Source organism: Strix aluco, chromosome 5, assembly GCF_031877795.1.
Source record: "Strix aluco isolate bStrAlu1 chromosome 5, bStrAlu1.hap1, whole genome shotgun sequence".
Classification (NCBI taxonomy): Eukaryota; Metazoa; Chordata; class Aves; order Strigiformes; family Strigidae; genus Strix; species Strix aluco.
The window spans coordinates 49,056,733-49,345,090 of NC_133935.1; the positions used below are offsets into that span (position 1 = coordinate 49,056,733).

Genomic DNA, 288,358 nt, shown 5'->3' on the forward strand with positions numbered 1-288,358 from the left:
TACCCTTTCCTGGCCACTGCCTAGTCAGCATCCAGCACATACATGAAATGGTCTCAAGTTCCCAGGTGCTGATCAGAGGCATAGGTGGCCAGGGTTTGTCAGGTCTCATCTCCAACCCATTTGCTGCTTCTCGGCTACCAGATGGGTTAACCTCACGTGCTGTCTATCAACTGCTCCCAGACCAAAAAAAAAAACCAAAACACAACCTCTAGGGCCTTACATTGTGCTGATGTATCCTTCCCAAAGCCTTAGACTGCATCTCTATTAGTATGACACAAAGCTGCGATCAGCCATGTGCTGGAGATTGTCAGGCACCGTAAGATAAAAGGACAGGGGAAAAAGGATGCTGAAATGCAGCTGGGGCATGTGCAGCTTACCAGGGCTTTCTGGCAGGCCTGTCTGCTGCAGCCATGACCCCACATACCAGACAGTGGGTCAGTACACTTCTGTACAAATACAAGAGAAAGAATTTTGTTGTTTCCTTGACATTCCTGTTTTGTTGTGTAAGAAAAAGCACACTGATAAGAAAGCCTCATGCCAGGAACAGCATATTCAGTTCAGAGACCTTCAGAAGTGAAGACCTATCCCAATGGAGAGGTCTGTCAGTACCACCACTGGAAACTTCTTACTGTAAATGACACCCAAATTCTACCAAATGAAAAGGGGACGCAACCTTCCTGGGGGCAGCTTTGAACAGACAGTAATGACAAACAGGAATGAAGAGCAAGGCTCATATCAGCAGTGGGAACCCAAAGACCACACGCGATGCTATTGCAGCTATTTAGCAGGGAACACAGAGCTGTACTTTGCTGTTAAACTTGTGTTTTTCTGGTGCACGGGAGCTGTGTCTTTGAGCTGCCCAGGGCTGTGCTGCCCTTCCCAACAACCCCAGCTGCTCTGCGGACTGGGTGGCACGGCAACGTTCTGCAGCTTCACCTGTGTGTGCACCTAGGCTCAGCTACCTGCAGTATTTTATGGGTGCTTTGGATATGAGATGGGCAAGTTCCTAAATTTCCGTACCTCCAGATTTAAACTTGCTTATGTTGGAAAATGTGAAATTACTTCGGGTGGACTGGCAAAGATGGTCTCAAACAAAATGTTCTTCTAGCAGCTGTTCATGAGCTCTTACCTTCCTCCCACAGACATTCAGTTCAGGTGCACCCTGCTCTTGCAAGCTGCTTCAAAACCACCTGGAGCTGGAACAATCCCACATCAGAAGACAGAAGTTACTCTGCTTTTGTTTAGTTGGCATACACATTCCTTCATGCATCTGGGAGACACTGGTAGTCTCTCTGCCCAAATCTGATTTCTATTTGGTAGCAGCTCAGTCAGCCACAAGCAAAATTAAACAAAACAATAGTGTATGCCTTCTGAAGGGAGGCCAACTGGCAAAAATATAAACCAATTATCTTGAACTTCTGCTTAGAATTGCTCAATATCTATCAGGGGATGAAAAGTTTGGGTGGTTTTTTTTCCCCTCTCTAGTTTCTGCTTAGTCTTTGTAGTTCTAAAGAACCAAGAGGGAAAAATCTCAGGAAAAGGCTCTTCTTACTCTCAGTAGTTTTATATTAGGAGCATCACTGAGTGAAGAAACATGCTTTTCTCCTCTTGTTAAGCAGGGTGAAGTATGTGGCTAGATTGTGACCATTTCCTGCTTTACTGGTTTGTAACTGTGAAAATTAAATAATCCAGTGATCTCTCCTTCTGTAGGAGTACTTGATTGCATGTAATTAGATCAGAGAAGGCCTCAGTTTAACAATGGTCATCTGCCTTGTTTAAGCAAACTAGGATGACCCCAGTTCAGTTTAGAACTGTTCTTTTAATTCAGTGTTCACTGTCTGTCATTCAGATGTACTATTCAGTCTAGCACAAAACACATTTCTGTTCAAGGGAGTGGCCCAGAAGGGGGTGTGGGGTGTGCACAGGCTAATAAGACTCACATGTAAGTCTGAGATGTCTTTCAGAAGCTCTTGAGGTAACACTGAAATGTATTTAGGGACAGCCTAGATCTAGGAGAGGCTAAAAGCAAATGTAGCATGTCATCCAAATCCAGTCTGTTTGGGATGCCATGTATGGACAGAACTACAGCTTATGATGAGGTCAGGCCTGAAGTACTATTCAAGTCAGGCTGCAGTTTGGGGTAGAGGAAAACAAAAAAATTATTTAAACTGTCAGTCTATTATTTGAACTGTTTGTTACTAACAACAAAACCCGGCAGGGTGTTTTATTACACAAGCAGCTTCTTAACTCAGACCCATTCTATGGAGCTGATCATGTATCTCCTACAATTGTGTCAGCCTTGCTAACCCATTTGTCCACATCTCCCCCGCGTGCTTCCATGCTTGCTTTCTAGCTGCCTGTTATTCAAGGCATATATCCTTTCTTTTGGACCACAAAGTCTCTATAACATCCTCCCTTGCAGACCTTCTTGTGGTTGCTCCACAATTTAACGTTTGGTTGATGCAGCCTTACTGACTGCGGTATGATTTTACTTGACGCAGAATGAGCTATCCATTCCTGAGAAAAGCCTCAGCACTCTCCTTTTGCTAATACAATTGATTTTGCTGATGAATTACAAAATCATCTTTCTGCTGGTATCAAATGGTGCTCTACTTTCGAGAGCATAGCTTTGTCAGTACAGCTTTTAACATACAGCACGTGCAGTTAAGCAACAGTGCTAGTAGCTAGACAAGTAGTTTGGAGCATTTACTAGAGGCATTACTGGTGGGTAGCCTCAACTTGCAGCCTTGAAGGTTGAGTAGTTCCTTGCCATCCTTCAAGAGTTCCTTGCCATCACAAACAGGGCTATGTTATCAATCTTGGATGCATATTCCAAAGCTCACTTTGGAATTGGACTTGCTGAGGAGGGGAGTTTCCTTGAGATTAAATCTCCCCCAAATCAGGCATGGATCCATATACCTCCTGAAAAAGACTGATGTACTTGCCCTTTCCAGTTCAAAATGGTGGCTGTATTTGGTCTGACTGAAAGACTCTCTTATGGGAAAGAAACGGAAGAAAAAGGCAGGTTTTCTAGATCAAGAGCCAGTGCATATATGTACAAGAATGACAAGCTGGCAGAATAGAAAATAAATTCACCAATTAATTCCAGACAGCTACAGACTTGTACCAAGTTTCCTTTTTACCTTAGCTGGCAAAGCAGTCTCTGAGACAGTGCTTTACATCTCAAGCATATTGAGCTTTACACAGAAAACAGGCTATACTGGAGGGGCAGTCATCCTGAAGCACGTGGTCTTGTGATCTTCTAAGTTTGCATAGCATAACAAATATGCAGTAAAGTTGTTTTTTAAAATTTTTTTATTGTGTTTCCAGTAGTATATTAGTGTTCTGATTTTAAAAGAGATGTGAAGGGAAGAGATGTACACATGACATATATGGAGGTTCATCTTTACCTGCCCTAATGTCCAGAAGGCCTAGTTATGATACAGTTGTAGTGGGCCACACATTATACTTTCATCTTGAGTGATCTCTTCCCAGATTTCTTTTTCTAGCAGTACTTGGAATTGGCGGGTTTAGATTTCTGAAATATCTCAGAAGTTGCATCCTTCATTTTTATTTATGGCTGATTGTGTGATTTATTTCTTCCAGTCCACAAGTATAGCTCTCCTCTACTTGCATCTCCACAGACAACATAATTAGACAACTTGCTCTCTACTGGCAATAACCTGACAGAATTGTCAAAGTACCTTATCAGTATGACATAATCATACTAATGAATGTTAAGGATGTGATAAAAGCTGTTTATTCACCAATGTTCTTAATGGTCCTGTTTGACTGGTTCCTTACATTGATCCTCAAGGTTTGTCCCTTGCTCTCAGGGAGGCTACTTAAAACATGGAAAGCAGCTATTAGCCTCAGCATTTAGGCTCCATCTGTGCATCAGTTTTATCAATTCCGTGCAGCTACTCACAGTTCATCTTAGAGGTCTTTTTTCATATTCAAATGTCTAGTAAGAAAGGGCTGAGAAAATAGGGACTAAACTTCATCTCCCAGAATTAATGGATTACTACTGTTAAGGGAGACCAAAGCAGAAAATATTTCTGTGCTGTAACAGAACAGGCAAATGTCTCTAAAGATCTTGGAGATCTAAAGATCTCTGCAAAAATTATTTGTCCTTCAATGGCCATCTACCATAGATAAAGTCCTTCTGCGGAAGATCTGTAAGACCAGGTGCAAGGGGTTAGCATAGGTGCCTAGGCCCTTCCAAAGGCCTGGACAGCTTTAGGGAACTGAGCTGGTTAAGAAGACAGCTGGGTGTTCCTGGGAGGAGTTCTGTGACCCACAGAGATGCAGCGGCAGTTCTGCTGCAACAGCCTTGATGATTAATCTGCTTGTGCCAAGCTGGGTGCCAAGGCCCTGGAACATGACAGTCAAGAGGAAAGCTCTCATACATGTTTTCCCCCTGAATCAAGGGAAAAGCTCTCATACTTGTTTTCTACTCTCAGAGCTGCAGTGCAAAATACTAAGAAAGTGGGATTTTGACATTCTGGAGGTCAGGTGCCTGACAGTGGTTGGGATGACCAGCACTGTCTTGAGCTTCTTTTCTACACTGACCTCTGAATTTCTCCACTTTGCCCCCTACAGTGTTTTTCTCCTAGTACTTGCATATTCTGTCTCCTTCTCCCCTCCATGTTATTGCTGCTTTTCAGATTTTGTTAATATTTCCGCAGTACGTTTAACATATATACTCTCTAGACATAAAAAATAGTTTCATACAAAGAGCTTGCAAACTATTCTGCAAATACTCTTACATGTGTTAATTTTTGGTAATTACATGTGAAAATGTTTGTAGAATTGGATCAGTAAAAAAGCATATAGCAAGAGGGTTTACTCCTTTTTTAATGTGTTTTAATACCCATATATTTAACACTCTGCCTTTCTTCTTTTTTTGTAGAGTTTTAGTTCTTCATTGCTTCTACCTGAAAGACACCTGGTACTGGTTTCCAGTACGTGGCATGTCTTAGCTTGAGGTCCTTCTAGTGGGACCTAAGACCTCCTGAGGTCTTAGCCTTAGCCTGAGGACCCTCTAGTGGGTCCAGCTGCACTAGAGAATCTTGAACAAGACAGGTAGTTCTTGTCTGTGATATGATTTTGTTACCAGAATATTCTTTTTTTCTTTTACTAAATATGAAACAGGAAGAGCAAGGGAAATCCCCCACCCCAGCTGCCCTACTAATTGAAACCTCTTTCTAAGTGCCGGTGGGCGATGCAGATCAGGATAACATCCACAGTCTTTATCAGGAAGGCAAGCTTTGGAGAGACAGAAGTATTAATCCAAACGGTATATGAATTTTTGAAGGCCGTGTGTGCCATTAAGCTTGTTTTTCTGCCACCTCCCCTGGCTCCATTAGCTGGTCTGGCAGACATTACCTCCCTTTACAAGCCTTCAGCCTTAGACCACGCTGGCTTTGTAAGGTTTGTCTGTGAAAGTTTGTTGGTCATTGTGCCATCTGGTGGAGAAAAGGTTTTTTCCATTTAAGGCACGCAAAGAAAGGCTCTTAGAAATACATGGAGAAAACTTGCACAAACCCATTGATGCCGCTGGAAAAGCAGGATGCAGGCTAAACTCTGACTGCAGATGAAGGAGCCATGCAAAATACTGTTCTATGCTTTGTTTGGTTTCACTGACGTATTAATAACTCAGTTATCTCTTGCCTCTAGAGAAAGCGAGTGCATGGACTTTTTGGCATTCCTTCATTCAGCTGGTTTCACGGGGTCCATCTTAGCATCTTAGTTTAGATCACCCTCATTGTTTTAAAAAAATCTTTTTAGCTGTGGTAGCTTTGAGTCTGTGCATTTTTCTTAGCAGTTTCTTCTGATGTTGTTTGTGTACCTGGAGAGAGATGTAAGCACTGGACTTTGACTTCTGACCCACCTTACTTATCTTAACACCATGTTGTTCAGATATGAGCCAAGGCCAGAGGAGACACAGCATGGTAGAACACCTTGAGAGAAATACACCATGGTAGTGTTACTCACAAGGGGAAAATCCCAAATCCACCATTGTGGGTCTGTAAGTTACTGCTGCATCATGACTTGGCTGTCAGGAGACAGGCTGCAGTTTCTTCACATAAGCAGAACAAGCCTCACACAAACATATCCAGACATGCACTGCAGTGAGCTGTTTGAGAGCACAGGTCTTATAACTTTCCGTGCCAAAATACCGAGTTTCAAGAAGATTCATAAGAACACTTGTTTTCCCCAATATCTACTGAAGAAGGTCTGGTAGAATACAGACCATCCCTTTTGGCATATAATTGCTTATCCTGATCTTTAACTCATTCATTGCAGGAGATGCCACAATATCTAATTTCCTCATTCTTAACTGGATGGCATGTAGGTAAAGCTGTAGAGAATCAATGACTTGGGCCTGTCTTACCCTCTTCCTGATCCCTAATCAGCCACATTATCTACTATACCTGCTCTACTCAAAGAAACCTGTCAGTTGTGGGCTTACGCACACTAAAAGGGTTGTGCTTAATGGTGAGTTAGTGAAGATTCATCACCCATTTCTTTGGTCGGCATGCTACTTCACAGAGTTCCCATCTACCTCTTCCATTCTCTTGCTGCCCCTTCTGTTATACTGGCACAGATATTTGTGCATCTACGGCATAAAGTGGATAAAGTGATCTGGCACACCTGAGCAATAATGCATTTTTTTCTGCAGGTCAGTTCCCTGAGGTGGTCCTGAGTAGTTAGCTACACAGCGGCTGGGCCAGGACATCACTGGAGTGGTAGCAGACAGGTAGGCAGGGGAAAAGCTGGGATCTGCTTTAGCTAGCTTAGGCAGCAGCACTGCTGAAGGTGAAGCTTACAGAAGGCTGAGCTGATTTCAGAGCACACCACTGCAAAGAGGTGTCCCGCTCGCCTTGTCTCCTCACTGCTGGCTGCAAGCTCTGATGGTGAGACCTTTTTTGGAAGCAGTGTGGTGTTGGATTGACTCAGCCACCTTGCACAGCTCCTTAAATATCTCACTGAAAGAATGTCCTGAGCCCATCTAATGCCCTGTTGAAACAATGGCCTTGCCAGGAGGTGTGCATTCTCAGCCAAGTATTTCTTTGACCTGGCTGTGTCTCATTTGACCACAAATTTAGCTGATTCAACAGCAGGATATTTACTTTTATTTGCTGCTAGTATGTCAGCTTGCTTTGTCATGCAGTCACATGAGCACAAGACATCACAAGGAAAGCAGCAGGAACACACAGTTGGAAGCAGAGAACCGGAGATGGAAATGGGGAAATAACCTCTTCTGAAGGCAGGGAGCTATTCAGCAGTCTTTCCCTTATCATTTAACCACACCTTGAATGTCCTGCGGTATCGGTCACCTGGGTTGATAAGCCCCTGCAGTGTCTCCTGTGAGAGAACTGTGTCCAAATTCCCAGAAGTTTCCCTCAGGTGTTACTTAGGGAGAAGTAACGAGTACATGTTACTACTGATAATTACTTTAGCTAGCCCTATCCAGCTTTTCCTGTGTGGCAAAGAAGCTGAACTCTCTCTTTGCAAGATGACTTGGGTTGATTGTGCTGATGAAGACACTCCTGAGAGTAGTTCGCAGGCCGTTCTGTTTTATAGCTCATTTGCTCTGAGTTCAAGCTGAACCTGTTCTCTTCCCTGATTGGAAATTTACATCGTGACATCTGGAGAGAGCATGTCTCAGCTGTATATTTTGCATTCCACTTGTGCAGATATTAAAGGAATTTCCTTTGTGATAGCAAATACACACATTTTACTGTGGCAACTTTTTCTTTTTGATAAAAGACTGAGAAGTGAGACCCTCTTATCATCTTGTGGCTAATCATTCCATGAGTTTCAAAGCTTCTTCCCCACACAGTTCTAAAATGATGATCTTCACATTTCTTTGTCTACTAGCAGGCACGATTCGCTGTTATTACAGCTTAGATGAAGCAGCTCTTGCAAATAAAGCCACTCCAGCTCAAGATATCACTTCCCTCTGCTGTTGGTGGTACTTTCTTAGCAAAAGCTACTGCCCTTGCAACACAGTAAGTCAGAGGGATCACTCCCCACATCTCAGTGGGGTCAGTTCACAGTCTGGCATGTTAAACTGTTACTTAAATGATTGCATCCAAGGGCGACCATGGCATGGGCACACATTCCTCTTTGCTGACAAAGATGGGAAAGGACAATCATCTCTGGAAGAGGGGAAGCTGCCAAGTAGCTGAGGAGCAGTACTATCTCACATCACTGTCAGTGTGTGCAGACAGCGTAAGTAGTCCTTTTGGTCCATGCAGCCATACAATTATTTTATGCAAGACCAAAAAGATGACTGCAGTAAAACAAAGGAAATTTTATGGTTTTATCTGTGCTTTATATATGCATATCAGCTCTTCATTTTTACTAGGTTTTGGTTACAGTTTTCAATGCAATGTATCTTTAGAGCCCAGTGTCTCTGGCTGCTTCTTCTGCTATAACCCAATCCTGTCAAGCCACTTTTGCAGAAAAATCTTTGCAGAAGTTTGTTTCATTTCAGTTATTCCTAGCCCCAAAATGTTAAATCCTGTTAGTCAGTAAGGATGTCACATCCTAAAATAATTTCTTTAGGTATCTTTGTATGCATTGATTTACATCCATTTTTTAAAGGAAACTCCAAAGTTCAGGGGACTGCTTATCTTATTTTTACACTCAATGAAAACACTGAGAATACTTCACTACAAGATATTTAAATCCTGGCTTGCTTAGGGACAAATAACCAATTAGAAAATTAACCAGCCTTTAAAAATAATATCTCAATGGTTTCTGATTTGTGCGACAGCCTGTGAATTAATGTAGGCTCTCAAATGAGTACAGCCGTCTTCATGGAAGCAGAAACAGATGATGCAGCACAGACTGGTTCAGCTAAATAGAGCAACCTGAAAAATAGGACCAACATACAAACCTTCCAAAGATCTTCCCGTTATACAGGGAAGGGACAATGAGAATAGAGAGTTGCCAGCCTGTAGGAGGCTGCGGAGGCACTGAGGCTCAGAGCCAGCCAGTCTCCCAAAGACTTCAAGACCACTTATATGCACAAAAATATGTTGTGGAGTGTTTGAAAAACTCTTTGAGGACTTCTGGCTGAGAAGTTGTTAGCTGTACAGGAAAAGAGGGCTTTCTTCAAAACTTGCCTTCTGAGGTTGGGCCTGTGGGCATTGCATCTGGACTACTGAAAGAGGCCTCCCAGCCCACCCTGCTTCCCTCAGTCCTGTTTCTAGCCGTGTGGTGTCACTCTTCTCCCTTGTCCCAGCACTGAAACGTGCCTGCCTGCACAGTAAGGCACCCACTTGCTGTCTGAACCAGTCATGGCTATTCTGTCTAGCAGAGGGGCAGATGAATCTCCCAGTTCAGACAGATCAAGGCAGAAGCAAGCGCCCAGGCTGTGGGGAGGAGCAGGGCATGTGCCTTTAAGCAGTAACATGCCGTTCCACTGACTGTCATCTCATATAATGCATGCTAAGAGCATGTCTTTCACTAAATCTTCTAGTAACCCAAAGTTTCTGATTCTCAAACTACTGGTAATTTAATTTCTTTCTTTGGCATCCAAGATGAGGTTTGAATGACACCCAAGTACAGCTGGTTCTGTAATCTTGCATCTAGTTCTATAAAAACAACTTACTCTGGGTGCTGAGCAGCCTCAGCTCAGTGCCAATCTCCCATGTCCATCCACTCTGCTGTCGGCTGGACCTCATTGAGATTGCAGGTTTAGGGTTATAGAATTAAAGTTTACATGTCCACCCCTCATAAAGGCAAAGCTATCCATGAATCAAAATAGCCTGTATGGGAAAGTTGTGCTTGGGCTTTGTTTGGGAGACAAATCTACTACCTCTCTCTCCCTCTTTTTTTCTACCCATAGTCCAAAGTCTGATACAAACTGTACCTGAAGAAAAGTTGGAAAAGTGGGTCTCTGGGGAATGATACTAGCTAAAAACCATTGGTACATTTTTAATCCCGATCAGAACAATCATTTTACCACTCAGAAAAGTGAGATCTTGTATTTTCAGGTATGTATCATAATTGCCTGAAGGACACATGACCACCACTGTTGGTTTCTCCTCTCAACTGGATTAACAACTAGGAAACCTGTTTTTGACTAACTACCACAAGAAACACATTTAATGAGTAAACCACTTTGGATCCCAGAAGACCTTAACATTGCCTTTCCACTCCTTGGAGAGAAGCACTTTATTTCACAACAGTTGATGCGTGTGTAACAAAAGCAGCCTTCTCCATCCAGCTCAGAGACAGAAACCTGAGTGGAATCAACATGTACACATGTAGGTAAATTACAAGATCTTAATCAAAGTTTTTAATATGCAACTCTAGTGTACTGTAAAACAAAACCTATTTAGACACTCTAGTTAGTTACACAACAGAAAATAAACGCGTGCAAACGTTTTCTTTTTCCCCAAAGAGTAAGGAGGATTAAAAACATTACAGGCAGAGTAAAGAGGCAGAACAAGGACTCGGTTTCTTTGTTAAACAGCATATCTAATTTAGCTGGAGACCAAAAAAATGTCAAACTTGTCAACTATGCAGCTTCATTTCTAGAAATGTTGAGCACATACCATTCTCCATTAAGTACAATTGAAAGGGAAGAAGTTCACACTGACAAATCTGGCCCTGCTATTTAGATGCCTAATCGTGGAGTTAAGCATCTAAACTTAGGCCTTATATTTAAAAACCTGCCTAGATGTATATGTGCTGTATACTCTTCTCAGTTGTCTCTTCATCCACTGTCTCACTTTTTATTTTAATCACAGCCACCTCTGTTCTGTGGTCCCAGTAGCCATGATTACTCCATGTGCTTCACCCGGTTAGAACACAGCTCCTTTAAACAAGTTTGCTTCTCAGCCTCTGCTTTGTAAGAAAGTAAAAAATATAACTGTTTTCTGTGCCAAGGTCATTAAAAATTACATTCTTATGCTGTGCGTCAACCAGAGATCTCCTCCCTGCACTTCCTGGATGCGACACAGCCATCTACGGTTCTAAAAATAATCCTGCTGTTTTCTGACACGCTGCTAGCCTGCATGTGCATCCTGCATGTGCTAGTTATCCACGCAGCCCTGCTGGACTTCTTGGAGCTCCTTAAATATAACCATGTGCCTCTGAATGAAAGGCTTGTATTCATATTCCAGTGAAGCCAGTAACAAATCATAATGTATCTTTGCAATACTAATCCTCAAGCAACCTTTGGATGATCCCCACTACTTGTTCCTAAATACGTAATTTACTTTCACTACATTATGTTTAATCTGTCCATGTCTGTTCCTGCCTTTCCATTATAAAGGCAGCATATTGTGCCTATCAGTTACTGAGCCATTACAGCTGGCAAGGCCCAGGCAACTCCTGAGCTGGCAAGTTACCTCTTAATTCAGGTTAACCTGACTTCTCCTGTATTTTAAGCAATTTTTTTTTTTTTTTTTTTTTTGAATTAGAAGGCAGTCAAGGGTCCTGAGGTAAAAAAAAAAGCAGCACTGAGTGAGAGGTCAATGTTTATGTGAGCAGTGAATACAATTTCCGTCTCAATTCCAGAATTCCCTAAAAAATGGCATAATTATACTTTATACAGAAAGGGCAGACTGAAACAGGAAAGGGAGCTTTCTTATGCGCATACTAAAGGGAAATGACAATGACTAAAATTTGAAAGGATTAGTAACTGCCTTGCAACTAAAACAATGAAAAGTGATAACATTTCCCCTTTCTTTTAGTTCTTCTTGTACTGCAGATTGTAACTATGACCCTTTGGGCTGGGTTGGATCCCCTGCAGTAGGGCTGACTGGACACTGCAGTTACACGAGGCGATGGAGTATGTTCTACTCCCCAGGGTCCATTAGACCTTTCAGCTACTGGCGGAAGGCAGGAGCACGATCCGCGTCAGATGAAAGCAGAAACAGTAAGTTCAGCGAGACAAGCTCTGTAGAGAGAGGTGATATGTTTTCATTGGACCAACTGATACAGCTGAAAAAAAGCAGACCAGCTTTCAGGAACACAAACCCTCCTTCACTAAGCCCAGCATCACTGGGCAAAGGGGAGGCAGAACAATAGCTCCCTTCTCTCGGGAAGGTTAACCATCGCTGTGGGACCAGTCTGGCAAAGATTTTATACTGTCTGAATCCAGCTATTTATTTTTGCATGGCATTTATATTTTCAAATTTTATATTATTAAAAGCTAGTTTAAACTCCATTTGTCAACTACTGCAGCATAGCAAGAACTCATACAATTCAGCTCTTGCATTCTTTGCAACACCTGCCTGGAGATAAACCCACACCACTCCCCGCTGCTGAGCACAGGTCTTTTTGGTAGGATGTCTCTGTGTCTTAGAGTAGGATTTCTGATTACCCAAGATTATTATCAGCTCCTGCTGATAGTTTTTCACTTCATGTTCTTAATCTTCTGCGGCTGACATCCCAGTCATCTTTGCCGCAACTGAGCTGTCAAATGGAAGGCTGAGAAAGCCATCAGAGAGAAAGCACCAGCAGGAAGAGAGTGAATTTGTACGGAGCAGAAAGCTGGTACTTTTGTGCACCTATCTGATTATAACAGCAGCGAAACAAACAGAAAGAGCTGTATCTTTACAGTTAGAAGAGTCAAATTCTTGTGCAAAACAAAACATATCTTCACTATATAGCCAGTCTACCTTTCATTTATTCCTTTTTTGTTTTCTCATTAAACAGGGAAGTTGGGTTGTGAATGGCTAACACAAAATTCTAAGAGGAAAAAGCCCGTAACACAAGCAAACACCTGCACGTCTGCAATCCAAACTCTGCTTCTTTTAAAATCCAGGTAAGACACCAGCTATGTAACTGGGAGCAAAACTGACATCTTGAGAGAAAAAATCTTATTATGAAAGGTGATTTGAGGGACACTAAGGCCTGCTCTCTGCATCCCCTTGAACTGCCTCATGTTTGTTGCTAAAAGCAAGAAGATAAAAAGCTCACTTACCAGAGTGAGCCTTTTTCCTTTCCTAATCACACTGGTGCATTTCAGGCTAGATGTTTCTAAACCACTGCTAAATACATTAACAGTATGCCAGTGTTTAGCAGCACAGTACTGCTCAAGAACAAGCCCCTTCTCAGCAGCCCAACTGTATAAATATATACAGCCAGTTATGAAATCTATCATTACATTTTGATAGATTGTCCAGGTGTGACAAACTAGAGAGGCGTCACACATTAGCTGTACTCCAAAATGTTATAAAAAACTCTTCTTAAGTTCCTATTATATAAGACATTATAAAAATGAGGTTTTTACCTTAATACTTAACCTGCATTGTCTACCACTGATATTTTTAAAAAAGTTTAATAAAAACTATGGGTAGCCCAAACAAGGCTTTAATATTGCTTTAGCCCCAGGCCATCACTGGGCATCCATTTCACAAAATGAGACAGAGAGAGGACACATTCCTGCTGAATTGCAGCTCTGTCTTGAAGGTAAGCTTCCTGCGAGACAAACCTCCTTTTCATACATGTAACAGCAGCAAACCACTCTCCTTCAACCTCAAGCCTGAGAGTAGCTGTTCACCCCTCAACAGGAAAACTACTCTGGCACAGTGCCCCCAGAGCCTGCAAGAACTTAGCAAGTTGTACAAAACCAGATGCAAAAATCTGTCAAACAAGTGCCAAGTTACCAAAGCTAAAGGTAACACAAAACTTTGAACTGACTGAAGGCATACTTCCTGTTCCTGTGGGGAAAACGAGAAAACCTCACGTATGTTGTTCTAAAGTGTTTCCAGGGACAAGGCTAGCAAAGCTAACTTACCACCAGTCACTCATATTTTATTCAGAATCATCTGGATCTGCTCCCATTTTTAAATGCCACCCTGGTATCTACGCTAGCTTTTCCACTGGGACTGCATCAACAGTAGCTTTTTAAAGTAAAGAATGCTAATATCAGCAGCAAAGCACTTAACAGCAGAAAAGGACCAAGGTCCATCTTGTTACCACAGTTTAGTTATATGTAGAATATGAAGTAAAATGAAAAGCAGAAAGTAAACACCAGGGTTTGTACAGTACAGCTCCAATTGCAACAGCACATACAGGGTGATGACTACATATTGTTAAAGATGCCAAGTCCCTGATTCCTCTTTCAGGAAAGCCAAAAACTAAATGAAATAAACATAATTAGCAGGAAAACAGATTAAAGCAATGTAGTAAAAACTAGAATAAGCAAGTTTCCCACCAGGTAACTATCGGTAATTTTTATAAGACTCCAATTTTACCTCAGTATTTAAAAGTTCCGAGTTCAGCCACAAAACGTGCAAACTCCTTGAAATATTTATATAGACAGAAATCCAAGTGACACCATTTTGCCTTATGCACACCTAGATCCCAAAGTGTATGCAATTCAAGCAAAAGATGGAGAAAGACAAGAACTGTTCTCCCTTTCAATAAGCAGACATCAGTCAAGTGATTAAAAATTTATTCCCACCCTACACATGGTATCCAAAGAAACAATACATACAGAGATCTATTTATCCCACAATTACACAAGCCTGCTGGATTTAATATTTTGAATCATATGACAAAGTTCAAGATACTTTATTTGTTAGATACAACAGGTAAATCTCAAAGGAGAGTTCTTGAACGTATGAAAAAAATCACGTCACTTAAGTGACCTCCACGACTTACACATTCCAGCAACAGACTGTATTTATAATGTATTGTTTTAATGATACTGTGAACCTTCTTTTGCAGATCTGCGCCTCTCCTTTAGGAGTCTATTTTCAGACATGGTTGTTTTGTTCATTCTACCACTTACATATATTTACATTAGTCTCATCCCAGATATGGTTGTCATACAGGCTTCCAATTCAGTTGTTGTCTTCTAACTGTAAGTCTTTGCGCTCTATCTACATTTAGAAGAACTTGTGCACAGCACAAATTAACGCAAATGGCTTTCTCAGTGTATGTACTGAAGGATATGCATCCACAGATTGACTGTCTGAACACATCTTCCAGCAGTCCAGGCTGTATTTTTAAACTAATTATATAGATTTATAAAAATGTATACAAAAAATTATCCTTGGACCAGTACAATGTCTAAGACACAGTTGGTAAAGGTGGAAAATTATTCAGGTATTTCTAACTCTGAAATGATAGAGAGTATTACAGTGTAAACTTAGGTCACACAGAGAAATAACTTTTTCTTAAATCAAGAACTCTGTAACAGAATAAATAAATTACAAGTTTGAGAAGATCTACATTGTTTCCTACACAAAGATTTGTTACCTATATTGTAAAAAGCTTAGAGGAATGAAGCATCATTTCTGTCGGTGGTTGTAAAACTTAAATACCTGCTTTTGTTCACGTAATTCCCCTCTTTAAATCTACTAGAGGTAGATGAAGATAAAACGAACCCCAAAATGTAAGGACTAAGATACTGCAAATAAATTCTAGATTTGCAGGGTTAGTGAACATATGTTCTCACCAGATTTACTGAAAGCAGTTATTTTTTCTTTCTTTTTTTAAATAGAACAGCACTGAACTTCTTCCTTCCCCGTTGTCAAAATCAGTGCTTGATACTGTCATGAAATAATTTTCAAAGCTTTCCTGAATTAGAGCAGAAGCAGGTCCCACCTCGCACCCTTCAGTCACTCCGATACATTTCCAGGGACTGCCTGTTGAGGAAACACTGCCCACCCTGCACTGCCCAGACCACCCCTGGGCCTCCCCCGACTCCATGACAGCAGCCAAACCTGCAGATCCCACTAGAGGTGACTCTTGGGGAAAGGTGCGGGAGCGAGGCAGGTGGGGCTGAAGGCAGGAGAGAGAACCGGGCGACCTTCACGTCCGTTACAGATGGTGAGCTTTCCCAAGATTTCTCAAAAAATATTTTTAGCATGGGTGTCTGTGTGTGAGGGCCGCAAAATATTTGGTTATTACCACAAAATCAGAGATTTTATTAGGCCCACGAGTATTTACAAGATCTCATGTAAAGCCTTGGTTTTGGCATAGAGAAAATTATAAAGCAGTAACAGAATTTTCTGAAACACAAATGACTTCATTAATGTCCTGATGGACCAAAAGAAAAATTTGAGGTGAGCTGTTTAGATCCGATTTCCTACTTTCCTATAGCTTGGCCTGTTGCTTCAAGTTTTCCAGTGTTCCCTCTAGTCTCTCTCCACCTGTAATTTTATCTACTTTCTTCAGCCAAAAACAATCAATGTGTTGAAGTCAAACATACGTAAGAAAGCATCCAAGAAATAGGAATTAGCTTGGCGGCCCTTTTTAATACTGAACAAAAAAGTATGTTTCCTCTTCACTGTTCACCAGACAAAAAGGAGGAAGCATCACCACATACCAGAACATCTGCATAAAAGTGCCTCCAAGTTTCTTCACAACAGCAATACTGGCATGATCACAAGGACAGGATTCCTTTTCTTTCTCTGTATTATAACAGTAACCATCACGATCTCATTTGGTATGCAAAAAATGATAATTACTTCAGTACAATTTCCACAGCAATTTGAAGTGTGCCTTTTTCTCTTTTAAGTTACCATTTAAATTTAATGAAAACGATAGGATGGACTGCGATGCAAAACCCCAGCATTTCACATAATTCAGTTCGTTTGGTTTAGTTACAGAATAACGATCCTGGAGGTTAAACTGAAACCATAGATCTAAATGAATGAGGCAATTTTGTGCATTCTAGAACCAATGCATATTTAAATACTTGTTTTCCTTCACAATATTATTAGTCACATCTCCCGAACCCCTTGTTTTACGGACGCTGAACCAATTTACTCTTACTGTTTTCCTGCTCACTAAGCTTGAAGTGGGTGTAAGCTAAAATGCCTAACAATGTGCACAGAATCCCAAGGCCTTGATTAACAGACAGTGGATCCTTAAATAAGAGGCACCCTCCCAGGAGGGTGATGCAGAACTTGAAATGTCCAAACATGTTATACCTAGAAGTCTGTTAAGGATAATAACAAATGTCAGTATTATTTTTTGTAACTTCATTAATTACATCCAAAGCATGAAATGGTATGACACGTTGACTTCAACTCACACAACTTTCCCACATCTCCGCGGCTATGAGAACTAGCCTCCACCTAAAGCCTTTCACCCATCACACACTACAAACTGACATGCCAACACTCCCCAAAGGTAGCCAAAGCGTGGGTAAATATTCTTTGTAGGTATGAAGGTCACATCAGTAAGTTAACCGCCATTATCTATACAAACACCAAAGAAATTGAAGACACTAAAATATGAACGTGCTTTTCCAGCTTCAACCCTTAAGATAAAGCAGGCAGGTTACCAAACAATTTTCCCACAGTAAATCAGCTCAAATGAATGCTAACATAATTCGTATGGAAACAGGAGAAACAACTAATGTTACAAAGGATACGTGACAGGTGACGTATTTCCAATGATCCAGTAAATGGACAAGTTTACCATAAAGGCAATTATTCCAGACAGCAGTACCATTATCTGTGGATTAACAGACACAGTCAGTAATCTGACACCCTTTGGCCATTTTTAGATACATTCCAGGTTATTTATTTCATTTCCTTTACTTTTAAACGTGAAGTATCAGGCAAGAAAAACATATGGAGAACAAAAATAGAAACAGCATCAAATCAGTGCAGACGCTGGTGATACGTATAAGTAGCTCAGGGTATGATGTCTGTAAATATATACTGATATAACCACAAGCCTTTTCTCCTTTACTCTCAGTGAACATTGAAGAGCTATTTGGAAAATGTGGCTACTCATACACATAGAGGTTGTATTCTCTATCTCTGAGACAAAGTCTTATTGATGGTCACAATAAAAACTATTTTGGAAAACTGTCAGTTTTATTATTGTGAGTAGTTGCCATCCCATTCATAAACTGCAGCGCTACAAGAAATGACCCATCACTGAGCAGCACCATCAGCAGCGGTAAGAATATGCCACTGGCTCTTTTTTGGACAGAAGGATAAAGAGGGAAATTATAGCCCACTTGGTGAAAATAAACTAGCATTCTAGAGAACAGCCAACATTGGCATCCTTCCACAGAAGAGCAGTTGGAAGGTGCAGAAGTGAGCATGCTTATCTCTCTTCTGAGTGGACAGTAAGAGCTAGATCTAGGGCACTTGCGTATTTTTAATTTAATACGCTAGGGGAAGCTTCTGGATTTTGTCAAGATCTTCCTGTTGTTCAGACACCCTCTCAACAGAAACAAGAATAAAGAGGTAAATCAACAGAGTCTCTCCTCTGGGAGGAAGTGGGACAGACACAATAAGTGCTTTTTTTCTCTTGCACACGCTCCTCTCATCTCATCAATAGTCAATGACTGTACAAAAAACTGTCTCACAAAGAAACAGATCTTACTATCAAATTTAACTACATCAATGATGATTATTTATTTAAATAAAGTCAACAAAAGCCTTACCACAGCAGAAAGCGTCCAGGGCCCAAATATTCCCCCTTCTCCAAAGACTGGCTCAAAGAAGGGTATGATGAACAGCAACATAGCTGAGGACATTGGTGCCTGATAGTACAGCAACTGCATAGAGTTTACCTGCAACTCATGCTGCTTAGCTCCCACCCACTAAAACAAAGAGAGAAAGCCGTTAAGCATCAGGAATAAAAAACATAAATTGAAAACTTGAGCAAAAGCAAACTGGCTACTAACACAGAGGGAGTCTCATGTGAACAATACTAGATAAACAGATTGCTGAGCATCACCTTCTACCTTTGCCTTACTGGAGGCCCACGTGTTTGTCTCTTACAAGCACACAAGCCACATGAGGAGAAAATCATATGCAGGGGCAGTGAAAAACCCCTGAAAACCCCCCCCCTAAACCTTCCTTTTCCCATAGCCTGTGGGTAAAGTATTATACTTGAGGAAGAACAAAAAAGTAGCAGAGCTGGGAAGAAAATGCCAGCTCCCTTTTATTCTCAAGACAAATTCCAGATCCAGTCTATGATGGAGCTGAGCACCTTTGCCTAAGAAGAGATCTGCTTTTGCTCCTTTCTTCTCGTTTTCCTCAACACACAAGCTAACAAAACCAGTAAACCTTTGGCTTTCTTTTACCAGTTTATTCCAAATTTACTGGATTTCATTTCAATACTGACTATAATTGAGTATAACTTGGATTTTCAATGTAGCATGCTTTAAGAGACAGCATTAGTTATCTATGGTTATGAAGACAGATGTTACAGCCAAAAAGATGCATCTTTATATCGTACTGAAGAATGACATTTACTTTAATACTTCATAAATCACATTAATTGGTAACATGGATTCCAGCATATAAACTTGCTAAGCTTTTTTAAAAATTACAGAATAATTTCACTTAGGTACTGTCATTTCTCCAGTACACACACTACCACTTAAAAGTTACTGTGCAGCAATCTCTCCTCCTCCTCCTGCCCCAAAACAGGACAAGAGACCAGTATTTATCATCTTGCACACTATGGGTCAAAGAGCCTCACTTCTTTTGGAGGCACAGTACACCTGTAACAAAGAAGTTCACATTTAAATTGATGATGACTGTCACATCAACATGACAGGGGACTCTAATTTGGGAGGCTTTTACAGTCATGGCTGATAATGAACTGGTTGTGAGCTGTTAGGACAATGTTACAGCTGAAAGGGCTAAGGCAGTCCTTGGATGTATCTATTTTTTCAACCCTAATCAGTCAGAAAGGTTATATTGTGCATATATATTAATGCACTCTCTATCTGAGACTGTATATAGACGAAATTGAAGAAGAATGCTGATAAAATGTAAATAGCTCAAGGATAAACCATGGGATTAACTGAAGGACTGGAAGATGTCCTTTCTAGGGAAAGGCTCAAATGCCAGGCACTTGTATCAACAAGGAGAAAATCTGTGCTCTCCCGATCTTCACCCCTTGAAAATATGCTCATGACCACGTTAAAGATGACACCTGAACTTTCAGCAGCAAGGATGATCAACCCCTCAAAACAATTTACCAGGGGTTGTGGTGAATTACCACAATTTGGTGATTGTTTGGTTTGGGTTTTTTTTAAATAAATAACGGAGTAGGGAGGGTTTCCTGGAAGGTAGGGTGCTGTTTAAAGGTGATCTACCCAAGGGACAGCAGCTTGAAGACTCAACAACCACCACAACATTCCCTGCCAACGCCACCCGCCCCCGCCCCCCCCCCCCAGCCATTACCCACCACTTGGTAGAGGGAGGTCACCAGGACGCCCAAGGTGGCAAACGCCATCCCCAGGACGCTAAACTTCACGTCGTAGTAGGAGTTGAGGAAGACGCCCAGCGTGATGGGGACCTGTGGAGGAAGATAGAAGCGGTTTAGGCCGGGCCGCTGCCCTCGGCGTCGCCTCAGGCCGGGCGGGAGGAGGGAGGCGGGGGGCGCGGTGGCCCGCGCCCCCCGCCTCCCTCCTCCCGCCCGGCCTGAGGCGACGCCCGAGGGCCGCCCCCCCCCCCCCCCCGCTCCCCTCAGCCCCGCCGCCTCCTCACCAGGGTAAGCTTGATACGGAGAGGAAAGGTCTTTCCGTAAGCCAGGCTCTGGATGACCACGATGACCGGCGTGGTCATGGCCTTAGCCAGCTGGTAGGTACCGATGGTGTTGCTCTGCAGGGAGAGGTTGGTGAAGACGACGAAGCCGCAGAAGCTGAGGGCTAACGGCAGCACCTGAGCGGGCTGGAGGCTTTTGGGGGAGAAGGCGCCGAGCGCCTGGCACAGGTAAAGGCCGAGCCAGGTGATGGCGAAGTGCACCAGGGTGAGGCTGAGGTTGGGGAAGCCCAACCGCACGTACAGCCACTTGTTCAGGAAGACGATGCAGATGGAGGCGGCCAGGTTCACCAACAGCCCCGCCGCCAGACGACCCTGGGCCGGCATCCAGCCCATGGCGTCCCGCGGGGCCGGGTCGGCGCTGGGGGGGGGGGAAGCACCGGCCGAGGCAGCCCGCCGGCCCCCAGCACACCGGCCGGGCCGCCGCCGCCTGCCCCCGCCCCCGCCGGGACACGTGGGCTCGCGCCTTCCGGTGGCCCCGCCCCGCCCCGGCGGGCGGAGCTGCGGCGCCGATGCGCGGGAACCCGCCCTGGAGCGGGACACCCCCCCGCCCGGCCACCGAGCGGCAGCAAACGCGCCCTGCCCCTAAGGACACCCACGCTACGGTGCGGGACCTCGCCCCGCCCCCCCCCCCACCTCGGGGATACCCCCAGCTCCTCTCAGCAACGGGACTGGGTATTTCTGTAAACACACACATAAAAATATATGTCCCTATAGGTGTAACACAAATTACGTTGTCAGGTGTCAGAAGGCAGCACCGGGGTGAAGGAGCTGAAGCCCCAGCCCCGCTGCATTACAGCTCCATCCTCCACACTCTCGTTAAGGGACAAGCAGCTGAATGTCTGTTTACAGTGTAAACAGGGCCAGAACAAGGTTTCCAAATAAATTAGAAAATCTCAAACTTGGGAGTTTCCATATACAACCACCCTTCCTCCAGTTCGGGATTACACCAGCATTTTAGCAACTACACAAGGTAGGTGAGAACAGTACAACCCCTGAAGCAAGCCCTTCTCTCTTCCGGAGGGCTGGCACTGGCCCTTCGACTTTTGCTTGTGACGTTCCTCTCCTCCAGGCCCCTGCACCTGCTTCCTTCTCCCCTGCTTTCCACACCCTCCTCCTGCAGTCTCGCTCTCCTCTCCACTGTACCCTTGCACATACTTCTCCCACCAAGTAATGTTTCCAGTCGAGGGGCAGCTCTTTGGTGTGTAGCAAAGAGATTAAGGAGGTTCATACAATCACCATATTCATATAATGACATTTTAGAGTAGAAGGAACAAACGTTTCCTGTTTGTGAAGCATTTTTATTAGAAAAAAAAATTATGAAAAAGGCTGTATAACAAATATCAGCTCTGAAGTTGGTCGGAATTTTTCAAGTTGAAACTGATGTCTGAGGGTTGCATTTTTCCCAAGACCAGAACAGTTTGTCCAAGTCATGGTTTTGCTTTTTTATAACCAGAATGTCCATGTTCAGAAGTTTTTGCAAGTATCTACATGAAATCCTATGACTGAATTTCATATCCCAAAGGATCAAGATCCTGGTCCAGAAGCATCAGAGAAGATTCCCTCAGCTTCTGTAGAAGCTTTCGGAGTTCTTCTTTTGAAAATACCTAAGAATAAAAAAAACCAACCACATAATGAAGTTGTATTTTTTGCAATGAATAGCACTGATATCAAAGTAAATGGTGGTTAAGTTACTAATTTTTCTTCTTTCTCTTTCAGACTGTGAACATCAGATGTTTCAGAATGGCATTTAGTAAAGGACTGGAAGCTAGTAGCAGTATCCGAAGGCAGTATCTGAAGGTAATCTCAAGATAGCTCTGTCTCATAACTGCTACAGAGATTATTGGTAAACAGCCAAGTTTAATTTTCCTGTTATTGCTGGCAGAGATTTTAAGCCAATCCAGGCGAATGCATCACACTATTTTTCTTAGCCTTGATGTTTCTTTTCAGATTTCCAATCCTTGTTTGTTTTTTTGTGTTTTTTGGGGTTTTTGTTTGGGTTTTTTTGTGCAGAGGGGGGGAAGTGTTGTGGTTTAGTGGTGTTTTGTTTTTTTTTTTTGCTTGAGTTTGGGTTTTTTTAAGTGATAAAGTTTTTTGGGGTTGTTTTTCAGGCTTTTGGAAGGAAAGAAGGTTAGGGGTAAACCAAGTGCTCCAAACCAAAACTTGCTTATACAGTGTTCTGAAATGTAATGGAAATTTTAAAAATTGAATTACAATTCTACAGTTCAACTTAGAATCACAGAATTGTTTAGGCAGGAAAAGACCTTTAAGATCATTGAGTCCAACTGTTAAGCTTATTTCAATTCAGTAGCCCCCATCCAAAAATTAGTAACTGCACTACTCTGAAGAACTGCTTGTCAAAACACCGGCATCATCCTTGGTGTTTCAAAGTTAACTCTTTGATTCCTTAAGTCAGCATACAAGGAAACTACTACTGCAGTGAATGGGAAGAGATAAAGAAACTTATGATGTTAAGGAACATATGGCGTCTTCCTCTCTATATAGAAGCTTTTTCCACAGTCAACCCACAGAGCTTTTAAATGGAAGCTAAGCTGCTGCAGCTCTCACCAACTCACCGTATAAAGCTTGTGTCTCTCAGAAGCAACCATGTCAGCCAGTCGCAGGCACTCCTGATACTGTCCGGTACTATGTAACACCGTATGCAGTAAAAAGCACATCATTGGCAGACACAGCTTTCGCAGCAAAATCATCTGGTGTGTTCGTTCCGGGTCATCCTCAGCATCCTTACCATAGCAAAATAACATATTAGTATTATGAACATCTACCTTTAAAAGGCATCTCAGCATAGCCACATAATTAGTAGCGTCAGAGGCAAAAAACTGGACTAACCAGCCTAGACTGGACTGTCAAATCTGATTTATATGGTAACTGAAGGGGAATCAATCTGTAACAGGTCATAGCAAGGCCAGAGTCAACTAAACAGAAGTACATCAAACTAAGGATGACAAAGGTACAACTGGCTATAATCTGTGCTTTGTGGTCTGCACCATGATATAAAAATTAATTTTACCTCTCTAACGTCAACCATCCATCCTCCATCAACAAACAGCAATACATTGTACATTTTCTCTTTCACATCAGCTGTAAGAGCATCCAGGAGGCCTTTCCAAATACCATAATCCATCTGGCAAAGAAACAAAAAATAAACTACCGCAGAACAAGATCATTTCCAAGGCTATTTTAACACAGACTCTTCATGTAGCTTGCAACAGCCGGCACAGCTCCCATTAAAATTAGAATCTTCAGCTAATGACTGAAACTTAAGAGGCTGCTGCTAACAGCTATTTCCATCCTTGCTTAATTCCCTGTCCAGAGAGTCAGACAGGTTGCTCAGAAGCAAAGCCACTAGAGAAAGATAATTTTAAACTTATTCTGCCATAAAACAAATACTTGTATTAACTGAATACAGTATATTCACACAGGCCAGACACGTAAAAATAACTTTTGGCAAAACAAAACAGCAGCATCTTTTAGAAAAGAAAATATGACAAACACAAGAATAAAGAAGAGTTGATAGCAAAATCAAATACTCAGATTTATTAATAACACAATCAACATGTTAGAATGAATATTTACTATTATATTACAATATTATATGTAAAGCTGAGTAGCATAAAAAAAGCCATGAGAATTTACTGTGTTGTGGGATTACTATTCTACTGTCTCAACTCTCTCAACATAAAAGTAGAATAATTTATAATAGAGTTCTTAAGCAATATGAATTAGCAGTCTTCTACTCTGTTTCATTAAACTAAAACTTGAACTTTTACCTACCTCATACTTCTTTTCTTTATGTTCATGGGCCACTTTTTCAGTGAAACTTGCTTGTGATAACAAAGAAGGCTTCTGTGGAGCTGAGTTCATGTGTTTAAACCATTCATTAAAGGTTTCGTGGGCTTCCTGGATTGCAATGGAAACGGTGTTTGGACATTTTAAACTCATATAATTATAAGAATGTCATTAAATGCACAGCTACAGTGCATCCAGGAATCAGAAGTTAAATCAAATGGACAAAGCTTCAAGTTTCACCCCCAAGGCAAAGCCACCATTATATCTAAGTAATAACTTGGAATAGAGCATATTTGAAACTCACCAAATATGCCCGAATACATAAATGTTCCCGTATAGCATTGTCATCTTCAGCTGGAAGTGGAGTATCCATTCCTTGTTCTTCCCATTGGTTATATATTTCTGCTATAGAGTCTTGGGGAATCTTCACAAACACGTCTTTTGCAGCTTCATGTTTCTTGGATGCTATGAGAATGTGAACTGAGTATCAACAGCTTTGCAATTTCCATACTTTGTTTTTATAAATTGACAAACCCATGCTTTTTAACAGACCAGATTCAAAGTTATATCAAATGTAGTGCCAAGAGCCAATGAGAACAAAAAACAACATTTAAAACATCTACAGTATTTGCAAAGTTTAGTACCCAAGAACTTCCTCATGATTGCATTGCTTTGCTTAAGTGCTTCCGCCCTCTGTGCAGGATCAAATACGAGCCAGTCAATCACATCTATTTTCAGCTGATCCGCCTGTAAAAAACAACATATAGATTCATTAACATTTCAAGCATACAGCTGATGTTAGACACATTAAATCCGGTCAGTGAAATACACAAGTTTCTAGAGATCTTTGGATAGCATTATGACATACAAATTAGGATTGCTTTATTCACAACTTCAGTATCAAAAGCTTAGAAAACAATCTCTGCAATCTAGAATAATTCAAAAATCCATTTCTAAGTATTCCCAAGATTGTCAGACCAATGAGTGAGCATCAGCATTCAAAAATTTTTATGGACTATCTCACGTCTTCCTCGAACTTTAATATGAATATGCTGTACAAACATGGTTCATGGAGCCCTTGCTATAATCTTCAGGGGTGTCATCAGCCTGCAACCACAGTTTTCCAACTCTTGCATTAGATAAACTATCTATTTGGCTTAGAGAGTTTAAACTTTGTACTGAACAGCAAAAAAATTGCCACAAGTTTGCAAACTATCAGTTGCTTTCTAAACAGTACTTTGAATGCAAGCTGTTAACAGTACCTCACTGTCACTGAAGTACTGAGTTGGACCCAACTGACACTCAATAGCGACGACAAGGAAACCGCCAGCAAAGGCAACGACTGTCGTAGCTAGACTACGTCACTTGAGCACTTTATAAGGTACATCTGAGAGCCAAAGTATTAATCCTCATAACTCTTAGAAGCTACAATATCATCCTACTCTCAGCTACATCATACTTTGTTATAGTCATTTCATGGGCTTTATCTGCACTTATTGTTTGCATACAGACATGCTGCTCAGCAACATACACCACAGCCCAGAAGATCAAGGACACGTAGAAACAGGAGTTACCAATTCATGCAATTCAACTCTTCACTTGTTCACATGGAAAGCCCATTTCCCTCACAGGCTTCTTCAAGGCAATTTCCACCATTGTTGGAAGAGAAGTATGGATTATCTACAGTAAAACACTCTGCAGTTGATTGCAAACTGAAACATCTGCCCTATACAGTACACTCACCTCTGTTGTGCCCGTATCTAGCATATGGTCATGGTGACTGAATTCACCAGCATCCTTCTTGCGGATGTTTTCAACAACAGTTTTTGTTATGGTTGCAACATCCAGACCTGGGTTAAGAGACAACTACGTAAGAGCAATCATGAATTCAAACTCTCCACAAAGTGAATTTCAGACTCTGGTTGTTGATCTTACTCCTTACCACTAGTAATTCTCCTCAGCCTATTCACACTCACATTGTCAGACTAAATTATAAGCATTTGAGATATGTAATTTATTGCAGGTATTTTATAAGAATGATATTTGAGATAACAGAGAACATCAAATATGGGAAAAATGGTAAGACAACGAACAAGTTTTTCAGTCTGTGCTGGGGACCAGCATAGAGATATATTTGCTAAGACTGCTGATTCCTACAGTTCTGATGGCAAGACTGTGATTTGACAGCAATGTACCAGGAAAAGCTCAGAATAGTTCTTTTGCAGATGCTTAAGCAGGATGTTTTATTTTTGAAACCTTAGCCAAGTTTTTAAAAGAAAATTACTAAAAAATGTTTGAAGAAAAGTTAGACGCTGAAGTCTGCAGTAAATCTATTTCTTCATGAATTGAGTGGCACAGAGGCATTGTCAAACTGGACAGTGTGCTGCTTCACTGTAGTCCCTTTTAGTTTGATGTATAGGTCTGGAAGGAAGCTTACAATTAATGCAAGCAACCCACCACAGCTAAGAACGAACACTATAAATAGGACAAAAAAAAAATACTCATAACCTTCCTAAATCCACAAACAGGTACATATTTTTATAATTAGTTTTCTGAAACAACATGATCATGTCAAGCTTCAGAGCATATATTTGAGACAGGCAGCTGGCATTTACCTCCTGCTGTGTTTGGACATAATCCAGAAACAAAAGGGATATTTAGCTTAATTCAGAAAAAGAACTGCAATTCCAGGTTAGTTAAAAACCGCAGTATACCTACTCGAAGAAGTGATCAGCAAATTAATTTTAATTGAAAAATGAAGAGAGACAGGGAGGAAACAATATCATCTCTGTAGCTAGATCTTGCATTAAAAAATAATGAAAGACAAAATAACCCAGGATATAAAATGATAATTGGAATATCAGCATCTCACCTGCATCTTTTGCTAATTCAAGGCAGTGGTGGCGTTGATCACTTTCAGTAACATCTTCAAGAAATAAAGCATACTGAGCAACAGCTAGCTCTGGGGGCAAGTGGCTAACATAAAATGCTATTAAATCCGTGTGCTTCTCGGACATCATCCGCTGTAGAACAAGAAGCAAATATTTAGAAAAACATACTATATTACTCTGTAAAAATACGTTTAATGTAAAAACATAAATGTGTAACAAATTTCTGATTATTTTGTTCTGATATAGGAAGATTCTGCTTCTCAGCTTCTAAACAGGAATCAATAAAACCGTCTCTTCTTTAAGCACTGCTGACAGAAACTTGCACATTAGGCAAGCTTCCATGTATCTCTTGAGAAGAGAGTGTTAACTGCGTCATAGATCTTTCCATCCTGTAACCTTAAGTCTCCTTTTTTTCCTCCTTTACGTCTAAATTACATTAGAGAAAGCAAACTATATTTTCGAAAGCTTACCTGAATGTAGGTCTTTAGGACTTCAACAGAAACTTCCTCCTTATTGCAAACAAATATAAATTCAATTTAAAATCAGATAATGTGGCCAAAAAAAAAAAAACTTTACAGGTTACCACTATTACACAGACACAAGGTTATTTGCTTATCCCTGCTTCAGTAATTACACATTCAAACAGGCTCAGCTGGAAGAATGTTTCTCTTTGAGAGTGATTAAAAAAATATATGTCTTCTGATACAAAGATTTAGTGTTCCAAGGATTTTCTTTTTCAGCAACTGGATATTATAGTTTTTGGTCTACATGGAAAGCTACTTCTAAAATTGTTTTTAAAATCTTTCCGTTTTACCGTATTTTTTTAATTATTAAGTAAAATGTCGGGCAAACAGATAACTATTGCAGTGTGCTACGTGCACCGCTGTATTATAGAAAATTCTAATGTTCCTCTGTCAAGGTATACATATCATCTGTAATAGCCTATACTAAACAACCAAAGTCTAGTCTGAGCATCTGAGACTGCTTTAGCTAAGACTCAAGTGGATGTTACTGTGAAGAACTACCATTTTAGTTCTGTACGTGTAAATGAAATTAGAAATCTTCACTGAAATGTATACCTATATGAATTGTACTCAAACATCAAATAAGGAACATTATGAAAGCTTGCAGAACTGCCTCTTCCCTCAGAGGTCTACCAAGTGTTGATCAAATAATCTTCCAGTAAATTCACCTACTCCAAAATTCCAAAGGCAGTAATCAACAGTTACTCACAATCCCACAATGGAATTTTTGTAAGAAATTGTACCTTTTTTGTCCCCTCTGTTACACATATGCTAATGACTAGTTCTACCATACCTTAGTTTAAAGACCGACTCTATCAAATTTTGAGTCTGGTAAAAAAATGTGTATGTATATATACACGCACACACAAGTTCCTCTTAATGAACTAAATGTTAACTGACTTCAAAACAAATTTCAACGAGGGAATAAAGTAATGTTTAGAGGCATGAAAAAACATAGTAACTCAGAGCTGCATTTAAATCATCTAAGGAAAACACACATTTGTCTTCTGCCAAAATAGGTTACATTCAGAAACTTATTTGATACATAAGCACTTCTAGATTTTTAAATGGTATAAAAGGAAAGCCTCTAATTACTTGTGATTGCCTTAGAAAAGAGTAATTACAACTATGTGACCCATCTGCATATTTAGCATAAATAGGCTAGGTAGCCAGTAGGCTATACTTAGTATATATTTTGGGAAAAATCTATGAAAGTTTCAGCTAGTACCAATTACCTCAAGCAAAAACATCTATGAACTTACAGCAACAGGTACAATTCCAAGGACTGTGTACAATATCAGTTATGTTCAAAGCATCTCGGCTGCTACGAATAAGCCTAACATTGAAGTTTGAATTGGGTCCTTCTCAATAACAGGATTATGAGTAGAATCCATCATCCTCAAAAAATAATTTTCAAGCTGAACTGGAGGGGAAGAGGATGCTCTTTTCTAATTTTCTAATGATTGTTGTATTTAGGCTCCAAGATCATCGAATACACTATTTAAGCATACAGCTCCTCATCAGCCTGGTAGTAATTTACCGTCATTGTATGTAGTTTATGTATTTACACACAAGCATTTCTACTTCAAAGACTAGCTATTGCTATGACAACAAATCAAATACAGGTTTTGTATAACTTACCTTAGTCTGCAGACCCAAAGTGCGGAAAAACAGAATAAGATGCGTCATGAAACGAAGGAGGTGTCCTGGGAGAACGCTTCTGTCTTTGGAAAGCCATCTGCTAAATTCTTCCATTAAACCTATAGCCACCAAGGAAATGTCAATATTAGCCCTATCGTGGGGAAAACACACCTACAAAATATTTCAAAATTATGCATTTATTCAACAAATATAATTTAGCCTCAAAAACTCAACAAAACAGAACAGCAACAGTTTTGGAAAGGTTTAGCTCTTTGGCTTAAGCATCTGCTGTGTGTATTCTGTACTTTCTCAGGAAAAGTTATAGCAATAGTCTCATATATATTCTGATGCATTTACATGATTTCATGAGTGCTTTGAAAATGATCTTGTATGTCAAACTGCAGAAAGTCCTTACAGTTCTTGATTAAAGAAGCAGCTCAGCTTTTAGGTGGAGTTTGCCTACTGTGTGCTTCTAAAATCCATTCACATGTAAGTTTCTGGAAAGGTCACTAGAAATAATGTAGTCAGTTGACATTTAGAAATCACTTAGAGAAAAGCTCACCATCCACATCTCCCAGTATAATGAATTTCTGAATCACATGATAGTGTTCTTGGTTCTCCTCTATAACCCTCTGGGAAGAGAAAAAGAAAGTTCAAACTTTGAATAAAATCTTATAGCATAATGTATAAAAAGCGCAAACATAAATAAATTAAGCAAAGGTTCCTTAGGGAAAAAAGCTATCCTATTTCAAAGGGCATAAAGAACAGGAGAAAAAGCACTTGCTATCTCAATGTCAAATTACAAGAATATTGACAAACCGGAAGAACGAACCAGAATATAGATCTGTGGAGTTAATACTTTCATGGAAGAGATCCAAGACTAAGGGGAGAATAAATAACAATGTTACAGAGAATACATTCTACAAAGTCACAGAAGCAGCAACAATGTGTATAAATCCTTGAAGAAAAGGCCTGCAAAATTTACTTGAGGAGGAAGAGATTTTTTTTTCCGGTAGAGGAATTAATGCATGAAGTACAATTCAAATGCACCTGTAAAGTTGCTATATGGTGAGGACTGCACTGGAACGGCAAAGGGCACTGGGTGTATCTGTGGCTGACTGCATCAATCCGTAATCACAGAATCATTCAGGTTGGAAAAGATGCCTGGGATCGAGTCCAACCATCAGCCCTACTCTACAAAGTTCTCCCCTACACCATATCCCCCAGCATCTCATCTACACGACCCTTAAATACATCCAGGGATGGTGACTCCACCACCTCCCTGGGCAGCCTATTCCACTGTCTGACCACTCTTTCTGTGAAAAATTTTTTCCTAATGTCCAGTCTAAACCTCCCCTGTTGCAGTTTAAAGCCGTTCCCCCTTGTTCTGTCACTAATTACGTGTGAGAAGAGACCAGCACCAACCTCTCTACAATGTCCTTTCAGGTAGGTGTAGAGAGTGATGAGGTCTCCCCTCAGCCTTCTCTTCCTCAAACTGAGCAGTCCCAGCTCCTTCAATTGCTCATTATAGGATTTGTTCCCCAGGCCCTTCACCGGCTTCATTGCCCTCCTCTGCACTCACTCCAGCACCTTGATATCCCTCTCGTATTGAGGTGCCCAAAACTGGGCACAATACTCCAGGTGTGTAATCTTTCAGCATGTCTTTCTTTGTCTTAGCAAGATGATAAATGCTCTATGTCTATTCCATCAAATAAAAGCAAGCATAGTTTCAATTTAATCTTTACAAAATTAACATATAAGTTATATATTCCATCTTAAATAAAGTAAGTATCCTGGGTGTTAAAAGTAACAAAGAAACACAGTCTGTTTAAGCAAATATGCTTTTAAATTTTGAAAGGCCTGTTTTAAAATATGCACACAAGCCTCCTATAAAGAAAACAGCATGTAAGCAATCTTTGCACATTTTATCAAAGTGTTAAATAGTTGATTTACTCTGTCTGCTTTGTGTGTGTGTGACAACACTTGACAGTCAGCTGTTTCTTTAGTACACCCAGCTAGTTTGGCAGATATGGGACAAGACAAAACCTGAATCTTTTTCATCATTAAAGGTGGCAGCATACAGAAAAATCTATTTGAATTGAGAAATTACACATTACAGAGGTAGAAAACCTAAAATAAATCACTGTGCATGCTTGAGCATTTCGTTAATACTGTAGTAAAAGTAGAACCTAGCGAATAGTTCAAAATGGTAAACAGTGAAGAGAAACACTGTCATTAAAATGTACCTTTTTGTCTGTTGCCTGAAGTTCTTCAAAAACTTTTTCTGAGGTCCAGCTTCGAAGTAGGAGAGAAAAGGCAAAAAACCATTACCCTGAATATTCCAAACAGATCAGACAGGATCCTTTGTTCAGTGTAGGAGCACAATTTTACTTAAAACTTACTTTGTTTCTAAATAATCTCTAGGGAGCTCTTCCATCTCCTCTGCAATTATTACTGAAGTTCGTATTTCCTGTTCAACAAGAGTGTCCACCATGACCCTGAAATATGCCCAAACTGTATCTTCCCAGGTATCGCAGACTGGAAGAAGCTACATATCAAAAAAACAGAGCAAAAAGTATAAAGGGATGGAGAACTATCAGAATATGAACATCAACTGTAATTTAGGATCAGATTTTCGGGCACTAAAGCAGACTAATAACCACCTTGAACAGCAGCTTTTCCTTCATCAAAACAGGATACAAGATATCCTTTAACTGAATAATGCTCTTGTTGTTTGATTATTTAATATCAAAGGTAGTCAATAGAAATCATCCTATCCCCCTTCCAGAGGCAGCACCACTCTGACACCATTCCCCCTCTTGTGTACCACCTCAGAAAGCCAATCCAGATGAAGACTATCCACTCTTCTGTCCAATCATTATTCAGCAGGATCACTTTGCCTTACTGATTTATGTCATGGTTGCACAAGTCTCAGTGCAGTAGTGAGTGGTGAAGGCTAGGAGGAAGGGAGCACCACTGCTGTGGTAATATAAAGAATTTTATATCCAGTTCTTCTTTGAATCTTGCTAGACTCTTTCAGCAGTGAAACCCTGGGACAAGTTCCAGAGAAAACACTGCATTTCATGAAACACTCCTTACGGTAATTTCCAAATTACTGAAATTCAATGTCATTAAATGTCTCTGGTCTGTCACAAGAAGGTAAGTATCTTCTGTTCTGTAAGTCTGTAAAATTTTACAATGCCTTTTTTCCTGTAAAAGAGCTAATTTTAAATTTCAGTAAATAAAACCTGAAAACATTCCCTATTCCCCCTCTTTATATTTTCTGAATTATTTTGATTTCTTCTGCATCGTATCAAGATGGGGGGGCAAGAAATCAAGCTCCTCAAGTAGTAGCTTACCACTGATTACTGTAACAGCAAGGAAACTTTTATGATAGTCTGCAGTGTTCCTCATTGTTCTTAAAAAATTTAAAAATCACTAGTTAGAAGTGGGAGAGCACAAAAGCATCTGGAGGATTAAAACTAATAAAAAGAGAAAACTACTTAAAGATAAAAGCACCGTACAGAGTATAAAACCTACTGATAATGAAATTTGGGTAAAGAAGAATCTTTGGATATACCAAGTCATCTATAAGAATACTGTGCATGAGCAGGAAAGTGACTATATAAGCTCTTAAATAATACTAAACTAGAAAAGAACTAAAATAACAACATTAAAACTGTTTGTACTGAAAGTCATCAGAAATAACACTAAGAAAAGTCTATTGTATATTTAATTAAGGCGCGTCAATCCTACAGAGAACGTCTACTGAAGCAGCAATGTTTGCTATTGTCCTGATTACTAGATCTTTAAAAATACAATAACCAGTAATTGCAGTATTTCTGATGATATCACTGTCACATGAGAAAGAAAATGCACAACTACCAAACACCACTTACAAGGAGGTTTGACATACCTGTTTGAGGTTTCCACTCAGTGCTGCATAGATTGCTCTCTCATATCTATTGAACTGCTCCTAAAATAAACAGTAAAAAAATGTAACTTTTAATTACAAAGCATATAAATTTTATAGTCAATTTACATTTTATTGCAGATTAATCCATTACAAAATGTTCCATCTAACAGTTTCCAAGAAAAGCTGGAAAATCACAGGACACACCGGGAGCCAAAATAAGAATGGCAAGTGACTTCCCCTTCACTGGCATCCCCTTGTAACCTATCTGAAAAATTTATATTGACCTGGAAAGAAAGCAACATTTTTTCTTTCCCATTCAATTAAGGCAAGATGAAAGTCAAAGTCAGTATCAGCAGTTTCACTTTCAATCAAATAGAAAAGTCAAGACATTTCCTAAGCCTGAAAAATTGGTGCTGATTATGTAGATTTCTCAGTACAAGAGAAGTGAAATACATGCTACTTCAAAGTCGTCTTAGAAACATTAATTGCAAATCCTATAAGCAGCAAACACAGAGGGGGTAGGTTTATTTAAAATAATTTTACAGAATTCAGAAAAGTTCAAATTTATATATTAATACCAAGCAAATCAACATTATCTTACCTCTTCAGCCATACGCCAACAACTTATTTTCCAAATGCATCTGTATGGATTACCTTGAACAGGCTCCAGCTCTTTTCCTACATGCAAAGAATAATAAAAAAAAAAGAAAAAAAAAAAAGAAAAAGGTGCTATTAAAAAAAAGAGAAATCAGTAACAAGGTAAAGCCTATTTTCTGTTACTAACCCAATTTCAATCCCTTTGCAACTCTTCCCAAAGCATTTTGATGCTTTTGACTGGACTGTAAGGTGGCTTTTCTGGGAAGTTTGGTAAATGCACATCTTAAAGTTACAGTATTTTGAAAGCTTAGCTGCTGTCTAGCTTTGAAGAAAATAATGTTTTTGACCATAACATATGTTTACATTTTGAAAACACAAAGTTAAGAAGAAAAGGAACTTTTGTATCTTAAGGAATAAAAACTTCTAAAAAATGTCACTGCTTCAGCCCTTCTATTCTGCATTCATCTGCATGAGGGCATGCATTGTGGAATTAAACCCCACATAACAGCAGGCTAGGTAGGTACACTCAAAGCAAGGCTAGGACACTGGTGAAGCATGCAGATCAAAGTAACAGGCTATCAGGATTTTAAAAGTAGAAAAGCATTATGCCTTCCAGACCTGGCTATGTACAACACTTAGACACGTTCTTAAATTCTTTGTGAAATCCTGCAATGTCCTGAGCATAAAGAGAAGGCACTGTTATAAGTAGGACTGTGTCAAGGAACCCCAGAAACAAGGAAAAAGGTAATTTAACAATTTTCAAATATTTTAAAAGCATCTCTTTTTCCTGCATTTACATTTGTTGAACTCTGGTCCTACTATACCTTTCTGAAGCTGGATATAGAGTCCAACTTTGAGTCTGTAAGCAACAAAGTGTTTGCTAGGTGGCACAAGTCAGATGTTGAGAAAATACAGACTGAGATATAATATGGAGGTGTAGAAGACCTGTCCGGAACTCTGAGACATCTATTTCCTAGTGATTACGCTTGATTTTCAAAAAGAAGGTGACTTTAGCACGTTAAGTGGATTCAGTGAACTCATACCTTCAACTAAAATATTTTCATATTAGTGTTTACACGTTCAACAGACATGGTAAAATATTTTAGATACATAAAAGGCTCTTAAGGTGAAAAGAAAGAGCTATTTCTCTTTGCTACAGACTGATATTAAGAGAAAGCCCTCTGCCCTATTTTTACATCTGTCTCAAATGCACTTTGAAGCCGGTACCTCCATTTATGTTAGGATCATGATACAATTTCCATCCTTCCAAAGTTGCAGCTCTCCAGGCCTGACCACACCGTTTGCATAAACGCTGTGCCTGAAAAATAACGGATTTTCTCAGCAACAGACTTCAAGGTAGGAAAACCACCAGCTTCTCCTTTAAAAATTTGAACATTAAAATAATGAATTTGTGGGGAGATTCTACTAGGCAAAAAATAAACACAAAGAATCTTAAACTCAAAACAACTGAAAGATCTCGAAGTAAATAAAACGTCATCAATTTTTTTTTTCACTGAACACTTTAGTTTTTCAGCCAGTATTTATAGCAATGCGAGAAGTATTTTACAGTCTCATCTCTGCTAGCTTAAACAGCTGTTATGCATCCTTCTGGTAAGTTTAGTTTAAGGTGGTGTCTTGTTGCTTAGATGTATAATCCATTTCTTCACACAGTTGATGTGGCCTTCCAAACCCCCCATGCACTTCCAAAAACAGCAACCCCACCTTTCCCATAATGATATTCAATAATCTATCCACTAGCACACAGAGGTTTAATTCAAAGTTATTTTGAACAGCATGGAAAGTAGAATAGAAACTGTACAAAAAAAGCTTGCCTACAATTCTTCCAATCCTACACCCCTGAAAGAAAAAAAAAAAGTCAGCTGAAGATTATCTAATTAGTCTGACTGGTACTGTTCCAGGACTCACAGTATGAACAGTGAGAGAAATTGCAATATGCAGTCTTAGTTTGTTTAGCCAAATTGTGTTCTTTTCACACTGGAAGGCTTGCAGACATTCACCCATTTTGGGAATAGTGACTAACAGTAAATTTAAAGAATAGACAAGCAAGTTGTTCTAGCTTATCTGCTGTGTATTACCTATTGTACAGCAAATGAACAGAGGTTCATTCTTAGTTTAGAGTAAACTCAAAAGTACTTTGACTTACTCTGTCGGTAGTGAATAATCCAATTTATGCTTATCAGTAGGAATATGATAGCAGTGACTGCAGAACAACTGATGCTGCAAATTTATACTCATATTTACACCTGCCCTGCAGCAATATGCTCATGTGACCATACTATCAGAAAATTAATAGATGTCCATCATATTAGAACAGAATACTAGCAAGGAATCATAGTCCTAAGTCTAAGGTCTTGGGCACAAGAATCTCAAGTCCCTTTTATTCCCCTCATTATTCAAATGTCATTATATATACATAGAGCCTGGTATCAGTTTCCAACTGAGGCCTTTAGACAACACCACAACACAAGTATTTACATGATTAAGTCATGAAAGCCACTTCACAACTGCAAATCATTATTCAGAACAGCTCTAGGACTGAAACTGCCTGGATGTTACTCAGCTGAGGATTAACGCAAAGTATACACATCACATATTCTCTATGGTGGGGGAACAAGCAGACTTATGTGAGAGCATTAATGGAGAATAAAAATGTGCTTTCTAGAATACTCAGTTAAAGTCTATCAGAGTTTTCACTGCTGAAGACCCTGCCAAACAATAAAGGTAAGAAAACAAAAGGCAGAAAGAAAGAAAGAAAGAAAGAAAAGTTGTTTTAACTACTAGGAGTAACCACTGTAAATAACTACATTTCTTCTGATGGCACTATTAGCCTACAGAGCTTGTACAGTGGTCCCCAGTCCTGGGGCACATCTCTAAATGTACCATTGCAACTGTTTGTACAACAACATGATAAAAACAGGCCCGGCTCTCTCCCTCAACTCCACTCAGATCATATACCCAAGGGAACGTTACAGGAACAGAGCAAGTAAAGTTTGCTTAATTTGATTCCTAAAAAAAGCATACATCAAACCTGTCTAGTTAAAATTGCAAGCGTATTCTACTCTAATATATCTAGAAGGAAGCCTGTTTAATCCCCTGATTATTAGAGCTGCAGTTAGGAAGTTCTTTGTAACATTCTGTATGTTTGTGTGGCAGTATTTAGTATCAAGCAACTACAGTAAAAAAATATTGTCAAACAAACAAAAAACCCAAAGATACATTTTTTCCATAACATCTATTCTACATCCAAAATTACTTAACTAAATGCAAGATGCTATTAAAATACTAATTTAGCAGTTCATCACTGTCAGTATTGATAATAAATTGAAAATTAAATCACTATAAACCAAATTTAAACAGACATTTTAGTACACAGCTTTTCATTAGCTTTAATAGTAAGATTTAAAACAAGTTACACTAGTTAACCAAGAAGATACTATAACTATCTGCAGCTTACCTCATCTGTCATTCCTGCTCTGATGAGAGTGAAGAGATACTTCAATAACCTTGCATCATCTTCTCGGTCCAAATCATCAAGTGGCAGTTTCTGTCTTATAGGAGCATCTGGATCCTGCAAGGAAAAGTCACTATCTATCCACACAACGCCTACATGCCTCTCCTGATGATTTCCTGCCCTGTTTTACGATTTGGAGTCACTTTTTCACGTTGGAACAATCTGTACAACCCATATAATATCTAGCATGATACTTCCCCATCTTTCCTCTCTCATTTCCTTTATTCCTCTTCTGTCACTGTTCCTATCAGAAGGAGCCATTGCAATTTCTTTATTTACTCCACCACCTTGTTTTTTGTCCCAAACTTTTCACCTTCCAGCTCTTCTCACCTTCAAACAGCCTCTCCCCTTCTGCCTCTTTACCTATCAGACTGTGTCTCCTCCTCCACCTTGTAACTGAGAAGGCTTTTCACAACAGCTGTACTTCCTTCTATTTAATCCAAACAGATTTTCTCAAGCCAATCAATACCTCAGATCACTCTTGAGCTGAATTAATCTTCTATGACTGCTTTGCTGTCACTGAGACAGTTCATTACCTCCTTCTACTGGAGAGTCCTTTCTTTCCTTGACTTCCCTCCTATTAGCTTTTCCTATAGTAGCTCTCAAGGAATCCCATCAGGACTTGGTTTCATTGTACCAGTTACTGTATAAAGATAGCATGCCCTTATCTGCAACGGCTTCCAAACAGTTTTATAAGCTTTTCTGGTTAGGAACATGAGTTTGTTTCAGGCATTGAAAGTACTAATAAAACCATTTACTTCACCAAATAGACCACAGGTACTTGTCATGAGGGGTGGGGTGGGTGTATGAAAGTGAATGCTGGAAGAAAACAGAAGTCCACATATCCCAGAAGGAACTCCGGAGGTGCCCTGCCTCACAATATCTGTTTTAGATAGTACAACTACTTTTGGATAGCACATCTATCTAAAAATTGGTGGAAGGCTGTGAAAATAGCATATATGGTCTAATCCATTTTGAAACCAAACCTTATTTTTAAATAATACTTACCAACTCTGTTACCAGAGCTCGAGAACTTCCAATGTATGTATTCAACTGTCGCTGCTTCAGGGTATGTAGTGTGTTCTCCCTGAAAACAGTGAAATGTTTTTCAGGAAAATGTTTTTTAGCAAGCAACTTTTAATAAGACACAAATATTGAAAAACAGTTTTTGTTATATGGATTATGGTTACAGAAGAGACACACCTGGTTTGGTTGGTTTATCAATGAACTATATTACTGTTGTGAAAATGCAACATTTCACAAGGAGTACAATATCAGAATCAATTCACATGTCTTTGATTTATTTCAAAAGCATCCATCATTTCAATCATTGATGTATTCAACTATGTATTGATTTCTGCATGATGAAAATTTCCCATTACCATTCACTATAAAGTCAGTCGAGGACAGGAATTCAACTTAGGATGAACACATAAGTCCAAAAGCCTGTATTCACTGGCCATTAAAAGCAGGTTTATTCTAGGCATCTAGCATGAAAGGCAGTCTTTGGGCTTTTCTGCTGTAAAACTCATCATTGATAATAAAGATGACACTAACAGCTTCTGGTGAAGGGTCAATGACACAAAGTGACAACAAGAACTTAAACAGGCAAAAATTAAAGCCAGACAAAGAAGTGACCACCTGAGAAACACAGAATAAAAATGGTTTTATCCAGTGTAAATAACAGGCTGAGCAGCAGGTGACAATCTCTTATTGTGCCTTACTATGAAAAATCAAATCTGTATTCAGGTTAAGATTAATTTAAGTCACTTAGATGGTCTTCCTTCCACCCTTGCCTCCCAAAAGCAGTAACTGACTTTTGAGAAGATATACTTCAGCAGATGGGTAGGAAATCTCAATTCTTACATCTAAGAATTTAAAGAAAAGTGAATGAACTGAACAACTTTTAAAAATCTACTTTTTTTAAAGAGTGATTCTGTGTCTGTGCCTGTGAATCCTACACTTGATGGGAGCATGTATACAGTCAAAGAAAGTCTGAACTCACCAATATACAGATTTTGCATAAAACTCAATATTATCGGAGAAGTCCCCAATATCATCCTTGGCAATGCTCTCTAGCCAATCTACCACCAGCTGGAATAAAATTAAATTGCATTTTTAAAGCAAACGTGTTACAGTATGTTAACTGTCTTCCTCTCATCTCTGCATCTACTCGTTATCTACATGGTAACCAAAGGCGTACGCATCCTGAAGGCTATTCCACTTTCATTTGAAGCATCCAATATGAAGGTTGTTTAGGCACTTGATCTCTATTTCACACTATATGCTGCAGTTACCACAGTGCTACTTAATAGTTCATTAATCACCATCAACAGTAACAGATGCTCCAAATGGGAATAGCTCTCAGCCTTCCATCCTCTCCAAGCTAGCCTGAAAAACATTTCTGATCTTTAGAAATTAAAAGCATTATTTTTATGCGTACAAAGAATAAAACACTTCAGTGAATATAAAAGAATATTAGAAACACCTTAAAAAAGTGCATAGAGCATTAGTGTTATAAACATTTCAGTGTCTACTGATCTATTTCCATTCTCATCTTAAAAACTTTCCATCATACCTGGCTTTGTCGAACAAGTGAATCTTTCTGAAACAAGTTGTCTACATTCGTTTTTTCACTAGCAGTTAAAACCTATTTAAGAAAAAGCTGATTATTATTTCATGGAAAAGAAAACTTGCCACAAAACCACAAATACCAAACTGGACACACACTAACTCATAAACTTTCTACAAGTTCAGTATGCTACCTCTCCCCTACCCCTTTTTTAAACATAGATGACAGTATACATTTGTTTTATTTGGATGGTTTTTCACATCCAGTTACAGTAGAAATCATGAAAATGAGATTCAGAATATAATTCACAAATGTATGGTCACAGAAAGATTCTACATAGAAGATCCACTGATTTCACTGACCGGACTCATATTATCCTAAATCCCATTTATTACTGTATACATAAAAAAAGACATTTTCCAAGACCATATGCACATTTAACATGAACAAGTGAAAAACAAAAACCAAAAAACCCAGCCCCAGAATCCTGATCCTTCTATCTGCTCTCCTGCATTAATTTAGCTTTCATTAGACTTGCAACAAAAAGAGAACAGAAGATGCATTTTCCTAAAAAAGATAGGAGGAGACTGTTTTTTGGCACAACGGTGTTTAATTTAATAGTGACAACTTAGCAGTGGGAATCCTAGAAGAAGCTATTTTATGACTGAGAAAAAAGCAACTGCGATCATAAATTTTATAAAGGCAGAGTCACTTTACTTATTGTTTTGTCTTCCTAAGCATATTCTGGCAGCAAAGGCTGGAAGCACTACATTGACATAGACAAGAAGACTGCAGCTGAAACAAGAATGCTAAAAAATTTGGATTTCTCTTGAGATAAATTGGAATCAGGATTGCAAAGGCTAGACAACTTGAGACCACATGTTGTTCTTTTAGGCAAAGCAAAGTTATCTCTGACCTACGAGAACATTACAGCTACTGATGCAACTTTTAAAAAGGAATAGTTAATTCCTAGTGGATTTTCCAAGTGTATGTGGAATACTTAAGGAATTAACATAAGAGTATAGTTGATAATATTTTTTACCCTAGTATTTTCTCTTTAGAACTGAATTTTTAAATTCAGTTTTCACTATATATGAAATAATTCAATATTTGTCTTGATAAAAATCAAATCAGTCTCATGTTTTGTTCACATTCTTTCACCTTTGAATTTTGAGTGGCTGCAATATTGAGATTGTAAAAATAAAATACAAACATTTAGCTTGTATTTAGCTTATTTAGCTTACATCACTTAAAAGAAGCCCCCAAAAGTTCAAGCTTACCGTGATATCAAATGTAGTTTCATCTTCCAGTGCAGACTGTATTCTGTCTCTAGAAATAAAAGGGCAAAATGTTAATGATTAAAATAAAGCTGAGAAAATTCAGCAGAATACGTAACAAGTGAAAGTGCTTAAAAATACCTTTACAAAAATGTTCTGTTAAAAAAATACTAGAAGTTGCAAAGGTAATAATAATAGACCCATTTAAAACTTTCATTTCTGTAAACCGATAATAAATAGACATACATATCAGCACCTAGTTCCATAAGCAGATTATTAACAGGTACTTAATTACTTCACTCCGTATTTCTAAACTCATAAAAAATATATATCCAAGAAAGTCAGCTCAGTGCAAAAACATAATGTGCTTTTCAAAGGAATTACCTATAAAGCGAGGACAACAGTCTCCAAGTTACCATCTCCTGCTTGAGAAGCCACAAGACACTGGCAGTTTTTGAAAACTTTTGCTGTCCAGGAGTTGCCCGATAAACTATTTTCCCTAGTATATTCACCTGAGGTAAATAAATTTATACAGTTAATATTACCCATCATTCCATTTTTTTCCTAAGCCATTACAGCAATCTTCTCATCATCCTGAATGCTTTCAGACAACCAAGTCTGATTACCATCTCTTCAAAATAGGTAGATGATACTCTACACCATTAATTCTCTTAATTACTAATAAAAGTAATATTAACACAGCCTAGAGGCCATAAACCAAGAGAGTAGCTTTGTTTTCCAACACACTGTACAAACTCAGGATAAAAACAGTTTATGCTGATCAATGTAAAAGCACCAACAGACTGGGAGAGAAGGCAACAACTGAAACCAAAACAAAAACCAAACCACCAAAATCCCCAACTTTGATATTGATGTATCTGGAAAAAAGTCAGCCCTAGTGGTATTTGTGACAGCATTTATGCATTTATCACTGCCTGAATGGTACCCTTCCCTTTCTAGCTCTGATAAATGAGGAAACCGAAATGGTTACTGCATAATTTACAGTATCACCAAAAAGAAATTCTGTTATCTTTTCCTTTATTTATTATGACAAAAACTTAATACAATAAAGTCTTCTCCATCAGTAGCTAAGTCCAGAGCTCCTACTACTACTGAGATTGCCCCAAACTCTTACATTTTAGGAGTACCCAATTTGTCAGGCATCAATATATTCATCCGTTCTCAAGTGCAAGGTGAACAACAGATTTGGAGAAAAGAATGAGGTGTACCATCACGATGCAAGAGAGGAGCATGATCTTCTGTTCCTTTCTATTACCTCCCAGAAAACATGAAGAGTTCATGGCTGCTAGGAGCCATTGAGCTGCTCTCAGAGTACAGCTGTGAGGCAGCATGAGAGCTTGGGGCTGTTGCTCCACTCTCACCCCAAGCCCCATCAGCAACATCCAAGCCAATCCTTGGAGCAGCATCCTTCACTCTACTTTTGTAGGTTCTTGGCAACATACAGTCAACTCCACTCAGTTCCACAGGGCTTAAAACAATCACTCTATATTCCATGATCTTGTAGATGGTATCCATATTGTCAAACAGGAGGAATGGAAGAGACTTTATTTTCCATTTCAGCTTGGAAGTTCCACCATCTCCCAAAACAATCAAATTCACACTTATTTTCCTTCTCTTGTCTGCTTCCCACATGCCTTATTAAACATCTCAGCATTCTCCAACTGAGCCCCAACAACAAATTTGCACAAAACAGGGCTAGCAAGGTTTTACCAGGAATGCATTTTCTTAACACAGACACATATGAAGTCTCTTAAAAAAATTATCTGTCCACCTCTCTCTTTTGTGATCAACACTTATTGATAGAAGCATCATAATTTCTTCCTTTCAAACTGTCAATCCCAGCTAATCCTGAACTGTCAGTCAACAGATAATCATATAAAAAACTGTGTCTAAAAGCAGACACCTTAAAGCTAACGTTGAGCCCTCTACTGCCAGCTTGTTAGTAACGTAGCAGAAAACTCTTAAAGCATCATAATACGATTATTTATTTATACCTGAGAGAAATAAGTATACTTCAATCCAGTTTATTACCACTAACAAAAAAAAATCTATACATCTGCTCATGTTTATTGTCACTTAATGCTTGTAGTAATGGCAGCCAGATGACATTTTCAGTATTCAGCAAGCTACACAATGGGTATTCCTCCGCCAGAGTAGTGCATGAAGAAAGAGAGATGCTATTCAATGCTAGTGTTCAGTGACTCATAAGACTGTAACCAGCTGGAAGATTTAAAGTATCTATGTTAAACACTGTGACTTCTCAGCTTAAAGAAAAAAAGCAATGCTCCTTTGGGAAGGGACTGTAAAATAAATAAAAAAACCAAGCAAACTACTTGCCTGACTGCTACAAATACTTTCATACTCATCCACAAGATCGAAAATGGTAGTTGATGTATGCTTCAGGAAGGAATGTAGAAAATCTGAGTACATGCTCATAGTAGCTAGAACAGATTTAAAAAGAAACAGCCACATTAATCAGACACAACTTGGTAAAAAACAACCCGACAGAGTGAATAAATGATAAATAAATCATTCTGATGACAAGGCATCTCATCTTTCATAACTAAACGAGGATAATGATGGTATGAACTACTGATATCCCATGAAGTCAGAAGAATTTATCAGCTAAGACAGTAAGATACACAGAAGCTGTAAGTGAAATAATTCTAAAACTTTTGCTGTAAATCTGTCATCTGTGAAAGTTTTAACAACAAACTCGTTTGCATATCTTCACAAAACTAATCCACCTTGTGTCTTACATCACCAGAGCATCTCATTTGTGCCATCAGCTCCCACAGAAAACGCAAACTTTCAAAACCCCAGTAACTGGAAGAAATTAACTTTCTGAACTTTTTTAATGAGACTTTTAATGACAAAAAAAATCAGCAGAGTAATACAGAAAAAACCCTGTATATATTTACATCTCACAAATAAAACGTGTGGTCAACTATTATGAAAACTTCAGATTGTCTCACCAGCTTCCCCAGGATCATCCTCACGCAACAGTACAGCGCTCACAGTGACATCTTCTGTGATGTTGGACATGTCCAGATTTACAAACATTCCTGTCTGCTGAGGCGAGAGTGCCATTGTCCAGCTACTGTCATCCAACTAGAAGCATAACAAGAACATAAGGAAAATGAATAGCAATCTCAGACTATTACAAGCCTAGCTCCGAGTTTTTTTCTTCTATATGAATGGTATAAACAAATCAATCCTAAAAAACTAATAGTGAAATAAATGCCTTTAGATTAGGTGCAACTATGCTTTTAGCAAACAGCTCTGAAAAGATAAATTTTAATCTGGAAAAAGGAAATTCTCAATTTTTTTTTTTTTCATGAAATAACTAAAGTAGAAACTAATCTAGTAAAACTGTCTACTTTAAAACACCGTGTATTACTTTTCACCTTAAAACAAATAAGTCACTCTAAACTTTCATATTCTATTATGCTAAATGTTTGTCATTCAAAGTAAAGAGAGACAGACTAACACTGACTAGGTTGTAAAGCAGCTGTGAAAAGTTAAGCAAAATAGTTAAAATTTTAATCAGAACCATTTCAACCTTCTTGGTGAATTGCTTAAAACCATTTGATCAAATGAAGCAATATATGTTTAAAATAGCAAGTATCAGAATATTAAAGGGACAAATAAAGACATACCTATACTTTGTGGGGGGTATTTCAGGGGGAGATATCTGATAACATATCAGACATCAGAGCAACAAAATGGCCAAAACAGAAGATAGACTGTACATATACTGCACTGACAAGACAGCTTCCTATAGCTGTTTCCATGACAGCAATTGCTTTCTCAGCAATAATTAATGCTATACAAAGACCCAGAGGTGTGTCACTAGTCAATTCTTTTTCTTGAGTCTTAAAATGGTCCCACTCAAACAAGTACAAACAGGGAACCAGATGACATTGCTGTAGTAGTCTCTTAAGCATATCCAAAAACTGTGGACATATACCTGTTATTCTTCCTTTTATGTTCCAGTTTCTACCCACAGTATTCCTCTTGCCTGACCTCTCTCTGCCATTATGCCCTCTAGCCAACCAGAACAGAATGCTACAGCACTCTGACCGCAAAGTGAAAATAACAAGAAACTCAGTTCCAGTAAAATCATATCAGGTCTCTGTGGGAAATATGAAAAGGGCTGATGAGTGTTCTTATCTATCAGCAAGTAAATTTCCACAAGACATAATTTTAAGTCCTTTTTCCATCACCCTCCTGTGAAAACCTTTGTCTAATCCCAAATTTCCCACCGCTGATCTAAACCGGATTCAAGTCAGAGCACCAAATGCTAACCTGAAATGTACTCCACTTACAAAACACTAGTTACAGAATAACAAGAGGCTCTGAATCAAGAGGAAAAGTGTCACTTCTAAGAGCTGGATACCTATTGATCAATCAGGCCCCAAAACTCAATAACTTAAGGAAACAAACGGGCTGTATCAAACTACAGAAACTAGAAGGGAGAATGAATTAAAATGCACATACAGAAACACATCTTAACTTGTTTTGAGTTAATTTAAAAATAAAGATAAAATACTTCAGACGCCCCTACTGATAACTTTTCTCATCAGTGTTTTTCCAAAGACATTACAGTAGAAGATAATTAAAGTAATCTGAAAAGTCATCAGAAGAGCTTGTTCTCTGAAGCCCAAACTTTAACATCTAAGTGCAACCTAATACTGGAGAGTGCTAAAATAAGAAAAATTCTGGAGGTTTAACTTGCTGACATAGAACAACTGACTTGAAGAATTTGTAAACAAGCAAATTCAGGATTTTTGTAGTCCTTATAACATCAGCTTGTGACTATTTTAACACACACGGTGTATTTAGCAAGTCCTTAAAACCCTCTATTATTCCTCACTGCATCGTCTCAAAGAACGTTACAGTAATAAATAATACTAGTAGCAAGCAGCCAACAGTAGTACTAGCAAGCTTGCACCACCTAGTTTGTCCGTGGTGCAAACAACACTGAAACACTGTAAACTTGTAGTTTCTTCTAAGTTTCACAGGATCAAAGGAGAAAAAGGTGCTCTAACCATCTTACCATTGACAGATTGCTAAAAAGTCCAGGAGTTGGTAGAATCAGAGGAGATTTTCCTCCTGTTCCCAGGATGGCAGACATATCTGATGGCTTCATGGAGCTTCGAGTTAGTGCAGTAACTGAAAAAGAGAGAGCCTTTTCTAAAAAGAAAAAGTATTTAAGGCAACTATGCTCTATCAAGGAGCTCCAAATTAAATCTTATAACTGAGATTGAAGTATTTATGAAATTCTGCCCTGTCACACAAGAAACAGACAAATCAGCTTGACAGAGAAGTAACTTGCTCCTGTCCATCCTCATTTTCCTTCCATCAGAAGGCTTGTACCAAATCCACAAATGCCAATTACAAAATAAAAACAAGTCTTATGCCCAACGCTTAGAAAAAAGGTTAACTACCAATAATGGAATTTAATGATCTACACATCTAGTTACTCTAGAGTTATACAAACACCCTGTTAAACAAGTCTGGAGCACACTCAAGCCCTAGTTTTTCAAGTAGGGCATGTATAAACATAAAGACAAAGGCTATCTGCTGTCATTTCAGTTCCTCCTCGAGTCCAGCAGCATTCCAGATAGAAGCCTGAAGCCAGGTTGAATGCATATGTATATATGCACCAAATATGTGACACACCTTCAGTTACTAGAGTTCATTAGTAAACACACATGATGAGCACAAATAGCAATAAATTTCCAGTCACACTTTCTTGGAAATTGGTCTTCAAACCCTTAAAGCGAAAGGCAACCACAAGTCTGCTCTACCAAGCACTGCATCTGCTCCAGATACTCCTGCACATCAGTGCTGTGGCTAGTGTTCCCAGGAATATCTGACCCCTGTTAAAAACAGAGATGCTGCTTTGCAAGATGATAAATGCCACAGCCTATGACAACAGGGAGCTCCACCACAACAGACCTTCACAGAGCCCAAAGACCATAGAATTTGCATCGAGACAGTGGCTGCTTTCATCCCCTTATCAATCACAAACAGCTTGGGAAGCCATTCAAAAACATTGGTTGCATCAAGAAAGCGCCAGGCAAATCAAGAGCTGTGTCAATGGTGGTAGAGGGAATGACACATAGTCCCAATATTTTGCTAGTAAATTTGGAGAGAGAAGTGCTTGTACAATCCTCAACAGCAGTTCTTGATAGTAAGACAGCTTCAGTCAGCATTGAGATCATTAATGTTTCCTTCTGGGTTTGAGGACTGCTGGAATCAGAAGCATCAAAGATGCCCACAACAGCATATACAACCACAAAATAAAGAGCACGCTCCAGGTCTCCATCAGACTCCATCCAGTTTGGAAGCAGAAGATCAACTGCCTACGGCAATTTAAAATTTTTTTTTTTCCAGTGCCTGAGGTAAACAGAACTTTCTTGGCATGTCCCTAGTCCTGAAGAGTGTATCTCATCAGATCTCTTGACATCCTCAAATTATAAGGGGGCAAGGTCATTGCAAACAAGTACAGAGACCCTAGAAAACTTCATATTAATTGCCAGATTTAGTTTTCCATGCATCAGTTTCACACAGATTGAGAAAGCTGAAGAACTAAAGGTTCCAGTCCCAAGGTTTATGTCCTTGTAGTAGCACATATCTTGAATCACCACAAACAAATTTTCCCTAAACTCTTGAGACGTGAAAGTCAGGCATACTGAAGATCAAAGAGACAAATCAATTTTCAATCTGTAGAACGAGAACTGTGGCTACTAACATTAACAGTCTGACTGAAATTGCAGATCAAAGCATTTAAATTGTTAATGGGTCATCCTCTTCCTCTCCTCCATGGTACTGGAAAATAACTGCTCTAACACCCCCTACCCATATGATACAACACAGTTAAAAGTTAGGAATTTACAGGGTGACAGAAAAGAACTATGTTGAATAATCCTCACATACAGTTTCTAATACCCCCAAATCCACAATTATGAGCAAATGACATCACAGGAAGCAAAAAACCTTGTCCTCAGGAGAGGAGATAATGGATGCACTTCATAAGAACACTTTAAATGTTTCACTGTAGAAATGGGACTGTACAACAGAAACAGGAGTGAAAATGGCAGCGCCTTGTTTTGTTGCAGAATCTTCAGACAGTTTGAAAGAGAAGTAGCTCCAGCCTATGTAGCAGATCACACTTGACTCAGAGATTCTGTACGATGCAGTGGCAGAGGTAAAACAGAAGAAAGCCAGGATGCCAAGGAGAAATGCAGAGTTGTGATGAAGTGCCAAAGTCGTTGGATTAAATAGTGCAGGAACATCAAATAGCAAGCCTTTTGTAAGGACTGCCTGTCCACTCATAATGCTGTTTGAAGAAAGCTTATCACAAATCACAGCCACACCTGTGGATAACTGTCAGTTGTGTTTAGGGAAGTTTGCAGAAAGAACCATTATTCAGAAACCAGAAAGTCTCCTTCTGAAGTCTGTAACAAAATAGATGGTAGGTTTACAGAGTATATGCTGTGCAGTAATATCTCTGTTCTGACCAGCCATACAAATGAACAGAACTGCTCAACATTAAACCTTCTTGATTGGAGTATTTTACATCCGTGATCTCTACTTTCACCCAGCATCAATTCTCTACATGATTTGGGGGCAGCTGCTGCATACTACCTCTTACTAAATTCTGTACTGCTGAGCCTTCTGAAAATAGACAAAACAGAAACTTGATAGTGACAAAATCATGGCAAGCTGTTAGATCAACACACTAACTGAAATAAAAATCTGCACTGAAGACAGACAATGGTCCAGATGGTATACACATGTTCTAATTTGAAGATAAAAGCGGGAAAAAGAGCTGCTGGATTTTGAAGTGCTCTCTGACCATTACAGTACAACACACAACGCTTCTCTCTTGAAACGACTAACACAGCACCCATCTCCAAGCAGTCCTGAAAGGAGGATGTGGAGCAGCAGAAGGTGCAACTGTTCTCTTGAAGCTTTGTGGAGCAGCAGAAGGTGCAACTGTTCTCTTGAAGCTTGATGGAAAACACACTGGCTAGATGATGACGAAAAAGAGGAATCCCTTACATAAATGCCTGAATGATGACAAAAGAAAGACTACAGGACGAGACTGTGACAAGTAAAAGGGAGGTAAGCCCTGGTGATGACATGGAAATGTAAGGAATAGGCATATTTCTTTATTTCACCCACAGCTAGGGAGGAAGGCTCTAAGAGGATTACAGACCTTTTCATAGTATGTTTACTGTCAAGTCAACACTAAGAACAACTTGCAGTTTCACTGCAAGAGCTGTGAATGCTGACACACAAGTAGCTTGTGCTTGAGGAGAAGGCTGATGCTAACAGCATTTGTCTTTGCTGCTGGCTGCCCAAACAGAAGTCACTAGATATTACACTAAACAAGAACAAGCAGGGGCTACACAGAACTTGCCAGGAAACTTGAGAAACCATGAAGAATCAGTCTCTCTGGAACTATCCTTGCACCAGTCCCACCTTGGTAACAACCCCCAACACACTCCTAATATGTGTCAGCTGATGCAGAACACAGGGGTTGAGATTGGGAGGTTTCAAGGGAACCTGACTGAACCACCATGTGCGGTTCCACAGCCTTTCTTTGAGGTGTGTTACCTAATTTCTTCTGCTAGTGGAGCGGGAAAACATTTACCAGTGGAACCAATAAATATACCTGGTAGAAAGGCTGGCAACAGAATTAATTTGACACAAGAACAAGGATGGAAAAATACCTGAAGAGACACTACACAACAGACAATCCTGAAGAATTAAAAGCTACTGCGAAACCAAAACAAGATTGTGAAAAAGAAGGAAACACAGCAAACTAGACTGCTGACTAGAAAGGCAAGAATGAGTTTCAACACAGTACCTGAGAGAAACTGAAATGATACTGGACATACTCTTGTGCCAAACAAAAACCCACTGACATTCAACAATAGCAAAAATATATAACACGAACATATATATTGACTGCTACTAGGGTTGGGTTTTTTCCATATTAATAAATGTGTTTAATTTCAGAATCACAGAATTACCAACTAGTTGAGGTTGAAGGAACCTCTGGAGATCACCTGCTCCAACACCCCCACCCAAAGCAGTGTCAACTAGAAAAGGCTGTTCAGGACCTTGTCCAGTCAATTTTGGTTATCTCCAAGGACGGATACTGCACAGACTGTCCGGGCAACCAGTTCTAGCCTTCCTTTCATTACCTTTAGCGTAAAAAAGTTTTTTCTTATGTATATTGTATTGTGCCTATTGCCTTTTGACTTTTCACTGGGCACCACCAAGAAGAGCCTGGCTGTCTTTTTGCTCCCTCCCATCAGGTATTTATATACACTGACAAGATTCCCCTGAGCCTTCTCTTTCCTAGACTAAACAATCCCAGCTCTTCTCAGCTTCTCCTCACATGTCAGATGCTTCAACCCACAATCAACTCTGCAGCCCTCCACTGGACGCACTACAGAACGTCCATGCCTTTCTTGTTATGAAATGTTATCAGTTATGAAGTCTAAGTGTATTATTCATTTAACTAAATACTAAAGAAAGTAGTTGTACCTGGCTGGCGAAGCAGTGAACCAGGAGTTCGGGAAATCAACTGTCCTCTCGGCGTCATGTTTCCAATAGTGTCATCCAGGGATGTAAGAACTGATTAATAAACAAGTTAAGAAACACTCTCCTAACCACACTTTTGGCTCTATTTGAAACAATTGTGAATACTTGGAAAGGAAAAATATTTTGCTGTAGCTCAAATATTATGAAGATTAGACATCTTGTCTTTCAGACTAAAGTAGAAAGTCCCATTCATAAGCCCAAACTACGTCACAAAATGTTTCACCAGAAGCTTAAAAACTGGAGGACTAAAAGGGGCACTGCAAAGTAAAGTTCAGAAACCTGAACACAACACATCTGGGAGATCTCACTCCCCATAACGGCTCAGATCAAAGAGAATATTTTTACCCCATGAGGAGCTGCTTTATGCTACATAAACCATAACAAGAAAATCTTGAGACTGAATGCATTTTAAGAAAAGTTCTCTCTCTCTCTCAGTTCCAGGGTGCTGATGACTTTAACAAAACAAGTTTCTGTTGCTCTCCTTTGCTTCTTCCTGTCAGCAACTAGGTTCAAGTGCTCTAGGTATGGTTTACTAAGAAGTAGTTGAGTAAAAGTTTCAGTATCCTATATTAATTATATCAGTGTCCAAGAGCATCATGATTTTTAGGGACAATATAATCAGGGCCAATATATCAATAGTTTAATTGTGCTTGCAAAAAACAGAAGGAAGAGCAAAGGTACTGGATTCCTTTGCTATTGTAACCAGAAAAATACCATTATATTAGCTGTCAAATTACACAGTATTTTTTTTCTTATTGTAAGTAAGTGGGAGGAAAAAATTTTGTGAAAATATAAATCTATGTCTGTGCACTCCTCTTGCTATTACTGTGGATGGAAAGTTAAGATATGCTGAATAATCACAATATTCTGATACATGCAAAAGAGCACAAAATCATAAAATTAGGATATAATGAAGAAAACTTCACTTTTTCAAAAAATTAGAGATGGGGTCAGCTATGGATCACACAGTTCTCTGGGCTGACATCAACCCGAGTTCATGAAAAACAGTAAAACACACTACACAAATGTGACAGCACAAGTTTAGGAGATTGGCAATGCAACATCCCTGCAATCATATTTAACCCATAACCAAAATAATCAATCTAAATGCAGTCAAGAATTGACTATACAAGCATTTTGACAATCTCTTTACTTTCCCTGAAGTCTACTGAATAATCTGTTCTGAGCCATCACTACAAAAGCTTTGACATGGTTTGAGACCACAATGGGGGGAAAAGGAGGGGAGAAACAAAACCCCATTTGGAGGAAATGCTATTCTGTGAAAAGGTAAATTATTACATCTTTCAGCCTACCCTAAGTTCTTCTGTAAAGGCCAAGTAATGTACCACATTGCTGAAAAAGCAGTATTTTTCTAAACGAAACTCATCCAGACTTCCTATTCACACTTTCCCTCCCTACTAGTTTTTAGATACTGCACTCATAGTTTTGTTTTTGAACTTTTCCCCTTCTTAATGCGTGATAATACCACACAGAAAACAGACTACAGAAGGGGAAAATATGAGACAGTTCAAAAGCAAAATTTTGACTGCAGAATAACTTACAGATCAGATAACAATTTCACATTAACATCAACATGCTCAAAATCAAAGCAGTGGTAAAAATACATGCACCTTGTGAACACAACAAGCCATGATTAAAGATAAGTTTTTACAGAAAAAGGACACTAGAAACTCTTCTCTGAGAGCTTTGCTTCCGTCCAGCTCTGCCCATCTCTGCATCACGGGGGGATGACATGTCTCCAAACCCATTTCTAGAGAACAGCAACATAGACAGAAAGTAAGCAAGTGAATCCAAGCAAAACACAAGAATATTTTTTTGTTGCTTCTAGTAACTCCACAACTGGGAAACTTAGACAAAGCGTAAGTCACCTCTAATTCTGGTACTGATGTCCAGTTTCCTCTACTGAACATGTAGTATTGCTCATCAGCTTTGGAAAATGAGTTTGTCTGAAAACTCACACTTTGGCCCTCCTAAATCACAACAGACTTTTTCTTATATAAAAAAAACAAACCAAAACCAAACTAGTAAGAAATGCAACAGTATGAAATTCAATTTTGAATTGAAAAATTAAATTGAAAGAATGACATGATTTAACTTTTTTTTTCTTCAGATACACAAAATCACCACAGATTGAGAAAGCTTTCATGTCTTGCAGGAGAGGAAAAAAAATCGTCAACAATTATTAAAATGAAAAGAAGCCACAGGTGGACTATGAAGGCCGCAGCTGTGGCTGCCTACGCAGGCGTGCCTGTAGAACACCCTGCGAAGGCCCGGCTCATTGATTCCTGCGTAATTAACATCTCCCGTTTAATCTATAAATATATTGCAGAAGAAATCAAACCGATTTAAAGCTCTCGGGTGACATAAAAGCCTCCAATACCCCTCAGAAGCCGTTATAGCCTTACCGCGTTTTCCAGCCCGCCCAGTGAGCACACCGCTGCCCCGCGGCCGCTACAGGGGGGATGGGTCTCACCACATCACAGCGGCGGCAGGCCCACGCTCCCCCGGGACACACTCCCCGGTGCCGGCACCGACCGGCCGCCCCCACCCCACCGCCGCGCCACCCCGCGCCGCCCCGCGCCTCCCACCTCTCCATGCCGGCCCCCGGCCCGGCACAACCCAGGCTCGACCGTTCCCGCCTCCGGCAGCGCCGGGCCGCCACCCGGAAGGAGAGGGGCGGGCTTCCGCCCGCGCGAGGCGGGACTGCCGCACTGCGCCTGCGCCGCGCCCCGCGGCCGGGCCACCGGCGCCGAGCCCCGCCGGCAGCCCGGCCCCGCGGAACGGCTGTGCTAGGCTGAGGGCAGCCGCGCCCCGTCAGGCGGCCGGGTAGGCCGCGGCGATGAGCCGGTAACGGCCCGCCCTGCCCTCCTCTGCCCGGGCGGCAACTGTCACCCGCCAACGGCTGCTCTCCTCTGTCACAGCGCGGGCAGGGGGATCCCGCATTAAGCGGCAAAGCTTAAACCCCCCCTAGTTTAAAAGTTTCAGGTGCTGTTTAGGTTATCTCATTGCACAGAGGAGGACTAAGCGGATGCGCGAAGTATTTTCTTACACGTTCAGTTGGAGCAACCTGCCTACCAGCCTTTGCAAGGATGAGTTTTTCACCAATTTACAAACTATTTTGTAAATTTCTCTATTCCTCTTCCTCTCCCCTTTCTCCCAGTGTAACACGGAGTAATGGCACCAACTTTCAGAGGTAAGGTAGTAACTACCATGCAGGATCACTCAATGCTCATCTCCCTGGACACGCTAACCGTTATAAAACTACCTCTTCCCTTCCTCCCCAAAATGGATTTTAAACCTTTTAACTACAGAAAACCAGTTACTACTCTTACCAGTACTAATGACTGATGCCTGCAAGCAGTTGGTGCTAATTGCTGTAAAAGGCCTCAAGACAAGAATGCACCCAAGGACGTAATTTTTGCAACTGTGATGGGTACATCCCGGACAGGCAGATAAACCAGCAGACACCTGTGGAAGCCCCTCAGAGACCCTTCCCCAGATTTTAGTATGCTCACACGTAGGCATTAGATTCTCTGGAAATAGGTGTGTACTTCTCAGAAATTACATGAATATTCATTTCTTTTGTTGTATATAATAAGTGTGCCCTTGTCTTTGGCATGCACGTCAGGTGGAATGATCCCCTGCGCATCCAGTGCTGCATTGAAGAATGCCTGCCTTCTAAAACTTCAAACTAAGATAGAGGGTTCTTTTGTGACCAAATTTATGGTAACAACTGTACTACTGACAGTAGTTCATTTACATGTGCTCTAGTATAACAGTCCAAACTGCAATATAGCGTAGACAAGCAAGTTCCGAAAAAACACTTGCAAGTACTAAGGTGTATTCGGGGCTACAGCTCTAAGGGGGTACACTTTGAGCAAATCAGGCATTTAAATTCCTCGTAGAGGGATACATCTGAAACCAGCTGCAAAAGGCAGCAGAACTGTAAAACAGCATATTAAGTCCCAGAGGTTGCTTAAGATGCTGATAAAATGCCGTGGCACCCAAGCTTGATGGCATTGAAGCTGCTCAGGTGGCTGCACGGGAAGAAGGCGGCTGAGAAGCCTGACAAAGATTGGGTATGCAAGAACACAGCAAGCAGCAGATGCTCAGAAAGTAGATTAGTCACTCAGGAAGCATAGTTTGGGATTTAAAAAAAAAAGTTGCCCTTCTATCATGTAGACTGTCATGAAGGCACAAGTGAACTACCTTCATTATGGCAGAAAACAAAAAGAATGTTAATACAACTATTATATCCTAATCCAGTACTACATATTTAATAGAATTTACCTCTCAACACATCCTCACAAAACAGTGTAGCATTATTGTCTCTGTAGTGCAGTGGGAAATTCAAACAGAGTAATGCACAAATTAGTATCTGGTCCAATTCTTTTCCAACAGTTTGCACTCTCAGGCTAGCCTTTTCTTGGGGCAGAAAAGTATAAACAAGCGAGAGATGATGAATGATGACAGAGAAGATGCCTCCTTCCCATGCTGCCTCAAGTTTATTCAAAGCAGTGACAGCTGAGAACAAAGCAAAAGAAATAAGATTGAAGAGAAATTAAGAGGGCAGCATGCATGCTTTAAAAAGACCCAAACCAACCCAATCTGCAAAAGAATATAAAAGATTTGGGGACCTTGGGAGAACTTGTCTTAGTATATACAGCCTCTTTAAGTACAGGCTGGGGAAGCACCTGGGAGGTGCAACTTGAAGTTGGCTTCAGTAAGGGGGCAAGGGTGGGGAACAGGACAAAAAACCTGGAGGTGTTTTCAGACAGTGTTTTTTGACTGGCATGCCACTTCATATTTATCTAATGAGAGGGAAAAAGGGAAAAAGAAGAAAAAAGAACATTTCATGCAAGCATTTTACACTTCCAAGAAGCAGAAGGGAATGCAAATTTTTCAGTAAGTGATATAAAGGACTCTGAATTTAAATTATTAAAAATTATAAATCCATCTTAAGTTTCACATATTTGCATCAACACTGATCCTAACTGCAGCCATGTTTTCAGAGTATCACCAGGGGTAGCAATGCTCCATACTTAGAGGCAGGACAAGCAAGGACAACTCAGCAGCTAGCACAACTAACACAAAAACATGGCATGTTTATCGCCACCACCTAAGACTCCTCTGCTCCCTACTAGCTTTCTTTCAAGCTAGTGGGCTTTACAGGATGTACTAGGTTAAAGTTCAGGATATACTAGATTAAAATTAAACAAGTAAACTAACTCAAAACTCCAATTACCCTTTACAAAGTATGTTTTAATATAGACAGTGTACAAATCAATTAAATTGCCCTAATGTATTCCTATACATGACATCTGCATATACAAAATTGTAGTCTTAGTTCAGAACTACCAAAAGCAAGAGCACAGCAGAGTTCTTGTGCAGTATGACAGCAGCAAAACTGCATTCAGTACAAAGCAAGCCGTGGAACCTACACTATACCTTGCCTTTTTGTAAGGGAAGAAAGCCCATGTTTTTGCCCATCTATCTTAGTTAAAACACACTCCTGGGAGTGTGATTTTTTACTTTTAAAATTTAAATGTAAGGAAACTTTTTTGAAAAAACAAAACAAACCAATCTCAAGCATTTAACTGAAGTGTTTATGTGCTTGCTTAGTATTAAAATACCCGTTTACTGTCAAATTAATGTGTGATGGGGTCTTACCCTAAACAAATTGATTCGCATGCCTACTCCTACTGAAGAATCTCAGCTAAAACCCCTTTTTTATTAAAAGGAAAAAGAAAGAGACAAATTTGTAACTGTCATTTTATTTGTGTCTGAAAATCATGACAGTAGTACCAAGGGTCTTTGTTGTATTGGGCACATTACAAGCAGTAAACCCAGTTTATGAGAGCTGGGATTTCACATGTAGATTTTTGTACCTAGTACAGGAGTGAGGTTACTGACTCCTCCCTGTTAGATGTATAAGGTAAAAATGCCACGTAGTATGAAAAGGTAACATATACTGATGAAAGAAGGAACTAACTTCTACTATAATTTCACTCAGTATCCAAGATTGCAGAAATGCCCCCTCCCTCCGCATTTATGGTAGCCAAGACATTACAAGAATTAATTAGAAAGATTACAATGTCTTTCAAATGAAGTAGTTCTCCCCAGCCACAACCTCAAAGAAAAAAAAAATCCTGGTGGCAGTGAACTTTCTTAAAACCATGAAGCTGTAGAGCTTGTTGTTCAGCAGAACTAGTATTTCTTGAGGCTGAAGTGAGTACAGTGGAATTATGAAGACATTCCTTTCTCCATTCACAAATCTTTCCCTAAAGAACATCTCATTGAAAACAGGAAGCCACCCTCTGCTTGATGATTCAAAATGCTGAAAACAAATGGTTTTAGAGGGTATTTAAAAAAAAAAAAAATCCCCCAAAACACAGAAAAAAGAAGAAAGCAGCAAACCCCACATTTATCTGTTATTTGAAGCCCAGATACTGCAATATCAAGAACAAAATCAAGACTACGAAACAACTTTGCTTATAGTTCCAGACTAAGAATGTAAAGTTGCAACAAATACAAGTATCATTCCAGAGTTTACTTTATAGAACAGAGAACTTAAATTAGGTTTTAAGAATCTTCAAGTTGTTCATAAACCTTTCAAAGAAAAGCATAAGGTGCTTGAGACTCAGAAGTGAGAGCCTAATTTGAATAAGAGCTCTGCTTCTCTAATGCTGCCTTAGAGAACTACATACAACTGCATTTTTTTACGTATTTGAGCAAGTTTTTCTTTGCTGTTACTCTCCTCCCCATACACAAGCAAAATAAAAGCTATAAATTGAAGTATAGCCTAATGCTGTTGGGACAGCAGTTTAAAATTGGACAAAAAGCTTTCTGTCTATGCTGATGCTTGGCTGCATCTTCATACTACAATTCAAGAAGTGCTATAGACAGCTGTATATAACTACTATTTTTGACCATTCACATCTAGAAATAACTTTCTATAGCTGACATGTCTAAACAAATCTATCTAGAACTAGAGCAGTATTGTGGCAAAATTTCTCCCCTCTTAAATTATTCCCCAAACTGGCAAAGATTAGAAAACTTTGGAAAAAAACCCATCACACCTGGTTCATCCATGGTTTGTTTAGAGCATTTTAAAAGAAGAAAATCCTCATCTTTATAGTTCACCCATGAGGAAACAGCAACTCTATTTACACCAGAAAAGGAGAAGAACACAGTTTAATCCAAATTCCAAGCTCCTCCCACCTCCCATTTCTAGCATCGCAATATCAGTACATATTATGAAACAAACTTAATATCTAACTCTACAATACTTTTCCAGCAGTTCTCTTATGCAGAAGAGCACTGGCAGTTTGAGCTTACAGTTAGTTCATTTGGACATCCAAAACCATCTTGCAATGTCTCAGAATATTACTGTAAATTAGGCCAGTAGACATTCATTTTACAGAATAATTTGAGAATGAAAAAGGGCATTAGAAACAAGTTAAAGTTTATACTGCAAGGAAAGAGTCCTAATATGAAGAGTGCAATTCCATTAAATAATACTTCTATATTTCAGGACATAAACATTACTTTTTCCATAGAAAGCTCAGACATTTAAATACTGACATATACCAATTTCAGATTAGGGTAGAAATAAAGCAGTCACAAACTTTGTGTGTACTGTAAGCATAAGCTAAGTTTATAAGCAGTAATACATGTGTATTAACACTGAATTTGGAAAATTACTGCATTAGTTCTCAAAATATGAATTATGCATGTTTTCATCCAAAGATTTATGAGAAATGCTCTGTTTCTGTACAAGTAGTTCAAGCATGAACTTCTTAAGTGTTGGTACACAAAGCAGTTATCCTGAAGATATATAAGGTTGTTCAAAAATTTCAGCAAACAGGATTCTTTTTTAGAATTGGTAACTGCTTACATAGTTTCAATTCCTGTGGGGAACTGGATGTTCACTTCCTCAGCAGGAACAACTTCTTATGCTGCAATTACTTAGATATGAAGAAAATTCTTTCGTGTGTTTTTTCTTACTCTTCATGTCCATCACTTCCTCAGCATCATTTTGTCATGCATCTTCCCTTTAACAACCAGGACACTGCTCCCTTGAAGCTTGCCTAAGTTTTCAAGGAGAAAGTACTGGGGCTTAGGTATTACCTGGGTTATGATGTGTTGGCTTTACAAATCTGGCCTAAGTTCTAGATATTGGGGGGGGGGGGGGAAGTATATTTCACTTTTTTAGCACAATCTTTAGATAGTAAAGTCTGGAGTTTCTGAAAAATTTTACTTCCTTGGGGTTTTATCAAACTGACTAACGCTAAGGAACTGTACATTCACTTTTCCACAGAGTGACCAAGATTGCTTCAGTACAGAACTTTCAGGACAAAGCCTGATATTTGCTACTCTTTGGCTGGACACTGAGACCAGACCAGGGCCCCCTCTCTGATGTTAAGAGTTTTCGCTCCCTCCCACCCAATGCCATGTGTACAGTGCCTGGAAAAGAAACACATTAAAAAAACCTCACTGATAAAAAGACAACTGGGACATAAAAGTGTTATAAGACCTGAATAAGCAGAGGTTGAAAATAAAAGGAGGAAAAATACTGATTAGCTCATCAAGGAGGAAGGTACCTAGTGGAAAAAACAAAACAAAACCAAACTAGAGCATCCAGTGCTCCAGTCTCATCTACTCTGGGGACCAGTCAGAATGCAGAGTACCAAAAGAGACATTTATGAGGATCAATCACATCTGGTTTCTAATGATAAATGAAAAGGAATTTCAGTCTTAACTCTGACTATGCACAGTGAAAGAGTATATTAATCTCCATTAAACAACGGTGATGACTGATGAAATTACCAGCAGGAAGGATCAGCTGGGCTCCATAATTCACTTTGGGCAACGTAAACTATCTCAAAGCTTACTGGTATTAGCCAACGTAATCTGATTGAATTTGCAGGAATGGATTAGAACAAGCTCTGATAATTCTGTGCCAGAGAAACAGGAGGTACCAAGTATTTGGGTGTGACATTAATTTTCAGCAGCACAGCCAAGATCAGGAAATCATCCACAGTCCACACATTCCACTGCACAGTCCAACAGTGTTAACAGATATTTAAAGTCTGCAAAACTCTACACTCAATACTGCAAGAATATTCTTCTGCAGATTTCCTTGAAACCAAACAAATATGGTTTAATCATGCAGAAAAATTGCATTTTCTCCCAAGAGAATTTTTTTTTAGCTACACTAAGTCAATTTTAACAGTGAATTCTTCCTGAAAAGGAGGAAAATAGCAGGCAACCTATTTTCAAGTTCCCAAAACAGCCACTGATAGTCTAACCTTTGAAGACAAGATATTTTTCTGTTAGACTCTCCCTTACATTAGAACTTGGAATATTCCAAGTCTAAAACTGTAAGTGGAATTTCAGTCAGAAATTCATCCACCCTAGCACATGGGATGCTATTAGAAGAAATATCTACGGCATGTATTTGTCAGAAGACAAAGTCATAATCGTTCCTTTTTGTCCTAAGATGTACGAATCTGCACTGTGCAAGAGATTTAAAATCAATATTTACTAGCACTACTAAAACACAAAACATTCAAGTAGTATATAACTGTAATGCAAGCCCTTGCATGGCAATCCAAATTTATTGAACTACTGATGCTAAGTCATACAAAATTGCACCACTTTAATTAAGGCTTTTAGTTTACATTTGGCCACCTCAAAGCAGTTGTAACATTAGGTTGGTCAATTTAAATACTGTGGCTCCCTGTTGGATATACACACAATCTTTACACCCAAACGTTAATGCATACAAAGCAACAAGGCATTGTTAAATAAATCGGCAAAAGTTAATTACTGCAACTTAGGCCCTGTGACCAATTACACATGATTAAAATTACTTCCCACATTCACATCCACAGTACTCTTCCACCATTTAACATCTCAACCAAAACGTTACACATGTAAAACAATCACTAACAGGCAAAAGTACTAAACCTGTATATTTGGTATTGCAAATACACTTATGCATGAGCAAGCAAGGGAATTCACAGTGAGAATCTACAGCTGCAGAAGCCCAAAAATGATTTACAAAAAATTGTTAAATCATTAAAAAATTGTTTTAAAATATACACTTCTTGTTGTAGACCCCCACTGTACACACAACTATAAACATTGTTCCCTATGTAAACAAGGAAAAGGAAACATACAATAAAAGGTTGAAAAGTCTGGACATTTCCTTCCCAACAGATATTAAAGGCCATGTCTTTAGTCAGACGTTATACTGAAAGGACTCTTAAAGACTAGATCACTGTCTCCACAGGTTTTTCCTAAAATTAAAAAACTATATAGCTGTTGTGTTAATCAAAGCGCTTTTGTACAATACGATGATGATGATCCTGTATTTCTTTAAAAAAGTTACAATAAGCTACAAATACCGATGAAGCAAAGTTATCTGGAGTAGTCTATATAGGAGCTCTTTGGACTTTCTTTTATTATGCTAAAATAGTGGTGCTTTTAGGATTTACATTATTGTACTCTCCAATAGAAAGTGGGGATTGTTGAAGTATACAGTACACAGTTTTCATACATGTACAACATTGGTGGATGAACAATGTCTCTTATCGGTAATACTGGATGTAGGCTCTGGTTTTACCAGTTGCATACACTTAGAATATTTATAAGTAAAAATCTCTCATGACACTGGAAAGTGATTAGAATGTGCAAACTGATGTAGTAGCTTTCATCCATTTCTTAAAGGGTACCACCACAGGAAAGTCCATTTAAGATGTTGGTAGGTTTAATAAAGTTGGAATGCTGGCACTGTTGAATTGGGCAACAGTTCTTCAGACCTGTAACAACAAAACATGAGGTTAGTATTAGTAACAGTTAGTCTTTAGTTAAAAGAACTAAAGCAGGAACTAGCAAAGTTCTTAGCAAACAGACTTAGAAAATAACCTTATCACTTCTCCTCTACTAATATAACTTCTACTGCACACATACAAATAACAGACTATCCCAATTAGTAAAACTGGATTGGGGTACACGTGGTAATGCAAGCTGAACTGTGGCGGTAGTATTTGATGGGTGGGACTAGTTTTGCTTACAGTATGATAGTTCCAGTAGCTTTAAAAACAAAAACACATTTGAAGGATCAAAGCTCCTGAATCAAAAGACCATTTAAGGAAATGTAACAACCATTTCTGCCATCCTCAGCTAATACTTTTGGAACCCTCTCAGTTTTACTTTGAGCTAATTCAAGTTGTTCAAATTATGTAAATTTTAATACTGATACCAAAAAGAGTTAAACATGGCACTATCTGAGTATTAATAAAAGCATGCAATTTATGACAGTGACACATCCTACCAGGATCCTCCAGTCTATCAGATGAAAAAATAATGGATCATAGCACTGAAGCAACCAAACCACCATTTGTCCAGTAAAATTGAAGGGCATTGGATGAACAGGCAACTTGCATGATGTCAGGTCAATCAAGAGAGACCTCTGCCCATACTAAGGCTTGGAGGTGGAAAGAGGGAAACAACCAGCCCAAGAACAACTTGCAGAAAAAAATTCATGCCTGCTGGCTAACTTCTGAAAAGGCTTGCTTAAAGAGCAGGCTGGAGCTTGCTTGAGCCTTCAGCAGCATTCTTAAAGCATGGATTTAGTCATGTAGAACATTAGCCAACTGCCAACAAGTAAGAAATTGATCTAGTAACCAATAGCTCCAGGTCAAATATTTGGAGTGTTAACAATGATCACTTCACCGTCCTCTTCCAAATGTATGAATTACAATGCAGCCTATAAAATATCCATTGAGTCCAAAGGAAGCAAGCTAAATTCCTAGGACATCATGCAAATATATGCAGGAGTTCAAAGCAGGAAGTGACATTTTAGCACACAAATTACAGTACTTTACAGTGTGCATTCCTGATAATTGAGCTCTTGCAGTACATTCTATCAGCCTTTAAAAGAGAAAACCCTGTTTCCAAAAGCTAAAGTTCTGAAGTAGCAGAACAAACATTGTTAATGTGAGCTCTATCAACACCTTAAAGCTTGAAAAAATTTGATACTAGTGTGAACAGTGTACCTTGCATGTATTTGTAGTTCTGACTTTGGAATGGCAAAATAAAGACGATAAAAATTTCTATGATAATGTAAATCAAGAATTTCCAATGCTGTTCTGCATCAACAGCTACCACAGTTGTTTAGGTTTTTTGGTGGTTGTTGTTTTGTTTTTAATAACTGTAACACACAGAATTTAAAAAGGTTTACCTGGCTCAGAGCTACAGTACAGCTATGTATTAAAGTAGCTGACATGATGACTTTTTGCGTGCTTTTCCAGGCACTGGAGTTTTTCTGTTAATTTGTCGCACAAGGTCATAAAAGATCTGAGAACACAAAAATCAGTTGGTTATTAGAATTAAAAGGCTTCTCTCACAGCCCTATGCCTTGAATCTTCACACATCATGTACTCACATAACCAAGAACCCCTGTAAATATTTAGTAATCACAAATCCATAAAGTTAAATTGTATACTTAATACCTGATGGGGTGTTTTTCTGTTCTGATAATTGTCTACCAAGGGTTTTCCACTTCCAGTGAAATAAACTGGAAAGGCATCTATAATCTGCAGCTATTCAATCTCTGGGTCAAATTTATCTGAACACACACGATATATGCTAGAGTGATCAACTACTATATGCTATTACTTTGCAATTTAGCACTGAGGTCAAGAAACAGGCCACAGCTTGCTTCTAACTTGAATCACTAAGGATATTCTTTTAAAGAAAGTTCTAGTAAGTTTTAACTACACATTTTCATGGTAAGTCAAGTACACTGCATATTCAAGAATAGTCTCTTGTATTTGAATGAGATCATGCTTTACCAGATACTTCAAAAATACTGAAGTCTAGAGAATTAATTCAGCAGCCTCTCTTAGGACTATAGCATGACGTAAGCGTAACGTTTCCTAGAAAAGTAACTCATGTATGAGACTCACACTTTGAGTCTCCTAGAATTCTAATTAGAACATGATTTTGTCGAGAGGCTAATTTAAGACAAGACTACATACTACAATTAAACAGCATCTGTTTCGTTCATAATTGACATTGTTCCAACTGTTTCTGCATCTCCTAAATCAAGGAGTCCTCATACTAAAGCCATCCGAGCAGTTTCCTAAGCACAGGCTGCAAAGCAAAAAACATTCCAACAAGGGCTTTTAGTATTTGATGGAAGTAAATTCTAGTTTATTAAACATATGACTTTTATATAGTTGAGCTGATTAATTTGTGTTTAAGAAAAACTGAATAGTTTCCAGAATTTCCCCAACTAATTAAACACACATTACTTATTCTTAAAATCAGCTGTGCTTAAAACCACCATACACTTTTGATTACATGCAAGTCTTGCACAGAGGCCCTTTCAACTTGACTGATGCTGCCAACAATGTTTTCCAGAAGACACAATGCACTGTAGGGTTTATCATAAAATTAACGCTGTTCCAGCAATGTAAATACTAACAGCTTCTTTTTCTAAAAATTTTTGCATCCCTTTCTTTATGCTGGCACTCCCACTGGATAAGCAGCCATGCACTACAGCAAGTCCCAAAAGCGCATGTGTTTGATCAGTCACCGAGCTCCTGCTAAATAAGTAGCTAGATAGTAGAGAAGGCTTTTGCCCCATTTTCTTTACAGCTTTAAGGACTTAGCTCTTTTAATGGTCTTTAAAAAAAAAAGAAGTAGTCTAGCGTACATTCTCAGTTGATAGAGACTGTATCAACTAGGGAATGTAACATGAAAAAAGAATTCATATGAATATAATTTGAAATTTCACATAAAAGTCAGTATTCATATGAATATAATTTGAAAACTAATTATACTAAAATTAATGTAATTTGAAAAGGTCCCAAGTCAAACCTAAATGCATCCCTTAATATAAACATCTCACAAATTCTCACAATAGTAGGGTACAGTTTTGTTCATTATAGTGAATGTTATTCATAATTTTGTTAGTTCTTCCATGACAAATGGTAAACATCTGGTTACCAGAACACAGTGTCCCATCCTTCTCTCCCTGCCACCCCTCCTCCCATAGGTAATGTGCCTTACCTCGTTAACATTTATCTTTGATTTTGCAGAAGACTCTAAGAATGCACAGTTATTCCATTGCCTTGCTAGGTTCTGACCTTGTTCCTTTCCCACAACTCTTTCATCTTCCAAGTCACACTTATTGCCAACCAGAATCATAGGCACCTAAAAAACCAATTTAATACCAGCAAAGAAATCATTAACATTTTGGGAAGGCACGATGTAAATGCATACCTAAAACCCTATCTGAATCCTTAGAGGATCCTGACTTCCAGAATAATCAAGCTCCGCTATAACTGAAACTTAAGTTTACAGTTGTGCAATACTTTCACCTTCAAATCACAGTGACTGCATTTTTTGCCTGCTGTTTGGCAGGGCAGCAAGGGGAATGGTTTGAGGATTCAGTACACTGCCAATTGAGCAAATTTTGCATCTTCTAGATGACCTAATGAGATTTTTAGATGTTTAAGGCATCAAGAAGTCTACTGAAGAATCTGCCACAAGATTGTTACATGTTCAGAAATCCTGGGAAAAAAGTGGCCTGCACTGGGTAGCATGATGAAGGACACTAAAGCTCCTTTCACCATTCCTCTACCTCCAGCGTATCTGTACTCCTTTCAAGAGCAGTTTTCTCACACAGTTCTTATTAGTAAGCTAATGCACACAGAGAAAAACATGCTACCTTATCAAAATTACTAACTACAGAAACCACCAAATTGACCTTTGTGGCAAGAAAAGACAATTATACAAAGTTTGTTTGGTTTTTTTTTTTTCCTTTTACTAATTTAAGGACATAGCTAAGTTTCTCCCACATTCAAGTGTTTGAAAAAAGGTTTACCATATTTTGACCATTTAATTTCCCCCCACTGAGAAAGCAAGTCGTGCCTAGGCTTTGTCATAGCGAAAACTTTATGTAAATTTTGGTGAGAACTAAAATTGCAACTTGAAGCTCATTATCTTTCTCCTGATATTACAGAATGGCTTTCAAGACTGAGAAGAGTATTCTAAAAATAAATACAATTCCAAGGAAATACTACCAAATCACTTCTAGAAGGAATCTGCTGAACATAGGCAAGACCCACAAATGCTTACGGTTAAGAAAGTGTAAGGTGGTTTGTATTACAAAAGTCACAATGAACCTTCCTGAAATGGAAATGTTTAATACATTCTGTGTCTGCTGACAGCAGAAGCGTATGTGGATGCATGCAGTAAGGAAGGCATCAAAAGTTTCCATGAGCACAGTTTAAATTACATAATCACACTTAAAAACTGTTCACTGCTTCCTTCTTAAAAAATTTTTTTCCTGCCTGGTGGCTATAACCTTCAAGGTGCTTCTGTTAAAAACACACTCTTACTGCTGTTTCACATTTGCAATACCTTTCTTCCTTTTATTAAGGGACTGAATAGTCACTTCCTACAACAGTAGTAAGTTTTTATTAATCAATTATAAACTGGAATGTTTTAGCCTCACTTTATAGCTTTAATAATGCACACTGAAATTGTGTGGAAATAGTGTGACCAAACTTACTTGTAAGCACACACACGAAGTATAAAAGCTATATAACACGCAAGTTTAAAGCTACAGTACTGTCTTCGGTAAGAACTTAGAATTTTGTGCTTTTAAAACACCATAAACAGTAGGCATATCGAAGAGAAAAATTAAACTGTAGGGTTTTTTAAACTTTCATTCACAGTAATTGAGGTAAGAACAGAATTGCTTTAAGAAAGTTTTCTGCAGTACTACTGAATAAGGTTATATACAGTTTCAAATAGAGTATTTTAAAGGAAGAGATTAAAAAGACAATTTTTTGTATACCACATGACAAGTTACAATTTTCCAGTTTGCCTTAAGAACTGCATTTCTGTAGTATGCACCTATTGGTCGATTTGTCTCAAAGCTTGGAAGCGATCACAGTGTATACATTACAACTAAATGTAAGTATTAAGCATTGTTAAAGATGCTTACATCATCAGTGTCTTTGACTCGAAGAATCTGTTCTCTTAGATCCTGTAAATCATTAAATGTGGACTGTGCTGTGATGGAATATACTAATGCAAAACCTTGTCCATTTTTCATGTATAGGTCTCTCATTGCTGTAAACTGTTCCTGTAATTAAAAATAGATACAGATGTTGCATTCAATTTGCACTTTCCTTGCACAAACTGCTATATACTTCAGGTCATAAATACGATGCATTTGTGCCCCCTTTCCCCCTTTAAAAACTGACCAACATTTTACTGTTTGACTGTAAGCATTATAGTAAACTGAACTGCTTTTAAAGAAATCTGAAGTTTGGAACATTATCTGGTGTGGCTCAGCAACATCTAAATATTGCCAAGGGCTATACCCTGTGAAAAAGTCACAGAAATTAGAGTAATTTCATAAGAGAAGAGGTGCAGTAGAAGGTAAATTGTAATCTGTAGATTACAGAAGTTACATTGCTCCCAAACCTCTCCTTACATACAACCTTTTTCGCATCTCCTGATTGTTCTTTACAACCCATCGTAAAGTAAATGCATCCTTTTTCAGCCTTCATTTTGTAGTCTAGGCACTTTCCTATGTTAAATTCTACTTTAATTTTCACAAGATTGACTAGAGGATGGAGACACTCCATAGACTTGTCACATTTCCTAGACTTTGGTGACAGCTACAATATTGTGTATGAAGACTCGCTGGGTCGCTGCACAGCACCATTAGGACCTCTCCCTGTTTGAAAACTCTCACCAGCAGTATGACTATGGAATAGCATTTGCCTTTCACACACTGGTGACTCTGCTGTTTTGTGCCTGATCACTCACTCACCAAGTCCCTTGCTGTATGTCAGATGAAAAGAGCCATTTATTTCAAGAGAACAGCCACTCCATCCTTCTGTAGTTTTACATGGCCTTACTCTAATATGGAGTTTAAATAAGTTATTATTGGAACAGATTACTATTACAGTTCAGAGAACATGTTACACTCCAAAGGTCTTGAGCTTATGCTCACTGGAATCAGTGAAGGAAATGATGGGTTTCAGTAATTTTGAAACTAGTCAGAAAAACCTGACCAGTATGCAAAGGTTCAGCACAAACCCTATGCTTTGACTTCCCATAAGCTGACTAAAGAGATACTATTTTTATCTCAATGTCAGAGTACATCTCACACACAAAAGAAAAAGGAGATGAGAAAAAAGCATGTAATTCTCTACAGCAACAGTCACTCAGGTTTGATTTCTATTGGGCCTAAATTTCCTCTGGGCAATATAAACTTAAAACAGCAGCACAATCTATTTTGAAATGCTCAGTGTCATGTTTCCCGTATTACAGAATAGGAGCTCACAGAAAACTTGCCATCAATTTTGTGCTGCAATACTCAAGTTTTGTTTAAATACTAGTATGTTAAAGAACATCCTTTAATCCAACACACTGACCACAGTTACTCTTTACAGAATGAGGAAGGAAATGTGTCACCATTTACACCCCTACAGCTTTTGTTGCTTTCAACACTGTACATCAGTGTTTAGGAAAGTCGTTTTTACATACCGTTCCTGCAGTATCTAAGATTTCAAGCATACACTGTTGTGCATCTACTTCAACTTGCTGTCAAGAAAGAAGGATGTGGTTAGAATTTTCCCTCTTGCAACTCTTCCCCCCTCCAAAGGCACCAGGAATTGTGTGATTTTTATAGGCAAATTCATAATGCATAAAGCAACATAATGGCTTAAGAAGTTTATATGGATATACACTTTGAAAACAGTGGGAAGAAGCCTTTCAAAGAGCCCTAGTGACATTTTCAAAAGCAGCATCAGCAGCCAAGTACCACTTTGCACAGTGATCAGGGATTTTTGATTATTAAAAAGGAGGCTGCTAAATTTGTAATGATGGGTATCAGCAACTAGCACAACTAATTTCTTCTTGTTTCAGGGATCATGCACAGATTGAAAGAAAAGTACAGGTGAAAGCTAGAAAATTGGATTGGCACACTAATGCTCATTTAATAGTAATTTAGATCAACAAGAGAATAAGTAGTACACAGCAAGCAATAAACCAAACAAACCACTAAGAGCAGTGTCCCCAAAACAAGCCTTTAGTGACATTTATTAGGAAACTGATCCAGCTTAGAAAAATTTGGAAAAAATAGAAGTCGGATCACTTTCTGTATCTACTTCTGAGCTCCTCTATCTGGTTTCTACCTCAAAAAAATTGGCTGCGAGGGCAGCAAAGGACATGGAAGTACCCTCAAGCTGTTCCAAGCAGGCTACCCACATTTTTTTTCTTTCAAGCTATTGGTACACTTCACTTGTTTCCATTTGCATGTAAAATTTCTAGTTGGCAGATCAGCACTCAAAGAATTTTGCATCCCTATTCCTGATACATGCATTATCACTAGTTTAACTTTAAGCTTGTCTTTTGTAACAAGATTGGGGGGGGGGAGAGAAGTATTTCCACCCCTCTCACCTCCCCCATGTCCCCTAGGGATGGAGATTCCTTCAATAACCACTATTTTAGCACGTATTGCTGACAAAGTTATTCAGCTAATTAAGCAGCATTTATTCTCTTTATGAAGAAATATTTGGGGAGTAAACCAAGGCATCAAGTTTCAAGACTTTATGCTCAATTATTTAGTTCCAGACAAACTTAAAATATTTCAAGCCATATCCTCTAAACTTCAAATATTACAAAATTAGATTTAATGTTAATAGTATCAAATTGAAACTACCAAACCAATGAATTTTAAAGTCACCCAAGTCAAGAAGCAAGTTAGAACTGTAACTAACAGTGAGGGGAAGAAAACAACTGCATAAAGTATTGTCCAGACTTAAGCAAGACTTCAACAATCTGGCTGATTTGAAAAGAAGAATTCACAAAGAGATTCTTAGTCATTTCAGGACCAAACCTGAAAGGAACATAATAAGATCTTTGCTAAAAAAAAAAAAATAATTAATTAGCAAAAGGCAAAATTTCTTAACAGGGCTTTACTTTTTCAGGCTCCATGGAAACAGTCTTTGGAAAAATTCACCCAGCAAACATCATGAATCTAGTATGACCTGAAGAATGTAAATATATAACAAAGGAAACTTTTCACTTTAGTACAGCTTGTGAATATTTTTGAAGTAATTTATTGGGCCTGACCCAGCAAAGTCCTGCACCAAACACCGGGATAGGGTCCAAAATTCCTGCTCCTCTAATACAGAAAAAGTAAGTGGCTATACAGAATTTGTTGTTGCTGTTGTTTCTTTTAGTAAGAGTTTAGCTTTGGCTGGAAGCCCACATGCTTAAAACAGACTAGGATTTTTCTAGCATACAGATTTCTATGAGGTCAAAGAAAACAAGTGTGAAATTATCATTCTGCTCTCACTAATTCCTCTTCTGTTCAGAAGAGATTCTGGTGACTATAGGCTGCAACAGCTATTAATGCAGCCTCTTTATTCCAATATAAATAAAGTCCAGTGCTAAAAGAGGAAGTCCTGCAGTTTTTGTCCATTCCCAGCTAGAGTTTGTGCATCTTGCCTTCCCTGTATAGACACTGGCATTTTTGTGGCCACATGGTGAGCTACATCAGAGTATCAATGCATCTGAAAAGTAATTCAGTAAAGAAAAAGTAAGATTAAGAAACAGACACAGCCAAAAACTAATCTGCTTCATCAAATGGTTAACTCTTTTGCAGTCCAGACGTAAACTATCTTAGCCTGGAACATTAATCATGGTCTCAGCTAAAACTGAAGTGTGAGCAATATGGAGATTCAAGGTGACGCAAGCAGTCAGACCTTTCAGCCTGTTATGCTGAAAATGGGAAGAGATAAACTAACAGACCACTGTAAGTGTTTGTTCATTCATTATAGGTTTGTGTTAACTTATTAATAAAACAACAGTCCATCTAATGGAAGCATATCAAGCTATCAGTTAAATCATTAGGAACACAGTATGCCTCCAGTGTTCTAAAGGTGAGCATGAAGTTGTTTTTAGCAGATTTTTCTAGTAGCAAAGAAGTGTAAAATCTCAAGCATACAAGTCCAAATATACCCACAGATACTAAGACACACAAACGAATATTATAAAAAATAAAAAGCAGTAGTGTGTTTTGGTTTTTTTCTTGTTGTTTGTTTTCTTTAATCAATATTCCCAATTCTGACAATTAAATTACCACTTTTTAATGACTAGCTAGTAATGTATACGCTTCAACATTAAAAAGCTATTCTTGAATTATTCCTTTTAGACAGACTTCAAGAGTACCTTTACATTTCAAATTTGTTAAGTTACCTGGTACTATGTGGCATTACCAGGCATACCCTTTTTTAAACAATGACTCGAGTATTTGACAATATGCACTGCAGTTTTAAGTTTCTGTAATACTAGAGAGGTCTTTTGCATATACCTTTCTGTAGGAGTCTTCTATCGTAGGATCGTATTTTTCAACAAATATTCCTTGAACAAACTGTACAGTCTGCAACAAAAAAGTTCTTGTAAGATTCTTCTTGTATAGTGACATTTTGTGAACACTGTGCACAAATTACTGTTCTAGGTGTACATTCAGTTTTCATTACATTTTTGAAGGCAAATTAAGTGATTGACATAACTATAAGAAACATCTGGAAGTCAGATACATATGCCTATTTAAGTACTGTTAGATGAAGCAATGCTACACCTTCCTTTATCCACTCTCACTTGGAGAGTAAGAATTAAAGCATGTATTAATTTAAGGTTTGTCTAACTCTTTGAATCATTATTAGTTTTTAGTTGAATAGGATACTATACAGCTGCATGGCTTTTACATTTGCATTTAGAACTACCACATCTTCTGCTACTTATCTGCCAGCACAGGAATTAGTCAAAAAATTACTGCCAGCATTTACTAGTCTTAACTAGACTCAGTAAGATATTCCTGTGTACCTAGCACGTAGATGTTTTTAGCACAAGGCAAACGGAACTTTAAGACTCAATGGCCAAGTCAGAGCAGACAGGTTCAAATCCAGAAATGCTGCAGTAAGTTAAAGAATTCAGAGGTGAAGGAAAAAGATCTTTCACGATCTAACATGATTTGTCATTTAAGTTTTCCTTTAGGAACCACTTCAAGAGAATAGTTCTTACCTGATAGAGCAGACCTCTAGACCTTACTTTATGACAAGGTGCACAATTAAACTGAAAGATGTGAAGTTCTTAGGTAGGCTGAGAACAACGTATTCTGTGAACTTTTTCAGTTCTAGTCTAGGTCAGACTAAACTTTCCCGTAATCGTTTAACTAAAATGAACGAATTCTTTGGTTTACAATATCTACCTGCCACAGCTATACACCTACTTGCAGGGAAAGATGTAGAAAACATGTTAAACTTCCTACAAACATGCAAACATATATTTGTATTTGCATAAAGCAAACATTAGTGCTTTAGAGACTGCTATCAAACATTAAGCAAACAGCACTGTGAAGACCTTTCTAGAGACAGGAATTACCAAGGCCAGACACAGGCAAACTAGTTCATTGTGTGAGTTTCATGAAGCAGCTTGATCTGCCACAGATCTATGGCTGGGTTACTCAGCGAAGCCAGACACCTTCAGGTGCATGCTGTGGCTATGCACTTCACTGTGTAAGTCAGACCGAGATCTGACCGAGCACCAACAACCAACCCCATACAAAAATATTAGCATGGAAAAGCACACCAGTGGATGTAGATACACCCAGGAAAGGATGTACCTATTCTAGTCAGTCATTACTTACATTTGTGTTTATTTGTGCACACTTACATAAAAGAAACATGGGTTAGTAGAGAGTGTAAGAGGAAAGATACATGAGAAAAGCCTAAGGAAACATACTTGGAACTGCCTCACAGAGTACTTACCAGAGCAGACTTTCCAACACCTCCAGAACCAAGAACCACTAGCTTGTATTCACGCATGATGCAAGAGATAAATCACCCCCAATACCTAGAACACACAATAAATTACCATTTTGATCAATAGGAGAACTATTTTAGCATTACTGCAGCCACTGTAAGATTGCATATATAACAAGTCATGAACAATTAAATATTGATATCAACTGACAAATGCAGGACATACACCATTATAACCAGGCGTAACCTAAGCAGGCTATCACTTTAATTATTACACAATATGGAAACTATGGACGGTTATTCAAGACACAATAACTGCTGAACGATGCTAGTTTTTCACCTAGCACAAATAAAGTACCTCCAAGATTTTCTTGCTACCAGGATTTTAACACTTAAAGAAGAACCATTATTCACGTGGTATCTAGCCTAATTTCATAGTCAGTAAAGACTTGGACAGTTTTTAAAATGGAGATCTTTATATCCCACAAAAGAGCAATTTAGAGAAAAGACAAAACCAGATTACGACTCTGTAATACAGACCTCAGTGTCACGATCTTGCCAAAATATCACAGGTGTTTCAAAGAAAGCACGCAAGTATTAGGAAGAACTGCTCACACCCATGTGCACATATCACTCCTTCAGAGAGGCCTATGGATGGATTCATCTCCTTTATTTAGAGTAAGGAGGAATTGGGCATAGAAACCAATTTACTCTGATTAATAGGCCAGTTACACAGATCACAACACATCACCCAGTGTGGTGTGTTCATCTCATAACCTTTTCCAGAAAAACTACAAAGTCTCTTCTAGTCATGCAAGCAAGTCCACAGCACCTCTCAGCTACAGTCGCAGCAATGGGTTTCTCATGATCTTTCATTCACTCATAAGAAGGTGTTTGCACTATCTTTTGCAACAGACCAAAACCAACATTCCCAAGAGCCATACAGATGCCTAAAGACCTTGTAAGTTTTACAACCCCTGCATTCACAGTACTGAAAAGGTTTATCAGGTAAACAGCTGCTAATGTTTGTTATTTATGGCAGTGATACAGTAATTCTAAAAACATGTCTCAAATTTCACAGCTACTACATCCTCTCCTCATCCATCCCCCAAACTTATTTCATATCACACAACTTTTGTAATTTTATATACATGCACATTCATGTGTAAATGATTTTGTTCATACGAGCTGACATGGATGAAATGTCTCCAGTCTCCTCTGAAGAACTGAAAGCATCAGCATGCTGACAAAAAACCCCCCAAACAGAATGGGAAACTTTTTTAGGTAACAGCATCTATTTATTTGTATTGTCACTTACTTGAAATAACATCCAAAGTTTGTATCTACTGACCAGAAGTTTGTTCTATACGCAAAAAGTACAACCATGACACCATAATCCAGTTCACTATGCAGGGTTTGATAAAAGGGCTTAGTTAATTTTTAATACAGTGGCCGTTTTCAAACTATCAAGTCTTAATGCAGCTACAATAAAATGCTGCAAACCATCAGATACAGGATCTCCTCTACCTCATTACTGCTATCCCATAAAGAAATGCTGAATAAACCCTACTATAGTAAAACTAACAGTTACTATTGATAAGAAACAATTATCCAACAGGAGATAGCATGCATTTTCTCATAAATGATAAAGAATCAGAGACTTGTATGAGTAAATTAAACCAACCTCTTCCCAGCAAGCAAACATTTTTCAAAAAGAACAGCAGGATCCCAGAAGTCAGTTTTCATAAAAGTGCCTTCTTAAGTCTGAAAGTTGATTAATGTTTTCCTAGATATCTAACCACAGTTATAATGACTGTTTCATGAATAACTGGAGGCAACTAAAAATATTCTTTTGAGACCATTCCTCCCCTACAAGCTAGATCTGTCCTCCAGTTCCACACTAGCTAGCATGGCTGCCTACAGCAGTCTGCCAGGTCTGCTTGCTCGTCTTTGTTGAAAACTGACCCAGCAAAACCAAAACAAGGCCACAGATTTTGGGACATGTCTTTGGGTCATACTACTCATACTACCCTCTCACAGTCCTGCTTGTAACTGAGTTAACAGGACTGTTACTGCTGCCCTGGGAAGATGGTCTCAGTTCCTTTCCTGCAGGGGCTCTAGCACTTACCAGATTGAGTTACCCTTTTTCTCCTCTTTCTGCCCCTGCAGAAAGATGAAACCTTCCACAACTGATGAATAATTTGGGAGCTGGGGGAGAGGGGAAGTGCAGGGAATCCAACACAGGTGCTTGTACAAGGTAAGCAGTGGAAGTAAGAAAGACCCTTCTCATCAGCAGTAATCTCACAGTATCTCTGGAGTCACACCATCTGTTAGGTGTTTACCACAAAATGCTAAGATGATTTACACAGAAATCAGAGCACCTCCATGTTAGTCTCCATCTTTTCCATCACTGATTAACTCCACATTGTCAGAGGACTGAGAAATCAAGAGGTCAGGTCCTATTTAATTTTCTTCTTGCAAACACATAATGAGCAATCTCTCAATTTATCTAAACCATTCCCTGCACCTTAAGCAAGCAAAAGGAACACAATGAGAAAGCTGTAAGGAAATAATTGACCTGATGTTCAGCAAAGCAGGTCTCTCCACAGGCTTCTGCTACCAATAAATTTTGAGACTCTTCCGTGATTTACCCACCTAATAGATCATCTTTTCACTCCTGACTTTAAACACTATGCTTTCCTCCCTGCATGGATTTTTTGCAAACATGGACCACCAGAATCACTGACACCACAAGTTTAATCTGTCTGGCACCACTGTAAACATTCAGTTATATCCAAAAACCTCTGAATTGTCCAGCCTTTCTACAAACAATAGGAATAAAGATTTGTCTCTAACTGTACTGAAATGCACCTTTCAAATCCATGAAAAGTTAAGCCTATATTACCTGTCATTTCTTTAAAACAAACATTCAGTTATGCCTTTATTTTTGGAAAGGTGTGACTAGAATGACATAAACGTAGTGGGTGTAGGGGAAATCCCAGTACAGTAATCTGGGTGAACTGCAGCAATTTCACTGTCTTTAAGAGAACAGTTTAAGCTGAATTTTTCAGTCATCAGTCTGAAGTTAGCAACTAAATATGGAGATGTCAGTAACGAAGGCTGACAGTAATTTGGAAGTAATAGAACTTAAACAGTGGGTACCAAGTATCTGTTTTACCTAGTGTTTTGAATAACTTGTGACTTTTTCTTATTGAATGATCCACAAAGTCCTGAAGTAAGAAGCTAATGATTTGGTTTTAGTGAGACTGGCAATTCCATTTTGGCTCTCAAACGGGGATTCAGGAATTTAACGCAAGCCAAAGCTTCTTTCAGCATCCAGATTTGGAAGTTCAGCCCTAACTATCCAATTGCTGTAAAACACTCTGGAGCTGTTTTCACTCCTTTAAGTGGTGGTACATAATTAAAGCATATATATACACACTATTACAGCTTGGTTAGCCAGTCGTCTTAATCTCTAAAAGATCTAAGCAAAAAGCTTTTTAGAGATCTTTGAAGATGTGACAAAGCCAGGTTGCAGTACACTCAAACATTTCTCCGATCTTCCCTCCAAACGCAGGCAATGAGCAATGCAAGTACTAAATTCCTCTTTCTCCATGAAAACTTTTTTGTCATTTGTACAATTATTCCTTAACTCACCAAGAGCACAAAGCAATCCTTTATATATACATACACCTATACAGCACAGAGGTAGCTTGGCATCTCTGCATCGGGCAGGTAGTCTGGCCGTGACATGTTGGAATGAAACACAAACCAATGTATTCTCCAAAATGCATTAAGAAAGCTAACTCGGACATCTCTAACATAGCAGGCAGCATAAGCAACATCTATCATCTGCTCCCACTTAGATCTACTACCCACTGGCTTTGAAGCAGCAGTCCTGATGTCACTTCACCTTCCTCTTACTGTTTAAGCCATAAAGCACCTCTCAGTTACCTGATAGTATTTGAAACAACAGAAGCCACTAAGCTTCAAGCAAGACATTGAAGTAAAAAGTTGAACTGCTGAAAGAGATGCAAACTATAAAACCTGAGATGGAAGCTCAAACTTCTGGTGGATTTCCTTTTCTACCTGAAAAAAAAGAGCACTTCTCTACCCATTCTAAAACAGATATTAGACCCAGTGCATGCAATCTCTTTATAAAGTCTGTGCCTTGCATTTCACATACCATCATCCCCTCCCACCCCACCCCCCAAAAAGAAGCTACTGGAAGAACTTTAGAAGAATATGTAATTAAGAAACCATTTGTACAGTCAAGACAGAGCTCAATGTAGCACCTTATGAATAATTTTCAGCAGTCTAACCAGTCATTTCAATGATACCCTTCAGTTCTAAAGCTGTCAGAAAGCAATTTTATTAACTGGAAAGGAAGAAAAAGGATCCTTAGACCACACTACCTGTCATTCAAATAAGGCTACGTTAGGTTTACATGTTTCCCTGTCTACAACTTAGCACTCTAAAGGTACAGCTATATCACAGCATGGCCAGCATTTCTAGAATAGGAAAGGGTTAAGTCCAACAATAATATTTGTCTGTACTCCCCATATCACCCAAGCTTAGGGCTGTAAAATGGATATACTCAAAGGGACACAATAGAAATGAAGAGACTATGATAACTGAGTAACAGATAAGCACCACCCCCCCCACCCCCAATTTACTGCACAGTTGATGAGAATTATCCACTGAATCACTCAACAGTTAGATACAAATAAGTATTGAACTTATTCCTACCAAATAAACCAAGTACGCTGTTTGAATTCCTCTTCATTTAGTGGAGTCTATTTTAAGAGAGAATCTTCCTTTGAAGGCTGGCTACCTTTAAGGCAACAGACCTTAAGCGAGAGCAATGACAACTTTGCTTTTTCATTTTTCTGCTCCTCCATCTTTAGGCAAGAAAATACTGTCAACTGTGGTCTCTATGCAGGCACTAAAGAACAAGACAGGAAGCATGCAAAAAGTAAGGCCTTCTTTTCCTCTTAATTGGAGCAGGTGCTGGCTTTGAACAGCTGAGTCAAGTAGTCATATGCACAGATATGTGACATAACTGTGAACTCTGGAGATGCCTAATGCAAGATTTAGCTAAAAAGAGAAAAACAAGTGAAGCTACTGTTCCTCAAGCAATAACGTTTTTGCATAAACTGGATTCTAATGCTTTCTCAAGAATACAATCTCTCAAAAGTAGAAAGCTCACTTTCAGACTGCCTCCATTAACCGCCAGTGGTGCTTCAGTAACTGCCTTGCATGCTTCCTGAAACATAACAGTCCATAAAACCACCATGTCTGTGCAGTCTCTCTTGCTAGTCTGTTCATATTACTTTTTCTAATTAATGCATGCATTAATGCATTAGTGTACTGTATTAATGTAACTGCTTAATTTACTTCTTCATTGTACACACTTAAAGTACTTGATAAACTAGAGAAGCAACATGCACATGGACACTTTTCCCAGTAAAGATTCTCTTTGAAGGATAAGCAGATCTTTGAATAAATCCATTTGAACAGAAGGAAGAAAGGTTAACCAGGACCAGTCACTGGAAAGGAAGTATTTTAAAAGCTTCACATCCGTCAATGACCATGAACATGGAACTTGCTTTCTGCTTCTGCCCTTATCAGATAAGCCAGCAAAAAGTGCCTTCTGGACACTTTCTTGAAGCATGTCTCCAGAAAAAGGCAAACAAAAGTGATGATGCTAAGAAAGTTGAAGAATAAGAAACTCTATTTTATCAGTGAATAAAAAAAGTGCACACTTACTGCTTTGTAGAGCTTTCCTAAAAAGCAATCACACAATGAAGAACTCAGGAAAGTTCAAATACCATTGGTCATTGAGCTTGGTATGACAATATGACAGTTATGAAAGTAGGCTGGCTTTTTTTTTTTTTAGAATTTCATTTTCTTTCAACATCTTCAGCTTAAAATTTTGGTTTCCAATTCAACTTTGTTACCTGTCTGAGGAATGGGAAAAGTAATAATCCAATCTTTCCAAGTGACATTAAACCAAATGAAGCTGTAACTGGAGCTCAGTCCTGGGCCAAAGACATGAACTAAATAGTCACTACCTGAAGATATCCTCGATTCGAGCTTATGTGAACTAGTTGTTCAGGTATGGAATTAAACAACTAGTCCCTCCCAGAAGCATTATCATTTTCAGAAGGGATCATGATTATTCAGCACTCTACAAACACCATTATTCTTGTTCAGACCCTGACATTCTGGTTGTATTGTGAAGGTGTGGTGTGTTCCCTAAAATTTTCATAATGCTTCTGTTCCAGCACATTTACCTCTCTCTGGAAGAGACACTTTGTTAGAACCACCTTGGGAATAGCACTCCTAAATTAATCTCAGCTGTTTACATGAGAAAAAAAAAAAAGTTTCAAACATTAGAATGAGAGATGAAGCAAATTAATCGACTGGTTTACCTGCTTACAATTAGCAGTGGAGGGGAAAAAAGCCAAGGAAAAAATCCCTGCTTCTCAGAGAGGGGATACTAGCCCCAAGATGGAGCAATATGACAATAATCAAATGATTTGAAAAAACAGCTCTAGTTCAGTCACCGGACCAATCAAGGTCAGAGGATCAAGTCTTTCCAGGCAAGATGTGTCCAACTTCTGATACTAGAGCAGTGTCAGATAGCCAACCCTAAATCTTTCTAACTGTCTGCACCATCCAGATTCCACTGAGTTTTGAGTCTCTTTGTTTAGAACCCCTTCTTCAGGGAAGCAACTAACTAGAGAAGAGAGGATGAGGATGTGTGCTGTTCTTAATAATACCCAAATACTTAACATGTAAGGGGAAGTCCTAGATTCTTATCCCTTAACTTCAAGGAGTTTTTTTTCCAGAATAATTTCAGTGCATAAGCAACACCTTGACAACATAACCCAAAGTGGAAGCCTGTCCATTTTCACTAACTTTTAGATGCTTTAGGAATTAAAGTAACTCAGATAATCCTTTCTCAACAGGGTAAGCGGTATCTCTTATAAAAAAGAGAAATGAAAATACTCCAGAGCTGACTTTCACACTTATTTACAGAAAACACTATTCAGAAATTACTTCTGAAGAGAAGGCACACTGAAAAGCTGATTAGGTCTAATTAAAGACTTTTATACTCAAGACTCCTGGAAGTAGTAATAGTAGTTTCATTACTAATGTAGACTCTGGAAGAGAGTCAACTGTTCAGTAAACAAAGCTAGAAGCAATTTTTATTGCTCTAATTTTTACCTGGTTTTGACAACTTCTTGTCTTGACAAACAAGAGTTTTGTCAGTTGGACAGTCAGTTGCTCTGGGCACTAATAAGGTTAACTTTTCTTGGACAAAAATACTTCTTCAATTATGTTCAAATATTTTAACTGATGCCAGACAATCTTCAGAGGATTTTCAAAAAGCTGTCTGGGTGATTAAGCTCATCCAGTGACATGAAATCATACTAACCACCTGAGAAAAAGGCAGAGACCTGAGAACAAGTTACTGCAGCACAAACACAGCACCAAGGTTTAAGTTGCTCCCTGAACTGCCCACGGGGACACTTACCCACAGAGATAGCTTAACCAAGTTTTCCTCCTTTCATTGAAGGGAGCTACCCTAGTACTCACACAGGGACAAGTTCTGCAAAGCAGCTAACATGAGCTTACCTTGTGAGACGAGTTCCACTGTCTATAATTAGTATAGCTGAAAAAAATCTTTTTTTTTTTCCTTAAGTCAAGGTAACTCCCAGCTAGCTCTTAAATCTGAACACAAACTTAATGCATGTTCTAAGGCTGAAAACTGGCCTGCTTGAAGCCACTGATATCTTAAGATGAAAGCTTCCTAATGTGAGTTACTAACAAGTGTGTGCAACTTGCAGTAGTTTAAGTATAAAAAGTCGTTTCAAAGCAAGTGATGTAATGAACATTAAGCTACTAAAAAATATGCTATTCTTCAACACTTACTGAGTCCAAATTTCAACTTTGTGCAAAAATTTAAGTATGTTAATTCAAATTTGGAGTTCCTTACAAAATCTAAGCTACAGAGTCTATTTAAGCCTCAACTGGAGTTTGTAACGTTTATCAGGTTTATTCTTATTTTCAGTGACTGTTTGCCATGGTTTTGCATTTTCTCCTTATTTCTGTAAAATACTCACCATCCACCATGAAAGTTGTTTGTGCACATTCTACCAGGTACATTTCCAGCTAAAACAATGATCTCTGAATTCCTGAAGAAGCTGAATTGCAAATATTTTTTACGCTTGCAAAAAAATCCAGGCAGACAATAAATTGAAAGAACACTCAGATTTTTAAAAATACAGGTATATTAAATTCAGAGAATGCGTATTTACCATATTATGATATATTGCTACGCATAAGCTAAGCATTCAACCATACAGCAAGTTTTGAGAACTGAGGCAGCAATTTACTACTATGAATTTGGCTCTACTGTCATTGCAGAGAAGGATCAGTATTTAGCTCTAAAACTTTTATCAATCAACAGATTGCCACATCATGGTATACCCAACATGCTTTACCTGATGCGCACCCTTCTGATTAAAAGCAGATATAAACATTTGTTTCTCCACATAATTGTTACAGTAAATTTTATCTTTGAAGCTATAAAACCAGTGAAAAACAGCAGGACAAGGCAGGCACAGAGATTTTCAGAGTCAAGATACTTCTCTTGTAAAAACACACTCATGCAGTTTGAAAGTTACTTCAAGAATAAACTTGCCAGTTGGCTTAAGATACTCTTCTTTGGAAAAAAGGCAGCTTAACTTCTGTTGTAGAAACAAGACCTAGCCTCAAATTCCATGTGATATCTGCTTAACATCTGGCAGTCCTAGCTCTGCTCTGATTGTGACACTGGCTGCTGAACCAGTAAAGCCTTGTATCGGGTTTCCTTCTACAGACATAAGGCAACGCTCAGTTCAACTACAATTCCAATACCACATGAATTTTTGTCCCTCCTATTTTTCCTCTATAACCCATACATCATACACACTCCTGGCAATGCCAGAGCTTGCATACCAAGGTATCATTACTTGCACTGTCTTCATTATTAGAAGTTTGGTTTCAATTCAGGTTTGTTTAGATTACTAACACATCATCAAGGCACAGATATATAGATTTCCTTCATCATTATATGATCTTTTGTTACTCGCTTCTTAAGACTGGCTGGTGTAGGCCCTTTACATATATCCTTCCATAGTATGATTTACAGTAATTCTATTACAAATCAGGTTGGTAGCCTGAGAGCAGTCTTACAAATTCCCATATGTCATTTTAAATAAGATTAGAAGTTTTATCTGTTGAAAGGACACTGATTCTATGCAAATTGAGAATACCAGCTACTAGCATTCATTAGCAGGAATAAAATTAGTTCTTCCATGATAAATGAACAGCAAAGTCCCAAGTAATTGTAACTCACATCTGTTTTGACCTCTCAATCAATATTTCCCCAAAAGAAACATGGCATTTGAACATGAGCAGCAAACATCACTTGAAGTCACCCAAATAATACCTAATTTCACAAACAGTTCTTTTGTTAAAGCTTGAGACATCCATCCTGAAGTTAAGTAGAAAAAAGCATACACTGACACCCAGCAGTAACAACCATCTTCTGCAACGTGGTTTTGCTACCCTGCAATAATGGAGGTGCAACCTTAACTGCTTCTTTTCACAGTTAACTTTATCAGCCATGTCCACTGATGAAGGTGGGTTTGTAAAACGTCTGAAATGCTTAACTGAAGTGGCTGAAACTTGGACAGAACATCCTGTTCTGTTTCTGGCAGCGAGGCAGTAGCATCTTGAACCTAGGGATGGGAGTTCCTCAGGGAACGTCCGACTCACACACGTACCTTGACTAGAAGATGACAACTAGATGTTGACCTCCACACCTCTGCCCATACACAGACACACAGACAACTTGGTTGTTTCTGAGGCAACCACTAAGTTGTCACAAGCTTCAGATGAGGGTATTAAAAAAAACACACACCCCCTCTGCCCCCCCCCCCCCCCCCCCCCAATCCCACACTAAGACAAATGCTGGCTTTTTTTAACATGCCAAGCAGTGAACTGCTGTAGTTCTGCATCTGCTTTGTGAGCAGATGATGCATCTTAGCCCCCCAAAAAGTCTCATTTAATGGGTCAGAAATTTCCAAGAGAAGGAAGAATCTGACAGTTACGAGCAGGAACCCAAAGGTAAGCAATTCACACTTGCAAGCCTGAGCTCATAGATGCAATGACACCTACACAAAAAGCTGAATAATTTTATCCAAATGAATTTGAATCACAGTCAACCCCACACCACCTTCTCTTGCATGGACTACATCTTTAGTAGACAGTTACCAAATTAACGAGGGTTAAACTTGTTTAATCAAGTCTTCACAAGAGTCTATTTGAATCTTCTTAAGATCACTGTAGTTCTTGTTTAGACCATACTTTTTGGTTCTTCTGCATCTTCAAAGCTTGCCACTTTCTGGAGAAACCTGTCATACCTTAAAGACTCACCTTGCTTTAAGTCAAATCACATAATTTGATAAGGTAGCAGAAGATGTCCAAAGCACACTGAAATTTAAAATCAGCTCCAGAGGTTTGGATGGGAAGATCTTTCTAAATACAAATCAGCATATCTGGTCTTCTAAGAGTCACCTATTATTTAGACTATGACAATCACCACAGCATTTGAATGTTACTACTACATCCTAAATCTTTTACTGAAGAAGATTTTTACTACCAGCAAGTTAAATATATGCATCTCAAAACGATCTGTATTTTGGGCAAACCCAGAGTGGAAGAAAACTTTTCAGTCCACCCTGACCGTGCCAGTGAAGCAAGTTTATCCTTCATGAAATCACAGTCTTGTATTTCCATGTTGTTTAGGGTGCTCTCAATTTACCCAGTACGTCCTGTTTAGGTTCTTGGGATCTATGACTTCAACCTTCTGTAGATAAGGCCGTGAATGGTTCCTTATTTCCACTTCTACTATCACAGCAGATTCAGCATTCAGCTTGGAAAAGAGGCTTCAGCTTTCCTCTGTGAACCTTAGAGCACCAAATGTAATTTAAAAAGTAGTCCACAATAACATTAGGTAATGGAAGAATTACATTACCCGAAAACACAAGTATTTTCAAGTTGATATATTTGTCTTTGAAAAAGTATTTGCAAACTGCTTCTTAACATCTTGCCTCTGGCTAGAAGCAGGATGTACTTTCAGTTAGCAAAATTGCACATTGTTCAAAATACTGGTTATTAAGTCCAAACTAACACGCACTTAATGTTGCTTCTTCATCAGTTTCCTGGCTAGACAGGACCCAGATTTCTAGCAGAAAAGAAAGAGGTAGCATCAGGACTTTGTTTCTTTGTTCTTCAAGAACAAAATATAAACTACTTTATCTTTTCATTCCAGGACTCGCATGAAATCTTCTTATTTTCTCACTCTAATTCCTACTCACACAGATACAGTACCGTTAAGCGCAGTTTGATGAACAGCAACACACAGATTGAAAGGATGCCAAACACCAGCACATACAGTGGCCTAAAGCACTCAATTGTAAAACCTTGTTTTTAGCTACTCAATTTCTGCAGAACTTCAGCTACCACACTTAAGTTTTCTATGAGAGATCTCTGGCTGAACCTCAACACCAAGTAGAGAATTGTACCTTAGAAGTAAGAACATTTGAAGACCAAGCATCCAGTTAAAAAGTGAGAGTTGTAAATGCCTGTTTGCTATAGTATCACAGACTTCTCTCTACAGGCTGTCAAAGTTACTCAATGCCCAGGATGATCTATATCAAGTAACAGGGCATCTCTTCTTTGGTGAGATCCCACCTAATCTGCTACTTAAGTCAATAAATATCTATCAGAAAAATGGAGAAATGATTCTCCAGCATGAGACACAGCTATTCTTGCCTTTTCCAGTGCTCCTTCTTGATGCCACAGAACTACTACACAGTGTCGTAGGTTCCACCAAGTGCTAAGATGACAATTTGGCATCAGTTTCTAGAAGCATGGCATATTCTCAAATAATTAATGTCAGCAGAAGTTAGATTTTGAAGACAGCATTTCGCAGTCCACTAAGAACACAAGTCCAAGGTTATCTCAAACTGTGTACTTACATTCAGTGAACGCTGTTGATATAAAACTACCTTGGAAATTAACCTATGGACTGGTATAATATGTGTAAGAAATCTGAAGGTGAATTCACACTTGCCAAGAGCTCATTTCTGATGCCGCTCATCATAAAACCCATGAAAACACATAGCATTTTCTGTACACTTGTACCAATATAAACAACAGTAAATAAGACAAGGACCATTACCTGAATATGAGTAAAATCACTACACTCACAGAATGTCTATCACTCATTAATTCTCCATGTTAAACAAGTCGGAAGGGTCACAAACAGTATGATATATCCTTATACATACTAACTATATAAATAACTCCAGAGTTGATATTTTGCATGCAGTATTAGTTTATATACTTTCCCAACCCCAAGAAAATCCTTCAGCAGTCACATGAAGCCAAGCAGGCTGTGCTTATGGGTTATCTTGTATATCAAGCTTTCAGAATGTTACGCTGGAAGTAGCTTCACAATGAAAGATCAGAGGATGATTACTGACTGCATCTTACAATGTCAAACAATTCACCTTAACCACTTCACATTTGCAAGATTAATAAAAGAGGTTCCTGCACAGTATGTCGTTGGGCTGTCCCCACACTTAACTAACCACGTAAGCCTGGACACAGCCATGTACAGCTCAGTCTCAACTGTAAATGTCACATTATAAACAAATAAATCTAGTCCTAAATACTGTATTGCAGAGAGTGAGATTCTTAGGTAGCTTCCACTTAATAGATTACTTACATTCCACATTCCAGTCTACCCTTCTCCACATTCAGGAAAAACAAAACATGCTGCAACTGTCCACTAGTCTTCTAATGAATCACTTTTGGGGGAAGTATCAGACCAGGTGTTCTAGAAGTTTGATTAACTGCAAGCAAGGACTGTACAAAAAAACTGGCTGGATGGCCGGGCCCAAAGAGTTGTGGTGAACGGAGTTAAATCCGGTTGGTGGCTGGTCACGAGTGGTGTCCCCCAGGGCTCGGTTTTGGGGCCACTCCTGTTTAACATCTTTATTAATGATCTAGATGAGGGGATCGAGTGCACCCTCATTAAGTTTGCAGATGACACCAAGTTGGGTGGGAGTGTTGATCTGCTCGAGGGTAGGGAGGCTCTGCAGAGAGATCTGGACAGGCTGGAGCGATGGGCTCAGGCCAACTGTAGGAGTTTCAATAAGGCCAAATGCCGGGTGCTGCACTTGGGCCACAACAACCCCCAGCAGCGCTACAGGCTTGGGGAGGAGTGGCTGGAGAGCTGCCAGTCAGAGAGGGACCTGGGGGTGTTGACTGACACCCGGCTGAACATGAGCCAGCAGTGTGCCCAGGTGGCCAAGAAGGCCAATGGCATCCTGGCTTGCATCAGAAATAGCGTGGCCAGCAGGGACAGGGAAGTGATCTTACCCCTGTACTCCGCACTGGTGAGGCTGCACCTCAGTTGCTGTGTTCAGTTTTGGGCCCCTCACTACAAAAAGGACATTGAATTACTTGAGTGTGTCCAGAGAAGGGCAACAAAGCTGGTGAAGGGTCTGGAGCACATGTCGTACGAGGAGCAGCTGAGGGAACTGGGGTTGTTTAGTCTGGAGAAGAGGAGGCTGAGGGGAGACCTCATCGCCCTCTACAACTACCTGAAAGGAGGTTGCAGAGAACTCGGGATGAGTCTCTTTAACCAAGTAACAAGTGATAGTACAAAAGGTGATGGCCTCAAGTTGCACCAGGCAGGTTTAGACTGGATATTAGGAAGTATTTCTTTACAGAACAGGTTGTTAGGCATTGGAATGGGCTGCCCAGGGCAGTGGTGGAGTCCCCATCCCTGGAGGTGTTTAAGAGTCTGGCTGACATAGCGCTGAAGGATATGGTGTACTTGAGAACTGTCAATGTCAGCTTAATGGCTGGACTGGATGATCTACAAAGGTCTTTTCCGACCCTGATGATTCTGTGATTCTGTGAACTGCACAACTTAACTATCAGTATTGTCTGGGTTCTGACGTAGTCCAAGTACTGCTCGGTGTACTAACTTCATCTCAAGTAAAAAATATTGACCCTACATGAAACCTTTAGAAAAAACAGAAGTAGCTGGTCTGGCCCTGCAACTACTGAAAACACTTTGATTTCAGTAGTGCTGAAATGCCACACCTAGCAATGTATGGGTCCTCCTTCTGTCTCCTGTACCTCCCCTCTTGAACTCCACACAGGTAACTCACACATATTTGCAGTCTGTCTTTAACACAGATGCGGTGGTACTCTTTTTCCTTCTTCCTGCCACATGAAGAATGCTTTTAAGAAACTTCCCTTCATTGCAGACATGAAAAAAATTGAACACACAGCTAGTTAGGTTGCTGAAATAGAGGCTATGAGTGGAAAAAATAGGACAACTTCAAAAGCTAGGACAACTAATACAGAGAAACAAAAAGAAACAGTTGCAGGTACTATCTGTATTCACAAATTATTTTAGATTAACGGAAGAGGGGGCTAGCCAACATACGTTATTTGGGCAACAGATAGCAAATTCATTTATGAAAAAACTTCCACCGTCTAATTTCACATAAAATTATGAAGTAAGCCACAGTAAAGGAAATATTGTTAAATTACGTCTTTTCGTTTAATCCAGATTACCTACTGAAACCAAGATTTAATAATGTTATAATTAAAGCAATAGAAATATCCACCTCAATGTCAACAAATTTTGATGCAAAGAGCACATTCTCCTCAGAGTTTCTGTGGAAAAAGACAAGAATTGTAACTACAGATCCTTACTTCAAGTTTGTCTTCAGTTATGAAAATAAACTGTTCTCCTGTTCCAGTTCTTCAATACTGTCCAGAAATTTAATGATATAAAGTTTCTCACAGCTCTACGATTAGAATTACATTGAAAATTATTTCATGAGTAACAGTGGCACACAATATTCTTTTTGCAGAGGACCTGGTCAAGTCATTCAGATTTAGCACACCTTCCTGTGTTGCAACAGCTGCAGGAATGATACAAAGTGATCTAAGAAACTAAGGGTTCCCTGAAGAGAATCTCAGGCTGGAGAGAAACACGAGATGCTGCCTCTCTGCCTCAGGATGCAAACACCAGTCCGTTGGAAGGGCTAGGCTGTCCCACTCCTGCACTACGGTCTGGCCTTCCTCTCTTGGCCAGGAAGAAACTAACCATGTGTACTGTAATTGGCAGTCTCTTTTCATAGTTGCATAGCAGGGGTTTACTTCAAATAACATCAAGTCCTTAGATTAATAACTAGAAAGCCAAGTGGGACAGTGTACAAGATATTGTCTAATGCATCTTCTTCCTAGTTCAACTCTAAAAGTTCCTTTAACTCTGCTACACAGATTCCTGTAGGGTTTTAACTTCCACTCTACTGCTTCAGTAGAAAAAATTACTATTAAAACACTGCTCTTGAAAAAAGAGCATCCTGAATAGCTAGAGGGCCCCCAAATCATTTTATATTTCAAAAGTTGCCGAATAGGCAGATTTCCAACCTGGCATCTACAGCCTTCCTCCCTTTCCTTGCTGCTAGAGAGGAACATGTCAGGAGCTCACAACAGCATACATAAACAGGCACGCACAGTAAAAAAAACCCTTTTTATTTTTAGCTGTCCAGTGTTTCTTTAGGCATTCTAAAGCTCAAGAGATGAGAGCTTCAAGCCAGAACCTAATGCCGCTTTTGAAGGTAGTCTCATTCAACTGCTCCACGAACAGTTTGTGCCAGTAGACAAGGTCTTTGACTTTCTCCAAATAGTGCTTGCCTACTACAAGCAAACTGCATTAGCTGCATCAGAATATTGCTTCTACTACGCCTGTCCCACTTGGTTTTCTCATGGCTGACAGGCCCTAAGGAGAAAGCGATACATTAGATGCTTTAAGTGAGATACTACAGCTCTACTGCAGGCAACTGCTGAACAACTTTGAAAACAGGTCCCCTATTAACAGCGTTCAAGTAACAAAAAAAAAAAACCCTTCCTTTTTCCCTGCTTTATGCAAGAAGAATAGAAACAGACCATCTTAACCACATCTGAGCAGGAAAACAAAGTTTGCCTTTGAATAGGAAGGTGTAGTAACTGTAGATACTCCTTTAATCTCTCTGAACAAGGAGGCTGTCTAAAATATCCCTCTACCTGACCTAGATGCAACAGAACACAGCAGAAGCCTGCCCCAACTCAGCAGGGATTCAACGCACCGGCATTACACACTGCACTTCGGTCTGCTTTTGTATTTGTTCTGAGGTGAAAGAGTGGCAGTGCTTGCAACCACAAGCTAAACATGAACTTCTGTTGCACAGGGTATGCTTAGTGACCTCTTTGCCAAAAGAACTGTTTTGATTAAATCTCACAACTTGAGCATACCCTGAAGAACACTCTCAACCATCAGTTAGGTATCTGAAATTCATCTAAGCGTTACTTAGATGGGTCAACTCATAAAGGATCCATCCATCCTCTTACCATACACCCAAGGACAACAGAGTGCCTATTTTTACGTATAAGATATTCCTACCCTCTGAGCAGCGAGCAGAGCTCCACAGATGACAGGACTGGCACTACAGCAGTAAGCATCAACTACTCAAGTACTTCTGTGACTCCTTCATTTCCCACATCCCAGATGACAGGTGGACAACTGGTTTAGTTCCCAGTCACATTTACTAACTGTTAGGTCACAAGCTACAGTGTAGTCTTCAGCACACTTCCTTCCTCAGCCACGCAAGTAATTTCTTTCTCCTTTTGTAGGCCCTCACCTAGATTCCCATCTGTTTGCCTCTGCTCCAGAAAGGCTCTCAATTAAAGACAGTCAGTTTTACTCTGCAAAACTGGCACAGCACAAAGAGAACTGTCATGGCTCACTTCAGATTTATTTCTGATGAACTGTCCTGCAGCAGAGCTTCAGAACAAAATAGCACAATTTTAATTCCACTCAGAAAACTTATATGGTGCACGTATGTAGTAATAGAAGCAAGACACACAGTTACAGACAGTAAGTGACTATTGTTTTTCTTTCCCCCCATATACAAGTTCTGGTTTAACACTTATAGTCTTTCAACTCTGTGTTGCAGATTATTTCACCCCCAGGCAGACAGGTGCTCCAAGTACGATCAGCTTTGCTGCAAAAAAGATACACGACATTTATATTGTACAGTGCAACTCAGAACTCAGTTCTTTAGCTACTGACAATCATAAAGCTTTACACTACAGTTGCAAGTTGAACTTGAAGTACTTCATACCACTAGAAAAAGCATCCCTGAAAATATGCAGGTACCAAGGAATAAAAAGTTAGAAAGTTTACTTGCAAAGCCTTTGATGTGAGCAGCCAAGGTAACCTTCACTATTCACTCAGCTCATTTTTTAGCTAGAATGAAGTCTACAGACTTCGAGCAAGAGTCAAAAAAGATGTGATAAATAAAGTGAAAACACCTGCCTGTAGCAAGTTTGGGGGTTTTGCTTTTGGTCCCCCACCAAAAGCCTGCAATTTTAGCACCATGAGAAACAGTCATCCAAAAGATAATTTGATTAATTTTTCAAGTTTTCTATAGAGGAGAAAAGAGACTCTTTCCAAAGGGAAACGCATTTGGTTTTAAATGGTTACTATATAAGATGATGTGATTGCTTCTTTGCCTTTTAATTATAATTTGTTAAAAAAGAGTTTCATCTCTTTTTTAAAACAGTAATTTCAATGTATATTTTACTGTGAAGGAGTACTGAAAAGTCTTTGTCATACACTATCTACACATTGGGGCAAGATGTAGCTGCTACATGCTGGAAATAAATTACACTAATCAAAATATCTAAATGCAAGAACACACACACGACCTGTGCAATTTTCAAGCTGGGCATCTCTGAAATACCCTCTCTCTTGGAATTGTACTACCTTACTATCACACCCTACAACGATACAGAAAAAGACTTTTTGTTTTACCCTGAACAACACAACCCATCCCTTTAAGACAGAAATGGGAGTAAAAGCACACCGATCTTTCTTTGCAGGAAACCTTGGTTTATTATTCTCTTTTTCTAAGCCGAGGTCAGAGCAAAAACACTCGGATTTCGTTTTATTTTCCCCTCTGCAAACTTTGCTTTCCTTCCACCGCTTCTTCACCAACACACACAGAAGGGAGCGAGGTTTCTCAGGCTTATTAGACGGATTTGGCGCAGGAAGTGTCAGTCAAATTCTTCCATTTGCTTTGACACGGGTGGTGGTGGGGGTGTTCAGACAAGATAAACATCCCCGTCACCCCCTTTCCCTTTTTATTTTATGATAAGCAGGAGGGGAACTGGCTGGCCACGACGCTGCCTGCCTGTCCCACTCCGAGGCTACCCCAGGCACAAGCGCCAGCGGTCGGCGGGCTGCCCGGCTGGCCGCGCCCGGCCTGTCCCCCCCGCCTCGCCCCCACACACCGGCCGGAAAGAGCGAGCAGCTTCTCTCCGACGGCCGGACTAGGTGGGGCTCCGGCTCGGACTTCCCGCTGACAACGACGGCGGCAGCCGGGGACCGTCCCCTTCCCCGCCCGCGGCAGGGCCGAGCCGGGCGTCACCCGCCCCTCCCCACAGCCGGCCGGGCCCCACGTCGCGGCCCCGAGCCGCGGGGTTACAACTTTCCGCTTCCGCTCCAACTTCTGCTCCGGGGACCGGCGGGGGCGGGGGGGGGGGAGGGGGGGCGGGTGGCGGCGAAGGGCAGGGCCGGGCCCTCGGCCCGGCTGGCAGCGGCTGCCCCTCAGCGCCCCACTCTCTCCCCCACCCCCCTGCGGTGTCCCCCCGCCGCTGAGGCCGGACGAGGCGGCGGCTCCCAGTTCCTCCTCCGCCATGTTTCAGGCTCGTGCCCCTTCCCTCACATCGCGCCGCTCCCCGCCGCCGCTCCTCTGCCGCCACCCCCCCCGCAGCCGCCGCCGCCCCCACCGGCCCGTCCCCGCCCCACCGCGCCGCGCCACCTGTACCAGACACGCCGCTCCCCTCCCCGCCGCCACAGCGACCCGGCCCGCTCCGCGCTCCCCGCCACGACCTACCGGACAGCGCCTCCGCTCCCCGCCGACCGCTGCCGCCTCGCCGGCCGAGCCCGCTGCGCTCCCTCTCGCTGCCTGTGCCGGGGCGCGGCTTGGGGCCGTCGCCGTGACGCCGCACGCCCAGCCTCGCTCTGGCGCGGCGGGGGCGGGGGCGGCGCGGAGGGGAGGGGTGACCTCGCCGCTACGCTCCCCCTGCGCAGGCGCGCGGCGCCGCGCGGCCGCCCCTCCCCCATTTCCCCCCTGCCCGCCCCGCCCCGCTCGCCCGGGCCCATGGCGGTGCGGCCGCCTGGGCGGGGAGGGGCGGCCTCGCCTCCGCGGGGCGCTGGCACCCGCGCATCGCCCCCCCGGCACGCGCCGCCGGCGCGGAGCGGCTGGTGGCGGGGGGGGAGCGGGGGTGGGAAGGGACGGCCGCCGCTTTACCGGCGTTGCCCTCGCTGGGGCGGGCCGGGCCGCCCGCCGTGCGGCTCCGCGGCCTCCCCCGGCCTGCCCCCAGCCTGCCGCCACCGCCTCCGGTGGCAGCGAGCTAGCCAGGGAGGGAGGCAGGGAGGCAGGGAAGCAGGCCGGCCTGTCCCCCCGGGCCCGGGGTGTGTGGGGGCCGGGGCCCTCGTTCACATGCTCCTGCTTTGGGTTTGGGAGATGTTTATTCGGGGATGGAGCACGAGCAAAATGGGCTATTTCAGGGGCTGGAAAAGCGTGTTGGAGCTGGAGTCCAGAGCCCAGGCTTGCCTTGCAGTACCCAGCCTGTGGTCTGTACCCTGTCTCCTGTCAGATGTTCCCAAAGACACCTCGTGCTCCATAGCAGCGTGTCTGTCGGCATAATGCAAGTCCTCTCCCCGAGTTTTTGCTGGGGTAACACAAGTCCCTCTCTCCCCAAGTTGTTGTTGGGATAGCACAAGTCCCTCTCCCCAAGTTGTCGCTCAAGTAGGAGCCATAGGTTATAGCTCAAAGATGGATCAAAAGCACAGTCTGGTTGCTTTAAGTTAATTTAGAGCATTGAGAGCTGGAAAAGTAAATGTCGGGACAGTGTTTCTTACTTTTCTAAAAGGGTTTTGAGATCCATTGGTGAAAGGTGTCTCAGAAATGCAACATACTACTGTTTTTACATGGATTATTACATCTCTGGATGTGAACAGCCTATCATTAGTCCTGCTGATACACAGCAGGATGCCCACTGCCTGCAAATAATTACAGTATTTCTTAGCCTTTCTCTTATTTAAGTCCTCAATAATGTAAGTCATGTTTTTTCTGAGTGTCACTAATATTTTCCAGTTAACAAAGGGTTTAACTGACAAGGGTTAAAAATAAATGAGCATTTATGTTTCTAGGAAACACTTAGTAAGCAAATAGTTAAGTGGTACATTCAGATAAAACTTTTGCTCAGAGGAAGTCCGCAGCAGAGTGTAAAACTGACAGGAAGTTGCAGTGAGGCTTCTGGCAAGGAGAGTGGGTGTGGAGGAAGCACAGGCTTTCTGTTTGTATCACAGAGATAGAAAAGGGATAAAAAAAAAGAGATTACATTTCCCCAAGTTGCATGATGGAGCGTTCCTTGCTATAAATGTTTGGAGACCATATATCTTTCAATGAATGTGTGGGGATGCTAGAGCTCAGAGCAAACGGAGTCAGAGAATGACCGGGGAAATGAACTGCCTTTGGTAAGAGAAGCTTCATCTAGATTCAAGGCATCCAGAAAGTGACGCATTTAAAAAATATTTCTCTTTTAGAGTGTTGCTCCCAAATCCCAAACGTCATAAAATCTCTTCCACAGTCCAGACAAATCTCTTGGTGTTTTACAGCTTAAACCCTTGTGCAGTACTTTGATAATGAATCCCTGTAAATGACAGATAATGCAAGAGAGTTCAGGTTATGAGGAACCAAGCACATAGAAACCAGTCCTTTCTCAGCGGGGCATCCTATGCAGGGCAAAAATCACTAATGAGAGATGTCAAAATAGATAAAATACAGCCTCTCAAGTAAAAACCATAAGAGCATCTCATGCAATTATTAAATGTATAGCGTGTTTACTCACTGGATAGAAAAACATTTCTGTTTCTTTAGTCTTTTCTGTCAGCAGATATTATTATCAGCACCCAGAAATGTTCAGAGGAAAAGAACAAACAGAAAGATATAGCCTCTGCCCTCACAAATTTCTTCAGTGAACTAGATTAATCACAAATAACAAGCAGCGTTCCGGGAACAGATGTGTGTCATTACCGTAATAATATTTTAGAGTGTGCCTTTAATTGCCCTGTGTTTTATAGGCAGTGGGGCAAATACTGCTCTTTGCTGTATTTGCCTTTGGGAGTCTGAGTGAGTCTCCCGTGAGCAGATCTTGGCGTTCTGAGTTTCATACAGCGGAATCTGGAACTCAGTATTTTAAAAGAAGTGTATATACACGTATATATGCATATGGTTTACTTAATATAGACATGCTTGGAGATTGATCACTGTAACTAGAAGAAATAGGCAATTAGGATCCATTCTGAGCAAGAGATGGAGTGTTCCCTTTTCCCAGCTCTCTTGGCCACATACTTTGAATATCAGTCGGGTCCTTAAGTTTGGATTTTCCTATGAATCATCTAGCTAATCCTCAGTGCAATTCTTAAACCAGCTTTACTCATATCAGTGTGACTGGCGAATAGAAATTGGTGTGCTTGTTAAGCATACTCACCCGGTACTTCACAGGGCTTGCTCCGCTCAGCTTGCTAAGCATTTCACATGTGCTTGAGCCGCTTGCTGATGGTCGTGCAAGCAACTGTGCCAGTGTGGAGGTGCCCCTATGATGGAGCAACTCCCCAGAGAACCGGGAATAAGGAAGAAATGGAGGAGGTAGAGCCAAAGTGCTGTTGTGCTGAATAGAAACAACACAGATGCATCAGCTATCCTTAGTGGGCCTGCCTGTGCCCAGCATCGATCTGGAGTTTTGAAGAAAGGAGGTCAATTACCCAGCCACCTGCTCACCTAATGAGAAAACAGGAGAGACTTGCTTATGCCCATAACCTTAATGACAAATAGACCTTTCCAAAGCACTGTACCACTTGTCCTTTGGGTTGTAACTTCTGTCTCCTAATTTACCAGTTGCCTGCCTGTACTTCAAAAACCTCTTATTTCAATGAATTAGCTGGAGCTAGTTCAGCCTGCTCATCACTAACACATTGAGCTGTCTGATAATGTCATGGCTGTTGTGAGCAACAGTCACAAGAGAACATAGAAGATCACCCCTGATGGAAGAGGAGGAGCAAAATACTGGCACATCTTGTTAAAAAGTTCTGTGAAATTAGTGGGGGGAAAGGGGGAGTTGATAGATTATTTGGGGAAAACAAAGGAATATTTTTTTAAACAATGCTTTAATAAAAGCTTGGCAGGATGGCCTTTGGTCACCTCCATATAATTTTCTCAACTTTGCCTGCATTGTTTTCACTGGGGCTGCATGGGTGTTGGAGCGAAGAATGTGGCTCTATGTGTACTGCAGTTTCATTACTGCTGAAATACAGCCATCTCCGGGACAGAATGCAGAGCTGGCTTGTGCCAGCAAACTCTGAAGTTTAATGGGCATGTGGTGCCAGGGAATGCTGTGCTGGCTGCATGCCAACTAGCTGTGAACTTTTCTAGAAATTTGTCCTGAAGGGAGAAGAAATGTCATTTGGTTAATCTAGGAGGATGCTTTGCTTTAAGAGAGGAAGCAAAGTTCTTGTCTTTTCTAGTGAATGGACTGAAAGGGTCGATTCTTAGCTCTGAAAGTCAGTTGTTCCAGCAAGAGAGTGTTTACTAGATCAGAACGTGCTTTGGATCGTGAAAGCAATAAGGAGACATCATCTCCAGCACTAAAGAAAAATGTTGGTTTTGAGACATAGGTGCGTGAGATATCTTTATCATTCTTTATCCTTCAACATGATTTTTGTTTGGTATTTCTCCATACTTGGAAGATTTAGTCATGCAGAGTGGGAACACCTGCCTGCCTGAATCGCTCCCAGAGACATGTCTTCCCCTGCAAACTCAATGCAATTTCTCTGTGTCTTCATGTCTGTTGATATGGCTTCGACCTGAGATTTTTACACTGATAATTATCAATTCTACTAGTTCATCATCTTCACTTCTGACGTAGCTTCCATTATGCAGTTCTGCATCTTAACTTCTCTTCATTGCAACTTCTTGATGTATTGCCATTTACTAATCACAGTTGTTTAAACATGGGTTTATTCACAAGCTTGACTGAAACTTAACACCAAGACTTCTTTTTTTTTTTTTTCCCCCAAGTCTTTTTCACTTTCCATATGTTTATCTCATTGTTGAGGAAAACCCTCAGTTACTTCTCAGCTCCTCTTCCTCCTCCAAACTATCTTGAATTAATGCTTTTTCCTATCTCTTAGGAATATTCCATGACTCTTCCAATTTATATGCCAATATCTCTCACTGGGTGAACCCTTTTCACTGCCATTGGCCCAAATCCTACTATTTATTCATATAATATAGCCCTCCCTGTATCTTGTGATTTGTCTCCCTCCCTACCCCATGGTAACTGCTTTGAGGAGCAAAATTTGCCTTTGTTTTTCCAAGCTGGGTAGGAACAGACAACTGACACTACTGCAATTTAAATTGTAAATGTCAGCATTTATTTACAGGGGTCTCATTTTTTAGTCTATTTTCTCCTGTCTTTGAGAGACTACTTTTGTATCACTGTAGTTACTTCAAATAAAGCAAGGAATAGATGTTTCACAACATGGTTGTTGTGAAAGCACAGTACAAGTGCAGAGAGATTCAAGAAAATGCCCTGAGCTCTGGAATTTAACTCTTAAAAATAAGGATTAATTTGGTAAAAGGAAAAGCCTACTTTATTTTATCCTGTGTTGAAAAGATCTTTCAAATTGCACTGGACAACCAGCTGATCAGATAAGGAACAAGATTGTCACAGCAAGGTAAGTGTTTTAAAAGAGTGAATGAAGAATAATGTATCCAATTGGAACTAGAGAGGGAATGTAATTACCTGGAGCAGAATCTGTCCAGGATACAGGCAAGCACTTCTCTCTCTCTCTCTCTCTCTCTCTCTCAAAAAAAACAAACCAAAACAAAACAAAAACAACACACATGTTTTAACAATTTTAAAGCTTCAGAAGTTTTACTTCCCTGCATTTCCAGGAGAACACTTTCAGCAGCACATGATGCAGAAAGAAGGTTACTACCTTCTGAATCACCAGCTCCTGTGATACCTGGATAGTTCTTCAAAGTCTTCCATAAAAGGACTGGGTGCAACGGCAGTTAACTGCTGATGATGACTGATACGTTCACAATTTAGATAACATTGGCAGTATAAACTTCTAAACATGGCAGTATAAACTAAAGCTTAGTTTCCCCCATTTATAATTCTGCACTCCTCCTGAGAATGTCCTTCTTCACCCTGTTACCAGACATTTGAGAATAATGCATTGAGCAGAATAGAATAGCCTGAATAAAGACAGCACTGGGACCGTAGTGGTAGGCCCAATCAAGTATATGGGAAGCGGATACTTTTGACACTGCTTTACCAGAACATGAAAGTACAGAATTTTGGCTTGGGAAGAGAGTGTTTATAATTATAACTGAATGTCAGTACCAACATTTTAACTAACATACCTTTCGATTTTAATGAGCTTTACACCAGAACTTAAATTCAGCCCTTGAGGGATGTGCAACATTTAGCAATACTTGCATATAAAATATATATTCACTTCTGGTTTATGTCAATATTAAGACAGGAGCAAGTATATTTAATAATGACAGGTCTAAAAATGCTCAGTGTTTTTTGTCCTGCTTCTCCCAGCAGCAGAATTATATCCCAATTAACACAGCAATTTACACTGAGATATAGATATGATTTTTCTTTGCTTCCTTTCCTTTCTGTCCACTTCAGAATCAAGCCTTAATTAACACAATGGGCCAAAAACATTCACAGGGAAATCATTAGTTACATTAGCAGTTCATTAGTTTTGGTACTCAGTTTCCTTAGAAGAACAAAATGTACAGCACAGTAAGGAGAATTTGTTTCACAACTTGGTTAGACCATTTTCTCCTTAGCTTTCTTTGTAGATATGGCCTTGTTCTGCCATATCTTTCCTCTGGCCATGGAAGCTGCTGCTGAAACTACAATCAGGAGGGAGGTCTTAATGAGAACTGTTAAAGTCTACACCAAGGAATACACATATTCCTTGCCTTTTAAAACTAGCCAAAAAGCAGGGTAATTTTTTTTTCTCCTTAATCTTTTTTTTTTTTTTCAAAAACAATGCATTGTGGGGTTTTTAGCTGATAAAAATTTAATTGTTTTACTTCTTTCTTAACAAGTCCCTAAATGGCAAACCCTTCAAACAGCCATTTCATTAAAGTGTTTACCACTAATCCAACTGTGTGTTTTAGTTGGAAGGTAATATATTAGGGAAACTTTGTATCGCCCAAATAACCTATGTAAACCCAGGAAAATGTTGACACGAATTTTGGATTAGTGTATATATTCAAGCCATCTCCAGGTAAGTTGCTACATCTGCCACAGGCCATGGCTCACAGTCTGATCTGGAAAAGTTTTAACTTTTTTCATGTTGTATGACTGCTATGATAATCAGTGGCATTGGAGCTGTGCAGAGATGTGTTGATGCCCCGCTCTGCCTCCTCTCACGCTCTCTTGCCATACTCTTTGCAGCTTGCTTGGTTCACTTTAGCCCTGCTTTCAGGGTGGTTTATCAGCTAGTAGGCCTACAACCTAGTCAACCTAGGTCAAATCCTTTCTTGTTCCTTAACTGGCCTGAGGTTCTGAATAGATTATTTGTGTAATAGATTTATTTTATGAATTCTTTCATTATACTACTGCTGTATTGTGCAGTTCTGCTGAACTTCTAATAGAAGATTTCATAATATTCTACTCCCATGAGATGTCTTTGTTGTTATATTCAATTTTTATCAATAAAAATACACATTTGAAATGAAAATGCTGTCCTCTCTGAACCTTTCTTACAAATTCAGAATTGCTTCAAGGTCCCAAGCCTTTTAACTACCTCTGCACTACACAGAATCTTCTACTACAACCTCGAGCAGCATAAAATTTATTCTAATTTGAGCTCCAGACAGTATTGTAACATGCAGAGGAGGCTGGGTGAAGAGTAGCCCTGTGAATCACTGCCAAAGATAGGGACAGCATGGAAACTGTTGCCCTGGTGTTGCCTTTCCTTGTGTGAAGGTGATATTCCTGTTGCCCCGGTGCTGTGTTTCACATGCTAAGGTGATACCGCACTGGCTATGCTAGTTGTGCAGCCTGTTTGTGTGCGCCATGTAGCATTTCCAAATTTGGTTCAAGTAGAAGAAAACACAGAGCCATGATTTTAATGATGTAACATAAAATAAAAATTCTAGGTTGTTTTTTTTTTTTTTTTTTTTTTTTAAATGGTATTGCACTTGAGTTGTTAGTTTTGCTCCCTGCTTCTCCTAACTCTTGTTGTTTTCTACATTTTTCCTTTTCCTTCTATTCTTCCTTTTTGTTAAAAAATGAACAGATTATGGGAGTTTCAGACTCCAGTGAGGACACAATGAATTGCAGTAACGGCTTTCATGCTGTCTTTCTCTAAATCATATAATTTCATCTAAGCTTTATTATACATCATTCCATTATTTTATAAAACAGCAACTTCCCCCCTCCCCCCTTCTTGTCTTTATCTTTTATCTTGTCTCCCTTTTTGCTTTAACACAGCAGTTTAAAGATTACAAGTTAGTTCTGGGGTGGGGTTGTGTGATATAATCAACTTCAAGATAGTCTTTACATTTCCTTTCATCCACTACAACACTGAAATTTATGCTCAGAGATCAGCATTCACTCTTACTGTATTTCTTTATGCTCCTTCAATGATATAAAAAGAGAGGACTGTAGTTTTTTTCCTGAAAACACTCTTAGATTAGCACCATGTTATTTAACAATTTTGGTACATAACAGTGGGTTCAGAGAAAAAGCAGTGCCTTGAAGATAACAGTCATTTTGTAGCCAGTTCTTGCGAACAGCTTTTTATCATTTAGTGAAGTTTTTTGTCTGTCTTTGGGCATTCAATAATGAAGGAAAAGCCCTCAGGAGGGAATCCTTCCTTTTATAGAAGAAGTGCTAAGGCACTTCAGGCTTTCCCAGGCTGGCCCATGTCCTGCTCTCTCTGTATCTGCCCTGTTCCAGGCATAGTATCGTATTTTAGTTCCCAGGAACATTCTGTGCATGGCTTAGGCTGTTCGTGAAGGCTGCATGTGTGCGGATTGCAGTATACAGGCACATGGACTCCAGAAAGTGAACAGAGCTGCCCACATTATTTTATGTACAGAGAACACTGAGTGTCATCAATTCACTGGGCCAGTAATTCTCAGCATTTTCCATACTCAGGATTTCTGCTCATCTAGCCAGAGTGTGATTAGATGTCTCTCTCAGACTGCAGTGTAGGGAGGACATTCAGTCATGACTCTTTGCCACATACATACATTCATGACACCCATGTTGAAAAGCTGTGCGTGTACTTGTCCAAGTTACACTCTGGAGATGTATTTTTTAAATGCTCTGTAATAAGCTACCTATTCACAACAGATTCATGAACCGTTCTGTCACAGAGATGCCTGTCAGCTCGTTACAATTCATTTCAGGTTTGTTAGTATATTTCCAAGGCAGCTTGGCTCATAATTAGGAATCCTAAACGCCACTAATAAATCTCAACCCTATTTTCTTTCAGAGTACATCAGTGGTGAAAAGCTTGCCAGCTGAACCTGGATGGAAACTGTCATAACAGGACAGTTAAAAACATATCATATTCCCAGTGTCCTGTGGTTTGGTACCACTATCATATAAAATAGATTCCATGTAGTTACGTGGAGCTTGTAAAATGGACAGATCAACCTTAATTCCACCATCCTATATATGCAATCACATAATATATAAACAAATTACAAAATTCATCAGAGAATATTGTCCAAAGTGAAATTGAACTAATTGGTTATTTGCTTACCCACACACTTCATAAACACATATATGGAGGCAAATAAACAAATAACCAATTTTTGAGACATCATTTTCCTAATAATTTGTCCACATTTCTAATAGGTTTTGAGTGACAGCAGTAATAATATTTGGGAAAATGCACTGTGCCTATATACATGTAAACATACAGTTAGGATTGCTCTGAGAATCCTATTTTTGAATTTCCGCACTTCTTTGCAATGAAATGTTTGACCTTCATGATGTATTAACATACAGATTTTTTTTTTAATTTAATATACCGATGAAATTGGGGCAGAGAACACAGATGACTGCCTCTGAGCCCTCAGGCTCCTGATTATCTCAGGATAACTGTGCCTTCCTGGACTTGCTCAACTGCTGCATTAACAGTCTTTACTGTGAAGAAAGCAGCACTAGATAAACATCAATCAGAAGGGTATCTCTAATTGTTTGAGCCTACAGAAATAATTTGCCCCAAGCATCAGCAGTAGATAGGTGCGGTTTTCAGATCATCAGGAAATATCTTTGGCTAGTATCAACTCAGTGCTGTGTCATCCTCTTGTTTTAATTGACACTGAGTGTATCACTTACTCATTCTAATGCATTTACAGATCTTGATTAAGTCACAATAGTTAAATGTCAATATATTCATAGCAGTTTTATAGGCTAGGGGGTTACCTGCCTTTTTTTGTGTTTGAATACCTCATGCAGAGACAATAAAGGCCACTTAGTTATGCCTGGGTGTTGACTAGTGCCAGCAACAGCTGCCAGCAGCTGAGGGTGGCACTGGGAAGATGCAGTGCTCAACAGAGACATCCTGATAGGTATCTTCACTCCCTGATTAAGCATTTTTTCAAAACAACCTGCCATCCTTGTGCTTGCAGCCATGACAGAGAGCAGATCTAGGGAGTGAGGAGCTTCTAAGCTCACAGAGCCACCACACAGATTCAAAACTGGCCAATAACTCTGCTGGAGCAGGAGACCTTGTGGTTGTCCCCTCTGTGTGTTGTTGACAAGGGGTGTTTTGAAGGTGACCCTCTTTGCCTCTTTTCACACATCCACCATTTTGTCCTCCTGCATACGTCACCCAAATCTTTGTATATATGTCCTGCAATTTCCCCCCTGCTCCAGTGCAGACGCTGAACACCCTGTGTCACTACACCTGGAGTTCATAGCTCATGTAACTGCCAGCACAGAAAATGGATATATACCCTACAGGGAGCTTGGCAAAGTAGAAGTGTTGGGGTGCTTGGAAATGCCAACTGGAAGGTCTGTCCCACATAAGTGAGGCTACTATTCCAGTAAATGACATCTATTTCTGCTGCATAAAACTAGGGAAAGATTGGTTTCCTGGGACCTTACCATACTTCCAGATTAATTGCATCCAAATGAAATAGAAGGTGCTGATATTATACTGGCAATATCAGATATTCTTGTTTCATTTACTGGAAGACAGGTTTTGTTGTATTTCCCCATGAGTAACAAGTGGCCTGATGGCAGTTTCTGGATATTGGGATCTATTTGAATTCAGTAAAAATCAAAGCCATTCTATGAGGGAAAGAAAAGAAAATATAGTTTGATTGTTGATTACTTTTTTTTTTCTTTTTGGGTAGCTTTATGTTAATCTGTCCTCAAAAATACTTTATCACTAACAGTTTGGATATTGATAGAATATCTATAGCACTGACTTGCCATCAGAATCTACATCTAGGCTGTGTTTTATACACTGCTTTTATTTAGATCTTCTCTCTTGTTTAGTCTCCAGGGAATTTAGTTTGAACTAACATAGCTCCTTTTTTTTATTTCTCAAATTTTTATTCATATGTGACTCAAAATATCATACCCTATGTTAAAGGATTCATTGCTCCCTTGTGCATATATGTATCAAAGCGCATGCATATACACTAATATTTGCCATTTATTTATACAACACATTATTTTAACAATGTAATACATATACTTACACATACTTATAGCATATAAAATTATTATGTCGGGCTATGTAATAATAATAATTACAGTTGTGTATAAATGTATGTGATGACAAAGATCGTAAGAGGATTGTAACAACATGCTAGCTATTACTAGTGGTACTTATTTGCAGAGAGAAAATTAACCAAAATAACTGTAGTGGATTACGTGTGCCTGAAAAAGTATCTGTCCTGAAATTGTCATTATAATTAAAATTCATACTTTACTTTAATCCGGAGAAATGTTACAAGGTAGCCATTGTTATTACTAATAGATTCTCCACAAGTTGAGAGATGCATGTTGTGAGCATTTATCTGTAAGCAGAAGTTACTGCACTTTTTACAAAGACAGTGCATTGCCACAGAAAGGTGTTAACGCTTCTGCTCTAACATTGTGGTTTGTGAACACTGACGGCTTCTGAAGCCTCTCCTCTTTCCAGAGCGAACACGCACAAATCTGCTGTAGGAAGAGATAAATAGCTAGACTTCAATCCCAGCCTGCTTCCACTCCTCTGAACGGCTCATTCAGAAACACTCGGCTTTACAGGCATTTTATCCTGAGGCTTTTATCACTGAAAGGAAGTGGGGACATGACTTCTCCGATCCCACTGCTGGCTCCCCAGGTTGTGCACAGATCCCCTGCCACAATAGGCTGTAGTCTTGTTCAGCAGCAAACACGAAACGGGCCATAGCTACAACAAACAGAGAAAGAGGAATAATAATAATAATAATAACCTCAGCTGTTCTTTAGCTGAGATAGATCCACGAAGTGCCACTGGTATTTTGGTTGCAAGAAGATGATATCTGAGCAAATGATACAAAGTAATCAATTATAATTATACTGATTAAAATGAGAAGGATGGCAGACTTTTGCATCATAGATACTGGCTGTGAGGTTTTAAGGTCTGAAAATCACTTGTTCATTTTTAAAAAAAATGTTTCTATCAGTATAAAGTTTAGCAGTTTAATGATACCTGCATTCTATGCAACACATATTCCTCCATTTAAACAAGTTAAGGGTCTGATCTCATATTTACGACCAAGCTAAAACTTTCAGAGCTCTGAGTGCACAAGGAATGCATAATCAGATTTTAAGAGACTCAAATCTTCAGCTCACAGCTGCCTTGAACATCCCTTAACAACAGCTATTCCTAAGGCTTCCTCCCAGCTCAGAGGGAGAGGAAAATATATTAATTAAGGGTGCTATGCCAGTTCATACCAGCCAGAGATCCAACCTAATAGTTATAGTCCACAATAGAAAGAAGAGTCTTGATGGAGATCTCTAGGATATATATGCTAATTATCCCAGAGATAATTGCTGGGTGCAATGGTAGGAGATGATGATTACTCTTTACTCACACTGGAACCTGTGGGCCAAGTGTAAGATGGTGCCGGCTCCTTTCCTACTGGCTGATAAAGTATTAACATGAGAATCAAAGATACTCAGCAATGCTGAGGAAAAAGCCCTAGATGTGAACTGCATATATATTAACCAGCAGCTCTTTGAGCAGAGCAGGAATTTTCAGATTTATATTGATAGCCGAAAGGGGTGCAAGAAACTGACTGTTGGATATGAAGTAATGAAAACTTTATCCCCTTCTCCTGTCCTGTCACAGTAATCTAATATTTCTTCTGTGTTTCTCCAGTCCACACGCTCTGTATTGTGCTCACAAGGTTTTCCCTACGATCATCTGAGAAGTTGATCTGCTGAAAGGATTCCTCTGGACCAGAAGACAACTTGGCAATGTGGTCTGTTGTGGCCATCCTGCAAATCTTTTGCCCAAGTGCGACAGAAGCTTCCCTGATGCCCTCAGTACATTTATAGCATAAAACATTACAACAGAGTGGGGTTGTGAGCTTAAACTGAAGTTTACTCTGTCATCTAATACAACATTTCTGAAAGGATTTAAGAGCACAAGCAAGTAAGAAATGCCATATGAGGTCAGACCAACGATCTATCTGGTCCTGTATTCTGCCTTTGACACAGATGGGAGCCACTGTACAGGTAGAGGAGCAAGTGCGCCCTGACACTCTCTGTGGTCCATTACTTGCATATAACCCCAGCATCCAGAACTGTTGTATTGGGGGTGTTGGAGGCTACCTGGTGCTTTTGATACTCATTTATGGACCTGTTTGTGCATGTCTTGGTAGTTGTCCGACTGTCGTTCAGCTTAAATCTGACTACATGTCTGAAAATACTTCAAAGCTCATTTTCACTAATGATATGCACTGAATAGTTGCAGTTTTATCAGCCCGAAGACAAGTCATAGGAAAAGATAAATAAATCAGTTTCTCTCTCTTGCTTCTTGGACTATATCTTTTCCCTTTAAATTCCTTGGTTCCATCTCTTATTTGTAGCACTTCATCATATTACTGTTGCTGTTTGAGTCCTGCAAGTTTTCCAATCTACCTCTTTGTACACATTTCCTTCTTTCCAAATCCTGAATGTTTTTTGCATATCAGGTTTTCACTGTTTCTTTACTGGTTCTTGTACTCCTGTTTCCTTTCATACCACACATCCACCTTGTAAAGCAAACAGCTTAGTGTCATCTACCTCATTATGTTATACTGCATTTATTTCACAAAGATTTTTCAAAATGGTTACCAGAAAAAAAATCTGTGACCCTTTGTGTTTAAACTGCATATCATATGTGGTTTCTCATGTGGTTTTCTCAACTGAAAGGCGTGGGAAAGAGTTCACAAACAAATAGTCGTGGCTTCTAATACATGGGAGAGTTGAGATAGGTGCCTGCATTTCTATTACAGTTGTCAGTAGAAACATGATGTAAGATACAGAGTTATGGGGAGGAACAAACCTAAATTCAGGGGCAATCTACTGATCCCCATCTGGCACTGTAGTCTCATTTGGACTTTTAAATGCTAATAAGTCTCAGTGACCAAGTGAGAAGGCACCAGATCAGGTGCTTGAAGCAGTCCCAGGATTTAGTGTCACATGTCCATCCCTCACTTGTAGACAAGTTGTTCTCACTGCAAGATCAGGCTGGTGAAAGCCTTGCCCCTGCTGTCCTGTTAGAGATCATACCAGAACCCCTCCAGGAGCGACCAGGGCAATGTGTGGGTGTGTGTTCAGAGACATTTCTGTGAGGGCCACGAGGCCATGGAGTTCTGTTTGGTTGCCTTCCTCAGTGCCCAGGAAAGTGCAAGGCACAGCAGGGGGTTTCCCAGGCTGGGCCCCCAAAGCCAGGCGCAAGGGTGCGAGCCAGCTGGGGTAGCCCAACCAGGTCAGAGCCAGCAGCTACACAGTGTGCTGTGCTACAGCAGTGCCTTCTGCCTGGCCTTATGGTTGTGCTGCTCTGCTGCTGAGACATAGTCAGAAGTCTTAAAGCTGCTTTAAAGCTGACTGTTAGTGATTGTGAGGAGTAGGGGACACAGAGCTCTAACCTCAGTCCCCATCAGGTTTGTCCCTAAGTAGAGTCTGGCCATATCTACAGGTTAACAGTCCTTTGTAATGAATGTCCATGTAAATCAGAACCCTAATTTATTAACTCAACTGCAGAAAACATATCTCCTTCTCTACCATGCACATTTAAAGAGTTCTGCCCATAAATTAAAAATCACATCCAAAATACTTTTCATTCCCCAGGGATCATACAACACCTCCAAAGTCTGTCTTACTGTCATTCTCCCAATCTGTTTTGCACTGCTGTTGAACAGAGCTTGTACCTAGTAGCGGTTCTTTCAGAGTGCTACATGTCAACTGTAGGTCCTCCTAGGCCTCATGCCTGTTCTGTTTGTCTTGAACTTAGTCCTTCAGGGACCTAAGCAGATTTGTCATTAATAAGTAGATGGAGTATAAGGTGGTATCAGTACAACTGCCGGAATTTTAAAAAATAAATACATCTGCACTGCAAGAGAAATGACGCTCTTAATTATGCAGAATTCATCACCTGCTTGGGACAGTATAGCTTTGTGATCCATTAAAAGCTTAATTTTATTTTGAATCTTTTTTCCAGCTTTTTACAGTTATATCAACCTTCCCTATATGCCTTTCAACCTCTCAGTCTGAAAGCAGCTCCGCCCTGCAGATGCAGCTTTAGGGAAAGTCACAATCATTTTATAAGCTAGATATTACTGAAAGGTAAGACTACACCTTGGGCACTATTCCTCCCTAGCTTTGCTACATGGGGGAAATATGCAGATGGTCTCAACTTTTCAGTATCTCTTCCAGTGCAGAGGGAAGTTAGACCTGAGTCCTTGTTTCCTTCCCAGTGAGGAAGCAGACCCGCTGCCTTCATGCAGTAAAAAGAAATACTCCCTGTACAAGACCTTCCTTTAATTTTTTACTAGGGTATCACAGGAAGGTCAGATGAAATCTGGCCCTAGAGCATTTAATCTGACTCATTTTTTTGCACAGCTTCTTTCATGTAAACAGTATAATAAAGCACTTTGCAGAACAAAGGAGTATTTGAGAAGCCTGCTAAAGATGCTGGGTTCATTAGATTCATATAAGGCCAAATTTTGTCCTTCAGGACACACCTTTCATTAGGAGTTAGATCATGCATCCAGGGCATGGAAATTATCCTTTAATGCAGTCATATCAAAGAGATTACACTTGACAGTTTTCTCATTTCTTGCCACAATTAGAAATGTTAGCAAAAGCCCTAGAACAATAGTTTTTCTTTTGATTTATTCCATGTCCCAGACTTGTTGCTTAATTTTTTTTTTAAAATTATGTATGACCATAGGAGAGTCCTGTTTCTCTTGGCAACTTGCAAATGGCTAACTTTCCTCTCCTGCCTTTGCTCTCCCACAGAAACCAGCTCTTCAGTTTCAAACTATTTATTGGTCTCTGCAGAATGAGAAGGAAGATGTTGTTCCAGGAAGGGACCCACATGTTGGTGTTCATGGCCCAAGGCCTGTCTCTGAGTCATCTGGGCCTTCCTTGCGAAGACATGGATGGAGAGTGGAAAGGCTTTGTTCTGTTACACAAGTGATATGGGAGATTGGGGAGGCAGATGGTATCAACAGGACAAAAAGAGTTGAGGCAAATTTGCAGATAAAAAGTCAGTAAATGTGGTAACAGCACTAGGCAGCAACGCACCATCTAACATCCCTCAAACAGCAGTTCTCCTTGTTGGGAGATAGAGAAGAATGGACCGCAGAAAGTGTCTAGACTCAAATGGTCTCCATGAACAACACCTTACACTGCCCACATTGAAGACAGAATACTGGATGAGATGGATCATTAGTTTGACTTAGTGGGACATTTCTGCTGCTTTTAATTAGGACTTAGTATTTGAGATTATTATTGTTTTTCAGTGAGATTTTCATAGCACTTGGATTGTAATAGCAATCATGAATCGAATTAAATAAGCAGAAGTCATGTTTGTCCTAGTTTTTATTGCCATAGGATGTGTTTCTGTCTTGTAGGTGTTCTTTAGTGTCCACTTGCAGCACATCATATAACTATTGGTGTCTCAGTCTGTATTTCTGAGGGGGTGCATCTAAAAGCCACTGCCTGAAAGGAGAGAAGAAGGGAGAGTGAGAGGACTGGAAACAGATAATGTACCAGTTGTGGGCTCATTCTTTTAAAATCCAAAATTTCTGTTCCAATTTTTAAAACATCTGTGTTTTATTCAGGCAGAAGGGTGATCAAGTCTGACAGAGTGAGTTTTTTCAGACTCATATTCTGTTATCAATCTGATTTACCTCACTTAATCCCTGTGGAAATTGTATCTGACCTAATTTTTTCAGCAGTTACTCTTACAGCAAGAAAAAATATTAGGGGTGACCCTGTGCATTTCTGCCATATCTCTTTCTCTGTAATGTGGATTATTCTAGTTTCAGTCCACATTTGTCTCTGAAGAGACAAAGTCAAAGATCAGTTCAAAACAGCCAATACATTCTTGCAAATTCACATTTGGCAGTACTGTAAGTGGGTAAATATTGCCAACATGTACTGATTGCTTTTTCTGCTTCAGCCAACAGACCCAAAGTTATCTGCCAAATACTCGTCTTTTTGTAGATGACACTTCATATTGCCTGATATTGCATGAGTTGTATCAATTCGCTGCGAACCTCACCTGCTCTGAGAGTGTTATTGACTCTATAAGGGATTCTGCTCTTTTCAACAACACATTTTGTGATTCCCCCTTTAATCCAAATTTAGCAGAGAAACAGACTGCTAATAGTGAGACTTCCAGTTACGGCCATTTGCCACATTTTAGGGAGTTGTCTAGCTCCTAACTTGCTGTGGCACTGCAAGGTGGAAAGCTTATAAATTGCTTTTTATCTCTCTCGGGCCCTTATTATTTCTCTGTGTGTGCATGTGTGCACTTGTGTGTCAGTGTTTGTGTAGCCTGATAAGATGCCTTATGGTCTATTCCGTTAATATGCCTTCTGTGTTGCTCCTGCTGCAGCCAGCAGCCGAGCTGCCCTCACCGCTTGTGGTGGGTAATGGAGAATGCTCAGAATTCAACAAGTGTCCGCTGGCTCAGCTGCTTTTTTATCCCCTACAAAGGCATGCCTGCAGTGTGGAGGACAGTGTGCTGTGCTCCAAGTAGCTATATTCTGAGTTGCTGGTGGTCTTGAGGGAATGTTTCAGATTCAACGACAGATGGAAAAAAAATGTCTCCCCAAAGAAGTTTTTTCCCTTTGCCAGAAACAGACCTGTTTTATGAAAGAGCTATAGAGTTGGATGCTATTGCGTTGTCTAGATATGGAAGCTGAGAAAAGGAAATATTTTTTTGAGTTATATTGTTCTTACAAGGTTTATAAAATAATTACTCCTTCTACTATGATGAGGTCTAATAGGTCCAATATCACTGTCCTAGGCATTACAGAAACATGGGACAGACATACCCTGCTTTAAGAATGACATAGGCTGCTTTTGACATGACATTGGTGGTTATTGTGAAGACCTGTATGAATAAACAAAATCAATAATGCAAGATGAATGTCTCCCTTTAACAGCAACCGCTGCATGAAATAGTTCGTTTAAGAATCCTTTGCTGGACTGGAAGGTATACAGTGACTTATAAATGCTTTCACTACTGGTTCTTTCCCTGCCATGATCATTAATCAACTCAAACTTTCATCTAGCTTACTGTTATGAAGAAAATCGTGCCTCTTGTATTGCACAGCTGCAGTGTGATGAGGAAACTTCAGACCCTTCCTCCTCTCACCTAACCCTTCCTCAGTGTATCTGTGCAGTGGCAGCAAAGGAAATGAGCTTAATAGCTCCTGGCCTAGTGAGTATTACCTCCATTAGCTGTTGGTACTGAGAATAGCCCACCTGGGAAAGCAGCTGGAAAAGGCTTGAATATCATCCCTTCACCTCATCTCACAGTTTTTCTGTTGCCCACTCCCAAGAATGGGCTTGAACTAGAAATTATTTAACTCCATAATGAGATTCCTATTGATTGGATCAGTCCCTCAAATAGAAGAAATACCATCTTTAATTTGAAAGTATTTGTGGTGCTAAAAGCCTCTTGTTTTTTTAAATTTTTTATTTTTAAGTGAAGGGAAACTGAGGCAGAAAGGAACAGTAGCACAAGGGTCAGAACTTCAAGGCTTCAGCAGAGTGGTCTTCTTCCCTTTTTATGCAGAGGGATATGGAGTGGAGTTCTTGTGGAGTTCTTGTGACAGCATGGGTGGTGCAAGCTGCTGATTAACTGTTCTGAGCGAGTTTACAGCTTTGCAGTTGGAGGGCTAATGGGTAAGGAATTATTACCTGCTCTTGGATCTCAATTATGCAATCTTTGTCTCTGGTCTTCTGTGAAGCAAGAAAATTGAAGCAGAAATGAAATTTATTAGCAGGACAAGCTGCATTATGAACGTGGTAAATGCTGATGTCTTATTGCAAATGAGGTATTTGCTAAATAGAAATGCTTTTAAAACAGCATAATCCTTCACTGTCCCTCCAGGACAAACAACTGGAGAGCAGTGATTGCAGAAATCATTTAGGTCATGCAAATCAAGCTCTAGCAGCAGTGTTTCATGCAGTGAGAAGGGAAGGCTAGACTGTCCTATTAAGAAGCCCTGTAATGATAAAAAATGATTAAAATGCCTTAGAAGAAATTACCAAGTGGCGGTCAAGAAGGGCTGAGAAGGGCAAGCTGATCATGGAAATGTGTTTTTTAAATGGACTAATTCCAAGGGAGTATGTTTATCACAGTCACACATAAATGGCTGAACAATAATCACACCAAAATTATGTGAAAATTATAGCCCTTACAGGGTCTGAGGGTAGTTTAGTGGCTTTTTATATACAGAGCTGATTTACATCAAGTGACACAGGGGTCTAAAATTCTCACATAATGTTTTCACAAAAGATGACAATCAGCTTTCTTCTGGACTTAAATTTAAATGTCACTTGGAGAAATATCAAGTTACCCAATATTGTACAGTGTAAGCAAAATGTAACAAAAGGTACTGCGGCTAATGCTGCTGCAGTAAGCTTTATTGTACAGGGGAGCCAGCTCTGTCATTTGTAGATCCTGGAGATGAATTTCCTTTACAGTGGTGCTGGCCTGCCAGTCTAGCTGAATGAAGACAGTGTAATTGCTTTCTTTAATGGGACTAAACAATCAGGGATATTTTTTATGTGTGGCAATACCTGCAGGAAATGTATCAAATGCACTGTTTGGTTACAGGCTGTGCATAAGGCCCTTCACAACTTGGAGAACATTGACTCTTTGGTGTTATTGCACAGCAGAGCTGAGAAGTACCTCTTTATAAGCTAATGGTTATAAACCAGTTTGAACAGCAAGCTGTCTCTTGGCAAACACTGAGGAGCATGTCTGTTTCCCCCCCCCCTCTTCCCAGCCACCCCTTGCTTCAATTCTCAGAATTATTTCTACTTCTATCTTTTGAAGGTTTTGGTGCCGAGGGCCCAAGGGAGGTTATGTGCATGCAGCCCCCCAAAGTTAGTGACACCAGCCTGAAATCACGCTCACACGACTGCTGAAGCTCAACTTCAGACTTGCCAGCCATCAGCTGCTTCCCAGCTTTCCTTGCCAAAGGCATGTGTATGGTAAGGGTGAAGAAAGGTTCAGGAGGACAATGGTGATGGCTAGCACGAAGGGAAGGGACAACCAAGGCTGTCTTTGGCCTGGCCATGGAGTTGTAGCAGGGAAATTGAGAGGCCAATTAGATCTCAACCTGACAGTACGACAAAGAGCACAGGAGATAATTACGTACGAGGTGTTACTGTGACAACTCACAAGGCAGCAGCGCACTGAAAACAAAGTACAGAAACATAAAGCTGAAACCAGAGGAGAAAAAAAGAAGAGAAGATAAAAAACATGAAAGAAAGAGGAAAAGAAGTACAACAGAAGCAAGAGCAAATGAAAAGGTCAAAATACAATTTGAAAGGATGGGAAGAAAAAAAGAGTAGGTAGTGAGGGGGAACCAAGATAGATGCATGATCAGAAAATAAGTGTTTGATAGCCTGGTTAGCAAACAAGATCCCAGGATGTGGTGTTTTCACACCAAAGACCCAGAGTCGTTTTGGGTGGGGTTTTTTAATCCGACTTTAACCATCTCAAAGTTAGGTGTTTGGCCTGAGGAGGTCTTCTAGGCTCTGTCAGTAGTTAGCAGGGAGAGACAAGTACCAGGGGATGCTCAGTGGTTCAGCAGTCAGTGTGGACACAGTGGCTCCACAGATGTTTCCTTTGCTGTCAGCAATGGCTTTAATTAAATTGCAGTTCTTTTTGTCTCCTTACCTTCTCGCTCCTCTGCACTGTTGTATGACTGGTGCTGGTGAAGCTGTTGTTGGGGGTTGCAGTGAATTGTGTTGGGAAATCCAGGAGAACGCTCGTTAGTCCACATTGGTCATTTGATGTGGTCATCACAGAGTGGCCATAGAGTTTTGCTGACCTGCTGAGGGAGTCTTGTGGAGACACAAGTGAGTGGGTAAAAGAAACAGTGAGACCTGGTTAAGCTGTCACTGCCAGTGGAAAAGCTCCCCATTTGCTATGCTAGTGGATGGTGAGTGATTTGTTCATTGGAGGTCTCTTGGCAGAGTGAGCTCTGATGGCTAGCCTAGCCTGGCAGCCTCACTTCTTCATGGCCTTACTCTTTGCAACTAGCATTTCGTGTCAACCACTCCCTGCAACCTGTCGTATATCTGGGCTGTTAAACGCATGGCAGCGGAGTTAGCTCCGTGACAGAGGGGTCCAGGAGAGCATGAGGGAGCTGCTCCCAAGAAATGGTGGTTCGTTGTGGTGGGCCACGGCTTTATGTGGCTGGGGGGATGTTGCACACTGTGTGATCGCTGCGCGACTCTGAGGCCTTTCATTACATCAAATGACATTTCATATGACAGAAGTTCACTTCTGTAAGGTCTCCCATATTCTCCCTGCTACACTCATTTTCCCACTGGGCTAATCGCTTTGGCAGTGCAAACAGCACCAGTGTCAGCTACCTTTCATACTTGAAAACTGTTCATATATATACACATTTGCAGTAACTAATTACAAAAAGGAAACTCTGATGCAGCAGCTGTCAGAAGACAGTGAAAATTAATAGAAACCAGTTCAGTGAAAACAGTCTTCATTTGAAACAGCTAAAATGCATGGTTGATTTAAGTATCTGGCCAGCTCAGATTAAGTAGTCTACGCTGGGCACAGACCTCCAGCAGTCACTGCACTGCTAATGAATGAAAGAATTCTCTTATTATAAAATCATTATCAGTCAATAAAATGAGCTCAAACCACAAAATAGGAGCAAAGTTCAGGGATCTGATAGTTTATAGTTTAGCCCCATCACTGAAAATGTCAGGAAATTAAAAGAAGCTCTATGTAAGTTGCCACACAGTGGAACCCAACACACAAAAACAATCCCCAAGTGCCATGGCAACACTCATGGGCTCTTCTGAAACAAAATGCTGTTTCTAAGGTGAAAGAATGGGGCCTTAATCTTTGCTCCCAGCTCTCCATTCCCACCTTCATCCCGTAAGTATGGTTCACACAGCTGCTAATTATCTATCAAAATGCAGGCAGGGAAGACAGAGGTGAACACTTGGCTTGAAGAAAAAAAAATGAGCAATACAAAACATATCTAAATTAGGCCATAAAGACATACAATAAGAAAAAACCAGTAAGGTAGCATTATGCCTATCAAGCAGGCACAGTTCCCTGTGAAGGGCCCATACCATTTTTAGACCTGACCTAGGCTTGCACAGAGCTGTCTTAGGAGTTACTGAGAGCAGGATGGATAATCAGTGATGGCTAACTGGCTAACAGCTGACTGTTGCTGAAGTTGACAGGGAAACTGGCTGGTGATTTTTCTCAACAAAAGTTATACCAGAGGAAGAGTTTATTACATTACACCTTGCATTTGGCTAGGCTCTGGTCCTCAAGTCTTGGCTTGGCTGATGTTTATTCAGCAACTTCTTTCCCTTGCATTTGTTCAAAGGAAAGATGTTGATTTTAGGTGGCTTCAGCAGCTCCACACCTGGACTCGGCTGGTCCCAGCTTCCCAGCTGGTTCTTGGGCTGCCTGGTTCTGCCTCCTGCATGCATGGCTTTTTGCCTGAAGAGCTGCATATGGGATCTCTAACACCTTACTTTCTTTCGTGGTGGTTGAAGGAGGAGTTGCTTAATCCAATTAATTTTCTCCTAGAGGGTTGAAAAAAGGGCAGATTCAGAGAGGTCATGGTAGGGCAGAAAAAGCACTGCCTGTTTTTTCTCAGACAGATTTTATACCCTAGCCACAGAATCACAGTGTATGCGTGGTCACCTGGAATATGAACAGGCAGTTTATTGTGCTAAATTCAGACTGTTTGCAGCCTCAGGAAGACATTACTGCACTGGTTGATGATGCTGTCACAGTTTCAAGGTTACCTTTGCGACCACACAGGAGAGGAACAGATACCATGGCAATTTCAGTTCTAGACCAGATTCCTGAGGAAAGTTAATTCTTGCAAATTCTACAGCATCAAATCAGAAAGTATTGAAAATAATTTAAAAAACACAAGAACTGTATAAACTACTGCTAAAATGAGAGCAAATCTGACTCACAGAATATAGATATATTAATTTAAGACAAAACAATGGAGTTACTTAGGATAATAGTACTTAGATATGTTACCCATATCTTTTATTTGTAGGACTTAAAAATTCTTTGTGAAAATGAAGGAAATATACTTTTGTTTTGCACATTACAGATATCAAGTGAATTGAATCACAAAGAAGCCTGATGACTAACCCATGGAGAAACACTGGGTCATTGTCCATCTGGGTCTAGCCTGGACCTTTTTGTATGCCAAAAATTATTTTAATCTGTAGGTTTTGTTGGATACTGATGCATATCCTAGTGTCCTGTAAGAAACCTTTAGGTCTCTGGTCATTGCCAAGGCTATAGTTTCAGGCCTAACATATTTAGGATACCTCACAAATGGGCTAACCTTGTAATATATGCTTGCAAACTCTGTAACTAGGCAACTAAAAAAAGACATTTATTATTAAATAATTATGTTATCTAAATAGCAAAGCATTCTTGTCTAAGTACACACATTTTATTTCACTACATCTGGCTTCTCTGTTGTTAATGAATAAAAACTAAAGGAGGAAGCATAGCTCTGTGCTTTTTCTGTTCCTCTTTATCTATTCCAGTTTGTAGATCCCAAGAGCCACTTGGGACTTATGGTTTTGAATATCCATGGAAATAAATACACAGATCACTTGTAGTGACTGTGGTGCTTGTCATAAAGGTTCTGCAGATGAACCTTCACTTGCCTCCACCAGCCAAGCTAACCTCTAGTTACTACTTGCTATGCTGTGTTCCAGTGAACTTCAAGGAGCTTTACATGAAGCACATGTTGTGATGCAATGCAGTAAAAGAACTTTCTCAGAAGAGTCAAGAAATCCAATGCTAGATTTCTTAGAGATCTTTGTAAATATGCCACAGCAAGTCACAAAGTAGTAAGGTAACCTAATTAACACTATGTATCCCCATAATAAGAAGTAGTTACTTGTTCAAGGAGGTGGTTGTACATTGCTGTTGGAATGATGACTTTGGAGATTGTACAGAAAAGTTAGTTATATCTGAAGTAAAATTAAATACTCTGAACTGAGTTGAAGGTGATAAAGGCCATAAATACCACAATTATCTGATAATAGTAGATAATATATTTTTATGATACCTATAAATTCTCTTTCTTGCTCTCAAAAAAAGCGCCTAATATAGGGTAAAACCACCCCAAATATTGTCAGGAAATGCAGCAGCTTTGAGATAGACTCATCTGTTTCTGCAGAGGATTCAAATGCCTCCTTGGGGAACAGCGATTTCTAGGCAGAAGTGCCAGTGTGAAATGCTCTGTGCAACTGGAGCCACAAAGAAAAATCAGGTCTTTCATTCTGGATGTATCTGAAGTCATCTGTGAACATTTCAGGAATCTATATGTCTTTCCAGAATGAGATTAATGATTGCCCATTTTCCAATCATTTGTTCATAGCAGCTGTGCTGTGTGGAACAACTCTTGTGCACTGCATCCTGAAAAGTTTGGTATTTGCAAAACATTTTACCATTTTCCACTTCAGAAGCATCTAAATTTAGTAATGGTACATAGCTCTGCCTCCTCAGGGGCCTCCAGTTCAAAAGTCCAGCTCTGTTTTGAATGTAAGTTTACAGCAAACAGGACAGCATGACATAGTAGTGGCTGAAGAACAACCTACATCTGTTCCTCAGGGCAAAATCTTTATCCACTCAATCTGAGGGTGCTGGAGCCCAGGTGGAATGCTTCAGGGGGTGCGACAGTTCAAGGCGTTTTCTCTCCTCCTTTCAGTGTGGACTTCACAGAGACATGGGATGTTCTGGTTTTCCCTCTGGACAACTGTGGTCCCATGGCTGCTTGCAGCTCCCACCTTGTGTTGCCTTGCTTAGAAGCAGTCAGTCAGCTGAATGACAACCTTGTGGTCTAGTTGCCCACTCTTCCTCTGCAAAATCTTGCTTGCTGGACCATAGTAATCTATGGATCCATCCTGTCCCCTCCCCTACTTACACCACTGCTGTACATCGTCCCACTTCTTCTGGGCCCTTGGTGTCCTCAGAGGGAAGTAGAAAGCAGATCTTGCCCTCCCCTGAACTGCAAAAGCAGAATTTATTCACCACTGCAGCAAACAGCAGTACACTAGATAGATTTTTGTATAGGGGAAGAGACTTGCACATATTAGAGTCAAAAGTATGAGTCTTTGACCCTTTCATTTATTATTATATTTCTTGACCTACATCTTCAGAGAAGGCATTTTTGAGTTTATAAAGGATTCTGGATTCCTTTCCAACCACTTTCTGTTCCTAGTTAGTCCCGTGCTGGGTCATAGAATCACAAAATCACAGAATCATCAAGGTTGGAAAAGACCTTTGTAGATCATCCAGTCCAGCCATTAAGCTGACATTGACAGTTCTCAAGTACACCATATCCCTCAGCGCTATGTCAGCCAGACTCTTAAACACCTCCAGGGATGGGGACTCCACCACTGCCCTGGGCAGCCCATTCCAACGCCTAACAACCTGTTCTGTAAAGAAATACTTCCTAATATCTAGTCTAAACCTGCCTGGTGCAACTTGAGGCCATTACCTTTTGTACTATCACTTGTTACTTGGTTAAAGAGACTCATCCCGAGTTCTCTGCAACCTCCTTTCAGGTAGTTGTAGAGGGCAATGAGGTCTCCCCTCAGCCTCCTCTTCTCCAGACTAAACAACCCCAGTTCCCTCAGCTGCTCCTCGTACGACATGTGCTCCAGACCCTTCACCAGCTTCGTTGCCCTTCTCTGGACACGCTCGAGTAATTCAATGTCCTTTTTCTAGTGAGGGGCCCAAAACTGAACACAGTAATCGAGGTGCGGCCTCACCAGTGCGGAGTACAGGGGTAAGATCACTTCCCTGTCCCTGCTGGCCACGCTATTTCTGATACAGGCCAGGATGCCATTGGCCTTCTTGGCCACCTGGGCACACTGCTGGCTCATGTTCAGCCAGCTGTCAATCAACACCCCCAGGTCCCTCTCTGACTGGTAGCTCTCCAGCCACTCCTCCCCAAGCCTGTAGCACTGCTGGGGGTTGTTGTGGCCCAAGTGCAGCACCCGGCATTTGGCCTCATTGAAATTCACCCAGTTGGCCTGAGCCCATTGCTCCAGCCTGTCCAGATCTCTCCCCTCGAGCAGATCAACACTCCCACCCAACTTGATGTCATCTGCAAACTTACTGAGGGTGCACTCGATCCCCTCGTCTAGATCATTAATAAAGATGTTAAACAGGAGTGGCCCCAAAACCGAGCCCTGGGGAACACCACTCGTGACCGGCCGCCAACTGGATTTAACTCCGTTCACCACAACTCGTTGGGCCCGGCCATCCAGCCAGTTTTTTACCCAGCAAAGCGTGTGCCCATCCAAGCCTCGAGCAGCCAGTTTTGCCAGGAGAATGCTGTGGGAAATGGTGTCAAAGGCCTTACTGAAGTCAAGGTAAACTACATCCACAGCCTTTCCCTCATCCAATAAGCAGGTCACCCTGTTGTAGAAGGAGATCAGGTTTGTCAAGCAGGACCTGCCTTTCATAAACCCATGCTGACTGGGCCTCATCATCTGGTTGTCCCTCATATGTTGTGTGATGGTACTCAGGATGAGCTGCTCCATCAGCTTCCCGGGCACCAAAGTCAAGCTGACAGGCCTGTAATTTCCCAGATCATCCCTCCGACCTTTCTTATAGATGGGTGTCACATTGGCCAATTTCCAATCTGTCGGGACCTCCCTGGTCAGCCAGGACTGCTGGTAAATGATGGAAAGCGGCTTGGCGAGCACCCCAGCCAGCTCCTTCAGCACCCTCGGGTGTATCCCATCAGGTCCCATAGACCTGTGTGTGTCTATGTGATGCAATAGGTCACTGACTGTCTCCTGGATTGCAGGGGGGTCGTTCTCCCAGTCTCTGTCTTCTGACTGAGGAGGCTGCATTCCCTCAATACAACTAGTCTTGCTATTAAAGACTGAGGCAAAGAAGGCATTAATCACCTCAGCCTTTTCCTCATCACTTGTTACGAAGTTTCCTCTTGTGTCTAGCAGGGGATGGATACTCTCCCTGGTCTTTCTTTTGCTACTGACATACTTATAGAAACACTTCTTGTTGTCCTTGATTGCTGAAGCCAGGGTAATTTCCAGCTGGGCTTTAGACCTCCTGATTTCTGACCTGTATAGCCTCACAGCCAATATCATATCATACTGAATGTCTCCCATCATACTAATTTCTCTTTCACAAAATCCTTGTGGGTATGTTGGACTTCCACGTCTCTGCCACAGCTTTCTGTCCAAATCTCAGCACCTTGCTCTGTGGCAATTCCCAGCTGATGTCAGGTCAAACTGGGTACGCCAGCAGGGTGGAGTGGCTATTGCCGGTCAGGCTGTTCAAAGTCATCTCACTGCTTTAGTGTTTTCCCTCTTTCTGTCTGTATTGATATAATACAGAATCCTAAATGCTTTGGTAAAACTTTTTTCTCTTCTTCTCAGTAGCACTAGTAACAACAATAAAACAATTTCCCTAGGAACGAATTCTTAAGTTATGAACTCTAGATTTGAACAAAGAACATTCATATTGTGTGAAAAAGAGAAGGCCTTTGTTTGAACACAACAACCAGGCATGAAGAAAATACAGAAGTATGCTTGGACAAATTTTTCAGCTTCATTTTCCGTCAATAAGCTAGTGGTAACAGAATGGAATTTTTCTTGCTGAGCTTAATGCTTGTGCTGTATTATTTTAGATATGCTCCATTACCTTATGGCACAAAGGATCTGTTTTTTCTCAGTATACAATAGAATTCATGCTTCTGTTGTGAATTCCTTTGAACATTATGAGGAACTGCACAGGGAAATGTATCCTTTGGCAAGAAGGAATGGTGGAAAACAGAAGATGCTGCTTACGAAACTCCATGGGAGTGAGTCTGTCTAGCCACACTGCAGCATGAATTCAGTTCAATAGTTATCAAAAAGCAGTACATCTGAACAGTTTCACTATGCAGCCAAGTTCAGATTACTTCTTGAGAACTTTTCTAATGGATTAAACTGTGCATGACGAAAGGCTTGCACCTGAAACCAGACTCAAGTACTTCCACTGTGTAAAAACATATGCTACTGCTGTGCTCAGCTGTGGGATTTTTTGTTTGTTTAAAGGTAGAGGTACATTTGTCTGATCTTCTGAAGGAGAATCACATCTCCTCTCTTCATCTCAAGGTCAAAGATCAACCCTAGTTTGTCAATTCTTGAAATATTTCCTGAAAGATCTCCTTCAGATATCAAAACCAAGAACCTTAAGCAACAACATGGAGAACAGAATGCTGAAGATGTGACCCCCCCAGCACAAAATGCTGTAGATGAGTAAAATTAGCATTGGTTTCAGAGTGACTAGACAACTTAACGAAGGATTAATCCATTGGGGGCTATTAAATGCTAAATCACCATGTCTGGTTCAGAAATCCTCTGAACCACAAGTTGGTGTGTGCTTGATATTCTGGGAACAACATCATGCATTTGCTCTGTTCCTAACTTCTTTTCTAGGCATTTACTACTGCCCACTGTTAGAGACGGGATACTGGGCTGTCTGATGTTGTCTGACTTGGTGTGCCTGTTTCTGTGTTTTGAAAGATTTCTTCATAGGAAAATTGGAGGAAGAGAGGAATCAAATGATAACTCATAGAAGAATGTGAATAGAGGTCACTAAGAGGAAAACTGAAAGTGAGGAGAGTTCAAAATACTGTCATTTCTCTATGTATTTTCCCATTCTCCTTTCATAACATATTTATGATGTAAGGACAAGCTAAGGCACTTCTGGATGCATTGTGTGTAACCCGATGAATCTTAGAGGAGTGAAGAGCTTGTTGCAAGTTCTGATCCTCTTCCAGTCCAAACAGTCTGCCTCAGAGTCAAAAGAAAACAATGTGGTCAGCCTCTCTTGCTCTCTTCATATCCCTAGTGCTGCTAAATGGGTAACTTAAAAAGGCACATGTCATTCTAGTCAGTCATGCCTCAGCTAATCCATTTGGGTATAGAGTACCTGTCCCCTCCTTTCCAACTTTCAAATAACTTTGCTTTCTTAGTCATTTGTGGTATCCCTGTGTGGTCATGAAAGCTAAATATTTGGTCCCCATTAACTCAGTCCTGTTATTTCCTCTCTCTGTCTGCTGAATGACCAGTTTTTCAGTTTCCATTTCACAAGTTAGGAGTTCCTCACCCCGTTGTTCCCTGTGGTTGGGGAGGTAAGGACAGAGATTCCAGCCTTGTCTTCACAAAGTAGCTTGGACTAAGACCTAAAGTTTGGGAAATGGTTGAGATAAATAGTTAGCAGCTTGGACTTCTTACTGACATGCAACGAGACTTTGAGTAAATCTCTTATCTTTGGTGTGTTTCAGATGATCTGTCTTTAAAGCAGTCCATTCTCAGTGATCTGTGATTTTAGGCTAACTTATATTATGATTACAGAGGCAGTTTAGATCTGGCCAGGCTCAGTGTTGCATAGACACTTAGTGTTGCATAGACAGCCATCTAGAGTAAGTTTGTCTCTCAGGAAACTCAGCCAATTTTGTAAATTTTGTACACTGAACTATTTAATCCCACCAGACTGAGGCTTGCTCTGCACAAAGGCAACTTGGGTGTCCAAGCACCCCATGGCTCAAGGTGCCCTTGCATGAAGCCAGCCTCAGTTTAGCAAGTCTGGCACTAAGCTTGAGGTATTAAGTCCAGCTGGACCTGAACTAACTCCTGCAGAGCCCTGAATACAACTGCACTGTACTCCTCAGCCAGCTCTGAGCATCCCTGCAATGTGGAGTGTGGACAAAAGGTGACACTTGTATGGTCCTGAAGGAATCAACATACTTCAGATGGGCATATTAGCATTGATATGGCACCAGCCATCCTGGATGACTTCACAGCAAACCATTCAAAGGCCTTGGCACCAAGTGGCACAGTACCATATTGCCTGCAGTTTTCCATTAGCTGGGTTATTTCAGGCCTTTATTCCTCTCCTCCTCTCCCATAGCTCTGGATAATGGCAAGCTGGCCACAGCATGAAAGCAATGATTTTGCCATAACTGTATGCATTATCAGACCCTGTAACTTTTATGGTTATTTAATGCAGTCTTTCAGTTTTTGTCCACCCTTTTTTGGCTAGGCAGCCTGCATTTCAGGATCCTAGCCACGGAGCACAATGAAATTACCAGTTAACTCGTCCCTGTAATAAGCTGCACTTAAGAGTCCTGTCTGTGGGATATGCGGAAGGGATGGGCCAGAGAGCTGGAAATAGGACTTCATGCACACAAAGAACCACAATAACAAGCATACAATGTCACTGTTTAGACAGTTAAACTCGGTAGCATGCACATAAAAGAAAAAACAGAAGTCATCAGTCTTGATAAAGCTGGTTCCCACCAAAACATGCAGTGAATTATCTGTGTTTTTTTCCAAAAAGGAATACCAAGACTAAACATGAAAGTGTTTTCACATAAAAGTTGTAATTGTAAAGTATTACATTAAAAATAAAATCAGTGAAATGACTAAAGAGGACTTTGAAAATTTGTCTTCTTTTGTCTACTCTCAATCAGATTTGAAAAGTTTCCAGCACTGTGTTCTTCCTTTTAGATGGTGCAGTACCTTGGCAGCATTTCCTGAAGGCTTTTCATGACCTCCTACCATAATTGCTTTGAAACCTACAGCAATCTCTGTAGAGTCTTCTTAAAAGAATATTAAAAAAGTTAGTAATGCAACTATTTTTACATAGACTTAAAAATGGAAGGATCACATTTCTGATGTGTTTGAGTGCCAGAGATCTGATTTTTAGATCTACTATGATTTTCTCCTTGTATTGTTTTTTTTTTTTTTTTTTTAATTTCTGCTTAAAAATATAATAGGTGTACCAAATTGCATAACTATATCAATATTTCAAAAGCTACCAAATCTTGCACATGCTAAAAAGGAAACTTAACAGTCTTTGCTAATCTCTAATGCAAGATGTATCCATTATTTATGAAGGCAGCAGACAAAGGGGGACTGCTCTTGAATGGAATCCTAAATACTACATGAGAGAAGCCCTGGGCAGCTACACAGCACAAGGTTCCTTGTTATTAAAGCTACTGACCAGTCTCTTGGGAGATTAAGTCTGAAAGTTAGTATCCAGCAAACTTTACACTAATTGAGTGTGAACTGGACTGAGTTTTGTAAAAGAAGGAAAGAATGAAGATATGATCCTGCTATCCAAGCATCATTCTGTACCAGCACCGATCGAGTTACAGCAGGTCAGCACTTTCTTCCTCTCATCTCAGATTTTCTGCATCTCTTTTTTTCATATGTGAGGAAGGCAAATGACCTTCAGTAGTGGGACACTGTGGTGGAGGCCCTTACATGGCAGTTAGGGGAACTCCACATCTATATCCAACAGTACCTGCAACTTTCCTTCCCTCTGGATGTGTAATCACTTATACTAGTGTATGTGATACTAGCCTTAATGCCTATTAATGCTTGCAAATGACACAGTGAGGCCAAATTGCAATTTCCTGAAAGCTGAGCTTAATAGACCCTTAAATACTATTTGTTTCTACTGTGGCTGATGAAGCTTTTCCATATTGATATTCCATAGTGAGTTGGAGAGGCAGGATCTGACAAGGGTGACATCTTTTTCTCATCCATACAGAACCCATTTTTGGATATCCCACTTCAGAAGAGGGAGGGACTAATGGCAGAGTTTCATGAGAAAATCAACAAGAATGATCAGAGCTCAAAAAATAATCATGAGGGCACAGACTGAGGAAAGGCAGGAGGAACCAAGGTTATTTTCTGTGGAGAAATGAAGAGAGGAATGACATGATGTCAGCCTTCAAACGTGTTTTTTGAGACACATCGAGGCCTGCCAGACGGAGGACAGGAAATTGCCTGACCTCTGTGTTCATGTTGGATAAGACCAGAAAAAAATGTGCTAAGGGGGATAATGCAAGTGCAACCCGCAGTTTGGGTATTAGTGAAGATTTTTAATGGTAAAGATAGTGAAGGACTAGACTATATTTCCTAGGAAGCAGACCTTTTAAGTTTTAGAGATCTTTAAGATGAAGCTGGAGAAGCATCTGTTGGAAGTGACATAGGTATGGTCCACCCTACTGCAGGGAATGGGTTGGACTAGAGGACCTCCTGAGGTCCCTTCCTGCCTGCTATTTGTGAGTCAATTGCTATATATAAAGATTTCCAGGGTATTTCAGATGGAAATATATTAAAAAATTCTGAGACATAACTGAAACTATTCTTCTTATAGCTCTTTTTTGTGCTGAATTTTCTTCTGTAATCAACACATCAGGCACAAAACATCCACAAAGCCCTGAAACAGCTGAATGAGGGCCCAATGTGAGGACAGCAAGAGGTACCATGCTACACCACTGAAAATGGTGAGAAACCTTTCAAAACGTTGTGAGAAGGACGAGACTGGTGTCAGCCGAAACAAGAGCTCTTTTATGGATCTGAATCATCTGTTCCTTTCTTTCTTGCCGTGCTACGTTCTGTAAAAATAATTAAAAAAAACACAAGAAGAAAAGCACAAATGTAATGGAAAATGTTTTCATCTCCCTGAGGTTTTGATATGTTCAAACTTTTTAAGAACTGGGGAATAGTTTTCCTCAGGGAAACTGTTTTCACCATTTTCCCCTTGTCTCATTTACTAAAAAACCCAGTGCTTTGAACTTAAAAGGAATCACACAGAAATGATGGTTTTATGAACATGACAAGGAGAATGGTGCCTGATAATTTTTTTCCTTTAGAAGTATGTTCAGGTTTTCTCGTTGTGAATTTAGGCATGCTAAATTCTCCATTCTTTGGTTTAACTACATACAGAAAATGATGCCTTTATAGTTTACATCAACATAAAAGATAAGCCTGTTCCTTGTGATCCAAGCAGAATGATTCTGTATGTCAGAGCTTTACAAGGAGTTTAACTTCAGGAGAGCAAGTTCTTAAAGGTGAACTACAAAGCACAGAGAAACTATGCTTTCGTGCCCTGTAGTGAGCTAAAGAGGGAATGGTGGGATGTAGACTATATTCTGGGGAGCACTGAAGAAGCCACAGGATAATTCTGTTTTCTCCTTCCTCATCATATACTATTTTATTCTCCTTCTCCCCTATGCTTTCTCCACATTCTGTAACCCCCATGAAGGGTGTAACACTTGCTCTGTGCAAGTGCTGCATGGTTTGGGCTGGGGTTTTTACCCCGACAGAGCAGTTCACCTTCAAACAATTCTTGAAAGCGAGTTTCAGATGGCCTCAGGCATTTTGGCTTGAAATTTAGAATACCTTTTGAAAAAAAGTGAGTATATTAGTTTCATTGCTAAACTCAATTATGTTTTCAAATACACTGGACTTTTCTTCAGGGCTATTTTTGTTGTTGTTTGTAATTTGCATATCTTTGTCCCTACCTTTAGATTCGAAGACCAAAAAGGCTTAGAATCATAAAGCAACTGAAGATGTTGTTTGGTACGTTCCCTTTTTTTTCTTTTTTTGCACCTTAGGTTGATAGCACTACATCGACTTCGCGTCTTGCTTATTATTGCGTGAAAAATTCAAATTAAAGAAATCAGACAGTTGTAAATTGCTGGCATATGTAGTAGCAAATTAAAGAGCAGGCATCAACAGAAATAAAAGCCTGAAATGAATTGGAGTTCTGAGGATGCACTGGGAAACTGAAGAAAGACATCAAAGCCAGCAGAAAAAAAATTAACAACTTAGCAAGGAAAACTGGCTTTTAAGAAAAGACATTGGATTCAGCAAAGTGCTGCATGGCCCATAGAGGATAAAAATAATGAAGAAGAACAGCAGGGACCGCAGTAAAAATGGTTGGAAATGAATACACCCTGGAAAGTAGTTGGTACAGTCTTTGCCAACAAAACTGATAGCAATTAAGCAATAATAAATGCTCAGGAATTGTCTGAAGATGCGATGATTTGCTGTTTAATGTTGTTATAATGTTGCTTACATGTCAGAGAACAACTGGCCTTTTAAGCTAGTCAGATCACAAGATTCATGAAACAGCTTTTAGAGCTAAATCACAAGGAATCCCCCGGTAGTTTTTAATACTTAGTTATATGACAGCCTAGAGGGTCGGAAAAAAATGAGTGTAAGGCATTAGTAAAATTATGTCAGGGATTATCTTGTAACCCTGACTTATGCTTTTAGTCCTATTACCATTATGGGATGCAAGTATCAAGTGTGTGTTTGAGGGACTCTCATTCATCATATGCTAAAGCAAAACCTGTTTCCCCAGCTGTAGATCATTTTGCCATATACTCTTCCGTGTGGATTTGGACTCCTGTTCAATTCCAAGAACTGTTATTGCCACTGTGATGGTGATGAATTAGGTGAGGATTAATTCCAAATTACATGTATCACCAGCAGCAGCACCTGTAACACCCTTGCACAAGTTTGTGAGCCTAATTCTGATCCCACTTAGCCTAATTTTATTCCAGTGAACTTCAGCAGAGTGACTCCTGGTTTGCTGCCATATAAGGGAGATCAAACCCAATATGACTCAGCCTGTCGCTTGCCAGTCTATTCTAAGTAAGACTATAATAAGAACTTCCACAAAGGAACCTTATTTTCCTAATATGCAAAAAAGAAAAAAGAGTAGGAAAAGTGTGTCTTTATAGACATTTGTTCCACTTTTTTTGGCTTTTGAAATGGATATGTCTACACAGACTATAAATATTTGCTCAAGGCAGATTTGGCATACCTATGAGCTACCTGTGTTAATTTTAATATACTTCATGCTGGTAACAGCAACAGTAAAGATATGACATCACAGGCTAGCAACTGGAGTACAAGAAGCCTGGGCACGCACAGTAGTCACTTGCCCATGCTTTTTGTTATGCTTGCTCACTAGCTTAACACTAGTCTGGGTGTGCTTACCCATTGTAAAATCATTTTGCCTGGCACATAGAAACACACCTGAAGAGTATGTTCTGGTATGAGGGATGCAATTATCTGGTTCTTGGAGTCACTGAAAACCAGTCATTTCTGAATGGGCCCCTAATCAGGAGACAGAGTGACTTTGTACTTGAGGAAAGCACTCCTAGAACATGATTATCCTCACATTATGCCTCAGAGAAGCATTATTTTGTTACCCCAAATTTGATAGCAAAGACACAGTGTTTGTAATATTTTATTCTTGGAAAATCTTATTAATACTATTGGAAAGACAGGCTTTAAAATAACTTCCACAGTGGCTGCAGCTATGGGGCTATACCCAGAAAATGCCTTAGGCATACAACTTTACCCATATGAGACAGGTTTGCTCATGTGACTGCTGATATTGCATGCATTTCACAGCAGTATGCCCTGTAACTGGAGTGTGCTCTACAAGGTCACGCTATTTGCCTTGCATGCTGCTTTTAACACAAAACCACTTCGAATGTTAGAGGATGCTCATCATTCTGAAAGTTATACATTATCCTGTAGAATATTAATCAAGTTATATGTATGTATATTTTCCTCATCTGAGAAGATTATTACAGCTATTGCCTTAAGGAGTCTCTAAGGCCACTGTTCCCTTTGCTCAAATTCCTCATTGAAACATACATCTTTTGGGAGGCCAGTAAGAAGCCAGTCTATGCATAATAGCAAGTAAAAGAGATTTGGGGAATACATAGTGGACCAGCCATCTACATAAATCATAAGCTTATACTTCTTTGCTCTTCCTCTATTGCTTCCCTTTTTTGAGCTAAGGGACTATGAGTAAAACCTTGGCTTCACTGAATAAAGAATTAAAAACAATTTTAAAAAGATGTGGCCAGTTTTAACTGGATCTTTTTGGCCAGCCATAGGAAAAATGGCAAATGCACCATGAAGATTAGTTAGAACTTGGAGAAGAATGCCATGCACTTCTAGCCCCAGGCTGCCCAAACTCTGAGCCCTGGGTCAGACAAAGGGTACGGTTTTATAGTGTTATGTTCAGAAGCCTTATTTCTGCTGTGCTTCTGTGGCTTTTTAATATGCTTTGTGGATAAGCAAAAATTTCAGAATTATTTTCTCCTCATTCAGAATTTGCAGTCTCTGGTCTGTTTTTGGTTTAAGTTCTTCCTTTGGACGTTTCACCATAGGGTCCCAGAGTCAGATTCCTGTCATGAAAGTGTCAAAGCTTACTCCATTCTTAATTTCTCCTCCAGGACTTCCACGTTCGTCCCTAGACAAAATGTAGGACTGAGAACCTGCCCAGGTTCCCCCACCTGGTGCTGTAGGGTCTTCTGTGTGTGGCTCCACCATCTGGTAGCTGCTCCTCAGAGCAGTACTGGCAATAACTATCCTGTTGTGATATCGCCCTAAGGTATGTGATGGATGGGAGGAAGTGTGGAAAGCAGCAAAAGTGTGAGGAGTTTGTGAGTAAGGGGGAGTGACCCTGAAGGTTGGCAGTGTGTCTTTGCTTGAGTCACCTCCCTGGACCAATGGTGGAGTTACTGGGGACCCTGAATGTTTTTTGTCTAACCATGTCTGTAAAGTGGTAATTGATAGTTCACCAACAGACCGTACAGAGCTACGCCCTAGGGTTGGATAGGGGCTTCTCTGGGTCTGGTACTATTCAATGTGTTCGTTAACAACTCAGATGATGAAACAGCTTAGTAAATTTGAAGAGAATAGCATTTGAGGATGGACCGTACACTGGAGCATGAGAATTTTAAAATAATTTTGATATATTGGAGATGCAGGAGAAAAAATAAATCCTTTAAAGAATGTAAGTGTAAAGTATGTCAGACGAGAAGAAATGGGCTTCTTGGTAACAGCAATTTGGTAACAATCTTGCTGTTACCAAATCTCGGACAGAGATTTGAAAACATTCCTGATGGTGACACCCCTTCACATATGGCATAAAGGGGTTCTGCTGGCCAAAGGCCTAAAGAAACAGAGAAGAAGACTTGAGGAGCAGCATTCAAGTAGCTAGCTTAGCCCTTTCATTTCTCAGGCTCTTCCTCTTTCCTCCATACTCCTTTAGAGGATGCAGCCAGGCAGTGTCACAGCTGGTGTTAGTCACCAACGTGCCGGAGAGCCCTGCCCCAAACCACCTCAGCTTTGTTACATCCTAGAGAAAGGCTCAAAGAGGGAGGGAAACTCTTCTCTCTAATTCCTGGTGTGAATTTGTGAACCACAGAAGTTCTGACATCTAAGCAAAATTTAGGAAATATGCTTTAGGATTTTGTCCGTTCTTCCTCCTGTCTTTCACTTTAGCGGGTTTGGGAGTGACTGAGCTGTAGCTGATCATGATCAGCACAAACATTCCTGTAAGGAAGGTCTTTGCAGACCTTGGGTTGTCTCCAAGGCCAGCTACCCAATAGACCCAGTCCTGTGATGACTATGAGACTGCTGGAGGCTGGGCACAGTTGTTCAGATGACAGTTTCTTTTCCTTCAAACTTTCCCATTACAAGGTGGGTTACCATGTAGTATACTAACAAAGTGTGCTGTCTGAGTAGCCTAAGCAAGTGGCCCTACATCTTGATTTGGGAGCTTACCTGAAAAGACGGAGTGGGGATTATATCTCCTGTGGTGAGGCTCAATAGTTTTAAGGTCTAAAGCTTTTGGCACAGTGGCTAAAAAAAATTAATCATTTAGAGGTCCAGGCCTGAGTGAAGAGAGAAAAATAGGAACAATAATGTTTTGGGAATCTTCATGGCTATAACATGAGTCATATGATGACATGATCCCCTGGTAAAAGTCTTTTTCCCAGCTTCCTCTTCCTGTCCATTACCACACATGTATACACACACACATGCATACACAGAGTGCACAGTGCAAGAAGGGTTTCTCTCATCCTGTCTGGCTTTTGCTGTGTCCTTGGGTGCCCTGACCCCATTGTTCCTCGGTTTAGCCCTGAGCACACGCAGGATGGGAAGATGTAGGGGAGCACACAGGCCTTGCCAGGGTGCCTTGGCTGCCGGCAGACCTTGAGGAGGAGAGGCATCACGTTTGTCTCCAGCTGTTCCTGAGCTAAATAAAAATAGAAGTTGTGTCATCTAACATCCTGGTATTTATATTTCAGGAGGCAGAGCTTAATTTCTTCATTAACCTGAGTAAATAATTGAAATTGTCCCAAACACTTCAAGGGAAAAAGCATTAAAAAATTAACAGTGTATGGGAACAAGACTAAGTTAAAAAATATGAAAATACTTATGTGCATTGCTGTTTGTTGTAGTTGCTGTATTGTCTGCCCCTTATTAACTGAAAGGAACATTTTCCCTTCTTCTAAGTCTATATTGTTTTATGTTTATTATGTCTTGTCACTTTGTGGCACATCCAGCTAGATTTGCTAGAATTATTAGTAATTACTTGTCTGAGCTAAATGAAAGTGCTAATGAAGTCAAGACCCCTCTGGGGGTAGGGTCTGGGCTTCCATTCCTATGCAGGCATAGCTGAATTTTTGGGAAGAAAGCTAACACTATCTCCACAAAAACACTTCTCTCAAGTGATAATACACCATATCATCTCCCTCAGCAAATAGTAACAAGTGCTACAGAGCAGTAAGCAATTTGTGAAATGTTGAGGAAGAAAAATAAAATTGCTGCAAACTACCCAAAGGCTATGGAGCTTAACTCAGCATGTGGCTGAACTGAAGGCAGAGCTATTTTAAATAATTGATAGTGCTGTAAATGTACATGATGTGGTACTGGAAGAGGTCAGTGCCTAACACGTAATAAGCCCTTGCCCTGAAGGGTTTATGGTCTGATAGTGCAAATGGAGGAAAGCCCTGGTACCTCATCAGAGGAAGGGGTCGTAGACAGTTGCATGGCCTTTGGAGCACAGATGTCTCAAGGAGCGTGGGGTGCAAATTCAGAAATTAATCCAGTAGCTAGAAAGGAGTGAGGAGGATTGGCAGAAGGTCAGATGCAGTTTGGAGGAGGCAACCAGACAATTCAGAGCTGTGCCATTTTAAGTAGGCTGACTAAGACACGTTGGTGATTCAGTGGTGATGCTGGCATGCCAGCAGAGCTTTGGGAGCTCATGTGAAACAAGATCGGATGCTCTGAACCCAAGGTCTGGCATGATTGGTGCAGATGAGGAATCCTGTGGCTGAGACTTCCTCAGCTCAGATGTAGGGAGCTTAAGGCAGTGGGTGGAAGGCTCTGAAGATGACACTGGTTATCTGAAGTATTAGGATGCAGGGACTATTAAGTCACTGGAGCAAGCAGCTTTGTTGATATTTCCTACCATTACCCCTGGATGCGGTTCAGCGCGACCTGTGAGACCTAGTCCAGAGGGAAACAGCAACACCCAGAAAGTTCTGTAGAATAGCCTCATCCTTCTGGAGCTGTGTAGACACAGCCCCCGTTATTGCCATTGCCCTACAAATGGATTGATCTTGGGCAGCATCACAGGTCTGGAGAGCTGTCTTCTGTACTCTGAGGGCAAGAATTTGGCCCAAAGCGTGCCAAATCTGAACCAGAAAGACATTTTTCCTCCTGATTCTCTCCTGCCTCTGATCTCGCTTCTGCTGGCTCTCACAGCATGGGACACTGACTGACTGTATCGAAGCCTCAGGGGGTAGGGAGATTGGTGCCAGTGAGACAGCTGGTTGCCATTACATTATTTACTCCTTACCCTGGAACATAAAAATAATAATGAAATGAATGTTAAAGATGGAGATAACAGCAAGCAAAGAAGATCTTTTTAAACCTGACAGGTTCAGCTCTAACATATTTGCATCTTAAACATCTGCCTATGTGTAAAGAATTTTCATGCATTTCGATGCACAGAATCAAAACCTCAGTGCAATAGTCAACAAATGCCATAAGCATTTTCTGATACAACTAACTCATAGTATGTTAAGTAATTTATCAATATTTTAAGAAGAGGTACTTTTGGTAAAAAACCCACTTTCTTCTTTTCCCCATTTAGCACAGATTTTTTGAGGATAGATCCTAACACCAATTTTTAAACAGAATTCCCCATTGCTTTCCATAGTATCCCAGTTCTGAAAAGTGGCGTGGTACCACCATATGTTAGCTTCTTAAAAATGTTGTATTTAACCAAGCAACAAGAAGTCAATTTTGTGATACAGAACAAATGTAAAGACATATGGTGAGTAGACCTGCCTGGGGAACACCAAACTTTCTGGTTTACAGAACAAAAATGTCTCAGTATTTTCACTGCCTACTCCAGAGTCTGCTTCCAAGAGAGCCTGTAAAATCAAGAAGATATATGGGGCAGAATTCATCTCACCTAACTTGAGTCATCTACAAGTCAGACATCTACATGTGAGCTAGGCACCTTGGCCTATCTTTACTGTCAGCAGAGAGAAAGGCACTTTAAAAGGGCTTGATTTATTAGGTCCATTTTAGATGTCTAGTTTGGGATAAGATTAACCGCTTTTTTAGAAGGGTCTGTTTCTCCCATTGGGATTGACTATGCAGAAAGCTTAGATGACTAATCTAGATGAAAACATCCCCAATGTGGACATGAATGTTCAGAAGAACCCCACCCACAGGTAAGATTTCTGGGCCTAGAGGGTGCTGAGAATGTCCAAAAGTGCAGATGTGTGGTATGAATTCCACACACAGTTTGGAGGTTTCATTCTTGTGGGAAAAAAAATTGCCCTGATCATCCAAAATATTTTCTGAAAATCTAATTTTGATTGAAATATTTCATTGAATTTTTATCACAGTATTCTCTCTCTTTTTAAAAATAGACAAGAAATAGGCAAAGTTGATGCAGTTTTGCAGTGTTTGGTAGAACTTGGTCCTCTGATGGAATATAGTCCCCTGTGGGTTTCTCTAACACACTGTACTTTTCAATGTCAGGCCTCACTGTTTCAGAAACATTCATATTACTTCTTGAACTTTGCAAGATACTGTAATGACAAGATGAAATATGTGTAGCATGAGCTAACTTTGGGAAAGCTTGGAAAATGTACTTACAAGGTATATTATACCTTTGCCAGCATAACATTTTATGACATAGACTCAGTTGCTAAATTAGAAACTCTTTATTCTGTTAAAATGTCACAACAATTTCTATCCTTGAGCTTCATTCTTTGCAGCACACTCAGACATGCACATTGTTTTGCTGCTGTTGTTCTTCTTATGATGGTGACGGAAGTCTAGCATTCTTGGTAAAGAGGAATGAAGGACTTGTCTGGAGCCAAAAATAACTAATGAGGAAGCAAGGAGGAGGTTGATAATACCTTCCCCCTGCGGGGAACCAGCACAGGCACAACAGTGGCTTAAGCTGATGTCCTTTGCTTTATTAAACTGCTTAGCTCTACCTCTCTTCTTTAAGGTCTGCCAACTTAGATTTTACTTTTTCAGATAGTGAGGGAATGTTAGGTACTCTGTGCCTTCCTCTTCACAAGTGATGATGTGCTTTGCGTTTCTGAAATTGTATTTCAGCAGATCAGGGAGGAAGAAGCCACAATATTGATTTGGAAAACTGTATTACATTATTGGCAGCTCCTCTCTTTTTGGCTTAATTATAAAAAGCAGTCATGAATGCAGATCTGTTCTTGTGTCTGTTGAAAACTGAAACCTCACTGAAAGGAAAATTAAAGCCCTGATTGCTTAGGCGGTCAATGGAATATCCATTTAAAACTATATTTCTTGTACTAAGAGAAATTTTATAAAATAAATGCAAATACAAAATATTACACTTTCAAATAAGATGCGTATCAACAAATATTAATAGTTCAGTATAAAAGTTTCAGGGAGGCAAAAGCATCTGCAAGTGAGAAAACAGAGTTGATGTGCTAAAGGCACAAAGATAAGGCTCACACCTGCTAAATTTCTTTGCACAGGAATTTCCCACTGTCTCAGCACGATTTCAGCACGAGGACTGTGGGTGAGGTGTCTAGATTGTGTGTGTTCCCTGAAATGCTCTTTCTTGTAGCTAACTTTATATAAATGGATTATGTGGTTTACTTTTCTGCTTTCATGGGATCCCTGTGAGCATTGAGAAACTCAAAACACTGAGTGTCTTGTCTAATGATTTTTTGCATTCACTCGGAGTCATAAGCATGAAACCCTGTACTGTTCAACATCAGCAGAATCTCTTTCCCATTTAAAGTAACTTTAATATTCCCTTTTAAATTCTAGGTGAAACTTCAGAGTTTTGAAGTCAGGAAAACAATCCACAATCTATCTACACACTGCATATACTAACATACAAGCTAAACAAACATAAGGAAATGACAAAGCAGCAGCCCTTCAACATATGAGCAGAATGATTATCTAGGAGGTTATTTTTAAGTATGAAAAACCTTTATCTGTCCCTAAAGTTCCCAGTTGTTTAGAGAAACGTTTTCTGATGCTGCTGGCTTTCTTCTGATGCTGTCTGTGCTCTCTTCCGGACAATCCATGTGACATTCAGAAATGTGTACTCATGACTAAGCTGCCTGCTGACTACTTCTGACACACATGATTCTTCAACTTAACAAATTCAGCAATAAAAATATAGCAAAGCAAGTAAAAATCTCACAGTGAACTCTTTAGCCCCAGATATGAATAATTCAGATTTAGTTGAGAAAAGAACTGATTTAATTCTCATAGAATCAACCACAAATAAAACACAAATGTAAATATTTACTTGAAAAATGGCGGCTCTGCTAGGAGCTAAGTCAAGACTCTCACAAATGCAGGGCAGATTGTGATCTCAGTTTTCAGCGAGATTATTGCTGAAGTCAGTGTGAATACTGCGGGGAGAAAAAAGGGGCTTTCACTCTATGAAACAAATGTTGTGTGTAAGGCTGCACCCCACTGAAGCTGGAGGGCCTAACAGAGAACTTAAAAAATAGGAGCTTCTACAAATGAAAAAAAAAGTCATGAGATCATCACCTACAAGAAAGGCCTATATAAAACCAGTATGAGCCTACTGGATAACACTTTTGGAAGTGAAATATGTTTGACAGATGGAAGTAATGATAACCTTCTCCCAGCCTGGCAACAAAGGGACAGAGATGGGGAGAAAAACCCCCAAAGGACAAGGCTTGAACAAGCCCTGAGAAGAGCCTAGCACAAAGAGCTGTTCTTTGACCCACGGGCAGCAGACTGGTGACTTGTTTGGTATCTCTAGGCATGAAAATGTGTCTTTTTAAGGTGTTTGGAAGTAAAGAGATACCTAGGACCCTCTCCAAGGCTTCTTGTCAAATGAGTAAAGAAGACATCTAAGTCTGGGTAATGGCCCAGTTCAAGAAGTCATAAGAAGAATCAATCACATCATTGCTTAATATTTCAGTGAAGATAGCCTCAGACCACATGGGCCAGTAATAATGCAACGTATGCTCAGAGCTCCTGTCATCTAAGTATCTAAATGACTTTCTTAGAAATGATATAAGCTTCTCAGCAGATGAGTATTATTATTTAAAAGATGGACATGACAGTGTACATGTATGTTAAAAGAATTATACAGTTAAGCAGGCCTTTTAAAGACAGAGCCAGCACATATCCCAGCTTTCTTGACTCCCAGTCCCCTGTTGATACCAGCCGGACCATTTTCTTTCTCATCCTTTGTAACAAATAATTTAGCTGTTCGTCAATATCGTATAGCAGTGTTTTCCAAAATTTGCAGGTAAAATTCTGTGCTGCATCTCCAGGAGATGTGATATCTTGTAGGCCTGGGGGCACTCTCCTTACTGTACCCCATCAGTGGCGTGTACTGGACTTTTCAAAGGTATTGCAGCTTAAACCCATGACCACAACACAAGCAAGAGCCACCCTTGTACCTAGTGATTTTCATCTCCTCGCTGGTGCCCTTCTGAGCATTCTCCTATGGCAGTGTTGGCACAAATGTCCAGGTTTTACTACTGTCTTCAGCAGTGCTTTAACCATATTTGTTGATGCCAATTTTGTGGACCTCTTCTGTTGTGCTGTCAATACTGTATTTGGCATAAACGGACTGAAATGTGGTGAAGGATCTTGCCATCGACCACTTTTGAATCCTGAGTTTTCTCCTTTCACATATTTGTAGGTTACACATAAAGTACAATCAATAGGTCAAAAAACCATGAAGTGACTAAGCCATTTTTAAATACTACCCTTTGAAATGTTGTCTCTCCTGTAGCTAAAGCAATGCTAGGTAAATATAAGTACCTAGACACAGAATGGTGAGAGTGGGCTCCTTTTTGAGCCTTTGGATATACACTTCCAGTGAGTTCATACAAGCCACTTAAGGTGAACTAATGGGATAGAACCTGTAGTGGCCAACCTCCTGACCTATCACACTGCCCCTGCCTTCTGATGGTTACGTCACCATAATTATAGAAAAGGAAATTTTAAAAAAAAGGGCAATTGTGGTACTTGAATCTACATAATATGATTTTTAGTACAAGACAAATACACTGTTGATGTTGGTGACTTACTACGAATACTCACATTGCATGTGGTTGACCCAAATGGCACAATTTCAGATTCTGACTGAAATGTACTAAGCTGTGTGTTTCTGACCCATCAGTATAGTTTACAATTGCTAAAAATACCCATGCACTGCACAGATGGTAGAGATCAGTTAGTCCAAAAGAGTCACAAAGGAACAAGTTTTAATGATAATTTGGGATTTTTTTGCTTGCACGTTCCAATGGTCTTTTAAGGTGACTATGACAGAAGAATTAAGAGAAAAAAGGGCCAGCAATCTTTGTGTGGAAGGTAACAATACTGTAGTCAGGGCACTTGTCAATCTGTGCCTGAACTTCAACACAGCTTTTCTCAGGATAGCATCCTGTCTGAGTCTTACCTCTACACAGCACCTCCTCAGAATGAGCACAGACACTGGCAATGTCAGGTAGATTACTTCTGTTTCTGTGAGAGGGATGGAAATACATACTGAATGTGGTGTCCCTAGCATAACAAGGTAAGGTGGTCTCTTCCTTGCAACTCTAGTTTCCTCCTACTTGCACATCTAATGGTCTGGACTATGCTTTAACCTGGACATCTGGTGAAGACTCCGATACCCAGGCTAGCCGGGTCAAATCCAGGCATCTGTTGGGTCTGACTTTAGGGTTGTTTCTGGAGCTGGAAGGATGCAGAATAGTGATGACTCTGGCACAAGCCTTCTTTATAAAGCACAATAGAGATAATAATCAGAACAATTATGCAAAACTCACTAAAACTTTCAGGAATTTACAAGTAGGTACTGGTAAATATTCAGCAGCAATTGGTGGGATTGCAAGTACAAGTCCCTTTTTAATCCAAACAAAGCAGAGAACAAACATCAAGAGACCATGAGAAAAGTGGTTACACTGATATAAAAAAGTGCAGCTGAAGCAAGAAGTGGTTGCTGAATGTTAGCAAATACAAACAGTGTGGTAAGGAAGATCTATAAAAATAAGTACAAACAAGCCAAAGGATAAATGGGGGAATAAAACTTCACTCTCAAACTGTAGATAACTCTTTACTAACATCAGAAGGTACTTCCAGTATCTTCTTATTGAATTGTAACCAGAGAAAAAGCTGTTTGAGAAACACTGAAAAACACTGCATGCATGTTTATACTGCTTTTATGAAGTCCTTTTCCTCGGCAGTTATCCGTCCATCTGTTTCCATTTTAGCTTTATAGTTATATTTGACTCACAGAAGGTCAAAAAGAAAGGGCACTTTCTGGTTGTTGACAGACAGTGTTTGTAATGCTCTAAGGGAGTGTCTCTGCAGGTACCTGCCCTCCATGCCTGACTGGGCATGAGGGAGAAACACAGCTTTATCCTCATCCTACCTACCATCTCCTTCAGAGCTGAGAAGCTGACTCCTGCCTTTGACCAGCCCACTGTATCAACACCCATTGCCTCCTGCTAGCTCTTTAAACACACGCCTCTATGCTCTGTCCCATGCTGTCCCCAACACCCAGGAGAAGCTCTCCGTAAACATCTGCAGAGCTGCCTCATAATCTTTCTTCAGTCCTCCCTTAAAACTCTCCTTTTGCCACATTGCCTCCCTGAGTTTGCATGAGACCCACTAGATTGACAAATATTTGTTTCATCACTTCCTTAGGCTTGTTCTTCTCTCTGCTTTTCTGCCTATCTATTGCATCTTTTCCTAACTTTAAACTGTAAGTTCTGGGGGGCAGGACTGTCTTCTCATGTGCTATATAAACAAGGCCTTGTACAAAGACTGCCATTCCTGGCATGGACACCTCTCAACTCTCCAGTGCAACACAAATCAGCTGTGGCAGTTGTTAATATATTAGATTCAGTTTTTGCTGGTTTTAGATCTACCCCTAGAAACATCCTTATGATCAGGACCAAAGTCTTAACAAGGGCTACTGAGGTCCAGAGACAAGAGATGAACAATGGTTTGATGTACCTGCAACAGCCTGGACAGTGCAGGAGACATGTCTGTCTTGCACAAAATCCTGCTCTTATCACCTTCATACCCAGCTTCGGGGTTAATGAATTTAGTGTCAAACCCATGCCATGCATCCCTGCAGGCAGGCCATCACCTGAGAAGCAGCAGCTAAGGACTAGACCCTACAAATGGCATTCAGGCTCCTAATTCCTATTTAAGTGACCAATATATTCCAATTCCAATAGGAGAGGAGGCTTCCAAATTTGAGTTATTTTTAAAAACCTGATACTCCCTGGTCACTCAGGCATAGTACAGACAGTAAGTTGAGCATTTGTATCACTTGCATTAATGGATGATATACAGCTTTCCTAAAAGACCAAGAAACTTCATAGTTCCATTACAGCCCTTGTGCTAAAAGGGTACACTTCCGCTTCTTCTCAGGGGTGCATGAGAAGATGTCTCTGGAAGAAATCAAAACATTGGCTGTGGTTGCCTCACCAATTCTTCTTCAACACAGTTTTGCATTCAGAAAAGCATTTGAGTCATAAAAGTCAATAGTTACAGAAACTGTGGTGCCTTGTGGGAAGGAGGCAACAGCAAAACAGAACTGTGGGTGAGGGGGGGTGGGTGGGAGGTAGGAGCAGGATGTGATCACTGGGGAATGGACTCTCTCAGTCCTCACTAAGCACTGTGCAGGTTTTGGTGGATGGACTGTGAGTCTGTCAACATCACAGGCTCTAATCTTATTGTTCACCCTGCTTACCAGATCCTGCACACTAATACAATACAACTGTCCTTAGATAAAACACACACAGATGAGTGGCTTTGTTAAAAAGAAAAAGGTCCAGCTGGGGTAGTTTCCTTCTGAGTTGTGGCAGTGGCGGCAAACAGCTTCAGACATTTTTAATATGAAAAATTGTGAATCTCTACCCTAGCAATCCATCTAGGAACAAGTACATAACCAGTCCATGAAACTACTCAGTTAAAATATATCAGCCATGTTTATTGATCTGCCTGATCAGGTCACTGGGAATCGCTTGAGAGGCACTGTGTGCACTGCTGTGGCTGTCGGCAGCGCCTGCAGCCCAGCCCTGCCAAGTACAAAGCTCGAGGGGGGCAGATTTCCCAGGTAAAAACAAAGACATTCCAGATTACCAGACCCCCCGCAGTGCTAATATTCTTTCTTTTTACATGCACAAACTCACCACTGAAACCTGACCCTTGAAATGTTACTATTTATTAGTACCTGAGGGGCTTGGTGTTAAGCAAATAGAACTAAGATAGTACTTGAGAGTGCCTGGTCCCTGCTAATATTTTTCTGTATTGGCTTAAACTTTGTGAGCATATCAGCTGCTTTCCCTTCAGGCTAAACATAAAAAAGCCACCAGCTCATCTGGAATGGGAGGGACCTCTGCGCCTACCAAAGTCACAGTGGGGCTGGAGTGGGAATGCCCAGGGGGATGACGATGCGAGATGACAGGGCAGAAGATAACCTCAGTTGTACCTCTGTGTACCTACAAGGAATGCAGCAAGAAAGGTCACAGAAGTCCTGGCAAGACAGGAAAGGCATGAAGACCATAGGAAAAGACCCCGATCCTTAAAAACAGCTGAGTAAGCAAGGTTTCCTGACTGAGTGTGTCAGGGTCATGGGTGCACTAATAGCCTCACTGGCCCTGCCCAGCCTCACCAGGGATCAAACCTCTACCCATGGGCCCCATTTTGGCACAGTCCTTTAGACCTCCATCTGAGCTGTGATGCTGGGGTGCTGCTCTCCAATGCCACCATAGCTATGCCCAGCCACAGACTCCCTTGATCCTGGCCTGTGGACTGACTTTCTGGCTTGACCTTGGACCCACCTCACCACCACAGAGGTGCCCAATGATCTGGTCTCTTGGTTGAACCGATCTGTCCCCAGCTGCCCTGCTGCCTGTGTGGGGTGAAGCCCTGCCCTGCCTGTCCCCCTGGTGAGCCCCTGCACCCCCTGGCCCCCGGGGGGTGTTGGCCCAGGCAGCACCCTGGCGAAGTCCTGGCCAGAAGCATGGGACTCCAACTCCCGTGCTTGATTGCAGCTGTGCTCAGGGAAGCGTTGCTGGGTAGGATCTTTGTAAACAGGGACCTCTTGCATCTGCACATGTCTGGTTTTGCCAGTAATTTCTCAGACAATGCACAGGACTCTGAATCTTGTGTAATTCAGGGTCGAGAAAGCAAGGCAGAGCCCGTGGCTCTGGTTTCACCGAGGTGCTGTATGTGCATGCTGACAAGAACGTGAGAAGTGGCTGTTTCGATGGGAGTCCTTATTCTTTGTCTCACAATGCCCTTGCTTTGTACAGGCTCTCTGCCCAAAGGGATTTTCTCTTTTGCAATCTGATCCTTAGCTAGTAGCTTGGCACTGAAACCTCTCCATCACACAGCACAGGAGTACTAGGCACCAGCACAATGAAGCTTTGTTATTGGTCTGTCCTCACTGAAGAAATGGAGACCCCCAGCTCTTCTGCTAATGTGGCTAATAGCTGGTTAACAGCCCCTGACATAATGAAGTGGCTCCTGTTGCTCAGTATGGCCTTGCAGAGTATGAAACGCAGGCAGTGGCCAATCTTGAGGCTGGTCCCTCACCGCCTCCTTTCACAGTTTAGTTAAATTGACAAGAAGTCCTACCTCCTTTTCTTCACATTTTCCTATGGGAGTTCATGACATTTTGCCAAACTGGTAATTTTTTGTATTACTTTGTAGAAAAAGGTAGGGACTTTTTGGCAAATCAGCTCCTCTTTTTCTTTTTTTCCAGTTGGAAGTGACCTTTAGATTTTCATGTTCATTACAAACTCCCACAGCACTGAGGGTCTTCTCAGAGGGATTTGCTGGTGCTGATAATTATAGGTGCCAATTGCATTGGTTCCCTGATGTCTTCCCCTACTACTTTATGTTTAGTAAATGAACTTTTTAAAAATCATGTTAGGGGTGTTTTTAAAAGCTCCTTGGAGGTGGGAAAAAAGAATGGGTCAGCAGTAAGGAGAAGTGGTGGAAATGACAATGCTTGTCCGTTATACGCCATATAATTCTCAGATACAAACCAGAAGATGTTAACAGCTGTCCCCAGTATACTTGGAGCCAAAGAAGTTGAGAGGAGGAGGGACAGGCAGGTAGAAGGTGAAAGAGATGGTCAGAGCTGTTCAGTCAATCCATAATAGAAGAGAAAAAGAGGGATGTTACCCCTTCATTGCTGACATCTAGAGCATTTCATACCCTCTAACATGGTGGGTACAAGGGTGAGGAAGCCTGCTTGGACTCTGAGCTGCTGCTGGGCAATTCTCGGTAATTATTTAGTGTAGTGTGTGATCTGGATTAAGGCATCCAGACAGAGATTGGTATGGCGCATTGTGTCAGAAGGCCTTTTAAACAAATCAGTTGAAATATCTTGGAACTGGTTTCTGCAATTTTTGTCAGGGCAAATGACCATAACTCTAAGTGGGAATTTTGCTTACTGCCTTAGGCCGAGTTTTGAAAGGTATTTAGGTGCTGAAAGATAGAGTTAGATTTCCACTAAGACTTTCAGAAATATTGTCTGCTTCATAAAATCTTATCTGGCACATGTCTGATTTGTTTGGTACTTAAGTGTCTCAGAAATTTGGAACTGTGAGGGTAATAAATACAGAAAAATAATGGGAGTTCAGATTAAAAAAAAGCAACATTGTTTTTTACAGTATCAGGATTGGCATGCTATTAAACTATTATTACAACAAAGTCAGGATCTCTTACAAGGTTCATGGAACTAAAAGGTAGAAACAAAAAATAGCCACCAGGAAAATGAAGAGAATGAAGAAGATGCAGAAAGTCTACTTTATAAAGCCCCTGTCATGCAGATTCAGATGATTTACTTTTGGCTGCTTTTTTTTTTTTTTTTTAAACCTTTTCTCTAGAGAATTATTAGATGAACGTAGAATTCTAAATTGAGTATATAGATCTTTCTACACACTTGCAGAATAAGAGATCTGAAATAACATAACCACTGTTCTTAAAACTCGTAAGGACAGCCACTTGTTCAGGAAGGTTAAATGTATCCTGCAATGCTGAGCAAATCAAACAGCACAAAGAGGGGTTTCAGGAGATTGTAGTGTGTCCTAATCATGAGTATGAGCCTCCAGTTTCTTCGTTTGGTTTTTTCTTTTTTTTTTCCAAGGGTGAGAAATAGAATAGTTCTTGAATATGTAGATCAGTATAATTTAATTAGCTTTTATGACCAGGACTCCTCAGAGATAACCATAAAAGTCAATTAGACTGTATTAAAATGCAGCCATTTCCCTGAAGCTTCTGTGAAACTTCCCTTACTTATTCAGGAAAATGGTAAAAATCTAGATATCTGATCTAATGAAAAGAATAGGCATGTAGAAAGAATGCTGCTGTCTTTTTTAATAGATTTCCTTGTGCACTTTCCGAGTGCCTGAAATGTGTTGTAATGTACAGGTCATACCTTGAGTCTACACATTTATATGCTGTACTGGCCAGCCAGTGTTACGGTATGATCTCACTGTCCATTTAAAATTGGATTTGAAGAAAATGGTTAGCAAAGTGTAGTGCCTCAGGGCAAAAGCTGATTATCTGCAGGAATCAGGAAAGGACTGTGTCCCAGCTGTACTCCCCCTCCTAACTCCAGATGTTACACACACAGAGCTGGCTGAGCACACAGCAAGACGTGCAAATACCTAACCATGCAGCCAGACAATCACATCTTCATTGATGCCTTCTTTCCTCACCCTTGCCTCTCTGTACTGTAATCAGATCTTCTTCTACGCTATGTTTAAGAGCAGCTCTGAGGCGACACTTGGTGACTATCCAGCATTTGCCTGCTTGGTCTGTCTCCACCTACCCTACCACACAGCCATGGTTAGTCCATGCACGATGGCTCTCTGCCTTGAGACAAGGTTGCCTGTTACTCCTGTGGGCTTGGTCTCCAATGCATCCTGAACTTCAGGAAGTGGAAGCTTTTGAGGGCAGGAATCACAATTACATTTTTGGTATCTCTAATGAACATTACAGACATATATGACTATATTACAGAATATTCAACATTTAATTTTTAGGTTTGCTCTTCTTCTTCTGAACAACATGTTCTGGCCATTACAAAGAGCAAGATCCTACTTTTAATTTGCCTTATCACAAGTACACACTCTCTTAAATATTACTGTGCCTATTAATGCCAGGAATGGCTTATATTATTCCTGCAGGTATGGATTACCCAGAGCAGAGGTGGGGAGGGGTCAGCAGCCTAAAGGTATAGTATCTTGCTCACCAACAGTTTGGTCCTGAGAGAAGGAGTGGCAGAGCAGCTGGGCAGCTTCCCCATCACCGCCACATGCATCTGGCCCTGAATTCCAGCAGAGCCTTATTTATTTCAATTAGCTCACTAGACCTTTTAAGTCTGCATGCTTATCTCAAAAATAAATATTTGCTGTACAGCACGTCATGCTGCCCGGTATTATGTTCTCTGCGTAAAGAAAGTCCTTGCAAAACATACCACAAAGAGCTTGTAAATTTATTGTGAGAATCTTCATTCTGGCTTTACCTGACTTTATAGGATTAAAGTCTCAGAGTTGTCATATTAGTGTGACATTTCTGTGAAAATTATTGCATACAATAATGTACTCAAGTTCTAGAGGAGAGAGACAAGTGTGAAGCAAACAGAACTCATATCAAACTTGCAGCAGATAAGAACAAGCATTGTCTTGAAATCTCAAGTTCTTCTCTTCTTTTTTATGGCATAAGGAGAAATATTTGAGAGTTAGCAACCGTGGCACTGAGGTGATGTCCCTTGCATCAATGTAGTTAATCTGTCAGCATTTCCATCAGCAAACCTGTTTTTCAGACCTGTTAACTGTGGTCTGAAAATCAATTCCAGACTTAATCACGGACAAAGGGGTGTATTCCACTGTTCTGCATGCCGGCGATACACATATATAATTGGGAGAATAGATTCCAAGGTCTCAGACCATGAGGAATTTTATGCTTACAATATTTATGACAGAATATCACCATTGTGCTACAAAGTACAGAAAACTAGACAGAAAAGGTGATTCAAATGCAAAATAGTTTGATCTTCTGATGAAAATTCTTTGGCCTTTGGCCTTATCATACAATACAAGGCATGTAAAAATTGTGCTGGAATTTCCCTCTTGTCATATCTCATTGCTTAATTATTAAACATGTTTGGTATGGTACAGTTGGACTATAATAAAGTCTGTCATTACCTGAGCAAACAAAACTCCTTGTGCTATTGTCCTGCTAGATAGTCAATACCCGATAAGGGCCAGGGCTGCAGCTCCTGGCTGAAGCCGGGCCACATGGCTCTGTAGTGTGAAACAGTATAATCCTGGGGTCACGCTGGCACTCAGAGAGCAACCAGGCACTGCATTTTCAACTCTTTATTTTTTCTTCATGAAGGAACAAATTCTACACCCTTCTCTCCAGCTGGATGGACCACGGGGAGAGGACAGAACTGTGACCCTTTGGCACTGGCAAATGCCAAAGCCTTTGGGTCAAGGGGTCAAGATAAAACTGCCAGTGGCATCAGGTCAGGGCACCAAAATGACAGAGGTTTCTACACTTTTCAGTACATGTATGAGAGTATGAGAGGCAGATGGAAGAGCACAATTTAGAGAACATAGTGCAGCGGCAGAGAAAGGACACCCTTCCTCCTCTGCCCCTGCTAGCCCAAGGCCAGTTTCTCAGGATGGACCTGAGAAAGATCTGTCTAGTCATACATATGAAGCACTGCTGCACCTGTTGATTTTTAGGCTTTCCACTTAAATATAAACAACAACCCAAAACCCAGCATTAGTGAGACAGATTATGACAAAAATTTTCATCTTTGTAACCTTCAATGCAAAGCAGTGGGTTTAGCACCAGTGCAGCCCTTGGCAGACACAGCCTCCTCCAGTTTTACCATCACCACTGGCTTTGGGTACGCTTACTTTTTGGTCCTCAATTTGAATTGTTTGCCTGTTTTTCCAGATACAGTTCGTGAGGTGCCACCTTTCCACTGATGCTCATTGAAATGGCACCAGCTCCCAGTCGTTAATATCAGGCACAGTGCAGTGTCTCCACTTAGGCACTCAAAAACTGAGATGTGATACTTCCATGTTAATGGCTTTTCACTCCATCGGTTTTATTATAATTTTCCGCGCAGATGTGAAATAGTCCCTTGAGTTAGAAAGGGAGCGAAAGAGGTGTGAGGCTCAAATACTGATGAGCGATACACATTCTCTGTCCACTGCCTTAGTCCCACTCCCAAGGCCTGACAGCCTTGCGTAGCCCAGTGCAGGGCCAGGCAGTGATACTGGCAGCGGCTCTGAAGCAGCACAAGAAGACACTATGTGTAGTGACCTCAGTCCCTTGCAGCAAGGTGCCTTCAGCTGCAGGGATAACAAACCTGCGTGAGCTCTGCTGTGATGCAGGCAAGGGCTTGACTTGGGGACATGCTGAGCTCCTGGCAGCATGACTGAGCTATTTATTGAATGCAGGGTCTGCCTAAGCAGAAAATTGTAGTTGGGGGCTGCCTGAGAATATCTGTGGGGTGCTTAGTTTGAGTTTTGCTCCTCCAGATCTGCACGTGCATGGGCTCAGCTCAAGACAGGGTGAGCCTGAGGAGCCAGGAGGGGCAGCCCAGGAAGGGCAGCAAAGTGTGCTGGTGCTGCAGGCACTTCTGTGGATGTGATGCTGCTAATTTATCTTCATCTGCGGTTTGTGCTACATGCCAGCCTGCAAACTGGAGCAGCTGAGATGCAGGCAGACCCTCAGCAGCTACGCCAGCTGATGCTGGCGGCTGGGAATGGTGACTGCTCTGGTGCCACAGCCGGGCCTGTCACACTGGCAGGGGGTCCTGCTCCCTGCTCCCATCTCTGTCCCCTCAGGGCTACTCCTGCTCCTCGATGTCACCGCAGGCCCCTGGGGCTGCTGTCAGCTGCAGTCAGCACAGAGTGAGTCTCCCTCCCCGCTGCCTCAGCTCCGAGCACCGCAGTGCAGGCACGGGTCTGTTCCTCACCACCTCTGCTGCAGAGGTGGCAAATTTTGGCAGAGGAGGCAAATTTTGGCAGAGGCAAAGGCAGAGAGCTGGAGTGGGCTCTTATGGTCAGGGCCTTTTTTGACAGGGGTACAGTTTTTCCAAGGCAGTCAAAAACCTTATACAGGTCTTCTACAGTTTACATCTCATCGCTAGTACACGTCGTGCACGGCAGTGCTGTAGCTTTATAGCCACATAATCTAGCTATATTTTCTAAAAAAAATAGACTAAGGCTATTTAAAAAAAAATCTTAGAAGGTAACTTTTTTGAAGCCAACTAACTCAGCACTTGCAAACCTAACTATAAAAAGAGCTTTATGCTGAACCATCCCACCCTAGAAAGCTTTTTAGGCCATCCCACCATACAAAGCTTTTCAATGAATTGGAAATGATTTATCTTTAATGTCTTGACCTCAGGGCTCAAAGGGGGGTCTGGCAACAGCCCTGTACAAAAGCCCTGGTGGGAAACATTTAATTTCCCAAGATGTTGCTCTTACAGTATACATGAAGAGGAATTGCTTCAGACAGCGCAAGGTGAGTTTTACAGATCACAAAACTCTGCCAAAGTAGGGGTGAAATACAAATAAATAAGTAAATAAATGTGTCCTCTCTCTCCTTTATCATGCACAAGCTGGAAGGTAGTATGGACAAAAATAAAGGTCCTACATGAAAATGCTGATGCAAAAGCCTAGTTGAGGAGCTCCTGTAATTTTATTACAGAACCTCTTGTCCAAATAGCAGAGGTCTGCATAAGGCCTGGCTATGTTTGGTGTGTAGAGCAGCCCTCTGTTTGCAGGGGGAGGAGAGGCTGTAATCTGTATCACCTGGAGTGGGAGCACACACGCTGCTGCAGTCCGCTGCCCAACACACTCCCCTGCCTCCTTGTGCAAATGCATTATCTCTTGGATTCATGTGTGACCTCTCAAGATATTCTGTCTTTACCACTTAGGCTTTCCCTGTCCCTATCTCAGGAGGGAACCAGGAGTTTTCCCCATTGTGAATTAAATTAATGAGAAAAGAATCTAGGGAAAATTGGCTATTCTTTGGCTGATTACCTTTAGTTATCCTACTAGCCATGTTGGGGTTCAGCATTACTGAAAGAATGAACAATAATCTAATTAATATGCTTACTGTACTAGAATAGAATCTAAAGACGTATTTAGCTTGTCGCAGCATGCACTTTTAAATTTTTTACTCGGCACTAACATTAAAACAGCCAGACTTTCAGCCGTGCAAACTGTGGATAATGAATTTCTTTCATCCCAAACAATTTACTCCCCTGTGTATTAAAACACTTAACCAGATCAGTTGTATTTGTACCAATGCATGCTCTGACGTGCAGAGCAGTGGAAAAAATGAGCAATCAGTGCGTAGTAATGATTATTTTCTTGGTAAAAGCTTTTTCTAAAAATGATAGAAATAAAGTCACATATTTCTCTGTCAGAAGTGAGCGCTGTTTACACAACCAACATGAATAATGAAAACAAGTATATTCCCTCCTGCCCTTGCTCTTTTTGGATACTATCCAGCATTGACTGAAGTCAGGGAGAGCTCTACTGTTGACTTCTCTGGAGCAAGAGGGGATCTGCTGCCTGCAGTCGGCATTCCCCTCTGGAAATGCCATGCAGATGGAAAAGTCCCACGCAGAAGGCAGAGCTCATCGCACTCAGGGTTAAATGGATCACCCTCTGGGCCTCAAAATGAGGTCAAAGTTGGGAGCGAGAGGAAAAAAGATGAGTTTAAAATAAAGGTTTGCATGCTTTTTTCCCTGCCATTCTAGTTTCTGAGGCATTTAGCTGTATTTGGTTGTATTTTTAGGCTCCGTTCCAGGAGCAGATTGAAGAACTAAAAACTTTGTGAAATGAAAGTTAGGATTTCTGCATGATCACTTCACTTCAAAAACTAATTTTCTGAAAGAAATATCCCACCCTGCAACACTTGTTAAAATACAAATATTTTGTACAAATGCAATTTTAAGCTAGCCACATGAATCAGGTCTCAAGAATATAATTCTCTACTTTTAAAATTTGATAGGACAGCACAGAAATGATGCCGCAAGGAGCCCATCCTTTCATCATGTGTGTTTTGGGGTTTATTTCCATGTTCTTTTACAAACTTGCGTGGGATTAGGGTTTTCAGTTACAATACACATGAACGTTTTTCAAAGCAACTCACAGCAACACAATTAATCATTCCAGTAAAATGGAATTTAGGGAGAAGATTTCTGTGCTTCAGAGAACCGAAAAGGACCAGGGTTTGGCCTGCGGGGGTGGGATTCACCCTGAGCAAGGGGTGACGTGGACTTGAAACAGGCCCAGTTCATCAGCTATTGACTTTAGTGGCAGCACTGCCTGAGCAAATAAGAGCTCACACGAACTTTTCATTTGTGCCTCCGTAAGGGAAGAGATTTGACTTTGGCCGCCAGCCTCTTCAGCCTGTTTGGCTCTCTGGGGTGGTTCCTCTAGATTTCAAAGCATATCAGCTGGGGCTATTCATGCAGTTGTAAAAATAATGCGGATTAATGAGAGTTACTCCCCACTAGGTGACCCCTGGAAAACCTACTCTGCAGTCACTGAACGGCAAGAATTTTTATTCCGTTTTGGCTGGAGAGAGATTAAATCGTTAGACTTTTTCCCATCATCAGCATCTTCGTTGTGGAAACACGCCGGTCAATTTTTACTGTGGTTCAGCAAGGCTGTCCTCAGCGCTGCACATTTCCTGCTCAGCATCCACCTTCCTTGCTTTTAAAATTCATTATGGGTTATCTGCTGCAAAAGAGAATACCGAGCCTGTATGTCTCGACCACCCAGATCTATACCCTCCTATTGTCAGATCTATACACTTCTGCTGTAATAAAAGTGCTGGAGAGCAGAGCACATGAGAAAGTGCTCCTAAGGAGCTCACTGAATCTTAGTCTTTGCTTTATACCCTGTTTAGCAACGTTTCTTCTGAAGCTGTGCACATATCTGTGCAGCTGTATATTTTCAGCATATGTCACTGCAAAATGAATTATTCAGGATTGTTAGATTACTTATAAATGACACCAATCAATTAACACCACAGCCGGCAGTCTTTGGGGCTTTTGTCAGAGGCCAGGATGGTAAAGCTCTCAACTCCACATTTCCCAGTATGACGGATTATGGTAATGACATCTTATTTTTATTGAATTTTTAATTGATGAGTAATATCTCTGGACTCACTGTGCTAACATTAGGTCTAGGGAGAACTAATCTCTTGAAGGAGAACATGATACAAGCAGAGCTGCCCTTCCCCAAACAAAAACCCCATTTGAATGTGGCACCAAGCAATCACAGGAGTTTGCTGCTCACAGTTGTCAGAGCATTTCACAAGCCTCTGTGCTGAAGATTTGTGCCTTTTCCTTACACAGGGCTGCCCAGGCCTTTGAGGAGACCATGCATTAACATGCACTTCACTGCTGTCCTGTAATAAGGTGAAAAAAGTAGGGTGGCTCCAGGTCATCTGAAACAAAGCAAGCAGCAGCCTGTATTGATCCCTAGGCCGAAGATGCCACATTTCTGTTTGCAGGCTGGAAAAGCCTCAGGTCTCCCTCCTCTGCAGCACTGACATTTCCAGCATTTCTGCTCATGCTACCAGCAAGGCCACCAGATAGCAGGTTCTGCAACCCTCTCACAAAGGAACAAATCCTACTAGGGGCAACAAAGCCACAGAGTCATGAAATTAAATATTCATCTCCCTTTCTTGATTGAAGGACAAAAACTGGGGTCCCCTCCTCCTTCCAAAATGCCCAGCCCCCAGGCAGATTGTGCTGGTGCGTGCTCATGGTGTTGTGCACGGGGTGAGACACGCAGAGAGCTGTGCTTCAATACCAGCAAAGAATAACACAGCTGATCCAGTGTCTTCCATGTTGTATTAAGTAGTAAAGCTGCATGATGACAGATAAACACTATTATCATGCATTAAACATGTGTGGTTTAAGGACAGAGAGTAGTCCAAAACTAAGTTTTTCAATACAGGTTGAACATGTCATTTAACTGCTTGAGAGTATTTTTAAATCTTCCTTGTAGCCCCATGAACTAAAATCAGGCTGTTCAGAGTCCAGCTAAATTCACTTCATAAAGTCACCAGGAATAGTTTAAAAACATATGCATTGTATGCTGACACAGATTGATTCATTAAGGGTGATGGTAGAGTCTGAATTGGAAGGTGCAGTGAAGATGATGATAAATTTTAATGTGGCCGGTGTCTACTGTTCAGCAGATATGAAATTGGAAATCAATGATGGCTATTAAATACAAATGGATGCTACCTTTACGTTTGAAGCAGTCTTCCATTCCCAATCTTTCAGTGTGCCAGGGGAATGCTGGCATGAAGGAAGAAAGCCCAGCCTTGCCACAGTCTGCCAGTGCTGCTCTCTGTACTCTCTGTTTATGTCTGGGGTACATCTCACCCTCTGTGAAACAGGTCCACAGCAAATGCTCCCAACTCCCCCCATGCTAGATGTGGTGCTAGCAGCTATACTTTAAGTCTAAGTCTTGGTTTCTGTGTCTGGGAGTCACATGATTGCATCTGAACATAAGCTCATACATATTTCTAGACCTCATGGTCAGAAGGAGAATCTTTGAAGGGTGATGAATGTCTAACAGATCCAAGGATGCTTGAGACTGCTGATACCTGGAAGACTAGCCCAAGGCAAATTACGAGTACAAACCCTAAAAGCCAAGAGTGACTACACCCCAGCTGGAAGGTGTTGCTGGAGGAGTGTGACATCTTAGCCCACCCCAGGCGCAGGAAAATGCTGTTGGATGTCCCCCTGGCTTCTAGCATGGTGCCAGCAGTGGCTGGAAGGCAAGTGTCTGCCTGTCGGAGAAGCAAGCTCCCCTGTCAACGCTGCTTCACGTAGCGGTGGAGACAAGGCATGTCCTTGGGGGAGCAGAGAAAGCCTCAGGGAGCTCTCTGTTATATTTTGCCTAGGGCATCAGTTTGCCATAATACAGCTGTGTTTTCATATAATGCAGAGACAAGGTGTTTTAGCCTCCTGAGTAGTGTCTGTTGCCTTGCTTTCTATCAGCCCTCTTTTCAACACACAGATGTGGATGATGGAAAAAACTTTACTTTGCTGCTTCACAATAAAATATTAAATGGAGAGACAGAGAGCAAAGTGCCCCCTCCCCCGATAACAAAGCAATGAAGAAATGAGTATCCCAATCTCATTTAAATATTTGCTGGCTCTGTTGACACTGGAACGTAGAGCTAAGTCCCTAATTAAATGAGAAAACAATAAACATAGCTAGTAAACTATTGGTTTTCATTAATCCCCATCTAGAATGTTTTCAAACAGTGTCTAACAAAATGAGCACCATATTTTAAATGTTCGCCCTCTAGATCTCTCGAGAGTAATCAGTGATGTTTATCATGTCCTTTATGAAAATGCTGTTTCTCCCCTTCTCCACTGCAGGAGCAGAAGAAAGAAGGGAAGCTGTTCTTAGGATGTGGGCAAGATGCAATAGGGATTTGTGGCACCTGTGCACTGGAAACAAACACAAATTCTCCTGTGTGATCATGATAGTGGTATTGGTGTAATGAGCTCTTCTTGGGTAAGTAAACATGATAAACTGATCTAATTCCCAGTGAAGGGTCTGCGTGATGTGGCCAGACAACACAGAGGGGTTCAAACAGGATTATGGGAACCTCCAGCCCAGAGCCTGGCTTTAACACCAGCCAACGTGGTCCACAGAGGTGCCGTGGATGTAGAGATCCATTAGGTCCACAGGCAAGCCCCAGTCAACACAGCTGACCGATGGAGCTTGCATGGGGCTGTTCACGAAACACCAGTTCTAGTCAGGAGGGACAGAAATGCATCATCTCCGCTGTCTTATGTTTTTCTCTGTGTCAAAACTTGCCTGACTCCTGAGAAGCATCTCCTATTATGTATTTTAATTTCACCTTGCAGTGGCTCCCATATGATAGCACTATTTTTCTCATTTCCATGTTGTCCTTGACCTGCATTGGCACTGGTACCTACCTCTCCTTGGCTAACATGTATAAATTTAGCTGGTGAGGTTGAAGCATTAATGATTTCCAGCCATTTTGGCCAACATTTTGACACTATCAGAGGAAGATTCTTGTCTGAAGGTTACTTGAGCTGGTTATCAAAAAGTGGGGGAGGGGTGAAGTGTTGCTAAAACATCTCCAGGAAGAACCCATTTTGTGAATGTCTGAGATTTTTTTTTTTTTAATTGATATTTGACATTTCAGCCAAGTCTGAAACCTCCAGGATTTAATTGCAGTAAAATCAATGGTACATGAGAAGTAATGAGGTGTGCCTGAATTATCCTGAAATAGATATAATTGCTGTATAACTCCCCCAGCAGGTCCCAGTTTCCCCAGCCACAGTCAGTATCTCATTGTTTGCCAAAAGTAAAGATGTCAAGAGCCAGTGGGATAGAGAACAATTAGCCAGGGTGCTCTTGTTGCCTGTTTTGGTTTTGAATGACACATAGTGAACAGCATTTGAGAAGGGGAAAGGGTGCTGGAAAAAGATGTTGGCTTGTCAGCATCCTGAGGGTGCTTCACACTCAAGCGGTGGGGAAGACAATCATGGAAGTGTAGTGGCAGGGTGGAGCAAGCACTGGTGCAGAGGGCTTTGTTCAACTGGGAGGTCTGAGTAGATATTAATGGTGTTCTCATTAGAACTGAGTTTTGACTTTCAATATAGTATGGAAAAATCCCTGTTACAGGCCAAGATGGAAATGCTCTGTAAATTATCAGCTGCCATCTTACTAGAGCCACAGCTCTGAGCCATGGCATTTCATGTGGCTAGAGAACAATAAGGTACCTGGCCAGGGGAGCAGCTATAAAAGTCACTGTGACTAGGGAGTCTGTCCTCTTAAGGGTCTCTGCAGTACAAATGTCTCTGCTCAGGATTTCTTACTGCCTGATCTCTGCTGCTTTTCTTTCTCCTGGAGGAAAACATGCCTAAGATGTGGTGAATCCAGGCTGGACATTCTCCACTGTCTGAGGATGCGTGACTCTACCCCTCCTCTGCTGGAGAACAACAAGACACCAGGTTTCAACTTATTTTACTTCACTGCCTCCTCTACTGCACTGCTTCCCTTATACACAGAGTAAGTGTGCCTTAATTAAGGGCACTCAGCTGGGGAGGCAGGATATGCAGGCTGAAGGTGGGATTTGATGTGGGTCTTCCTACTGCTGCAACCACTGAGCTACAGAGACAGCCTCCATGGCCCCTCAGTGTTGTACTAGATTGTGGATGAAACTTGTTTCTGAAAGAAAGATAATTTGATAAATTTTTATTAAGTCTTTTTAATTTTTTTTTTAAAATTTAATAAATAGATCATTTACAAGCCCAGGGAGATGTAATGGGGATACACAGTCATCTGGACTTTTACTAAAAATAATACAAGATAAATTTAGCTAATGAGTTCAGCATGTATACATTGTAATAGCTTTCCCCTACTACAGCCTTATACTGGCTCCTATTGTACATCAATGATTCTTTCAACACATGTAAATAATATAGACAGCACACTTCAAATTCTCATAGAAAGGAACTTGTTTTTAGTTACAAACAGAAATAAATGCAGCAGCAATTGCATAGATCCATTCAGGCAGTATATCAAGAGTTGGGCCAAATTCTGCACCTTTTGCTCACAAAAATAATCCTTACTGACTTTCTGGTGTCACTGTGACAAACAGGGATAGATTTTCTGAAAGGACTTTACATTGCAATATATTTCATATTAGCTCCTAATGCCAAAGGCACTTTTAAAACCTTCCATATGTCTAGCTAAAGCATAGAGGATGAGCTCCCTACATTAATAGAGAACATAACCGATCAATTAGTATAAAGACTCTCTCTCTCTCCATAATCACCTGATTCAGTCATCTAACTCCAGTGCTACTAACGCAAGACTTTTTAAACAGCCTATAGTTGTCATCGAGGCCAAGATTTTAATGCAAGTCCCCTTATCTATTAGTGTAGCTTACAAGAGCAGCTTGTCTAAAGTTCTCAACACTGGATAAAAATTTGAGATGTGAGTTTAAATACGCTATATGCCTCTGCGTGGTGAGCTGGGCCCACTCTTTGGACTTATTACAGAGTCTGGCCATGCCTATGTTGCTCAGAGAAGCAGAGGACAGTGTGTTACATGTGGCCATGTGCAATGTTTGCTCCCTGCAGGGACCGTCTTAATTCACAAGAGTCACTAAGCACCGTCATGTAACAACAGTGTCCACTCCACAACAGTTATTGCTAATTTAAACCTAAACTTATTCTCTGGTCATGTTTTTCACTGCACTTGCAAGTTGCACTTGCAAAAATGTGTGAAGAAAATAATTTTCAGGCGGCTAAGGTGATGAGGGTACCAATAATAGCGTAACCCTTTGCTTCTGCCTTGGGATCTAAGTGATTAAGCTGTGAAACATCTCCTTTCTTCTCACAGGACTATTATTTTGTTTCATTGGGTTCTCTATTTCTATGATGATGTAACACTTCTTAATCTGGGAATCAGTTAAGAATGAGCGGTAGGGGTAATGGGTGAGACAGATGTTTGCTGTCTGATCCTTTGCAACAGCATGCCTTCTTCTGAAGTATTTTTACCTGGACAAAGCACTATATACAGTTTACTAGTGGAAAGGAGCTTTCAGTGTGAAACCATGAAGCAGAAGCAGTGTATGCCTCTCTTCCTCACCTTGGTCTTAATCTACACCTTCAGGGTTTGATCTTGTCCACTTGAAGATGGCTGCTGTTGACCTCAGTGGGATTAGGTATTAGAAACACACAGAGGGGATGATACAAGAAAGTGCTTTACAGCCAGTCTGCACAGAAAGAATTGGAAATACCAGGTGCAAGTTCAGGGAGAAGAAAGGTGCAGATGTTGCATTTTCTCAATTTAGAAATAGGCGTCCAAAAATCAATATTCTTTATACGTAGCTCTGAAATATGCTGCCTAAGGTGACTTGGACTCTACAGCGATGTGTGCCCTAGAAATCTGATCAATACAACATCTGTTCCAAAAGTCTACCTTAGTCAAAACAGGCATAACTCCTGACTCCTCAGAACATGGGCAGCTCCTGCAGGAAGTAAGCACAGACACAGTCTCCAATCAAGTGTGCTTATTGGGAATAACATTTCAGGTACAGTTTGCCTGCTAACCTGCTTATTGTAGTAAGTTCTGCAAAGATCAGACCTGCCTAGGAGATTTTCTGTAAGAAGTAGAAAATGTATGTTCAATGCAGCAAACTTTGATGATAAATGTACGCTACATTGCTTCATTCAAATATATATGTTTGTTCTTTTTCTCCTCAAAACCTAAATTCACTGTATAGGTATATGTAATAAATATACCAATTTAATACCATATCCTTCCTAGTACCTCTTGTTTTCTAATATGACCTTACAAATTTTTCAAACTGAAATATGGGGGGAAGCAGTGAGGCAGAGTTTCCACATTAACTGTTATGAGAGCAATGAAAAATTTCTCAGGCATTCCCAAAAATATTTCCACATTCAGAGGAATACCTTTTATCTTGGAGCTGATATTGTACCAGAATAGTTGCCATTTTATGCCATTTTTATTCATGTTCATCCAATCACCAGCTTTCCTAGGAAGCCCATGCTTAACACTTGGGGCTAGATTTGCTAGACCTGCAGAAATCATGGAAATTGAACCTGTAGGAGATGTTTAAAGCCTTTCTGGCCCCTTGTGTACTAATACAGATATTTTCATCTTCCTATGACAAAGAAAGAAAAATATGCTAGAAATTCACATACTTGACACAATTGTCAGAGAGGAGAAGAGGAATTTCAAAATTCACCACCGATCCCAACTGGAAGTACAAAACCCCCAATTACTTCTACAGTACTGATTCCTTTTTAAAAACTGTTTACATCTGAACTCAATTAAAACCAAATCTGATTGGATCAATCAGTTCAAAGGCAGGAGTCCTTTACCATCAGTTGTATTTACAGACACTGATTAGAAATGTTCTGTGTATGCTTGGGATCTCCTTTCAGTTAAATATCTGCCTTCTTTAGTTCAGACCTTTAATTCAAGGTCTTGGCCCTATCAGCATACTGTGCAGTGACAGTCCCACACCAGCAAACCCCAAGTCTTGGTACTGGATGGAATGTCCAGTAGAAAAGAGACCATTTCTGCTAAAAAATATGGTTTTAGATAGATTTTTTTTGAGGGAGTGGAGAAATGGCCTGTCCAAAAGCACCATTCAAATGCAGCATGGTGCCCTAATACTTTTATGTAATACATCAGCAAGATAGTATAGTTTGAAAGGAGTATCTGTGACTTTAAAGAGCCATTCTACTCTTAGGAACTAAGGCAAATGCATTCTTTTTTTTAAAAAGGTTACCCTTAATGAGCCTGCGGGGAAGCTATTTCTGAGAGGGGCACATTTGAGTGCAGTGCTATTATTCCTGACAAATTAGTCATATTGCATCATCAACACGAAACAATGAAACTGAAGAGCCAGGGCCCTAATTTGCTCTCACGCATACTGGTGTAAGTCCACTGGGTCTGATTTTCTGGCATGCCTGAGCTGGGAAGAGATGTCTCAGAAAAGCCAGTTATAGCCCAAAGGCTGCTCCGTTCTCCCAAGGAGCGGGTGTCCCACTGGCCTGGACAGCAGCTGGGGATGGGATGGGAGCACGGCAGGCTCGGCCACCTCCCTCCCCACCTTTCCTCTTCCTGTGCACTGAGGGGTACGTGGCAGCTTGGTCCTGGCCAGGAGCTCCCCAGGGAGAGAGCAGCCAGCTCAGGAGACGGGCTGTTTTCCACCTCCCTTTGTACTACCAGGCTGGTGCAAAGCAGGGAAGCAAATATTGAATCAGACGGAATCACTCCCCTTTCCTGGCATAGAAGAGTTGCAGAAGTCCATCATTTCTTATGCCTGTTGAAAAGTAAGGAAGAAATCAGTATATCTTGGTAGGGTTTGAAGAAAGATGCCTTTCTACTCTGTTCAGATAATACAATGGTTTGTGTCCTGATTGACCTTTGCAGTATTAACATTTTTAAAACATATTTTTTAATTAAAATGGGCTGGAGCAAACTTCTGTTCATGGTCCTGGATTGAGCCAGAGTTCACAAGTGGGTCTCTTTTGCAACTCAAATCAAAACACTGAAGACTAAATACACACACTTTGATTCAATCTGTGCTCTCAGTGAGGTTTTCAACAAAACACTACATTTGACAGTGTGGAGCTACTTCAGATTTCCATGCAGAGAATTAAGATCAAAATCTGCCCTTGACATTTGAGCCTCCCTCCAGTTTAGATCAGGAGTTTTGACTCTGATCCATGTTTAAGACTAGAATTTAATTCTGCTATCAAAAAAACCTCTCCTGTGCTCTTTTTAGCATCTTTGCAAGTTTAGGCTTGTGTATAAACTGTAGAGTGAAAAAGTAAAACTAGTAACTAAAATAGCAGGAACATGATCTACTAAGCATCATCATCTGAGCAGTTCTTTCCCCTTCCCCCACATGCCGGCTTGTTCTCAAGTATTAATCACATCCTGAAGGCTGCCCTACAAAAAGCACCCGAAGAAAGCAGCTGTAGTACGCTAGGGCCAGTTTCATCTTTACGTGTGTATTCATAACCCTGGCAGATGAGGGTGAGAAAGCTACGTGGGCAGGGAAGTAATGGGAAGTAATCACAAAACAGACTTACTTATGTAAGTGAAACGATGCATACAAGTAGTCTTCGGAGATTAAAGATATTTGGGTTGGGAGAGGAGCTTTAATTGGAATTGACCTTGTAAAACATGCTCCCTTATGTTCAGGCTTATAATCATGGGTGGGCTGGCTGATCTATTTAAAAATGCCTGGTTCACATTAACCACCCAGTTTTTAGAGGCAGTTTTTAGATGCTTGGTGGTATTGCAGAGAACAAATGACCACATTTGAATATTGATCCAGCACTCTAGCAGTTAATGGAAACGAGTACAGATGTTTTGTGTAGCACCTCAGACAGCACTATCATGCCGTGTTTTGACATAAGAAAACACTTTATTTCAGGAAAATAAAATACTACTAATCCAACTGCTGCTACTAGGACAACAGATTTCCAGTTGCTGATCTCTAGATATATTTTTAGAAGGACCAGATGTTAGAGAAAAAGTTCTAATAAACCCAGAGATTGTCCAGTAAGATTTGGTCAAAATTAGTTCCTTTGTAACGCAGATCCAAATGTAATAGGCCCATCACTAACAAACAAGCTGTTTTGCTCAGGAATTTGTACAGAAGAGAAATGCTGTATCTTTTTGCACTCTGGGTGCGGGCATGTGAAGGGCTGGCCTGGAAAGGGGCAAAGCAGTTTTTTATGAGGAAGTCCAGGGCTGCGCTTTTTGGGATCTAACTGTAATGAGTGCCTCTCCCTGACTTTCTTCTGGCCTCATGGAACAGCACATACCGATTGTCTCTGAAATAGCCCAAATTCCAGGCTCTCTTTAGAAAGGAGGAGCATGAACACTGGGCATTTTGAATTTGTGGAGTTTTGAGCATATGTTGCTGATGTGAGCTGGTAGGCTCATTCTGGGTTTGCTTTGGTTTTGTTTTTTTTTTTTTTTTTTCAAATACAGAGTCCCAGTAATTTACTCTGTGCCTTTGCAGGTACTATTTCAAGGTTTGCTCCCTGGACGGTTCCCCTGCATCGGCTGTGCCCCTGTAACTGTGGTGGGGTCACAGGAGCCTGGTGCCTCACAAGGGCTGAACGCCGCCAATGGGAAATAGGGTGAGACCAAGCTCTGGCTCCAGAGACACGGGAAAAGGATGGTGAAGCATCCCTGCCTGAGCAGAAAGCCCAGTCCAAGCAAAGACCCTCATGCAAGCTCCTGCCCCTGTGCAGTTTCCAAGCTTCAGGGCTTCTGTGGCTATTATCATGTGTTTCTAAGTGCTGTCCACAATAAATCTGTACCTAAATTGCATATAATTGACAAGTGCAAGTAAATTGCAGTCCTTCTCAGGCAAGGGACTTACAGCGCAAGAATTCACACACATGCTTTAGAAATGTTTGAGAATTGTTGACTGAAACTTTTGCTGATGAAAAATCAGGTTTTGTAAAATTATTTTCTCAGAAATAGCTTGCTTTCCTCTATGTTATATAAAAAAGAACATTTCCCCCCTCTTTTAACTCGTTGGCCAAAACGGAGAACTTTCTTTGTTTTCTGCCAAAAATCAAGTTTCCTGTAAGGAAACTCTTTCTTACCCCTGCACGCAGTTTCTGACTGGCTTCATGTGTATAACCTCCGTAGTGTCTGGGTGTAGCATCACACTTCCAGGAAACCAAACCAAATTCGCAGTTGACACGAATGACTCAGGAACTTAAATAAGAGCAATGTATTAAAACATGTTGTCTGTATAAGAAATGGGAATTATTAGAAGTATTTTTAAAGAAATAGTCTCTGATCTTTTGCTTCCTGCAACCTCAGACTCCCTTAAAATCCTTTGACATGCCTCATTTTTTTTTCAGCCAATCTTCTATTGCTAACCTCTGCGCAGGCTTTCAAAGTGGATGCTGTCCAGAAATCCTATTACAATAAATTTACTGTATTAAAAAAATCTGAGGAGGAAATAAGATATGGTCACATAATCAAGTCTGACTGTTCACCATTGCCAGCCTTTCATCCAGCCCTTTGTTTATTGTCATCTTATCCTGTTCTTAATCTCATTTAAAGCATAGGTGCTTTAGTACAAGGACCTTCCATTTTCTTTCGAGTGCCTTCTGCATATATGATACCACATTTAAAGCACATAATCTCTCTCTTTAAAGTGCTTTCCACATCTATGATGCTGTAGAAATAAAAAATTGTAACAAAAGCTTAACCAAGAGTTGTAAACCTAACCAGAATATATTTCTGTAGCTTTCAGTCTCCTTTGTTGTAAACAGTAAGGCCAGCTTTCCTGTATTTTAGGAGAGATTATCACATTTATCTAAAAATCCTGCTTAAAGTAATGGATTACATATTAGCAAATCTGAATAAAAAATCAGCAGTATATTAGAGTGCATATCTGTAAAGAAATCTTGAGGATCACTTGCTTTAACTGGAAGTATCTTGAGATCTCTCATACCTACTTGGAGAGCCAGCTTCCAGATTGACATCCTGCTCAGAGAACACCATGAGAGCAGCTCTCCCCAGACCTGCAGTGAAGTGCCAGCGCTGGCCTGGAGGTGAAGCGGTGCTAAGACACTTCAATTTACAACCTTGAGGCCTAAAAGCAAGGTTGCACCAAGTGAGTTGTCTGGCCATGGCCAAAGGGAACGGAACAGCAATGGCAGCCAGCTAGCCTCATTTTATGATGTGGTCCTAGCTGTCCACACCACTGTAGCTCCAAGTGGGGAAAAAAAGTGTGTGCTTGGCTGCAGAAATACAGAAAAAAATTATTAGCAGCAATGGATTTCCATTTTGCCCCAGGGAAGGAGGCAATACAGTGATTCTGTTCCAAACACATCCCCCTTCCCATTATCTGGAAGACTGTTGTGAAAATCCGAATGAAGTGGGCTTCCAGATGAGTCCTGTGCTGATGGCTAGCGTGGTGGTGGTAGTCTTTCAGCTGTTCAGCAAAGCATTAAATGTTTCAGCGTTCTTTCAAACATGTTTTCTGCTGCATCAGGTTCGTGCCACCTAGTGGTGACAGTCCCAACGTGCTGAACCCCATCGGTAAGGCAGACGGATTTTCACATCTCCTCATGAAAAACAGTAATAATCAAAGTATACTTTCAAATGATAAAGCACAATGTCCTAAGTTATTAATCGGTACCCTGGATGCACCTCCAAACTGCACATCAACCCCTACAAGACTGCAGATGATATCCCGGACCTCGGTGAAAGAAAATGCCAAAGGCAAGCATTGCCATCTGTAAATTTGCCTGCCCACTCCAGCTGGCCTCTGCCTGGATCGTGAAGCCAGAGGCAATGCAGTAATAAAACAGAGGAATAGAGAAGTGCTTCACTCGGGCAGTTCTCACTCATTGCCACTTCTTCATCTGCCCGAGTCATCATGCAGTTGTCAACAGTCCATCTATTGTCTGGAAGCCCTGACAGGTATATTTGAAAAAAGAAATGTTTCTAAATAGCTTTATTTAACTGATCTTGTATTTCACTTTGATTTATGATTATTGTCTAAACGTAACTTGGAATAGATCCGCTTAACAACCAGATGTCACCAAACTTGCAGTAAATTTTAAATTAAAGTTCCTCCATTTGTCTTTGTTCAATGAAATTTTCAGCCTTGCTTATGCAAAGCACTTTTGAATATTCATCATCTTTTTGGCTGGACAATTTAATTCAGGAAGGGAGAAAAAAGACAACATCTATCCACATTGCAGCATTGGACTTGTACCAGGAATGAATCTGGACCAACAGATTTATTGACCAAAACACAAGAGAAGAAATTGTTGACTTTCTGCACTGAGCAAGCCACAGAAGAGACTGAAGTTTTAATGAATGGATTGCAGTGGAAAATTTCTAATATTGTGCATTCACGTACAGTTTAATGGATTCAAGCCAATACCGAAAAGAAAGTCAGCACTCAAGTCTTCAGAGAAACTGTCATGCCATAAAATCTGCACTGTCGCCATTCAGAGATCGAAGGTTCAACTTGCCCTGGTGAGGAGGTAGGAAGCAATGTGGAACCCTGATCTGCTTCAGAAGTCACTCCCCAGGAGCACAGAAAAATGTGGTGTTTCTTTCACTTTTTTTCTGGAAACTGTTAGGAGATTAGCTTTAAATTACTAACTGGGATCCCCTATGAGTTCTGACAGAAACCATTGATAAAAACTCTTGTTAATATGTACCTCCAGCACCTCAGTAGCTGGTTCTGCTCTCTGTGTGATGTCCTCCCTGGTCTTTGGGCCACTGGGATTAGCCAAAGTGCCCAGGAAGCAAATAGAACTTCTGAGTCTAACAGAAGTGATACTGTGCCAATAAAGGCTTTCAGGCATTTTATCAGTGCTTCTTAAATAATCCAATTCAAAACATGACAAGAAGTGTCTGAGAGATGAGCCATAGTTCCCAATGAATGTAAAAAACGGATTAGAAAAGCATCATTTGTTGAGGATTAAATATTTTATAGACAGAAGAAATGTGAGAAATATGAATTTTTTAAGCTGACTTAATACCATGCTTTCAATGTTCAGTGAGTGTCATGGGTGGAGCAAGTGCAGATGTAAAAAGATTAGGAGGAAAATCACTTGGAAGACCTGCTGCATTAGAGTTACAATTTAAACTTAAAGTCAGGACAGAAGCAGCATGTTATGACAGAAACCAACTTAACATCTTCTTTAACAGCAAATTGTTTATTTAAGGATGATTATGTCTGGGAGGGAGCAGAAAAAAAAATCAAACATTAACTCTTGAATATTTTTCTAAGCTTGAAAAAGCAACAACTTCACAGAGACTACCAGTATGACCCATGCTTAAATGAGAGATCCAAGATGGAGAGAAAATCAAAAATACCCATTTTCTCAAGTAAGACCAATACACCAGTTGTGATAATGCAATCAAGCTGGATCCTGTCGGTACTGTTCAAGTAACATGTCAAATGATTTTCAAACTTTTTTCTGATACAATATCTACAAAGTCTAATTTCTGATAAGACCACAGCAGACTGAGATTCTCCTGTGTCTTTTTTTTTTGTTTTTTTCCCCAACAAAAAAAGTAAAATTTTTGGAAAATTTGATTCAACTGGAAAATTTAGATTTTTTTTTTCATCAGGTGATTGCACACAAAATATTTAACTTCCAATTATTTCCACCAGACAAAATACTTCATGGGAGGTTAATGCCACACTGGAGGCTACCTATGGATACATAGCTAAGTATTTACTACTGTTCAGCAATGCTTTGTGCTGGACACTTCTCTCCAAATATAAAGTGGGATATAGTTTTCTGCTTGCCTTGGCTGCCCCAACAGTTTTACAAATGGATGTTAATTAGTTGCAAATAGCCTGTCTTTACCATGCACTGGAGACAGTGCATGAGGGAGGTAGGTATTCACACATGAAAAAAATTGAGGACCAATGGGATATCCTGACCCAAATGGAAACTTCCAGCATAAGTCAACCAAAAGAGTGAGTTTTTTCCTACACATTTCTATTTTAAAATTGATATTTAAAAATCTACCTACTACTCACATGGCTTCTTTCCTGTAACTTTTAGATCCTGGTGGGGATGAAGAACTTTGTTCTGCTCAGAGCATTTCAACTTGGTTATGCTACCAGAAGTGGTGGAACACATGCCTGAACTAATCTTTAAAAACAGTTAAGTACCACCACTGTTGGTTTTAAGTTGCTATGATACTGCTTTTTACATTAATGCTTTCACCATCCCTGTCTTCAGAACAGGACAGCACTTCCTCCTCTTGAAGTCATCAGGAATGTTGTTCCTTACATCAGCAGGACTTTCTGACCATGACAGTTACAATTTTATCTCTTCATTGGATATTGTAATCAAGGGCTGGATTTTGACAGCTTGCTCCAACTGATGATGGTAAGACCTAGCACACCTGCAGGTGGGGAGGTATACATTTCAACCACAAAAACTTTTGCTGCCATTCCAGATTTCAGATTAAAAAACTACAAAAAATGTTTGGATTTTAACTATTTGCTTGAGAAAAAGCTGTGCCAGAATTCACAACTACAGACTGTTCTCTGAGGAACTGGAGGAGTTAATGCCTCAAACATTCACTGAACTGTTTGCTGCACTGATCTTCTAAGGAGGATGCCAAACATTGGCTCTATTGTATAAGTTTGATACTTTGTATAAACGATGCAGGTCTTGCTATAGACTATGCCCTTGAAGAAGAACTAAAGACTGGTAAGAGGGGAACATCTGCCCCAGAAGGAGCTAAAGGCTGGATGATTGCCCCAGAAGCATGAAGTCAGCAAAAAAGGGCAGTAACTGGGGGAAAGGTAAAGGTGTCAGGGGGAGATCATGACCACCAACTCAACTGGTCAAAAGGGTTAATGCACCCCATCCCCCCTCAATGCTCTTGCTCCACCTTTTCTCGTCTCTCATGCTAATGAGTTCATGGAAAACCTGCCTCACCTTGTCTAGTATGCAAATCAGCGGTAAGATGAACTTAAAAGGTGACAGAAAATGTTGCTGGGTGTGCACCCACCACCCAAGACTACCAGACCTGAGACAACGCTGGAACCTGGGGTGGCGATCTAGACTCTTTGACTCTCTTTCTCTCCCTTTTCTTTTACTGCCTTTCTTTTCTTTTCTTTCTTATAGACTTACCAATAAGAGGCCACATAGCTTACTATCCTTTTCCATGCTTGTTTCTACCACAAGTAAAACATTTTAACTGGTTGTTTCTGTTGTTTCAGCTTAATTTAACCCGAGAGGATCACAAGACCTTTACCACTCCCTGGGCTCTCAGTCCAGGTTGTAACACTGCTCTCATGAATGACATCATGACATCATGAATGACTACTCACAGGGGCCAAGTTCAAGCCACTGACTAGAAGACAAAAGGTTATAATACACAATCTTTTTTAGATCTCTTAGCAGAGATGATCAGCCAATGATCCTCTGTCTAGATCTGGTCTGCAAATCAGTTAATCTGGTCTGTGGAAAGAAAAGAGATACTTCAGCAGACTGTACTTCCGAAGTTTCTCCATTGATTTCAGTGGGAGCTACTCATGAGAAGGAAATTGAAGGACTTTGTTCCTGGTACTGTCATGGAAAGAAAAGCTCTAATGAAATTATCTTTGGAAGTGTACCACTGCAAGTCAGGAATTTTGAAATTAATCCAACGTATCATATTTAATTGCATATATTTTCTAAAAGCTGTTAAGTACTGAAGGCTCTGGTTTATCTGAAATTGAAAAGGCATCCAAGACTAAATTGATTGAAACGTGACTTTTGGGCACTGAGACTGAGCAGCTGCGATAAGGACCAGATTGCTGGTTGGGTGGCATTTTCCTTTCCAACAGTATTGGGAACTTTAGATTTTTCTACAGATTGAAAGAAAATACTAGAAAGCATTGTGTTTGTGCAGACCAGCTGTAAACACAGAAAGGCCCACTGTGCCCTTTTTGTAAAGGCCCTGAGAGCATCCCCCCACTGGGAGGTCTGGCTGCCAGGGCTTGGGGACAATGCAGAGTCAGTGCAGCTAAGGGAGAGGCCCCCAGGCAGTGCCGCAGGGAGGCTGCAGCTGGGACCCAGCTCAGTCTCGGTCCCAGAGAAGCTGCTTCCAGCTGAGGCCACAGTGCTGGGTCCCTACCTGAGCGACAGTTCCCACTGTGTTGCTGCCTGGCCTCAGCCCATCGCCATGCGGTGGCTTTCCTATAGCTGGGAAAGTGTGGAGTCAGGATCAACTGCAAAAGTCTTGCGTTTGACAAATCCCACTTAGCAAGTCCACAAAGAGCGAGAGGGACGCTCGGGCCTCTCCCGGGGACCAGTAGGGGTAGGGTCAGGCTCAGCCTGCGGCTCCACACCTGCATCCCCTGCAGCCAACCCAAAGACTGATGCTATCTTCAGCCAGAGGTGGATGAGGCCCTCCAGGAATGCTCTCAGCTTGCTCACTTTCTCTGGTGGGCATTATCTGGAGGAAATCATTTTCTGAAGAAACTCAAGATATGCATGTCACAGTGATGTCATATTTGACTTATAAGGGACTCCACGATTTTTGCCAACTGCTGTTTACACAAAACTCAATTAGAATGGTGTCCCGGGGGGCTGCTCATACGCATGACAGACAGAAGACAGGCTGAGACAATAAAGAAACTTCAGTTTTAGTTAGGACATGCTGACAAAACTGTTAATATTTGATTTGTGTGGCACTGGATGACCTACCAGTCCAAACGGATGGGGCAGGAGCACATGATAGCACTTCTGGTGAATTATCCAGAGTACGCAGTTTGGTATTTATACTGGCTTTATATTGTCTGCGGGGAACTGGCAATATCTAGTCTGGCATAAAACTGGCGTGGTATGGGCAGAATATGCTCATACTAATATAAACTGGAACGTTTTTTTAGCACATTCTAATCATGTGCCTGAAGCATTTTGCACCATAAGGCTGCAGCGTTTTGGTGCAGTACTCAGTGCCATAAAATATTCCTGTGTGTTGCCTAACATAATTCCAACTGAAAAGCTGAGCTGTAGTAACCAAAGGCTTACACAGTGTTAAGAAGCTCTCGTTCTTGTGAACAGCCAGAACTGTGTGTCAGAACCAGGTACACAGTCAAACAGATTCCTTGCAATACCTAAATACAGCTAAGAAATGGATTAGTATCAGCTGCTGTGTGTACCTAGTGCAGACAAATGTGAGGAGAACACGGAGCTATTCAGGCTGGCGGTAGTCCAGTACTATGAGATCCTGCCGGCTTGCAGATTTGTGTTGGGCTATCTACTGAGGGCAGCTAGAGCTTGGCTCATTCAGATGTCCTGCTTACAATATTTACTGGCACTCTTTGAGGGGAGATAAGTTTCTAAATTTGTTTTTCACAAACTTTCAAAGCCAGGTACCATCACTGGCAGGGACACCAGTGGCATCAGCGGTGGTGGCCACTGCTAGAGACAGCAGGTCTTATACCTGGTTGCAAAGTATACATGAGGAGAATGCATGAACACAGTTGGGGAACCTCTGCTATACCACTCTATCAATGCCTTCAAATCACCTCATTAGAAGGCACTGGAGCTAGTCGAGTAATTGTGTGCATCAAATCTAGTTTTCCGAGACACAATGTAGCTGACACAGTAGTATCTAAGAATTTTGTAGTCTGTGGATAAATACAGGTTTGTGTATGTAACTGATGGAGCATTATTCTTAATCGTGTGGGCTGGTAGGGGTCAGGAGGGAAGAGGCACTCATTGAGAAAGACTGAAGAATCAAAGTCTGGTCTGTGTTTAGTATAGGTACATGATCAAGCTGTACCAGTGAAGGCTTGCCATCTGCTGATATTTTGTTTAACAAAAAGTGAAAACAAGAAGAACATTTGCATTGCAATTACTGGAGGGTTAATGGATAAAGTGGCAGATAAAAAAGTTGATAGGACTCAGGATCTTGAGAACTGCTGCCACTTCATAAAAATAATTCTGTGCGTCTCTGTGACAGAAAACCATCACACCAAAAGCCGCTACGGTGACCCAAGAAATGCGTACTACAGAGCAATATGCAACTTCTTCTCCAGATGCCATCAGTGAGGGAGAAAGGGGGTAACAAGCCAGCTACTCCTGGTATCTACAGTGAATGAGTTCCTGAAAATGAGGGGGAATATATGATCTATGCAAGTGCCATGGCTCTTCCTGTAGCTGGGTGCTAAAGTTGTTTCGCTTTTGATCATATTGTCCCCTTCCTAGTCCATCCTCAACAGTTACAGCTACTGGTACAGTGTATTTGAAGCTACTAATAACATCTCTTTCAATATTTGTACTATAAACCACAGCTGGTTTACATACATTTTTTTCATCTTTTATCATCTTTTTTATAGAGAACAGATAAAATACAGATATCAGCACAGATGACAGACAGTGGCAAACTGCACTGACAGATCATAATTACCAGAGCAAGAAAAGTTTTTAGATGTGCCTTTACCACAATGTTGCCAGATGAACTGTGTTGACCTAGACACAGAAAACCCAAACTTGTCTGAACATTTTTACTCTGTCCTACAAGACTGTTGGAATGGACTTCTCTCTGTCCACTCCCTGAAGGGCACTGCCAGGAGTGCCAGGCAAGAGGAAGAGCTGCTCACATTTGGATTCCAAAAGGTAAAGGACAATCTCCTTCAGACAGTGTGGCTAATTCCCACTCTCTTAATGAGCCTTCCCTTCTAAATGGCTATGAGTCAGCACCACGAAGTGTGATTTCTTACTGATGTATGTATATGGCACCAGTAGTGTGGTAGCAGATTATTGTTACAGACGGCATGCAAAGCAAAGTATGAAGTGAAAAGAAAAATGACAAAAGTTTCATTTAACAGAAAGTTCAGCACGTCTCTTCCAAAACCTTTTCTTAATACGATCATAGGGAGTTTTGGCCGTCTAGCAGATGGGCCACTACAGTGACTATTAGCCTCTTTGCCTTCCCTTTTGAAGTTGAACTGCATTACCTTGCTAACACAGCTGAGCCCGCCAACCCGAGCTGTGAGATACCCAAGGCCAAGCTCATGTTTCCGTTGTTACAGTGCAGTTACCAGTGCATCAGACCATCCCAGGACTGCACACGTCCTGCCAACAGGAGTTACTCCCTGAGGGGTTGTCATAACAGATTATTTATGCCAGCATTGCACAATTTTGCTACTGCACTGCGTAAATCTTACGCACCTTTAAAAACAGAAAGGACAGTATTTCTATGTTATGAACAGTCATGTAGACTGGTAATGACTGAGCGTGTAGAGCTGCACAAATATCACAAAGTAACACTCTGTGCTTCCTACAGAAACAGAGATCAGTATTGTTTATAGCTACAAGTTGGGTGTATGCTTCTTTCCTAAAGGATGAGCAGCTATGGTTTCACTGTGCTCTCCGGGCAAACATTAGATCAAAATTAGATCAAAATGACACATGCTTTCCTACTTTTCTTTTTCTTCTAATGTAAGAAGTGAAGTTGGCCACCGTTGCCCTTGCATCAGCTACACACATTTGAGATACTTTGTTCTGTTTCTGAACTTGAATTCCACATATTTAAAAAAATATCATGTGCTTTTATAATCAAAATAAGCTCATGATTAGCACATACCAAACTATGGTTAGAAATCTTGTATTATTCTCAGTTTAGAGAGGGAGGAATGATAGAAATGCTAAGGATGCTGATTTCAAAAGTGGTCTGATCTGAGATATTTTGGAGTTTCAACCCTGAGTAGCCACAGAGGCCAGCAGCCCTTGGTTATGGAAAGCTCTGCTGCATGTGTCTGGCCTTGGGTGGGTAAAAGTTGAAGTTCTCTAAGGCAGCAGTCACTTTTGACAGTGTTTTGCCCTAAGAGATAGCGCACAATGCACAAAAGAGTGGATGGTGGGCTGAGAGTTGGACCTGTCTATCCACATTTCATGTTCATTTTATGACCTCTTTTACGGTTAGAAAGATGAACTACATAGGTGTCTCTGCAATTCAGAAGGAAATTGTATCAGAGGGACAGACTAATTTAAGATGGCAACAGTTAATGCTTTTGCCAAGCTCAAGAACCACAACTGAGACATGAAGCCAGGACATCTTCAAATCCAGACCCCTGTAAGCAACAAAACACTGCCCTTTAATGACTGCTGGGTCAACTCAGCCACTTGAAAAAGGGATTGAAATGAGTACTAAAATTAAAGTAGTTTTAATACTGCAGTTTCTGAATGAGTTGTAAAATAAGCTGGGACAAGTTTACACAAGAAACGTTTGCTATAAAGAGTAAAACCATGGGACCTGAGCCAGGCCAGCGGTGCTGCTGCTCCTCCTTTGCTCCTGTACCAGTAGGTGCCAGAGGCTACAGACTCTGTAGGCAGAAAACACGTTTCATTGCTCTCATTTGATTCCCTCAGGCTGACACATGGAGTGGAGTTGACAGGCTCCACTGCAAGCTGTGTCTAGCCTTCTTTGGCTAGAGGGAGAATTGCTGATACATCGTGCTTCGAGTTTTTGCAGTGGAGAGCATAAATGTTAAAGCAAAAGAAAAGAAAGAGACGTTAGGTTACCACCTCTTTAAGGCAGGGTTGCCTGTGGTATACAAGTTTACAAGCAGCGTGAGAAACAGGTCATAAAAAGGTCCCCATTTAGTTAGAAGTAATAGACAGTTAGCTTTTCACAGGCTGATGTTCAAGTGAAAGGTGCTCAGGGAAAAATCTAACTTAATCAAGCACTTGAAGTCAGGACTCAAGAAGGCTGCGGTCAAGATACAGAGGTCAAAGATAAGGGTCAGGATATGCAGCAAGACATAGTGAAGCTTACAGGCAAACAAACGAGTGAAAAGAAAAATATATGGGTCACATTATCCATTCGAAATTAAATACATAAAAAATTAAAAGAATTTTCATATGTAGTTTAGGAAGACAAACCACATCTGTTGATTCATTTTAAGAACAGCAACAAGAAGGTCTAAATCTGGAGTAAGTGTGAGCAAGGTAAAATTAAACTTATACTTGCTTTATAGGAAGTAAAGGAGGAAGATGGTCAACCTCTCAAGTGTTACAGAAATGTGAAGTGACTTGACCTCAAAATTATTTAAATCTGTTATGTAGCAACACAAGCTTTAAATGCTTTTTTTTTTTTTTAAACAATGGAATTCAATAATACAGACCAGTTACCAAGGGATGCACATTTACATCAGTCCCTGCTAGTTTATTTTCCAGAAAGCTGTAAACAATCTTCTCCTTTTCAAGACCGTGAGTTTGTGAATGCACTGCAACTTTTTCCACACATGGATCAATTTTTATGATTTCATTATTTATTCAGCACTCATATGAAAATATTGTTATCAGCCTCCACATTTTAGCATTCTTACATCATATTACCTTGAATAACTGTGTGTTCAGTAGTATACACTGAAGTAGCTAGTATACATCAGCACTGATAAAGAGCATGAGGTAAAGATCCTGGTAGTTCAGTGGTTGACATATTTACTAAAGTGCTTCCTCCACATCAGCTATTCCTATCTCTTAGCTATAAGGAGAAGATTTAAAATGCAATTTAAATCAATCAGTGCATATGGAGGAATGTGAATTCCATTGTTTCGGGATAATTTATTTTGCTTTATCTTAAAAAAATGGAAAGACATTGTTAAGAAATATAATACCCTGCACTTCAAGAGGGTGTGGTGTCATGTTACGTTTCTGCATTAAAGAATCAAACCCATCTCTGAATCCAGGCAGCCCCAAACCATCTATAAATGCATTATTAGAGTTCGGTTAATTGGAAAACACCCTAAAAACATACTGAAATTATGTTTGGCCTGATTTCCATACATATCAAAGAGGAGAGATTCCTGGCAAACCTTGAATCTGTATTTTGAAGAAGGAGTTTGCCAGCTGGCTTTTCACATTCTGTAACAAGTTTGTGCATTACTTTAGAAAATGTACTGAACTAGACCTGATTGAACATTGTGAAATAAACCATTGTAATAACAAAACAAACAATTTCGTGGACCTAGCAGTTTCAAGTGTAATCAGCAAGCAAATTATAACAAAATTATGGTCTTGATCTTGAAGTTCATTAATAAAGATATGTGAAACTTGGCAACACTATCAATGCAGCACATTTCTTCCTTTTTTTCCCCTGCTGTTTATGTTGCAGAAGATTTTACTTTGCTCGCAAGCCTTTCATTACGGACTGGTGCTCTCTCTTTCCTCGCATTGACAGTAAAAAAATGTTGCTCACCATTTATAAAGGGTCTGACCAGACCTAAACTCTGCTTAAGTCAGCAGGACTGGCACCAAAATCATTCCTCCCATGTCTGACAGGATGCTTTGCAGACATAGAGGTGACAAAGCCCTGGCTCGAGAGGCTTACCCTGGCTCAAGAAGCTTACACTGCACTGGAGGCATCAGTGACCAGCAACAGGCCCTACTAAGAAGGAAGACAGGGTGGGTCAGCAGCCGCTGGCAGAGGGAGTGTGAACAGATTGCCTAAGCCATTTTGTTTAGTGTATCTCTTACCAGTCTTTTACCACCCTCTCAGCTGTTTTTGATGCAGTCAAGGAAAGTCAGGATGGAGATTAGCAGTGGGCAGGCAGTCAAAAGAGCAGGCCCCAAGGAAAGATCTGAACAAGAAGGTGGATTAGGATCTCCTGACCGTGCGGTGCGGTTAGGTGAGGTGGCAAAGGAGGGTCTACAACCAGCACGCCATCGCACAGGGCCCAGAAAGGTAAGGGGACTTGTTTCTTCTTTCCCTAAACGCTGTTTTTGTGCCAACCTATTGCTGCAAGCGTGGGCGTGTGATTTTTTTTTTTAACGAGGCGTCCAACTTTCCCCTGCCCTTGCGCTGATTAGCACCGAGCACCCCACACTACTGACTGACACGCGGCTGGGCGCACACGCCTCCCTGCCGTCCTTCCCCAGATACGAAGTACTGGCGATATAGCGCCGTTATCCTGCCACGGGTCGGGGAAAAGGCGTTTACTGTGGGTAACACGGCGCCCGCACCCGGCCAACACAGCCCCCGCGGGTGGCGCCGTGAGGGGAGGCTGCGGCCGCACCCAGCCAACATGGCCCCCGAGGGCAGCGCCGGGAGAGGAAGCAGCGGTGGCCGGGCGCGGGCCGCGGCGCTCCCCACCCCCGTTGGGCGGCCGCCGCGCAGGCGCCCGGCGAGGCGGGCCGGGGTGGGCCGGGCCGGCGGCTTTGCCAGGGAAACGGCGGCGTTGACGGCCGCGGCCCGGCAGCCCGCGCTCCGCCATGCCCGTGCGCTTCAGGGTGAGGCAGTGCGGGGCTGCCCGGGCCACGGCCGCAGCAGGGAGCGGGCGGGTGTGCGCGCCCCGGTGTGCGCGCCCCGGTGTGCGCGCCCCTGCGGGCCGGGCGCGGCGCGGGCGGGCGGGCCCCGGGCGTGGGGGGGGGCGGACGCAGCGGGCCCCTGCAGCCGGCCGGGGGAGGGGGGGCGGCAGGTTCTGGGGTGCCACCGGCGAGGCGGGGAAGGGGAGACCCTTGCGCTAAGGTGCGGCGGCTAATAAAGACAGAAGGAGTTCAGTCGTGCGGGTGGCAGAGGGTTCAGCCTGCGTCTGTTCCCGAAATGTTATTAACTTCAAGATATAAGTAGGTTTTTGCATACTTCTTGGTGCATGAAATTGTTCGATGCTGTTTCCTGCTATTTGGAGAGCAACCAACTAGCTTTGCTCTTCGATGGGGGTGGGTTTGGAAGATGCAGAGCAACCTGCCAGCGTGGCCGAACCCTGCAGTGGCCTTGTTGGTGTTTTTTACCTTGGAGATGTGTCACCAACAGAAGCAGCGAAGCAGGACGTGCACCGGTCACTTGACAGACACCTCTCTGTTTGCTGCAGGGGCTGAGTGAATATAAGAGAAACTTCAGATGGAAAACCCCAGAGTTTTGTAGCCCGTCCCAACAGCAGAAATCCTTGTGGGCAGGACTTCGGTCGGATCAGTTTGGTAAGCGCCCCGGAAAGCTGCCCCTTTGATTGCAAACCCCAGCTCCAGTAAGGCTGTGGTTTGCTGTGGTTGAGTGCATGGTCACAGTGAACCGGCAGTGTTTGCAGTTTGTGCACTTCATGCAGTTAAAAGTATATTCCTACTCATCATTCAGAATATGTTTTTGAATGGCATATTCTTTCTGGCTACACTGAAACCTTCTTTTAATGTTAGTGCTATTTCTATAAAACCTGAAAAATACGGGCTTTCTGACATGCAGCCTAAGCTGAGTCCCAGATATGAAGCACAGATGCAGGGTGTGTAGAAGGAGGCACAGAGTTACCTGTGGTAAAATTCTGTATTTAAGAGGTGACTAACTTGGGAAGTTTGATACAAAGTAAAATTGTTATGAAGACTTAACAGGGACAGCTAGCTGAAAAAAAAAGATGAGCGTTAAATGGAAAAGCTTGTAGTACTCTCGTCTACGAGTTCGGGGTTGTAGACGTTACCATGTCAGGAAAATATGGGGTTGGGAAGTGGAAGACAAAGGAAATAGCATCTAGATTGAAAGGCCCATAGGGAGTTGAGGAATAGGACTAAGCTGGAGAGTGATGACAACTGCAGTGCTTTGAAAAGGAGCAGTAAAAAATAGGAATTATTGTAGTGGCACAAGACAGATTAACAAAATTGTGCAATTCAGTGCAACCGCACTATGCAGTCTGTAATGAGTCCGATATATTAATTCCTACAATATGATAAGTGTTCTAAATTGCGGCCTAGTAATTAAGAACAGACCACTGGGAGTAGGGTTTGTTTTTAATTGAGGTGCTAGACATTCTAATAAATAATTTAATCTTGCTAAAGATTATGCTTTATATCTATTACTGCTTTCTTCCATTACTGCAAAATAGGTATTTCTTTAACCTCGCTTTCCTTAGCACACGACTCTGTGTACCTGTATTGAAAAGTATAACTTCCACGAATTCTGAAACAGCCAAACATCCAAACACATAAACTTCTTTAAAAAATTGTAACCTATGCTTCTTTTCCAGTCAAACTAAACTGCAAATTTTGCAAGAGTTGCAGTACGGTAGTGAGTTATTGCTAGTACAGCAGGTTCTCCTCCTCCTCGCGTTTTAGCAGTGTTTTTGTGCGTACTTGGGTGTAGTTTTCCAATGTCTTTGCATTTTCACTCCCACCATTTTTCTGGCCATTTAACCATCTACATCTTCAAATGTCACTCTTGACACCTCATGGGATTTGCAGATTGTAATTGATAATTCATTTATGGTTCTTCCTGTTGAAACATAGTTGGCAGTTTTAAGAATGACTTGGAACATCACCACAAAAAATTAACAGCTGCAGGTGGTCTGAGTTCCTTCCTGCTACTAATTCCTTACTGGAATTATTTCCTACCACCTGTATGTGTAGGCAGCTATGCAGACATTTTGTATACCTTTCACTATAGGTTGTTCTCTCTTTCTACGTTGCTTTTTCATGAGAGAGGAGTTTCTCCTAGAAAGTGTTTCTTTCAGCCAGTTAGGGGCCTTCACTGGCTTTTCTGTTGCAGTTGAGCTCTTTGCAGTTGAATTATGATTTCCTGCTTTAAATGTGTTCAGTCATTCAATCCTCCTCTTAAAATGGTGGGATAATTTTATTTTTATCTGCAATTCTTTCAAATAACTTGATACCTGGTTTTGTTACATAGTCTTTTTACAATTTTGGAAATGCTTTTGCGTTCTTGCTGTAAAAAGTCACCAGCTATATGAGGTGGTTTTAAATCACAGTTATATTAGATGGATAGGGATCTGTCACTGTCCTGTCTCAGTTGGTGAGAACCTGTTCAGCAAGGTGTATTGTCCATGTGTAATGAGAAGTGTTTGTGGCATACTCTTATTGCTGCAGGTTGGTTATTCTATATCTGTGTTAACCACGTTCTTCTCACTGGCTGTGTTAATTTTGTTATTGTTGTTCAACTCCTAGAGTCAACTTGCAAAAGATTATCTTGTGGCCATATTTGCTTTGTAGGATTTTAGCCAACATAGTCCTGGAGCACCATGTTCCTGTCTAGTGGAAAGGAAAGGCATTCGCAGAGAGGAAAGAAGACAGAATTTTACAGCCGTGCCCATAATTCTTAGGCTCAAATAAAATAGTTTTTTCTAATAATCAGTTGTATGATAAACTTTCAGTTTATTCTTGTAATAGAATGATCTTATGTCTTCAACAGAATGTTTTTGTTAAACCTGATACATCTTTTACAGGAATCACCAGAGAACCAAACTTCATTTCCAAGAGAAGGGTACCTTACCGTAATCCACAGATTGCAAAGTCCTTTGAATGGACAACAGATTGTGATTTGAATGACCCACTTGAAACTGAAGCTCTTAGGACTGCAGAGCTGCACACAGACCACAACAACAATGATGTGAATCTGGAAAAAATCGAAGTGCCAGAAGGACCCAGACTCCCCCCAAAAGTTCAGTCACATTCAGTGGATTCTAGAGGTGAAATAGCTCTTGCCTTTGCAGAAAACAACATGAAGAGATCACCCTCTGCAGCTCCACTAAATCAAAATGAAGCATTTTCATCTTCAAAAAAGGAATTGGAGAAAATGGGTAACGGGGTAAGAGAAGATTTTTTTTTTTTTTAATTGACCAGTATAAAATTCCTAATCTGATACTTACAGTAATGTAATGCACATACACCAATCTCTGTTGTTTTAACTCTTTCCTTAGTTCTGTATTTTGATATTCTATGTTGTAGCTTCTGTGTTGAGAGAACAGTATTTTGAGACCAGACTTTGGTTCCGCTTAGGTTAATAGGGATTTGCCCTTTGTGTGCCATCACTACTGATTTCAGTTAAACAAGGATTTAGCCAATAATGCATACACATTTTGGGGTTCTTGGCTATAATGAGAAAATGTACTTTGCATTCATTTAATTCATACAACTGAAAACCAAACTGCTGGTTTGAAAGTGTACATTGAAAGGTATCTGACTTGCAAAACATTGTAGAAAAGGGAAGAATCAGTTATTTTTTTCTTTTTTATGTTGTCAGCTTCACAGAGTCCTTCAGAGGAAAGCAGGCATGAATATTTCACGTTTAAATACTTTCCCCAGAAGTTCTGAATATCAAAGTCAATTTGTTTGGAAGAGTCCTCATGAAAGGTCACCAATACTTGCAGCTGAACAGGTAACTTTAAAGAATCCAAAAAGTAAATGAATACTTTCTTTTATGTATCAGCAAAGTCGCTTACCTTCCAAGATTTCCTTTCTTCGTCTTTTGGCAGGGGAACAACAAACTGGAATGTTCTTACATGATTTTATTTTTTTTTCTCTCTCAATATACAAGAGTGCTGTATAATTAGATTTGTTTCCCTGTGATTCTTTATTGTAGTCAGGTCTAATTACTTGTTCTCCTTATGCCTGGTTGTATTCTGTCCTTTCTAACAGGACCATTTCCTTGTTTGCATTAGTTTACCTTAGTAGCTCTAAGGTCCTACTCAATGTTACCCGTCATTTTTATGATTTTTATGTTATCTAATATATAGCTAATCAACAGAGAAATGTTCAAGTGTTCTGTATTGTAACAACATGTCTTGCCACTGAAATCGTTCAGGTTTCACTATTTATTCTCATGGTATTTTATGGGTTACCACAGTTTCTTAATTCTCAGTCTCCATCTCTGTGCACTTACATTTCTAAGCCCTAAAATGCATCTCTCTAGGGTTTTTTCTTTCATGAGAACTGCTTATATTTAGAAGTGGAGTCTTCTGATTTTAAGATATTCTTGTGGCATTTTAATACATCTCATGAGTTTTTGGACTTAGTAGGATTGGAAATGCTGTTATTTCTAACCAGGCCACAAAGAGTATCTCTGATTGTGAGACTGCTTTGTGTTTTCAATTCATTGTTACTGGGATCAGGCCGTAGGAGACTCAGTCCACCTTTTGGCATTTTACAGTAGGCACTTCTGCTTTTATTTTGTCTTCTGTTTCTTCACTAGGAGCATACATGTTAATGGGGTTACTACAGGTGGTGCGCTCTGTTTTTACCCACAGGTAGCAGACTTGTTTGGTAACAGCTTTCAGAGGCAATAAATGTTGGTAACTAGGATCAGTCACTATCCTGTCTTTTTCTGTTGGAATACAAAGCAGGTGGACTTACTGTGAGATATCTGTTCCCCAGCATTCCCTTATCCAAGGAGAACTCACTGGAATGCATGGCAATAGTGTAGAAGCCAAAGGACCATTTGAGGAAGAGGCAGGTCCCAAAAAGTCATCTTACAGAAAATTTCATAGAGAATTCCATTTGATTCTATTAGAAATCAGTTTGATAATTTAATTATTGGTGCTTGTGAACATCGTGCTATTTCAGAAGAAACACTGTGAAATCTAAAATAACAAACTTTTTTTCACAGCTTACAGAGTAAGAAGCTGTAAGTTTGTAGGCATTATAAACCCTTAGATAAATAGAACTTAGAGAAAATCTAAATATGTATAATTGTTTGCAGGTTCTAAATTTAAGATTAGAATTCCATGATAAAAATTATACATATTAACAAACCGATACTCTTTTGATTGCTATTGATATGATGGAGTGAATACTGAATAATGACACTATCTTTTATCTTTCCCTCGAAGAGATTCTGTGAAAATGTAGGTTATCCAAGTTAGGTTACAACCCAGGCTTAAAGTCTCATGGCTTAAAGTCTCATAGCAAAGCTGAGGAAGATGTATGCTTGTGACATATGACATGGTTTTTTAATTCAGCACCCCATGAGGAGATGATACCTGACCACATATTAGGCAAATTCTCTACTTTGGTTTATAATACAGTATTGTTTGGAAAATAGTGGATAGCTCAAATTACCCAAGTCCTAAGCATCTGGTTCTAAAGCACAGAACAGTTGTCTGTTACTTGTGGACTGGACATGTACTGTGGACTCATAGGGAAGTTTTAAAAAAACTGATCCTGCATACAACTCTGAAGGTGAACTGTCTTCCCAAATAACCAAAACCTCTGTTAGTGATTTTCATTAAGAATAGCGTTTGGCCACAGGTTTAACTGTGTCTGACTTGGTCACTTTTAAATGTATTTTTATCAGATGAAGTTTCTCTTCAATTTGTCCTAGAAGTTAATTAATCTGCACATGCTGTATTTGTACACATGGCCATCTCTCTGCTTATATGTGAGTGTATTTGCATGAAATGGTTAACTGATTTTGAAAATTTAGCCTTAAGGTAAGCAAATCACACTCTTTTTTGTTTTCTTTCCCTCCAAGGTTATTTGCAACACAGGTAAATCCATACCTCCGTTTAAATCTCCTGCAATTACTTCTGAAACTGCATATGAGGGAAATTTCAAAGGGTCTCCTCCTGTTAAGAGTCCACAAGAGAGAGGTGGTTCAGAAGAGAAAGAATTTCTGGTTTGTGAACAAGTTTCCTTAAAAGAAAGGCATTAGTATACTTCTGTAATTTTGATTGTTCTTTTCTATAATGCGTGGGTGGGTTTATTTTGAAAATTTTTAGTTATGTTTTTAGAGCTGTTGCTAATGTCACTGGACTCAATCAGTGGTTTTGCTATAAAAGACTGAAAATAACACTGTACAGCTCTGTTTGCTCTTAGGGGTTTCTGTAATGGGTTCTGTAGTTTCTGTAGTGCATTTGTTCAATTTACAATGACATTTTAAGTGTGTTTTTCCTGTCACCTTAATTTATGAGTTTTCAAGTGGGTTCTTCCTTTTTTTTTTTAAATTGAAACTGGTTTTAGTCATTAGGATAGTTTCTGAAATCTAAATCTCTGATTTATACTCCGATTGGTACCAGTGTAGTCTCTTGGTATGCAAGAGGGCTGGATGAGAGGTCTGGAACTTTTTTGATCTCATAAATCAGACATAGTGTGAACTAGAAAAAAAGTATTTTGATGCATGGAAGATGCCACAGTTAGAACTGATTTTCACTCAACAGTTTAATTTGAAGAAACATGGAGGAAGGGTTACAATTCATTTGCCTTTGCCTTGATAAGTTGAAAGGTAAATGTATTTAGCACAGCACTGTAACAGGACATTGTGTAGCCTATGTAGGCTCTGTTACTCAGTTCAAAACATTAAAATGTCTTTTATGAAAGTAATTTGGCTGTCTGAGGCCTTGCATTTCCTTGTCTTGCTGTTGGCTTGGACAGACAAGTGGACTTTTAGGAAACATGGCTATGGCCGTTTTACCAGATACATTAAATGAAAAGGAATTGTTTCAGACTGATACCTTCTAAAAATAGGTGAGAACAATTTAGACTGCATGACAGCTAACCTATTTTGCAAGGTGGACATATGAATGAATATTTTTGTAGCAAGCTGTCAAGTGTAGTGTTGTCTAAATGCCTGCAGGCTAGCTAACCATCCTTCAGATAAAGGACCACGTGAGTCTCTTCAGTACCCATCTCTGTTCCTTGATAAAAACAGAAAGAGCCATTGTCAGACACATGTTCACTAGGACCATTACTGAGCAAAACGCATACTTAACATGGAGTCCCTGTTGCTCAGTTTAAGCTGTTGGTACTTTTGAGGTTCTTAGAGATGATTGCTGGCTTGGAGGCTTTATAATTTAAAATTCAGACCTGCCCAGTGCGTTAAATCTCATCTGAGAGTGAGGAATTTTATGTCCTCTTTTGCTTCTCTTAGCAGATGTGAAGAAAGCTTGAAAGGCATGAGGCTTTCAGGAAGCATTTATTTGTTTTTAATATTGAAAATTCAGTTTATGTTTTCCCGAGAGAGCTAATAAAGTGAAGGAAGAGAAGGAAAATTTGGTGAAGGTGTCTAAAACACTTTTTGTTTATACTGGTATCTCTTCTCTGAAGAGTATCTTGAAAAAGTTTTGGTGAACTTCTTTTTTGCTTTCCTTTTTCTTTTTTTTTCCTTGAATCTGAACAATATCTGTGAAGAACTCTAGCAGAATCAGAAATCATGCATGAGATTTCTGAGAGGATAAAATAAGCAGGAAAAAAAAATTTTTTTGAGAACTGGATGAGTCAATCTGACCCTTTATAAACCAGCATGGCAACAAATTAAAAATTTGCCTTTTGGTTTATTATCAATTGGTTTATCTTGCTTGACTATAAAGCTAAGAGGTTTTTTTTATTTATTACAAATTCCAGAAATACATGTTAAGTCTTACACAACTCAGGTTAGAATGTACAGATATTGTATTATTTTATTTCTGTGTTTCACGTTGAATTCATTTTGTAAAGTGTACAAAATAGATCCTCTAACTAACTGAATGTTGCACTCAGAATCTTAGCTTTGGCACTTTTCTAGTTTATTTTTGTATTAACAAAGGAATGTAATATTCTTGTTTGTATTAAATATGCAAAACAGTTAACATTAAAATTAACTTTGCAGAAGCTTGATGTCAAAAGGAATATGAGGGTTTTCAGATTGTTAGCTAATGTGGTATTTTTAAAATTATCTTTGCCTTAGAGTAAGAGGGAAGAACCGTTTCAAAAGCCAGCAGAAGATGCAGCAAAACAAGGGAAATCAGAACAGAAACATCCTAAACAAAAAAATAAGCAACATATCAGTCCAAAGCCCCTCTCTTTACATACAAGCCGTGGGTATGTATAAAATAGGAAAACATAGCCTAGTGAATAGTACAGCAGCCTAATATTTAGAATGGCGGATGATGGACCTTTAATCACGCTGTCCTGCAGTTGCAGGGGCAAATGCCCCCTTGCAGTGCTGGGACTGAGCTTCCTGTGGGTACATCTAAACCTGGTGTTAATTTCTATCCCCTTCTCTGGTCAGCGGAAGTGGAAGCTTTGTAACTATACTTGTTCAACTGAACCTTCTGATGCAATAATAATAATACTATTTAACATAAATGAAATTAAATTGGTGCAGTGCTGCTACTAAACTAAGCTTTCAGTGAATGCTTTGGAAGTTGTAGTCACCTCTCAAACTGATCTGCTGTGGTTGCTCCATGTCTTAGAACTGTGATGATTGTACTTGATGTCTGCTTTTTCTAGTCTGCACCACCTTCTGTCCCAGAGTAGCAAAACCAAACAAACAGGTAAAGGGAAATAAATTTGTCCCATTTAGGGTAATCTGACAGGCATGGAAATTAAATGAAATTGTATGCTACTGAGGGCTATTCAAGTATCTTTTTCTTCCACCACATACCTGCATTGCAGGAACTGCTCATGTTTCCATTTTCTACACATCTGAGATATGCCAGGAGAAATAAAAGTCTGGAATGGATATAGGTTTTAGAATGCATGAATTAATCCATTTCTGCTGTCTTTGTGCTTAGTGTATGTCCCAGTGATTGCTTTCATTCACATGACTTTCTGGCAGTGTTAAGGCATTAGATTAAAGATGGGAGAGGAGACTTACCTAGGTCTGAATGCTCTTGGATATTGGGAGATAATTACAAAATGATCACCCAAAATACTATGAAATAAAATTGCTTTATGAAAAAGTGAGTCGATATAGTGTAGTTAAAACCTTTAACTCTGGTTTTCATAGCTCTTTGATGTAGTAGATTGTAGTAAGTTTTGCAGTGAGTAGTGTGTAAAATTCTTGATCATTTGCTATGACTTTTTTCATTTAAGGACAAATTTCTACCTCTTATGCCTTCAGTGTCGTAGCACAAGTCAAAAGTTTCCAAAACAGTCACTGGACAAATAACTATCAAAATGTGCAAGTGACAGGACTGTCACTTTGTATGCAACCTGCATTGCATAGCCTTCTTTTGCAGCAGAGTGACTGGGATCAAGGCACAGCAGTGATGTGTTTTTTGAGCTAATCCATTAGTTTTGCAACTAAAACTGAAGGAATTCTGTTAGTTTCAGAGAAAGGGACATACGGAAAGAAATTTTTAATATAAAGGAATTTTTTGCCTTGGTATTTTTTCTTTTTACAAGGTGCATTTTATTCTCTGACTTCAGGCTTTTATGATCTGTTTCTGAAAAAGGGCTGAAAAAGAGGACTTTTTCACCAGTGGTGAATATATGAAAATCAAGTTAGTAATGTTCTGAACCGAGACTAAAACCAAAAGCCTCTTGAGATTTAAGCTAATAAATCCACAGTTCAATGCTGAAGGACTCGAAATATTGCTTATCGTGCTTTAGGTTAGAAGATGTTAATTTTTCTGTGTGTATGTGTGGCAGAAGGGAAAATAAATCCATCCTTTCGAGTACTGAGGCCTTTTGAAGATCAAAGCCAGTAGGACATCGTTAGATGAATTATACTGGCTGTTGTTCTGGTAGTTGGATGTTTCTAGCCTCAACAATTCACCCCACCCATATGGTCCATTTTGCATTGAAGGAATTGAGGCTTATGTGTGTATTATGTTCTGCTGATCTGGCTGTCAGGGCAAAAGCTGCTGGCAAAACATTGGGAGGAAAAACCAACAGGAGTAACTACTTGAAGAGCCACCAGCTGTGAATGAGCTTTTTCACAGCTTTCCTAGTTGTCTTGGTGTGGACGAGCTGTGTTTCAAAGCATGCGTTTTTCACCTCTCAGCCTGGCATTTAAGTGCAAGTATACTTATGATTGTTGATACAACTTTAAAAGTGCTCTTAAAGAATATTCTGGATATCGCTTTACTCTGTCTTTTTCCCCTCTCCTCATTCTTGATTTCTTAGGAAGATGAACACTGAATATAGGTCAAAATTTTTGTCTCCAGCCCAGTATTTCTACAAAGATGGAGTTTGGTCTCGTATCAGGAGTAAAATTCCCAACCAGGTGAGTATTCTTAAAAAATCTGAAGCCTGAGTATGCTTTGTATTTTGATTTTTTTAATGCAAAAAACTTTGGTTTGTGGTGTTTATAAGATACAGTTTTGAGATTGTAATGCTAATGACTCAAGCTCCAAAGGTGAGTATACAAAAGAAGATTAGGTTCTGACAAGCCAGTATAATACATAGTAAGAAAAAGAAAAGAGACAGTGTGACTTAGAGAATGTGTTAATGTGACATGCAGAGTGAGGGAGGAGTTCTGTTTCCCTTACAAATCAGAATCATCCAGAGCAATCTCTTGGAGCAGATAACTGTAGTGTTGATGTTCAGCCCAATTGTAACAAGCATAAGTTTTCAAAATGTAGGATTAGATGATAGGAGATTCCAAAGGAATAAAAGGTAAAGGTCAACATATGTATCAGCCTAGGTCAACTTGATGGTCAAGACCAGTTTATTAGCTTGCCATGCTGAATCTGTTCAAAGCAGTCAGCTGAATTCAGTCATACACAACACAAAATTCAGAGCTTCTCTTGCAAGTTTCAGCCAATCTTAAGTATTTTCATGTAGTTCATTCAGTAACTGTGATCAGTATTATACTCTATAGGAGTTTGTTTGACAGCACTCTGAAAATGCTGAACAGCTTCAGGACCATAGGATTTCTGAGCAGGATTATTGAGTATGGTTTCCTGAACTAGTCAAGTAAATCAAAACTGTTATCAGTGTGGTGAGAAACTGCTAGAGCTAGTTCTGCAACTACCAGATTTCACTGAAGTCACTCTGGCTTCTCCCAGCTGATAGAGGGAGCCTTCATGAGACACTCTGTGTTGCTAAATGTGTGGCAGATACTTGGAAATGTGAGTTTCCTCATCAGCTGAGACCAAGCTGATGGGGAAGACAGAACTGGAGCGGATGGCTCTAGGGTGGTAGGCTTTGAGATTGTGGAAATAACATTCTCTGGGAATTGCAGGAGTAGTGTGGTAGCATTCAGTTTTATGTTTTCTCACTGGACTTGATCTAGAAAGTAATTTTATTTCTCTTCTTAAGCAAAAAGAAATAGATGTTGAAAATATATGAAATAATGAGAACTAGGTCTCAAAGTTTAAAGTATGTTATAGTTTGAGATAATTCATAATCAGATTTTGTGTATGCATGATTGAGATAATCTGTTCTGTGAAAACAACCTCATGAGGATTGTTAGAGGACTAAAAGCAAGCAGTATTTTTATTCTTTATATGTATTAATATATGCATTAGACTTAGTCTTACCATCACTAAGGCCATAGAATAATCTAAACTATTGCATGCAACCCAACTGTAAGCAGTATACAGAATGTTTCCGTAGAGTATTATGTCATTTTTCTGGCATGTAAGGCTTTCGTCTGGAGACTGGATGTTGCATCAGTAGTGTTCAAAACAGTCAGGAGCAATGCTTAGCTTCAAGAGCAACTGACTGGTAGGCAAGTAAAGGGAAGGGAACGGGTTGCCTTGAGTAGGTTGTGTTTGCGGCACAGCCAGCTGAGGTGAGTCACTGCAGTAGAGTCAAGGGGAAGAATGAGGAGACTGCAAGTGAAGGATGGGTGTTCTGCTTTATCAGGCAGGATCCTTTTTGGGTTGTGTTTGAGAGAGGTAGGAAGTACATATATGTGGCATTTAATTAGAGCATATGAGATACCAAGAAATTCCCACACTGTAGATATGCGTTTTGGATGTGTGTGACTTTTCCCTGGAGGTTTTCTTGCTGACAAGGGAATTGCAGAAGAAACTAGAAAGGAGTCACTTGGGTGTAAACATGATGAATTAAAAAAAAAAGAATTATTAGGACTTTTAGGGCCTTCTAAATGAAGGAGTTGTGCTGGGTAGCTGGAAGAGCCAAATTAATTTTAAGACTGTAGTAATGGCTGTTTTATTGATGACAAATGTGCTTAGATTACATACGGATTTTTATGTATGCATACCTACATTAGATCTTAGTTTGAGTTCATGTAGAAGAGACTTTTATAATTGGAATTACCTGAATTTCTCCTCTCGCTCTTAGACTTTAAATCACATGCCTGTGAGCATACATCATGGTTTAACCTCTGTAGGCAGCTGAGCCCCACACAGCTGCTCATTCACTCCTCCCCAGTGGGATGGGGGGATTGGGGAGAGAAACAGAAGGGTGAAAGTGAGAAAAGGGTGAAAGTGAGAAAACTTGTGAGCTGGGATAAGGACAGTTTAATAGGTAAAGCAAAAGTTGCGCACACAAGCAAAGGAAGGAATTCATTCACTGCTTCCCATCGGCAGGCAGGTGTTCAGCCATCTCCAGGAAAGCAGGGCTCTGTCATGCGTAATGGTTACTTGGGAAGACAAACACCATCACACTGAGTGTCCTCCCCTTCCTCCTTCTTCCCCCACCTTCATACGCTGAGCATGACATCATATGGTCTGGGATATCCCTCTGGTCAGTTGGGGTCAGCTGTCCCGGCTGTGTCTCCTCCCAACTCCTTGTACACCCCCAGCCTGCTCACTGGTGGGGTGGGGTGAGAGGCAGAAAAGGCCTTGACTCTGTGTGAGCACCGTTTGGCAATTGAAACACCAGTGTGCTATCAACAGTTTTCAGCACAAATCCAAAACATAGCCCCATACAAGCTACTCTGAAGAAATCTAACTCTATCCCAGCCAAAGCCAGTACAGCATATCAAACTGGTTTTGTTCATAAAGCGTAACAGTGAGCTTGTGTAAATGGGATACTGTGTGGGATTTTTTCTATATAGAGTTCTTCTAATTTGCTATTGCCTTGTTAATATTTCCATATATATCATTGAGGGTTATAACTCTTCAACAGGAAGTTTTTTGTGGGTGTAGCAAAAACGAAGAGCAATATTAAAGCTTGGAATTTTCTGGTCTTCAGGACAGGTTGGTAGAAAACCAGTGTTAATTCTTTAAACCTCTGTTAACACAAAAATAAAAATCCTGATAGACCTTGTCCTTGGCCAGGCCTTTTTTTTTTTTTTTCCCCCCCCCACATCCATCAATATTTTTGTTTTAAGAACTACAGCGTGGGATCCAGCATGGCTAAAATAGTAGGACTGAATAAAATACTTCATTCACGGTTGAGACGTAAGAAAGAATCTAGCCATTTGACAAATATGTTAAGAGCAGATTAATGAAAGTATGCAAAACTTGGAAAAAGTGTCAAGTGCATCAGTTTTATTGTAAAGCAACAAAGGTACTTTGGCCATTTACAGTATAGACTGCCCAAGTCCTTTTGGTTTCTACATGGTTATTCCATACCTGTTCCCATACTAATACACTGACATGAAGAGAAATGTTCTTCAAAGCTGTATCTAATTTCTGCCTCTGATGGGTACATCTTTTGTGTAAGTGATTATATGATAAACTCTGACTGATTCAGTCTAGTTTCTCCCTTAGTTGGGACTGCACATGGTTAAGTTTGGGTCCAGAGCAGACTTTCTGAAGTTCTGAGCCCAAACACGCGAAGACTGTAATAGAATCCTGGTATGACCGTAGTGATTACTTTTAGACTGCTACTCTACAATATATTATTAAGGGTTGCTCTTCAGCAGTCAAATGAAAAAATCTCTTTGAATTATGCTTTTGAAAAATTAATACGGGCAATTCATAATCGCAGTAGGGCTCTGAGCCCTGTGTCCTGCTGAGATAATGCTGCCCGCTGCGTCACTGAAGGAGGCAGTTGCCATTTGTACTTCTTCACAATTCACTGGAGACATAGTATTCTTCCTCCCCCTGCAGTGTCCTGTTGCTCTGGATTTATATTCCTTCTGTTGCAGCTGTCATAATTAATTTTTCATTCTTCTACTTAAAGTGAATAATCCAGTAGATCACTTACGCCTCAAAGTTTAAACTCTCCTCTTAAAATGACAAGTATATATTTTTAATGGGCTATTCTTTGGAAGTTTAGTGAGTCAGATTGTGGGATCTTAGCTGGTGTGGGCTAAGCGGATTTCCATCTGCTGCATCCACTTACTTTTAGTGGGTTTAGCGGAATTTGGCCCACTTAACTCTGTTCCTTGCAGGAAGAACGATGCGAAGTCTGGTATGAAATAAGAATAAATAAGAAAAGCTATGAAAATATGCTGATATGCTGGAGGAAGTGTCAGTATTACTTTTCTGCTCTTTGGCAAAATACTTATTTCCTGTGAACCACTTTTTAGTGGGCCAGAATTCACACAACAATATAACAAAGTTATTTTTGATAATTTAAACATAGAAGTTTTGTTGCTGCTTTTTCTTCCTGCACTTTGTGTTTGGGTGAAGGACACATGACAGTGTGAGTGTTGAAATAGTTTTAACCATAAAAATGATCGTGTAAGGTCAGCAGTATAATGTCAAAAATGATAGTGTAAGGTCAGTGGCATAATGTCTAAATAGAGGACTTACACTTTTTTTAAAGACTAAACCTGACATCTCATTCTTACAGTTACTGATAGCCTAGAAGGAATGATTTTGATGTTATGTCTTACATACAATAGCACCAAGAGTTGTCATGTAATCATCAGCTCCTCACTGAGATAAGATTAATGTAGCTAGAGACAATTGCAGTGTTCACAGCATACAAACTCAGTATTACACATGCACATAGATCTGTTGGCTTCAAATAATCATGAATCAGTGTATCATGAATGTATTTTTGAGTGTTAAGACTTAGAAATCTAAATTAATTTCCTCAAGGTTGGTAAAAACTGCTGAAATACCAGTGCTGATATATTAGTTTTAGAGCTTTTTATTGCATCTCAGGGAGGCAGCATAGAGCTATGTTGACAGGATTTTAGTATTTAATTTCTTTCTTAGGCTGAAATAAACTTACTAGGGTGATAATAACAATACAGTGTTGAGAGAAAAATAAGAAATTTTAAAATAATTCTGTATTCCTCTCCTTAGGCATCTCAGAACACCCTAAATTCCATGTGGTATATGGAGGTTGGTTGCATTGAAGTTCCAGTTTCTCTGTTTGGAGCACTGTGTCTGGGTGCTGATAGAAAAACTAGAATCCAGCACTAAACTTATTAATAGTTGCTGCATAACTTTTTGTGCTCATTGAATGAGTAATTGACAATTTTGCTTTGGCTTCATGACTCAGACATGCTTACTAAATATACACTTCTGTTATTTTTGCTTGCTTTTTGTTGCATTTATTGCAGCATGCAATGTTTGTGCTATGGGTGGCCCTGTATTATGAGTAACTTGCCTTTCTCCTTTAGCTGCCATTAGCTAATGCAAATACGTTATAATATAGCCTCTTAGTGAACTTTAAACAGACATGTAACGTATGAAACCTTGACGTGCAGGTGAGAGAACTTCGAGAAAGAGCAAAAGCTTACAGGCAACGAGTAGAGGGAACACACTTCTCTCGAGACCATCTCAATCAGATCTTGTCAGATAATAATAGTCTTTGGGATGTGTCCTCAAATTCCAGTTCAGAAGAAGGCATCAGCAACAACATCAGAGCGCTAGATCTTGCTGGGTAAGATTGTAATTCCTGCCTATTATTCTGTAGCTTTGAAACAGAGCAAAATAACTGAATATAGACTTAGCATAGCTGTGAGATCTTGGATGCTTTGACTGTATTCAAGATGTGATTGGACAGGGTGCTAGGTAACGTCATCTAGGCTCCTTTTCCCCAAGACACGTTGGACCAGATCATCTTTTGAAGACCCTTCCAACCTGGGCTGTTCTACCTTTCTGTGATATGTAAATTCTCTAGAACAGATCAGAGTATTTACCTTCTCACAGATAGATCAGTTGATCTGTGCTCAAATTGAAAATGAGGCACAGTCCAGTCTTCTGAAAGAAGAGAAAGTTACTTGTTTATAATTCTCCACAAATGTGTATTTAGTGCAGCAACCTTAGTCTCATCAAGTCTGGAGGAATTTTGCACTGAGTCATACTGAAGTAATATTCTTCTTTCCACTGGAATGATATGAAATATGTTTTGCCTACTCAGGTGTTAACAATGTTCTTGTCAGGATTAATTAATCATGGTTGAGTCTTAGACACTGTTTAGTACTGAGATGAAGACTTAGAAACTGGAATGGTGTACATCCATTTTCTTCTTTCTTTGAAGGCCATCAGAATTGGCAGATATTAAATCCCTTGCTAGGAAAATTCAGAATTAGTATTTTAGTAAAATGTACAGACAGCTATTGCTAAAGCAAGGAGGAAAAAAAAAAGCCATTTGTGTCTCTTCTGAGATCTGATATTTAAAAACAGCGCCTTTTTCTGCAGTCCACTTAGACTGCTGTATGCACACTACTTGTCTTGTGTGTGTGAGAGGGATCTACCCATTTGCATGACTGTAGCTCTAATAAGGGTTGGGGGGTGACATGTAAAAGAGTATTTATTACACTATAATGTGTGATACTAAGTATGGTGTAAATTTTTGGTTTACTAGTTTGATTTTTGTCTAGGATATACAGAACCTCTAACTGATCTCATTTTTGTGCACTGGGCTAATTTACACTGATTTCTGTGAGCAATTGAGAGTTTAAGACTTTCAAAAGTTGTGCCTAAAGAGGAGTCTAAACTGCTTGACTCACAAAATTGTGCCATCAGACATTGTCTATGCATGGAACTAGTTATTTTTTGAGTACTTCTGATAATATAACTTGTTAAATTGGAAATGGAGCCCTAATTTTACATTCTGGTTTTGGGAATGATAATCCAGAAAGAGTTTTCATAGAATATAGTTTGAAACGGGGTTGTGCTTAAACATCAGTTAAAACTTCAGTGGAAATAAAACCATTCATCATGTCAACTGTACCATTTTTTAATATCTGAGCTGTACTTTTGTCAAAGGACTGAACTGGGTGAATGTGCTCTACATAGACACGTGTATATCATCCAAATCAATACTATGAAACACTGCTTTCTTTGTTACCTAGAGTTTCTGAAAAAGACACTGCACCAAGCCTGAAAATGCTGCAGCAACCTGACTCCAGAGAACAGCCACAGCAGGACAGCACTGAGAAGAAAGACATGTCAGATGCTTTAACTGTTCCAGTCAAAAGGCGTTTAGTTTGGGGTGAACAAGAAGGTACTGAAGAAGGGGAGAATTGGCAGTCAACAGAAGAGAAAGAGAACCAAGATGAACAGACTGCAGTTGTGGCTCAGCAGTTAGAAGAAAACAATAAGGATGCCAATGAAGATAAGAAAATTGAAGGGTAAAACTGAACATTTTTGTGGTGTATATATATAATTTTTTTCCTCAACCATCTTGGAAATTTGTAGGTTAACTAATTCTTGTTTTTAAATCAGCTTCACTTAAGAGGGTGTGTTAGTGTGTGTTAGTGTGACACGACTTTTGTTTTTAACAGTATGGTAAGGAATGAGAAAGTTCAAGACATTGAGCTGGTTGATGGAAGTGGATCTATCATTAAGAATACTGGATTTCTAACTTGCAAGACAGAAGTTTGTAGAAGCATGAACAATTCTGATGTTTTTTTCCAAAACTTTAAAATTTGCAGTACGGGCCTCTCTGAACAAACTGTTCATTACACAGCAGCCAAGTGTAGTGAAAGTTAAAGCTCACCATTTGCTTCAAATAGACAGCATAGGATTGATAGGACTGAAAGGATAGAATACCTGTTAATCTTGTGCTTAAGCATCTCAGGTGCCCTCTAAGCTCAAACCACAACACTAGCATCCAGTAATCACCAGTGATTATGTTACCGAGCACAGGTGGGAAAAAGGTGGAGGGGTATTTAGAAATAATGAGTGGTCAGTTCAGTATGTGCATAGTACAGTGCATAGTACTGTATTCGACAGTTGAAAGATCCAAATTGTATCTAGTTACAGAAGTCTTTGGCTTTTTACCATGCAAGTTTTGCATACTTTTTTGGTAGAACAGTATTTTTATTTCATAGATATTTAAATCTGAATAACTTTGGCCCTTATTACCGTACCATCTAAGCATTTTGTATTCCTCATTGAGTTTTATCTTTAGTGTTGCAGCACAAATCCAAGGTAAGGAACTGTAATTGTCTCATTTAGGGATAATACCCTGTATGCAAAATCCAGGCAAAGAAAGGTTGAGATGCTAGACTCAACTAGAAATGAAATGCAGACTTTCAAAACTGCCATCCTGGAAACCTTCTTAAGTTTCTATCTAATTGTGAAGATTATCTAGTTCGTGTATATGTCTCTGATTGACATTGAAGATTTTCTGTCATCCTGCAGTGTGGCTGTGTGTGTGCTGAGATCTGCTCTGGACTTGGCCATGCAGAGCACCTTAACACTTGCATGTTACCTAAGCCTGCTCAAGAGCTAGAAATGAGGCTTTTTTTGCCTAGATGTCCTCAGAGTGTGTCTAGCATGCACTGGTAGGATCAGGTTCCTTGCAGAGTGGGTATACAGCCACCTCCTTTTGAAATGCATCTGGAGGAAGAAGACAGAAGTGGTAGTGCTGATTTATTTAAGAACCTGGGGGCTAGAGTGGTTACATAAATGTGGGATACTTGGTTTCGGTTCCACCACATTGACTGAAAAGAGTCAAACCCACATTCCCACCTCTAAGGTGGCAACCAGGTTCAAAGTTTTTCTGGGCAAGTACTCCTTCCAGCCCTCCTTTTGAGTTTCTGCTACTGTGCAGCAATACGTTCAAGGTTTATTGGGAGAGAAGAAGCCTGAATTTGCAGCATGAGGCTGTTTCTGTATTTTATCCAGTTATAGAAAAAAAATATATAAAATACGGAAACTGAGGCTCGAGGGCTGGAATCCTGAAGTGCCCACTGCAAGCAGATATTTTAGCTACAGGCTGTTGGTGTTTTATGGCTCTAACTGTCTTGCCTTGGGCTTCATTATAGGAATGTATTAGAAGCAAAATGCTTGAGTGCAAGACTCCTGAGTCCTTAGCTAATCCTTTAATCATATTCATTTTTTTGCAGTGAGAATGCCTTAGGATTGAATTCTTCTGCAGCTGTGTCAGATTCTTCTTCTGTATCCTCAAGGACAGGCGGCAGGCTTCCTACTCCGAAGCTGAGAGCACTTGGTGGAGCTCAGAGGACTCATCATGATCTCACTACTCCAGCTGTTGGTAAAAAGGCTTTTAAATGCAAAGCAGTATTTCAAGAACTAAAGAAAAAAAAAAAGACATGTATGAATTAACTTACTAGGTTATTTAAGGTAATAAAGCATTTTTCATCTTTTCTACTACAATAGGAGGTGCGGTTCTAGTGTCTCCTCCTAAATTCAAGTCTTCGTCTTCACAGCAGAGAACACGAGCTTTAGGAACAGACCCTTCTTCAGCGAAGCAAGGTGCAAGAGAAGCTTCAAAAAGAAGGTCCTTCCGGGTGAGCCAGAAAAGAGACTTACCATTATGCATTTTAGGAATGTGCTATTAAAGTATTTGTGAATAATTTATTTAATGAATTTTTTTCTTGAGTTGTCATTTGCTATTCTAAAATTCTCATAATCTGTGACTAAAAAAGGCTGAATAAATAATTTTTTGGGGGGTTATTAAGGAAAAGGGTTGAGATTGTTGGAGTGAGGTTGGATGAGCTTCATTTTGGCTTTGCCTGCTAAATGCACAGGATCCATTTCTAAAAAAAAAAAAAAATTGCTATCAGTAGTTGTTGATTTCCCCTTAACGTTACTGTAGCTTGCCACAGACATAGGGCACAGCTCCATATTCTGTGACTTGAAAGGAATTCAAGAAGGAAAGGTTGGGTGCCTATGTACAAGATAGGTACATGTGTCATAATAGTTTCATTCTCCCTTTACTTTTGTGTTTCTTTTACTTTGCAGCTTGCATAGTTACTAAAAGAGCAATAGAAACATTTAGGAGTTGTTTAACTGCCTTCCTCTCAAAATTGTGGGTTTTTTTGTCAAGTTGTGCATAGTCTGTGTTCTACAAAGACATCTTCTGTAGTAAATTCTGTAGTAGACGCAGACACAATTGCATGAGAAATTGGTTATGTTGGTTTAAAATCTAGGAATACTGTTTTTTGCTCTGAAGAAAATAAGCTTTTGGTTTGACCTGACTAGATTACTTTCAGACTATCTTAAACACTTGTTATTAGGAATAGATTTTCTTTAAGCTGTCTCACAAGCTTGAAATACTTATTCTTCCAGTACCCTCATGAGAAGTGTAACAGTGTAAAGGCAACATTTGCTGCATATGTGAGGATCTGTACTGGAAGGCTGTATATGAGATGTTGGGGTTTTGTGGTTTTCTTTTGATTTTTTTTTTTTCTTTCTTCTTTCTATTGTGTTTTAGCCTGATGTGGAAGTGGAAGCTGTTTCACTCCTTACCTCTCCACCTGCTGGGCTGGGAACTTTGGATCCTCTGCCACTTAGGCAGGATGAGCGGCTTCCTAACAGTGTTTCTGATGAGCAAGTTCCTCTTGCTTCAGCTGATCGAGAGCGTTCCTCTACACCTCCTGTGCTGAAGTCAGCCAAAAGCTGCTCTATACCTGGCTGGAGTCCCTCTCGTCGTATTCAAGGGACTCTCAAGGATCCGGAATTCCAGCATAATGGTGAGTTTTGTGTATTAACTGGCTGTGTTAGAGTGCTGCAGGATGGAAGTGGCTACCATGTGGTGTTCAGGCCAAGAGAGTGCTGTGCTTGCTGCCTTACAGACTCTACAAAGAATGTGTGGTTTGTAAACAAAAGTGTTTCCTCAGCAAGACTAAAGGTGTGGTAGAAATGTGCATGACTCTTCACCTTAGTTTCAGATTCCTCTAATATCATAGTATTCTTGTGGTTAGTTGTCTAATTTTGCCTTATTAATTTCAGTAAGTACTTACTCATTATGAGAATAATTTGGTTTACCGTGAACAGTTACAATTTTTAATCTTTAGGCTACAACTGGATGCTGTGACGCTTTTCCAGCTGCAGTTACCAGCAGTGTTGTGTAACTGGGGACCTTTATAGTGTAGTATTATTTTGCAGGAGTTGTGGATTTCTGAGAGATAAGCTTCTTAAATATTTCTGCAGGATATGGAAACAAAAAAGCCATCTATAAAAGATTTACTGGATATTGAGAAAAGCCATTCTTGGCTGAGGAGGAATTTGTGCTGGAGCATTTCAAAGATTTTTAACAATGTTTAGGAGTACTGGGGGCATAAATTTGCTAAAGAGAAGAATCCTTCACCCCTTAGTCAGAATAAAGTTCATGTGCTTAAATCTCCATTCCGGAAAGAATTTCTATAGCTGCTTAAGGTCCCACAATTCTTGGTCTTTTTATTGAATGGTATTTCCATTCTAGAATGGAACAAGTAGTTGTCAGCTTAAGTGGGATGGTGAAATCCAGAGAATTTGGAAGGAGGTTAGAATCGGTGCTGTGTTCTGGCTCTGCACCTCAAGTGCAGTTCACTAAGTAAATTTTACCATCTACCAAAGATAGGTGCTTCGAGAAGAATACAGTGGAGTAAGTATTCAGCTTAGAATAAAGGAGTCTTGTGGGGTTTTTGGTACGTTTGCTATTTATAAGAGTCGTCTTTTGGAAATGATGTGGTAAACATTTTTAAATGTTCTAAAATGAAATATTATCCTTTGTCTATTTTGAAATGATTCAAAAATGTGCCTTTGACTTTTGTCTTAGGGAATGTTGGCAATCCAAAAATGAGATCTTTCCAGTTACCCCTTCCAGAAAGAAACTATAATGATGAAGGTATTTCTTGTCCCAAAGTATTGTATATGATGTGTAATATACCTAGATTAATTTTAACTTTTGCACTAATGTGAGAGGTTTCTGGGTGCAGTAATACTGGTTTATGTGTTTGCATGAATAGCTACTGCATTGTTTAGTCAGAATAATTTGAAAATGTTCGTCCTGGTAATCTGAAGCATGAATATGAAGGTATATTCTAGTGTGAATAAACCATTAAATGCAGCTGAAAATTAAATAGATCACTGTGGGTCAATATGGTTACTAGAGCTTGCTCAGTTCCATAGCTAAAATCATTTCCTCCCCACACATTTTTTAAGCCTTTTTGTTGATAGCAACAGAAGCAAACTGAAAAATTATCACAGTCCAGGTTGCAGCTGCAATAACTTTGGATGCAACTTAAAAGGTACCAGAAATCTTCAGATAAAGACTTTGCTCATGAGACTTCAGCACCAGATATGCAATATAAAATGATTCCTCTGACTTTAATTTTCCCACCTATTCCTCTGTTCAATGTATTAGGGGTACTTAATGGCATTCTGTTATCCTGATTGCTGTTTTGGCCTTTTTTTCTGTTTACGGTAAAGTTAACCTGGGGGAACAGGCAGCGCACAGCCCACCAGTGTATCTTCATGGCCCTTTTGTGGGCAGACACAAAAAACCTTTTAGTAGCATGAGTGAACCAAAGGCACTGTAGCCTCATTAGCCTGAGCTGCTATGCATTGTTTCTTAGCATGGTGTATGAGGTTGAGCTTGGTATGGTGCTGTGCTACTCACAATCACCTGTGCTTGGTTCAGGTTAGAGTATGGGCAGAGCAAGCTTATATCTGATTGCAGTTTATTTATAGATACACCCCAGAGCAACCAAAGTTTTTTTCCTGTACCCCTTACGCTTGTTTGCTCCTTGGTTTTAACCAAGGTTCAGGCCGATTCTCTGTTTTACTCATTGCAGTTGGCTGGAAAATGTGTGGGTTGTGCAGATGGCTCAGCCAAGCATCTGTGTATCTGCAGAAAACGTGCAAAATCCTATCATACTCTGCAGCTTCCCCACAAGCTTGCTGCACACAGATTAAATGCTGTAATTGCTGTTTCTTTTTTTTCCTATGAGCTGAGTGATCATGTAGGAGCTTTCAGAAACAAGTGCAGTGTGCCAGCTCACAGATATTTCGTATGCCCATATTTGTTCATGTACATACAAAGCTGGGAATTATTCCAATGACATGTCTGTTTGCAGAAGTGCGGTTAGCAGTTTCCTCATACATGGGACTATAGTTGTTATGCATAGTGTGTGAGCCTGTTACGGGCTGTTTGGATCATTGTATTTCAAGAATTTAGAAATGCTGCTAAAAAGTTAATTGAAATGCTGACAAAGTACAGGTCCTGTTAGGATTGAATTGTGGAATTTTTTGTTGTTGTTTTGTTAGTAGAGGGGGTTGGAAAGTAGTGATACAGTTCTTTTTAATCCGTTGCAGAATGGGTGTAATTAAGGTTGTTTTTCATAGAGAGCATCTTGACAGAATTGTAGTAACATTTTAATAATGATGTTAAAGAAGTATAATGTGCTTTATCAGAGAAGCAACATCCAGGCTGCTTAATTTTAAGAGTTCTGCTGGGCGTGAAGTGGACCCTGTATTCAAAAGGAAGAGCTTTCAAAAGCACATTTTCAAAGTATGCTTCTTGTTGTCTTTCTGTTAAACTTCCTGTTTGCTTCAGAAGACACATTTCTTTTAACAGCTTGTGGCACGCTAGCTGGGTTTGGCACAGAAGGGCTCTTTTGGCAATATAGGTTCTGATATTTCAGTTATTTGAAGGTTGTCTGCTTTGTTTGAAGTGGTGCGTTGCTTTAATGAATATGTTGTTATCAGAGGCTAGTCTATACAGACTTCAGTGGCAGAGGAACGATTTCTGAGGTCTTCTGACACAGGAGAGTAAATGTAAAGATGACTTGGAGAATCAGGCAGTTTCCACATGACAGCAGGGATCTCATTCTAGAGTTTGTCAAGAGTTGGGCATGTAGCTCTTTTAAACTTACCTAGCATTCTAGTAGCTTTCTAGTGAGATTCTTCTCCAGCATGTCACTTACCAAGTAATAGAATTAAAGTGTATCGTGGTACTATTTCAGCATTCATTGTGAAAGGGGGCATAAAAATATTTGCTCTTTTGAGGTCTGCCATGAATGTCAACTGCGTTTTAATATGTATATTTGCTCTTCCTATTTACTTTTTCCCTTGTTGCTTTCCCTACAGATGACAGGTTGTCTCAGATTTCTGCTCGCTCAGCAGCATCTAGCTCGCTTGCATCTCAGATACTGGAACGAGCTCAGAAGAGGAAGGATTTCTGGGGCAAGACATAATCTCTCCCACCTGATGTATAGAAACTGTTCTGTAAAATGATTTATTTTTTATAGTTTGTAGTGTACATTTTAAAAAACTGTGATTGTAGATATCATGCAGTATCCTTTCACTTATCACTAATATGGCCCAGCTTTCAGGACTTGCCATTCCAATTTAAAATTTCAATATTTAAGCCAGTGTGGAAAATGTAGGTCCTTTATATCTGAGAGTTACGTCTTAATTCACTGTCGCAGCAGCCATTTGGGGTTGTAGTTTTTTTTTTTTTACAGTGGCACTTCTTGAAACTGAGATAATTATTTTTTTATGCAACCTGTGTGTTACTTTTCAAGGTGTTCTGCTGCAGTTGTGCAGTATGACCTGGGACAGTATTCAAGGGCAACACCATAATTCACCAAATACCTCAGCTGCTTGATTTTAACCAGCTATCTTAAAGGTAACTGTGGTATATTTGTTTATGTTACTGTATGAGTTGTCAGTACAACTCAGTGCTGTAACAAAAAGTTACTTTTTCTACTTTCTGCTTTTAATCTTTTACCAAAAAATTCTTACTATTTCTTAATGAAGCTAACATGGGACATACAGGAATTTGAGAAAAGACGTTAAACTTTAGGGTTTGTTCATTGTCCACGTTTTTTTGCCCAGGTTGACTATTAGAGTTCAACGTGTACAATACTGCAGTTTGTCAGGTGTACTGGTATGAACATTTCTCTTTTTGTGGGCAAGACCCGTGTTTAGTGTTAACTTCAACTTCTCTAGAAAATCAACCTCAGCCACCTTAAACAGTGGCCTTCCCCAGCCCCACTTCACACTCAGGTATTTAGGAGTAGTTGATCTCTTAAAGTAAACTCAGAAGAATGTTTTTTCTTGACATTTTAATTACCTCTCCTAGTTGCCTGTTTCTGGGAGACTGACGTACTGTTATGATTGTCACAGTGAAAAATGTTCGTGATTTATGCTGACAGCTTGTTTTATCTTTCCAAGCAGTGCAAACAAGTTAACATGAAGTAGAGGAAATAGGTGGCTAGCAGGCAGTTTGGTTCTTCTCGTGTGGCTTCAAGTTTTAATATTACTTCATTTGGCAATTTTATACAAGAACAATTTGAATTTTGTATACATTTGATTACATTTTGATTTTGTACACAGTTATGTATGCATATTACTGAAAATAAAAAAGGTTGTTTGATTTGTTTCTATTCAAATTATGCCAGATAAATTGGTAGAGCCTGTTATGTTGGCACTTCTCTGTTTAGTTCTCCATTTCACCTGTTCATCTGGAATGTCTATGGACTTCTGAAAGACAAGAAGTTACCTCAGAACTGATCTTCGGAAGGAATAAGTTACTAAAGCTAGATATGTTGATACTTGGAATCGTGGCTAGCTTACAGGTGCTTGGAATCGTGACCCAGAGCAGATGGATGCTACGCAGGCTGGAAGGCTGCAATGCCCAGAGGGCTGGTCCTGAACAAATGAGGTGTTGATTTAAAGAGTGAGTGCTATCCAGCACTGACCATGTTAGAAAACAGTGTCCATTTCTTCCAGAAATCATGCATTGCAGTAGCTTCCTACCAGTGGAGTTGTTTGAAACAAATCAAGGTATTTTATTAGATCTTGAGGAGTTCTGGGATTATTCTGTGGCATGCACTTAATATGTAAGTTATAATTGGTCAGAAAGTTTCTACTGAAAAGGAAACTGTATTTGTGTGCAACAGCCTTTATGAAAATTGCCAGTTTTCCTCTAAAATAGCTTTATAACGGAGAACTTAATGGCTAAAAAATTGAAATATTTTTGTTTAGGAGGGAGTGTTGCTGCAGTATATTGCAGGTGGGTTAATTTGGGTGTCTTCTGTCTACATTCTTCTTATTCAACATGTTCTCATGGTTCTCATGGCCAAGAGCTCTCATCCATTACTTCTCTGTGGTACCTGTACTTTGAGTTTTATGAACTGTGTCCACTTTTTAAGTGTGGTGTTTTTCTGGGTTTGCCTGGGATTCCTGGCTATCTGACAGCTCTGTCAAGAGTTTTTGTGAGGCCTAAGTCATAGATATTATAACAGCATATGTACCAATTTTGCTTACAGTATTGGGCCGTGAGTCTGGTGCATCTGGCTAGCTCTGAGTTTGTTAGGTGTGTGCTATATTGTACGTGTATATTGATTTCTGCCAGGGAGACAATAGGTGTGGTAAAGGATAGAGACATTTATGTTGCATGGGGGTACAAACCCAATTTAGAGATAAGAATGGAAGCCCCTTGTGTCCCACACATCATCATAACATTATTTCCCATCTGAACAAATTTTAGCTTTTGCCTGAAATGTTCTAATTGAATTTACTTTGAGACAGAAATCTTTAAGGGAAATGTAGACAAAATACCTTTTTTGAGCAATGCTAGTGTAAGGATTCTGAAGGGTGCTCTTTTGTAGTCTTTAAGGCACAGATAAAATTTTTTATCCCTGCTTTCTGCTTATTGTTGTTTATCTAGTTCAAGAGGGTTTTTTGTTTTTCTGAATGTTTGAGACCAACCTTCAAACATGTTTCCTGTTGTGTTTTCCAGCAAGCTGAACATGGAGAAAGGGTTCAAAAGTGCACCCTTTAATAATAATTACAAGTGTGTGCTGTACAGTGAATGTGTATTGTTTTCTGTCAAGGAAATCTTAGAATCCTTGAAGCAGAGAGACCAAGTAGATAAACAAGGAGAAAGTCAGTTGCCAATAGGAGATACATCTAAGGAATAAACAGCTTTGGGAGCTTGTTGACATAAAGCCAGCACATTAATGATGGACCCAGTCAGTAAGTGTTGAATTGAATGTCTTCAGCTGCTGTTTTTCACTGGCACTTTCTCACTGACTGCTGCCAGCTGGGAAAAGGCCTTCCTTTGCACAGTATTCCTGTCAATAAAGTGTTCCCCCAGCAAGCCCACAAAGAGCAGACTTGATTCCAGTCTATCACTTCTCCAAAACTTCCCATCTTGCCAGGTAATAAGCCTGTTGCCTGTCTGGGGGAATGAGAAGTGAGTTCCCAGTTTCTGCTACTGAATCTATTTTTGGATAAAAATGGTTGCTGGTGGAGTAGGGGTTGGAACAAAGTTCTCCCTATTCCCAAAGCTATGCACACTCTACCATCTTCCTCCTCCTCCATCTGGCCCTCTCTCTCATGGAATGGCTTAAGCAGGAGGGATGAAGCACCTTTCTCAGCACTTAAGTGGTTCTCTGGGGAGGTTTTGATGTCCCTGGACATGAAGAAAGTTTTGAGGAATTAGGTAAATGTTTACAGTAGCAGCAAGGTAGTATTTAGGCACTTGCATCCTTTTACAGCTCTGGGCTTTCATTCTTTTCAGTCTGAATTTCCAGTGCCTTTTGCGATGCATCAGCCTTCTCTGCTTAAAATGCTGAAATTACCCCTGAAACCCTGAATAGAACAGTTTGAGAAGAATTGATTGGGGCTTTCCAGCTCTGCAGGGAAGTTTGGGAGAACATCTGGGATTGTGGATAATCCTATCCAATTAAAACAATTCTGCTAAAATGTGTTACTTTTGCAATAATATTTTGATTTACTTTCAGATTTTAATGCCTTGGTGAGGTGAGTTCTGAAGCTTAAATGTGAAGTATGTAAATGTCGTTAACCTTACAAATGTAAGCAGTCAAGTTTCTTTAACCATCAGAGCTAGACTGCTTTTAAGCAAGGTGTAGGCAACAAGATGTGGTTTTGGGACATACAGTCTGGATTAAGTCCTAAGGATGTCCAGTGATACTTAAATCACTATGGTATGTTATTGTATAGGGATTTTTCAGCCGTTTTTGATGACTAGATCCATATATCTTCTATATTGCTCATATGAATCCTTATGTAGTGAGTAACAACCTCATGAAAACAGGTTTGCCTTCACTGATGCCTTGCAGGTAACCTGAGTTCTCCCTGGACCTAAGTGCCACAGCCTGAAACTCGGTGTATGTTGCAAAAAGGTAAAAGGAAGTGAAGTTACTTACCAGCCACCAGCTTTCTCCTTCATTCTTTGAGTCCAGCTCTAAGATGTTTTCCTTAGCTGACTCTTGGCGTCATTGCTTTCTGGCAAGGGATTTCCAAAGGGATCCCAAAAAGGGATTTCCAAATACTATCTTTAATACTTGATGAGCAAATTTATAGTACTTGAAGATGGAGCAGGAAGCACAGATTCTCTGAACAATTTAGTGTGTGCTTATTTGCATAATATCATACTGCTTCATTATATCTGCCTGTTCCTGCAAGGCTGAGCTGGCACCTAAAGTTCTGGTATCAGAGCAGTTCTTACTGTCTGGTAACATTTGTCAGCAAAGAGCCCCATCACCATCTGATGCAAGTGAAAGTTTTTCTGTGCCCTTGTTGACCAACTTTTAGTGTAGCCTGAAGCAATTTTGTTCCATTACCCAGATGCACACAAATGTGTGATAAAGAAAACAAACCAAATGGTAATTTTCATGTGAAGCAACCTAAATTAATGTCCTGATTCTAGCAGTCATTCAAACCTTTGCAGGGAGGAGCCTTGGAAAGAGAGGGATGGACAGTGGAGCTGCAGTTAGCTCTGGGGCACAGTGAGTTCTTCGGCTTTGCTCTGCATTGAAACCCAGTGGGAAAGTGTTATTCACGTAGCAGTGATCACACTGAAAGCAAAAGCTGGAGAGAGGATAGCGGATGGTAGATAACCAAAAAACTCCAGTTTCATAGAAATCCAATTTTTGTTTTTCTTTTTGCTCTGAGTTTAGTGTTGTGTTCAAGGACATCTGGAGTTCCATGTTAAAAATGTGAATGAGCTTCCTAAGTACTCTGATATTCACTACAGTTCATCTGTGTCAGATGTGAACTGACCTTGCAAGGTTTCTCTTTCGCAGGCTGTGTTCTAGAGAAGCTCGTGGAGCAACTGGGCCCTGCCTAGCAGATCTGAACTCGGCAGGCCGAATGTGCCGCATGTGGAATGAGTCCTGAGAAACTGAAGGATGTTGCTCGGTGGTCCTGCAGCATCTTGTTAGGGTGGAGGACTGAGAACTGCACAAGGTTTGCCTGGAGACAGGCAGTCCTTTGGGAAGGCAAGCAAGGCCTGATAGTGTTTACAGCTTACACACCTTTTGTTGGATCAGTTTGTTCCATTCATGGGGCTGGAATAAAAGTATAAGAGCAAAAATACTCATTTGCTGATATGAGCTTGCTCTTTGCAGGAGTTGTCTGGTGGTACAGTCATGGCAGCAAATCCTCCTTAGTGCAGGCAGTTCTTCAGTGGAGGGGAAAAGGACAACTGAAGCTTTTCACTCCCCACTTTCTTCAGAGGTGTTGATAAAGTCTTCTGGTAAGCGGGTATCTGCTTTGTAAATGTGATTGATTCACATTTATGCCAGCTTACCTTTCCTGAGGTAACTAAGGCAGTGACCTGTGCAGGTTTTGAGTGGGCCTCAAAGCTTTTCCTTTAAACTGTGTTTATATCTGCTATACACACATATTGTATGTGTGTCTGTGTATGTATATACGTGTGTGTGTGTATGTATATATAAAAAAAATATTTTTTATTCAAGGTGACTTTGTTTAATACTGCCATGTGCTGGGGTGTTTCCAAAGCACCTACATCAAGACTTGAAGTAGAATAGATTGACAGGATCCAGAAAGCCTGTACTTCTGGATTTCTCCCTTCCTCGGACCCCTTCTGGTTGCTGGGTTGCTGTGACACATAGGTACAGGCATCTGCGGATGCACCCTGTTCTGGAGAGCCGGGTGCCCATCTCTCACCCCGAGGTCTCTTGGGCTGGGGGAAACCTGCTGAGACTTGGTGCCACCCGACTGGACTGGGTCCATGAGTTCCCAGAACAGTGCTCTTGTGAGGAGTACGCTCTTTGTGTTTCCAGTGGGAAGCTGGCTCCAGCCTGTTTATGTATTTTAGCTTACATGACATGTGGCTAAAAACAGATAACCCAGGAAAACAGCATCCTAATTGGTAGGCTGTAGCTATTTTGTTTGGTCTCCTTTTGGTCCCATAAATCTCCCATTCTTGACAATAGTCACCCTCCAACAGGAAACTCGCTGATTCAGAGGCTCTCCTGGGAGTTGGGCAATAGCATAACCTTGGGCTGGGGAAAGGCTGGGACATGGACTGTTGACTTCCTAGGAATGGAAGATTACTGGAAGACTACTGTTTACAACATGGGAATTGTCACTTCCTTCTCTAGTGGCCCTGTTATACACAATACCTGAGCAGCCAGAGTCTCACTTTCAGGAGGTGGTGCTGAGCTCAGAGCCTCTGTAAAAGTGCTGGTGTATGGACAGTGTCTGGGCACAAGTACTCCACCTTAAATAATGCTGCTTCCCTTCAAAATGGCTTTATTTAACTATTCAAGGTGGTGTGGATTCGTTATGTGATAAAACTGATGGTGCATAATGGTAGAGCTATTTCTTAATCTGAATAATTGAGTAATCTGAGTAACTGTTGCTGAATTTTGGATTATAAACCAGCTTGCAAAATTCTGTTCCCAGTTTGAGTGGTTTTCTTTGAGATACACTATGTCAGTAATTCCACTTTGCCATGTCACTGACTCACTGCTGTGCAACCACACCACATTAACAGGAAGCCCAGAAGTTTCAGTTCACCTGATCTGACTGTTCGCAAGACATAGTTGGATATATGTAGGTCACTCTATGAAGTGACAGAGTCTCATAATACATGTGTGATTTTACACTCCAAATTAAAAGAAACAGCCATCTGGTGGAAGGGTTAATAGTGGTGCCTTTGGTGGTGTGGGGCTGTGTGCACTGAGATGGTCTGAACTCTCTTTTCTCCTGTCTGCATGAGCTAGGCTCCTATAAGCAGGTTGTATTAAAACTTGTTTATGCTTTACTCATGTCGACAGCAGTTGTCTAAAGAGGCAGGACCACTGGGCTAACATCTATTATGCTTCCACTGAGACTGGGTTTTGGTTTGGTTTTGTTTTTTTTTTTCTTTTTTCATATTAATCACTGAATCTTTCTGGCACTGCAGTAGAAATTACCACATCAGTGGTCCTGGGGTAGCAGTAATAATGTTGGTAGCAGCTGTACAGTATTGTCTCAATCAAGTCTGAGTGGCTTTCTCTTGGATCTCCACTACATGAATGTTACTGAGGTGAGAATAAAGTTATTTAAACCAAGAGGTTTTGTTTGTCCCAGAATGTAATTTAAAATTGAGACCACAATGAACTATTAGTTTACTTCTACTTAGACTTTTTGATATGAGATATCAGTTTAATGATGTTTATTATACAGCATTTTATAAATAGGGTACCCAGAAATTAAATAACAGAACCAAGTGAAGGTAAGAAAGATGTTTGATGAAATATTAGATATATAAGCAAAAGTGTTACTGTCAGAGGAAATGTGTTATTCACTGTAACAAAAGTGTTACTGTCTGGGGAGGTAGGTGAATTGCACATCCTCTGCAAAAAGCCTGAGTCAGCAGTGTCTATACTGAGATCTGACACGAGTCTTTTCCAAAGCCACCTAACACTCCCGGGCTAAGCAATTCTAATATTACTACTCCTTCTCCTTCCACAACATTCACAGTGTCTTACACAACATTAAACCTATCATGAACAAAGCAAAAATATAACAGTCTCTGTGTTGATATCGTTTCCTCCATAGAAAATGAATCCCTTCTGCCATTCCTAATGATCATGCCCAGATGAGACTTGCCTGTGTACTAGGTTGTCTCTATAATGAACGGCTGAATTACAGAAAGGCTTATTTTCAAGTTTTGTAAAGAAGAATCAACTTCCATTACTGACGTTTTCATCGCTGGGCAGAGAGCTGACTAAAATCAGGCTCCACTGGAGCTTGAGCTGAAACATTTTTAAAGTCTGCTTTTATTTTTTCAAGCTTGAAAGTCTAGGCAAAAGCAGAGAACTGGGGTAAAATGCAATGAACTAGCTCACAAATGACCTGGAGCAAAATGAAGAGAATGAGTGTGACCTGAAAGTTGAGGGTATCTCCACATAGATTGCATGTTCAGCTTCAGGCATTATGTGACCTGTGTTGATGTACAGATGTTTAACGGGAGGAGAATTTCATCGCCAGGTAAAAGACCCAAGAGGACAATACAGAGGCTCACTCTTCCACATGCCTACTCTTGGCGATGTTTCTGGCCCAGTGTCTGATCCTGAGGATGTTTCTAATAATTCAATATAGTCCTAGCTGATTGAAAATGTATTAAAGCTCAAGAAAATCCCTGCATGCCAGTGTGCTGGTGATGATACACAACAGCTGAACATCAAAGTACAGTATTGGTTATTCACCTGTGGCCTCATTCAAAGTAAGAAGGAAGTGTCTGTGGCTTTTGAGGCAGACGTGATGTAGAGTTCCAGTCCTCCTCAAAAAATCCTGTCTTCAATATGGGTCAAGAAGTCATTGTCGAGAATATTTAACCGCTATGGTTTCTTAATGAATTAGGGAAACTCCATGTAATTACACTTTAAAAGTTTAGCAGTGAAGTCAGTGGTAGGATAGATGTTTAACTCTTAGGACAGCACCGGAGAGAAAATACAATCTGTGAACAATTTCAAAATTATTTTTTTAATTAATTATATTTTAAAAACTATGCAGAGGGTACTTTACAGAAGTTCAGAGGTCTTTGGTAGTTTTAATTAAAAGCATAGCAGATATGTTTTCTTGTAAGAATTTTGTATTTTAAACAGTGTTACTAGCCTTAAACATTAAAAATATCATTAAATCTAGAAAAAGTCATAAAATTAAAAAGGAAGAGCACTTTTTTCTCCACACTCTTCTCACTCCCACCTCCTCAACTGAGCTTGGAGAGGTCTTTTTGGGGGTTCATTTTTGTTTGTGTTTTTTGTTTTCAAGAGAACATTGTTTTATAAAGAAAAGCTTGGTACTATCATGTCATAAGACATCAGTAGTTCAGACTCAAAGAGAAATTACTAAATTACCAGTTCCTATACCACTTGCTAGAATACTTGACAATGGTAACATAGGAAAGAATTAGTGAGAAAGATTGCTCTTTTAAGACATGTTCTTCAGACGTGTTTTTTTCCACTTTATTCTTTCTCCCCAAAGTAAGACCCACCAGTGTTGGTTTCAGCCAGGGTACAACATTTTAAAATTAAATGCAGCTTTCCTTCCACTGCTCTCTTCTGCCAGCTCTACAGTTCAGAGCGGCCTGTTTGGGGAGGGGTGTCTAAGTAACCTATTTCCCTGATGTTCACCTTCAGTGCTGGCTCAAGACTTTATTTTTCAGAAGTTTATTGTATTTCCTTCTCAAACAAGAAGAAAGAGAAATTCTTCCTCAACTGCAGCAGAAAACCTTCTGATTCCTTCCTCCCTCTATGGATTTCAGCTGAGAGCTGGGGTAAGATCTAGTGGTAGTGCAGGTTTTTAGCCTTACATTTTTTAGACTTACATCTTTCTCTAGGATGTAATGCTGGATGTGTATCTCCCATCCAGGGTGTGGTGAGGTAGTCAAAAGAGGTGATAGTGGTGACTAGTCACATCCTTGTTCAGTGCAATCTCAGAAATAGCAGACCCTGGGAAATTCTCTTGACATGTTATAGGCACTAACTGCAGCTATGACTATGGCTACACCACAACTCAGTGGTAGATCCAGGACCAGCAGCCATCTGGTGGAATGTGGTTGGGAAGAGGCCAGGAGTGGACAGATGAGCACGGGAACCATACAGTCTGCTAAAATTAGTATCCAGCAAGATTTTGAATGTTTATTATTTTTGGACTGGACCATACTTACAGAAAGATAGAGGGATAGAATATAGGTTGTTACAACTCGCAACTGAAAACAAAAGGTGAAATAATGTGAAGGCTTTAGGAATGTCATAAAAAGGAAATTTGTGGAATATGAATTAATGAACTCACAATATGCATTTCAGCATTTCTGTGTCTGGAAAATAAAGGTGAATATCAGAGGTAGGGAGTTAAACTAAACAATTGAAGCAAAGCTTTTTTAAAGCCTCAGAAGGAGGGCATTGTGGCACAGCCAAAGAGTATTATGACTGAGAGAGGTGGCTAACAACATAGATGAGAGAAAGAGATCCTTATCAAGTCTAACTTAACGTTTTCTGTGAAAATAGGTATGTCCCAGTGATGGTTTCCAATACTAGAGAAGACAGAGGAGATCCTGTAATGATGGCATAAAAGAGGGCAGAAGAAAGATGCAGCATCTAGTTCCTCATCCCTCTGTCTGATGTTGTTTAAATATTCATCAGCAGGTGTGGGAAGCCTGGAACTGGGTGGGCCCCTCACAGTGGTTTGAACACGTGTGAGTGGCACAGCACCTGCTTACCCAGGTCATGAACCCTTCCCATGGGACTGGAGCCACAGGAAGAGGTGAGGCAAGCTGGATCTGTGTCTGACAACAGTAAGTGACCAAAGGGATGGGAGGTGGGATCTGCCAGAAGGGCAGGAGGACTGGGGGTCTGGACCAGGGAGGGTCTGAATGTCCATTCACAGCTTTTGTTCTGGGTTTGGGACTTCTGCTCTGCTGGATGAGCTGGTGGAGAAGTTTGAGAAACTTCAGTTAGAAGCAGACTTTGGTTGTCAGACTGTGTTTAACACCTGGAGAGAAGCTCATGGGAATGCACTTCAGGGAGGCCAATCCTTCAAAACAGCCTCTCTGTCTGGATTTCTCCCAGTTTGGTCTTTAATGTCTGTCCTTTAGCTAAGTATAACTCAGCCTCCCATCTTCTCATTAACCTGCTCCCCCACAGGGCCTATTAGCCTGGCAAATGAAAAATTTATGGAAAAGAGTTTATGAACATGTTTTTGAATAGCTTTGTGATACATTTTGGGTGTGAACTAGGTTGTTGACATCCTGGGTCCTGACTTGCTTTCTACTGCCTGCTGCAGTCAGGGTGCTGTTGGAGGCCAGGCATGGGAATGGGTACCTGAGACGGGCACATGGTGATGATGACTCCAGGGTGAGGGGGTGCAGCTTCAAGGGCTCAGAGCTGTGCAGAGCTAATGTGGCAGGTATCTGAGGGCAACTGAGGCAGGACTGAGGCATGGAGAGATGAATTTGTGCTGTGGAGGCGTCAGGGCAGGCTAAAGCATAAACCTGGTGCCAGCCAGCCTTTAACTGCTTCCTTTCAGGTATAAGGAAAAGAGCTGAGAATTTCAGCCCACGGAATAAAGCTGATTACGGCTCTTGTTCCAAGCACCTCAGCCACAAGGGATGAAGCCCAGCCCCAGGGATGCTCCTGTTCACTCTCAGAGGCAGAGCTGGAGCCTTGGTTTTCCAGGTCCAAATTTCTCACATTTGTCACCTGTGTGTCTTGTGGGTATTAGACAACTAGGAGTTTACAGTTGTACCAGTTCTGTGTCCTCATGCATTATTGTCTACAGCTGGGTTGCAAATTACTCTCTAAAGAGAGCACAGTTTCCCTTTAGCACCCTGCATAATATTTCAGACTGAGGGTGCGGCACTGCCTTTATGTTAGCAGAAAAGGGTCAGGAATGTGGAAATCACCTGGATAAGTAAGTTCATGACCACAGGTCTCGTCATTACACCCGGTTAATGCCTGGAATATGGGTATTTTTTTTGAAAATGGGAATTTGGAGATCAGGGATGTGATAAATGCAGTGTTGGTCCTACACATTTTCTGACCTCTTAGAGAGGATTGCACAGTGATGGGCAAATGGCCAGTGACTCCAGTGGGCCACTGTTTGGGAAAGGGTATTTGCAGGGTAGAACCACATGTGGGTGGCCAGTGCTTTGGGTTTGGTGCAGTCTTTGACCACATGTGTACACCAGTCAGCAGCAGCAGAGCACCAGTCTTTCACCACAGAAGATGAACAAAAATTTATATGTTACGTTATCTGCCATCAAATTGCCAATTCAATTAGTGTGTTACAATCAGGACAGGAGGCACAAAGCCATAAACGTCTCAAATGTTTTTATGCAAAAAGAATTCAGGATTCCTGCCTTGGTAAAAGCCCCTGCTTTGCCCTGTATTAAAATTTGGTTTATTTTATAAGAAACTAAATATTACAATGGCCTTGAAGTTGTATTTGTGGGTTTTGCAGTGGTTAGGTAGTTCTCAGAAGAGGATACTGGAAAGTAAGAGACTTGCTGATGTCATTTTTATTTCACCAACAGTACCCGAAAAAAAAAAGCTGAAAGAGATGTTGGTGGCCCTATATAAGGTGCACCTCACCTCCTGCAGAGCACATCAAGAATCACAGCAAAGGTAAGGCTTGCAGCCTTTGTGCTTCTCTCACTTTGCCTTGCCCGCTCTCTCTGATGCTACTAACCCTGCTCTCTCTCATCAGTGCTGAGTGCTGTAGCTGCAACCTGCTGGCACAGACGACTTTGGATTGTGAGCCATGGCCTCCCTACAGACCTTGACCAAAAGCTTCTCAGGATGGGTCATCTGCTGCTGCTGTTGCTGTCTCCCTCTTCTTCTCACCAGCCCTCTGCCTCCAAATGGAATAGGGGTGACTTCTACCACCCATCATGCCTGCAGGCTCAGGAAGATCAACTTCCAGCAGCCCTACATCAGGAATCGCACCTACACCTTGGCTAAAATGGTACAGTAACCCATGTGTCCTTCATGGTGGGATCTGTGGACCTCCTTCTCTTCCAGTGCCCTGGCTTCTCACCTTTGGCATTCCTCTCTCTTTCTCATGCCTTTCTCCAGAAAAATACGTGCATTTGCAGTAAGGTAGAGCTTGGGTGTGTGGAGTGGGTGTGTTGCCTGCTGGTTGAGTAGCCTGGGGGAAGCTGCTGCCTCTCCTCCTCCTGCTACTCAAAGGAAAGGCAGCCCCTGGGACAGCATAGCTGCTTCTCTCAAGTGGCTGCTGCTAGACTGGGACAGTTGTGAAACATGAGCTTAAATGTCTCTGTCTGCCCAGTCCATTTGGACCTGGGCCTGCCTGTGACACCAGCCATGGCCAGACAGCTCCTTGGGCAGAGCTCTTACAGTGCTCTGCTTGGACAGGTTTCTTGGTTGCTCTTACCATCGGTGGGTCCCCACAGTGTCTGCTATCAAGTGCTGCAGCACCTCCCAGCAGCGCTGTGGGCCACCCTGAGGTCGGCCACCTGCGGCATCTGGTTTAGTCATCATAACCACTACGATATCTGACGTTTAAGAGGGGGACAGTAATTCAGAGTTCTGCTTGTTTTCCAGTGATACCGACCTTGAATCTCACTCCATTAAGGGTAGAAAGACACAATGTCCAAGCTTATCTACCTGTAACAGACTGTCTATGGTGTCCATTCCATCATTTAATCTGCAGTATTACTGATGAAAACCTTAAGGTTTATTATTAATTTTTAGGTAAGGTTCCCATCCCCACCTGACATTTCCTTTTTTTCCTCTTAGGCCAGGGTCTCAGATGAGGACACAGACAACAGGCTCATTGGGCAGCAGCTCTATGTTAACATCAAGGTAAGCCTTACACCAGGAGGCTGCTCTTTGCATCCTTCTGCATTGATCTGTTGCCATGATTTTAACATGACCACTTACCTGCATACATAGGAAAACAACCGCTGCTACATGATGAAGAGGATTGTGGAGATTGTAGTGGAAGATGTCCTCCTTACGAAGGCCAAGGGCCAGTACCCATACGCTGAGGAGGTGGCACACTTCTTGGCATCCCTGACCTCGGAGCTGAGCAGATGTGTGAGTAGTGTTGGGTGTCTTTCCCTCCTCTGAGTCATGACTCTTGTTGCTACTCCTGAATCTCAGAATGCTGCAAACAGCAGCTAAAGGCAGTGATATGAAGGGAAACCTCAGATGAAAGATACTGAACTCGAGGTTGATAGAAAGGTGTGAAAAAGGAAAAAAACCACATTGATGCATACAGCTGCCAGTGTTATGTCTGGATGTGTTCTTTTTTTTTTAGAAATTCTCAGGACACAGAGAGCACATTGAAAAGAACCTGGAAGAAATGAAGAGCAAAATGAAACAGGTACATTTTTTCACAACATTTAAAAAAAGCTGTTCCAAATCCCAGTCATTTAGTTGGATTAAGGCTGATGTAATTATGAAACAAACTCTGGAGATTATTTAGGAGGTGAAGCCTGCAGGGGCATTAAAGAGGAGATCAGTGCTGTTTCCACTTCCAACCCTCCTTCACTTGTCCTGTTAACTCTCTGCATATGTTATGGTAATTTAAACCTTCAGAAGTCACATTGCAGGTAACTGTATACGCTAGACTAGATTTGAATGAGCTAGTTTATATTTTATGGTATAATGACTCTAATAGAACTACTTAAGAGAATAAGTAGTTTCAATTCAGTTTCTGTAACAAGCCCAATTTCAATTTTCTGAGAAGTAGTGAGATGCTAAAACTTACATTCTGCTCTTTTCTAGTTGGGAGAGAATGGAAAGACTAAAGCCATTGGAGAACTGGATTTACTGTTTGACTACATAGAAAATGCCTGCACTGATGCCCCGAAGAAGGGAGGGAACAAGAAGAAAAACTGAAAGAATTTCAGATCAGGCTTGAAGAGATGTCTCTGAAAAACTCTTGCTGTAACTCAAATTGATTAATTGTTGTGGACAAAAACCCCTCACCCACAGATGCAGTATATTTTTCACTTGTGCCGAAAATAGCAAACTAAGTGGGCACAGACAGGATGTGTATTGCTGCCGCCTTTGAAAATGAAAACTCCAGGACAGTGTTTGCAGCTTCATTTCAACACAGGGCACTAGTTATTTTCAAAGGCATGCTCCTGTCCTCCTCATCTCCATAGGAATAAGGCAACTGTTTCTGTATTTTATATGCTGAGATTTGGCACCTATGAATGAGCTTTGGTTAAGGTAGGCAGTGATATGTAGCCAGGATGTTTTGAGCCTTTTACTTGGAAAATTCTCTTGCATATGTTGCCCCCTTCTGACCTTTACCTGAAAAGTTGATATTTCAGAAATAATTTTTGTTGTTCATATTTAATGATAACTTATTTTAAGGTAATTTTACAGTACTTTTATTTATGTAGATTAATTGAAAAATATCCAAGGATATGTATTTATGAAGCTCTACCAGGGGGTTTTAAGTGAACTATGAAATTAAAACTGCTGTGTGATATTTATATGCAGATGGATTGTTTTATAAATGCTTACTCTTTAATTTATTATAATAAATATTTTGGTCATCAAATATTGCCATTTACAGAGCTTTTCTCTTTTACTCAAACATAAGGGAGATGACACAAATTGTGCCTGTGGGGCTGCTGGGTCATGGCAGTATTTTTGTATCTGGAAAGGATGCAAGCTCGGTCTGGGGACATGCTTCTTCACCATAAGGCTGCAATTTCAACTCATCACAGGCCAGGGCTTAACAGGGAGCATGTGGGTCAGCATTTCTTGTGGGGGGTGATGGGAAAAATAGCATCATTCATGAGAGTTATTGGTTTTGTTCATTGATTTTGCCTCAGTATGCCCGTAGACAAGATCCCATCTTGAATAGCTGCTGGTGAAAAGTCTCAAACTGTCCCGCCCTGGGTCAGATGAGATGGTGACAAACAGGCAGCACTTGTACTGAAAACTCAGTACTGTGTTCTCACTGCCCCATAGACGTGCTGAGCACTAATGGCAGCATCAGAGATTTGAGAGCATTTTAGAAGTGAAGTGCTCTCCACGCAAGCTCCCAAACAGAAAAAACCCCTCAGTCACTGAAAAGCACTTTAATCCATCGTTATTATGTCCTTCAGCAATGTCCTATGGGCAAAGACAGCCAGAAACATTGGTGGCTGCACCAAGGTTAAAGAGGTGAAAAGCATCCAAACAGTGAGAAAGCCAGAGGAAATATGTAATAGCAGATTGTCAGCAGCTGGTGAAAACTTCTTGAAAAAGGCTTTACTATTTATTCATCAGGGCAACAGGCATCCTGTCCACACCTAAAAAAACCCCAAACACCATGAATGTCCTCATATAAAAGACTTGAGGTTGCAGTGCAGATGACGGGGGTGAAGCTTTGCAAACACAGCATATGAGGGACATTCATATGCAAAAATGCTTGCTAAATGGATATCTAGAAGACACCCCATGAACAGATACTGTAATATGGGAAAAATGTTGGCAGAGAATCTATCTTGATCTACCTTGGTAGCTTCATCAATTAAATTCAAAGTGAATTCAAAGTTATTCCAAAAAAAGTCTCAACATGTCTTACATGAGCTGTTGAAGCTAGACAGCACTGAAGTGGGATTAAACTATCCCATGTTGCTCCTGAATCAGAGTGATTTTGAGATAAAAACATCCATTTATACCTAATTTGAACAAGGTTTATGTGAACTGAAATGATAACAGTTTCTCGTGGTAACTTACATACTAGACTGGCATAAAATCCATCTGGATGATGGAGGCCTGTTACCTGTCAAACTAGATGCAATCAACATAGTTTACTTTGCTTCACACTGTCATTTGCATCTCACAGCATATGAATTACATACCTGTTCACAGTCAAAGCAAAAGTGACCCAATAGTGACAGACAGCCAGGCTTTGGTACAGTGCTGGGTTTTAATCTTTTACTATATTCAGTAGGATATTTATATTTTTTTCCTGTGAGATAAGCAGTGATGTTGTCAAGAGCTGTTGGCTGACATCTTTTCTCTTATCACTTGAATGTGTGACAGCTGACAGCAAAGGGAAGGAGGTTAAGCACCAACTGGGGAATTCATCTCACTGATCTTGGACAGACACCGTCTATTCCCAAGATACACACAACTCCCTTTATAGTCAATGGAGGGTAATAGGAATTATCCAGGTGTCATTCATCTGATCTACATTAGAGGTTTATAAAGACTGTTGGACTGAATAACATGACTTTGCCCTGAAAGTACCTGTTTTCTTCCTTGATTATAAATAGAGACTAGACCATGAACCACACACGTGCTGTTCCTCATTGATATCATCTCTTTTCAAATGGATAATTAACTTCTTTCCTCCATCTACTTCCTTTAGGCCTCTTCCACATTGTCCTTGTTGAGCTGCCCTACACAGAAGTGTGAAATCAATCTCTCAAGCTTCCCATGCTGGGGCTAAACCCTGATGAAAACCCATTAGTCCACAAAAATGTAAAAGCAAATTCAACTATTTATTAACTTCTTGAACCTTGAAAACCACCAGCTGGAAGACTCTACCATGGAAACCTCATGAGCTGGAGCCCTGGAAATGCCACACAGCAAATTTTGCAGAATTTCCTTCATAGGTTTTCTTGCAGGGCATGTGTGACTTGTGGGTGTGTGCAGGATGGCAGGCAATGGTCAATTCTGAACAGACAAAGGAGGTAGAAGTCATAGGAGGTTTCCCTTACAAGCAGGGGAAATGTCTGGGACAAACAATTACTGACCAAAAGAAAATAAAGATATGCTTTCAGTCAGGCAAGCTGGGTTTCAATTCAGTCAATAGTTACAGCTCTAAAAAGGAAAATCATGCTGAAATGTTTCGTTCTGACATTTTCTAAATAAAATATTTCAGTTTTACGTTTCAAAATAGTGTTTTGGTTTAGAATTTTATGTACATTTTCTTTCAAAGGTTGAAAAGAGATTTGAAAGCAAAATGAGCTGTTTCATTTTGAGTTGGACAAGTGCTTTGGGCTGACCCAAAATGAATTTTTTTGGTTTAATTTTTCAGTTGGGTCACCAAAGAGAAACTCCGTTGTTCACACAATTCTAACTTGTGTTGCCCTATTTTCCTTTCCTCAGCCTACCTCCAAGTCATGGACTATTTCTAATTCCCAGAGGTCCTCGACCTAGCGCTATTAGGGAAGTGACCTGCTCCACATCCTTCAGTGAGGACACCTCCACTGTAGAGGCTGGAGGACCTCTTCCCAAGCAAACATTGACAGAGCTCCCTACCACCAAATTTGTGTTTTGTTGACTCTTCCTCCGCTTCACTTACATTAAATGACAAGAACAGGCATTTTTTTTGTTACATAAATAATTGTAAAACATTTAAACTACCTCTGAAACTTCCTATTTTGAAGACAGAGGAACGCAAAGCATGAATAGAAGTTTCCACATCCTGCTGAGTAAGTATTGGTGACAGTTTAAGAAACATCTCTTAAATATATTGCATGGAGTGTTAGTTAGTTGTGAGATTTACATGTTCAGTGTCTAAATATATACTCCTTAAGTGACCTAGAATAATAGAGGGTTGATATTTCCAATTTGCTGCTGGAAGTACATCCTAGACAATGCAAAGAGCTAAAGTTATCCTGATAGTAAACCAGCGGCATGTGATTATGTCAGCCGGTGCTTTAGAGCACAATTAGCTAAACATTTAGCTGCTTTAAAGAAGGTATGGACAGCATTGAACAACAGTAAATGCCTGATAAACTTTTCAGTCACAGCCATCATCAGTACTCAATGGATGTTTGTAAAATTGATGTAATCTGGAGCAGAACTGACCTACTAATGTGAAGCAGGATTGGCAGAGTCATTACAGTAAATCTCAGGCTTATGAATGATGCTGTCAGGAAGAAGGTAGTGACTGTGGAAAGAAGAAAAACCTACAATGTAGTTCTGTGGGACCTAGGGTATTTTTGGCAGGTCACTACCCAATGATATGTTACATAAAATAACATATTTAGGATGGAAAGTAATGCAACCTTTCAGGGGATCCAGTCTAGGATTCTGTGCCATTCAAGAATTTGTTAGGAAGTCTTATTTGTGTGAGGTAAATAATTACAAAATACAAATGAAGCTAAGGCTGATGGCATTTTTGGGGCTATGCATGCTTCTTAACACATATCTGTAACACCTTTTTATTGGTTAACACGCATCTGCAGACCTTATCAGATGAACTATATGAATTTCACCACTAGCAAAAGTGTTAAACAACTATGTAAGTGAAAAGTTTTCCTCTGAAGTCTAGGAAATTACTCTCTCTGTTTAACCTTTAAACTCTAAGTCCCTGGTCAAAGTCAGAGATATCATTATAATTTAATCTGGAATTCACTGATGAATGGTTTAGAAAAGAAGATATTCCTACATCTTTCCTCCTCCAGCAAGAAATTAAAAAAAAATTATTTTGAGAAGAACTGTCCATTTATCTTCAGCAAATTAACTCGTGAGACCCAAATGTAAACATTTTTTGAGTATGAAGGATTAAGTCACAGCATTAAATATTTCTAAGATCAGGCCATTTTTCTTCTTTAGGATTGCATAAAGAGAAAAGGCAAATCTAAACTAAAAACATTTTATGTTTTGCTCAGGACAACATGGATCAAAATATTTTGAAAAAACAGAGTGAAGAATATGTCTTTGGCTAGCTGACTTGAAACTGTTTTATGGTTGTTTCTGCAAGAACCAGTAAGGTTCTTCAACAGAAATTGTGGCCCTAGTTTCAAATGACCGAAAGCAAAATGATACAGTTTTCCAAAAACTGAAAAATTGCATTGATTTAAAGTTTATTTTGTCACATAGTTTTCCAAAAGAGGGTTGTTTCCAATTCCTACAGCACATTTAAGGAGGGGTGATGATGTTCATTAAACTATGAAAGGAATGGGGCAATTACGTATCTGTGGTAAAGTCTAAAACCTATGCAATTGTTAAGATTGACTTTCTGATCTGTCTTTTGCATTGGGCCTTGACATGTAAGAGCTCCCCAATGGATTAGCTCATCATGTGTGTTCCTGCTCCATAGAAGATAGAAAGAAAACTCCTACTGGCTTCAAAGTGTATAAGATCAGCCTTGTAGGTTGTGACTGTATCAAGTTAATTATAAGAAAAGATTAAATATTTCAACACAGATGTTAAGATGGAAGTGATGAATTGGACTGCTCCAATGAAAGGCTTGTTCCAGAAAGTCCAATGTATTGACATTTATTTGGGAAGCAGAGTTTCAAAAAAAATAGATTAAACACTACTTGTCACTGCAGTGACTGGTTTTTTTGTTGGTCTAAAACTATCCAGGCTTTGTTTTAGGTTTATACTTCTTATTAAACACATCTCTAAAATTTCTGGTTTGACAAACCTTTTTCCTTTAGTAGTTATCCTTTATAATGTGACTCCTGTCAGTCTTGAATAGGAGAAGAAAATTTTTTCATATTTTATCACAAAAAAAGTTGGATAACTGAGATTTTAGGTAGATAATCCCAGATTTAAGGATTATCAACTCTGATGCTCATTTTTCCTTTGGTAACCCAAAAATGGAGAATACTTGTTTGTCAAGCACAGCATTTAGCAAATAATATGATTATTTTGTAGGAATTAACATGTCAACTTCAACACCATGATCATTGCTCCTGTATTTAACAGAGGTTCCATTAAGTTTAGGAAAGCATCTTGGTTTGACAGGACCTATGTGTGTCTCAGAAAATGCAAGACAGTTACTTGCACATGAAATATCTGGTTTAACTTGACATGTGCAGTTGAAGCCTCCAAAACAAGAAGATGCTCAACCTTAGCATCATGATCTCATTTTTAATCTTCCAATGATTCAGTTGCCACATGAGAAGGACTTCTGGGCAGTGGCTGGGAACACAAAATAAATCCGTGACCAAGACTCTGATCCTGTAAATTTGTAAAGCACCACAAGTTTTCCCCATTTTGATAATAGCCTTGTATTAGTCATCTGCCCTAGCTTTGGTGCCAGAAAACTAGTTAGAAAAGTCTGAGGTGCTGCCCACAGGCTCCCACAGAGCCTGTCTCTAGCTCCGTCAGCAGCAAGGATATTAGGCAGATGAAGGGAGGTGCCCTCTGAGGGCTCGGTCTCCTCCATCAGCCGTGGGTGATGAGCACAGTCTCAGACATCCAACCTCCAGTGGTCTATGGTTGGCCGTGACAAATCCCAGGCATGGACTTCAGGGTGTTATGTTGCTCACGGGTCAAGCTACTAGCAAGAGAAAGAACCAGAAACAAGCATCTTTGTCTAGATGCTTTTTTGCCATTTTACTTCGGAAACCTTTTAGCAGTAAGAACATAAATTTAGATTTCGTTTTTCATTTCTTAATTAATTTTCCATCGGTACTTTTCACACTCTTGCAGTTATGAACTTCAGTTTATGTTAGTAATCCAGTGACATTGGAAATGAATAAATAATAAAGAACGTGTTTTAGGTGAGATGAGCATGTGAGGTTTCTATGAAAATAGGAAGACGGGAGCAACTCATCTTTTCTGCACTTCTGAAAAGTAAAACAGAATTTCTTAGAGCTGCAGTATGAAGTTTTAGCTGGGAGAATTAGGTTTATGCTGTAGCCTCATTATCATAACGGAGACAAGAGAGAGGTTGCAGATTGATAAATTATCTCCTGATCTTTGCTGTGTGGGTTACAGGAGTATATGATAAATAAAATGTTTGTTTTTCAGAAGTCACAGATTAGTAAAAATAAACCTCAGTATGTTCAGAGGTTTGGGCAAACGTTTCAGACCTGGGACACTTCAGGGCTTGCCTGCAAGTTCTGAAACAGGTTGGCTGAATATCAAGGCAACAAATCTTCTGATTTTTATGGAATTGCTAAGCTGAATGAAGAACTGCTAGAAAAATCCTCCTTCCCAAGGAAAGGAATCCTCATGTGGAAAACTTTGCTTTCAAATAATCTAATCTAAGCCTGGAAATGAAAGGGAACATTTTACAACCCCTGAAGAGCTTGTTTGGTGTCTGGTATTGGGTCAAAATTCAATAAAGTTTGCAGTGAGATTGATAAAAGCTTCTTTCCAAATGGGTACAAGTACTGAAAGTTTTTATTAGAGATGGGAAAAAAGTCATTAAATCAAGGTTGCCATGTGATTTTTCCACCCCATACAGAGGAGTGTAGATTTAACCTCTTTCGGCTGATGTAACAAATACAAATAATCAAAAGAATGATGGCAAATAATTTTTTTCCCTTTTTTTGTAGAAAATGGTAGCTCTGAAACTTTTATTAAGACTGGAGGCCCTTTTCCATCAGATTTTTTTTTTATTTCTGCTGGTAGAAAATTAGTTTTGTGAAGAAATTTATGGTTTTGCTGCTTTTCTACCTAAGTGTTGATTTTCTCCTGGAAACTCAAAGACTGGAAAGCCCAGTACTGATATTAAATTCTAAAAAAAAAAAAAAAAATTAAAGTTTTCATTGGATGTTCACTGGAAAGTATGGGTCTGTATTTTAAAAAATGAAAATTAGCTATTTTCATATAGAAAACATCAACAACTTCCTAATTAGTTTCACTTCACTCCTACAAGCATATTAGGGGATTTAAACTTCTGTCACAGTTACAAAATTAACTGGATATACGGGAGTTTGTAAAGTCAATGCTCAGGTCTCTAATTATAATTTTGCACATAATGATTCCCTAAAAACTTTGCTAAATCTACAAATAGTAAGAGATGGAATATTTCTGATTTGTTTAAGAAGTTCTTAAAGGTGTTTGTTAAAAAATCTCTTCCATAATTTAAACATTGTGCATGTTTTTACATATTGTGTTACAGACTAAGTAAAGAGTAAAGCCTAAAAATAGGGTAAAGAGTGAAACTTCAGACAAACAAGCTATCCAAAGTTATATATAACTAGTATTTTACTCTTTTCCTAAGTTTCTAAAATAAATTACAAATAATGTAAGAAATATGAACTTCATTATTATCTCCTTGGTTTCTAGATCTAACTTAATATTTGCTGAATTAGATTTAATTATATTAACTGCAATAAGCAATGTTATCTTTTAGATGGTAACATGAAATTTCCTCATTGTTTTAATTGGAAAAAACCCTCAAAATCTCCCTGATCCAAAGTGAAAATCTCAATGCATATTTTGACATGTGGCATCTGTTCTCTCTCTCTAAGTGCTACTTATATTTTGTGATATTTTATTTTTCTATAACTTTTTGGAGTCTTTACATTACAATCTCTTTTTTATAAATACTGCCAACAAGAAACCCAGATTTTACTCCACCCTCAAGTACTTCTCTAGTGCTCACTTATGTGGCCCATGCCACAGGATTTCACGTGCTTTGGAAAATGAACCTCTCATGAGTAATTTATTATTTGGCTCCTATATCTTCTCTAGCAACAAAGTGCCAGATGTGATCATATCTGAAATTAAATCAGTAAATGTTCCACAAAAAATGCCCCTACTGATGACATTCATTGAAAGCACCACTTCACAAAGAAAGCAGATACACAATGGGAAGTCCGGAGACACGGAGGGGTTGTTGAACGAAAGCTGGGGAGATGGCACCATGGCAGCAATCTCTGACTGAAGGTCACAGACTTCTCAGGGCTTGAGGACTACTTCCAAGGGAAACATAACTGAGGGAAGCACCTTTATTAACAATAGGTTTAAGTTCACTGGAGGGAGAATGGCACCTCCAATGGAATAAAATGTTCTGGAACATCATCTTGTTGCCTATTGCACTGTTGCTTGCCTTGCTTTTATTGTCTGGTGCTACCATTGGAGAATCAAGGTCATAGTCATTCTGCATCAGTCAGTCCGACTATGGAAATTTACCACAAGCCAGCATTTCTTACACAGTTGTTTTTCTGTTTTTTTGTTTTGTTTTGTTTTTCAAATGAAAGACTATTCTTGCCAATAAAGATCAACTATAATGATTTTTCTTAATGAAGTTTGTTTTGCTGCATGCTGTTAACATGGCTATGCCAGCTGAAAGGTTCAATCCCACTATTGTTCACCAGTGTCTGGTTAGGTTACTTATACCTCTGTATGTCCTAACTTATCACTGTTGTTTCTGAATATTGTCCAGAAATTCTATATTTCATTACTATTTTAAATTACATATCAAAATTTGTTTCTCACAGGACACAGCCACCTCAGAGCAGTCTGCTCAATTCATGTCTTAAAAAATGTTCTTTTCCACACCAAGAAATCTTTCCAGGATGGAGGCTGTAGTTTCTGCAGCTTCACAATCTTCTAGCCCAGCTTCCAGTTGATGTTACTCCTAGAGCTGTATGGGCACCCTGTCTAAATTTGAAAAGAGAAACAAGCAAGAAGGGTGAAAAAAATTAGGGGGAGAGATAAAACTGAAAAATGGTGCACAAAGGTAGAAGGAGAGAGATTTTCAGTGTAAGAGTAGTGACATGCAAACCAACCCAATTCCACCAGCCTTGCAGCTGTGGGCATCCTCCTACCCCAGAATCAGGGCCAGGTTTCCATCTTGTTTGTTTTTTCCTTTCATAATTTTAGTACAACCTTTTTATAAAGCCACAATGAAATTACAAGAAAAAGCAGGTCACAGACTCTTAAACACTCCTCTATGTTGCAAGAGAAAATGAAGAGTTTGGAATCACTGCCTGCCTACGTGGGCAAGCTGAACTGTCCATTATTGCTGAGCACATCTGTACACTCTGCAGAAATACCGCTGTACAGGGATTTCCTAGTGTGAGTTTGGTGGTACAGACGAATGTTTTCTAAAGAATTTGGGGACTGAATCACTGTCATTAAATGAGATCACTTGACTGATTGATGGGAACGATGTGAACATGCTCAAACACATTTTCATATCTCTTTCTTTCATAATCTTTTTTTCTCAAATACAAGACTACAAGAATGTGACTAGTAAAGACTATATACATAAAGGTTTTATGTCAAATTCAGCTCCTTGCCTAGCCATGAAGTGATTACTGATTTTTAATTTCACAGCTGGAAACATTTGAAAGGCATCTTTTGATATTCAGAAAGTGCTGAGCATTCTTTCACAGCAGCTAATCGCTGGCCATAAAAATTGCTACTGCTTTGAAAACTTCAACTGTTTTCTGTTTTCTGTGCACAGAGGCAAAATTTTAGTTTTAGTACCTTGGTGATTTCAAACTAGACCCTGAATATACTCTGTAATCTGTCTCTGAAAAGACTGAATGTGCTGAGACCTTCCTATCAGATGGCTGAAGTAAAACTAGCTTGACAGACAATTGTTGGCCACGTGTCACCAAACCAAAACACAGTAGCACAGGGAGATCCACCACTTGAACCAGTCTGTGTGTTTCTTGAAGATGAGAGCAGATTAACAGCGTGTTTTATAGCAACTCACATTTGAGGCTTACTCAAAAGATGTTACTCATAAAGTGCAAAGAGATGCAAATGCCCAGAGGATATGTAATTGGGTTTGGTTTGGGGTTTTTTTTTTTGGTTTGGTTTGTCTTCTTCATCTAGGTTTGAGTCTGATTTATGCTTTACTTAACGCATTAACATTTTTATGAAGTTTGTCTAAGGCATAGAGTGAAAAAATTCTGAGTGTGGTGGATGTGTAGCTGTAGTGTTGGAGGGCTGTAGAGATAATTAGGGTACTGGAGCATGTCTCATCTGAGGAGAAGCAGTGGGCTGGGAGTGTTCAGCCTGGAAAAGAGAAGGGTCAGGGTGATCTTATCAATGTGTACGAATACCTGAGATGGGGAGTAAAGAATAAGCCAGGCTCCTCTCAGCGGTGCCCAGTGACAGGACAAGAGGCAATAGGCACATATTAAAATGCTTGAAATTCCATCTGAACACAGTAAGACAGTTTTTTACTGTGAGAGTGACCAAATATTGGCAAAGGTTGCCCAGAGAGGTTGTGGAGTCCCATCTTTGGAGATATTCAAAACCTGACTGGACACAACCCTGGGCAACTGGGTCTAGGTGGCCATGCTTGAACAGGAGGGTTGGACAGGATGACCTCCAGAGGTCCTTTCCAACCTCAACCCTTGTTGCACCTCAACAAAGGCAGTTGAGGGGCACCTGGACAGGTACCATGTAGTGTGGGTGTGTCATGAGAACAAGGGTAGTGATTTCATACTTAGGAATGAGAAAAGCACCAGACTACCATCCAATCCTAGGCATCCAATGTTTTTAGCCATCTTGACTGTCCCAATTTCTGTTATGTAGGGTTTTTTCCTAACCATAACAATATTTAAGCAAGAGCTGCTAGTACCATCTGGTCATGCTATTCTGTTGTTCCTTGGCCTTTTATGACTATTGAAGCTGATGGCAGTGAATTGTTGGGTGCCTATGTGCTGAGTTTGCATGGGTGTCTGAAAAATTGGCTCATAGTTGTTCAGTAGTTGTACAAAATCTACAGCAGCTCCAAAGGTTACTATTATAATAATAGACAGTTACAAGAAACAATGTTTAAACATTGGTGGGTATTTTGTGCTTACCTATGTACCTATGTTCATTGCAACCATGTTCATAAAATTTCAGAATCAGTTCTGAATGCTAGGAGCTGCTCCACTCCAAACTTCTTTCTCCAATGGAGGCACTAGGGTATCTCAATTTTTATTTCCTATGGTAGTATTGTCACCTTCAGTTTTTGGAAAATCTCACTAGACTTCATTGTTACTCATCAAATCACATTTCCAGCACAAATACTGGAGTTCTTCATGTAGATCTATTATTTTTCTGACAACCAAAGTGAATTAAACAGTATAAGGGAACAAAAGAAATAGTAGAAAATAGTCCCAAGAGACAGCATAACATTAGCAGCAGCTAATATGAGTAACATTTGTAGGAAGTACACAACTAATTTAGATACTAACAGAAAATAAAATAAACAGAAAATGTGAAAGGTGAGAAGATTCAGAATTAAGAAACTAGATGAGGCTTTTTATGGATGGAGATCAGAAAGCCAATTAAGCTGCAAAACAACCGGTAGGTATGATTGTTATGTTAAATAGACTAACAAAACTTTGCAGCGGTGGTAGATGTATCTGGTTGTTCTACATAAAGATAATTTAATATTAATAATATCTAATGAACTCATATAGATCAAGACAATTCCATGGTTCACAAGAAGACAGTGAAGAAAGGATCTTCTCCAGGCTGGTGTTCTCATGCACTCATGTGGAGCATAGGTCACACACAGCCGCCTTTGAAACTTAGTCCCTAGCCAGAGTAAATCAGGCAAGATTTTCTCCTCTAATAAGTCTGTTAGCTTTTCTTATTCTTTTTTTTTTTTTAGTTATTTTCTTTCTCTTTCGTTCTTATGACCGTAAGCTACACATCTTGTATTGAAGTAACACATTAACTTTGCGTGTGTTATCAGTACTGTATTGTTCCTTAAGTATTCACTGATACTGTACATCTAAAATTTTTCCTCTGAAGAGATCCTATTTCCTTTGGGGCAGACTCCTTGAATTCCCGTGGTTCCCAGCCTAGGTCTGAAAGTCAACATGCTTGGTGGTGTGTTTTGTTGTTGTCCTCAGACTGGCTCTGGATATTTCAGTTTCACTAACCATACAAAGCTTTGCAGATTTTCTTTGTCTTTGCTAAAAGGGCTGGAGTCCCTGAATTAATTTCTTTATCTGCTTCATATAACTTTCAAATACTGAATAATGCTGGTTCTTTGGTATTCTATATTATTTATACTATAATTATATCTGAGTGAGAAAGTAGCACTAAAATCCAGTGTACAAAGAGCTACATGAGATCCCAAAAGAGACCATCTTTTTTTCTGAAGAAGTATCAGATGAGAAAGTTAAAGAATATTTGCTATTCTCTGACTAGTAATTAAGTCAGTATATCAAAAAATGTGGAAGTGTCACTGATTTTACAGGATCGGATATTAAATGGTACCCACCATCTTTCTATGAGAGGAGAGATAGGAAAGCCCTATTTCCTTTTTACCTATTATTTTTTTAAAAATATAGTCACCATGCATCTGCATCTATCTGCATCCTTTTACACCAGTCAGTTGAAAAGTTAGCCAATTCAGTAAGATGCTTGCTGATTCATGTGTGGAGGTCTCTAGAGCCCAACACAACACTATCACTGCTACAGCCCTCTAAGCAGTGGAGATCACAGAACAGACAAAATGAAACTTGTGGGCTCAAGGGTTTTCCAGCAACATCAGAAGTTTCAGAGATGTTGAAAATTATTGATTTTCTTCTGAAAAGCCATTACAGACTGGCTGCATGACCCATTTATTCCAATTAGAGGAAAACTGTTGACCAGGGAGTAACACACGTTGGGGAACCCAAGGCAGTTTTGCATTCTGACTCTACTCTTGCTATTGTTTGAGATCCTTTTCCAGGAACAAAGTAGGAGTAAGTGGTTAATCTGCTGTCCATATACCTTGTACTCTGAGTTTTGGTGCACCTCATCTGGCAAGCCTGATAGATTTAGAGAGTTTAAGTACAGACCACAGTTCAAATGAGCACTAAAATGCACATAAGGCCTCGGTCTCCATCATCTCCACTTTCCAAAAGTCTAAGCTCTCCTCCCCTTCTTGGTCGTCTTTGTCCCTGGACCCCATCAGCACTTCAGTTCTGGTGAAGCTACTGGGATGTGTGGATGGTCCTGTGGTAAAAGGCATTTTCAAGAGCTGTTACAGGTGGGTTACTTGAAGCTGGATGTGAGTTCAGCTTGGCCTGGAGGCTACATGTATATTTGTTTGTGTAAATGGCCAGTGGGACCAAGGCTGGATGAGTTTATTATTCAGCTCATCTAACCTTTCTTCCTCCCAAAGCCAGGTCATGACCCTGGCATGAGTGCCATAGAGGGGCATACAGTTCTGCTGCTGGCACTGGAAATTCAAGGTCCCTTTGAGTGGTATCAGCTGTAGTTTATTTAATTTTCTCTGATCTGTTTAAGTCCTTCTGTGTTGCTCTTGAAACATTAAAGGAGTAAAAAACTCTCTCCTGGGTGAACATTTCAAGAGCTTGCTTTTACTTCCAACAAAAATGGTATCACTGTAGGCTGAAGTATTGCTATGCTGGACCAAAAACCTCTATCTCCATCTTCTTGCATACACCTCAGCCAGTCCCAGGGGTCTTGATATTTGACTTACGTCCTTCCTTGGCTTAACAGCCTCACATGCTGGTGTCACTTAAGCATTTCCAAGTCTATCCTTGGTGTGATGTTCCTTGCATGTCTGGAGTAGTACCTGAGAAACTCTCAGCATTTGGCTGTCTCAGGACAGACCAGACACATAGACTGCCCAATGTCTGAGCAACTCTGTAGAATAGTGACCATCTGACTCTATAGTTTTACTTTTACCACATCTGTGGTGGGTATGCTGGGGTCTTGCACATTATATCCCAGTGCCTGTGGCTCTTAGCGGGCTCATGAGGCAACTTGATAGCCAGGTGTGCCCCAGTCCTTGAACAGAGCCCTCCCTGGAGTCTCCTCTTTCACACTAAACAGCCTGTTGCTTCTACAAGGGCTAATCCTGCCCTGGGAAAAGACTAATTGCAGAGATTAAAATAGGCAGCAAACTCCTTTGCTACTAGTTGCTGTACCCCTGAAACAAAACACTTAAAGACTGGACAGTGAAGTTTTAAAGGCAGTGCAGTCCAACCTCCTTATAGATAACTGATTTTGTAATGTTTCTTAGGGTGAATTAGCAAAGATTTTTTTTTTTTTTCTCCAGGCCCTTACCTTTCAGAAAAGTGCTGCCGTAAGGTTTTGTGGAAAAATCAAAAAAAATTTCACACATTTGGTACACTTTGTTACGAAACCAAACTAACCAGCTCAACTCCTTTTTCCTCACTTGACCACCACTTAAATGAAAGAAGACTTCTCATATGAGAGGGAAGTTCTTCTTTCTTGGAAACCTTGACCCTGCTGCCAGTAAATATGGAGATATCATTTAGAAAAACGTCACAGATGATTGTGGTCAAATTTGTTGAAAGTAGAGCAAGATGTATAAAAAAGCACAGCAACAATACTGATCAGCCAGCACATGAGCAATAGGTTATCTACGTGAGCATCTCAGTGCAGAAGCTGCTTTGAGGGTTAACAAAATTAGGTTAACCTCTGTCATCTAACCAGTCTTGCTGTATCACATACGCTGGTGTGACTGTAGAAGCACGAAGATTTAGGAGCGAAGATGAAAGTATATTCTATTTTCAGATCTGTGCATCTTCTAGTTCTGCTTTGTCTTTTCACTGTGGAAGGCAAAAAGTCACCTACAGGAAAGCACACCTGCCGAAAAGGACTCCTCTCCCAAGTGACAGAGAACCTGTATATCAAGGCAACTAGTTTAAAATCATCTGTTCCTGTAAGTTGATCCCAATAGTTGAAAAGTTTATTTTATTTGTAGATGCTTCTTTACTGGCTTAATTACTGAGCACTTGGAAACTTTAATAAGCTGAATGATCTCTACAGTCCTGAGAGACAGGGTAATGACACTTCTCCTTTTGTAAAGATGGGGAAAAGGAAGATGCATAGAGAAGTGTGACGAGTTTGCCAAGGAATTTGCCATGGAAGATGTTTGTAGCTAGGTTGGGATTGGAACACAGATTTGCTGAGTCCTCATTTGAAAAGGATGGTGATGATTATTATTATTAATACTAAGTTTTGTACAAACCAGACTTAAAACTGTCTGCCTTTCTCTGCTTAGGTTAATTAATACTAGCACACTATATTTTACAGAAGGATCTCATCAAGAACACAAGACTTCTTAAAAAGACAACAAAAATGCTGTTTATGGTAAGATTTATATTACTGGTTTTCCATTTTCTTTGATTTTCCTTTGGTCAGTAGAGATAGGAATGCATGATCAAAAGGAATGACAGTTGACACGAAAATAATTTGTGTTTAATTGGGAAGGACATTATATTTATGAAAGCCATATGTTTAATGAAGTCCTCCACTTAGATGAAGAGTAATATCTCTGCCCCATAGAAAGGGAGACAAGCAGAGAGTTGAGCATGGTACAGGGAGAAAGAGGTGGATTTGGAAAGCCTGGCTGGAGGCACTTGTCTCTAGGTGGTTGCAGTGGTGCTCTGCCAGGGGAGTTGGGGTGAGAGTGTTTGCAGTGTCAGGGAGGAGTGTGCTCGTGGTAGCACTTGCTCCTCCTGTGAGCAGCTGGCTGCTTGTGATCATCCTCAGCAACGCTTTCAGGCACCAGCCTATTCACATGAGGACTAGGGCTACAGCCACTGTCCCAGCAGCTGAGGCACCTTCTGCTGAGGGTGCGCAGTATCATGCATAGCCCAGGGATGCTGCAGAGCAGCCGGGACACCCAAGGAGTTGCTTTGGGCTTTGACCTCTGCAGGTGCACTGGAAGAGGGAGATCAGAGTTCCCCAGTGTGATTCAGCATGGGAGTGAGACACAAAACTTGGGGTGCCTATTTGTAAGTGACTACAAGTGTGTGAGATATTTTAACTTGCTTAATGCAGAGATCTAGTCAGCCAGGCCAGCTGAGTCAGTTTATCCTTAAGTAGAGACTGGACTTTGAGCTCCCCTGGATCTCATTGATTACCTTGGGAGTGAAGGTTCCTTGCTTGCCTGTGGGACCTACACATGGACACCTGCATTTGGGTGGCTTAATCTGCAGCTGCATTACCCTCCTGGTGGGAATTTCACACCTGACACTTGGCTCCATTGCCTAAAAATAGGCATATAGCCATTTTAAATACCTTTGGGTATCCAAGAGATCCCACAGGCCAGGAAGATATGACACAGGGTGTACAGGATGACTGGTCTCCTCTGGAGCAGCCACTGAGGATGGGTGGGATACCCTACAGCATCTCGAATGGTATGGGACACTGATGTGGAGGAATGGAACAGTGACACCCACAATGACTCCTACAATTTGGCCAAGATGGTCTGACTTAACTCCCCAGTTTATCGTCTGTTTATTCTCTGTGTGTTAAATAGATTTGATGCTGTCAATTCTGTTCATGACTGGTCTTACTAATACTCTTTTGGCTGCCAGCACAGCATCATCCTGCCTTTCCTTCAGAAACCACAGGTGTTCATTGAGCTGTTTAAAAAGAAAGGAAGCAATCCAATGGGATACTAAAATTTATGAAAATGTTTTTATTGATTATATGCTTTCTAAACATGCATATTTTTACAAGGCTGAGGTTTTAGGCTGAAGTTGACTTGTGAGGTTTTCATTTGGCATCTCTTTACCTACTTTGTTTTCAGACAAACTGCAATGTTCGAGATCAGCTCCTCTCCTTCTACATGAAAAATGTTTTCAGTCATCTTGGAGTAGGAAGTGACAAGTTGTATGTTATTAGTGCCTTCCAGGTCCTGAAAGCTAACATGAATGTCTGTGTGAGTATATTCCTGAGAGCCAAACTAACTTTGTCCATCTGAAAGGCTAGGGAAGGGTCCATCACAGTTTTTCAGCAGAAGGAGAGGGTGATTCAGCGTCACAGTGTGCCCCACATCACAGGGGACCCAACTTCCCAAGGACTTCCCCGCTGGGGCTGGGGAAGTTTAACATCGTGACCTTGTGGGGAGCAGGCAAGGTGGTGGAGATACCACGGAGACAAGCCACTTCCCTGATGATGATGTCACCTTGTGCTGCCCTCTCAGCACCAAAGCTGCAAAGAGACAGGGTAATCACAGGGAGAAATGTGGCTCCTCAAGTTTCCACGGTGTAACACTGGTTATGCTTTGCTTCTTCAACAGTGTACCCACTGGGTGTGTGCAATCTTTACTCACATGTCATCTCTGCTCCTCCATATTGAATTTTGAAAGAGCTGGTGGTGTCTCATGAGTAAGAAGGGACTAAATTATGAAGCACGTTGGAACAGTTTCCATGTGTCAGCTATGCCTGCAGTCAGAGCAGGGAGTGATGCTGTCCCTTGTCCCTAGAGTGGATCGAGGTGTCCCAGGGAAGAGGCATTTTTACCAACACCATGTCATCATCCCACCCTGTAAATAACAACAGGACAGCAGTTAAAGCACACTTTTGCCCATGTAAATAAACATACTAACATACTATGATGTTAAGATGACACTGTCACTTGTGGATCATTTCTTATCTTCTTTTAAGGGTAGATAAATAACAACAGAGTGAGTCTTAAATCTTTATGTCTTATGGCTATTTTTTTTTCCCTTAAACCTGCAGTCCTCATAAGTCACAGTGTCCCAGAAAGTGGAGCATGACTTAGAGTGACATATAGCCATGGATATCCAGGCAAATGTCTATAGTAATTTTAATAAGTGAGGACAGGATGAGAAGTCAATGAAATGTTAATGAATCAAAACTGTCTAACCTGGGTTGCATGTAGCATGAAAGAAAAGGACATTGGTTCTACATGCACACAAATATTTGCAATGCAAAAATAAGCAGCTTCAGAGTTCTCTTTGCAGAGTTATAGCTCAGAACACAACTGGAATATTTCTAGAATGTAACAAGATTCAAATCTCAATGGGAGAAAACTCCACTAGCTTTCAGGTTCTGCATTTAAAACAATGCTAAACAGTTGCAATTTACGGTCATTATTCACAGCATTCAACACACTGCTGTGGTTTTCTGTGTCTGTCAAAATTCCAGATATTTTATGCTATAATATACTTTACAGAGATTTTATTCTTGTCTGGAAAAGCAATTACACCCTATACAAGTGTCAATACTTGCTGAGGAGTTCACACTGTCAACTGTGACTGAATTCAGACTATCAGTTATTCTGAAATACCATCAGTGACTGGAGTTTGCTATATAACTTAGTAACACATTTGCTTCTGTGCTGTATGGAGACAAAATGCTGAAGATTTCTCAGAGCTCCTGCATTCTTTTTCATAATTAGTGACAACATCTTACTCAACACAAGTCTAAACAGAACAATTTACATTTCTGGATCTTAAAAAATACTGATAGGAGAGAAAAGACTTCCTCTGTTAGTAGAAAAACAATAGCTCTTTGAGAAATGATGGCTTGTCAGGATCTTCTAGGAGACATCTCATTTCTGGAAACTAATATTTTTTGAAGTATTTGTATTAATTCAAAGCCAACAATACAAAACCACGTGAAAGAATAATAGAAACTGTGAACAGAATGAAAGTAATAGATCCTTTGCTAATACCAAGTTTGGGATTTCTCCATCATAGTATTCCTCAATAAACTCATTCATCCATCTACATAAGCTCTTTTATTTTTATTATCTAGCTGAGTTATGTTTATCAGAAGGGATTTCCACCATGGCAACATACTTATGTAATGAATTTGTTACCTTTCAAGGATAAAATTTTTTATACAATTGAGGTAAACAGTGATATCTTTATATACTTACCCACCCTATCTTGTTTTGTAAACTCAGGCTTTAATTTAGCCAGAGGCATGTATGCTATTTAAAAATCCTAACAATATTTGTCTCCAAGCCACTTTCAAAGACTTTGTACCATATTATCATTATGCTTCTCACCCTACTAGTTCTTGGTTTTGTCCAAACAAGGAAACATTAATATCTTCCAATGATTTAGAAGCCTGAGTCTTTTTTTCCCAAGATATGTCGGTTCTAAAACCTCTAAATCCCTTTTTTTCAGTGAAACCAGGTTCTTTCATTTAGACTATGACTGGACAGTGAAGGGAACTGGCATTTTTCCTTAAATACTGGGAGCATCTACCTGCAGTACCACTGACCTGTTTACTAGCTCATGTGCCCTAGTCGGCAACATTGCTGAGAACTATATGAAGTTGCTTCTGAGGTCAGACTTCTGTTCCTACATCAATAGCAGATATGGAAGTTTCTTCTTGTATTTGAGTGGAGTGCAGAAAAGCAATATACTCACTGTAGGATTTTTAATCATTGCTCTATCATCGTAGGCAGAACTTGTAGACCTTGAACAGAGATTGCAGCATTGCTTGTAATGAATTACTTGCTTGTTCATTTGTTTACTTGCTCTTTATGAAGGAAGAACAGAATTTGTAATGTGCATTACCACTCAAGCCAGCACAGACATTTAAGGTCAGTTGTGCTACTGAATGATTTCTGTGGAAATCTGCAACACACAAGATGACCTTAAAAAAAAAAAAGCCCTAAGTCAGAAAGAACTGCCCTAGTTAGAAGGCTTTTAAAGGTTTACAAATTAGAGTTGCTTTTACTTACACTTTCATCCTGCAAGATGACTTTAAGAAGCAGAGAAGGTAACTTCAAAATATTTGTGCTCCTTTTTAAAGTACTGTCTGTGAGGTAGAAAGAACTAACCATCTATTTCAGCAGTCATCTCTTTTCATATAAGTTGAGGCTCTCTGCCTTTTTTCTTTTCAAACATATTGTCCTTGTTTGTAGATTGGAAAACATCAGATTTTTCATTTTTTTTCCTTCAAAGAATGATTCTTCCCCTTGAAAAACCCAGAAAGTTGGGGAATCAGCTCAGAAAGCTCAGCCAGGCAGCTCCAGGAATACCAGCCGACCCCGCTGTGGCTGGCCAGCCCTGTTCTGTCAGAGCTGGGTGTCAAGGACAGGGCCGAGCCCGGCAGGGTGCCAGGATGGAGCACTGAGCTGCTGGTGCTGTCAGCCATGCCCCAGCTGGTTGGGTTAAACCCAGGGTGCAGCCTTCGGGTCTTGTAGGATGAACTAATCAGCTCTTTCCTTCCTAAAACCAGCTTCCAACTCAAATCTTGTGGCGATAGCACAGCTTTGTGTCTCTGGTATCAAAGTGGGGATAGCGGGATGCCAGAACTTGCAAGTAAGACACTGTTGACTGATTTGGGTGGGGTGCCTGGGAGCTGGGTAGGGTCTTGCTGGGAAAGCTCCCAGTGATCTTAATGGAAAACTTAGCTTGACAAAAGGGTGCAGGATTAGCCTGTAATTAGCCAGGCAGTGGAGGAATGGGCAGGAAAATCAGGGGAGGCATAAACTAACTTTCTAAATACATTTGAAGGGTTTGCAGAAATGTGCAAAATTGCCCTCTGTGCTTCGCAAAGGTCTTTGGCCCTTTGCCTCACTTTCTCTGAAGGTTAAAAGTTAAAGGGCCTTGAATCTCAGAGCTAGGCTGCACCGTACACAAGTTGTAACTGCAACCAATGTAAAGATCCCTGAGATAAATAACAAGTGTTTAATAAGAAGGCTTAGTGATACTCATATTACAATTTTTTGTGCTGTGAACGCAAATTGTCAGGAAACACATGTGTAAAATAACACATCTGTAGTAGCAGGAGATGCTGAAATGATGCTGAGTTCACACATTTTACCAGTAGTCCTGTGGTGCCACACTGTGGGCTGGGCTCTTCCTTATCACTATGTCTTTACATCAGCATCTTTGCTGCAACAAGCTCTTTTGGTTTCTTCTCATCCCTTCAGCTTCCATGTGCTCCATCCACAAGGTTAACTTCTGCAGTCAAAAAGTTAAAGAGAACATTTCTTAAGGTAAGAGCAGGAGGTGCTGACTGCCAGCTGCACAGTTCAAGATCTGTGGGTGGTTTCTTTTCTTATGTTTTTATCTTCTCAGCAGCTTGGAGAGAAGGGAATCTACAAGGCCATCCATGAGCTGGATATTCTTCTTCCCTGGATTCAGGCCTGCATACAAACCATTGTATGAAGAACGAGGAAGCGACAGACAACATGCTACTTCTGTGCTAAGAACAGATCCTCACCCAAAAGTCCTGAAAATCAACTGAGAGCTGGACATACAATGGGCCTGGCAGTAACTCCTTTCCACTGAAGAAAAGCCTCTGTAATACAGTGGCATAAAGAGGAATTTTCAAGAGCTTTCATGGTTGGCCATGTCTGTCCTGCAGTACAAGAGCAGCCTCCAGAGCAGTTACAGCATGCTGAAGTATTTCTTGTCTTCCTGCCTGCCAGCTGCCTCACAGGCAGCCCCGGACACATTGCACAAGTGTAATTTGAAATCTGCTACTGTATGGATCAGACACAATGTCCCATGTGCCATGGGCATGACCTAGCCATGCCTTGTGCCACCCTGTGTGATTACAATTCAAAGCAACGAGGACCACGTTTGAAAATCCCTCCCCTAAGATCTAATTTTTTTTTTTACTGTTATAGCTGTATAACAGTATACACGAGTCGTTCTACATATAAATAAGAAAATTAATTATATGCTGCTTATCATTATTATTAATTTAAGGTAATAATTGATTCCTAATAAACATATCCAAATTAATGTCAAAACTTTGGTCTATGATTCATGCATGACCTTCAGATGTCACATGCTCTACATGAGATCACACAATGCAGAAAACACAATAAATGCATTGCATTTGATTAGGATCGCAAAATAGTTTGCGATAGATTATTGGGAAGTTTTTACTCAGATGATGGTAGTGGTTTCCAAAATATCTTTCATACAATACAGAATGAAGAGGGAGTTCTAGTTTTCTCACATTTTTAAAGATTTACCAGAAGAAGATATTCCCAATCTGTATGTTTGCACTTCCACAGGGGTGAGATTCTGCAAAATTTCAGATCTCATAGCACTAGTATGTCAGGAGCATTGAATACATTGGTGTGCTGACATCGAAGAACCTGAGCCAGTTCCTCCTCTGAGTTGTGGCCTTCTGCAGCCCAGGGGTGGTGATTGGTGTCTGACAGGTGATCTTTCAATTCTAGAGTCCAACTACATGTCCTCTCTGAACAGGCGATGGTCAGTGCACCTTCATTTTTGTTCCTTCAGGGACCACTCAGAAACTCTCTGGTGTCCCTGCTGGAGCAGTAGGAGGCAGCCTGGTTATCCCCGCTCCTGAACTCATGAAAGGGCCACCACTGCTGCTAGTGGGCTGTTAATCTTCATCCAGGTAAGTTGTTAGTGGATGGTGAAGTTTGAGGAGAGAGAAGAGCATCATCTCTTCTTCAAATTTGCAAATGACTGCCCAGCATCCTGGAGGGGAGAAAGCACGAAGCTCTGAGTAAATCCAGCTTGTGACCTGCTCCTGTTGGGATCAGAGCTATGTGCTATCCCATACTCCGGCAGTTCCTTACAACCCCATCTCACCTCTCCCTGCCTACAAACTGTGTGTGACTTGTCCTTTCTGATGCCTCGGAGACCTGGAGCATGGCTGGCTTTCTCTTTCAGCTTCTTCCATAGCTTTGCAACATACTGCATCAGCACTGGCTTCTTGTGACGAAAGACAAAGAAAAGCAATATTAAATTGCAATGTGCAAGTTACTCATTAGCACCCTCTAATTCATTAAAAAATAAGAAGGTTGACATCATTTTGGGAACCTGCCAAGGCATTCAGCAAATCTCAGTGACAGCAGCTTCTGGTGACAATACACCATTTTTAAGCGTTGTTGCTTTATATAACAAATGATCTCAGACAGATGCAAAGGCTTACCTTCAATGAGAATACGAGGCAATTTCTTTATTTATGTGAAGAACATAAGCCTTTCAGCACAATCAATGACCTGTCACCCCATTGGCTTTCTAGCTTTGCATTCTAGCAATTAACATCAAGGAATTATATTAGTTACATGTTTAAATATAGGACACTTTCTGTTGAAGTGCAATGGTGCATGTTCTTGGGAAATACCACTGACTGAATACGGTGCTGGGACAGCAATAACAGTGTGTACTTCGTGCGCTCAATGTATTCTGGAGTTCAGCAGTCAGTGCCATGGCACTGGTAGACATCTTTTGCAGGGACCTCTTGATGTCCTTGTGTTGACTTTAGTCATCACATATTAAACATCCTAGTTCAGGGGAGGTGACTAGGCATGCCTGTTAATGTGTTAGGATAAACACTGGAGTTGTTTTAGTCTAACATTTATGTAAAGAAATGTTCATACATGGTAGTTTCTGTTGGCTGAGCATTTTCTTCTGTTACCATGATTTCATCTGATTATGTATAGCCCATAGGTTTGGTAAAAAGAAGGGCTGACTCGAAGAACTCTAAAAGGAGGAAAAAATCCAACAGTCTCTGCTGTGGACAATTCTCAGGTAAATTCCATTTCTTGTTACTCTTCTGAAGATGGGAAATGAGTTACTCAGCCAAAAGAAAATATCATAAATGAATAAATGAATGTTACCTCTCACATAACTAGTTGGATGGTGACTGAAAACCCCTATGCAGAGTTCATATTTTTTTGACCTGTATCATTTTCACATTGTGAATGGCTTCCTCAGCCATCGACATGAAAGAACAGAGCTTGGGAATAGACTGTCCAGGTGAACATGGTAGGAATAAAAGAGAAGAGTAAGAATGTTTTGTAGGATAATTCAGTTGCAAACTGTCCTATAAAAGCTAGTCAGTAAATAATTGCCAAAAAAACGCAACAAAAACATAAAAAGACACAACCATTGAGGAATATATCATCTGCTAAAATTGTTCCTATTATGGTGGCACTATAAAATTAAACCTGTTCCTGGTGAAGGATAATAGATATGCCTGACAAAAATTGTTCTTAAGCATATCCTTTCTTACTCTGGGAGACAGCAAACCTAATGTGCCATCCTACATGGTGATTTTTAAATTTGACAGGGACCTGTCAATCCAGAACATATATGGAGTAATATATAAAAGGTGCAGGTGAGGTGAGGAAAGCTGCCTTATGCCCCTTAATCAAGAGGAATACCACCTCCAGCTGAATGCCTTGCATGTTTAACAATGAGGCACGGATTTTATTTTTACTCTATTTTATTAGTAGTGTTATGTTATTTTATTACTAGTGGGTGTTGCAGTATATGACACATGAGGTTTCATTGCAGTACCATACAAGGTAACTGTATTTTATTTGAGCAAATTATATTATAAAACAAAGTCTGAACAGAGCATTCTGAGCTCTGAGGAATCACCTGCAAATTATTTAGAACTTACTGAATTTCCTTTTTTTTGCTGTTTTGGAATGCTCCCCTTATACAGTAAGATGACACCTAGGAGGCTCATGAGACCAAATGCAGTCCTAACTCTCTCTTTTAGATTTCATAAAGCTGGTTGTTGCCAAAATAGCACATTCAGGGAGAAGAAGCAGGGAAAACCAGCCCAATGCTTTAATTAACAGGAGGCTGCAGAGACAGACCAGGGCAGACACAGGACCCAGTTGCCCAAAAGGCCAGGACACATCCGGGCCACACATGGCTGGAGCTGGAGCCTGAAGGTTTCCTGGGGTCCAATGCTCATTTCAGGGTGAGCTGGGCAGTGGAGGGGACCCGAAGAAAGGAGGGTACGTTCACTTGCTGACCCCTAAGAGCATAATTCCATAGTTTCAAACATTCACCCTGCAGACTGTGTTGAAGTCCCACCATCCTGTGGAGTCAATAGTCAATGTCAGCTTGCAGGGTCAGGGCAAATGTCTAACTAATATAAGGGGGGTGCAACTCAGAATATATTTTTCTCAATTAAAACCAAAATGGTTAATTAGAGGGACAGTGGCAAAGGTGGTATATTTAAAGTGGTCTTTTTTGAGTACATAATTTAATTTTCATTTAATGTGGTGCCCTTCTTCATGGATTTGTTCATGCAGCTCATCCATTTATGTGAGATTTAGGTTTGCTTTCTCTTTTAATGGTTTTGGTACAAACTCTGGTGTATGGAACAGAAAACTGACCGTAGGCATGGTCTCACCAGCTTTCATCAGATGTCACTGTCCAGTCCTCACTGCTGGCAGGGAGTACTAGCCAGGATCTGGGGGGGTCAATGTGGGAGCTCCCATGGCTGCGGGAGCAGGAGGGGCTGCTGTTTCTCTGTGGCAAAAGGGAACCGGTGGCACCTGCAAACACAAAAACTTCCATATTTAATTGGGAGGATCCATGGGCAATGTTTTCAGGTGATTCAGGTTGCCAGAGATTTTTCTTGTGGAAATTTTGCTGAACTACCACATCCAGTCAGTGGGATTTTGGGGATTTATTGCTTTTTCACCCCTTGTGAATGTTCAGTGTTGAAAAAGAGAAACTCCAGAAGCAGCCTACAATGATTGCATGTGGGTTATTTGTGTTTTCTGCTGTGCTAAGATGTGAAGGTGGATATGAGATCAGTGGCTAAAAATAATTTCACAAAATGAGCACTTCCACCTGTTTTTCAAAGGGATGCAGAGGTACATAGGTGACACACAAAGAGACAGATGAACTTTAAAAGGGACCTAAATGGATCAGATGATAACTAATTTCCATAGATTCCAGCTAGATATGTCTAATTATTAATCCATCTAGAAGGTGCACTTCCCCAGTGATCAGCACAGTGGTCCGTGGCGGAGGGGTGGGGAAGGGCAAGCCTGGCTGCCATGCTGAGTTTGTGGGGATCAGCCCTGTGGTGGGGGTGGGCAGCCAGCAGACATCCCATAGTGGGGTTTGAGGTCAGGCTGCAGCAAGGTTTGGACCTGTTGCCTCCATCCATCTGACAGGAAAATCAAGTTATCTTATGGCATAAAAACTCAGGACTTGAGTTTTTTCCATAGGGCTTAGGACACTTTGTGGACTCTTAGTTGCCTTGTCTGTAAAATGAGAGCAGTAGCACATCTGGGCATAGTGCATCCCTTTATGCAGTAATGCAAATCACATTTCCAAAGCAATTAAACACTCCTGAATGAAAAGCAAAATATGGCACCTGCAAAATAAAGGTCTTTGTTTGATAGAGAAGTGTTGCAATAAGTGACACATGCCATATACAGGCCACTTAGCAACAAATATTATGTTGCATCTTCACAAAAACATAGCAACAAGTTAAATATATTTAACTGACAATTCAAAATAATAAGTATGGACAAAAGCTTATTGCCTTTTCAAACTGGATGAGTAAAGGAAAGCTTTTTAATTCTTCAGATGAAACTCTAGATGTCACTCTTACAAAACAAGACTCATGTTCGTCCCAGTTTACTTTTGACTCTTCAGTCGATGGAGAAAGTGTTAGAACATGTTTCATAAGTAGTTTCCTTGGATGGAAAACTGAGATAGATATGCAGTTGGAATAGAAAGGGTTTTTTTAAATTCAATTGCCACAAACTTAGAATTGAAATTAAAAATGCAGGGGAAGAAATGGGCATATAGCCAAAGACTAGGGTTATAAATCAGATATGAATTCAGTCCCTGGTTTTACTACAGACTTCCTATGTGACCTTAGGCAAGTTGCTTCATTAAGGTACTGTTCTTCTTTGGCAAATGGAAAAATCATCCATCAGTTATTTGCCGAAGTTAATTTGTCTTTGCTTTGCATACAGAAATCCTCAGAAGGGAATTAATACTCATGTAGTGTTAATTGTTGTCACTATTGCTTAGCATGGCTTGTCTTATTACAGTGTTTTGTTCTTTTGGGAGTAGTGACTCTTATTACACAGAAAAAAGGCTATTTTGTGACTATTACTGCAAAGGGAAGAATGAAAAATATGTGGCTGTGTATTAAAATTGTCACTAGCTCATAACTTCTTGAAAAACACTGATCTAGTGGAAAGTGGCAGCTGCATATGCAGTTTTGGCGTTATGTAAATAATACAGCAAAAGTCAGCAAAAAGACAACAATTTCCATCACAGACAAGACCATGTAGAAATTTTCTCTATTTTGCCTGAAGTGCTTTTTTCTCTGAAGTACAAAATCTTCAGAGCAGAGACTACCCTTTAGTAACTAATTTCTGCTGTAGCCAGAACCATCTACAGCAAATTCCTGATCAAAGCTGTAGCCCTGAGGTGGTGTTATAATGCAGTCCTTAGCAAATGGTGGGATAGTTTCCCTCAGAGAGCATTAGAAAGAAGATATTTTTTTCCTGAAACATGGGAATAAGAACAGAGTTTGGACAACGATGTAACTTGTGTTGGATTTGGCCATTTGGTCACTGTTTCTTCATGCCCACAACATACACCAATTTCTGGAGACTCCAATAGCAGCCTCCTCATTGCAAAGACACGTGGCCAAAGGTGAAAAACCTGGACTTTTGTTCTACTGATTAATAAGATGCTTCCTAAAATAGCCCCCTGTAGCCACTGATCCTAGGTACTGCTCGAGTCCTCTTCCACCTCAGCAGTGGTGGAGTGTTCAATGGGAGAGGGCTGCGAAGAGAAAGGGTGCCTGGGCAGGCAGTGGTGTTATGGAAAGGGAAAGGTTACAGCAGCACTCACACAGCTGTGCTGTGGTCACCCTGTAGCTTTCCCCATCTCCACCCACACTTCTTCATATTGTAAATAATGAGCAGGAATACCTGCTCCTGAAAACTGACAGGAGCTGCTGAGCTGTGGGAGACTCACTCTCCATGAACATGTGTGGACAATGGTCTTTCTTACCTTAATTCAGTTTTCATTTAAAAATCAGTATTTAGCTCAGCATTCCTATTCTGTTGGCTCCAGTGGAAGAGATATTCAGAAATGCAAAAAGGCAGTTGGTAGGTCTATGAGGAGCATTGCCAGAGAGAAAAGGGATGTAATGGAAATATAATAGCATTAAGTGAAGGTGGAGGCTATCATGGAGTAAAGATGCTGGTGACATATGTCACGAGTAGGTTTGAATTCCAAATTGCAAAATATTATGGGTATGTTTTTTCAGTCCCGTGGATGGGATTGCCACTCTGAAAGGCAACAAGAATCATAAAGCCACAGCACCACAGGGTAAATGAGGCTGGCAGGGGCCTCTGGAGGCCTCTGGTCTGACCTCCTGTTCAAAGCAGCGTCCACCAGGAGGTCAGACCAGACTGCCCAGGGCTTTGCCCAGTTGGATCTTTTAGATCTCTGATAGGAGCCACAGAAGGCTGACTTTGAAGGGCCACTGCATCATTTCTGGACAGGGTAAAGCATTACAGAGTTGTATGCAGCCACAGTGTGAGCAGTGGGACTGTGCAGAGATTCTCTCCCATCACCAAATCATGCACAACACACCTGGTAGACCCTTGTTTGCCCTGGCAAACCCACCTCAGTGTCCAGATGTAACTAAATCAAATACAATCCCATACTGACTGTTGACTGTGTCAGTCCCTCCATGAAAAAGATACTTGAAGGACAAGGGGCTTTGTTTCCGTAGTAGAAAGGAAAACTACGAGCAACTGTCTGGCCTCAAAATGTTTGTGCAAGGTGAATGACAAACTGCAGATGAGTGTGAAGTCCTGCAAGAGGAAAGGGTTGAATGAATTTTGAAATAGAATTAAGACATGAGAAATCACAGATGTTTCTCTTTTGGTAAGTTATTTCTGAAGAAGATTGCAGGCCCCTTGCAAGTGATGCTGAGGCTTTTGGTCCAAGGCCCTTGGAGTGGAAAGCATCCTGCTCCTGCTTTTGCTCCTCCTCTCCTTGTGTCATGGGCACTGCCAGGGAAGTTTTTTCTTCTGTGGCCCATAACAGGGTCACACAGATCTCCCTGCTCCTTAGCTATTGACTCTGGCTGGCTCTGGAGTGCCTCCCCTCCTCGCCTCAGGTCATGATGCCCTTTTTAAAGATGTGTCACCTCATGGTGGGGGAAGGGAGCTTTCTGGCTCAGAGACCTGGCAAAGCAGCAGAAGAACATGCCATGCTAAAATATTTAAGTAATAACAGTATCTAATTGTGATTAGCTGATTTTTGAACAGCCAGAGAAAATATAAATTTAACATGGTTTAGTGGAAGAGGGTATATAAAGGGAGAGGGAGCCAGAGGAAGCCGGCATGGGAGTGTAGAAGAGTGATGGTGGGTGAGTAGAGAAGCCTGGGGTGTTCAGCTCTCAGCTGTAGACTTAGTGTATTGCTGTATTTTGCACATAAAAAAATCTATTTAAAAACAACAGGGAGTGGAGCTTCCAGCATCTGGGGTTGCAGAGGAAAGAATGAGATTCAATTAGATATTATGAATGAGGTTGTATATAGATACTAAGGTGTATATAGATACTAAGATATTGAGGTGTGGGCAGGTTTGGTTTTGTTTTTCAAACTGCCTTTTAATCAATTCTCATATTTTTCTTCTCTTTAAGGCCTCAAGAAGACCTTTATACACATGACATAATAACAGAGTTTTGGGTTATTAGCGTGCATCACTTGTTAACGTTAACTGATTGATGCTTTTCCTTCCGCTTTCCCCCAGTGCTGCTCGTTTAAGTTGTTTTGGTACTCATGGTGCAACCATGTTTTCGACTGAGCTGATGAGAAGGAAATAACTTCTTTGAAGAAACAAAGGTGCAGAGAGGGTTTTTGTTTGCTTGTTTCTTCCAAAGATTTAATGAGCAGTAGTTTACAACAAAATACACCATGGTGGTTTTATTGTTGCAGGTGAAGCTCGGTAGCCTATGTCCATCATTAATAAAGTATCATCAATTATTTCCTGTTTTCTCCCTCCCCGCACAAAAGAAGTGGTTTGTACCAGCCCAGCTCGTTGTCCTAACCACGATCAAAGAACCCACTGACGTTTCCTAGACAAATTTTGTCATGTCAGTGTAAATGCTTTCTCTGTTCCTGTATAACGATTAGGGAATAACTAGTAGCACTTTCCAAGTGATGAAGAAAGCTTGCAGACATAAACCACAGGCGTGTTAAATTAGTCACTTGATAAAACTATTTACAATCTAGCCTTCTAGATGTGAGGAAAAAATTTTTTTTGTGAATGAGAAACCACAGGCTGTCAGTGGAAAAGGCAGCCTGTTTTTCTACCCGTAGCAGGGGAAAGAGTGTTTCACGTCCGATGCCGCCCCATGAGGGCTTGCGGATGTGAATCCCAAGCCGGCAGACAACTGCGGCAGCAGCTGGAGAAGGGCAGACCACACCAGCTGTCAACTCAGAGTTTCTCGGGTGTGTATCAGGCATCGCCCCTGCTCCTGGGAGGTTCCCCTGCTCTCTCCTTCCTCCCCTGTGTGGAGGGGAGCTGCAACATGGATGGTGACGAGGTGGCCGTGCCACTTGTTGGTTTCAGGCTATTTCTGGCATTTTGGGGCAACTTTGACATCAGCACAGGAATGGGAGCAGGTTTCCTGCTCTATGAAATATTTGGGGTTTTTTAGAAAAATTTCCCATTCCACTTGAGCAAAAGCCAAGGACATTCAAACTTTGGGGAAAATTACAGGATTGCAAATGTCTACAAAGAGAGAATGCAGCATTGGATGTAGGGCTGTGTTATGAGTCAGTGGATCGGCCTCTCTGAGACCAGCAACTTGGGCTTGCATGGCCTGTACTCCCAAAAAGGCCTGCTGATACCAAAGGATGACTGACATGAATACAAACCATGCTCAGCTGATAGATATGTTCAGCACAATCTGATTGCAGACCATGGAAAGCAAGATCCTGGCGCTTATTACTCTATATAGAGAAAAAACAAGCGAATTTTTGGGGGAGGTTTTATAGATGGAAGGGAAAAGGCCACGCTGATGTGCTGGGTGGCTACAATCTAGTAAAGAGTATTTCCCAGACCTAAACTCTAGGTTGAATGGTTCAGTGACTGTAAAAAGACTTAGGAATTGTTACAAACTGCCCCTGTTGTACTATGGCAAAAAGAATGACAATAGGTGTTCAACTCATCCATGAATGAAGACTACTGAGAGGAAGCAGAGAGATGTAACTTCTGCATGTGGATTCACTATTGATTTTCTGAGTCTGTTCCCAGCTTCTTCTGACTAGAAGCCACACACCTGGACTGGCACTTGCGCAGTCACATTTCTTTCTATTTTATTAATTTCATCCTCAAGTAAATCAAATTCTTCTCACTTCAGTCTGCCTTTGATTGAAACCAAGATGCACTTTATTCTTTCACCTCGTCTTTAATGGTGGATTATTTCGTAATTTGTTCTAAAGCCTTGCACACCACTCTTGTCAGATAACATGTCTCTTTCTGCCTTGCTTGTTATTTCTCCCTTTCTTAATGACAGCTATTGCATTTGCTGTTCTCCAATCTGAAAGTGCTATCGCTCATTTGATAGATTGATTAAAATTTCTCCCTACTGCAACTGCATTTTTATGTGCTCATTTCTTCAGCTTGTTTCCTTGATGGGAGAACCTTTAACTCTACCTTCTCACTTCTGCTTTTCCCTTAGAGGAGATCGTTTCCATTCCTGTCACTATCAGTCATCTTGACTTTGCTTCCGTGTTCTGTGTCAGCAACTCTCAAAATGCTCTTGTTCACCTACTACATTCACTACATTAAGATGTTTCTTAATGTCCCCATCCATATTAAAAATTGAGATGAATTGTCTGTTTAGTTTTTGGGTTACAACATATACAATCATCCAGCCCAGTCTTAATCTGTACCAACTTCACTTCTTTCCTTATGCTCCTCTTGTTTACATGATGATGGCATGATTGGCTGTTTTTCTACTTCTTTTTTTCACATGGACTGATTGAGTGTGAATTTGGGAACTTCTTTCACACCTCTTGTTGACATCTAAGATGCAGTTATCACTTCTTTCTGTCCCTCAGGGCTCTGCTATGTTCCTGCTATTCTTGAGGCGGTAGTTGGGTTGGCTGCTCTCATCACAATAAGATCACAGAAAAGCCCAGGTTGAAAGGGAGCCCTGGAGATACCTGGTCCAACCTTCTGCTGTAAGTGGAGCCTTGGGTCAAGTTATCTAGGGCCTTGTCAAGCAGTGTTGAATACTTAAGGGCAGGTTCCACCACTTCTTTGGGCAACCTACTCTGATGTTTAATTTTTCTCATGCTGAAGATCCACCTGAAGAAACTTGAGCCTGTTGCACCTTGTCCTTTCATCATTTGTGTGAAAAGAGTACCTCCATCTTCTCTGTAACTACCTTTTGGGTAGTGGAAGACCGTGGCTAGATATCCCTGAACCTTCTCACCTTGTGGCTGGACAAACCCAACTCTTTCAGTCTTTCTTCATAAGTAGAGGTCTCCAACCCTCTAATCCCATTGGATGCTATCGGATGAACCTTCTCCCATTTTTCAGTGTCTCTCTTGAGCTGGAGGGACCAAAGCTGGGTGCACTATACTGAGAGTGGCTTGACAAGTGCCAAGTAGAATGGGAGAGAGAACAGCCGGTGAATCTGCTGGCTGTAGTTTTGCTGATACAGCCCAGGATACCATTTGCCTTTGCTGCTGCAAAGATGAAATCCACTTATGTTCAGCTGTCCACCAGCAATTCCAGGTCCTCTTCAGCAGACCTACACTCCTGTCATTTTTTTCTTCTCTACTTTTGATGTAAATTCCAAAGAATTTTGCAGATTTGACTTGCAGAAACTCCAGTCTTGCTTCATATTTATCTTTACTTTCAGACCCACTGATTAGTTCCTCTAACTTCTCAAAAGGTTTCTTTTTGAAATGAAAATATCATTGCTTAACTGAAAAGTTACAACTCATCTAACAACATCCAGTCTTATTCAGAGAATTAACATCTACCATAATGATACCTTTTCCAGTAGTACCTACCTTCTGTGCTGGGTTTGTGTGGCGGGGCTTTTGGTAGCAGGGGAGGGGGCTACAGTGGTGGACCCCTGTGAGAAACTTCTCCAACCTCCCCTAGCTCCAAGTCGGATTCACCTCTGTGCCAAGGCCAGGCCAATTAGCATCAGTGGCTGCACATCTGCAATAATGTATTTAAGAAGGGGAATCTAGGAGGGGGCTGGGACTTGTGAGGAGGAATTAGGAGAAGGACACCTATGCAAACACCAAGGTCAGTGGAAGGAAGGAGGAGAGGTGTGTCAGAGTAGAGACAACCCCTGTATCCTGTGGTGAGATGGCAGAGCTGACCCCCTGCCACTCACGAATGTCATCAGAGGAACAGAGATTTGTCTGTGGCCTCTGGAGGACCCCACACTGGAGAAGGCAGCTGCACCCAAATTAAACTTGGACTCTATGGGAAGAAGAAGCCCCTGCTGCTGTAGTCTGCTGTTGGGAGGACTGCAGCAAGCGGGGGTGACCCACGTCAGAGCATCTCGAGAAGGATGCATCCTGTGGGGAGGACTCATGATGGGGAAAGTTTGCAGAGGACTGTCTCCTGTGAGAGGGGAACCACATGGAGTAGGAGAGTGCTTCCCCCTCCCTTGAAGGAAGGAACTGACCAAAAACCCCCCATTCCCTGTCCCTGCTCCACTGGAGAAGAAGTAGACATATCGGGAACAAAACTGAGCCCAGCAAGAAGGGAGGGGTGGGGGAAGGTGTTTTTAAGATATGATAATGCTTCTCACTGTCCCATTCTGTCTGTTAAGTGGTGTTGTTGTTAGTGTTTTGAATTAAAGTGGTGTTCTGCAACTCAGGGAGAAAAGGAGAGTTTACGGCCTCTGGAAGAAGGGGCTAGCCACTCACAATGATTACAAAGACACTGTGAGGCTATGCAGGGCAGAAATCAGGAGGTCTAAAGCCCAGCTAGAAATTAACCTGGCTTCAGCAATCAAGGACGACAAGAAATGTTTCTATACGTATGTCAACAGCAAATGAAAGACCAGGGAGAGCCTCCATCCCGTGCTAGACACAGGAGGAAACATGGTAACAAGTGATGAGGAAAAGGCTGAGGTGATTAATGCCTTCTTTGCCTCAGTCTTTAATAACAAGACTAGTCATACTGAGGGAATGCAGCCTCCTCAGTCAGAAGACAGAGACTGGGAGAACGATCCCCCCACAATCCAGGAGATAGTCAGTGACCTACTGCATCACATAGACACACACAAGTCTATGGGACCGGATGGGATACACCCGAGGGTGCTGAAGGAGCTGGCTGGGGTGCTCGCCAAGCCGCTTTCCATCATTTACCAGCAGTCCTGGCTGACCGGGGAGGTCCCGACAGATTGGAAATTGGCCAATGTGATGCCCATATATAAGAAGGGTCGGAAGGATGATCCAGGAAATTACAGGCCTGTCAGCTTGACTTCGGTGCCCGGGAAGCTGATGGAGCAACTCATCCTGAGTACCATCATACAACATATGAGGGACAACCAGATGATGAGGCCCAGTCAGCATGGGTTTATGAAAGGCAGGTCCTGCTTGACAAACCTGATCTCCTTCTACGACAGGGCAACTTGCTTACTGGATGAGGGAAAGGCTGTGGATGTAGTTTACCTTGACTTCAGTAAGGCCTTTGACACCGTTTCCCACAGCATTCTCCTGGCAAAACTGGCTGCTCATGGCTTGGATGAGCACACGCTTTGCTGGGTAAAAAACTGGCTGGATGGCCGGGCCCAAAGAGTTGTGGTGAACGGAGTTAAATCCGGTTGGCGGCCGGTCTCGAGTGGTGTCCCCCAGGGCTCGGTTTTGGGGCCACTCCTGTTTAACATCTTTATTGATGATCTAGACGAGGGCATCGAGTGCACCCTCAGTAAGTTTGCAGATGACACCAAGTTGGGTGGGAGTGTTGATCTGCTCGAGGGTAGGGAGGCTCTGCAGAGAGACCTGGACAGGCTGGAGCAATGGGCTCAGGCCAACTGTAGGAGTTTCAATAAGGCCAAATGCCGGGTGCTGCACTTGGGCCACAACAACCCCCAGCAGCGCTACAGGCTTGGGGAGGAGTGGCTGGAGAGCTGCCAGTCAGAGAGGGACCTGGGGGTGTTGATTAACAGCCGTCTGAACGTGAGCCAGCAGTGTGTCCAGGTGGCCAAGAAGGCCAATGGCATCCTGGCTTGCATCAGAAATAGCATGGCCAGCAGGGACAGGGAAGTGATCTTACCCCTGTACTCGGCACTGGTGAGGCCGCACCTCGATTACTGTGTTCAGTTTTGGGCCCCTCACTACAAAAAGGACATTGAATTACTCGAGCGTATCCAGAGAAGGGCAACGAAGCTGGTGAAGGGTCTGGAGCACATGTTGTACGAGGAGCGGCTGAGGGAACTGGGGTTGTTTAGTCTGGAGAGGAGGAGGCTGAGGGGAGACCTCATCGCCCTCTACAACTACCTGAAAGGAGGTTGCGGAAAGCTGGGGATGAGTCTCTTTAACCAAGTAACAAGTGATAGGACAAGAGGGAATGGCCTCAAGTTGTGCCAGGGAAGGTTTAGACTGGATATTAGGAAGCATTTCTTTACAGAATGGGTTGTTAGGTGTTGGAATGGGCTGCCCAGGGAGGTGGTGGAGTCCCCATCCCTGGAGGTGTTTAAGAGTCGGGTTGACATAGCGCTTAGGGATATGGTGTAGTTGAGAATGGTCAGTGTGAGGTTAATGGTTGGACTGGATGATCTTCAAGGTCTTTTCCAACCTAGATGATTCTGTAATTCTTTTTCTTCCCCTAACGAATCTGTCTTTTGCCCATGACCATAATGGGTAAGTCACCCCTCTCTGTCCTTATCTCGATTCCTGAGCATTTTGATTCATTTTTTCATTCCCAGCGCTTTGAAGAGGTGAATGAATGGCTGCATGGTGCTCAGTTGCCCTCTAGGCTCAAACTGCAACACCAGTCATACTGTATTTTATTATATTTTCTTTATCCAACCAGGGGATAGAATAGCAGAGATCTTATGTGACTCCAGAGGAATGTGTTTTACTATGACATTTTACCCACCCACACTTTGTTTTCTCCAAGATATTCCTTCAGATATTTTGACTATTGGTTTCTTCAGTGACATATAAAATTTCTTCATCACACCTGCTTTTACTTCTGCTTTTCCTAAACTTTGTTGTTTGTGCTCTAGGCATGTCTGCTACTTCACTTCTGGAGTTACTCTAAGACTTACAGACTTCCTAAGCCAGTGAATATCAACAAAGCATAACCTTGTGATTTGAGGTGACTAGAAAAACAACTGAAGCTAATCAACACTTAATTATCACTGATTCCTTGACATACAGTTCCTGCAAAGACTTTCTTGGAACCAGAGGAGGAACTGATGCATCCCACTACAGCCTCTCTTGAGGGTAATTCCAGATACAATGCCAGAAATTGTGGGTTTTTTAATAGGTTTCCATGTGTGCCTAGGTATGAGAAGATTCATGACTGCTTTTAAATATTTAATTGCTTCTCCACAAATATTTATTTCTGTACATCTGTCTACTTATGCCTGATCATGCTGGTTCAGGGTCTAGTACAAGCAAAATTTTAATTCCCTGCCTCACATTGGTTAGACCATTCAGCTTCAGTTGCTTAAACATTTTAAACAAGATATCAGAAATTCTTGCAAGATATCTTATGTCTTCATTAGCAAAAGGAGCAATGCTATAGGAGCAGATCTGTAAGTTTAAAAAAAACTGGCATTGAGGACCCAACTTCCACACTGTGTTTGTTTTGAGTTTATTTTCAGCTAGCTCTAGTCTGGTCCTGTGGCCCAAGTTCCTGTAAACAATTGGAGAACATCAGGTGAGTTTCTGAAAACACCTTCCAGTTTTATTTTATCTGAAAGGAACTAATATTTTTCAGACTACAAGTATGCTTCCAAGTGCAACTCAAAGTACAGTGAGTGGGGATGATGAGGAGACTGGTTTTAAATTCCCATGTGTAGAGCAAATGGCACACTAATGTAGAAGATCTCACTGATATGCCATTTTACATTATATGAGAGGGATAAAACATTATTAGATAATCTAAAATTTCTTTGGCTATTTTTTTAGCAACTATTGAACCAGAGTTGCTGGTTTTCCGAAAGAAAAATCTCTTATGGAGAGGGGAGAGAATTTCAAGTGTGCTGATGGAAACCATCATCAGTGTGCTGTGCCTGAATTCTGAGTCCTTTGCAATTGAAATTCAACTTGTATATCTGCTTTTGCAAAGCTTTGAAAGGACTGTTGTACTTTGCCTGTGTATGTGAAGATAGAGATAGAACACCACAGCTAAAGCCTGGTGTATCATAGCTCCTCTGCTACTGATATCCACACTAGTTAGATTAAAATAAACCAACACTAGCTATGGTAGCACATGCTACATCTTGTCCTTCAATTCTGTGCACAGATATTCACAGAATAGGCTGATGTGACAAACCAGAGGTATTGAAAAAGGATGAAGTAAGAGTCCAGAGCCCTGTACACATAAATATGAAAAAATAAGATTAGTTTAAGTGGGAGGGTAAGGCTCCTTTTGTAGCACTTTTTCATAAGTTTTGGAAGTTTTTCTTAACTGCCATATAGACTTTCCCAGATATTAACTAACTCTTGAGTAATTGATGGAATGAATATGCTTTCACAACAATCAAATATCTGTGTTAGGAAAGCTATTCCCCTCCTTACGTTAATTAACTCATATAGACACTTTAAAATATCAACATGTGGTCCATGATCAGTAGAACAACCTTGCTGTTGCTTAGATGTCAATTTTAATGGAAGTGTCAGAGGCTAAATTAGCTGTGAGACTTTTGAGTCTCTCAAATTTGAATCAAATTGCTGACTCTGTGCAAAAGTCACTGACGAGGAAGGAACTGACAGATAGAGAAACTGCCTAAGTTTCATTTCCTTAGGAAAAAAGATTAGCCACCCAATCTGCCATGGTACTTACATTTTGATTACTTTAAAGTATGCTCTTGAGATTGTATTTTGTTCTTTTCCAACATTTGTTTGTTTTATTGTCTTTTTAGAAACTTGCTTTATTTTAGTTTGGGGGCAGAGACTCATTAGCCTCTTCCAAAAAGCAACAGGAACTTAGTTCTCTCATTTCTTGTTCTTTTAAGTATTTATTACTAGCTAATTAAATCTTTGCATCACCTAAAGTGGACTAGAGAGTGTCCATCCAGAGCAGTTCATGGGTGTTAGTCCAGGGCTTCAAAAAAAGAAGATATGTGACTTTAAAATAAAGTTCATCTACACTTGACCCACAGTAGCTCCTCTATAGGCAGCCTTATTTCCTGTGGAGATGAAGAGGAAATGTACTTAGGGTGTGAAGCAGTTCTTAGTTTTTAAACTACTAAAAAGCAAAGGTCTTGCATATTTCTCCTTTCATTTTAAATTCTGAATCTAACTGGAAAGTCTTTGCAAGCAAATTGCTCTCAAGAAGTCCAGTTCTAAGCAAAATGTCATCTGTGGATGGATTGCTTGTACGTCTGATTTTCTGGTGTGCTTGTAAGTGTTCTGGAGGCAGGACAAAAACAGGTAGGACCAAATCTGCATACTGATTTGCTTTTTTCTTGTGAGTAAAGACTTGCTTAGTCACACAATTATGAATGACACTAAAGAGAATTGTGGGCAAGGGGAATCCCCACCAAACTGTCTCCTGGATAGTTTTAGAAGAAAGGATTGCATCACACAGAAGTTTTCTGCTAGGAAACCTCTTGGGGATGTTTCCAAATGGTTATGACAAAAATTGCCCACTCTGTAGGATGGTTTGAAACATTTAATGGATATTTTCCTACTGATGCTTGAAATAGATCGAGTTAACCTCCAATATATGCCCACACCTACCCACTTGTGTTTGCAGGTACATAAGTGATATTTAAGTATTATAAATTGTGTAAGGAATAACATGTGAGAATGATCAGATTTTCCCCCAAAATGTTCACATTTAAACTTAAAATATTCAATAAGAAGTTAAAACAGTACAGGATTGCTTTCACTAGTGTTTTCCTCCAAATTTAAATATGAATATTAATTTCCACCAATAAATGTGTCTGTACGATAAAGGTACTTAAACTGGAAAACAAATGCAATTGTACAACGAAACTTGAATGACACTTGAATTCCCTGCTAAAAACTAGACCAAAAATCTCCGGTGCAAGTAAAAGCCCACCTCACAGAAAATCAACACAAGAAGAAGGAATGAATCACAAAACCCAACAGGTGGAGAAAATTTGGTAAACAATGGGAAGAAAATGAGTGGGGCTGGCTCACTGACAGGTTGAAAGTGTGAAAAGTACCGTTTGGATATTGTACTGAGAATGTATCAAAAATATTAGGTTGTTTGGCGGGCTATGATTTCCAATGCTATCAAACTGCAACAATCTTTCAGCAGAGTCTGTGCTATTTTGAGAGGTTGCAAGCTGGCCTCTGACGAGGTCAATGGAGACTTCTAACAGGATTCAGCCAGCGCATACAGAAACTGACATCTGATCGAAGACTAGCATCCTTTGGTGAAAAGGCACTGTGAGGTATTATTGCAGATACCTGGATGCAGAAGTTCAGATGGCTTTTTGGCTTCTTTTGAAGGTGGATCTGAGCCTATGAAAATGAAACTGAATAGAAGCCTGTGAAAATACAAGAGGTCTCTGCATGGAGAGTTAATGTATAGAGGAAAACATACTCTCATTTACTGGGAATTGGAGAAAGACACTGTGAGCAAAACATGTGATGTTTTTTCTATCTATTCATGCGCAGCAAAGGTAGATATATGCATATATATTAACAGGAAACAGCAGAAAGTCAGAACCACAGAACACAGGCCAAATTACAGTGGAATTGTTTTCTTAATGAATTAGTTCTCTTAAAGTAAATTAAAATGTTACCTTAAAAATAATGGAAATATTTGTGGAAAAGGTTATGAAAATACTAGCATGCTAGTCTTATGAAGAGCAAGGCTATTAGGGAACAATTAGAAAACCTTGGAAGATCACTTTGGGGAAAACTATTTTAACAAAATATATCTTTATTTTGTAGAAGACTTTACACCCACCAAGGCACAAAGTTCCTTATCTGAAGTCTGTATGTTGTACTGATAACATTAGATTGATAACATTCCCTAGTTAACATTAAAACTCAACAATACAGATGTTGTAGGTGCCACTAGTGCCTACAAAGCCTAGGCAGAAGTACTTCAAAGGTTGCTAGGAAGAACCTTGAAACAACTACATTTAAATGGTAATTTTTTTCTACTTGCTCATTATGCTTTTGGAAGTTCTTGTTTTCAATATTTTCCCTGCAACCATGATGATTAAAAAGTGATTAGAAAAAAATCCCAACCCCAAAAATCTAAAATAAACCCTGAGATTCATGAAATCACATAAGACAAGAAGCTGGGGATTTAAAAAGGAAACAAATACTGTAAGATTCATGATATAATGCTCAGAACCAGTAGTACTTCCAAAGGATATTATGATGCTGAAAACAGAAAACTTTCAAGAGTAAGTGTTTTATTCTTCTTGGAAGAATGAAGAAGAGCTGGTGAAAATGAAAGGTTTTATGTGGAAAACCCCATAGACACTCTGTGGTTATAACACAGGAGTTATTTTTATGTAACACCAGCCATACTTTGAGCTGTGGCTGTGCCAATAATTGTGCTGCTTTTCCACTGATACAGACTTAAACTAAAATTGAATAAGATTTGGAATTTTATTCTATTTTATGGGTAATAGATTTTAATCCGGTGTTGGATACATGAAAAGACTCCAAACAGTAGAAGCATAGAGTAAAAATGCACACCATGTTTGCCCATCACTGTCTTCTACAATGCCATCTTTTCCATACTTTACTACAAGAAAAATAGCATTTTAGAATTGCACCTGTCTTTCTCATGGTTAGCTCCCACTGGTAGCTCATAGTTTCTTAATCATTCATACATGCAGGCTGTGTTTTTTGGAGAGCTGGAAAACCAGTTTATACCAACCTGAAATATGGCACAAGAAACAAGGATGACCCTTTGGTCTCCATTACATATTGCTGTCCATGCTGTCCACAGCAATGAGAAAACATACATTATAGGTCCCTCTTTCCAGTCTCAGAATTCCTCATATACATCAGTTCAATAGTCTTTCAAGGAAAGGGAAGGGAGACAGCATTATGCTCATTTTTATAAACAGGGATGTTAACTGCTGTTAATGGGGACAGATGTTCTGAGAAGAATATTTGTTATCATCTCCAGAAAATTATTTTAACATGAGTTCTGAATATTCATATTATGCTATTACTGGAGTGTCTAGACAATACGGAGCCAATAGTCATACAGTTAGGAGTGGTCAAAATGCCCACAGTAGTGTGTGAGAAAGGCCAGCCCAGAATAGCTATTCACAGCTATCTTCTTCCTGGGCAAGGCAAAATCTTGAACTCTTACTTACAGGATGGATAAGTACTCTGATCTTGAGGGGACAGTTATTTCCACTTACTAATTCAGGAAGTTATCATTAGTATTTTGTGGGGAAAGTTTTCCCAACCTATAAACTTTTTTTCCATCCCACATGGGGTTACCAAAGTGAAATTCCAAAAGGAAGTATGAAACTGATGTCTTGTGTCAGTCAAGGACCCGTGATTTTAGTATTTTTGAACTTACACTCTAATCACTTAAAGTTGTACCCATCAGCTCATTATCTATCTGGACATCTGTCTCTCTAGATGTCTAACACCATCGGGTTGACCAAGGGCTCTTCCTTCCCTTTCTTTGGAAGACTCAGCAGCTAACTTGTGTGAGAAATTTTGTGAGTGGAAAGAGGGTTCAATAATGTACATTTTCCCATTGCTGACTGCATACAGACAGGAGTACATAATGGAGGCCAAAGGGTCTTCCTTCTGTCATTCTTCAGACAGTACAAACTGATTTTCCAGTTCTCTCAAACAATAGCATTTCCAAAAAGTGCTTGGAATGGGCAGGATAGAGAAATTTGTTTAGAAAAATGTCAGAACAGTTCATTTTGAGAATTTCAGAACTTCCCTGTCCCAAATCTTTTTTCTTATAAAACAAAGTAGCAGTTTTGTGCTGACATTATCCCTAATGTTCATTTGAAACATCCTCTAAATCACAGAGTTCCAGTGGTCACAAGGAGTAGACAGCTACATCCTCCACAATGTGTAGCAGAGTGGTGTTGTGTTTTTTGGTTTTTTGTGGTAGGGAAAAATGTTAGTCTTACAACGTGTTTGTAAGGGTCAGCTGCAAAGTCATGAAGCCTGATTATCAAGACATCTACTTTGCAGATAGTGGTAACATGAATAACAGTATTTAGTAATTACATAACACTGGTACAATGCATTTGCAAACTTTAATCACTCAAACCCCTTACTACCCCCACACCCCCGAACCCCCCAGCATTGTGAAGGAGGAAACGAAGAAATTATTTCTGCTGCTTTATAGGAAAGGGAGACTAAGAGGTGAAGTGTGATGTAAGGTCAGAATGACAACTCAGAGAGGCTTTTCCAACCCTGAGCTACTTTCCTTGGGCAGTGGTAATAGAGGAAACCACTGAGTTTTAGAGAAACAAAAGTCTGGCAGAGATCTGTTGGGCTGGTAAGAGTAGTTCCTTACTAACCGCTCAGCCAACACATTGAGGAGTACGCATAAAACAAAAAATGAAAGGGAAAAACCTTTAATCAGTGGTCATAGTGAAATTTGACATGACTTTGCAAGGACATCATCGGGTAATTGGTGTAAGGTGTTATATGAACAGAAGGGTGTGAAACCTCTGCTTTGCATGAAGAGTCAGATGACTTCCAGGCAGCAAAATGAAAAAATGCCTTGGTTTCATTTCCTACTGTGTTTGGAACAGATGACAGTCCAGCTGTGACTATGGAACCACACAGAAGGACCACTCCAATTCTATGCAGCACAAGACTTTTCAACACTATTCTGGCATGTCTTTCATCTACATTAGGACTGCTGCTCAGGCAAAGAACTTGTGTTAGTGCTGAGTGTTCAGTCCCCTCCAGCATGCACTCAACAGATATCTACTAAGGAACACGAATAAAAAATTGGATGCTCTTAGGCCCTTGGCTCTGTCTAGTAAAGGGCAGATATTTGCAGGATACTCCCTATTTTGTTTGTAACTGTGTTGATGCCTCAGGAAAGGCAGTCCAGAGGGGACACAACACATACACTGTACAATGCTGATCTGTTTCATCACTTTGGGGCAGAATGGGAAGCTGAATAGGGCTGGGAGGGGTGCAGGACCCCTGGGACTTAAGGACCTTCATGTTCTAACCATCTGTTGTAGACTGTTGCCTAGGTTCAAAATGATTTGGAGAGACGTGAGGGTGTGTGTCAATAGAAGAGAACATTATGAGATGAGCATGTCAACATTAACATGGTACAATTTATTCAAATGCAAAAGTTTTGAAAAGGGATCCTATATTTCTGTATTAGATTACATTTCTGTCCATCTGATGATTTACCACAGAACATTCTACCCTTTGTGTGAGATTTTGAATATGGAGATGTGTGGAAGGCCTGAATCTAGCCTCCACAGGCAGGAGAGAGTACCTGGAAGTCAGACCTGCACTCAGAAGATGGCATGACAGAGCCAGATGTCATGGCTTTCTTCTTTGCTCTTTGCTTAATTTCTTGCCTCAGTTTATGGTATAATACTTGTAGTGCTGCTTAGTGGGTAGAGGACCACAAGGGGCTGGGAGACCCTGTTTGTGTTTCTAGATTTGCTTTTCCTAGATTCTGAATGATCATGAATCATCCCATTGTTCTGTGCTTCCATTTTCTTACCTGCAAAATTGGATGCTTGACAGTGGCCTCTGAAAGGTGAGATCTAGTGATAAAATTAGCCATATAAATCCCCAAAACTTTAACCAGTATCTACAGGATGTGAGTTGGAAAAATCCTCTTTCTGATATTTCATCCTCCTGTTATTCTTAAAACTTTAGTAGTAATGGGAGACCAAACGGAGGTCACTTGAAAGGTACATCCTGCTGTGGATGAGATGCATGTCTGAGGTTTAACAAGGCAGCTTAACACAGCACAGTCACTCTGCATGAATAGTTCTCTGCAGAGGAGGGCAGTGTTACTGACTTAATCTTTCAACTCCTGGAATTATATCTTCTGCCTGGCTGGATAATTACAGCAATTAGTTGTGTTCCGTTGTGTTGTGATTTGTTCTCAACATGTTAAGAAGACTGAGCTGTTTGTGTAAAGAATCTCTCCCAAACTCCTTACTTGCCGCTCTTCTTTGCACACTCTAGTAACTCAACAGAAAAGCACTGTTCAAATTAGGACCCGTAGTGGTAAAAATTGGACTTGATGACCCAGTCCCTCTTCCAGTTGTATGCTTCTGACACTGTAAAGAGTTCCATATGTAACAGGAATCATTTTCCTTCTGCCACTTGACATCTTCCAACACTTTGCCAAAGAATTGCTCGACAGGTTCATGACCAGTTGACGTGCCTCAGCATGTGTCTTCCACTTTGTAAAATATGCTTGGTTTTCTTGTATGTATAAAACTACATTTAGCTGTGCCACAACATGTCATTTGACTATGATTTCCTTGCAAAGCTATCCAGATGTTTCAACATTACCAATAGGTTTGTTCAGTGTGTTGACATTTGTGAGTCCACTTTGAATTGTGACTCCACTTCGAATCTTGGTGGGACTTCCATTTTGTCACCATCCCTGGAGGTATTTAAAAGATGTGTAGATGTGATGTTTAGGAACATGGTTTAGTGGTGGACTTAGTGTTAGGTTAATGGTTGGACTCGATGATCTTAAGGATCTTTTCCAACTTAAATGATTCTATGATTCTATTATTCTAATTTCTAGCATAGAATCATAGAATCAGAATGGTTTGAGTTGGAAGGGACCTTTGAAGATCACCTAGTCCAATCTCTCTGCCGTGGGCAGGCATGATACTTTTGTATTTTTTTACAGTGCTTTGAAGCATCCTTGAATAGCATTATCACCTCAACTCCATGTCAACACTTCCAGCAATCAAGTTATTGCTTAACCAGTTTTAATTTCCTAAACTAAAACAAAGATGAACATTGCATAGTGCTACTACACCAAGCAGATTACATCCGTAATTTTTGTGCAGTACTGCACCTGTTGTGAGATGTGTGCCATCTGTCTATGCTGCTATTCCCAGGGAGTTTTAGCATGCAGCTTTTGGGCCTGTGGTTGCTTGTGAAATTTGGTTCTTGTCTCTGCAAAATGGCAGTTCCCTGTTTGCAATGGTAGTAGTAGGTCCTCTTTCAAGCTGCAGACAAAAAATGTTTGATGTCATTAGTGGTCATTTGCTGAGATAGGAGGTGCTGCTGGGGAAGGGGTCAGCTTCTTGCAAGGAGCACCTGAAGAGCCACCCAGGGCTGTGCTGGAGAGCTCAAATCATATCTTTAGGGGGACAGTTTATTTCTCATCTGTTTCTGATGAGCTACAGACTTCTTCCACTGCAGTCTGTGTGAATTGAGCCCTCTTCCTGATCCTCTCTCTTTTCTTTTTCCCTATGGGGTCCTTCTTTCTTTCTCTTGTAGGCTCCTAACTACCCTGCATTCACATACTACAGCCTAAAATTACTCTGATTTCTTCATAAGACTCTTCACAGTAAGCTCTTTTCCCATTATATCCATCAAAGCAGAGTTAGTTCCTATACAAAAACCTTTTCCCCAGCTAACTCTCAATACAGTTGTTTCAGGGGTGTGAATGCATTTGGAGACCATCCTGTCTGTCTTCTTCAACCGTGCTTTTTTTCATCCATGTTTTTCTGTTTTCTTATTCTACACACATAAGTGCAAATGAATGGGCAGGTGGGGAACTTAAATTATTGCCAAGCAGAAATTACTGTCTTGAGTACTAAATACTCCACTCTGAGGATAGTAGACAACCATAGAGGAATTTAATATGATGCATCATTGCATCCATGCTGGAACCTCATTTTCCCTGAGTCTATTTTAAATCCAGAGGTGAAGAATGAGAAAGCAGCAGAAATGCACTTTAGACCATGGAAAGAATGCAAATAGTGTTTTACAAAAGGACAGCAGTAGGGAGAATGTTCAGATCTCTAAGTGACTCTGAAAAATGCCATGGCAATCTCAGTGGTTACTTTAAAAGAATACCAGAAATGAGTTGACTGTTATACTGACCCTTTAACCACATGATATGATTTTTTTTTCAGATAACGTGTAAGAATATGCTTGAGCCACAATGCATACTCCTCAATCAGTATCATAATTTCCCCCTTTTCCCCAACCGTGTGAAAAGAAACTTCAGAACCTGACACGTAAATGTTACCCATTGACGAACCACTGAAAATTTTTCCAGGACCATGCTTTAAGAAAGATGCTTTCGAGGGATTCCCTTGATCAGCCAAAAACGAAGCATTCTTATCTAACACTATCTTGTCTAAATATATGCAGCCTGTGATGACGAAATAAAAAATTTCAAGACCAGGTATAAATACCACTGACAGGCAGATGAAGTTCATTCGTCTACTTTCTTCTAATAGAAGATTTAACTATTAGAAGTTGAAGCTCACTGCTTTTAGAACTGACATCTCCCAGAACTTATCTATCTGAGCATTTTAACTGAACCATTGCCAAGAAAATGACTTGCCAGACCTACAGCTTGTTTGTTCTGTCTGTCATCATGATTTATTTTGGACGTTTTGGAAATAGCTTAATTCTTGCTCAACTTCAAAATGATATAGACCAACTGAAAGCTGACTTTGTAAGTATGGTCTTCTACTGCACTTCTCTTCTCCTTCTGCCTGTGCTTTAGATACAGTCCAGACTTGAGCACTACTTGACATACTTGATGTGTACCAATAGAGGGTAACCATGGAACAAATTTTTTGGTTATACCATTTTTTAAACAAGAATATGGACAATTTCTTTGGTTTTGCTAACATGATCCAGTTTTTCAGTAGTCATAGTTAATGTAGTAGTTTGCATTTATTTCAGGGGCACTCTTCCTTTCACAAGAGCTTCTTCTAGCTCCATTCAGCTTTTGATTACATGGAAAGTCTCATAACAAGGAATCTTAACACAGTTTATGATGAATGAATGAATTTTATTCAATTCTATTCAGATGTAATTTACTGACACTTCTTTTTCTTTTAGGTTAGTAATGTTAATGGGGGATTTAGTATTAGTTAGCAATATAAACAAAATGGAGAAGAACTTTTGCTTTAGGAAATGCATCTGATACTTAGTAGTAGCGGTGTGTTGCCCAAAGGTGGTTCCTACTGCTTATTCTTTTGCATCCTCCAGCCATTCTGTTTCCGTATCTGTGACTATGATCTGGCATGGGAATGTTATCCAGCATGATACTACTTCTTTTCAGACAGAATATTGATAACTTGATAACTGTAATGTTAATTTACCTATTTTCATTTAGAAGGCATTAAAGTAGTTCACAGTTGACTTCAGTTGGGATTAGATAACAGATCTACAATAGAGTCACTTCTAATTAACAGCTTTTACTCTCAGTAATATTTTTTTCCTTAAATGCATGAAGGCAACTGCAAGAGTCTGCTTCTATTTTCAGCTCTGATTTTGTCAGAATTTTGTGTATATGAAAGTTGAAATTTAGTAGTCAAAGAACCACCTTGAAGTATCACACAAAGAAACCTAGTGGGATACTTCAGCATTTGCAGATTGATAGGAAACTGGCTGTAAAATTGGCATTATATAAATTTGCCATTAGCATAGATCAGAGAGATTCTCACTAGAATATATGTAACTCTGTTGGAGAGATCCTGAGCCATGAGATGCTTCTTGCACTGATATTAAAACTCTGGTCCACAGCAGGTGCTCCCTGCCTTTCTGAAGAACAGCAAAACAAGGTTTGGCAATGTGCTCAGCATGGGGAGCCAATCAGCCTACAAGGTTTCTGTCAGCCTGCAAGTTTTCCCTTTGCACTCACTGTATTTAAATTACTGAGCAGACAAAAAAGGAAATAGTGACTGTTGTATACAAAAAAAAAAAAAGACACACACAGAAGAGGAAATGATTCAGTTTACCTTTCCTTGGTAGGAGAATTGTATTGCTCTTTGTTTCCTAGAATCTGCCACAGTGTGTGGCTAACATCTGAAGGTTAAACTCTGCCCCTGTGAGCCTCTCAGTAGCCCAGTAGCCTTGTATGTCTCCATGCCTGATTGTGGGCTACTGGGCTATTCTCCAGTTCTACAAACTGTAGTTTTATAGTAAAGTTAATTTGTTCTTATTCTATATGAGATTTTACTAAGACTGGATAAATTCAAGGCCACAGACTATGTATTGGTGGACTTTGACTTACCAAAATACATGCCAAGATCAGATATGACAGTTTTCTAGCCAGGTACTAGGCTTATGAACTTTAATTTTCAGCTGTCAATACCAAAACTTGCAAGAAGCTTTTAGTAAAATACATGGTGCTAAATGTCTCTATTCAGATGAGTTACAGCAGGAGAAGACATTGAAAAGCAGACTAATGACATTTCTGGTACTAGGCAGTCATCCAATGCGATTTGTTGCTTAGAGAAGTGAAAGCATTGTAATAGTTACAGGCCAGCGGTGCAAAAATCACAACTCTCTGGTTTTTACTGCTCATTTGAATAGAGAATGGAAATTTGCCTTGTGATAAGTATTATTTTATGACAGATATGTTCTTTGTTGCAGAACTCAAGTCATTCAGACGTAGCTGATGGCGGACCTATTTTTACAGACAAACTGATAAATTGGACAGAGGTGAGTCAGAACCAGATATGACAAAGCATCTCAGGTGCTTTGCAGGGCACTTTCAGTACAAAGCAGTTCCCAGGGCCAGTGTTACCAGCTGGGGTAGAATTAAAATGAGCAGAGGCCTCTTTGGTAGCTTGCAAATGAGAAGAGAATTCTCATAAAAATGCTTCCCATAAGGATCAAGGTGCTTTATACTTTACCATGAACTGATCCTGAGGTACAGCCAAGCCCAGGAGATGAGTTGCAGCATCTTCTTTATGACTCTGTTTCCAGCGACAGTGAGAATTCCTGTGTACTGCATTTTAGCTTCATTCATTTTCCTGCTGATGGGCACTCACAGACCTTTCTTTCTGACCATATTTTTCAACAGAGAAATGAAAAAAGGATCATCCTGAGCCAGATTGTTTCCATGTACTTGGAAATGCTCGAAAAGACTGACACGTCAAAGGCGCATGTCAGGCACATATCTGAGGAGCTCTATACTCTGAAAAGAAGCCTTCCTGATGGCTTAAAGAAGATGAATGACCTCATGGACCTGACAAAGCTTCAGGTAAGATGACTCTTCTGCCTCCAAGGCTCATGACACTATATATTCCAGTTGAGATCTGAGTATGACTCAAGCCAATAATGTTTTAGTAACCCATCTGGTAACTCCTGTCTGGCTCAGTTCGCAGTGGAAAACCTAAGGTTTCCAGCTGCAGATCTGCAGTGTGGCACGTCAGTGTGGGGGCCGCCCTCTCTGAGTCTTGCCAGAGTCTAGCACAGAGGTGTCGGCAGTGCTGCCATGTCATCTGCCCACCAGACCTGCCACTGACACAGCTGTTTGTGGTTTAGAAATTGGGTGGAAAAGTTGTGCCTGGCTACGGCATGTCTCCATGGGCTTTGGAGGCACTTGGCTTATTGAACGAGTGACAATGGCATGAACCACCTACCTCTTCAGAGGTCCACAGCCAATACCTCGGTGGAGTTAGCTGCTTGTGGATAACTCATATATCATCACAATAACTCTGCTTCACAGAAGTAGCTCCGTTTCACGGAATATGGCTGGTCTGTGGCACATTGCAAAGTAACATAGAAAGTGGAAAACAAAAACCTGTGACAAAGTGGCTCTTTGTTGCAGGAATTAGGTAGTAGAGTAATTGGAAACTGCAGATGTCCATCTGGTTTACCCTGTTATCAGTGTAGCCTGTAGGATGTGATCAGCAAATTATAGCTCTTAGCATAACCTTCATTCTGTTTATTTCTTACTTGTAACAGATGAGTGACTTGAAAATTCAACGCAAAGCTGTGAATGAGCTGTTCAGTGTGTTACAAAAACTGGTGGAGACTTCAACTTCTCTCAAAAGGAAAAGAAGCCAGTCGCAGAGGAGGTGCAAATGCTAATGACATCATATGACCTTTTGTACTGAGTTACTGTGCAAATTTTATGATGCACATTTTTTAATTTCAATCTTTTTATTGAGTTTTATACATTTATTTATTAATATTTAAGTATTTTAAATAATTATTTATAAAGAAACACCAATCAAAGTATTTATACCTCCTAGTACTGTATAAGAAATGACTTTGTCTTAAAAACCTGTCTATCTGTTATATGTTTGTTGACCTGAAAATACAGAATGAGGCAATGTTTACCCAGTTTCCATATGGAAATCCTGAAATGACATGATACGGTACCCAGCTTTCCATCTGGTGCTATACTGAGAGAAGGATGTTTTAGGATTAGTCTCATCATTCATCTATTTGGCATGGAGATGCAAGCACCAATATGGGGAAGTTTCTGTACTCAGGAAAACATATTCATATTGGCTTGCTTCTAAGCATATATAAATCCAGATAGCAAATAGACATGCTTAAAGATAAGCAACTGATGAAGCACTTTTCTGAACTAGGGGATTGATGATTAATTGCTGGTAATTATCGTTGTGCACTGAAGTTACCAGGAGAACAGGCTATTTAGTTGCAAGTTACCAGCAACTCCAGGAAATGTGACTAACCTATTGCACTGACTTAACTTCAACTCACTGATTTTAAGAAGTTCTGTATTTTTTTGTACTGAATCATTTAAATGTGTCTGATATAACTTTATTTATTTGGAGGTAGTAATATGGAAGATTTTATCTCAAGGACTATATTTTTTTACAGGAATATTATTTAAAACTTTAGATTTCTCAATGGAAACTTTTCAAAATTTGGATATTAAATAAAAAAAATAATAAAGTGTGTTGGTGTATTTATTCACCAGAAACTCTGTAAAGTAAAATGTTAATCATGTTCTATGTTGTTACAAAAGATGGTCCTGCCCAGATATAGAAAACCGTATTTTATTTCTTCCTGCCTGTCCAAAATTTGGGAACGGATAATCATAGAATCATAGAATACCAGGTTGGAAAGGATCTCAAGTATCATCTGGTGAACCTTTACAATGTTTTTGAAGAAATGTGGCAGCAGGGTCTAAAATTCCCAAGCTCTTCAAGTTCTGCTTGCATCTGGATGAAGAAATATAATTTTGCTTATAAAAAGTCGTTGATAATTTGAAATTTGTTGTTACTCCGCTTTAAAATAAAAGACACTTTCAAATTTCTCTGCAAGTCAAAGTTATGGAGCCTAGATTGAGGTCAGCCCATCTGCTGGGCTTCTGTGAGTGCTGCAAGCTAGAGGCCTGGTGCTGCTTGGGCTTTGGCCAGTCTCAGAGGCTTGGGTTTGGGCTTGGGCTTGGGGAGGAGACTTGGTGGGGCTTCCAAATTCTCAGGTCCTCAGGGGTTTACTGAGCAAATTATCTGGGGACAGACTGGTTGGACTGACTGGGAATGGGGCAGATTTTCCTTGAGATTCCTGACAACATGGGACCTTCATCTCACCCCTGAATTTTGGCTGAATCAGCAAATTCCAGAAATAGCACCCCACCAAGACCAAAGTTTAGTTGTAATAAGCCCAATGAGTTTAGTTGCAATTGTTGCAGCCCTTCCTACTTCCATGGGCTCAGCTGTCTCCTCTGGTGTAAGATATTCATATCCTCATTATACAGTCATAAAAAAGTAACTCAGTAATCCTGGAGACTTGAACTGATTTTGAAGGAAACAGCTGTTCTTGTTTGTACTCATCACAGACATGCATATGCATGTGAGATGCAAGTGAAATAACACTGTGGGATTTCTCCCATTCCAGGATTAGGCATGAGAAACCTCAGTACGCATTTAACATAGGCAATGTGTCCTTCTGTGCACATGCTCTTTCATGAGGTATTACTTAAAAGAGACTAGCTGTTTTCCAGGGAAGCAAAGCCAACTGTAGAAAGAAAAGAAAAGAAAAGAAAAGAAAAGAAAAGAAAAGAAAAGAAAAGAAAAGAAAAGAAAAGAAAAGAAAAGAAAAGAAAAGAAAAGAAAAGAAAAGAAAAGAAAAGAAAAGAAAAGAAAAGAAAAGAAAAGAAAAGAAAAGAAAAGAAAAGAAAAGAAAAGAAAAGAAAAGAAGAAAAGAAAAGAAAAGAAAAGAAAAGAAAAGAAAAGAAAAGAAAAGAAAAGAAAAGAAAAGAAAAGAAAAGAAAAGAAAAGAAAAGAAAAGAAAAGAAAAGAAAAGAAAAGAAAAGAAAAGAAAAGAAAAGAAAGAAAAGGGAGGAGAGGAGAGGAGAGGAGAGGAGAGGAGAGGAGAGGAGAGGAGAGGAGAGGAGAGGAGAGGAGAGGAGAGGAGAGGAGAGGAGAGGAGAGGAGAGGAGAGGAGAGGAGAGGAGAGGAGAGGAGAGGAGAGGAGAGGAGAGGAGAGGAGAGGAGAGGAGAGGAGAGGAGAGGAGAGGAGAGGAGAGGAGAGGAGAGGAGAGGAGAGGAGGAAAAATGAAAAACCTTAAAGTTTCATTAGCCATTGGCAGTGAGACAGTGAGTCTCCCCACTACTTCTGATTAAATTAATACTCAATTTTCTGAATTTAAAGCCAGGACTGGTTAGGAGCTAATTTATTACACTATAAATTGAAAAGTCTACAGTTCTTCCACACCTTGCTAAAGGGGTCCATGGAAAAACAGTTAAGGCCATTGCTATACATCCAGCAGGAATAACATCTACTCATCCATCCTGTCTTAGTTGCATGTACCTAAGCCTGTGCCATTTTCTGTGCTGTGCCGTCCTGTGCATTCCTGCTGTTACCCTGTTAAAGGTTTTGGGGAGATGTTATTGCTCAGTCACATAATTTCCCAGGTTCTTCTCATCCTAGTGCTAACAGAGGCAGAGAAGTAGGGAGGGAATGAGCAGCTGGGATACGGAGTAGCAGCTGGCACTTCTGGAAAAATGTGTTTGTATACTCTGATTTCAGTAGTTTGGTGGTTTGGGTTTCTTTTTTTGTTTGTGTTTTTGGTTAGTTTTTTTTTTTTTTAATTTCAAAGTATCCTTATTTTGAACTGGAAATTTTTAAAGCATCTTTAAACCTTTCATGTTAAATCTGACACCAGACATTGCAGAGATTCACCAGTGCTGCCATAGTTACCTAACCATTCAAAGGAATCCAAATAATTTGTTTCTCATATTGGCCTCCCCCTGAGTTTTCTCTACCCAGTGTAAATCTGTGACACCCATTTCTACAGGGTGCTTAAGATAAACTGCTGAACTAATCATTCCTCACTATTTTCTGTTAATGTGATAATAGTGTTCAAGAAGAACATCTTAAAAATCAGCCTCCATAAGACCACAATTTTTCCCCTCAGTTGTATACCATACAAATGAGGTAAATCACTTTTAACATGAAAACCTCTTATCTCTTCTCTCACATTCATGGGAGTCCTGGATCTCCTCTTCTATGTCATTCCTCATTACATCCAAGTGAAGAAGGCATTTCCAGCTAAGCTAAATTAAATTGTGAATCGAATTTTAATGGCTACCCTGAATATTTCCAAAGAGAAACATAGCAGAAGAGTTGGAGATTTTTACTGAAGGTCAGCGCAATTTTTTCCAGCTACACAACCTGAGAAAAAGAGTTAATAGATGCGCATGCACGGGAGTGAAAAGATATTATCTAGTATCTAGTAGTTAAAATTAGAAAGGGGAAAAATCAAAAGAAAAGACAACATTGTCTCAGAAAGTTGCTGCGGTTTATGCATCACATCGGTTCTGTCCTTACTCTCAGTTCCTGCATATTATCAGCACTGATTTTAATCTGCCATTTTATTGCCTTGTCACTCAGTATTTTGAAGTCCTTTAATATTTCTTTGCAACCTGACCTCCTCTCTGGTATCCTGAAAAACTTAGTACATCAGCAAACTTAATTATTTCACAGCTCACACCATTTCCCAAATTTCTGATGGCTACACTAAATGGCACAGGCCCAAACCAAGCAAGCCCTCTCATGACTGAACACACTTAACTGCAAAAACCATTCACTGATTCCTATCCCTTGTTTCTTATCTTTTAACCAGTTGCATATTTATGTGAGGACTTCCTTATAATGTAATATCTGAATTTCTTTGGTAGTAGCTTTACGGTGAGACTCAGCTGAGATTCTTTCAAAGATTCAAGGACATGATGCTATTTTGGCTCCCTCTTGTCTGTATATTCACTGGCTCTTCAGTAACCTCTAGTATAACCAAGAAGTGTGGTATATCCTGTCCCAAATGGCATATTTACTGTTCTCTTGTGCACCAATTTATCCATACCTGTCTCGGTATTGGGTGGTAGGGATGTCAGCTTTACTGGTCTGTAGTTTTCTGGGATTCCCCTGAGGTCTTTTAGAAAATTAATAGTCAATAAGAACACTTTATGCATCCTTGGTGTAGGGGCAGACTCAAGAGCAGATTATATGCCCCACATCATGTCAGCTCAAATCTGTCCTTGTGGTCATCTTCTTTCACCAGTCTAGGAATGACCATGGGATTTTTTTGGTCAGTGGGAAGCAGGAATAATAAAAAAGTCTAAAAAGGTCTGGAGGTGGAAAACACCCAGACCTGGCAGACGGGTGTGGGATTTTCAGCCCAAAATAGCTATTCATGCAAAATCTCTCACCTCTCTGCTGTCTTGTGTGGGGGCAGAGAAGTGATAACAACAACTTCTGCAATGCATGGGATGTATGTAGGCTGCTGAGGTAGGTGAGGAGTCTAGCAACAGCAACAAATACGACTTCTGGATGCATTATGTAGCAGTTGGTCATGATGCAAGACAGGAAAATAAAGTGACCTGTCTTCCAGCTTCCTCTTGTACTCTTTTCTTTCCAAGGTTCCCTCTCATAGTGAGTAAACTCTTTCTGGGAAACAATAAGGAAGGTCTATACCAAAAATTTACCTGCAGAAGTAAACAGGGTAATTCCTTGATCCTTGACAAAACCAGCTGTGGCTCTATGGTGGTCACATCATGCCAGAGGGAGATAAAAATGAAAGAGGTCTCAGTTCCCTGTCACACAAAGTGGTAGAAACCTCCTGCACCACTCCATGCTCACTGCTACCTCACAGGCAAACATGTTGTTTGTGAGATTTCCCCCTAAATCACAGGTTAAAGATGATATTGACCTTACAAAACAGAAAGTAAGACAGTCAGGTAAACCTGGTCTCTAAATCAACCCAGGGATGTGAGTTATTGCCACTCCAACACCTTTTGGTTTCATGGATTTAGTGTTTCGCAGGATCAAGTCCTGTACACAGTTGGATCTCCTTTTAAGTCATATGTCTGCTGAGTACATGGAGATACACAGCATGCACATGTGATATAATATACAGTTTTTGATCAATGATACATACAGGAGTATATTGTTCAGAAATGGCTGAGGATTCCTCTGTGTTCATGATCGGATACACTATTCTTACCAGTGTGCCACCTATAGGATCATGCTAGTAAGGAGCTAGTAGTTTTCTGAAAGATGCTATTAACAGGAATAAATGACACTCAGTTGTTCTTCACAGATTGGATCTATGTTATTAAACAAGATGCAATAAAATATATCTATTTGGATAATCATTTCCATAGAAAAGTATTGTTGAAAAGTGTATCATCATATACAATGAACCCAAAGCTGAGGACACTTTGAAGGAAAGTCATTCCACGACTCATGATTTTATGTTATCCTCAGGTTGTTAATGTCACCAGTAGTAAGGAAATTCCCCCACACTCACCCTTTTTATAGGCTCCTGAAGGGCAAACAACAGATGTTGCTCGCTGGTATCTCTCGCTCTAGGGTATGCACAACTCTGTCCTCAGTCCACTTTCATGTCTCCCTCATTATCATCCTGTGTCTTCCTCCACAGATTTCTGGTTGCATCCTCGAAGACTGTAGGTGTCAATGATTTCTGTTTTATAAGAACAAAATTAGACTTCCCATTTTAGCTTCATCTTTAGGAGGACCATTGAACAGAAACACTATGCAAATAATGCTTTTCTATCAATTAGAAACTTATTTTCAGGGATTTATAAAATATTTCCTCCCCACTTAAGCTGTATTTACATGACTACACTGTTTCAAGGAACTATGATGCTAAATTGAGTGGTGCAACTAACATTTAAAATGCTTATCTGAATTGAAAATTTGGCTACCAGGCTAAAAAAATGCTGAAGAACTCAGTCTTACCCAATTTATTGCAATGACCATGTGCAGTTCTTTACTATTTCTACTGAAAAAACAGTTGGATCTTGTTCACTTGAAGTACATAATTCCTCTTGCAGCTGGTGCCACTTCAGGTTTCTGTTACAGGTTGATTGATTTAAAAATTCACAAAATCAATGGAAAAATTCCTTTCATTTAAAAGTGATTTGAATTGGGTAATTGGATTCTGGATATCAATATAAGGCTTTTTAAAAAAATCATATTTACCTTGAGTGGTGGGCCAAAACAAATGACTCTAATAAAAGAAAGAGTATAGAAGAGGTTGAGACCTTAGTATAGATCCTGCACTTTCAAGGTTTTGTATCAAAAAGAACCACCAGTGTTCACATTAGTTGCTGAGAATATTCTTATTTTCCCTAAATAGTCTCAAAATTTCTCACATTTGCACCTGGTATACAGTCTTGAGAAATATGAAGAATGTGGGTTTCTTCACATCATCAGAAACCCACTACACACTGTGGGCTCTACCTAATTTGGATGGTCCAGCCTTGCAGTATTTTGGTTCCTGAATCATGCTTCTCTTTTGGCCACTCAAGACACTCAGGGAACACCTTTTACTTAATGCTGGAAAGATTTTATTATCCACTGTAAAGCTAAACTCTTTTGGTTTTGAACACAAAAAAAAATGTGCTAAAGTCCTTTCCCTTATTTAGCCCAGTAGAAGAATGTTCAGAATAAAATTGCTGTGAATTTATGGAAGGGCCATAATTTACTGCTAAATGACAACATTCTCAAGGTACATAAAATAGCAGAAAACAACTAATTTAAAATGTGTACAGTACTTTTCAGAGATTTTTAGAAAATATATAAAATGCTGACATTTGCCCTATGTCATTCATGTACTTGTTCTCTTAGTTTAAGAAAAATTATGCATGAACTAACTGTTAAGATTTCTGATCTGAAACAAACAAGCAGTGATGAAAGTCCATACATGCCACCCAGCTGGTGAAATTCATGTTGCCCATCTAGCAACTGTTTTTTTTCCATAGACTTTGTAAAAATTATTTGCTTCTTGAACACCGCAAAAAATAGCTTGGTATACTTCTGAGATGGTATTTATCACAAGTGGCTAGTGACATGGATATAAATGGAAAAAATTATTCATTTTAAAACCTTGAACTAGTCTTAATAAGCTAGCTCTTCATTTTCAGCGAGTTCTTATGAATTCTAAAATGACGTATAGACCAACCACACAAATGCTACATGAACACACTGTAGGGAAAAAATAGAAATTAAAAGAAGAAATTCTCATGTATTTGTGCCTGTATCTCCAAAATAAGCTATACACAGATGGACAAAATAGGTATCTTTTAACATGCACAGAGAAAAACAGAGTCTAAGGTGAAAAGTAGAAGTCACTATGGCTAAGCAGTTTCTATCTAGTGATAGAAGTTCCTTCCCAATGAGCATTTCACGTGCCATAAAAAAGTTTAAAAAAAATTACAAACCCAAATATAACTTCATGATGTTTGACTACCAGTGGAACTCACCTGCTGAAAGCCCTGTCTCAAACCAGAGGTGCTCTTTGAGGACGTGGGAAGGGCCATCTGACCTCTAGACTCTGACTAGAGTCAAGGAATATCTCTAGTCTGAAGGTCTGTTCTCCTTCAACAATTGTTTAATAGCTCTAGGAACTCTTTTTACCCATACAGTACTCATTTCACATATTTTTAATTTTGTTAAACCATGTACAACATCATTTCACATACTTTCAACTTTGCTAGGCCATTTTATACTCCAAAGGGGTTTTTCTGATCAGCTTTCTGAAACTGTGTGAGAAAATGGCTGACAATACAAAAGAAGAAATTTCAAGAAGACGCTTTTAATACTGGATAAGACTTCTTTTTGACTTATTTGTCAGCATGATCTATCATTTCCAGGACAAGGTGCTTGTGCGCATTTCTCTGTGGGGCACTTCTGAAAGCGCAACACAGTGACGTGGCAGGGATCTTGGGAAGTACCGAGTCAGGATCTCCATCTGAGGCAGCACTTGCCTTCGGGAGGGACAAAATATGAAATACATCCACCCTGACTCTCTTCCACATGGAAAGCTCTGCTCCTGCTGGTGCCTGTTCTCCCCAGTACCTTCTCTGGCCTCGCGTTCAGAGTGAATCAGCTACAGCTGAGCATCTGTTTAGTGGTTCAGATAGGAAAATGAGCAAGGTTTTAGACTGGTTTTAACCTTCCTCCTCAGTCCTTGTTTCTCTTTCAAATTTCCACTGCTTCCCTGTGACTTCTTTGTAACTAGGCATTTTTCTCTCTGGTGACCTGGCCCTCTTTTTGTCCCACTCCCAGGAAAGTTCTCTGATTTTTTACCCTCCTTGGCCCTTTCCAGATCCCAGCCTTCCTGAGTCAATGAATACGGCCAAAACTCATCCTTTCTTACAGATCTCTTTTCAGGATCTATTGCTTCCCATTAGATGTGACCCAGATAATGCTGCCTGAGCGCAAAAGAAATCTCTATCAGATGAATGTATGGGTGTATTAATACATGCATGTCTATTTTCAGAAAAGCCCAAACCACCCTTTCTCCAAACCTCAGCTCCCATATCTTAAGAATGTACACCATTCAGCCATGAACTTTAGCTGTTTCTAAAAATAATTATTTGACTTTTTTATGACCATCCTCATCTTCTCTCTGTTGTTTATTCTTTTTTATCACACTTACTTGCATACTGGGTTTATGAAACTTAGTAGCACCTTGTGAGCTCCTGTCAAATATTGTTAGCTAATTCAGTTGAAGTGATACAGTTATGGTCTGTACCTTTCATCTTTTATAGTATCCATTAATTTGAGATTCTTACTCACCCACATAAGAAATAATGAGTCTAACAATTCAGTGTGGGAGTTTTACTTCTTGTCTGGCTATTTCTTACCTGTAACTAATTGGTTTTATCTTCATAGGAAAGTCTGTGGGTTTTGCTCCTTTTTACTGTTATTGTTTTCTTCCTGGTACTTATTCTCAGTTTGTGTCTATTTGAGTTAGAAGAGTCCTCCTGTACAATACCTCCTCAGCCACAGGAATATGCAAAGACATGTATAACAAATTCAGCATCAAAGTAGCTTTTGTTATTCTGGCATATCAGCATGAGCACTGTTACTGTTTTTCAACTCCAAGGAGGACTGAGAGGAAATAGATGTTCTGGAGTTTAAAAATGTCTGACTGAGGGTTAGCCCAAGAAGGAAGATGAATTTCCTTTTCACTATAGTCCTTCTTTGCCACCCCAAAGTACAGGCACACAACATTTTATCCTACCGAGAGATGCACATACTCATGCAACTTGCCCAAAACCCAACTTTTCTGCAGCAGAATTAATTAATTTATACTTAGCACCTGGATTACACACTTGAGTTTAACCATTAAATAAAATTACTGAAAAGGAAATGCTAGCTTTCATGTGTTTGAGAAGGCGAGAAGGCTGTGGTGAGGGAAAGGTCTGTAATGAAATTCAGAAGAAAAGGTCCGATGCAATACTACCACCTGATAGCCTGGGTTTGTATCACCACATCTGTCTCAGAGTGTCAGAGGCAAGCCAAATTTTCTTTCCACCAAACACAAAATTTTTAGAATTGGTAGACCTCTGGGCTAAGCAACAAAGGACCTGCCTGGAACACTGCATGCAGCTCATCTCTGACCCCCGCCTGCCTTCAGCTTGCACAGGTGGCTAAAACAACAGAAAACCAAACCATGCACCTCATAAAATGGAGGGTAACTGCTACCATAGCTCACAGAGAGAAATGGCTCAAAGGAGCTGTGGCTTCCCTGCATATCTCCAATGTATAGCTTTACATACCTGCTCTTGCTGGAGTGCTTGCAAGCAGAGATGATCTAGCCAACTGTATTCACCAATTCACCAATTTTGAGGTGAATTAACTTTTATTAAGAAGAGGAATGAATCCCACCGTGATCTTACTCAGTTGTGGTAAGAGCTAAGCAGTGAGCACAGTTTGCAGCAAGGGAGCAAAGAGTTCAAATGCAATGCGTTAAAGTAGCACTTAAATGATCTTATTTAGGTGCTCTTTTGTGTAGCTGTTTGTAAGAAAAAAAGGCACCAAATTAGTCACAGGGCTATTGAACAAGTTGTCTGGTTGACTCATAAAAGCAAAGTGACAACAAAGTAATAAAAAATATGGGCAACAAAAACTAGTTTGTGGTTACTTTTCCAAAGTAGTAAAAACAGTGAAAAGGAGAGGCTAATGTCAAGTCAAGGGTGATTATTACTACAAGGACATAGAGAGACACTGTATCACCTATTGAGCGATAATGCTTTACAAGAAAAAAATGAATGGTTCGTATCCTTTAAAAATCAGATTTAAAAAAAATGCATTAATAAGGATATCACACATGGTAATTAAAAATTGTTCAGACACATCCGTATTGCAGATGCAGAAAGGCAGAGCAAACAAACATGACAGAAATGGGTTCTATCAGCTGAAGAAGGAAAAGGAAAATGTGGCTGGAGATAAACGTGTTTAGGCACAAAGTGATTGTGAACGTTCACCTCACAGCTGTGAGGGAAGAGAACGTCTCTAGTGGGCCCACCAAGGGATGGGTACCCGTGAGTGAACAGGTCTGTGGTCCCCTCTCTGGGAGACTGAGGAAGGTGGCCTAAAGCTCTGGGGTCACATCCTGATGCAGGCTGATTGCCGTGATCTTCTTTAATGCTGTAGGTGAATCATCACCTACACAGCTGAGGGGTAAATCAACCCAGCTTCAGGGGCTGCCACTAAGGATGGGGTGTGTGTGTGAGCACGTGAAGCATTGCAACACCCACACTTGGTGCCTGCTACCTCAGGAGAGGCTGAATTCATTGAATGTTTCCATCCAGGTCCTCAAGCCTTCCTCTCCTGCCCCCACCCATTTTCCAAGGAAGACAATATTTTTCCGTAAGTGGAAACTTATATGCATTGGTTTACCCATGTTTAATATCTTACACTAATAAAGGAATTTAGGTCTGTAATGTAATTAATTCTGTATTTTCTAGGCTGGTTTATTCATGTGTTGTTAAGATGGAGCAGTAATTACATGTATGACTTCAGCTGGAAAAGACTCATTTTCACGTTCTTGAGCAGTTATGACTACAGCGTTGGGGTTACGGTACTATAATAAACCTATTTGCTGAGCGAACAGAATTCCCAAGAGATGATAAACTGGACTGCAGAAGCTGTGGGAATAGTTTCATTATTCTTGCAGAATTTTAGGATTTGTAATTTACATTGAATTTTATGTTAGAGCTTACCTGGTAAGACTCATTTACTTTTGTTTAAGATGGAATTTGGAGTTTCCCAGCTGAAGCCCTGGGTCACAGTGTTTTGTTGTGATCATTTTGGGGAAGGATGAAAATAAAAAGGGAGCTTTTCCTTACTTTCTTTCATTCCCAGTTGCTTATGCAGTAGAGTTAGATATTTAATATTACACTCATATTCCTCTTGAGATAGATAGCAAGGTAGATATCTCAAAGTGAAGGTGACAAGGCTAGTGACATCATTTACAAGACAAATTAATAGGTACAACAGGAACCCTGGAAGGTTTGCATTTCACTTCTCCACTCCTCTCTTAATAAAAAAGTTGTAGAAAATACCATGGATTTACTGAACTGATTATTTCTGTTGGCTAGAAAATGCCAATATCTTGTAGTACTCTTTGAGTTCCTGAGGCAAATGAGCTGACTTCATTTCTCCACTTATAGATGCAGGACTTTCCAGCTAGAAGCTGTTAAATCTTCTGGTATTCTGCCTCAGCTTTACACTGTTGGGAAACATGATCAGGGTGTGCCATATGAGGCTAACCAACTTCCCCATAGCAGAGGCTACAGTTCTGTGAGGGGTTTTTCTGCTAGAAAAAACATCTAGTCAAACCACAGGCTGCTCCTGTCTTGCGCGTACAGTAGGCTGTGGGGTCAAAGGCATTTACAAGAGGCTGGTGCTGACTTTGTATTACGAGCACAACTGCCTCAACAAAGTGCACTTTTTAGCCAGGGAGTTATGACCAAAAATTTCAAGAAAATATAAGAAAAATGGTAGATCTCACCAGTTTGTGTACACACATTTGTGTCAGCAGTTTTTAACTGAAACATGGTAGCACTGAGTTTAGAAGACTAATTTGAAGCAGACATATAGTCCTGTAAGCCTTTTGTCCCCAAACCAAAACCAATATTTTCTGATAATTTATACCAAGACAGCAGATGTGTAGGTGAGTGAAGAAACTCCTGTTCATTTTCTCATACTGCTGGAAACCGGGCACCGTCAGGTTCTAAAATAACCTGGATCTTTTAGAAATTATATACAACCATGATATAGTTCGATGTGTGAAGCAGCAGAAAAATGGTCCCCAGGTAGAAGACATCTCTACAATGCACAGAAGATGATAGGGAGAGTAAAAAGCCATGCCAATGCACACGGGTAGATTTTGACACAAAGGAGAAAGGAAAATCTGCTGAGGGGATGGCAACCTGGTTAATGTGACACACTGAAAAAAATAAAACTGAAACATCTTGAACCAGCATAAACAAGAAGACTGCATTGCTCAAGGCCAGAAAAAGGGTGCTGGAGTAGAACAAGAATGAAAATGAAGATACAATAAGAAAAACCTAGCTGTTAATTTTTAAGTGTATATGTAGATGGAAGTAGTGTTGTGTTCAATGATGGTGTATTTGTAGATTCTGTAGAACTAGCAAGACACAGTGACAACTGGGATGTGAGGACTCAAAGAGCTGACCTGAAGAAGACACCTGATTTGCAGGCCTAAGTAAAGATTGCAGCCTGGATCTAAAAGGAAGCAACTTAGGAAGAAAAGTATGACCATTTGACCATACTGAACTGAAGTTGGTGTTGGTCATTCATAGAGAGACCACAGGGACTTCAGTTTGGGTAGAAAAAGACCAGTTCAAGGGGTGAAGTGGAATTTCCTCAGCACAGAGCTAAATCTGAATGCGTCAGTGAATGAGATTATTAAGAAACAAGAGTGAAGGATATAAACTACCAAAAGAGCAAGAACAGTTATCCACAACATAGCTTGAGAAACTGCCACAGCAGGTTGGAGCAGGTGAAGATGAAGATCATAGAATTACAGAATCATAGAATGGTTTGTGTTGGAAAGGACGTTAAAGATCATCCAGTTCCAACCCCCCTGCCATAGGCAGGGACACCTTCCACTAGATCAAGTTGCTCAAAGGCCCATCTAACCTGGCCTTGAACACTTCCAGGGAGGGGACATCCACAGCTTCTCTGGGCAACCTGTTCTAGTGTCTCACCACTCTCATAGTAAAGAATTTCTTCCTTATATCTAATCTAAATCTACCCTCTTTCAGTTTAAAACTGTTACCCCTTGTCCTATCACTACACTCCCTGATAAAGAGTCCCTCCCCATCTTTCCTGTCGGCCCCCTTTAAGTACTGGGAGGCCACTCTAAGGTCTACCCGGAGCCTTCTCTTCTCCAAGCTGAACAGCCCCAACTCTTTCAGCCTGTTCTCATAGGGGACGTGCTTCAGCTCCCTGATCATCTTTGTGGCCCTCCTCTGGACTTGCTCCAACAGGTCTGTGTCCTTCTTATACTGGGGGCCTCAGAGCTGGACACAGTACTGCAGGTGGCATCTCACAAGAGTGGAGTAGCAGGGGAGAATCACCTCCCTTGACCTGCTGGCCACACTTGTCTTGATGCAGCCCAGGATACAGTCGGCTTTCTGGCCTGTGAGCACACACTGCTGGCTCATAGTCAGTCTTCCATCCACTAATATCCCCAAGACCTTCTCTTCAGGGCGCTCTCAATCCACTCATCACCCAGCCTGTATCCATGCATGGGATTGCCTCGACCCATGTGCAGGACCTTGCACTTGGCCTCAGTTTAAACAAACAGATGAAGCTACAGGTAGGGAAAGGAAGTGTCACAGAAGTCAAGATACTGAGAGAAAAAATGGCAGTTAGCTGTTGGATGAGTGTGAGTGTGAGACTGTGAGTCTGGCCAGGGAGAATTCAGGAAAGACTGGGAACAGCTACTTCAGTGGAATATAGGAAGTAGAAGATATATCTATCATTTGGAAAGGTGGACATTTTCAAAGCAAACCAGTGGTTCCAGATGTGGACATCTTCAGATGTCTTTTCATGAAAGTCTGAAGCCAGGCTTATCCATCCTCAAGGAACTTAACTGATATGGCATGAAACAACACAAAAAGTATGACTAAAGAAATACCAGACAAAGAGAATCTAAGAATGAATAACCATCAACTGAGGTGAGTGAAAATTAAAGGTAAATGGGGAAAGATAAAGCCATTGAAATTCAGAATGGGTGAAATCAGATTTTACATTTGTTAGTTCCACTTAAGGGTCAGTCTGATACTGCACAATTAGCCTGTGGCACAAGGAGCCTGCTAGAACTTGGATCATATTCTTCTAAATTGTGAGTCTACGCACAAACTGTAGTGTGCTTTAATTTAACGCCAAATACCAAATTGTATTTAGTGGTAGTTGCTGGTGTGGTGTGAAACCATTTATTCATTCCTTTGAGACCTGATAAAGTGTAATGCAAATCATTTGTGCACACCAGCCTTCGCTAAGTCCTTTTTACATTTGTGTAAAAAATGCTAGAGAAAGGACCACTGAACTCTTCCTATATGCTGTTCTGTGGTCTCCACCAACTTTGGAGGCCAATGGATGTCTATCAGCTCTCACCTCTGCTTACAGATCACCCTGCCATTCTGATTTAATAGTGATGCATCTTCTGCTTCACATGCTGAGGCCAGGTCCCCCTGCTGTGTTGTTATGTACAGTATGACCTTCCAAAAGTACTCTCATCTAGTTTATCTTCCCCAGTGAGTTTGTCAAAGATGCTTCTCCCTCCTCCTAAATCAAAATAGAAGTCTGGTCTTCAAGTTAGTTGTACACGAGAAGTTGCACCTTGTGATGAAGAAAGCAAAGAGTCTGAAGCTCAGGCAGACCTTGGAGGCATCTCTAACCTCACCCAAGCCAGGTTACAGCCTTAAATGGCTATAGTCCTTTAACATTACTGTAACAAAACACAGTCAGGAATTTTGAAATTGCATCCAAAAATCTCCCACTTGCAGAGTCTGGGATGAGTCTGGGCTACTCATATATGCCCATATATGCATGCATGTCCACATGATGACTTTGTCTTTAGTATGTTAGTCATACAGCTAAGCTATAGAATGCTACTACCAATGAAATATCTTTGATGTGTATGGTTTCTGTGACACTGCAGTGAAGAAAAGCACTTTCTTGGGAAGCTTTACACCTCTGCATGAGGAGGCCAGATGCTGTGGGAACTGCACTGCCAGATCTGGGTGCCTAAATTAAAAGTACTGTGGCACCAATTAGCACCATGCCTTTGGATACTGCCCTTTATGAATTTGTTCTCTGTAACATGCAACTATATTAACAAGCCACCATAAATTCCTGTTAAGGATCAAGCTAGTGAAGTTCTTTCTCCTGTGGCTTCCAGTACAGTCAGGCTGCAGAAAATGGCCATGAAAATGTGTACACTCCAGGTCATCCGAAACAGACAGACTTGCAGTGCCATGCACCAGGGAGGAGAGCTGTCAGGTTGTCCTGCAGCCCCCTCATCCTGGCACAGCCACACACCATACACTGCCCTTCATGGCCAAGAGCCCTTTGATGACTGATCCAGCCCAGGCCATGAAACACTGAGATGTCATACACAGCAGCTGGGAATTTCTGGGACATGACTAAGGTTGGACTACAGTCCTGTGCAGTCACAGCCTCTACACTAGCCTCAAGGAGGGTGCAGCAGCCCTGCCATCTCCCTGGCCTGGGTTGGCCCCTGGCACCCAGCTGGGGAGGCTGGGCAGAGGGTGTGCATGGCTGGCGTGGTGCAAGCGGGGTGGTTACACCCAGCTCAGCTCTGCAGTTGTAGTCCTCACTGCCTTCCACTGCTGATCTAGCTGTGTGTGGGATGTGTAAACAGATGGTTTTCAAAAGGTCAGGTTGGAAAGATATCTAAAACACGAGCAAATACATCCAAGAAAAAAGTACTTTGAATGTTTTGCTTTCTCCCCACTTTCTGTCAACCTGTTCGAAAGGTTGCCAGTGACTTTACCACATGACTTTCTGGTATCCTAGGCCACAAAGCACCACCCTTTAAAGAAAACGTACAGTGTTCCCAGGTACCTTTGCACAGCAGAAACGATTTCCTCCAAGCAAAAGCAAAATGCTCAGCAGAGATGTGGTGCTATACAGCACCTCGCAACTTGTTTCTTCACCCCGCCTATGCAATGCCAAGGCAAAGCTCATGCATGTGATTATCGAATCAGCACATACCACCCATTTGGCCAAGCGTGGCACAAAGCACTACCCAAGGTCAAACAGTGGGTCCTCAAATCCCCTTACATAAGCCAGCCTGGGCACAAACTGAATTGAGGCGGTGCTGTTTGGATTCATCCCTCCAGACAGGCGAGGTGCTCAGCTAGCCCCATGGCTGCAGGGTTCAGTAGTCTCTGCCTCCATCCCAGACCAACACAGTGAGTGTTTATCTTCATCTGCCTGATTATGAAAGACATCTCGAGGAAAGATTTCCAGTTGTGATTTCACACATTTCCTGGCATCTCCAGTCAATGGAGAGCAAAGGGTTGAACAAACTGAATCCTCCTCTCATCTGGATGGTGAACATGGGGACATAGGAAAGCATTTTACATAGGAATGACCAACTAATATGTATGCGGCTAGTTCTGATCACCTTCTTTTTTCCTTTGGGAAGGAAATGTAATTTTCATTACCAGCATTATTCATTATATGCATCATCATAGGGAATCTCCAGACACAGTTGAAGCCCTACAGAACAATGTTTCAGCTACATATACTATCTAATGCTTCTTCATACCTTATACTACCTATTATACCTAGTGGCACCAGCCAATTCTAAGTCAGGTAAAGCAAACTCCTTTGACCCTGGGGATTATGCCTCTAGGAGCTGCACACATTAATGTGAGATAACAAGTAGGAAACCATGATGTTCTTGTTCTTATGCACAGCTTAGATGGACACACAGAGCAAATCAGATCTTTTGCAAGCTCCTTCAGACCTCACTGATCACTAGAAACATCCCCACCCATAAGGCCCCACAGAGTACCAAGGTTTATTGCGACAGAGGAAAATGTCTGTAAATATCTCATTTGCCATATGTTTTTTTTCGTGCTTGGCACAAGTTGTGGTAGGATGGCAGCCAGTCCAGCTACTGTTATGAAATACACACAAACAAAAATAAACGAAATAAAATAATATTTCTCATTTGTTAGAACGGGCTTGCTTAGTTTCATTTTGTATTGCTAGCCCACAGAAGGCTTACAGGAAATTTCATCTGGTAAAATTTAAATTTACCGTAATCGTGTATTAGCACCAGATGCAGCTGACCACAAGATATGTGCCTTAGAAAAAAAATAAGCGTTTGTACTAGCAGGGCAATAAATGACAGGAAACAAACCTGCCTGAATGTAGCACAGGTTTTTAAGCCTGTGACTCTCAGAAAAAAAATGTATACCATACCTTCAAAGAATGCCATGCATTCTAATGAAATTCCCACAAGGAAAAGGACATATGGTAGAAAAAATTAAACTGCAGGGTAAAATGATGCATTTGTTTTGTTACCTTATAGCATACTGCTCTGAGGGCTGGTGGGATAGATTACTGGCACACAAAGCAAAAAGCTGAGCTAGGGGCACTCCTTCCCCTCTGCCAGGGCGAAGACATGCTCTTCCCCATGAGCCTCATCTAAAAGCAACAAGCAGAACTTTAGAGCTGGGCCCAAAATCAAAATGTGTTTTTTAACTTTGAGCTTGGACACCAAAACTGTGTGCAGATGTTACACAGAGCTCCTCTTTGCTCTTTGGTAAAGGCATAAGCTTTGTGCATCCCAGGTGGTCACCGAAGCTGAAGTTCACATTGCTTGTCTGTGGAAACACTACTCTGCCAGTGCCATGGCTGTGCTGCTCTCCTCCTCACCCTAAGCAGCAGTGGACAAGCAGCACTGGCAAGTTTTCATGACTCTCTTCTTTCACAGATTCCTTCTTCCAGCCTTAATTACACTGCCCTTGGCCACTCTGATGATTTTTTGTGCTGCCTCTTTCCCCTCACATCATCTTCTGTCTAACATGGTCTGTCTTCATATGTGCCAAGTGCTCAGTATCCTCCCATATGCTCCTCATATTAATTCCTTTCATTATTTTTTTGTTACTGGCCTCTCTCCAGACACGCACTGTTCCCAACCCCTGGGGTAAAGTATGTGTTTTATTACAGGCTGGTCAGTAGTTGCTCCATGACTACTGTCTACCTCCTCCTGTCTGATCATTTCTCCCTCTTCTAGCTCACTGATCCCTTATCCCCTTCTCACCCCTCCCTCACTTGTGTCACAGCGTGCTCAGGCTGGGTCCCCACAGGCGTGGGAAGCCCACAGTGAGCAAAGCTCATTAGCACACCCGGCCAGGTGACTCCTGGGACCTTCTACATGCTACAGGGAAGCAACTCAGTGAGACTAATTTAATGGGAACTCAGCTCACATAAAGTGCCCCTTTGTGAGACACAAACACTGTAACATCTCACTTGCATATATGTATACAAAGATACTTCCCATGCAGTTCTCCGTGATCCAGGTCATGTTGTCTATATGTGCCTACTTTCCTATTTGGTCTTTTCCACCCACGTCTTTTTCCCAGTGTTACGCTAAGATAAAGTCTTTGGGGCAGAGAGCTTCTCTTACTGTTTTGGCATCATGGCTTTGGCTATTTGACTAATATGAATTGATGATATAAACAGCAAGGAAAGGGAGGGAGGCAGACCAGATATGTACACACAGTTTCTCAAATCTCACAAACTGTACAGAGCCCTTGAAGACCTGATCCTGAATTTGGAAAGCTGCATGTGCTTGTGAAGCTGAGCCTCAGAGTTATAACAGGCTTGAGGAGTGAAAAATACAGGTTGAGCAACCTGAATGCATGGTCTCCTAATGGAAAACTCTGGGAGTGATGTGCAAAAAACAAATGGCCTATTACTTATCCTTAAAAATTATGAGTTTGTTTACTTTTCCAGTGCTGGCCTTCAGGAGCTCTGTAAATAATATTTTGGGATTTCATTATAAGAATATTTATGAAGGCATAGATTATTAATTCAGTTTGCAACGTAAAAAAACCAACAAACCACACACAAAAAAATTAACAATGTTAGAGAAAAAACTTAGCTTAAGTTACTCCCAAATAAAATTGGTACTAGATGTTGCAAGACAGACCTGGGAAGTTGCTTTTGAGGACCAGCCTGTCCCTGCCTTTTCACACCCATCTTTGAAGAGTCAGGAATTTGGGTGCCTAAGTGCAACAGGAGAAGATCAGGGAATTCAGACACTGTCATGCAGGATATGAGTCCCCCCAGATGACTTCCAAGCTCATGGTAGAGGGAAAGGGCATGAAAGATTTCACCTCAGACTCTTGATCAGCTAGAACATCTCACCCAACTGGAGGGCACCTGCAAGTGTGGGGCTGAGGAGTTTTGGGATAAATGACCATGAGATCTTCAGCCAAAGGTAACCACAAAGTGCCGACAGCTGCCTTATTGTGGACTATGGGAATCCAACACCTCAAAAAAACCCCAGTAGCCTGTTTTGGTTACTTATAATGTACCAGTAATCCATCCCATTGCCTTCTGTGGAAAACAGGATTTCTTGACCATTATATTTCCACCTTTCCAGGTAGAATCCAGTTCATTTGATTTACCATCTTTTTTGAAGCATTTTTCCACTGGCTCTGTGGAAAGCATAGCCTTAATGAGCCAAGGAACAACAGCAGGCCTGACCTTGGCAAAACACGAAGATGAAGGATACGATGGTTGTCAGGACCTGAGGTATGATTAGCTGAGCCAGTATGTGTTGTATATGACAGACTGAGACGTATAAGGACTGCAGGAGGTCAGAACGTACTACACAAGGGTATGTCATGAAAAGGCAGGTGCCAATTTTTCTAGCTGGGTAAGGCTGCTCAATTCAAAGGTATTCCTCAAGAAAACATAAAAAAAAATAGTATAAATATGAGACTAACCACAGATACCACATGATCACTGGAACAGGCTTCGCCAGCCAAAGGGGATGAGAAATGTTAAGGGTGATATTTTCTAAAATGGTCATGTCTTTGGGCACCTTCCTAGATCATTTACAATTTTCTCCTGCTTTGCAAGTGAGCTCAGCGTCTCCTGTCTCCTAAATATCTGAAGATATCTAAATGTAAATGTCTAAAGGCCCCTAAATATTCAAAAAACCCCTTTTGAGACAGCTCATATACACACAAAGAATTGGAATACAATTACTTTGTTTTTTCAAATGGTCAAATAGTGGTACCAGCAATTAAGTTTTTTTTCTTGCTGTTTAATAGTATGAGGCAGTATTTGTACTATACAAATAATATATATGCTTTATTGGAGCAAAGCAATTCAGTTGCAAATGAGGGATAATTTCTCAGCCAGAGAAGGAAACTTCCTCTGTTGCTTTAGCTGGGCAAGTTAACTGCAGCAGGAAAATCTCATCCAGTATGTTCAAGTAGAGTTTCAAGTTACAATACAGGAGCTCCTTTGACAAAAAGCTTAAAAACCAGGACTTTGTCTCAAGCAACCTTTATGGCAGCAAGGGTATGTGCTGATTAACCACAAAAAGGCATATATGGCAGCTATTTAGCTCTGCTGAACATTACTAAAGAGTTTTGTATCTCTGTTAAATATCTCCTGAATTCAGTGAATAGCAATCCCTTTACTTCTTTGAATCAGGCCCAGAATGAAGATGCAACAGGGACATTAAAATAGTAAAATGGAAAAGAAATTGACTTATTATTTTTAAATTTAAAAGGTGTATTATTTGTTTCACAGACATAGGGTATAATAAACTCCATGCCTAGACTTATGAATTGCTTCTCTCCAGTCAAGTAAAGCAATACATTTTTGAGCATCCTGTTGTTTTTATGTTAGTATATTGTTTTTGTGAGAGAAATATCCTCTGTAGTGAATCAAATGTAAATAAAATCCAACAGAACAAACCATAGATTCACAGAGAAAAAAGCCTGCCAGACAAAAAATTATAGAAGCTAGTGGAGTTATGGGGAGACTTCAAGTGTATTTCTCAGATTATTCCCACTGTTTTGTAAACATTTTTTCAATAATTCTCCATAATACCTTAATTCCAGAGGAGCATGTAAAGTATTTAAATTCCACTTTCATCAGGGCATTCAACTCCCTTAGTCTACTTTCAAACCTGTTTTAAAACTCCCCAGTTGATTTTGCAGCATGTGAAACCACAACAATCTAATAGGAAATCATCTAAAAGTGATCGTGGCTGATTATAGGCTGGATCAACACTTGCATAAGTCAGGCAATTTCAACAGGAAAGGTAAGCATTTGAAGCATATCTTTCTTTAGGGGAAGGTGTGAAGATTCTCACAGAGAGTAGAAGAGGTTCATAGTTCATCCCTGAAAGAGGAAGTGTTTGACTGTCTTATTCAAGAAACATAAAGGTGTGGTTAGTTTTACTGCCACTTCATTTCTTTCAAGGTGAACCACATTAAAATTCCAGAGACTTTTGGCCATTCTTTATCAGACACTAAATCTACAGCACTTTCAAGATGGGATTTTCTTTAAACTGACATGCTCTAAGAAATAGAAACTTCTCATTCAAACACTGCAGTTTGCTTTGCCAGTTTCGCAGTATTTTACTGCGAAACTGGCAAAGATGGCAGGTACTATTACATCCATCTTCAGAAGGAGAAATGGAAATAGAAAAGTATAGAATAATTGGTAAAAGACAGAGGAAAACACAGAACAGGTCAGCAGGTTTGCTGACATTACCACCATCAAAACAAATATTGATAACATTTTTATTAGCCTTCTTCAGCTTCCTTCCTCAGCTAGATGTCTACATTAATGAAAACCAGGACCTCCACCAGAACAGTGGAGGAAAATTTAGTTAATTCCCCAGGATACAGGTGTGTAAGACTAATAAACAAAGTGGCTTCATATTCTTTTTTAATAAGCTCCATTTCAAATCCAAGGAAGAAAATTCTGTGCAGAAATAATAGATGGCCAAGGCGGTTCACCTCTGGCATGTACCACTACCACCAGTCTTCTGCATAAAGGGTTAAAAGACATCTGTACAGTTCAGTAGTGAAATCTTTTGAGAATGACCCTTTCATTTATCTCAATGTTAGCATTAATTTTGTTTTCAAACAATCCCTCTTTCAAGGAATAGGGATTAGAAGGGATTTCTGATGTAATTGTATCTAGTGCCTGTTTTGGTGGAGACCACACCTATCTTTATAAATGTTTACACATGGTGATATTTGATTTTGGAAGTAATGATGTTCTTGTCTCTCCTGTTCAGCTGAAGGCTGCTCTAATTTTTAGGAGTCATCTTTTAATGTAACTACAGTTAAAGACAATTCTTATCCATTTGTTCTTCAGCCAGGAATTTCCTTACCTTAAATAATACTTTTCCCTCCCCGGTGCTCACATACAATAAGCAATATACATAGATTGCTAGTCTGTGAAGATATTCCAGTTTCAATATGTCTTTCTCAGAATTGCATTATCTGAACTGTATATAGTGTCCAAGACAAGAAGACACTATGATTTTCATTTTTCTGGCAATAAGTTGACACCTTGGAGACTGGGAGTTATTGAGGTGTGGGGGAGCAGGGATATTACTGCAGAAATACAACATCTGACCTTCAATATCAATGTGGGAATATTGGCATGGAACTTAGGAAAGGTTCCCTTGCTTCTACTTATTATTTTTAAGATGTAAAATCCATTAAAAAGTAGCTATAGTAAACCACATATGCGACATTTAAGCCAAGCCTGGAGATGAATCAAACATCTATTAATGAGTTTTTTTCTATTAGCACTTTGCCACTCAGCTCTTTTTCTGATAGCCTAAAACTTGATTAAAGGAACCACTGAATGCAAGTAAAATTATTTCCACCCTTATTATTTTAAAAAAATAATAGAAAAATAATTCAATTAATGGAATGCAGCAGTTATGAGGTTAGTTATAAAAAAAACCCCAACAAAACCCCCCCACTCAGCTTTCTAGCTCCCTCTTTAGGAGAGAAAGAGAAAGCTGGAAATGTACCCCACCTGCTGCATCTACTTTCATTTTAAGCTCTCTGGCTCCTCCGGAAGGAAAACAAGTGAAGAGATGTCTTCCTGCTGCCAGGTGTAATTTATTTGCTTCTGCAAAATTGAATAAAGCCTTGGGGGAGATCTTATTAATATGATTTTACAGAGGGTATTTTAGAAAAGGAGAACACAGATTAAAAGTTGTGATTGAGCTGAACTGCTCAAGACAAGTACACAGGCAAATTCATCCAGAAATGTGTAAAAAAGGTTTGAAGGAACTACTTCAAAGCCATCAATTGGTGTTTTGTCAGTGCGGAGCTTGAGTGTGCAGAGAGGGCTGAGCACAGCGCCCAGCATGGTGGTCCTCCCCTGCCACCCTGGGCACCCTCCGAAAAGCCTGGGGCACAGAGCTGGGGTAGAGCATCCTGATATCTCCCAGATCCAGGAATTCATAAAAAAACTTCCTCTGATTTTCCTCTCTGGAGTCTTTTTTCCAGGAGATGGTGACTTTGCAAACAAGGGATCTCAGGAGTGTGAAGAGGTGCTCTCGACTATGCCGAAAGGCTTGGCAAGCCTGTTCACAGGCCACCAATAGCAGAATTTCTCAGCAAATATTTCCCTGGTGGAAAAAATCTCATCTTTGCTGGTGTGACAGGTAGGTCATGGGAGGAGACTATCACTACTTAATTTAAGATGCTCCTTCCTTTTGCTACTAGAATCATATAGCCATACAGTAAAAACCTGAATGACAGAAAGCAACTAATACATTTCTACCTCAAGTAGCTATGAAATGTCAGTGAAATCCACTTAAGGGGGATTGAAAGCTGAGCAGTGGGCACTTAGTGAAAGACAAGAGGCAGCTGAGCAGTCTCAGTTCAGGATTATAACATGCAGGTATGTGAGCGCAAGGGAAAGCGTCTGCCAATGGATGGCACGCAGGGATGGCAAGGACTATTTAAGCAGGCAAGGACTATTTAAGCAGACTACACAACACCCCCTCTGAAATAGTAGCTGCTGGTAGGTTTTGTTCCCTCACACTGGTGAAAGGACCAAAGATTTAATATGGTGATTGTGAGGTCTTGATCTGAGGCAAATATTTTTGGAAACTCTCCATGCTGTAAGTGCATAAGTAGAAATCTGCACCACAGGCTTCAAATGGACAACACCCTTATTTTCCTTAAAAAAAAATTATGCAAAAATGTGGGGATTAAAAATAATTTCCTTCCACAACTTTCCCATGTTGCTACTTTGTGTATTGTTAAATGCTTTCACTTCTGTTAGAACAGCAGCGGAGGAATAAGCAAGAAGTGTAACTGTAACAGCAGCTGAAGACACAAAGGCAGGGGCTTTGCTTTCCATAGCAATTCCACTGGGTTGGGATGTTTTATTTCTTATTTACTGTAAAATAAAACCCACTGTGAAAAGGGTAGCCTCTGGTTTTCCCTGTGTGTCTCTTCTTTGTAGAAGTACACGGGTGCAGAAAGAATAAACTCTTAACATGAAATAGGGTGCTTGCTTCCTGTGGTTACACATTTTTCTTTGTTGAGAAGCCCAGCAAAGTAATTTATAACTCCGCGGCTGCACCAGGTCATGTATGACTGAAGTGTTTCCTTGAAAACTGCCTTGTTCCAGCTTACTCATCATCTGTTTCACTGAAAACGAGATCCTGCCTCAGCATCATAATAGAATTACTCACCATAAATTCAAAGGCTTTGGACTAAGGCTACCCACAGGTTAGCAGCTGCAGAACTCATCTTTGCAGAAAGACAGTAGTTTACTGCAAAATGAAAATACCCTGATAGTTGCTGTTGTTGTCACCATCATCAACATTATTGTTGTTGTTTTTGAATGACTAGACCTGAATTCTCCTGCTCTGCTTTTAACAGGGTCAGGATGTGCACTGTGGGCAGAACAGCTTTCTAACCTCTGGTACAACCTTTCATCTGTAGACACAGTGAAGCATCTCATCTGCAGGAGGCATATTAATTCCCCAAAGATTCACTTTTGACTTGGTGCTATTGCACCAAGAAACAAAAACTATACAAAGTCAGTGAAATTAATGGCTATTTTTCCCACTGACTTCAGTGGGTCATTCTGAATGGATGTGATGTGAGGTGTGCGAGAATTGGATCTTCTCAAGCAATGGTGCAACAGCAAAAAGGCTCCCTGGACAGTCATGATTGCATGGGCAAATAATTTTGGGCTGACCCTGTTACACAGACCCATTTTAGTGTGGCCCTGCAGCCTTGTATATACAGTATTGCCATGCCTAGGAACAGGCCACAGGCTTTGCACTGAGTTTACAAAGCCTCAGAAGTTGCTTTGCCTGAACTTGTCTTGACCTGCCTGAAGCTTCATTTTCACTTGCTTTATCTGTAACAGCAATTTTTTCTAATCAGGTGGTGATGTACTCAACAAATTTTTTTTCCTCAGTTTTCAATGTCAATTGCTCTTCCACACCTCTCAAGCCCCTGAATCTCAGGGCAGGAATGGGGGCAATGAAGATGCAACCACTGTAAGAGAAGATCAGGTTTGAGACCATCTGAGGAACCTGATCATACACAAATCCATGGGACCTAATAAGATGCAACCCAGGGTCCTGAGAGAACTGGCAGATGTAGTTGCTAAGCCACTCTCCACCATATTTGAGAAGTCATGGCAGTCAAGCGAAGTCCCCAATAGCTGGAAAAAGGGAAATATCACACCCATTTTTTTAAACGGTAAAAAGGAGGACCCTGGGAAATACCAAACAGTCAGCCTCACATCTGTGACCAGTAAGATGATGGAACAGATCTTCCTGGAAGATATGTCAAGGCATATGGGTGACAGGGAGGTGATTCAAGACAGCCAGCATGGCTTCACCAAAGGGCAAATCATGCCTGACTAACCTGGTGGCCTTCTATGATGGAGTGATTGAATCAGTGGACAATGAAAGAGCTACTGATGTCATCTACCTGGACTTCTGTAAGGCCTGCGACATGGTCCCACAAAACGTTCTTGCCACTGAACTGGAGAAATAGGGGGTTGGGGGATGGACTATTCGATGGATAAGGAATCGTCTGCATGGCCGCATCCAAAGAGTTGCAGTCAACGGCTTAATATCCAAATGGAGATCAATAACAAGTGGTGTTCCTCAGGCGTCCATAGTGGGACCACTACTGTTCAATATCTTTAGTAACGACATGGACAGTGGGATTAAGTGCATCCTCAGCAAGTTTGCAGGTGACACCAAGTGAGTGGCAGAGTTGATTTGCTAGAGGGAGGGGATGCCACCCAGAGGGACCTTGAAAGGCTTGAGGAGGGGGCCCATGTGAACAAGGCCAAGTGCAAGGGCCTGCACCTGAGCCGGGGTATC

The 288,358-nt window shown here is 40.5% G+C and overlaps 7 protein-coding genes and 1 long non-coding RNA gene across 14 annotated transcripts; 5 read left to right on the plus strand and 3 right to left on the minus strand.

Moving 5' to 3' along the window:
• Positions 1-14,414: 14,414 nt before the first annotated feature.
• Positions 14,415-20,941, minus strand: SLC35E3 (solute carrier family 35 member E3). Its single transcript, XM_074827271.1, has 5 exons — positions 20,457-20,941; positions 20,155-20,265; positions 18,395-18,553; positions 17,366-17,448; positions 14,415-16,919 (listed from the first exon to the last, which is right to left on the minus strand). Exons 1-5 carry the CDS (start codon positions 20,844-20,846, stop codon positions 16,733-16,735), a joined length of 930 nt encoding a protein of 309 aa, XP_074683372.1. The 5' UTR covers positions 20,847-20,941; the 3' UTR covers positions 14,415-16,732.
• An 849-nt stretch (positions 20,942-21,790) lies between these two features.
• Positions 21,791-53,592, minus strand: NUP107 (nucleoporin 107). 3 transcript variants are annotated; one of them, XM_074827272.1, is made up of 28 exons: positions 53,528-53,592; positions 52,591-52,689; positions 50,862-50,951; positions 46,351-46,466; positions 44,267-44,402; positions 43,629-43,732; positions 41,655-41,782; positions 41,274-41,322; positions 40,000-40,071; positions 39,427-39,515; positions 38,430-38,508; positions 37,365-37,478; positions 35,117-35,207; positions 33,894-33,970; positions 33,293-33,352; positions 31,779-31,924; positions 31,623-31,671; positions 29,939-30,008; positions 29,377-29,495; positions 27,682-27,720; positions 27,193-27,343; positions 26,064-26,170; positions 24,965-25,067; positions 24,625-24,785; positions 24,306-24,431; positions 23,542-23,655; positions 23,087-23,254; positions 21,791-22,117 (listed from the first exon to the last, which is right to left on the minus strand). In XM_074827272.1, the coding sequence occupies exons 2-28, from the start codon at positions 52,685-52,687 to the stop codon at positions 22,010-22,012; spliced, it is 2,763 nt and encodes a 920-aa protein (XP_074683373.1). In that variant the 5' UTR covers positions 52,688-52,689; positions 53,528-53,592; the 3' UTR covers positions 21,791-22,009. The 3 variants fall into 3 exon arrangements, with proteins under 3 accessions (XP_074683373.1, XP_074683375.1, XP_074683374.1); XM_074827274.1 differs by having other exon boundaries at positions 52,604-52,689; positions 53,528-53,588; XM_074827273.1 differs by lacking the exon at positions 53,528-53,592 and having other exon boundaries at positions 52,550-52,635.
• A 6,934-nt stretch (positions 53,593-60,526) lies between these two features.
• RAP1B (RAP1B, member of RAS oncogene family) lies at positions 60,527-92,025 on the minus strand. Its single transcript, XM_074827275.1, has 8 exons — positions 91,903-92,025; positions 72,818-72,902; positions 71,359-71,427; positions 68,526-68,582; positions 66,970-67,110; positions 65,025-65,168; positions 63,190-63,305; positions 60,527-61,765 (listed from the first exon to the last, which is right to left on the minus strand). Exons 2-7 carry the CDS (start codon positions 72,872-72,874, stop codon positions 63,219-63,221), a joined length of 555 nt encoding a protein of 184 aa, XP_074683376.1. The 5' UTR covers positions 72,875-72,902; positions 91,903-92,025; the 3' UTR covers positions 60,527-61,765; positions 63,190-63,218.
• Positions 92,026-123,892: 31,867 nt separating this feature from the next.
• Positions 123,893-171,211, plus strand: LOC141924577 (uncharacterized). 3 transcript variants are annotated; one of them, XR_012623581.1, is made up of 7 exons: positions 124,803-125,123; positions 125,239-125,290; positions 151,542-153,210; positions 158,726-158,846; positions 163,272-163,372; positions 163,452-163,601; positions 164,444-171,211. It is a non-coding gene; the product is annotated as an uncharacterized LOC141924577 (long non-coding RNA). The 3 variants fall into 3 exon arrangements; XR_012623580.1 differs by lacking the exon at positions 124,803-125,123 and adding an exon at positions 123,893-124,212 and having other exon boundaries at positions 158,726-163,372; XR_012623579.1 differs by having other exon boundaries at positions 158,726-163,372.
• A 1,160-nt stretch (positions 171,212-172,371) lies between these two features.
• MDM1 (Mdm1 nuclear protein) lies at positions 172,372-198,027 on the plus strand. 3 transcript variants are annotated; one of them, XM_074827278.1, is made up of 15 exons: positions 172,372-172,451; positions 173,033-173,138; positions 175,379-175,740; positions 176,176-176,310; positions 178,402-178,545; positions 180,592-180,725; positions 182,757-182,856; positions 187,751-187,789; positions 188,158-188,333; positions 189,751-190,029; positions 191,752-191,900; positions 192,026-192,156; positions 193,083-193,341; positions 194,409-194,477; positions 196,721-198,027. In XM_074827278.1, exons 1-15 carry the CDS (start codon positions 172,434-172,436, stop codon positions 196,825-196,827), a joined length of 2,208 nt encoding a protein of 735 aa, XP_074683379.1. In that variant the 5' UTR covers positions 172,372-172,433; the 3' UTR covers positions 196,828-198,027. The 3 variants fall into 3 exon arrangements, with proteins under 3 accessions (XP_074683379.1, XP_074683380.1, XP_074683381.1); XM_074827279.1 differs by lacking the exon at positions 187,751-187,789; XM_074827280.1 differs by lacking the exons at positions 172,372-172,451; positions 173,033-173,138 and having other exon boundaries at positions 175,618-175,740; positions 178,402-178,417.
• A 9,038-nt stretch (positions 198,028-207,065) lies between these two features.
• On the plus strand, positions 207,066-211,629 carry IL22 (interleukin 22). The gene is made up of 8 exons (XM_074825451.1): positions 207,066-207,166; positions 207,929-208,077; positions 208,935-209,025; positions 209,108-209,365; positions 210,160-210,225; positions 210,316-210,459; positions 210,683-210,748; positions 211,153-211,629. Exons 4-8 carry the CDS (start codon positions 209,162-209,164, stop codon positions 211,264-211,266), a joined length of 594 nt encoding a protein of 197 aa, XP_074681552.1. The 5' UTR covers positions 207,066-207,166; positions 207,929-208,077; positions 208,935-209,025; positions 209,108-209,161; the 3' UTR covers positions 211,267-211,629.
• A 14,884-nt stretch (positions 211,630-226,513) lies between these two features.
• On the plus strand, positions 226,514-233,428 carry IL26 (interleukin 26). Its single transcript, XM_074825452.1, has 5 exons — positions 226,514-226,684; positions 227,059-227,115; positions 228,563-228,694; positions 232,675-232,740; positions 232,826-233,428. The coding sequence occupies exons 1-5, from the start codon at positions 226,514-226,516 to the stop codon at positions 232,910-232,912; spliced, it is 513 nt and encodes a 170-aa protein (XP_074681553.1). The 3' UTR covers positions 232,913-233,428.
• Positions 233,429-258,211: 24,783 nt separating this feature from the next.
• Positions 258,212-261,711, plus strand: IFNG (interferon gamma). The gene is made up of 4 exons (XM_074825454.1): positions 258,212-258,334; positions 260,266-260,334; positions 260,699-260,878; positions 261,586-261,711. Exons 1-4 carry the CDS (start codon positions 258,212-258,214, stop codon positions 261,709-261,711), a joined length of 498 nt encoding a protein of 165 aa, XP_074681555.1.
• Positions 261,712-288,358: the final 26,647 nt, after the last annotated feature.

Bases quoted from the DNA above. Each gene is read 5' to 3' on its own strand.
- IL26 (XM_074825452.1), top strand. From the start codon at position 226,514: ATGAAAGTATATTCTATTTTCAGATCTGTGCATCTTCTAGTTCTGCTT. The intron at 226,685-227,058 runs GTAAGTTGATCC...TATATTTTACAG, and splicing joins GTTTAAAATCATCTGTTCCT to AAGGATCTCATCAAGAACAC. The intron at 232,741-232,825 runs GTAAGAGCAGGA...TCTTCTCAGCAG, and splicing joins TAAAGAGAACATTTCTTAAG to CTTGGAGAGAAGGGAATCTA.
- NUP107 (XM_074827272.1), bottom strand. From the start codon at position 52,687: ATGGGTTTGGAGACATGTCATCCCCCCGTGATGCAGAGATGGGCAGAG. The intron at 41,323-41,654 runs GTAATTCCTTTG...TTTTATTTCTAG, and splicing joins CTGTTGTCCTCGCTTTATAG to AGACAGAATACAGTCTGCAC. The intron at 24,432-24,624 runs GTGAGTTTCAAA...ATTGCAATCCAG, and splicing joins TATGTATTCGGGCATATTTG to GAAGCCCACGAAACCTTTAA.
- SLC35E3 (XM_074827271.1), bottom strand. From the start codon at position 20,846: ATGGGCTGGATGCCGGCCCAGGGTCGTCTGGCGGCGGGGCTGTTGGTG. The intron at 18,554-20,154 runs GTGGGTAATGGC...TCTTTGTTTTAG, and splicing joins TGACCTCCCTCTACCAAGTG to TGGGTGGGAGCTAAGCAGCA. The intron at 16,920-17,365 runs GTATCCTTTGTA...ACAGACTTCTAG, and splicing joins GGAAATACGTCACCTGTCAC to GTATAACATGTTTGGACATT.
- MDM1 (XM_074827278.1), top strand. The intron at 176,311-178,401 runs GTAACTTTAAAG...TTTCCCTCCAAG, and splicing joins CAATACTTGCAGCTGAACAG to GTTATTTGCAACACAGGTAA. The intron at 182,857-187,750 runs GTGAGTATTCTT...TCCTCTCCTTAG, and splicing joins GGAGTAAAATTCCCAACCAG to GCATCTCAGAACACCCTAAA.
- IL22 (XM_074825451.1), top strand. From the start codon at position 209,162: ATGGCCTCCCTACAGACCTTGACCAAAAGCTTCTCAGGATGGGTCATC. The intron at 209,366-210,159 runs GTACAGTAACCC...TTTTCCTCTTAG, and splicing joins CCTACACCTTGGCTAAAATG to GCCAGGGTCTCAGATGAGGA. The intron at 210,749-211,152 runs GTACATTTTTTC...GCTCTTTTCTAG, and splicing joins TGAAGAGCAAAATGAAACAG to TTGGGAGAGAATGGAAAGAC.
- IFNG (XM_074825454.1), top strand. From the start codon at position 258,212: ATGACTTGCCAGACCTACAGCTTGTTTGTTCTGTCTGTCATCATGATT. The intron at 258,335-260,265 runs GTAAGTATGGTC...TCTTTGTTGCAG, and splicing joins ACCAACTGAAAGCTGACTTT to AACTCAAGTCATTCAGACGT. The intron at 260,335-260,698 runs GTGAGTCAGAAC...ATTTTTCAACAG, and splicing joins AACTGATAAATTGGACAGAG to AGAAATGAAAAAAGGATCAT.
- RAP1B (XM_074827275.1), bottom strand. From the start codon at position 72,874: ATGCGTGAATACAAGCTAGTGGTTCTTGGTTCTGGAGGTGTTGGAAAG. The intron at 71,428-72,817 runs GTAAGTACTCTG...TTTTTGTTGCAG, and splicing joins GTGTTGGAAAGTCTGCTCTG to ACTGTACAGTTTGTTCAAGG. The intron at 67,111-68,525 runs GTATGTAAAAAC...TTTTAATTACAG, and splicing joins TCTTAGATACTGCAGGAACG to GAACAGTTTACAGCAATGAG.